The sequence below is a fragment of the Ailuropoda melanoleuca genome, chromosome 5 (assembly GCF_002007445.2).
Source record: "Ailuropoda melanoleuca isolate Jingjing chromosome 5, ASM200744v2, whole genome shotgun sequence".
Taxonomy (NCBI): domain Eukaryota; kingdom Metazoa; phylum Chordata; class Mammalia; order Carnivora; family Ursidae; genus Ailuropoda; species Ailuropoda melanoleuca.
This window is the reverse complement of record NC_048222.1, coordinates 26208504-26433187: the sequence shown is the minus strand read 5'-3', so window position 1 is coordinate 26433187 and position 224684 is coordinate 26208504. Positions and strand designations below refer to the sequence as shown.

Below are 224684 nucleotides of genomic sequence, written 5' to 3'. Positions count from 1 at the left end.
CCCCCACCCCCCTCCCCTCTGAAGCCCTCAGTTTGTTTCCCAGAGTCCATAGTCTCTCATGGTTCATTCCCCTTCTGATTACCCCCCCCTTTCTTCTTCCCTTTCTTCTCCTACCGATCTTCCTACTTCTTATGTTCCATAAATGAGTGAAACCATATGATAATTGTCTTTCTCTGCTTGACTTATTTCTCTTAGCATTATCCCCTCCAGTCCCATCCATGTTGCAGCAAATGTTGAGAAATCGTTCTTTTTGATGGCTGAGTAATATTCCATTGTATATATGGACCACATCTTCTTAATCCAGTCATCTATTGAAGGGCATCTCGGCTCCTTCAATGATTTAGCTATTGTGGACAATGCTGCTATGAACATTGGGGTGCATATGGCCCTTCTCTTCACTACGTCTGTATCTTTGGGGTAAATACCCAATAGTGCAATTGCTGGGTCATAGGGTAGCTCAATTTTTAATTTTTTAAGGGACCTCCACACTGTTTTCCAGAGTGGCTGTACCAACTTGCATTCCCACCAACAATGTAGGAGGGACCCCCTTTCTCCACATCCTCTCCAACATTTGTTGTTTCCTGCCTTGTCAATTTTTGGCATTCTAACTGGCATAAGGTGGTATTTCAATGTGGTTTTGATTTGAATTTCCCTGATGTCTAATGATTTTGAACATTTTTTCATGTGTCTGTTAGCCATTTGTATGGCTTCATTGGAAAAGTGTCTGCTCATATCTTCTGCCCAAAAAATAGGCAAAAGTCTTAAATAGACACTTCACTAAGAGAATATAAAAAAGGCAAACAAGCTTGACATTTGGCCATCAATTTTGTAGATTGAAGCCATGATGAATTACCAGTACAGATCCATTAGAATAGCTACAGTAAAAAATACTGACCGCATCATCAGGTGTTGACAAGAATGCAGAGCAATTCTGTCTCATTACTAGTGGAATGCAAAGTCTACTCTGGAACATAGCTCCACAATTTCTTATAAAGTTGATACACTTACCGTATAACTCAACAGTCCCCTATGTATTTATCTGAGAGAGATAAAAATATGTTCATACAAAAACCTGTACACTCGATGTTCATAGCAGCTTTATTTGTGATAAAACTGGGTTAAAATGGGTAAATGCATAACTTGGCATGTCCATACCGTGGAATACTATCCAGAAACAAAAGAAACAAATTATTGATACATGCAGCAACTTGGATGACTTTCAAAAGCATTATGCTGTGTGAACAAATCTGATCTCAAAAGGTTACATGATGGTGGGGCGCCTGGGTGGCTCAGTCGTTATGCGTCTGCCTTCGGCTCAGGGCGTGATCCCAGAGTCCGGGGATCAAGCCCCACATCAGGCTCCTCTGCTGGGAGCCTGCTTCTTCCTCTCCCCCTCTCCCTACTTGTGTTCCCTCTTTCGCTGGCTGTCTCTCTCTCTGTCAAATAAATAAATAAAATCTTTTTTAAAAAAAGGTTACATGATGGGACACCTGGTGGTCTCACTTGGTGGGGCATGATTGCTGATCTGGAGGTTGGGGGCTTGAGCACCACAATGGGTATAGAGATCATTTAAAAAAAATTTTTTTTAGGGGCGCCTGGGTGGCTCAGTCAGTTAAAAATCTTCCTTTGGCTCGATCCCAGAGTCCTGGGATGGAGCCCCACTGGGAGTCTGCTTCTCCCTCTTCCTCTGTTCCTCTTACCCCCAACTCATGCTCTCTCACGCATTCTCTCTCTCTCTGTCTCAAATAAATGAAAAAAAATTTTTTAAAGATTATATGCTACTTTGTTCCATTTATGTGACATTTTTGAAAAGACAAACAATAGTCATGGAGAATAGTTCAAATTACCAAGAGGTTTGTGGGGGATGGGAGGAAGAATGTGACTACAAAGAAACAGCATAAGGGATTTTTTTGGGGCAGTAGAACTGTTCCATATCTTGATTGTGGTGGTGATTACATGAATTTTTACATGTATTAAGATTCATAGAAGTGGGGTGCCTGGGTGCATTCTTAACTCAATCTTGTCAGTTAGCATTCTTAACTCAATCAGTTAAGCCTCCAACTCTTGGTTGACTCTTGGTTTTGGCTTAGGTCGTGATCTCACATTCATGGAATCGACCCACGTCAGGCTCCGTGCTGAGTATGGCGCCGGCTTCAAATTCTCTCTCCCTCTGCTCCTCCCCTCTGCCTGCTCGTTCTCTCTCTCTCTGTCAAATAAATAAATCAAATATTTTAAGGGGTACTTGGGTGGCTCAGTCCCTTAGCATCTGCCTTCAGCTCAGGTCATAATCCCAGGGTCCTGGGATTCTGCCCCACATTGGGCTCCCTGCTCAGCAATGAGTTTGCTTCTCCCTCTCCCTCTGCCCTTCCTCCTGCTCATGCTCTCTCTCACTTTCTCTCAAATAAATAAATAATATTTAAATAAATAAAATCTTTTTTAAAAGATTCATAGAAGTATACACTGAAAAAAGTAAATTTTATTGTATAATAATTTTTTTAAAGATTTTATTTATTTATTTGACACAGAGAAAGACAGCCAGCGAGAGAGGGAACACAAGTAGGGGGAGGGGGAGAGGAGGAAGCAGGCTCGATCCCAGGACACCAGGATCACGCCCTGAACCAAAGGCAGACGCTTAACGACTGAGCCACCCAGGCATCCCAACTGTATACTAATTTTTAAATAACTTTTTAATTTAAAAAATCTTCTAAATTAAAAAGAAACCTTCTGGGGTGCCTGGGTGGCTCAGTCAGTTAAGTGTCTGCCTTCAGCTCAGGTCACGATCCCAGAGTCTCGGGCTCGAGCCCCATATTGGGCTCCCTGCTCAGTGGAAACCTTTCTTCTCTCCCTCTGCTGTTCCCCCTGCTTGTGTTCTCTCACTCTCTCTGTCAAATAAATAAATAAAATTGAAAGGAAAGAAAGAAAGGAAGAAAGGAAGGAAGGGAGGGGTGCCTGGGTGGCTCAGTTGGTTAAGCATCGACTTTCAGCTCAGGTCGTGATGCAAGGGTCCTGGAATTGAGTCCCACACAGGGCTCCTTGCTCAACAGGAAGCCTGCTTCTCCCTCTGCCTGATGCTCCCCCTGCTTGTGCACACTCTCTCTCTCTCTCTCTCTCTCTGGCAAATAAATAAAATCTTGAAAAAAAGAAAGAAAGAAGAAAGAAAGAAAGACCAGAAAGGGGTGCCTGCCTGGCTCAGTTGGTGGGGTATGTGACTCTTGATCTCAGGGTCATGAGTTCAAGCCCTATGTAAATAAGTAAACAAATAAATACCTTCTAGCCCCAAATAGCACTGAAGGGGCCCTGAGGAGAGGCACTGAAGAACTATGTGTCCTGGAAAAGGCGCACCACCTTCCTCCACCCTAACCCCATACCTGAGGTCGGGATTTTCCTGGGCCCTATGCTTCAACTCTCCCTCCCTGGTTCTCCTGCTATGCCAGTGTGACCCACACACATCACCTCCTTTAGACTCCAAATCCAGGGTCAAGGACTCAGTCCGCTTGCTTGCTTTCTTTCTTTCTCTCAAGTAGACTCCACACCCAATATGGGGCTTGAACTTACCACCCTGAGACCGGGGGTTGTGTGCTCTACTGACTGAGCCAGCCAGGCACCTTGTTTGTTTACCTCTACATCCTTGTGCCTGGAACGTGGGTAGAATGAAGGAATGTTCTAGCACTAGCCCTGATTCTTCTTGGTATGCTGCACAACCTAGTCTCCAGTACCTTGCAAAACTAAAGCCTACTTAGGGGAGGGTTTCCTTTAGAGTCCCACTCTGCCTGATTCTTTCCTTTCCTTCTAAAACACACAAAAATCCTTACACCTAAAGGAGTTAGAAAAAGAAGAACAAATAAAACCTAAACCCAGCAAAAAGAAGGAAATAATAAAGATTAGAGCAGAAATAAATGATATGGAAACAAACAAACAAACAAACAAACAAAAAAACCAAAAAACCAACAGGACAGATCAACGAAACCAGGAGCTGGTTCTTTGAAAAGATGAACAAATCGTTAAACCTCCAGGCAGACTCATCCAAAACAGAAAAAGGAAAAGAAAAGAAAGAGGAGAGAGGGGGAAAGGACCTAAATAAAGAAAACCACTGATGAAATAGGAGAAATAACAACCAACACCACAGAAATATGAACAATGGTAACAGAATATTATGAAAACCGTATGCCAACCAATTTGACAACTTAGCAGAATAAGTTACTAGAAGCATATAATCTACCAAAACTAAAGCAAGAAGAAATAGAAATTTTGAAAAGACCAATTACCAGCAATGAAATTGAATAAATAATCAAAAAACTTCCCCCAAACAAAGTCCAGGACCAGACAGTTTCCCAGGCGAATCCTACCAAACTTTTAAAGAAGAGTCAATACCTATTCTTCTCAAACTATTCCAAGAAATAGAGGAGGAAGGAGAACTTCCAAATTCATTCTATGAGACCAGCATCACCCTAATACCAAAATCAGAAAAACAAACCACACACACAAAAAAAGAGAACTACAGGCTGATGTCTCTCATGAATATAGATGTAAAAGTCCTCAACAAAATATTAGCAAATTGAATCCAACAATGCATTAAAAAAAATCATACATCAACCATCAAGTGGGATTTATTCCCAGGATGCAAGGTGGTTCAATATTCACAAACATGTTATGTCATATCACTAAGAGAAAGGATAAAAACCATACATGACAATTCCGATGGATGCAGAAAAAGCATTAAACAAAGTACAACATCCATTCATGATAAAAATTCTCTGGAAAGTACATCTAGAGGGAACATACCTCAACTTGCTAAAGGCCACATATGAAAAATCTACAACTAAAATCATACTCAATGGTGAAAAACTGAGAGCTTTTCCCCGAGGTCAGAAACAGTGACTCCCAAGGTCACTCTTACCACTGTTATTTAACATCGTACTAGAAGTCCCAGCCTCAGCAATCAGACAACATAAATAAAAGGCATCCAATAGTAAAAAGGAAGTAAAACTCTCCCTATTTGCAGATGACATGATACTATATATAGAAAACCCTAAGTACTCTACCCCAAAACTACTAGAACTGATAAATGAATTCAGTAAAGTCGCAGGCTACAAAATCAAAGTACAGAAATCTGTTGCATTCCTATACATTAATAATTAAGCAGCAGAAAGTGAAATTAAGAAAACAATCCCATTTACAGTTGCACCAAAAACAATAAAATATCTAGGAATAAATTTAACCAAATAGGTGAAAGACCTAGACTCTGAAACTATAAAACACTGATGAGAGAAATTCAAGACAATGCAAGGAAATGGAAAGACATTCCAAGCTCGTGGGTTGGAAAAACAAATAATGTTAAATACTACTCAGGGGCGCCTGGGTGGCTCAGTAGGTTAAGCATCCAATTCCTGATTTCAGCTCAGGTCATGATCTCAGGGTCGTGAGATTGAGTCCTGTGTCGAGTCCCAAGTTGGGCTCCCTGCTCAGTGGGGAGTCTGTTTCTCTCCCTCTCCCTCTGCCCTTTCCCCTGCTCTCTTGCTCACTCTCTTTCTCTCTGTCTCTCAAATAAATGAAATAAAATCTCTTTTAAAAAAATGTCTATACTACTCAAAGTAACCTACAGATCTAATGCAATCCTTATCAAAATACCAACAGCATTTTTCACAGAACTAGAAGAAACAATCCTAAACTTTGTTTGGAGCCACAAAAGACCCTGAATAGCAAAAGCAATCTTGATAAAGAAAAACAAAACTGGAGGTATCACAATTCCAGATACCAAGTTATATTACAAAGTGGTAGTAATTAAAACAGTAAGGTACTAGCATAAAAATAAACACATAGATCAATGGAATAGAAGAGAAAACTCATAAATAAATGCACAATTATATGGCCAATAAATCTTCAACAAAGGAGGAATGAATATCCAATGGGAAAAAGTCTCTTCAACAAATGGTGTTGGGGGGGCGCCTGGGTGGCTCAGTCGTTAAGCAGCTGCCTTCGGCTCAGGTCATGATCCCAGGGTCCTGGGATCGAGCCCCGCATCGGGCTCCCTGCGTGGTGGGAAGCCTGCTTCTCCTTCTCCCACTCCCCTTGCTTGTGTTCCCTCTCTTCCTGTCTCTCTCTGTCAAATAAATAAATAAAATCTTAAAAAAAAAAATGGTGTTGGGAAAACCAGATACCTACATGCAAAAGAATGAAACTGAGCCACTTTCTTTTTCTTTTCTTTTTTAAAGATTTTCTTTATTTATTTGACAGAGATAGAGACAGCCAGCGAGAGAGGGAACACAAGCAGGCGGAGAGTGAGAGGAAGAAGCAGGCTCATAGCGGAGGAGCCTGATGTGGGGCTCGATCCCATAACGCCGGGATCACGCCCTGAGCGGAAGGCAGACGATTAACCGCTGTTCCACCCAGGCGCCCCAGAGGCTTTTTTAATTTTTTTAAGACTTACTTAGTTATTTGAGAGAAAGAATGAGCAGGAAGGACAGAGGGAGAGAGAATCCGAAGAAGACTCCACAGTGGCCGAGCCTGACGCAGGGTTTCAATCCCCTGACCCGTGAAACCAGGATCTGAGCCGAAACCAAGAGTCTGACGCTTCACTGGCTGTGCCACCGAGGCGCCCCTCAATGAGCCTTTAAGCTGCGGGTGTGCACGCACACACTTAGGCCTGTGCAGGCTCACTCTCGCTGTAATGCAGAGAAAGAATCTGAGCAGGAAAAGACTAGAAGCAGAAAGACGAGGCAGGAGGGGCATGTAGGTGCCGGGGCTGGAGACAATGGAGGCTGGAAGCATGGTGGAGGGGAGCAGAGGAAAAGCAGACGGACTGGAGAAACCTTGACAAGGTCAAATCAGCAGGACTCGGGGATTAACAGAATGGAAGGAGGAGGGGGGCAGATTCCAAAGGCCTCTAAGATGGAGTTAGAGTACTGGGCTGGGAGTCTCACGATTGAGGCTCTCGTCACAGATCTGCCATCAGTAAGTTACCCAGTGGCTTTGACCAAGGCACTCACTGCTGTAGTTTCCTCACGTTATGGAAAGAGTTGGGGCCTGTTGATCTTGAGTGCTGTGCAATTCTACTATCCTGTGATTCTATGAAGTAAATGCATTAACGAGGACGGATGAAAGCCATAGCATCCTCTCCCTCGAGGCGAGTTTGGGGCCCCTCCCCCATGCTTTCCTTGACACTATTGATCATATATACTTATAACAGACCATCAAGCACACATCAGAACCCTCCGCTTCTGTCTCCCTCAAAAGGCTGAAGACTCCTTGGGGCAAGAACCAGGTGTCCTCTACCTGGAACTAGGTCTCATATGGTGATTGATTCCTTAAATTTGTTAAATTGATTATTTTAAAGTGCTGAGAGGACAGATACAGGGTTATTCTGGGAAGGTGTCTTGGTGCAACGTGTTGTGTGTTTTCTGTACACAGGGCACTGTGGTAGATGCTAGGTCCACAGAACAAACAAGCAAGCAAGTCATGGACCTTACGTCAAGTAGCTTAGACACACATTAAACACATGAGAACAAAAATGATGGTTTATTTCTAGTTGTGGTAAGTGCTGCAAGGAAAAGTACTGGGTACTGTGAGTGTGTAATAGAGAGACATAACTTGGGGGTAGAGGAAAGGTTTTTCTGCAGGAATGACCTTTATGATTATACACATGGGTGGATTTACTCACAGAATGAATAGGGAAGAGAAGAAGAGGGGGGAGCAAGAAGAGGGGAAAGGGAGAGAGAGAGAGTGTGACTTTTTTTTTTTTTTTTTTTTTTTTTTTTTTTTTTTTTTTAAAGATTTTATTTTTTATTTATTCGACAGAGATAGAGACAGCCAGCGAGAGAGGGAACACAAGCAGGGGGAGTGGGAGAGGAAGAAGCAGGCTCATAGCAGAAGAGCCTGATGTGGGGCTCGATCCCATAACGCCGGGATCACGCCCTGAGCCGAAGGCAGACGCTTAACCGCTGTGCCACCCAGGCGCCCCAGAGAGTGTGACTTTTAAGTAGAGGGAATAATAAGCATGCATGAGGGCCTGAGGCCGGAAGGAGTCCTGGTGAGGACAATACTAGGGAAGCCCACCAACAGGGTAATGTTAGTTAAAATCAGGTTGCAGAATTGTAGGCACTTTCAATTTTTTTTTTTTTGTATACATTTTTCATTTTACAGATTTTCCCCCAAAAAACATGCATTTTTTAATCATCAGAGGGGGGGAAACAACTTTGTTAGTTTAAACAAAATAATAAACGATGCAGAGAGAATGGGTATAATGGAGGAGGGAGCACATTCCAGAGGGATTGGTGACATTAGCAGTGAGTAATTCCTCTGTGGGAGAGAGCAGTAAGCACACTGGTAGGGCTGGAACAGAGCAGCGAGGGTGACTCACAAATGAGACTGTTGAAGCCAGTCCACCAGGTCCGTGAGGGTGAGGCCAAGGAGTGGGGGGTGAGATGAGAAGTTACAGGGAGCTACTTTCAGGCGGCTTGAGCAGGGAGAATACACCTTTTCACAGAGGCAAGCAGGATGGGGAGAAACCAGAAGCAAAAAACGCCCGGAGCGGGCCCTGCAGGGCTGGTGCAGGACAGCAGGGACCTACCTGGTAAGGGCAGTAGCCCTACGACACACAGCCAGCTTTGGTCCTCTGTCACTTCCCAGGCATCGAGGGGTTGGGCTGCCCCATGCTTTCTGCCCCTCAGCGGAAGTGGAAACTGTGGTTTCCAGAGGTCCTTCCTGATCAGCAGTCTCTGAGAAACGGCAAGCCCGAGGACATTTCTAAAGAGATAAAGTCAAAGATGGGTTTGGGTGGAGAGGTGGCAAGGCATAGGCAGGGGCTGGAAAATTGAGTCCTGATGTAAGTTCTAAGATCTGTTGGCACCCACTCCTGATCGCGATAAGCACCCCCACCGCCCCCGCTGTATCCTTTGCCAGAGTTTCCCCCTGAGGCTGTGAAGCATGTTTAGGGCTGGCATGTGAGTTGGGGAGGGGGCGGAAATTGGCTCCCCTCCCCTCTCTGAGCTGGACCCACAGGAATTGCCTCAGCCACTTCCCTTCTAGCAGCCTGCTCTTCCTACGCGGTTACCTCGGATCACCACCTAACTTCATCCTGGCCTTCCAGCCAGGAAGTTGAATGCAGCATTAGGTCTGTGTCCTAGCCCTTGACTGTTCCCCTGAAAAAAGAGATACAAAATTATATTCAATTGTCATATCAAATGGACCAGTCAATCGGTAAGTGGCTGAGGGATCTCTGTTCACAGCCCTGTTTTCGACCCAAGCTGTTATGAGGATGGAGGAAGCAGGGCCACTGAAGAAACAGTCCCCGTCTCCATGAGTTTTATTTGCTCTTTGGAGGCACCCAGTTCTTTTTTTTTTTTTTTAATTTTTTTTTTGATGTAAAGTTCGATGATTCATTAGTTGTGTATAACACCCAGTGCACCATGCAATATGTGCCCTCCTTACTACCCATCACCAGCCTATCCCATTCCCCCACCCCCCTCTCCTCTGAAGTTGGAGATACCCAGTTCTTAACAGAAGCAGCATCAACCCAGAAGCCCTGGGTCCATGTCACATCAGAGCTCTTACTGAGTCACCTGGGCCAGCACACTTATCCCTCTAAGCCTCAGGTAGTTCCTTCCATTGCTGTTATTGATGGTTGTTGAATAAAGGGGCCAGTCATAAGAAGTAAATGGAGAGCTTTGCAGAGTAAAGCTGATTGCATTCTCCAAAGATGAGTGCCCCTCCCCTCACTGCTCTTCTGCAGTTTTACAGACTCCAGGGTGGGGTCATGTTCCCTCCCCTTGAATCTGGGTAGGGCTGTGACTGCACTGACCAATGAGGTACAGGGAGAACAATGTAGATAATAAAAAACGGTGAGGTCGTAAAAAGAATACAGTTCATGCCTGCTTCTTTCTTTCAGTAAACCAGCCACCACGTGGGAAAAACCCAATCTGGACCACCAGGAGAGAAACTGGGGCCCCCAGCCAATAGCCAGCATCCACTGTCAGATATGTGAGTGAAGAATCCTGCAGATGATTCCAGGCCCCAGCTTTTGAGTCTTCCAGCTGCAGCCCCAGACCTCATGGAACAGAGACAAGCCATCGCCACTGTGCTGTATCCAAATTCCTAACCCACAGAACCCGTGAACATAACAAAGGGCGTCTCATGCTGCTCAGTCTTGGGGTAATTTGTTAGGCAACATTAGGTAACCAGAACATACAGTAATCTTCGGACAAGCAAGAATGAGCGCATATCAACTGAAGCAGGAAGTGCCCTAGAGGAGTTAAGAACCAGAATGGAATGGCATTAAATATGGAAAGCATTACTAGCTCTCACCATGTGGTTTCTAAGCCAGTTCTGCTGTGAAGTTGTTCCCTCAAAGGCCACCAACAACATCAGAACTGACAAAAAATAAAAACACCTCAACTTTTTCTCCATACATATTCTTTTTTTTTTTTTTAAGATTTTTAAAATTTATTTGACAGAGAGAGAGACAGCCAGCAAGAGAGGGAACACAAGCAGGGGGAGTGGGAGAGGAAGAAGCAGGCTCCCAGCCGAGGAGCCTGATGCGGGGCTCAATCCCAGAACACTGGGATCGCGCCCTGAGCCAAAGGCAGACGCTTAACAACTGAGCCACCCAGGCGCCCCTCCATGCTCATTCTTTTTCAAGGTCTTCTTCCCTTGACTTCCAGTGATAATGTAAGTTCAACTACCATACTAACATACCTTTCTACTGATCTCTGCTTTGCTTTATTCATTGATTCCTACTCTCCCACCTACGTTCCCTCTAGGGTATAACCAACTTAACTTTCCAAAGGCTTACTCCCCTCTCTCTATCCATGGCCCTCAAAGAGCTCATTCTTTCTCTTTGAAACTATCATCCGTGTACCGGGGTCCCTCACTCCAGTATCTGCATAGCGAGCCTTATTCTTCTACTTGAACTCCTATCTTGTAACTCCCATTTCCCACTAATCATATACCAATACCTTATTTCTTCACCACCTCAAATCCAACACACACAAAATGGACCCACTGAAATGGATGCTGTCTGGGCCTCACTCAGATCCTTTTTAGCAGCTGGTCCACTCAGCACTCATAAGCTTGTGGCCTAACAACCACACATAACTGTCCCTTTTCTGATGAATTGCCCTGGACCAAATGGGAGCCAAACCTTGCCCCCTTACACATACTTTGGGCAGACCTGGGTCAACGACTGCCTGATGAGGGGCAACAAAACTCCAGCCCCCTTGCCTCCAGCTGGAGTCCACTCTTGTGCCGCTTGTGCCAAGGGCCTCCTTGTGGGCTCAGCCCACACCTTTACTCAGCCTCTTCCCCTTTGCCATCCCATTTCCCTCACTCTCCTTCTCCTGCCTCAATCAATCCCTTGAACAAAAGTCCCGTGCCAGGTTCTGCTTCTAAGTGACCCAATCAAAAACACCTACCAAGGCAGTTTTGCTCTGTTTACCCTGTAAAGGCTGCGTCTTGCCCACCTCAGCCTGAAACTCCCTATCAGGCCAGACATCAATTTGAACGCATTGTCCAGCAAATGCCTCTCGGATGTACTCCCACCTCACAGCTGGATTGTGAAATCAGTCTCCCCTCCGCCCTGCCTGATGCTTCCTGTTTTTCCACCGGTCTTCAACATGTCTAGCATGTAAGTGCCAGATTAAAATTTTTAAAATGCCTGATTAAAATTTTTTAAATGCCTCTGATTGTACAGCTCCCCTACCCAAAAGTTCAATGCCTCCTGTTTGTAATGGTACCAGATAAAGATCCTTTTGTCTGCTTTCCTGGACCCTCACTAAGATCTGCCCTTCATCTTGTTTATTTAATCTCATTTTCAGTATTTCTAATTTTCTGTTCCAGCCAGCTCCTTCAGAGTTCCACAAACCACACACATTGCTATCTCCCCAGTAGGACTTTCCCCTCTCATCTATACTTCACAGCATCCTGCCGACTAGTGAGAGTGTAACTGCAACCAACGTTGGGCTCACTCCTTGGTGAATCAGACGTTGCACCAGGTTGTCCCACAAAGAAAACTGTATTTGCAGCAAATAAGGAGACCATGGGGAATAGCTTCCAAAGATACGACTCGCTGAGCAAGGGCGATGAGTTCCTTTTATTTAGGGTTAGGGTGAATATTTACATAGGGAAACCTTGTCATCAAATGTAGAGGTGGGCGCAAGGGTCTTAAGGAAACACGCCTATACACACATTGTATGCAAATGAGACTGAGGCTCCTCCTTGGGTGGAGGTTTTAATATTATAATGAGGTAAAGGTAATTGTAGGTCATTCTAGAGGTCATTCCATCATCCATCTGTGCGGGTGTGAGTTGGTCTGGGCGGTCTGGGCCAGCAGGAAGTCCTGTCAGGGCAGTTGCTATTGCTTGAGGGCTGGTTTTGCTGTCCATTTGCCCGAGTTAAGAGATAAACTGGAGGGGTGCTTGCGTGGCCCAGTCCGTTGAGCATCCCATTCTTAGTTTCAGCTTGGGTCATGATCTCAGGGTCATGAGATTGAGCCCCACCTCGGGCTCCTTGCTACTTGGGTTTTTCTCTCTCCCTCTCCTGCCCCTCTCCCCCTCTCTCTCTATCTCTCAAAATAAATAAATAAATCTTTTTTAAAAAGGGAGAGAGATAAGCTGGAAGGAAGAGCTCAAGGAAAAATGTAGGACAAAGGTTGGTGAGTGTAAGCCAGTGGTCAGTAAAGGTCAAGTCCTGGGTTCTAGCTGGTGACAGGAGGGATGGCCAACTGCCTCCCACTATCCACTCCTTCCTTCTTCCCTGTTTCCACCTGGGCACATGGCTTCCTGGAGTAAATAAACACGCTCAGGCCCCCCTTGCCCCTAGATGTGGTTAAGTGACTTCACCTCAACCTATTTCATATGAGCAGAAATGTTGTACGTTACTTCTGTCAATGGCCTTAAGAGAAAGGAGAGTGTGTTTCTTTGCCTTTCTCCTCCCTGCTGGCTGTGACGTGGAGATTGAGCAGTATTAGGGAGGAAGACCTTCCTCTGTCCTGCAAGGTCCTTCTAGCTGGACTAAGAATCAAGTTGACATGAGAAAGATTAACAGGAGAAAATACAATTTGATAGCATATGAAATTCCAAAGACAATGAGGCAACATGACACTTACATGAGCTTGGGACAGGAGTAGTGTCTGAGGATACAAAGGAGTGAAAGACCATTAGCAAGAAGGTGAAAGGAGATATTTAGAAAACAAAGGTCTCCCTATTTTGCAGATAAGTTTTGTAGGTAAAGAGTTATCTCTGTAAATATCTCTCTGGTACAATCAGGCCATGAGGGAGAGGTGACCAGCTTCTCCTACTCAGCTGCATTTTGATTGCTTTTAACTCAAAATAATGTCCGTGCCAAACTGGCCTATCTTGGGGTGGCCGGCCCTTGGCCCCTACAGCAGCCATCCTAGATCATGAAGTAAAAGCCATGTTTCGAGGATGGGGAGGCAACAGAGTAGAGCTACTAGCCAAGCCCAGACTACCCACCCAGATCTGGAGAATGAATTTGTATGTAGTAAACCACTGTTGTCATTATTGTTTTTAGTCACAGCTGAATCTAATCCTAACTGACACTCAATCCTTCATGGTTCTACTTAGATTCCGTGAAGAAAGAAGTGGACGCAGTGATGTATGGGTAAACGATTAATAACTACCTTGGGGGTGAGGTAGGGGGCAAGTCCTCATTTGCAATATTTCCAATGTCCATGGCGTAAAAATCCCAAAACTATGATGATTGGCTCTTGTGAGCTGGTATGAGCTGGCTCCTGCAAGCCACTGGGGAAGGGCTGGGATGGCAACGACATGTAATGGAACTTGCTCCGTGCTAGGCACTCTAATAGGCGTTTTGCATACATTACCTTCTTTAATCCTCCTACCCAACTACTGAGGGGCAAGGCCAAACTTCTCCAACCATTAACACCTTTTGGGGAAAATTCCAATACAAATGGATTTTTTAAAAAATATCTTTTCTATAACCTTGGAAGATAAATTGGTCACTCCTATTATGGATAATTAGAAAAGGTTGGAAATGGAGGTTAGGAAGAGAAAGTGCAGTATGGTGGCTGTGTTCTGAGGTTTGCTCATCCAACGCAAACTCTCTCTTCCTCTGACAACAGTCCCTGGACTCTTCTGGGAATTACCTCTTTGTGGTCGTAAAGCCTGTCAGATAAGGTGTCCTTCCTTTCCCCAACTGAACTTCCTCTGCCTAAACTAGGCTAACCAGACTCCCTCGGCTCGGCGGGGGCTTGGGCTGATGGACATGAGTGGGAGAGATGGAAGCATCTGATTGTCACTCATTCATCTCAGCAGGTGGCAAAGGCAAGACTTGATTTCTGCCGCTGAATCCTGGAGCTGCATTCATTGCTGTGTTCCCTAAGCCTGGTTTTTCAGCCTTCCTTGATTCTGTGAGCTATCCAATATCCTCTCAATCCTCAACTTTTCTGTTTAAGTTAGCCATAATGAGTTTCTGTGGCTTGAAACCAAAGAAATTCCAAGAAAGAAAGACAGAAGCTTTAGAAAAAATTAAAGGAAGCTGAGGCAAAGTGCACAGAACTTTAGAAAGACATTTCCAAATCACCACCAACAGGGAGGTGGCCGTGATTGTGAAAGGAGAACCCAGGCAAGCCCAGTCAGAATGCAGTGCTGGAGTTTTTTGCATTCTACACTGCAGGAATTATGGGCAGAATTGACATTACATAACCCCGAGCGTTGAGTAGGGGTTGGAGCTATATACCACAGTGTCCTCAAAACAGGGTAATGAAGTAAAGGCAACTCAAATCTTTTTACACTTAGAGTTTGAAGTTACTCTATGTGTCTAGAATCACGTGAAATGTGTGGGAGGTTTGCTGTTGTTGTTTTTAGTATGTTGATCATTTGGATGGAGGATCAGAGAGAAAACACAGACCACTAAGTACTCAGTCAACATTTTATCCCCTAGAAAGTAAAATGAATTTATAATCATCTCACTAAAAACTAGAAGCAATGGAGAATCTGGCAAGTTTGGAAGCCAGAAGTTGTATTCGGGTTGGTGGGACTGCCCAACATTCTTGCTAGTTCTGTGCCTCAATCAAAACTTTCCCCCCTCACCCCATTGTGCAGTGTATTCCCTCTGCTCTGAATTCCTAGAACACTTGCTTTCTGTGTCAACATTCCATTCATTTGACATTCATCACAGTGATTTGCTGAAGAAAAGTACCTGTAAGCTCTAATATAGCAAACAAATGATAGTTATTATGTTATTGTGTGTGTGTCTGCACATATTATAATGTATATAATATAGACATATTAGTGTATACATGTGTATATATGTGTTAAATACATACGTGTGTGTATGTATGGTTATATAGTTATAATGTGCTTCTCTTGTTTTCCCTTCACTGAGTTATAAGCTTCTTGAAGCATATTTTACCCATTTTTCTGCCTTCTACTGTCTTAGTGGGAACACATCTGTCAGTCCATCTACTGATGTTTTGAGTGTGGGGACTTACTTCCACCATTTCACAAGTACCTGACTTTCAGCCACTTACCTTCACTGCCCCTCTGTGTCCTACAGGGACGCTGGGAGGACCAGATGAAATAATGGGCACAAAGCACCCTGGATGGGCTAGTTTCTTGCGGCCTGTGACAGAAAGAACACTGTGGCTTTAGTTCCTCCTTCAATCTCCTGTCTTCTTTTTCTTAGAAGTTTGGGTCATGGATATGATCAGAGATATGATTCTCAATAACAGATTTCTGAGGTGATTCCTAGACCTCTGAACGGGCAGTATGCAACATAATCTAATGAGAGAGGACTGATCTAGGCTGTTTGAAAAGTGTTGAAAGTGAGGTAAAGCCATCATCCTGTGATAAATGTTTTCCCTATGCACCATTTTTCCTTCTCTCACCTCATCCTCTAACCCAGTATTGTCCAACAGAACTTTCTATGATGATGGAAATGTGCTATATCCACTCTTTCCAATATGATAACCACTAGCCACATGTGGTTATTATGTACTTGAAATGTGGTGATGCAAATGAAAAACTGAATTTTAAATTTTCTTTAATTAAAATTTAAATAGTCACATGCTACCCTATGGAACAGCACAGAGCTAAACTAAAAATCTGGGTCTCTTCATTCATTCATTCATTCATTCATTCTTTCTTTCATCATTCAGTCAAATCTATTGAGTACCTAATATGTGTCAGGTAGAGTACTAAACCCTGCAGTGGGTTCAATGCTTGTCTCTTATCTGAAAGAGCTAAAAAATTGTTTAGGGAAACAAATAATCCTTTGAGATGATCTTGAGTCCTTAACCTCTTGAGATAAACTGCTGGAGGAGATTTCTGAGGCCTGGGTCATCCTGCAGATAACTCACCTCCCTGACTTCACCTGCTGGATTAGAATCCCTGCCTGAGCTACAAGCAGTTCTCAAGGGCTGGGAAGAGGCCAGTGATATGGCCAACAGGGCTGCGCACCAAGGTTATTCTATCCTGGGGGCTGAGTGCCCAACATAGTCAGCGTTTGAAAGTGAGGCACAAGCAAGGATGCAAATGTCAGAGCAGTGTAAAACCTCAAAGACACCAAGAGCCAGGGCAGCGAGTCAAATAATAACATTAATAATGAGGATTGTTGAGAGACAGGAAAACATAGAGGTTAGTGGCTCTGTCTCTGGAGCCAAACTTCCTGGATGGCAGTCCCAGCTCTGCCCTCTCCTGCTATGTAACACCTCTGTGCCGTCTCTTCACTTTTAAAGCAGACGTTGTAATGGCCCTCTTTTCAGAGGCTTACCACGAATACTAGATGAATTTGAACATGGAATTGAACTCAGGTGAATTAGCTCCAAACTCCACTCTCTGGCCAACATGCCATACTGTTGGGCTTCGGAATGAGGTCGACCAGAGTTCCAATCCAACTCTTACTACTTTATGGCTATGCAGTCTTGGGAAAGTGAGCTGCTTCCCTGAACCTCTCATTTTCCTCGTCTGTGAAATGAGGGTGTAAATAATAATAGTAGGGGGGCACCCAGGTGGCTCAGTCAGTTAAGCGTCCGACTCCTGATTTCAGCTCAGGTCATGATCTCAGGGCTGTGAGACTGTGCCCTGTGTCAGGCTCCCCACTTGAGTCTGCTGGGGATTCTCTCTCATCCTCTGCCCCTGCCCCCCTCAAATAAATGAATAAATCTTAAAAAATAATAATAATAGTAGGGGGTTGTGAAGCTTTAATGAATTGATGTGTGTATAGCAGTCAGAAAGAACAGTGCCGGGGCGCCTGGGTGGCACAGCGGTTGGGCGTCTGCCTTCGGCTCAGGGCGTGATCCCGACGTTATGGGATCGAGCCCCACGTCAGGCTCCTCCACTGTGAGCCTGCTTCTTCCTCTCCCACTCCCCCTGCTTGTGTTCCCTCTCTCGCTGGCTGTCTCTATCTCTGTCAAATAAATAAATAAAAATCTTAAAAAAAAAAAAAAAAAGAAAGAACAGTGCCTACAAGGCAGTGTGGGCTCGTGTTACTTGTACATGATGCCACAGGACTTGCGCAGAGCCACGTAGCAGAACCTGAGTGGGGAGTGAGGCAGACAGAGATACTGAGCCGTAGGGCATCGGGTGGTCTGGGGGGGCAGGCAGGGGATGTTCCTGGAGCTGCTGCAGTTTGGAGGGAAACTGCTGCGGCATCCTGAGGACATGCCAGTTCTTTAGGGGATAGGTTGCTAACCAAGGAGATAGTGGCATTCCAGCCTATCCCTGTCCCCTGAGGTAACCCGAGAACCTGTTCTCTGATGAGGAAATCATTTTCACTTGGCAGAGTTAGTAGACAAAGATGTTTTTGTTTGTTTTGTTTTGTTTTTTAAGTAAGTTATACTTAGCCCAAAGTAGGGCTTGACCTCACCACCCTGAGATCAAAAGTTGCACGCTCTACCAACCGAGCCAGCCAGCTGCCCCAGCGACAGAGGTATTTCGAGGCAGCTTCCTTCAACAGTTCTGTCAAAGAATAAAATGGTAAACTGCTCTGGAAAACAACGTGGCAATTTCCTTTTTTTTTTTTAAATGGCAATTTCTTATAAAGTTAAATCTATACCTAATTATAGTACTCCCAGATACTTACTCAAGAAAAATAAGAACACATGTCCAGAAGAGGAGTTGTATAAAACGTTCATAGTAGCTTTATTCACAATAGCCAACAAGAGGAATAAGCCACAAACGTCCAGCAAGAGTGAAAAAGTAGCCAAATGTAGTATGTTTATACAATGGAATACTATTCAGAAATCAAAAGGAAATCTGATTCATGGAAGAACATGGGCGAATCACAGAGCTATTATACTGAGCAAAAGAACCCAGACACAAAAGAGTGCCTAGTATAGTTTTATTTATATGACATTTTAGAATAGGCAAAAGTACAGAAATGGAAATCAGAGCAGTGGTTGCTAGGGGTTGGGAGTAGAGAGAGGGTATTGACTACACAGGAGGAATTTTCTGGGGCAAGGAAATACTCTATATCATGACTGTATTGACATTTACACAATGTATGAGTTTGTCAAAACTCATTAAACTGTACTCTTAAAAAGGATACATTTTACTATATGTAAGCTATATTTCCATATGCCTAGCTTTTATTTATTTATTTTTAAAGATTTTATTTATTTATTTTAGAGACAGAGACAGAGATAGCTACAGAGATAATGACAGAGAGCACAAGCGGGGAGGAGAGGGAGAAGCAGACTCCCCGCTGAGCAGGGAGCCTGATGCGGGACTTGATCCCAGGACCCTGGGATCATGACCTGAGCAGAAAGCAGACATCTAACCGACTGAGCCACCCAGGCGCCCCTATGCCTGGCTTTTAATAAAAAGGTAATATCACCAAGCACTAGCAAACTCTATGTGAAAGAGTGGGAGTCAGGAACAGGAGGAACAAAACCCACAGGGATGGGTTGAGAATATCTGCTTTACACATTTCTTTTTGATTTTCTTTAAATGCTGACAATTTAATAACTTTTTTTGCCTTGTCAATAGGTTCCTGGCATCAAAATGGCTTCATCACAATGTCTGATGGTAGTGACCAGAAAGGGTACTAGCATGTGCAGACAATCAGAAAGATCAATAGACGAGGCACCTGGGTGGCTCAGTCGGTTAAGCATCCAACTCTCAGTGTTGTGACATCAAGCCCCGAGTCAGCCTGCATGCTCGGCAGGGAGTCTGCTTGAGATTCCCCCTCTGCCTCTCCCGATAGTGCTCTCTCCCTTTCTGTCAAATAAATAAATACATTTAAAAAAAAAAGACCAATAAGCAAATGACTATAACTGTGTTTGGCGTACAAAGTAGATGGACTAATACTGCATGCGGGAGTCAGGGCGAGGTTTTCTCAGGAGAATGAAGAGGAAAAAGAAGAAACCACATGTGCGAAGGGTCCAGTTGGTAAGAGTTTGGCACAGGTGAGAAAAAGCACAAAATCAGACATAGCACTGTATCTCAGGGCACCAGGACTGCACTGGGGGAGCTGAGAGAGAAAGCCTGGACGAAGTTGCCCAGATTCAGGTTGAGAAGCCAGTCCAGCCCCACGAGAGAGTTTGGGGGCACAGAAGTCACTAGGCAGGCACTGATTTGGTCAAGTCCATCTTTTAACAAGAAAGTTCTGGGGAGGGGCGCCTGGGTGGCTTGGCCGTTAAGTGTCTGCCTTTGGCTCCGGTCATGATCCCGGGGTCCTGGGATCAAGCCCTCCATCAGGCTCCCTGCTCCCCTGGGAGCCTGCGTCTTCCTCTCCCACTCCCCCTGCTCATGTTCCCTCTCTCGCTGTCTCTCTCTGTCAAATAAATAAATAAAATCTTTAAAAAAGAAAGAGAAAGGAAGAAAGGAAGAAGAAAGAAAGAAAGAAAGAAAGAAAGAAAGAAAGAAAGAAAGAAAGAAAGAAAGAAAGAAAAACTCTGGGGAAGAAAAAGAAGATGGACTGTGGGGAGGAAAGTTAGGAAGGTTCTTCATGGCCCATCCTTGTCATAATTTCCACTGAAATAAAATGTGCCCTCTGGTAGTGGGCTGCCCTGCATGCCAGAAGTATTACGTAAGTCTCAGTGAGTATAAAGCAGCCCTGAGGGTAGTTCGGCTGCCCAGTACTTTGGGACCCCCTGGTTCCTTCCTGAACCCTAGCTCCCAAGTGAGCCCTTAGTTCAGGCTCCGCGTTAGCACCACTTGGAGACACAGCAGTCACAGGAGCAAACCCAAACAGTCATGGTTCATGGGAGAGACCAACAGGGTATTTTCAGCCTCCCCTTGTGAGCAATCCGCTTCTGTGCTGGGTGGGATTTCCAACCTGGGGAAAAAAACTGACCAATCGTCTGGGAAGGGAGACTGTCATAGAAGAGTAGGGTCAGGGCCACCCCGAAGCCAGGATGACGGCAACATGAGGCCCAGACACTCCAGGGAATCCATGAGGCCATGGAGAGAAAACATGAGGGAAGGCAGGGCTCCTGTCTGCCAGGCCCAGCTTCCTCTTTCATGAGCTCATGGTCAAAGCCAGGCCAGGCAGGAGGGTGCCAGAGATTGAGTGAGCATGTTTTTTCCCTAACTTGGTTCTGAGTCACACAGGCACCTACCCTTCCCAGAAAATCGCTTCAGGGCTCACCCCCTGGCAGCCAGTCAAGACCCAGCACTAGCACGCAAGCTGGCTGGGCAGGGGCTGGAGCCCCGCCAGCCGGGAGCGCTCATCCCACCCCCAGAGGCCTCTCCCAACCTTCAAAGGAAAGAGCCTCTGGCAGCTGTGTTGGAAGTAGGAGGGAGACTTAGTTTAACTTTTGAGAACCCATGGGAGACACTGCGGAATCGTGGGGCGACAGACGAGGGAGAGACATCAGAGAGCCTTTGATCTAAATGCTTGACTTTACAGAGCAACTCATCAAGTAAATACAGGGTGTCTGAAAAGGCAGGACAAAGGGGGAAATACTTTATTTGTTGCACTTTCCCCTCCCCCACCACACGTATTGTGCTTTGAATTAAATCACAATCATACTCTCCAGGGCTCTTATGGGAGCGCTCTACCGAGAATGGGAGCGCTCTACCGAGAGATGCAAGCTGCTTCCTGTTTGAACAGCTCTGTAACATCGATGGATTAAAGAGCCCTACTTCCCAGCCTTTTCAGGCAGCTGGGATTGATGGAGAAGCACAGTTTTGGGCACTGAATACAGGGCAATGAACAAGATGGATAAAGTCCTGCTCCCATGAAGTTTTTACCTGTAGGAAACTGAGGCCAAAGGGAGGAGCTACAACCCCGGGTCCTGGGAAGCCAGCACTGGCAGAAAAACAGGCACGTTGGGTCCCTTCTCAGCTCCCCATTCTCAGCGCCTCCAGGGAATTCTGGTTGAGTGGAGCTGAGCTGGGAGGGGCCAACCTGCATCCCGAGGCGGGGGATACCGTGTTCTCTTGTGACCTTGTCCTGGTGCTCCGGGCACTCTTGCCCTGCTTTTGCATCAGGGAAAACAGCCCGGGACTGATCTTGCCTCTCCTAAGGCCCGAACCGGTGTCTCTGATGGTCATTTATTAACTTGTTGCCAAGAACTTGCCACCCCACCCTACTGCCAGGCCTCTGGCGAGAATTGTTCCAACTGGAATGTGTGTGCATGGGGCCGGGGAAGGGTATTTAAAATAAGCCACACTGGCTGAACAAGAACTAGGAATGCAGAAGTCTCTGCTTCTTTGGAGAAAACAAAAAGCCACAAAACCTGCCTGAGATGGAGAGGGAAGGAAGGGGGGATAAAAACAGAAAGAGAAATTCTATCTCCTGGTGATCTTAGCACTTGGAGTCTATTTTGTTATCCTGGTCTCCTACTCCTGGGTTAGCCCACTGCTGCCCATATCTCCTCCAAAGCAGCCCCTCTTCGCATAATCCTAATAATGGCCATCACAGAGGAAGCACCTGCTATGTGCCTAGGAGCAGTACACTCATATCCCCAATCCTCACAGTAACCTTAAAACCAATATGCCTACTTTTCAATTGAGGAGATATTTTCAGAGAAGTAAAGTAGCTGGCCCAGTATCATGTAGTTCGTAGGTAACAGAGCCAGAATTTAAACCCAGTTTCCTCTAACACCACCAGATTCTAATATGCTCTTCGCTACACCATGTCTCCTTTCTACCACAAATCCATCTCAAGGCAACAAAGTTACTGGGCGTCTACCAAGTGCCAGGTGCCGCTGAGCTCTCAGTTTCTGTTTCCAGAGTACCCTGACTCCAGCCCTCTACCTGCTTCCTTTTTTCAAATGCTCTCACTTCCAAATATCTGTCTCCTTCCCATTACCCCTGTCCCCCATTCTAGACTTCGGTCAGCAATGGGGCAGTACTCCAGGTGGGCCAGCAGGCATGACTCACTCTTACGCCAGGCATTCATACAGAGTGAGGCCCAGTGCTTTGCCCTCCATCACGGCCATTCCCAATTTAACGGCAGTTCCTCCCTAGCCACAGCTGAGCATTGCACATCTCCTCTTCGGAGAGGAAGCTTTTGGGTGGGGGGAGACGGGGGAAGCTCTGCAAGGACACAGCTGGACAAACAGACACCTCTGAGGGTGAGGGGTAGCTCCTCAGAGGAGATGGATTTAAGAATAGTTATTAACCCCTACTAGGTGGAAGGCCAAGTCCTGGAGATACCACCAAGTTATCATGAGAAAAAAGAGCGGATGTGGTCCTGTATATTTACGGAGATTATGCTCCAGTGGGGGGGAGACAAACAACAACAAAAAGTAAAAAAAAATACATAAAATGATTCCCCATGTAGCAAGTGTTATAAGAAAATGAACAAGGGGCTAAGAAAGAGGTTGGTGGGAGGTCAAGATCACAGGTCAAATGAGGGAAAGGAAGGATCGTAGCAATCTTGGGGAAGATGGGGAGGAAATGAGGAGCAGTGAGAGCAGTGAACTGGAAAGGGGCCAAGGGCCTGTTTCCCTAGGATTAGGGCAGTGAGAACTGGTCCAGCTGCTGGTCTCAGCCCCTGGCCCTTCCTGGCCTTACTTAACTCATCCCCCAGCGCTCACCCCCGCACCCTTTCATTGGCTTAATGATTCACTCTCAACCTTTCCCCAGCTTCCTGTATGGCAGGAGATGGGGTGAGGCAGAGCCATGGGTCTCTGAGGGTAGCAGGAACGGGGATGAGATTGGTTGAGAAGGAATGGCGAGCAGTCTGAGTTTTCTGGTTCTTCTCTGCCCCATTCTAGTCTTGCCACAAAGAAAGGTCTCTCTGTGCCAGGAGGACGGTAAAGATAACTAGGCCCAGCTGGAGGCCCAGATTCCAGATGTGGGAGGTAGTGGTGAAACAAGATCCTGACATCCTTCTTCATTTCCCCTCCCCTGCCAAATGCCCTAGAGAAATTTTCCATCATAAACAAGCTGTGCATTCCTGACCTTGGGTGCCACCGCCCCCTCTTCCCCCCCACCCCCAATTGACATCTGTGTGAGCATGTATGTGGGCCCATACACACAGGCAAGTAGTCGTGTACTCATGTCAATCATCGTGTAGTGTGCAGGCTGCCTTGGAATAAGGGTGCAGATAGGTGTGTAGGCTCACTGCTTGGGCGTAAAAACAATGACAGCAGGAGTGAAAAGGCAGGTATGGGAAAGGGACGTGTCTCTGTAGAGGTGTGTTTTATGCTGGTCAGGAAGAAGAATGTAACACAGGAGTTTAGCCAGCAGTAGTGGGTATACAATACAGAGACACAGAGGCCCGGGAAGCAGTTGTATATACAGCAATAACGTATCTCTCAGAGCCCAACTGTGGGGATGTCCCTATTTGCATTCCACACGGCCTTGGTTGAGAAATGCCATTAGGTGTTCCTTATTTGGTGTGTGTGTAAGAATTGTCCCAGCTGGGGGCGCCTGGGTGGCACAGCGGTTAAGCGTCTGCCTTCGGCTCAGGGCGTGATCCTGGCGTTATGGGATCGAGCCCCACGTCAGGCTCCTCCGCTGTGAGCCTGCTTCTTCCTCTCCCACTCCCCCTGCTTGTGTTCCCTCTCTCGCTGGCTGTCTCTATCTCTGTCAAATAAATAAATAAAATCTTAANAAAAAAATTGTCCCAGCTGTTCTTAAGATGCTATAAATGTGTATGTGGGGTTTGAAGGAGTGAATCTGTGTCTCAAAGGATGGGGTGAGCCAGCCAGGGTGTGAATACCATATGTGCATTTCTAGTTCTGCATTTTCAGCTTTCATTTAACAAGACCGTTGAGCAACTACCACAGGTAAGGTGCTGTGCTGGGTTTCATGCAGGGCACAGAGACAGGTGTGACGCAGCCTGTAACGGAAGAGATCATACGTGTACTCTGCGTGCACCAGGCATAATATGATCTGGAATAAAGACCAGATGCCTTTCAAATCCTGGAGTCAGCCTCGATGCCTTCATGCTCTTACTGTCAGCACCCCACTCTCCACGCTCCCAGGTTTTAATGATTCCCATCTCATGACTAAATTGCCGTGGTCTTATGCTAGGAATGTCTCTTACTGCCACCCTTCCTTTTGGCTTCCTCTTCCATGGCCCATCTCAGGCCCTTGTTACCTTCCACCTGAGCCTCTCCAATAGCCTCCTACCCCTGCCTCAGTGTCTCCCCATCCAGGGCATCCTTGTCATCCTCCTTAGCTCCCAGCTTGAACTACCCTCCTTGAATTGCCTTCCGTGACCCACAGAACCCAGAATCTAGAGTCAAACTCAATCTCCTGGAGGTCCAGCTAAGCTCTCCCTACTCTGCCCACCTCCTTTCCAGAATCATTACTTCCCACCACTCCTTTACAGGAAACTTACTGTAAGATTGTTTTTCTTGTGATTCCCCAAACACATCCTGTACTTTTCCAGCTCAAGGCCTTTGCTGATTCCATTCTCTTCCTCACAGTCATCTTCCACATCTGACTCTGTGGCATCCCACCCACTGTTCAAAGTCATCTCAAATGCCACTCTTCCATGAAGCCTACCCTTTCTGATTAGACAGATGGGAACACTAGCTCTTTTGGGTCTCCCCTTTGCACTTAGTGTTCAGTTTCCTTAAGACCTTCAAGAGAGTTTTCCTGGTCAGGGTCCCCTCCCCATGCTTAGCGTGAGGTGCCGGCTGAATCTGGCCTGCCTCACTCAGCAGCCCATATACAGAAACCAACCTCCGTACTTCCAACAGACCCATTAACAGGGTGCCTGGCACCAGTAAATGCTCAAAGGATGTTGAACTGTGTGTCCATGAGCAGCTGTCTCTAAGGCAGTTATGAAAATACACTAGTTCTCTTAAGTTACTGTCATTACCGCGTTTGTATGATGTCTCACAGTTTAAAATGTTCTTTACATAGATTTTGTGATTTTTTTCTATACGACAAGGGACGAATCTGGATGGAGGCTAACCGTTTGCCTTTGTGAGGCACCAGCCTCATGTGAGCATTTCTGCCCACACCCGCGTAGGTAGCTTTATTGTGTTACCCCTGCGAAGTCTCTACACCTTTGCTCTGTGTATGTGCATGGTACAGGGGAGCAGAATAGGCCACCCCAAAATGGGCCACTTTGGCACGTGAATTATTCCGAACTGAAGGCAGTCTACACCCAGCAGACTCCGGAAAAGCTTTTCACCTCTCTCCCTTAACTGCCGAAAGGAACTGAGATAGGGGCCTGACCCACAAAGGCAGCGATCACCACAGATACCTTTTATCTGAAAGACTTACCTGCTTGGCAGGGCAAACATCTCCTCTTCTCTTCTGGTGCACTGCCCTCCTCCTTTTGAAGACCCAGGCCCCTGTTCCATTCCCTAGCTCAAGATGGCATGTAACCTTAACTGCCTTTGAATCTCACAGCTTCCTGTAATTAAACCTGTTTCTCCTGTTACTTACAGCAATTTAATTATTAGACCAGCCAAAGAAGCTGGAAGGAAAGAAAGGACGATTTTTCGGCCCCTACAATGTAGTGTGTGCTGAGGCAGGCAGCTTCGCATCTGTGTGTGCTAGTGTGTTCATTTATCTGTCTCTTGGCTATTTCTGTAATGATTTTCCTCTTGGGGTGTGTGTGTGTGTGTTTTCTATGTGTATCTACAAATGCACGAATGTGAGTGTGTAACTGTAATTCCTTCATTTTGCTGGGTCATTATTGTCCCAGCACGGCCAGATTTCTTCATGTCAGTCCTCCTGCCTCCCCAGGGACGGGCGGCGCCCAACCACCTCCTAAGCTATCTGTTGGCCGCTGTCCAGCTACCACATGCCCCGACATGTGCCTGCCGCCGGGGATCTCACCCACCCCACTCACGACTCACACACTCACAAAACACACTTCGGCACCTAGGTTGCACAGGCCAAGTCGCCACCCCCTCTCTTTGCTTAACCGTCGGAATTTCCAGCTTGCTCGGGTGGAGTCGAGAAGGACCCGCCCCATTCTGGGGCACATAATTTGCTCTGCACCGCTGCCGGTCCGCATTCGGCCTTCCGCTCCGCTCCGCGCACGATGTGTCACTCTCGCAGCTCCCTCCCCACTATGAGCGTCCTGCGGGCCCCGACCCCCGTCTCCTCCACCAGTCCCGGACCCCGTCGGGGCTCTGGTCCTGAGATCTTCACCTTCGACCCTCTCCCGGAGCCCGCGGTGGCCCCCGCCGCGCGCCCCAGCGCCTCCCGCGGGCATCGGAAGCGCAGCCGTAGGGTCCTCTACCCACGAGTGGTGAGTGTCGTGGAAGTGGGCAGCCGGAGGGGCAGGGGGAACGGCCGGACGCCGGGGTCCTCAGCTAACCTGTCGCCTTTGTTGTCTCTCTTCAGGTCCGGCGCCAGCTGCCAGTCGAGGATCCGAACCCTGCCAAAAGGCTCCTTTTTCTCCTGCTCGCCGTCATCTTCTGCCAGATCCTGATGGCTGAAGAGGGTGTGCCGGCACCGCTGGCCCCGGAGGACGCCCCCAGCGGCGCGTCCCCCGCACCCACCCCGGCGCCCCCGGTCCTCGAGCCCCTTAATCTGACCTCTGGGCCCTCGGACTACGCTCTGGACCTCAGCACTTTTCTACAGCAACACCCGGCCGCCTTCTAACCGGGACTGCCCCCCGCCCCCAAAAGAATCCGAAAAACCAAAGAAACACCAGGTGTACCTGGTGCGCGAGAGCGTATCCCAAACTGGGACTTGCGAGGCGACTTAAACTCCCAACGCTGCAGCGGAGAAGCCAGCCCGAGTCTGGGATGAAACGAGCACCGACACTCCGGGGCCAGGCCGCGTGGGGAAGAGCTTCATTAATTTATTTCTCACTGATCCTAATTAATATTTATATGTATTTATGTGTGTCCCCCTAGGTGATGGAGGGGTGTATGTAATATTTATTTTAACTTATGCAGGGGTGTGAGATGTGCCTCCCTGCTGAAAACGCAGAACTCTTGGTATTTGTCGAGCTTTGTGGGAACGGTGGAGGCTGGGCGCCTTGGTTCTCCTTCAGAACGAATGGAAAAGTCCTGATGTGGGAGGGCGCCCGGGCTAAGAGTCAAGGATGGTGGCGGGTCGTAGGTTCAGGGGCGGGTGTTCCGTCCTGCAGGATTTCAGCTCCTTGGATCTACTGTGTGAGGCTTTGGCGGACACTGGGGATAAGGTCCTTGGTCTTCGGCCTTCTCGAAGTTGCCCCCAAGGGGTGGCTAGGGTGGCAAAGATCGGTGGGCTGTCCGCGGGCGGCTGTGGGGTCGCCCGGTATGTTCTGTGAACACAAATAAAGTCGATATACTGTCAGTAGTCATCTGAACGTATGAATCTTTTCTAGCGGCGATTCCCCACCCCTCCCCGCCTTCGCCCGGGACCGGCGGGCGCTCCGCCCCAGGTGACCGGATGCGGTCTGTCGTTGCCCAGTGTGCGGTTTTCCCAGTTCCCGCGGGGCAAATCAGAGATGAGGCAATCTCCCCGGCCCCGGGTTGCAGGCCCACGGAGGTCACGTCCCGCTTCCCGGGGCGGAGCTCCTGGCCGGGGAAGGGCGGCGGCGGGGGCGGCCGCTCGCCCAGCAGGCGGGGTAGGACGCGCAGGCCCGGCGGGCGGCGGGTGGCAAACGCGAGCGCGGCTTGCCGGGAAAGGGGCGGGCCGAGCGCGCGGGGCCGGCGCGAGCGTCCTCCCGCTTGCTGGAAGGCCGTCCCCACCCCCGGACCGCTGCTCGGCTCCCGGATCCGCTGCGCGCCCTCGCCCGGCCGCCGCCTGCGTGCGGGAAGGTGGGTGTGGAAGGGAGATGTAATCGGACTGCGGAGGAGCGGGGAGGGTGGCGCAAGGTCTGGGGGCCTCTAGGCGCGGGAGAGCTTTATCAGCGGAGAGACACTGTCCTCATCGAAGGCGGGACCGGGCAGGGGGCAGGGAGTGGCCGTAAGTCGGCGTGGGGGAGGGAGCCGCTGGGGATCTGTGGGACGGACCCATGGGTGCGGAAGGGACTGGGCCCTGGTGGCTGGAGATGGGGCTAGACTGACGGGAAAGAGAGAATATTCGCTCCTGTGGACCCGCCCGCAAAGGCTTTCATTCCTTTTCCCCTAGCTTCAACTGAGCCATGTTTTTCACCTGCGGCCCAAATGAGGCCATGGTGGTCTCCGGTAAGTAATGTTCTCTTCTCAACCAGTGCCCCCCAAACCTTTGCAGTCCGGCCTTTACCCCTTACCCTTCTCCCTACCAGCTCCTCAGGCCCAGGCCTTCTGTCCAACCCCCCCCCCCCCCCGGNGGCTGCAAGCCACCCACTTGTAAGTCCCAGTGCCCAGACTGCCTCCCCTCCAGCTCCCAGATTTCCTTGTGGGGATTATCCCCCCCACTCGTTTTTCAGTCTTCCATATTCTAGCCCTACCCCTGCCACTGCGGTTTACTGCCCCTGCACCTTGCAGGTTTCTGCCGAAGCCCCCCAGTCATGGTGGCTGGAGGACGTGTCTTTGTCCTGCCCTGCATCCAGCAAATCCAGAGGTAGGTAGAAAAAGAACCAGGGAAGGGAAACCCCAGTTTTCTCTCTTTTCTTTTTTTTTCACTGTCCACTCCTTCTTTTTCCCATAGGATCTCTCTCAACACACTGACCCTCAATGTCAAGAGTGAAAAGGTTTACACTCGCCATGGGGTCCCCATCTCAGTCACTGGCATTGCCCAGGTGAGGCTTTCAGAGCCTTTCCCCCAGAGTCCATTTCCTCATCACCTTCTTTGTCCCCAGACGTTAAGAATCTTCTGACCATGGCTTTCCCAACCTCTGGCTGCAGAGCAATGTCTCTGCCAAGTCCCCCTCTCCAGGGACTCCCAAGGCACTTGACTCTTCCATTCTCTTCCTGCTTCCTACCTGGCTTCATGAGACCTTCACCACACTTTCCCTATCCCTACTCTGGCTACAGGTGAAAATCCAGGGGCAGAACAAGGAGATGTTGGCAGCTGCTTGCCAGATGTTCCTGGGGAAGACGGAGGCTGAGATTGCCCACATTGCACTGGAGACTCTGGAAGGCCACCAGAGGGCTATCATGGCTCACATGACTGTGGAGGTGGGCTTGAGGGCAGGGAAAGATCTGGAAGAGATGCCAGAGTGAGTGGCACCTAAGGACCCAGCTAGTCTGTGGGAGAGAGTAGCCAGAGGACTGAGAGCTTAAGTTCCTCCTCCCCACCATTCTGTTACCCTAGGAAATCTATAAGGACAGGCAGAAATTCTCAGAGCAAGTTTTCAAAGTGGCCTCCTCAGACCTGGTCAACATGGGCATCAGTGTGGTTAGCTACACCCTGAAGGACATTCATGATGATCAGGTAAACTTAGGTGGCTCATCCTCTCCAGTTCCCCGTTCCCATCTCTTAAACCCTCTGGAGGGTTCTGAATGCCGCTTCTCTCTCACAGGACTATTTGCACTCTTTAGGGAAGGCTAGAACAGCGCAAGTCCAAAAAGATGCTCGGATTGGGGAAGCAGAAGCTAAAAGAGATGCCGGGATCCGGGTGAGATAGATCCCACTTGGGGGATCACTTGGTCGCCATGGGCTTTTTGGGCGTGCAGCAGGAGAGGGGACGGAAGGGGCACAACTGAGTGAGGGCTCATAGAGCTGGGCTGGCAGAGGAAGTACATGAGGCCACACAGGGGAGCCTGGTGAGGAGCAGACTTTCCCCACTGGGGCCTTCCTCTCCCTACTCTAACTCCCTCCCTGATCTCTGTGTGGACAGGAAGCCAAAGCTAAGCAGGAAAAGGTGTCTGCTCAGTACCTGAGTGAGATCGAGATGGCCAAGGCGCAGAGAGACTATGAGCTAAAGAAGGCCGCGTATGACATCGAGGTCAACACCCGCCGAGCACAGGCTGACCTGGCCTATCAACTTCAGGTCAGAGCTCTCACACTGGGCAGTTAGTTCCTCTCAAGTCCTCCATCGTAGGCCACCACACTTTCTCATATTCTAACGCTGATCCCTACGTTTCTGACCCAACTCCCCCATAAAAGAAGATTTGGAAGACCTAAGCGTTTCAGTTGAAAAGCAAAGTAAAGGCCAAGAAGGGATATGGTCAGTAGGATGGGATCATATGTTTGGGCAGATTGTGCCCTGGGTAAGGGCATCTGGATGAATGGGTGAAGCAGAGCTAGGATCCAGCCCATCCCCCACACTCACCCCACTGTGCATTCCTGCGTAGGTGAATGGTGCCGCCTTTTTCTGATATTTCCCTGGGCTCACAGCAGCCCTGGTGATCCAAGAAAGGCAGGAGGAAGGAAAACATGGACTTGGGCTCTGAATCTTGCAAAGAGAGATATGGGCAGCCCTTGATATTGCAAGGAGGCATGGTCGTCCTCATTGTTTGCAGATTTCTGTATTTGAGAATTCGCCTACTCACTAAAATTTACTGTTGACATCAGAAACAGTCCCTGTGGCACCTTTGTGATCATGTGCAGACATGCACAGAGCAGTGAAAAATTTTAGTTGCCGATGTACGGTTGAGGTTGAACAAGATGTTTTGCCTTCTTGTTTCAGCTCTCATAATGTAAACAGTGTCATTTTCACAGTATATTTACTGCTATGTTTTTTGCATTCTTGTACTCTTTGTTGGTGATTTTGCTGTTTAAAATGGCCCCCAAGCGTACTGCTAAAGTGCTGAGTGTTTCTAAGTGCAAGGGGGCTGTGATGTGCCTTATAGAGAATTTACATGTGTTAGATAAGCTTCTTTCAGGCATGAGTTGTAGTGCTGTCGGCAGTAACTTCCTTGTTAATGAATCAACGTTGTATATTACGTAAGATATCTTTAAACAGAAACACATATAAAGCAAGGATATATACTGATCTGTTGTGAACAGGGGCTCACAGGAACCTAACCGTGTATTTCCCCTAACACCAGAATAAGTACTTGCTAATTCAGTGTTCATGGTTACTTTATAGAAAGGATCTACCATGAATAATAAGCATCAACTGTACTTCAAGACCTTTACCCAAAGGATAGCAATATTATGAAATTTGTTTTTGCCAAGAGTTGGTATAGGCTTAAAGGATAATGCGGTACAAAACATCTTTAGTTTATGATGTTAAATTCCTGGCGGTATGACAGGTAATGGCGTGCAGCGTCGTGCTTTGCTCCTCGGCGTGGTCTGCCTACCAGCAGCACCAGCAGCACTGTGGAGCTCGTTACATACAGAATCCCCAGCTCCTGTCCTACTGACTGAATCAGAATCTGCATTGTTTTTTTTAAAGTAGGCTCCACGCTGACATGGGGCTTGAATGCATGACCCTGAGATCCAGAGTTGCATGGTCTCCCAACTGAGCCAGCCAGGTGCCCCTAGAATCTGCGTTTTAACAAAATGCCTAGGGGATTCATGTACACATTGGAGTTTGAGAAGTATTAACATAGTGGAAACCATTAGCTTGCTGGTCCTTAACCTAAATATAGCTTTCCTTATCTGCAAATCAAAGGGTTGGGCTGGTTTTGGCTCTGTTCCAACTTTTATCAGTTCTTTATTTTGTGCCAGGCTTTGTGCTAGGTGCTTGGGAACTAAGGATTCATTCAGCAAATATCCATTAAGTGCTTACTATGTGCCAAGCATTGTTTTGGAAGTGAGGATGTAAGTATGAATGAGACAGAAAAGATTCCTGCCCTTGTGGAGATTATAACACAGGAAAGAGCTAGTAAGCGAGTAAGTAACATTCATAGGTTCTAATTATCTTGTTTAAGTGCCATGAAGGCACGTATACAGGGTGATGAAAAAAACAGTGGGGGTGATTCAAGAAGGCTTCAGTGAGGAAGTGCTTTATGAGATGAACCTGAAGATGAGAAGAGCCAGCAATGTAAAGAGTTGTGGGCCAAGAGCATTCTACACCAGTGCTGTTCAAATAGAACTTTCTGTGATGATGGAAGTGCTGTAAGTCTGTGCTGTGATACCGAGTGCTTGAAATGTGGCTTGTGGAACTGTAGCTAGTGAAATGTGACTGAGAAACAGAATTTTAGATTTTATTTAATTTTAATTAATTTTAAATATAAATAGCCATATGTGATTAGGCAGAGGACCATCACGTGCAAAGGCCCTGAGGTAGGAAAGAGCTTGGTGTGTCCCAAGAACAGAGAGGAGGGTTCTGATCCAGTGCGGTTGGTATGCTGTGAGTAAGATGGCAAGGCAGGCAGAGCCAGGTCACATAGGGTTCGGGTGGCCGTGTTGGAGACTTAGAAGAGAATTCAAAGCCCAGTGGAATGCTGTTGGAGAACTTTAAGCAGGGAGGTGCCATGGTCTAATTTACATTTTTATAAGGATCAGTCTGGCTGTCCTGTGGAGAATTGATTCCCAGAAGACAAGAGAGGAAGCGGGAAGATAAGTTGGAAGCTTTTTCAGAGTGGATGGCTTGCATAAATACAGTTAATTGCACTCCCTCTAAACCCTCACTAAAACCACAAACAGTGATTTTAAAAAAGAAGAAGGTGAAAACAGATGGAGAGAATAGGATCAGAAGGAACAGAAAGCATAGTACCCTTTTGGAAGCCGGAAAGCCATCGTAATCAACTAAGCCAGTGGTACTTTATCAGTGGCGGGCACGATGTGACCACTGAATGCTAAATGCTGACAGCCTCCCGTGACCATTGAATGCTAAATGCTGACAGCCTCCCCTGCCCGCCTTACCCCATTTGGCCCCCAGACCCTCCATCTTCCAAAGAAGTCCATCAGAAGACTGTGCTGAAACATGACCAGTCCAAAGGGAAAGACTTCCAGCATCCTGAATGAGAGGTTCGTCAGCAGATGACCTGCCCAGATCACCCTAGAGTGAAGCTCAGTCAGCAAGCCTCACCCACATGCCCACAGTTTCCCTTCATTGTTTTAGACCTGGGAGCACTGGGAGCAGGCAGCCAAGGATTACCTGGTATATGAGGGAATCCTGCAGTGTTGAAGTCTGAGACTAAAACCACAAACAACAAAGCAATTTGGAGGATACATACTATGCAGGGAGAAGAAAGCTTTAAAATTTTTTTTTAATATCCTCAGTGAGATAAGAGAAGAATTCACAGCTAGAAAATCAGGGCATGGAATAGAAAACAAAAAAAGAGCTCTTAGAAATCAGTAAGATGGCAGAAATGAGGGGGGAAAATCACAATGAAGAAATTCTAATGAATCTATGGATTTATTAATCTAATTCTAATAAATTCTAATTGTAATACATTTATTAATCCTAATCTACAGATTCATTAATCTAATAAATCAAGAGAACAAAGAAAATGGGAGGAAAATAACCAATGGAAAAAATTCTTAAATGTTTATCTGTTCTGAAAGGTATGACTTTCTAGATTGAAACAGTCCACCAAATGTACATACAATGAATGAAAAACAAACTACCCTGTGAAATTTCAGAACATGGAGAACAAAGAAAGGATTAAAATATTCCGGAGAGAAAGAACAGATCACAAAGGGTCAGGCATCAAAATGACTTCAGATTTCTGAAGTCCATGGAAGACCATGGAGTAATGCCTTCAGAATTTGGATAGAAAATGAATTCTTTAAAAAAAAAAAAAAAGAGAGAAAGAAAGAAAGAAAGAAAGAAAGAAAGAAAGAAAAAGAAAGAAAATGAATTCTAACATAGTAACCTGTGCTCAATCTAACTGTCATTCAAATAGGAAGATAGAATAAAAATCTCAGAAAAGCAAGATCTCAAAAAACGTATTGCCCATGTACTTCTTCCAAGGAAGCTACTGGGGGTTATTTAATCAAAAGGTGAGCTTAAACAGGGGCAGGAAGGGCTCCAACGCAGAGAGTTTCTGCACACTGAGGGAGAGAGCAACTAGTCTAATCTGGAAGCGGTTTGAAATTTTAGGGTCAGAGACAGCAAAGGGTGCCATATCCAGAAGCACATTTCCTCTGGAGCGAACACATGGGTGCAGTAAAGGCACGGGCATCATCTCTGCTATTGGTAAGACCCACAGGGATGATGGTCCATGGCTGAGCCAGAGCCGTGGGGCAGTAAAGAAGCATGTTCCTCTCTGGTACCTCTCCTCACCAAAATCTTGGCAAGAGCCTTCAGATCTCTGTACTCTACAGGAATAAGAAAATGAAATATGCCTAAATAAGAAGAATTCTACATGTACACATCCTGTAAATGTTTAGAATGTCCCTGGAAGAAGAATACAGAAGAAGCTGGTCACAGTGGTTGCCTCTGGGGAAAGGAACCAGGTGGTTTGAGGAAATAAGTGGATAGAAACCTTGCTTCTCACTGTCCGTTTTTTTCTTTTGAATGTGTACCATATATAAAAGATAAAAATGGAAAAGATACATACCCCACCACCACCACCACCAGAGCCAGTAGGAAGCTGTTGCGGGGAGGGCTGGAGTTGATGGTGGCCTACAGGAAGGTTACAGCAGCACAGATGGAGACAAGCGGATGGATGAGTGAGGCTGGAGGTGGAAGACGGCCACCATGCATCAGAGCCCTCCAGGAGCTCATACTCTGGAGAGGGACACTGTGGAGAAAGACACTAGTATGGGAGCTCAAGAGAGGGACACGTAGCCTGGCCTGAGGGAGAACAGGGACTGGGTCCAAGCCCTATCCAGCTGTTGATGCGGAGGCTGCTTGGGAAATGTCCTGCCCCTGATGCTGCCCCTGAGGAGAAGCAGGCCATCCCCCCGAGCCCTGATTGGGATCCATACGGGAAATGGACTCCGCTGCGCTGGCTGAGCCCACCAGCGACCGATTTCATGTACCTACTCTATTTTTATGTCTCACCCTGGAGCCCTGACCCTGGCTTCTCTCTGTGGTTCCTGGGAACTTGCTCTTCAGCTCTGACGTTGAGCATTTCCCTACCCAGGTTGCCAAAACGAAGCAGCAGATCGAGGAGCAGCGGGTACAGGTGCAGGTGGTGGAGCGGGCCCAGCAGGTGGCAGTGCAGGAACAGGAGATCGCCCGCCGGGAGAAGGAGCTGGAGGCCCGAGTTCGGAAGCCTGCGGAAGCTGAGCGCTACAAGCTGGAGCGCCTGGCTGAGGCAGAGAAGTAAATGCCCCTCCCAGGCCCCATCCTAGTCCTTTACCACCTGGGTGCCCCCACGTGAAGAGCTGAGGCCCTCACTGCCTGAACTCCTACGGAACTCACGTTACAGGAGCCTGTGTCTCTCCAGCCGGGCCTGCCTTTTGCCCTTCCTCAGCCCCTCCCTCCACTCCCCTTTCTGTGCGCAGGTCCCAGCTGATTATGCAGGCTGAGGCAGAAGCTGAGTCTGTGAGGGTGAGTGCAGAGGTGGCTCTTGGCTTGTGGAGTGAGTGGGGGTTGCTGTTGGAGCTGGGGTTTCTCGTCCTTAACTGCAGCCATCAGTACCACAGTTTCCTATATCATTGTCAGATGCGTGGGGAGGCCGAGGCCTTTGCCATAGGGGCTCGAGCCCGGGCCGAGGCCGAGCAGATGGCCAAGAAGGCAGAAGCATTCCAGCTGTACCAGGAGGCTGCTCAGCTGGACATGCTGCTGGAGAAGCTGCCCCAGGTCTGGAGGTTGTGTGGGCACCAGGAGAGGAACAGAACCAGCGAATGTAGGGTGGGGGGGAATGAGGGGCTTGGGGAGACCCAGGCTAGGGGACTGTAAATTCAGGGTGGGAATTATGAGCCAGTGACTGAAGTGAGGAAGGATGATCCTTGCAAAGTGAAGAAGATAACGATCTTGAAGCCCAGGGTGAGGTGATTTAGGAGGGGCGTAGTCAGACCGCAGGTGCTGAGTGGGCCTCTCTCACCTACCAGGTGGCAGAGGAGATCAGTGGTCCCTTGACCTCAGCCAATAAGATCACACTGGTGTCCAGTGGAGGTGGGACCGTGGGGGCGGCCAAAGTGACCGGGGAAGTACTGGACATCCTGAGCCGCCTGCCAGAGAGTGTGGAGAGACTCACCGGCGTCAGCATCTCCCAGGTGAGGGTCTCTAGGGTGGGAGCTGCGGATTTTCTGTGAATTTCTGGGTTCCGGGGGCACGTGATAGGCCTAGTACTAGACCAGCACCGAGGAAGCTCAGGAGCATTGACATTTTTGCTTTCTGTATGCTAGACACAGTGCTGAGCTGCTGCTGCTGCTGCTTTTAAAGATCTTATTCATTTAATTCAGAGAGAGAAAGCATGAGTAGCAGGGGGAGGGAGAGACGGTGAAACAGACTCCCCGCTGAGCAGGGAGCCGGATGCCAGGCTCCATCCCAGGTCCCCGGGATCATGACCTGAGCCGAAGGCAGTCACGTAACCAGCTGAGCCACCCAGACGCCCCTCGGTGCTAAAGTTCTACACAAATGGTTGGTTGGCTTTTTTAAATCAAACTGTCCTTTGGGTATATAGTATTTTATAAAGTAAAGAAACAGTTTTCAATATGTTAAGGAACTGTGGCCCTGTCAAACAGCTGGTAAAGCTAGACTTCAAACCCAGGCTGACTGTCCTCCAGAGCCTTGTGGTTGCCCCACTAGTACAAGGAACTGGTTGCAGCCTGTTGACCATTAATTCCAAAGGCATATCACCGCTTTTCTTGGTGCCTGTTGATTCACGGATAGATGATGCTAGAGGTCAGAGAGCAGGCTCTGGGGCCACGGTGTTTTGGTGTGAGTCCTGGCTCTAGTGCGTGCTAGCTGCGACCTTAGACAAGTTAGCTACTTCTCTGTGCCTCTCTCCTCACCTTAAAATCAGGTGGTTAATAGCATCTACTCCATTGAATTGTTAAGGGGATTAGATGAGTAAGTGTTTGCAGTGTTTAGGACAAGTGCCTGGCACATACTATATATGAGTGTGCTTAAAAAACTTATGTAGAGGCGCCTGGGTGGCTCAGTCGGTTAAGCGTCCAACTCTTGGTTACGGCTCAGGTCATGATCTCAGGGTCCTGGGATAGGCCTGCGTTGGGCTCTGCGCTCAGTGCAGAGTCTGCTTGTCCCTCTCCCTCCCCCCCTGTTCCTGCCCCAACTTGTGCACATTCTCTAAGTACCTTTTTAAAAAGTTACATATGTAAGTGAAAGCAGTAGACCATAACAGTGACCTTCAAGCTGGGTTCCTTGGATCCCTCTTAAGGCTGGCGTTGAAAGGACTGAAAGATTAGGAACTAAGAAGGGTCTGTGCTGGCAAGGCCGTAGCCCCCTCCACTCCTTTTCAGTGATTTGTGCTGTACATGGATCCTAATGACTGCTTGACAAGAGGGTATGATAGGCTGGCAGAAAATTAGACTCCTGGAAATGCATGTCCTCCCTGCAGCCCTCATCCAAATGGGGAGCTGGGAGAAGAGGGTACATGGTTCCCAAGTGTCATCACTGTTGTCTTTTTACCAGGTTAACCACAAGCCTTTGCGAACAGCTTGAGCCATCCTTCACCAATGCCTAGCTTCATGGTTGCCGGAATGATCCCACTACTGCATGCACAATGGCTTCTCTGAGTATCTCCTTGCCAAATAGCCTGTGCCTTGCTTTGGAGGGGAAGGGTTGCTCTTCTGAACCCCACACTGCCAAGACTACTAGTCCCCAGGGGTTCCATGCCAGCCTTCTGATTATCCTACTCATCTCCAGTTTAACTTCCTAATTAGACTGTGTGCACCTATTGTCTAGAATTTTCCTGACCAAAACTGAGGGATGGCCTGGAGGTTCTCAATTTTGTCAAATCAATTGCTGTTCAAAAGTACTAATACTGATGAACAATTAACTTAATAAAGCAGAACTCATTCAAAATGAATACTGGAATGTAGCTTATTCCCTTCATTCAAGACATTTCAGAATGGGAGGAGTTACCTTGTACAATTTTTTTTTTCTGCATAAGTTGGTTATAGGCAGAAAAGCATGCTGAAATGGAACTAATGGTGAGAATTGAACTAGTCCCCAGAATTACTGAAAATAGGGCCACGGAAAATTAGACTTAAATTTCCAGGGTAGCTCTGAGACTTAAGTGTTCTTAGAAGCATGTTGTATTAGGTGCAAGTGTTACTTTAGAATGGGACCGTTCAGTGATATTCCCCATTGGTTTATCTTTCCCTTATGTTAATTGAGAAAATCCCAAAGGGTAAGAGAAAACAGCAGGTACCATAACCCAAATGAACCCTAGATGTACTGTTAAGATTGCTAGTTAACTGGTCTTTGGTTCAGTACATCTGGGTAGGCCTGAAGATCTGGGTTTCTACAAGTTTCAAGAGGATATTGATGGTCTGGGAACCACTTATGCCCTACTTAACATTCATCTCAATTCCCGTTTCTATCCATTGATCCTGTATCTGAGCCTATGCCTATCCCAGTTATTGAGGCTAGTAGTGAAGGTGGTGGGGTGGTATGGGTACCAGGTTTAAGATATGAGGGTCAGTTAAGTATAAGGATATTCTCATCAGTTTATGGAGAGCGAAGTGTATGTGTAGCTGAACTTAAGCCCCATGTATCCACTGGTAGTCTTTCCCTAAATGAGCACACATCTCACAACTTTTTTTCAGTTGTCATTTATTTTTGGCTCTTGGGGTGATGTTATCTTTTCAATATGAAAAAAAGCAAGTTCAACACAAAGTAGAAATTTGAAGTGTAGGACAGGATGAAGCCAAGGGCAGGGGAGAGAATAGCAAAAGGAAGAAATGAGATGTTGCCAAAGATGGAGGGTCTCCTTGTCCCCTCTCTGGAAGAATGATTCAGATTTAGGTGGCAATACACACCTTTCCATGTATACACAGCAGAGCTGGGTGTTTGCTAAGAAAAGGTGGGGAAAGGGAGGGCCTTTCTGGAGGCTAGTCCCTCTTCCCTTTTGGCCCCCTTCTCCAACCAGGGGAAGAAAGAAGGAATCCAACATATGAAGGAGGTTGTGTAGGAAAGGAAGGATCCTGCTCAAGAGAGTGGGGCAGACGCTGCAAAAGAAACCGCTCAGGACAGAGCATGGAAGAGGACTACAAATAGAGATAATACTGTCAATACCTCTCCTGAAGCTGAGAGAGGAGCAAAGAAATTCGGACTCAACAGCTTGGATATCCCTCTCCAAAACTGCTCTAGAGAAAACCCTACCCCTTCCTTATGGGTACCTCTACTGCTATGAGGTAGCTTGGTTTCCTTTCCCCTGGGCTACCACATGGGCTTAGGATGGTGGCCATCTACTGGGTTTTCAGCACATGGTTCTAAATGGGATCTGATGAGACCCAGCTTCTTGGAGAATTATCTTAAAAAATACGGGAAATATCAGCTGGACAGATGGGAGAAGTGGACACCAAAAGGAAATACAGGGTTACCCAGCACGGCAGAAATCTAGGTTTCCCAGAGCGGAAGAGAGGAGACATTCAACAAACAACAAGTATTTATTGAGCGCCTATTATGTGCCAGGCACTGTTCTAGGACCCCCCCTCCAAAAAAGGAGAAAAAACAAAACAAAATGAGACAGGCAGAAAATGCAATTCTGAGGGAGAGGACAGGGGCAGCTGAGGAAGGCAGCTGAGGGAACGGAGAAGCCTGAGGTGGTGGTGCTCTGCCTTAGGCCTCCTCTTCGGCCTCCTCACCGAAATCCTCCTCTTCTTCTGCGGTGGCATCTTGGTACTGCTGGTACTCGGACACCAGGTCGTTCATGTTGCTCTCGGCCTCAGTGAACTCCATCTCGTCCATGCCCTCACCTGTGTACCAGTGGAGGAAGGCCTTGCGCCGGAACATGGCAGTGAACTGCTCTGAGATGCGCTTGAAGAGCTCCTGGATGGCTGTGCTATTTCCAATGAAGGTGACTGCCATCTTGAGGCCACGAGGTGGGATGTCGCACACGGCCGTCTTCACGTTGTTGGGGATCCACTCGACGAAGTAGCTGCTGTTCTTGTTCTGCACGTTGAGCATCTGCTCGTCCACCTCCTTCATGGACATGCGGCCGCGGAAGACAGCAGCCACAGTGAGGTAACGGCCATGGCGGGGGTCACAGGCAGCCATCATGTTCTTGGCATCAAAGACCTGCTGGGTGAGTTCAGGCACAGTGAGGGCCCGATACTGCTGGCTTCCACGGCTGGTCAGAGGTGCAAAGCCAGGCATGAAGAAGTGGAGACGGGGGAAGGGCACCATGTTGACAGCTAGCTTGCGGAGGTCAGCATTGAGCTGACCAGGGAAGCGGAGGCAGGTGGTGACACCGCTCATGGTGGCTGAGACGAGGTGGTTCAGGTCCCCGTACGTTGGCGTGGTCAGCTTGAGAGTGCGGAAGCAGATGTCGTAAAGGGCCTCGTTGTCAATGCAGTAGGTCTCATCTGTGTTCTCTACCAACTGATGGACAGAGAGGGTGGCATTGTACGGTTCGACCACAGTGTCAGACACTTTGGGTGAGGGGACCACACTGAAGGTGTTCATGATGCGGTCGGGATACTCTTCTCGGATCTTGCTGATGAGCAAGGTGCCCATTCCAGAGCCTGTGCCCCCACCCAGTGAGTGGGTCAGCTGGAAGCCCTGCAGGCAGTCACAGCTCTCGGCCTCCTTCCTCACCACATCCAGGACTGAGTCAACCAGCTCAGCCCCCTCTGTATAGTGGCCCTTGGCCCAGTTGTTGCCTGCCCCGGACTGACCTGGAATGGGGTCAGAGGCAAGCTTGATTAGTAAAGCATTAGAGATACAGGACCAAATTTCCACTTTTCAACTTTTGGAATAATGTACACAAATGTGCATTCTTTCTCACTCATCTGTGATACATCCCTACCCTATTATTTATCATCTAGGGCAGTCACTACCAACACCCTGCATTACAGATTTCAGAACACAGTCCTGGATAAGCACTCCAGTATAACAATTGTCTCCTAGCCCTTTCTGTCTCCTTTACTCAAATACAATGAACAGTACTATCCACTAATATGTGCATAACTCACCAAAAACAAAGTTGTCTGGTCTGAATATCTGCCCAAAAGGACCTGAGCGAACAGAGTCCATGGTCCCGGGTTCTAGATCCACCAAGATAGCACGAGGAACATATTTGCCACCTATATGGAAGAAAAGAGAGTAAAAATTGGCAAAGGGGATCAATTGGGGCTGGGAGACAGCCAGGGACCCTAACTTGTGATTCCAAGTGCGGCCACCAGGGGGCAGAAGAGCCAATCTTTTGCCTCAGGGTGGGCAATCAAATCAAGAACGCCTTTAAAAAAGAAAGAATAGACACATCCAAAGGCGGTTAAGAGGTCCTCCAGGGCTGGAAAAGAGACCCCAGAGAAGCGGAAGAGGAGATGGGCCCCCAGCTTCCGGGGCTCCCAACCTCACCTGTAGCTTCATTGTAGTACACGGAGATGCGATCCAGCTGCAGGTCGCTGTCGCCGTGGTAGGTTCCGGTGGGGTCGATGCCGTGTTCATCACTGATTACCTCCCAGAACTGCGGAGGGACAGCAGTGAGACTTCCATAGCTCTGGTCCCAGCCAATTATGCCCACCCGACCTACACATTTTAATCCCAGACACGCCCGTGGTGAGCCTGGTTCTAGCGCCTGGCATTCCCTCTGCCTGCCTGCCACGCCCTTCCACTGGACACCCGCAACCGCAAGGAAGCCGCAGCTTTCACTGCTTGGAATGCGAGACGAGGTGTAGCTGGGGAGGCCCGGGGATCCCAGGAAACTGCGGGGTGGTAGTGTGAAGACAGGGGGATGGAGGCGGCCCGCCAGACTGGGGGAGCACACCTTCCCCCTGCGTACAATGGCCCGGGGTGGAGCCCGCTGCGGCAATCGACCACTCCTCTCCACCCCGCCCTCCACGTGACTGCGGCGAACGCGCCCCCACCGTGCCACTGACAAAGGGAGGCGTCGCGCGTGGGCGGGGGCGTGGCGTGCATTCCGCCCTCGAGAGGCGGGGCTCGGCTTGGGCTAGGGCGCCCCCAGCGGGCCGGCAGGGCCGCATTGTCCCGGCGCGCCAGGGGCGCCCGGCCCCGCCCTTCTGCTACAACGTAGCAGCGGCACTTCCTCCCTGCCCTTCCCCCGCTACACTGTAACCGCGCGAAAAAAAAAAAGAAGAAAGAAAAAGAAAAAAGAAAAACCATCCCCCACCCCCACCTTGTCCTCAGAATTTTCTTCCTTCGCTAGCTTTTCACCCCTTCTTTAAATAAGGATTCTTTCTCCCACCGTTTAGTCCTGAGGGACCCTTTAAAGAAAAGGACCCTCCTGCCCTCTTTCTCCATAACGGCTCACGCCCTAAAAGGGTCTCTTTACGGGAGATGGGAATAAAATTAATCCAGCGGCTTTTAGTCTTCCATCCCCCAAAGAACTACGGGACCGCTCCTTGGGAATCGCGGGCGCGCGAGATGCCTATCTTTTGGGAAGGGTACCGCGCAGCGCAGCCCACCCTGGCGCACCGCGTCCCCCACCCCACGGTGGGATCCGGGCTCCCTTCAGCCGTCGCCCAGCCTCGCCCCTTCCCCCTCCGGCGAAGCCCAGCCAAAAGGGATGCACATGGGGGAAACCTCGCCTCGCTTTGTCTCGGACCGTTTCCGCATCTCCCTCCCTCCCCGATCCTCGGACCGTTAGAACACTTTCAAGTAAAATCTTACAGAATCACTGTCTTCCCACCGCCAAACCCGAAAGGTCCTTAATAGCGTCCCCAAAATGAGCCAACCAAGACTAATCCCCCCATTTTTCAAAAACAAATTCTAGCTACAAACGTCTGTTATATATGGAAAACAAAATTTTGAGGGGCAAAGCTTGACTATGGATGGTATGCAAATATATATCACAACCATTCATCATTTATCTGGATTTTTTTTCTTCTCAAAAGAAATATAGTTAAGAGGTTTAAAATCCTTACCTTGGCACCGATCTGGTTGCCACACTGACCGGCCTGGATGTGCACGATTTCCCTCATTGTTAAAATTTATTTTAATTTTTTTGCTCGCCTCAAAGTGTGTACGGGGCAAGAAAATGATATGGAATTTTTTTTTCTATACTGCTAATCGCAGGCTGGAAGGATGGGACGTGTCCCGGAGGCTGGAGCAGCGAGGTCCGAACGCAGCGGCAGAAAGGTTCTGAGAGGGAGAAAAGAGAGGGGAGGGCGAAGGAGGGAAGGCGGGAAGGGCGGGGCGCGCGTGCGCCTTGGCTGGGAGGCGGGAGAACGCGCCCCGCGCCGCGGTCGGGAGACAAAGCCTCATCGAGGCTGGACCTGATTAGTCAATGCCAGTCACGTATGAGACGTCCATTGGTCTCTGGTCGGACGGACGGACGCAGGCCTCGCTGGGAGTTGTAGTCCTCCATTGTTGTCCACGCTGTAAAATGAAGGGAGGGATGGGTGGATGCTGGGTTTTTGTTGTTTTTTTTTTTTAAGGTTTTTTGTTTGTTTGTTTGTTTGTTTGTTTATGAAAAATGATCTTGCGCAAGTTTTCTTTCCCTTATGCCTGAGTTTTTTGTACTAAAAGGGAGTAGTTTTCGGGGATACAGGAATTGGGAACCCCAGGGTGCCAGGCGTTGGAAGGTGGAGTGGGCACGCCCTGAATGCTCCCTGCTGCGGTAGCTCTTGGGAAGAGAGGGCTGCTGAGCTCAGCGAAAACTGGGGAGAAATGCGGCACCCTGCTCCGGTAACAGCTGGTCCTTTGGTGACCCAAGACCTGAATCCAGTAAACCGCTGCTCCCCCAGATAGGAAGAAAGAGGGGACTGCCCTCCTATTTTCTTGGAAGTTTTCTAGTGATAGTGTTTAATTTAGAAAGAGAAACAAAATTGCAGCAATGACTTTTCAGAATAGAGATGTAATTGTCCGAGGGTGTGTTTAGAGTAAGTTCAATGGTTTAGAAAAACTGGTATCTGGAGTCTGTGAACTCAGAAGTTTCTGTCCAATGTAAGGGGTTCTGGGCTTTAGAGCAGCATTTAAGACACTGCTTTTATCAGAGAACTATGGGATGAAGTGCCTGAATTTCAGTGCCTTCCAGCCTGCCTCTCTAGACATTTTGGTGAAAGTGTTTTTCAGTTTGCTGAATTCACTGAATAGGTGGCTAGCGGTTGCAATCTTTCAAAAGCCTCAGGACTGAAACAAAAGAAGGGGGCCCGTGGGAGAAAATACAATGGGCTCAAGTCAGAGTGGTGTGCTTCTTAGGGGTTAATTCATTCGATAGATACTAAGTGCCCACCAATCCAGAAGCTAGGGATATAAAATGAGTAAAAATGGGTTCCCCAGTCTTCAGGATTTTGCAATTTGATGGGAAGTGTGTAAACAATGGAGTGTGGTAAGCAATGTAAGAGGATGTATGATATTAAGGTCATCATTGTTATTCACAATGCATTCAACACATTTCTCATCACCCGAACAAAAAATAAACATCAAGTTGTGTAAGACCTTCTCTACCCACTTAAAAGATGATGTTTTTTTTTTCAGGGCATGGTCACAATGAAAGCAAATATGTTGTGATGGTGGGGAGAGTTCAGAATTTAGAATTAGAGGACTTGTTTCAAGCTGTCTCTCCCTTACATTAGCTGTAGGAACCTCGGCAGGTCCTTCAACTTCGCAGACTTCAATTCCCTCTGTAAAATCTACTTCCATTTGATTGTAGTGGTCGGAAGAAGGATAATGAATGCAAAAGGACTTCCTAAAGTATACACATAATCGAATTGTTACTATTCTCTTCTCGTCTTAGTATGAGATAATGAAATAAGATGATTTTATCAACCTTCCTCCACCTCTTGAAAGACCTCAGTCAACCTTTAAGAGAGTTAACAACAGTTCTTCCTCTTCGCCTACGGATCTTTAGGAAAATGACCTCCAACTGTCCATCAGGGATGTAAGGACAGGACTTCTACTAAAAAAGCCAAATCTAAAGGAAATGAAGTTCCACCGCGACGAGGAGTCCTCAAAAGCCACGCCTACGGGCAATTCTCCAAACTGCAGCCTCCGGCCACGACTACAACCCGCTCCTTATTTTCATTTCTCATGAGTCAGCGGACTCCATGTCTGGGAGGACCGAGGGGGGGCTCTCTAGCTGCAGTAGACGCATCCGACGACGGCTATGGTAAGCCCCTCTATCCGCCGTCGGCACCCAGACTCTGTGGTCGCGGTTTGGAAATCTGCGCGGGAAGTGGGCGGTCGGTGGTGAAGCGGTGGTGGGTTGTGCCTTGGAGCTGCCCAATCGAGGTGCGCCATTCTGTGCGCGCACAGCGGCCTCCGATTACCGCCTCACTCAACCAATTTCGGGCTCCCAGGAAAAGCCGTCCCTTTGAGCTGTTAGGGGGCGGGGGCGAGGCTGGGGGCGAGGCTTTGGCTGGGCCTCCGGGTTGGGAGCTTCGTCAATCGTCGCTGTGAAAGACAGCAGCAGGAGCCAATCAGCGAATCGGCGCCCTCGGCGCGAGCTCCAGCGCCACGGGGTCGCGGCCGTTACTGGTGGCGCGCGCGCGGGGACTCAAAGTAGGTGAGTTCTGGGGGGCCTCGCCCACGGCTCCTCGGAAGCCATCTTGGTTCTCCCGGAGGGCGGGAGGGGCGTGCCTTGGGTGCGACTGGGCGGAGGATACTTGCAAGTTTGTTTGTCGGGATTATAATACTCATCCTCCTTGACGCCCCTCCCCGAGTTTAGGTATGAAGACGGGGAGTCGTTGGGCCTGGAGGGAACCCCCTGGGGTGGACATCAAAGATGGTGGCTATTGGATTGGAGCCAAGGGTCCTGGGCTCCTGCTGAGTTCGCCATTCGTAAGGACGGAGTTAGCGCTATCCCCGTGGTTGCGTCCTACTTTCTCTGTCAGCAGTTAACCTTTGCGGTGGCATCTTTCTAAATGAATTCCACCCATACTGTTTTGAGTTTTCATCACCTTTGAGTTGTCCTTTCTTCAGGAGGGCAGGGTTAATTTTGTGTTTGGTTCGTGAATGTATCCTGAGCTCTTTGAACAGTACCAGGTGCGCTGTAGGTACTGGCGAATGAATATGGTGTGCCCTAGGGGAAGAGACACAGTTCTGCTGGTCCGGTTCTCCAGAGGGTTTGTGAAGGCAGAAATGGAAATCAGTGGTTACAATATAGTGAGAAGGATTAGGGGAGGTACAAGTTCACTGATCAGTGGGGACCGTGTGGGTACACGAAGAACACCAGAAAGCAGGGAAGATTCCAGGAAAGGTCTTATTGAGGAAGTGACATTTGGACTGAATCATAAAGTATGGGTAAGAGTTGGACCAGAAAACTAGTAGTGAAGGGCCAAGGACCTGGCTAAGGCATGCAGGTGTGGGGAACAACAGGAACAGTGTGTTCAGAAATTGGGGAGAAGGTTCATGTGGCTGAACCATAGGCTTTGGGGGAGGGGAGCAGGACCTGAGGTTCAGATCATGGAGGGTCTTGCTAAGGAGTTGAGATTTTATTTTATCCTGTGGGCATGGAAAGCCACCAAAGAGTAAACAGAGGACAGATAGTATCTTGGTAATCTTGGGCAAGTTCCTTAACTCACCTATGTTGCAGTTGTTTAATTTGATAAATAGAATATAATAATAATAGTTTACAAGGTTCTTGTGAGGATTAAGTGAGTCTGTCAATATAAAGTAACTAGAGCAGTGCCTCACACATAGCAAGCCTCTATGTGTGTCAGCTGTTAGGATTCTTTGCAATTTAGTTTGATCACACTGCGATGTTCTGGTAAAATATAAAAAGCTTGGGCTTTGCCTCCAGAAGCACATTTATTCCTGTCCTTTCCACCTACTTGCTATGTTATCCTGAGCAAGTCATTTAATATTTTTAGCCTTAGTTTCCCAAATGCATGTCTCATATGTCTATTATGCCTAACACATAACACAATGCCCAACACACAGTTGATGCTTGGCAAAGTTTACAATGATTTTTTCAAACTGTGGGTTGCAACACAGTAGTGGATAGTGAAATCAATTTAGCGAGTTGCAGATCGACATTTAAACAATAGTGGATGGGGGAAAAAAGAATGAAAACTATCAGTGTATTGTATACCATAAGGCTCAGCATTGTTTCTCAAAATGTTTGTCTCTGTACGTAAGCACATTTGTATAATTTGTGTACTTGGGACCTTATAATATTTATTCCCTCCCCCATGATATTTATGTTTTATTATAGTCACAAATATTGTTTAAATGTTTCAGAAGGCTAATAACAGAATGATTGTCAGAAGGAGAAATGTCAGCCTCCACAGCTCTCCAGATTTACCCCCAGTTATCAGCCTCCTCTTTGAGGCTGTGTATGTGAAACTGTGATAGAGATGATGATAATGTGCTTCCTTCCCAGGTCATGGAGGACACCCAGGCTGTTAACTGGGAGGTTGAAGAAGAGGAGGAGACAAAGAGACCCAATGAATCCTTGGGGTGTAGCTTGGAGCCTGTAGGGCGATTGCATATCTTCAGTAGTGCCCATGGACCAGAAAAAGGTCAGAGGTTATTGGTTGCTAAAGTACTGGTATAGGCCTCTTATTTTTGTGGGGAGGTAGTTGGAAGGTTGTAAGAAGCTTATACATGTTTCAAGGAGAGCTGAAAATTTTTTCACTGGGAATGCAGAGGAGGGAGCTAATTGAGTTGATTGCTCCAGGCAAGTGCCCTGGACTCAGTGGGCTCAACTTTACTTTGGGAGGGGAAGATGAAGAGATTCAAATGGAAATCCATCATGGTCTGGAAATGGATGGTGGTGATGGTTGCACAACCGTGGGAATGTACTTAATGCCACTGAACTGTACGCTTAAATATGGTTAAATAGTACATATTACATATATTTTACCACAATAGAAAAAATCCAATGTGGATGGATGGGGTATTGACAGTGAATAACACATTGCTTATATGCTTCAATACCTAGATGTCCTACAGTTTTTTGATTTTTGGTTTTTTGTTTTTTGGGTTTGTTTTTTTGTGAGAAAGCGATAGAAGTTTATTAAATGAAGATACAGAAAAAGCTCTCAAGAGTGAGGGGGTCCCAACAGGGTTGTCTGTCTTTTATTTTTCTTATGTGTATGGGGACCTTGAGTTAGTAGTGGGGTACTTAACAGGAATATTTTCCTGATGGCAGGCCAAGACTTAGGCCTTAACCTATCTGCCTCTCTAATTCTTAGATTTCCCCCTATATCTCGGGAAGAATATGGTGGGCCGAATGCCTGATTGCTCTGTGACCCTGCCCTTTTCATCCATCTCCAAACAACATGCAGTGATTGAAATCGCAGCTTGGGACAAGGCACCTGTCCTCCAAGATTGTGGCAGCCTCAATGGTACTCAAGTCCTAAGGCCTCCTAAGGTCCTAAGTCCAGGGGTGAGTCATCGGCTAAGGGACCAGGAGTTGATTCTCTTTGCTGACTTGCCCTGCCAGTACCATCGCCTGAATGTCCCTCTGCCCTTTGTTTCCCGGGGCTTTCTAACTGTAGAAGAGACACCCAGGGTACAGGGAGGAACTCAACCACAGAGGCTCCTGTTGGCTGAGGACTCGGAGGAGGAAGTAGGTATGTTTGTGTATTGGGAGGGTGGGTGAGAAGATGGAGATAGTGAGTGTAAAACAATCAACTTACTCCTTTCTACTCTTCACAGATTCTCCTTCTGAAAGGTGTGTGATGAAAGAACCAAGGACCTCCCCTTTGGCAGCAGTAGTTCCAGAGAGGTGAGTGCCAAAGGGCCAGATACTTGAGTCTTCAAAAGGAGGAGGAACCAGGGACTGTAGGATCCCTCTGGAAGAGATGCTTATCATGAAAGTGGGGCTGGGGAATTGCACGTACTCTTTTGCTCAGCTGAACTTTTATTGAGCACCTCTGATTGTATCAAGTAGAGAACTAATTGCTGGAGAGGGAAAAAAAAACAAAACAAAAAACAGCTAGTGTCTTGTGTCTGCACTTAAGGAGCTCATAGTTGAGTGGAGTATTCCTTCTTGGGAAACAAGTGCTATAGACTCTTTCCCTTCTCTTCCCTTCACAGTGATGAAGAGGGGCCTTCTCCTGCCCCAGACGGTCGTGGGCTACCATTTGCCTTCAACCTGGACAGTGACACAGATGAGGAAGAAAGTCAGCATCCAGCAGCAGGAGAGGCCTCCTTGGCTGCCAGAACAGGCTCCACTGCAGAGACAGAACAGCCTAAAGTTCTGGCAACTGAAATCCAGCTTGAAAAGGACCAGTGTTCAGTGAAGGAGAGGAACAATGACACAAAAGTTGAGAAGGATGCAAGGAATGAAGTGGCCCCACTTGGGGCCACTCTGGAGAGAAATCAAACTGCTGGGGAGGACAGTGACACAGATATGGACGAGAGCAGGCCTGCTGAGGTCCATTTGGAAAGGTCCCAGCCTTCTGGCGTCATAGACAGTGATACCGATGTGGAAGAAGAAGGGATCCCTGCAACCCCAGCTGTAGTTCCTATGAAGAGGAGGCAGATCTTTCATGGAGTTAGTACAGAGAGTCCTCAGGCACCTGCTTTGGTACATCTACAGGAGAGCCCACCTGGTAGTGATATGGATGTGGAGCAAAGTGAGCTCCAACTGGCAGTCCCTCCAGAGAGAAACCAAGCCTCTGTCGTTATTGACAGCAATACAGATGATGAGGAAGAAGTCTTAGCAGCGCTCACTTTGGCGCGTCTGAAAGAGAGCCGAGCCGATACATGGAGCAGAGATACAGACGTGGAAGAGGACAGGGCCCAACCTGTGGCCCTTCTGGAGCAAAGCCGCACCTCTGCTGGGAGAGACAGCGACACAGACGTGGAGGAGGAAAGGATCCCAATGGAAAAGAGAGGAACTGTCCCCAAGTGTCCTACGGATAAGGCACATTCAGAAAAGAGGCAGTCTCCTCTCCGAGACAGTGAACTAGGGGTGGACAAAAATAAGAGCTCCCTTGGGGTCCACCTGGAGAGGAGCCAAGCCTCTGCCACAGTGGACAACAACACACAAGTGGAGGAGAAGGCCCTGACAGGGCCAGCTGTTACACTTGTGGGGAAGCGTCAGGTGCCTGCGGTACGGACAAGTCAGACAGATGCGGAAGTAGAAGGGGGCCCAGCAAAGCCGCCTGTGATGCATCCAGAGGAAGCCCCCCGTCCTCCGCTTGGGGACCGCGGGACAGATGCAGAAGAGGGCACATCCTTAGCAGCCTCGGCGGTGGCAGATACAGGAAAGTGCCAGTTTCTGGCAAAAAGGGATGCTGGGACAGAATGGGCTGCAGCTGTTCTTGAGCGGGAGAGAGCTCTTGAGGCAAGGGCCCAGGGTGAGTCCCTTGTGTCACAGGTGGAGCAGGATCTTCTCCCTGTGTCCAGGGAGAACCTTATAGATCTGGTGGGGGACACAGGCACTTCAGGGGAACCCATCCAGCCATAGAGAGAGGGAGCCCAGACCCCCCACAGAAAGGGAGAGAGCACCACATGGGGATAAGACCAAGGATTTTGGGGACAACCATGGTGGTAAGTGCTGGCCTTCCTCCCTTGGCCCCTAAAAGAAAGAATTATAGGCTATCTTAGTCTGTTTGGGCTGCTATAACAGAATGCCATAGGCTGGGTGGTTTATAAACAATAGAAATTTTTTTCATAGTTGTGAAGGCTGGGAAGTCCCAAGATCAGTATAGTCATGTTTTTTTTTTTTTTTAAGATTTCATTTATTTGACACAGAGAGACAGCCAGCGAGAGAGGGAACACAGGCAAGGGAGTGGGAGAGGAAGAAGCAGGTTCTCAGGGGAGGAGCCCGTTGTGGGGCTCAATCCCAGAACGCGGGGATCACGCCCTGAGCTGAAAGCTTAACGACTAAGAAAGTTAAGACCCCACATGCATATAGACGTTCGCTTAACGACTGCGCCACCCAGGTGCCCCTAGTCATGTTCTGGTGAAGACCTACTTCCTTGTTCATAGGCAGCTGTCTTCTCACTATGTCCTCACATGGCAGAAGGGCACAGAGGGAATTCAGGGGTCTCTTTTATAAGGGTACTAGTCCCGTTCATGTGGGTTCTAACCTCATGACCTAATCATCTCCCAAAGAACTCACTTCCTAATAAAGTCACATTGGGAATTAGGTTTCAAATATGAATTTGGGTGGGGTTACAAACATCTGGTCCATTACAGAGGGCTTGGGGTTAGGGAGAAAATGGTAGAGAAAGAATAAGGAGTCAGATATGACCTTTTTTTTTTTTTTTTAAGATTTTATGTATTTGTCAGAAAGAGAGCAGCAGGCAGATGGAGAAGCAGGCTCCCCGCTGAGCAAGGAACCCAATAGGACACTCGATCCCAGGACCTTGGGATCATGACCTGAGTAGAAGGCAGAAGCTTAACTGAGCCACCCCGGCGTCCCCAGATATGACTTTTTATTATCTATCTTATATTCCTCTCCTCCCAGATTCTGAAGACCTGGACCTACAGGCTACCCAGTGCTTTGTGGAGAGAGAGAATCAGAGCCCAGAAGGTGAGGACATCCATGTCGTATGGATGTTGGTGCAAGTGGGAGCTGGGAGCCCAGATTGGTGGTCCTTGAAAGTTGTGAAAAGTAGCATGGGTAGGGCAGGAAGCCGGGAATGGGACCCTGGAGTTCTGTGGAGGGCTGTGCTTGAGCCAGCTTTTCTCGTGCAGCGGTCCAGAGCATGGAGGATGAAGCCACCCAGGCCTTCCTGGTTACTTTACCCCAAGAGCCTGGCCCTTCCTGTTGCAGTTTCCAGGCCCCAGGTATAAAGAAGCTCTATCCTTAATGCCCCTAACTTGGCATGATTGCTTTTCCCTCTACATGTTTCTTTCATATTCTTTGACTCTTTTGCTGATGTTTCTTTCTCCATTTCCATCATTTTTAAAGACGCTGCTATGAGAACGTCTATATGCATGTGGGGTCTTAACTTTCTTAGACAAATATTAGATGTTATGACTGTCCTCTTTATTCCCAACTTTCCTTTAATAATCCACTTAGGTTTATTATTCATGATTTTTTTCTTTTAAAGATTTTATTTATTTATTGGAGGGAGAGAGCAAGCATACCCACACGAGGGGGGGGAGGGGCAAAGGGAGAAGGAGAAGCAGACTCCCCACTGAGCAGGGAGCCCTACACAGGGCTTGATCCCAGGACCCCGAGATCATGACCTGAGCCGAAGGCAGATGCTTAACTGACTCAGCTACCCAGGTGCTGCTTTTATTCATGAATTTATCTTAATCTTTTCTCAACCTATTACGTTTTCAATCTGCATTTCTCCTTCTCTCTCTCTCTGACTCTTTACTTCCAGGTGCCCTGGATGAGCCGTGGGAAGTCTTGGCAACACAGCCATTCTGTCCGACAGAGTCTGAGGCCTCTGAGCCCCAGCCCGTTGCCGCCCTCCTTGATGCCCATGGATCTTGCCCCTCTACACCTCGGACAACACCACAAGCCCAACGTCCAGAGAGCCCAATTCATGAAGAGCCACTGGGGATTCAAGGCAGAGGGATGCAGACTGTGCAGAAAGACATGGGTACACCAAGGGAAGCAGTAGGGGGGGTGGCCCCTGAGAGAGGACCATTGAACAGGGAAACCAAGAGCCTGCCAGCAGGAGAGAGAGGAGATGTGATAGAAGAAGAAGCTTTAACCAGAGGGATACAGGTGTTAGCTGGAGATAATCAGGGACAAGAGTCGGACCAAAAGGTGAAAAGTGCAAGTATTAAAAGGAAGATGGAGAGTTTAAACATAGAAATTGAGATACCCAGCGAAGTACAAGAGGAAGGGATAGGAAGAGAAACATTTGAGAGAGAAGCAGAGAAACTAGTACTAGAGAGAGGGGGTGAGCCAAGCGGATTAGGCATCGAGGTGCCAGAAGTAAAGGTGGAGAGAAGCCCACAGAGAGGGGAAACAGGGAAAGGAAGCCAGGACCAGGAAGGGCAGGCTTCCAGTTTAACAACGGAGCCTACAGCAGGGACAGGGGACCATCAGACCCTTGCTTCAGCCCCAGGAGCTTCTGGGAGCCAGTCAGGTGGAGCCCCGATGAGCCCCAGGAGGCAGCAGAGAGGTAAGTGAACGCAGAGGGAAACCCAAGCTGGTACAGAGCCCTTGTGCTAATCAACCCCTAAGTGTCTTGACTGCTTATACCTCAGCTCTGCTTGTTTTTACTTTCTGTCTAGGTCACATGACTTGCAAGATGCCACCTTCTGACAAGGCCTCTGTGGTGAGAGCTGCTTTTTCTACCTCTATTCACTGCCCCCTCCCCTGACCTTGCTTTAATCTACTCCTCCATCTTCTCCATTTTCTTCAGTTGTCACCACTCCTTAGTTGGGTTCTGTCCCTTTCTCTTTACACCTGTCATTTTCCATATCTGTTTGCCAAGTTCTGTCTCCCTCTACCTGACTCAGAATGTCCATTTTTTCATGTCCTTCTCTTTTTCCAACCATCCTCTTATTACCATCATCCATCTGTGGAGAACAGTATGCTGGCATGAGGAGAGGTGTGGGAACAAGGACTGCTGCCTCCCTAGGAAGTTCCCAGTCTCATGGAAGGGAGGTCATAGACAAGTGAAATGCCAGGAACACACTCTAACCATAAATAAGTATTAAGAACAGTATCCAAGTACTGTTTCCTCTCTGCCTCTTCCTCCCTCACTTGCTTCTATTTCTCCTCAGGGTGATCAGGAATCCGCAGATGCTTGTCTGCCTCCTGCAGTGCCTGAAGCCTCAACCCCACACCAGAACCCCCTTCTCTCTCAGAGTCGAAAACATCCTGTGCCCCAGTCCTTCCTTTCTCCTTCTCTATCTTCTTTAGAGCCCATTCCCAGGACCACACAAAATGGGAATCAGGAAGTTCCAGAGACTCCCTTGTCCTCAGAGATGGAGCCTTTCCACCCAAAATCCAAAGTCAGGCTCCGAGGGTCTTCCAGGAAGACGCCCTCCACAATTTCTTCTTTAGCCCTTGAACCTCACTCTACCATCCCCACAGACCAGCCCCTCAGTCCCAAGCTCACATCTCGGGTCACTCGGGGCAGGACACATAGGTCCTCTGTCAAGACCCCTGAACCAGTTGTCCCCACAGCCCCTGAGCTCCAGATTTCCACCTCCAAAGACCAGCCTATCACCTCTGAGTCCACATTGCAGGTCACTCGGGGTAGGACACATAGGTTCTCTGTCAAGACCCCTGAACTGGTTGTTCCTATGGTCCCTGAAGTCCAGCCTTCCACCTCCAAAGAGCAGCCTGTCACTGCTGAGCTCGTATCTCAGGGCAGGACCCGTAAATCTGTCAAGATCCCTGAACCAGTTGTCTCCCCAGCCACTCGGGGCAGGGCACATAGGTCCTCTGTCAAGAGTCCCAAACCAGTTATCCCCACAGCCGCTGAGCTCCAGCCTTCCACCTCCAAAGACCAGTGTGTCACCCCTGAGCCCACATCTCAGGTCGCTTGGGGCAGGACACGTAGGTCCTCTGTCAAGACTCCTGAACCAACTGTCCCCACAGCCCCTGAACTCCAGCCTTCCACCTCCAAACACCAGTCTGTCACCCCTGAGCCCACATCTCAGGTCGTTTGGGGCAGGACACGTAGGTCCTCTGTCAAGACTCCTGAACCAACTGTCTCCACAGCCCCTGAACTCCAGCCTTCCACCTCCAAAGACCAGTCTGTAATCACTGAACCCACATCTGGGGCCACTCATAGCAGGACACATAGGCCTTCTGTCAAGACTCCTGAGCCAATTATCCCAACAGCTCCTGAAGTCCAGCCTTCTGTCCCCACAGACCAGCCTGTCATCCCCAAACCCACATGTCAGGGCAGGACACCCAGGTCTGCTAAGACCCCTGATCCAATTGTCCCCACAGCCCTTGACCTCCAGCCTACCACCCCTGGAGGCCAGCCTGTCACCCCCAAACGTACATCTCGGGGCAGGACACCTAGGTCTTCTAGCAAGACCCCCAAATCAGTTGTCACCATGGTCCCTGAGCTCCAGGCTTCCACCCCCACAGACCAGCCTGTCACCCCCAAACTCACATCTCAGGCCACTCGGGGCAGGACACAAAGGTCCTCTATCAAGACCTCTGAACCAGTTGCCCCCACAGCCCCTGAACAGCCTTCCATCTCTACAGATCAGCCTGTCACTCCCGAACCCACATCTCGGGCCACTCGGAGCAGGACACATAGGTCCTTTGTCAAGATCCCCCAGCCAACTGAGCCCACAGCCCCTGACCTTGAATCTCTCACCCCCACAGATGGGCTGGTCACCCCCAAGGCTCAGGGTAGTCAGGGTAAGACACTAAGGTCTTCTACAGTAAGTGCTCTGCCAGTTCTTACCAACCCTGAATTCCAGTCTCCTGTCCCCACAGACCAGCCTATTCCCCCTGAGCCCATCCCTCAAGCCACTTGCCCCAGGAGGCTGAGGGCCACTAGGAAGCATGGATCCCTCACAGCTCCCATTGTCTGTGAGCCCTACTCTGCACTCCCTGAACCTAAATCTCGGTCCTCAAGGAACCAAAGACAAGGAGCAGTGAGAGCAGTTGAGTCCCTCGGGACCGTTCCCAAGCCTGCCTTTTCCCAGCTTCCTGAGGCCCCCACTCAGGCTACCCAGATCCAAAATGTAGAGGCAACAGGCGGATCTGAGCTCACCCAAGTGCCCCTGCCTAAGGCCGCTCAGAGTCGCAAGAGGCCTTTGGCTACCGTGGATAAACCCCCACTTCAAAAACGGCTCCAAAGAGGAGAAGTCACCCAGAAGACAGTGTTCCTCAAAGAAGAGAAAGAAGATCCAATGGAGAGGCCAAGGAAGGAGGAGGTGAGGAGAGGGCCAGGGCTATGAAGCTAGGAAATGGCTTAAAGGCTCAGAAACTCCCAGCAAGGTCTTTCTCAATTCCAGGATGTAGTGGTTCCAGGACCAGGCAAGAGAAAGAGAGACCAAGCAAAGGAGGAGCCCAAGGGAATCCCAAGCCGCAACCTTCGACGGACCAAACCTAACCAAGAGTCCACGGCCCCCAAAGTAGGAGAGAAGGGGCATGGGACTTGGTGGGAGACAGACATGGGAGGATGGGAGGAGACCTAGGGGTGTGGAGACAGGTGCTGATGGCATGGGTTGCTGTGACCAGCTCAGGTTAACCCCCTCCACAGGTACTCTTCACAGGAGTGGTGGATGCCCGTGGAGAGCGGGCAGTGCTGGCCCTGGGGGGAAGTCTGGCTAGCTCCGTGGCAGAGGCTTCCCACCTGGTAACTGATCGAGTCCGACGCACGGTCAAGTTCCTCTGTGCCCTGGGGCGGGGGATCCCCATCCTCTCCTTGGACTGGCTGCACCAGGTGAGAGTCTAAGAGATGACATACCATCAGAGATACTGATGGTGGAAGACTACTCACATGGTGCTCTTGGGGGGGAAAGATGTACAGGAAGACAAGGGAGGTGAGTGAGGCGGAAAACTTAATTCAGAGAACATTTCATTTGCTCCTTCCAAATGATAGGCAGAAGAGCTGGGTGGTGGGCTGGGCTGAGCTTTTGTGCTGACTGCTACTGTCCTTAGTCCCGCAAGGCTGGTTGCTTCTTGCCCCCGGATGAATATGTGGTGACTGATCCTGAGCAGGAGAAGAACTTTGGCTTCAGCCTTCGAGATGCCCTGAGCCGGGCTCAGGAGCGAAGGTTGCTGGAGGTGAGAGGCTGTCTTTGCCCCATGCTTCAGCCTTCCCTCCAGAGGCTCCCCAGCTGTTCATGGCCTCTCAGTGCATACATTTATGGCCTCCACCATTTTCTTCCTCTTAGGGCTATGAAATCCACGTGACCCCAGGAGTCCAGCCGCCACCACCTCAGATGGGAGAGATCATCAGCTGCTGTGGAGGCACTGTACTACCCAGCATGCCCCGGTCCTATAAGGTATGGGTGGTGTGTTCTGGATCTGGTGAGGTGGCAGTAAAGAGGTGGCTGGAATGGGAAAGGGTTGGAGAACCAAACAGGTATGGATGGAAACACAAGGGTAGTGAAAGGGTGAGGGGAAGCTCTGTAGTATGTGAAGGGATAGGAATAAAGAAGTCTGCTGATTCCAAGTGGATTTTTTATTTTGTATTTTAAAATTTTTCAAATATACGCAAAGGGAGAAAGCACCTCTGTTATTAATGAACCTCCGTGCATCAGTCACTCAGATCTAACAAGGTAGTTTAGACTTCGCTACATTTTCTCCATTTATCACTTTTTTTCTTTTTCTTTGCTGAACTATTTTAAAGGAAACTGCAAAAACATCACATTATTCCCCCAAAATACTTAAAGTATACTTCTCTAAGACATTATGTACTTTTTTTTTTTTTTTACATAATCACAATGCCATTATTGATCCATAACAAAATTAACAATAGTTCCTTGGTCATTTTCTTATGCTCCATTAGTCAGATCTCTCCAGTTGGCCAGAAATGTCTCTTTAAGGTTCAAGTCAGGATTCAGATGAGATCCGTGCATCGCCACAATTGCATATCGCTTAATTCTCTTTTACTCTAGAAAGGATCTCCCCCAACCCACCCAGCCTTTTTTTATTCCATTGACTTCCTACAGAAACTAGGTCAGTTGTTCTTTAGAATGTTCCAGTCTGGGTTTTTCTGTTTGCTCCTTTGTTGTATGATTTGTCTTGTTCTTTTATATTCCTTGTAAACTACAGTTAATTTTAAAAGCTTGAATAAGTCAGGTTCTGCTTTTCTGGCAAGAGTACTTCTAGCAGTATGCTTCATATCAGGAGGTCTATTTTAGTGATGCTGAAACCGATGAGTGAGTTCTGAACCTATTTGTACGATTCTTTTCCACCCCTGACTTTGTCTTTGCTCTCTCTCCCCAGCCTCAGAGAGTTGTGATTACATGCCCCCAGGACTTCCCTCGATGCTCCATTCCATCTCGGGTTGGGCTGCCCATCCTCTCACCTGAGTTCCTGCTGACAGGAGTGCTGAAGCAGGAAGCCAAGCCAGAGGCCTTCATCCTGTCCACTTTGGAAATGTCATCCTCCTGAAAATGTCACCACAGTACTCTTTTCACTCCCATACCAGTAAATAAAGTGGTAGAAAAGATTTGGAAGAAAGAACCTAGGGCTTTAGAAAGGATTGGGTTATAGTGACCTGATTTGTCTTGGAACATGGGTGGGGCTGAAAAGGCTTATGGGTAAACAAAAAGATAGGGAGATTTGGAGTCACAGATTTCTTAAACGGACACTTAGAGTTGGGTAATCCCATACTCAGATATCCTAAGTGGCTACCCTTAGCAGGACTGAGGTACTTACTGCTTTGTGGCACACACAGTGTCCTGCCTGCTGTTTGGAAGCCATTTCTCTTCCTCTTTTACTGGGATTCTTACTCATCCTCTGAAAGATAGTGGAAACAATTTTAGTGTCAAGAACTTGAAGGGATGCTTGGAGTGGGTAATTCGAGGTTGGAGTTATGGAATGCTCTCAAGTATTTTCCTTCTCACTACATCTTGTTAGAAGCGTTCTTTAGGTTTGACTTTGAGCAAATCTCTACACTTTTCTGGCCTGCTCTCCCAGTATTTATAAAGTTAGAGCTTAGGTTTAAACTCTGATAAATAAATATTCACTCTGTGCCTTATGGTGTAGTGCAGTTTTTTTTTAACATCTGAAATTTAAATTTTACTTATTTTTTAATTTTTATTTTTAAAGTAAAGCTCTATACCCAACGTGGGGGCTTGAACTTAAAACCCTAAGATCAAGAGTCTCACACTCCACCAACAAAGCCAGCCAGGTGCCCCTTAAATTTAAATTTTAAAAATTGGTTCATTACAATGATGTGGAGAAATTGGAACCCTTATTATACATTGCCGGTAGAAATATAAAATGGCTCAGCTGCTGTGGTAAGTAGTCTGACAGTTTCTCAAAGAATTAGACATAGAATTACCAAATGACCCAGTAATTCCATTAGTAGGTATACACCCAAAAGAATTAAAACTTGTGTTCAAACAAATACTTGTACACAAATGTTCGTATCAGCACTTCACAAGAGCCAAAAGGTGAAAAGAAAAATGGTCATCAGCCGTTGAATAAATACATGTGGCCTATCCATACAATGGAATATTATTCATCCATAAAAGGGGATGAAGTACTGATTCATGCTACAGTGTTTTGAGGATGAACCTCAAAAGCATTATGCTAAGTGAAAGGAGCCAGACACAGAAAGTCACCTCGGATGATTCCACTTACATGAAATACCTGGAATAGGTAAATGCATAGAGACAGTAGAGTGGTGGTTGCCAGGAGCTGGGAGAAGGGGAAAATAGGGAGTGACTGCTTTATGGGTACAGGGTTTTATTTTGGAGTGATGAAAATGCTGTGGAACTAGGTAGAGATGGTGATTGCACACATAATGTATTAAATGTCACTGGATTTTTCTTTTTAAAATAGTTAATTTTAGGGGCGCCTGGGTGACACAGCGGTTAAGCGTCTGCCTTCAGCTCAGGGCGTGATCCCGGCGTTCTGGGATCGAGCCCCACATCAGGCTCCTCCGCTATGAGCCTGCTTCTTCCTCTCCCACTCCCCCTGCTTGTGTTCCCTCTCTGCTGGCTGTCTCTATCTCTGTCGAATAAATAAATAAAATCTTAAAAATAATATAAAATAGTTAATTTTAGGGGCGCCTGGGTAGCGCAGTCATTAAGCGTCTGCCTTTGGCTCAGGGCGTGATCCCGGCATTCCGGGACGAGTCCCACATCGGGCTCCTCCGCTGGGAGCCTGCTTCTTCCTCTCCCACTCCCCTGCTGTGTTCCCTCTCTCGCTGGCTGTCTCTCTGTCACATAAATAAATAAAATCTTCAAAAAAATAATAAAATAGTTAATTTTATATTATGTGAATTTCACTTTAATAAAAAAAGATGGGTGATTAGTTTGTGATATTTCTGCAAGTAAATTACACTTAAGTTTATAAAACTTCGGTGTCATAGAATGAGCACGAGCTTTGCTGACTTTTAACACTGCTGACTTAAACATATAAACATGTCTCAATATACCTCATTTGGGTAGGACCCAAATAAATGTTAGTCCCCTTGCACAACTCAGAGCCTGTACTGTGTGAAACTGCCTATGGCCTGAAGGTCCAGGGGATTCCTTACAGTACCAGCTGTCTCTATACCCCCATTTAGCACTCATGTGCACTCTTACATTGAAATGCCCCAGTTTAAATTTTTGGAGAATAGAGACCTTTTCTTACACTTCCAATAAATACTATAGCTTGTAGCACAAATAAGTATCTGTCATTCAAGGTCCTAGCAGGAAATGATGGCACAGTCAAATGAGGGTAATTTGGAGAGAGTTTAATAAAAGGAAATTTACAAAGAAGTTGCAAGAGTGTAGAGAAATCATAACGTTGCAGTACTCTAGAACCCACAGCTCTATCGTGACCACCTGTAAGTCCTAAAGGTTGAGAGGAGGGAGCAGTTTTGCAGAGAGGGCTTCCTCAAAAAAAGCTGTGATTTTCATTGATATAGTCCATTCAGGACAACCTCTTGAAGCAGAAAGCGGGATGGAGGGTGCATCTGGAGGGAAAACATAAGATGTCTGGTAACAGTTTACAACAGCATTGACTAAGGAGGGTAGGAGTACTGAGCCTCCGGGAGGAGGAATGTAAAGGCTGTGGGATGCTGCCTGGCAATTTTCTCATTCATGAGCCCACAGGACTAGCAGCAACTTAGTTCTCATCTTGGTAAATTTTCTTTGTATTTCTTCTGTCTATAAGCCAAGGGATTTCACTTAATGATGTCTCAGTTCCCTGCTATGGTCATAGCTACTGTGACTAGGTCTTTAGCAACATGATCTTTCATTCTGATGGAGGAAAACCTTACCTTTACTTTGCCTTTCAGATATATTAGTCTAGGTATTTTTCGGGTCTGAAGGAAAAATATGTTCAGACAAATGATCTTAGCATTTCTCACTAGTAAGTGGGGTCAGACTAATAAGCTTGCAGAGTGAAGTCCTAGGTAGTCAATCAACACACGCTTGGATAAAATTAGCCAACTACAAAGTTTACAGCAAATAAAATTTTCTATCACAAATATTTTAACATTGTTACTCTCATGATTACAAATCGACAGGTTTTGGCATTATTAGAAATAATCTGTGTTACAGAGAAGTTTTCTGTCCTTGGCATGTGGAGAGAATAACAGAATAAACATTACTTTATGGTAAAATAGTCACTAACTCTTTAACAAGATGTAATAGGTGATTCAGAGCTTTGGGTTCTCAGCCTGAGTCAACAATCTTCGGTTCTCCCGCCGTTTATTATTGAAGTGTTAACTGAGGCTTTGCAACCTCTGACTCTGGCTAGGTTTTCTGGCCAAAGTTACAGAAGAGGGGGCTCATCATTCTCGGTTTCCACAAGAACCCTGAAAGAGAGGAACTTTCATTTTAGATGAGACAACTAACCGAGCTGCGACTCAACCCACACGAGTGGCCGCACAGCCGCTGCCCTTTCCGCTTGTCACTCGGAATTCTAACTTTCCCTCTGTGACGCAGCGACTGCAGGCTCCGTAAAGGCAACCGGGACCCGCCCTGCGGGCAGAAAAAAGGGCGCGCCGCGGACGCGAGCCCTGGCATTCGAGCGAAGGAGCCCCGCCTGCCCGGGCAGGACCCCTGGGGGGGCGGGGCCTGTGGCCGCGGGAATCCCAAGCCCGCCCTTTTCCCCACCCCTCCGTGTGTCGCCATGGCCCCAGCTCTGCTCCTGATCCCTGCTGCCCTCGCCTCTTTCATCCTGGCCTTTGGCACCGGAGTGGAGTTCGTGCGCTTTACCTCTCTTCGGCCACTGCTTGGAGGGATCCCGGAGCCTGGTGGTCCGGGTGAGCGGGAGGGATCGAGGATGAGCTCCGGGGCTGGAGGTGGAGCCGGACGGGAGGGAGGGAAGGCGGGGCTTGGAGACAAATGACAGGGGAAGTCCAGGAGAGGGAACTAGAACCGAGAAAGACGGAGAAGCTTGAGGGCAGACCGGAGGGCTAAATTAGGAACTCAGGGATTAGCGGTTTGGAGAGGTGAGAGAGTGAGGACTGAGTGGGGAGAAAAAGGGCGATAAGCAGAGGAAAGGAAAGTGCTTTGAAAGAGGACTACGGAGGGGAGAGTATTCAAAAGAGGGAGCATTTTGAATACCGAACAGGAGGGTCAGTCCGACGGTTGCCTCTCCAGCCATGCCTTTTGTGGCTACTCTGGAGAAGGCCTGGGGAAAAGAGAAGCAGCAGGGAATGGAAAAGCAAGGTGGGCAGAGCCTGGAGAGGAAGCATTAAGACTCTTGAAAGCCTTAAGGGGACATGGCCTGGGACCCCAAGAGGAGATTAGGATAGGGGGTGTTTCCCGCAACACTCTTGATCTTTTGTCCCTTTCTTCAACTCCCCCTAGATGCCCGCCAGGGATGGCTGGCTGCCGTGCAGGACCAGAGCATCCTTGTTCCCCTGGCTTGGGATCTGGGTCTCCTCCTACTATTTGTGGGGCAGCATAGCCTCATGGCAACTGAGACAGTGAAGGCGTGGATGTCTCGATATTTTGGGGTCCTTCAGAGGTCACTGTATGTCGCATGCACTGCCCTGGCCTTGCAGGTATGAGGCCTTGGCCGCTGAGTCTCAAGGGAAGCTACCTGTGAGAAAGATGTCCTAGATTGGAGGGGCAAGGACCTTAGCCTTCTGAAAATGTGGGTTTAGGAAGAGAACTGAGGGTGTTCCGGACTCTAATCTCAGCTTCCATTCCTCCACAGCACATAGTCTCCTTATCAGGAATGGTGTACCATTCCTCATTCCCCAAGAAGATATGTGCATTCTCACCTTTGCAACTTTGTCCATGTCGTTCTGCTTCAGATCCCCTTGGTAACCTCTTTCAGTGTTACCCTTCCTTCAAAACCACTTCCCTATGTCTCAAGAGAATGCTTGCTAGTTAGCATTCATTTGTCTTAGTGAGTGCTTGGCGTAGGGTACTTATCAGGTCACCCCCATCCGTTCTGCAAGTCCTCGGGTAGATACAGGTCATCCTTACATCCTTGGAACCCCACCTAGCACCCCCTACATAGGGACCGTTTGTGATGCTCATGGTAGAGGTGGGGAGAGCTGCAGGCCAGCCTGGGGTGGGGGCAGCATCTGGGTCTAGGTCTTTCAAGAGTAGGCTGCTGAGATCCCCAGCCCCTCATCCTTCCCCAGTTGGTGATGCGGTACTGGGAACCTGTACCCAGAGGCCCCGTGTTGTGGGAGGCTCGGGCTGAACCATGGGCCACCTGGGTGCCCCTGCTCTGCTTTGTGCTCCACGTCATATCCTGGCTCCTCATCTTCAGCATCCTTCTCGTCTTTGACTACGCCGAGCTCATGGGCCTCAAACAGGTGAGGCTCCCAGATTCCTACCTGAGACCTATGATTCCTTCTAGAATGCCTTTTTCCTTTCTAAGGATGTCCCTCCTCCTTCTTCCATGCTCTTCCACCTTCCTCTTCTTTCAACTCCCTCACCTACTGCCCTTTCTTTATAAGACAGTCTCCCCTCAGCTGTCGACGGCCTGAAAACATGGGCCTCCTGGGACTGGGGAAGGTTCATGAACCAGAGATGAGGGTCAGGGGCCCAGGTCTCAGAAGGGTGGTTCTTGGGCCTGAGTTACAGAAGGGGAAGTTACCTGGAAGGGGAGGAAAGAGGTAGTAGCTAAGTTGCAAAAGGGGCTTGATCCCATTTCTAAGCTGTTCTCCCTCCTAGGTGTACTACCATGTGCTGGGGCTGGGTGAGCCTCTGGCCCTGAAGTCTCCCCGGGCTCTGAGACTCTTCTCCCACTTGCGCCACCCAGTGTGTGTGGAGCTGCTGACGGTGCTGTGGGTGGTGCCCACCCTGGGCACTGACCGCCTCCTCCTTGCTCTCCTCCTTACCGTCTATCTGGGCCTGGCTCATGGACTTGACCAGCAAGACCTCCGCTACCTCCGGGCCCAGTTACAGAGAAAACTCCACCTGCTCTCCCGGCCCCAGGAAGGTGAGGCTGAGTGAGGAGCTAACCTGGTTCCAAGCCCTGCACTTCCTCTCCTTTAACATCCAGGCCCTGGTTGCTTCAGACCAGACACCCAAATCTGTGGACCGAAGGGGCTGTCCCTTCCCCTGTTTGAGCCTCCACTCGTTGGGCCCAGCTCCATGCCCTAAATTCTGAATTTCAACCACTGGACTCCCAAGATCTACTTCTCACCAGCCAGGAAGAGGGGATGGGGAACTTATCTATCTCCTCACAGTTTAGGGCTTGACCGCTCCCCCAATCTTAAGAACCTCCTTATAAGGAAGAAGGGTGGGCCTGACCACTTCCCTCCCACTGTTACTCCCTTCTGCACCTCAGGGATCCCCTTCTCCTCCTCTGGCTTCCCTTTCTAGGAGTGGGACCAGGGTCTGCAGGTTTGATGGTAACGCCTGCCCTTCCAGGCTCCAAGTTCCAGCCCCCCTGGCTAGCCTTGCCATCTTTAACCTGGTTGAGAGGGTCCTCCCGCTCTTCATTTTGGGTGACTAAGAGCTCTCTGCTCTCCCGAGGAACGCGCGCAGCAGAAAAATAAAATTCAGCCTGTTTTTTCAACATATGATATGCAGTCTATCAGTGTCTGTCTCTCTAGCTAGAGGGCTGACTTTGGGAAGAAAGGCAAGCAGAGCCCGGGCATGCCAAACTCGAGTCTGGGCAGCCACCGCGCCCTCTGGCGACCGCTGGGCGGTGGCCACTCCAGCAGACCCACCCCCATCTCCCCAGAGTGGCCCAGTCCCCCTTCCTCCAAATCGCTGTTTCCCTCGCTGCAGACCAGGGGACCCATGGGAGACAGGTGGAGGCTGAAGAGTGGGGCAGCGGCTCTGGCGGGGGAGCCAGTTTCCATAGCCGTTGGCTTCTGAGTACCTTTCCTGCCGCCCCGCTCTCACGGGCCCACCACAGCCTGGTGGCCGCCCTGGACCCCGCGGCAACAAAGGCTGGCCGGGGGAGGCAAATGCGTGGGGAGGAGCGGCGGGAGATGGGAAGGGCGGGCCCGGCTGTAGCAGCTGCTGCTTCCTCTCCAAGTCCCTCGAGGGACCTGAGTCACGGGCGGCTGCCTTGGGTCGGCGAGCTCGGGGCGAGGGTCTGGACACCTGGGTTCTCCAAGGCTACCGAGAGGGAGCGGGGTGTGGTCCGTGGGGACGGAAATCGAGGGCCAGGGGTTGCGGCGGGAAAAGGGGAGTCGCGAGCCTAGTCCACGCGGGGTCTCTGGAGCGAGGCCCCGCCCCTCGGGCCCCGCCCCGCGCCCCCTTCCCTCTCCCTATTGTCCGCAGACAAAGCGGTCGCCGCCCCCCGCTCGGCCCCCAAGTCTCTGTCTCCGTCCCTCCTCCTCGACTCCCCCTTTCCCTCCTCCTCCACTCCTTCCCTCCTCCCCCCCGCCCTGTCTCCGGATCTCCCTCGGTCCCACTCTCCTCCTCTTCCTCTCTCCTCCTCCCTCCGGACGCCAGGCTCCTCCGCACCCCCTCCCCTGGGAGCCCCGCTGGCTTGTGAGTGGACTGAGGGGCTTCAAACTCGGGGAGGGGGTGTCTCCTGTCTCGCGTGCCCGGCCCGAACCTTGGGCCGTCCCCTCTTTGTGCCGAGATTGCCTGTCCGGGCAGTCCGAGCTGCGGGGGAATGGCCGGCCCTGTCAGGGCTCCCTGAGAGACCCGGGCACACGGCTGCCAGGCTCGGGACAGCGGAGCCGCGGAGTGGCTCGTCCGCACGCCACGGTCCCGGCCCGGCCCGGCCGGTGGGAGAGGCGGGCGGCGGGGACGGGACGGGGTGGGGGTGGCCGCCGGGGTTCTGGGAACGTGCTGGCAGCGCAGACACCGGGTTCCGAAAGTCCCCGCGGGAGGGTGTTTCCCCCGAGCGGCCCGGGGGCGGAGTGCCGGCTGGCGGCTGGGGGCCGGAGAGGCGTGGCCGGAGCCGAGCTGGGAGGGGAGCCGGGACCTCCCGGGCCCGCGTTGAGACGCGCCCGCGGCTCCCGCGGAGCTCCATTTCCCCTCTGCCCCCCGCTTCCCCTGCTCCCCTAGACCTCTCCACTCCCCGCCCCTCCTCACCTCCCCGACACCCCCTCTCGGGCGGGATTCCCTGACCTCCCTTCACTCTAACCGCCTCTGGGGTAACGGTGGGGAAACCTCGCCTGAACCCTACCCCCCTCACCCCCGGCCGCTCTTTTCTCTCTCCTCTCTCATTCCGACTTCTTTTTCCGCCTTTCTCTCCTCTCACATCCTTGGGACTGTCTCTGATACCGTTAACCCTGCACTGCCAAATCTGACTCCTGCCTCTTTGCCCGGAATCTCTATTCTTCCTCTCAGGGCCACGACCCCACCCCCACTTGGCCCACAGCCTTTTTACTTTCTGTTTTCCCCTTTCTTTGCCCTCCATCTTCTCACTCTTTCCCTCCGTCTCTACCCTCAGCTCCTGTGCCCATCTCTGTGTCCTACCTCTCCCCCTCCACTTCCTCTCCCCCCCACCCCCAGTCTCACCCTCTGGGCCTCTGGAGCCTCTCTTTTCCTTTCTCTGGCCCCAGCACTCCCCACCCTCGCCTCAGCGCGACCATGGCCACCATCCCAGACTGGAAGCTTCAGCTGCTAGCCCGGCGACGGCAGGAGGAGGCAGCCCTTCGTGGCCGGGAGAAGGCAGAGCGGGAGCGTCTGTCCCAGATGCCAGCCTGGAAGCGGGGGCTCCTGGAGCGCCGCAGGGCCAAGCTTGGTCTGTCTCCTGGAGAACCTAGCCCTGCACCTGGGACTACAGAGGCTGGACCTCCAGACCCAGATGAGTCGGCCGTCCTCCTAGAGGCCATCGGGCCGGTGCACCAGAACCGATTCATTCGGCAGGAGCGCCGGCAGCAGCAGCAGCGGAGTGAAGAGTTACTTGCAGAGAGAAGGCCTGGGCCTTTGGAGGCCCGGGAGCGAAGACCCAGCCCTGGGGAGATGCGGGATCAGAGCCCCAAGGGAAGAGAGTCAAAAGAAGAGCGGCTCAGTCCCAGGGAAGCCAGAGAGAGGAGGTTGGGGATAGGGGGAACCCAAGAGTTGAGCCCCAGGCCTTCAGAGGCTTGGGACTGGAGGCAGAGCCCAGGAGAGGCTGGAGACAGGAGCTCCAGACTGTCAGAGGCCCGGAAATGGAGGCTGAGCCCCGGAGAAACTCCAGAGTGGAGTCTGAGACTGGTAGAGCCTGGAGAACAAAGCCCCAGGAGAAAAGAGGTGGTGGAAAGTAGACTGAGCCCAGCAGAGTCTGACATCCAGAAGTTGGGGCTGACAGAGTCCCATAAATGGAGGCCTGACTCTGGAGAGTCTCAGGAACAGAGTTTGGTACAACCAGAGGCATCAGAGTGGAGGCTGAGCTCAGAAGAAGAAAGAAAAGACTCTTCAGAGGAATGTGGGAGAAAAGAAGAGAGACCAGTTCCAAGACTGGCCTCAGAAGAGATTACAGAGCTGTCAGAGACCCTGACAAGGGAGGCTCCAGAAAGCAGCTTCGGAGAAGTGGAGGCAGCAGAGCAAAGGCCCAGCTCTGCGGAGGATGGTGAGAGGGGCCTGAGGCTGACAGAAGGATGGAAATGGACCCTCAACTCTGGAAAGGTTCGAGAATGGACACCCAGGGACACAGAGACTCAAACTCAGAAACCAGTCCCCTCAGACTCTGCTGAGAAGTATCTGGGGCCTCCTGGTACCGAGGCTGGAGAAGGGGAGGCTGAGAAGGAGAAGGCGGGGGCTCAGAGCAGGCCTCTGAGAACCCTGCAGAACTACAGCTCTGTACCCTCCCCCTTCCCACCAGAGGACGCTGGGACTGGAGGCTCTAGAAGGCAGGAAGAGGAAGCAGTGGATCTCCGGCCCCCACCAGCAGCCCCTCTGTCTCCCCCACCCCCAGCCCCACCTGCCCCCCAGTCCCCTGGGGATCCCCTCATGAACCGTCTGTTCTATGGGGTGAAGACAGGGCCAGGGGTGGGGGCCCCTCGCCGCAGTGGACACACCTTCACAGTCAACCCCCGGCGCTCCGTGCCCCCTGCAGCCCCCACCACTCCCGCCACCCCAGCCACAGCTGATGCGGCAGCCCCTGGAGCTGGCAAGAAGCGGTACCCGACTGCCGAGGAGATCTTGGTTCTGGGGGGCTACCTCCGACTCAGCCGCAGCTGCCTCGTCAAGGGGTCCCCTGAAAGGCACCACAAACAGGTAGGGAGCAGCCAAGCCAGACTTCTCCGAAGCCCGCTCTTCAGTTCTCGCTGGCCTCCTTTCTGCTTTATATCCCGGTATTCTTGCTCTCCTCTATTCTTCCTTGTTAATTCCTGCCACCACCCTTCCTCCTCCACACACACCCTTCCTTCTTGTAGAGCTCTCTCTCCATTCATTCCCCAGCGCCAGGATCCTGCCCCAAATCAAGTGCTGTCCCTGGGTGTGTCTCACAGGGTGTGCCCAGGCTGCTCGCTTCATTCCCTCAGGCTCTGGGTCCATCCTCCTCACCCCTCAGCTCCCCCCCGCCGCCCCCGCCACCCCATTTCTTCCCTTCCTTCCTTTCCTCTGAGTCTGTGACCCAGCCCTTCTGGTGGGAGCCCTGAGCCAAGGCCGCAGCCTAGACTCTGTGAGAGCAGGGTCATCAGGGTGGCGGCACTTACAGCCTTCCAGGGAGTGAATGTTGGGGCAGGAAGCCTGAAGAGGCACAGGGGGTGGCTTTGCGGTTCGAGGGAGAGATGACAGGGAGAAGTGAGTGGAGGAAGGTCTCAGTCCCAAGTCAGAGGGGGCAGAGCTGAATGAGGGGACGTCCTAGGGTGGGGGTGGGGGATGGAACAGCGCTGGAGAGCAGAGAGAAGACTTCTGAACCCTGAGTCTGCTCCATGGGAGAGGCGCACACAGAGGCCATTTGAAGTGGGTGACCTCAGGGTTGCACACCCCCAGCTGGGCCACTGCTTTAGACAGTGCTCCCTTCTCTCTTGGGACAAGAAAAGCCTTCTCTTCTTCCAAAATACCCCCGCTCCTTACTCCCCTTCTTCCTTCCTCCCTGGGCTTCCCCTCCCTCCCCAGGACTGGCTCAGCAGTTGGTTTTCCCCATTTTCCCCTCTCTTCCTGCTGCCCTGGCCTCTCCCTCCCTTTGGGGTAGCAAAAGAGAGAAGTGAATTTGGAGGCACTGTGCTGAGAGCAGGGAATACAATGGGCGTTGGGGACAGGGGTGGGGGCTGAGGCCAGCAGAGGGTCAGAGGTTAAAACTGGAAAAAGGACAAAGTGCAGTAAGTGGGAGCAGCCAGGCTTCTTGCTCTGGCTTCAGCCCAACCCCTTCCTTACACACCAACCAGTTTTCAGATTGAAAATCTCTAAGGAGAGGGAGGTCCCTTCACCTAACCCATCTCCCCAGAGACTGGGAAGCCCTTCCTAGTCTCCAGTCCTCATCTCATCTGACATCCTCAGATTTGGTTTTCTCGTGTGTCCTCTGTCAGTGGGAAACCACAGGGACCAAAGACCCAGATTGAGCTTGTAGGTCACTTGATCCCCCAATTCATCTTCATGTGAAACTCAAGCCCCCATCCCTGAGCCATGGTACCTGAGCTTCTCCTAGCACCCTGACTGCTACCGGCCCCTTCCCCTTTGGGCTGGGCAGATGGAAGGAGGTGGGTCAGGGACTGCCAGGATGAGGTGTTCAGACAAGTCACTTCCTATTGAGGTTGGCCTGTGCCTTTGGGGAGGAAGAGCAGAGGGAAGCATGAAGTTTGGAGCCCAAAGCTGGGGACCATATGAGTGCAGGGCAGGACCTGTGATAGTGACCCTACCTAGGTCAGGGAGTAGGGGAGCCGGAAGCAGATCACCCAAACAGGAAGCCTGGGGTGGGGGCCGGAAGGCTGGTAGGGCTGAGTGGGGAACCACTGGGCCCTGGGGCTGCCAGAACTGTGCAGGATGTGGTGAGAGAATAAGGAAGCCCTGGCTGCTCTGGGGGTGGGGGTGGGGAGAAGCAGCACAGAGTTTTCTAGACCCAGACACCTCCCCCTCCACCCTGTCTCAGGCCTCCTTCCCTCTCTCTGCACCCTGCTTAGCAAGGACTAGCATGCCTTGTCACAGCTCTGACCCAACCCACTTGCTTGGGGACCAGAGGACCTCCTCCCCCTTCCCTAAATAACTTCTGTTTGCAAGCTAATGCCATCAAACATATCCTTGCCACGGGAGAGAAGTCCCAGCCCTGCCCTATGGCTGATGCCCTTCCCCAGAGGCCCTTCCAGCTGAGAGATGGGCTCCTCCCCTCTCTGGCCCCCTTGTGACTTTATATAGCTGATAGGAGAGGAGCAAGTGAGTCACACCCCTCTGTCTCCCACCTCCCCCGCCCCCAACTCCCATGCAGGGCATGCATTCCTGAGAAGCCCAGTCAGAAGTTGGGGCGAGGGTGAGGGGTGGGGGCGGGGGGGCTGGTGGTGAGGAGAGAAGCAGGGTTGGGGAAGAGAGGCAAACATGACTGAGAGCAAATAAAATGAATCCTTTTTCAGAGTGGCTAATTAACTATGGAGCTTGTAATCCCAAAAGGGGATGTGAAGAGAAAACAAATGGGTCCCCAGAAGTTTGGGTAAATCTGTCAGTAACAGAACCAGAAGTGGTCCCTTTTGAAAAGCTGGATTGTAAGGGGTCTGGTTGCTGTCACTCATTTCTACCAGCAGTTCCACAGACAGACTGTGTACCTCCCACATCGTTCCCCAGTGTTGATTCTCTGTGGGGACCACATCTGCGGTCTGGACCAACCCTTCCTTATTCACTATAGCAACTTTCATGCTCTTATGGACAGCAGACACAAGATTACAAATAAGTAAATTCTCCGGCACGTTAGAAGGTGGTAAATGATTATGGGGAAAAAATTAGAACAGGGTAAGTGGAACCTTGAGGGCCAGAAAGCTGGGGGAGTGAATATGAACTTTAAATAGGGTGACTGGGAGACAGAGAGCCATGGGGATATTTGGGGGAAGAATGTTCCAGGTAGAAGGAATAGCCAGTGCAAAGGCCCCAAGATGGGAGTGTCCCTGGTAGGCTTTGAGGAACCTTGACCAGGGTGGCCAGAGCGGGAGCAGATGCCTGAGAGGTGAGGTGGGGCATGGCGCAGTGGGAATACGCTGTGGGCCTTAGTGGGGCTCTGGATTTTCCTCCCATTGAGATGAGGAGCCATGCATGGCTTGGAGCCAAGGAGTCTCAGAGTTCCAGCTTCCCTTGGGGACCCAGGTTGCACATTCCATACAGCTCTTAGCGTACATCTGCCCAGCCACCCTCCTGGCTTCTCTCTTCTCACACTCCAGCCCATGCGGAGACGCAAGGATGCAGGGCCCAAGCCCTGAATTTCCCAAACAGGTGCCTGGGAAGGCCTGAGTAGATCATCTGGACCTTTCCAAGTAGTTCACATGGAATCCTCCTGTTTGTCTCCTTAATCGCTTTGGCTCCCAGAGTTAATCCCACTCTGCCCCTGCCCCCCTGAGCTTCTTAAAAGGGCAAAGGGGAAGGGTAGAAAGGCAGTGAGAAAGCTGGGGCTCGCCTGCTCTTGGGACAGTGTGTTTGTGGATTTTCTGCCCCCTCCAGGTTCCCTCTGGCCTTTTGACTCTGTCTCTGCCTGCCTCTCCTGGTACATTCTCCACCCCAACCTGTGTTTGCATGGACTTTCCTCTCTGCCCCTGTCACCTCCCCCAGCTGTACCTTGCAGGGACTCAAGGGCCCATCTCCCCTGTGTGTTAGGGGAGGGTCTTGTTTCCTCTGGGCCTTTTGGTAGGTCTCTTCATCCCTCCCAGGCCCCAGCCCCACTTTGTTGTGGGTCCACTCCAGCTATAGAAGGGTGAGGGAAGCAGGAGGGCGCAGGTGTCCAGGGTCCTGCGTTCCCAGGAACTTCAAGGGGCTGAGGGTGTGGAAACCAATGTACTTGGCATTGCTTTTGACTGGGACTCCCTCCAGCCAGCTGTTTCCTGCCAGCTCAAACTTCCTTTCTCCTCCAGGAAGCCTTCCTGGTTGCCCTTACGATGCCCAAAGAGTCAGTTCTGATTACAGGAGTTATCTCCAAGTATTTTCATTTTTTTTTTAACCCTTCCACCACCCACAGTGGAAAGAGTAGGGACCCGAGTCCTGTATTACTCCCTTCTGCCACCTGCCAAATCTCAGGCTGAAGTCTGATGTTTTGGAAATATGATATGATAGGAGAGGGACATTCTGGGATTGGAGAGCCTGTATCAAAAGGAAAACTGGACCCGTGGGTCCCAGAGTGGATGCGGAGGGCAAAGTCAGCAGGGTGCCCAAATCCAGCTCCCCTCTCCACCTTGCACGTGCTCCCCTGGGAGCCAGCTTCCTTGGGCTAAACTCGGCCCCCGCCTTTCTCTCCCACTCTCAGCTCAAGATCTCCTTCAGCGAGACAGCACTGGAGACAACGTACCAATACCCCTCCGAGAGTTCGGTGCTGGAGGAGTTGGGCCCGGAGCCTGAGGCTCCCAGCGCCCCCAGCCCCACGGCGGCCCAACCCGACGACGACGACGAGGAGGAGGAGTTGCTGCTGCTGCAGCGGGAGCTCCAGGGCGGGCTGCGCACCAAGGCCCTGATCGTGGGTGAGCGGAGGCGCCGCCTGTCCGATGGCACCCCCTGGTGTTCACAGCGGGCACTGCGGTCCAGGAGGGAAGGGGAGGAATTAATGACCATGTGGCTTAGAAGAGACTTGACAGGAACTCTAGCCCTACCTGCTCTTTTACAAATGGGGAAATCGAGGTCTTGGGAAGTGAAGTGCACAAGGGGTCTCCAGATTTCAAAATCAGGACTCTTTCTGAGAGCTCTAGTGTGGTTAAAAACACAGGCTTTGGGTCAGACAGGCCTGCATTTGAATTCCATCTTGTTTCTTACCTGTGGTGTATGTAACCTCCAGGAAATCACCTGACGCCTGGCCTCCATTTATTAATTATGAGATGGGGCTAATAATAACACCTCCTGGGGTTTACTGAGAGGGTTCAGTAATTTTTATGAAGCACCTTAGAACTATGGCTGGATATCAAATTACTTAGCCTGATCTGGGGTTATCGTGTGATTAAACAAGTTGTAAGAATGCCTGGCACAGAAGACAAGCTAAATGAATGATGGCTACTGTTACTGTAGTAGCGAGCACTCGGCATGAAGATATTATAAGACATGTTCAGTGTGGAGATTAACTGGAGCGGGTGGGTGGCGAGGCCCTCACTCATTGTCTACCATTATTGCCTCTTCTCCCACAGATGAGTCCTGCCGGAGGTGACCATCTTTCAACATAGGGTCTATACACCCCTTTCCCAGAACTGAAGATCCTGGAGCCCAGAAGATGGAGAACAGAGAGACCCTGAAAATGAGTTTGGCAGGGAAAGGCAACCAGCATCTTCCAACTTGCTTTCCTCATCCTGTTTATGGGGGCAGAGCTAGTCACCCAGTTTCCACCCTCACCAAAGGTCCCTGGTTTGAGTGTGTTGGACGTGCTGGGGGCATCCTAGGTGATTCAGAAGTGAGCATCAAGTCCTGAGGAAGATCACAGCACTCACGGGGCTGGAGGTGGAGCACCTTCACCTCCATGGGCAGGGTGTACTCTCCCTTCAGCCTCCCTTGACTCCCCACCACCTCCTGGGGGCCCTTAGGATTTAAGCACTCATCCTGGGCAGCCTGCCCCCACTCCATTCACAGGCCCCTTTCCTTCCTATTCCTTAGGCCACTGCCCCTTTGTTTATGCCTCCTGCCTCCTCTCTTCACCACCAGCCTGGTTTACAAACCCCATTAGCTCCCAGCCCCACCTGCCAAAGTCCCAGGTTTACAATCACACCTACTTGTTGAGTCAGTGTGGAACCCTCTCCCCTGTCCCTGGCAGTGGCCTCACTGGGGGCGTGGCTTCCTCCACTTTTGCTCAGTATTACTGTACCTCAGTTTTCCTCAAGAAGGAAGGCTGGAAATCTTAACTCTGTACCCCCATCTAGTTATTTAATTCTGTTCCTCCTAGTGGTTCACAACTGAATTGAATTGCAAGGGTGAGGGGTGACTAATAAGGCACCTCAATTCTTCTCCCCCATTTCTCCTTCCTTATCAACTGCCTGTTTGTTTGTCTATTTTTTAAGTTTTCCATAATAAAATGGAGATCTCTCCAACTCTCCCACTTTTCCTTCTTGTGGAAAAAAGTGCTGTGGGGATGGTGTGTGCTGCTCATCCCAAGCCTCTCCCATCTTCCTATTGGCCATGAAGAGGTAGTAGCCAGGGCTCCGGGAGGGGAAAATGATGTAGATGGAACAGAAACTCAGTGTTGACATGAAGAAAGGGCTCTGGGAGAGCCTCGTACCTGTTTCTCAAAGGACTGGCAGGAAAAGGACTGGTTTGAGGGAAGGTAGGAGGAATCCACTAAGCTGGAAGTGCCACAAGAGTAGACTATGTCCGTTGGGTTTAATGAAGGATCCTCACGCCTCACGAAAATATTCCTAGTACACTTGCAAAGTTATTACTAGAATGAATGACTGAACAAATATGTGAATAGATGAAAAGAGCTAAAATATTGGAAGCAGAGGGCACTCTGAATTGAAGGATTCCAGTATTTAGAAGCCTGCTAGAAGCAGCCAGCTAGTTAGTGTATAACAATGGCTAATCTAGGGGCATTTACTCCAAGACTCAGGACCATAAATAATAAGTCTAAAACTGCTGCAAAATATAATGTATGCACAGAAGTGCAGTTTCCTGAAAAAGAGTCTCTGATAGACAATGGGTTTTATATTCCTAAAGGCTTAATTAAGAACTATTGATAATTCATGGCTTTGTTGCCCAACTACAGTTAATTGAGAGATTTTCCCATGTCAAAGAATTTCTTCTACAAATATGGCAGATCTGTAGTTTACTTATAAGGTCTTTTTTTTTTTTTTTTTTTTTTTTCCAGTTTGCTAGGGTAGTAAAGACATGTTTGAGTAGTTACAGTCCTACCACTACAGGAGTTTTCTCAGCTTAGAGAGACTCCTTTTTACTAAATACAAAATAAGACATATTGATCTTAAACATATACCAAAGTCTTTAATTTACTAGCAAAGGAACAATGAAAGTGTTAAAACAATGAGCCAGTTTAGAGAGGGTATGAGTATGGAGGGAAACGATGCTTACTCTGGTAGCTAATTAGGTAAAGATACTAATCAGGTATGACCCAAGAAACCAGAGAGGCAGGAAGCTCTGAGATGCCAGGGGTGCCCACAGTCCATCTCAGAAACAGAAAACAATGCATCTAAGAAGTCAGTGCTAAGGAGCTACCTATGGCTGTTGGGACAGCAATATTTCATTTCCCAACAGTAGTGTCTGATAAGTCCAATTACTCATAGAAGTATGAAGCAGGGTCGAACCGTCATCAGGTAAGCAGAGAGTAAGGTAACAAGCCCAGCTTATTTTTGAATAAGCATCACCAGTGAATTAAGCTGTTAGCAAAAACGCAGAACACAGTTTACACATTCGTTAGTTTGGAGGGTTTTAAAAATAACTTTCTGAGAGCACAAAAAAAGAGGGGGGCACCTTTGTTTTTCTCCCCAGATCCTGTTTCTTCCTGCTTGGAGGTCCTCGATTATGTCTAACTTGTATTCATTCCTGCCGCAGGTGCTCAGGTGCGGGTACTAGCAAAGGTTTCCTAATCAGCATGGGCTAATCCTTCATCGGCATGGACCGAACTTTACAATTCGAACCTTACAATTTGAGATAGAATCTCCCACCAACACACACAAACCTTGCATTATTTTTGGCTCCATAGGACTTGCATGTTTTATTTATTGTGTATTTTGTCTTCCCCCCTCCCTTCAGTAAGGGATTTTTGTCCGATTAGTTCTTTGCCATATCCCCAGCAACTAAAATCGTGCTTAGCGCACAGCATTTGTTGAATCAATGAGTGAGCGAGGCACCCACAGACTGACCAGCAGAGGGCGACAGAGAGACTTAGTGGAAGCGGAAATAAAATATTTCACCCTGAACTTCAGGGGTGGTTCCATGAGGTTTGAACTCGTTCGGCCACCGTAGTGCTTAGGCCGGAAATGACCGACGGTTTCCGGTCTCCGCCGTCCGGGAAGACGGTTTTGGGCTGTTGGAAAGCGAGCCCCAAAGTCCTTAGACAGGTCCTTTGCGGAACTCAAACTCCAGCCCAGGCCTCCAGGCCTCAAGGCTTCCGACGGGCCCAGCCGCCAGCGTGGCTACTCGAGACGGTCCAGGGCCAGAAACGGGGCAGCGTGGGTCACCATGGCGACGCCGGCTGGACTGGAGCGCTGGGTGCAGGACGAGCTGCATTCGGTGCTGGGGCTGAGCGAGCGGCACGTGGCCCAGTTCCTGATTGGTACCGCGCAGCGCTGCGCCTCGGCCGAGGAGTTTGTGCAGCGCCTGCGAGACACCGATACCCTGGACCTCAGCGGGCCGGCACGGGACTTCGCTCTGAGGCTCTGGAACAAGGTGTCGAGAGGGGCGCGGCGGGGCCAGGCTTGGGAGCGGCGGGAGAGGAGGTGGAGCAGGGGAGGGGCCCCAGGTTGTTTGTCCAGGTGAGGCTGGGCTAACTGTCCTTTCGGGAATTAAGTAAGCTCAGTTCACAAGCGCCTGGCTTTTGTCCGTTGTCGCCCGGGTACTGTGCTAGGTGCTAGACGTCCAGCTCTGGGGAGAAGTTCAAAGAGGGTTAAGTGTTACAGAGCAGTGTTTCTCGAACTTTAATATGCATGCGACCCTTATTAAAATGCAGATTCCGATTAGGTAGTTTCGGGATGGGATCTTGGTTTTTGCATTTCTAACTAGTTTCCAGGGGAATCCGATGGTCGAGGCTATAGAAGAGATGTATGAGAAGTGCTGTGGAAGGGCAGAAAAAGTAGGGGTAGTGATCAGGGGAAGCAGGCCCAAAGATTCCCCAAAATCTGTCTGGTAGAGAAGGGGGAAGGAATAAAGGTGTAAAGGTGAGCTGGAGGCCAGGACTTTGTATTTCTTGTCTTTGTATTTTTCCCACCTGACAGCACCTTACAGAACAGGTGCTTAGTAAGTATATGGAAGAGTGAAAGTGTTCAGCATGTTCGTTGAATGGCAAATAACCTGCTTAGTTGTCACATATGGTGCCTGGCGGGAGATGAGTTTAGAACCTAAGTGGTATGAAGATAGGGACTTTATGTAAATCTGTTTAGCATGTATGCCTGGAATCTGGTACAGTGCCAAGCTTATGACAGGCCTCTGCAAACCAATCCTTGTAGCATATCTGTTCTTGCATAGGGATGACTTAGTCTTGGGGAAGAATAGAGGCTGAACAATTGAGAATTGGTTTTGAGAATGTAAAATAAACTCCGTGAGGGCAGGGATTGTTGTCTTTTGTTTATTCCTGTGTCCTTGGTCCCTGGCAAGTACCTGGTGCTTCAGACAGGCTTTAGTAAACGTTTGTTAAGTGAATGACAACAAGGAGGTTCAGAAATTGAGAGGCCCAATTCAGGGAAATGAACATGGTGTGAAGCCATGGTGAAAAGAGACAACAAAGGCTGGTTTAAGATCAGGTCATTCCTTAAATTCAGAATGGGGCAAAGTAGATGGCAGAGATCAGGAGTTGCTCACATCCCATTATCTTCCCTTCTGGTAGGTACCACGGAAGGCATTAGTAGAAAAGCCAGCTCGGGTGGCCGAGCGAGAGGCCCGAGCCCTGCTGGAGAAGAACCGATCCTATAAGTTGCTGGAAGACAGTGAGGAGAGCAGCGAGGAGACTGTAGGCAGAGCTGGGAGCAGTCTCCAGAAGAAGCGTAAAAAACGGAAACATCTCAGGAAGAAATGTCAGGAGGAGGAAGAAGAGGAGGAAGAGATTTCTGAGAAAGGGAAGAGAAAGACAGGGTAAATCAGAAGCAGGGTGAGAAAGGATGGGACAGGGGATGAGGGGGTGATAAGCCTCCTAGGAGGCCTTATGTAATCCTTCGGGCTGGGCTGTAGGGGGAGTAAACAGCAGACTGAGAAGCCCGAGTCAGAGGATGAGTGGGAGCGGTCGGAGCGAGAGCGCCTTCAGGACCTGGAAGAACGCGATGCCTTCGCTGAGCGGGTTCGGCAGCGGGACAAGGATCGAACTCGCAATGTCCTGGAGCGGTCAGACAAGAAGGTGCATAGGAGCCGCACGTTTTGTAAATCCCCAGAAAGATCCCTGGGTCAAATCTGAGGTTGGGTGTGATGGCAGAGATAGTGATCTCCATGAAGACCAGGATGGCCTCTGGTGACGGTCAGCTCTATAGTAAGAGGACCCTTCTGGGTCCTCTGGCTATGGCAACCCTCTGCCAAACCTATAGCCCTAGAGAGCCCTCACTGAGAAGGGCCATTTCTTTATGCATTGGCGTATCCGAATGATCCTTGTGATTCTAGAGGGGGAGTGGCTGTGGGAGATTTTGGCCTCACAGCCCTCCACTCTTGGTTTCTTCTCTAGGCTTATGAAGAGGCTCAGAAGCGCCTCAAGATGGCTGAGGAAGACCGGAAAGCCATGGTGAGCCCTAGTGCCCAGGAAGCCAACCATCAGAAGGAAAAAGGAAAAACTTTCTGATGAAGTGGTCTGGGGTAGGGAAAAAGGACACAAAGGAAGTACAGTGGCGATGCTGATTTGCTGTCAGGTCTGTGTTGACAGGAGCCTGCCAAGGACAACTTAAGTTGTAGAGGGAAGGAAGCTGCGCACAAACCCTCTTACTCCTTAGGATCTGAATCACACTGTGTTCGGGAGGGAGGTATGCGCTTTCCCTGAGACTAAGGAGATGTAATCAAAAGTCAGTTGGAACATCCAAGGGGCTGGCTGGAGGACAGGGGCAGGGCAACTGGCCCACTGCTGAGGTATGTGCTGTCCAGTCACCTTGGGCACACCCAATTCCAAATACCTTCCTGCCATCTAATTCCTTTATCCCAAACATGGTCTTGTGATCTTCCTTCAGTTTCCTGAGTTTCTTTTCTCTGAATGGGGACACAGCCCTTGTAATTCATGAACTGAACTTGTCATGGTGTGAGTTCTGGTAGGGTAGGTGGTTTTCCAAAGGCCTAGTCTTCCCAAGTAAGGTCACACTTTGGATTCTCAAAAGAATTTTGAGACTCTTGATGCCCTAAAAATGGCCTAGTGGAACTGAGGTCTTCCCTGACCAAGCTATCTCATGACCCACCCCACAAAATGACTATGGTCAGAGATTTCTGAGATATCTGTCAGTATGGGTATAATGTTTTTATTTGCCAGAATTTGATTTTTCTTTCCTTTTCAATCATGAAAACTCCCAAGTAAACAGGAAAATTGAGAGAGGAATATAATAAACACTCATAAACTATTCAGATTCAGAAATGGCTAATATGTGTAGTATTTGCAAGGGCTGTGTAAGTGTGGGCTTTTTTTTTTCTTTCTAAGCTTTTAAAAGAGTTTAGACATCATGGCATTTTATCCCGTCAGCACGTATTTCCTAAGAATGAAGACATTGCGCTCTAAAACCACAGCGCCATTGTCATCCCCCAGAAGATGAACAGTAATTCTCATGTATCAACGAGAAAACTGTCCACAATAAAATTTCCCCAGTTACCTGAAAATGTCTTTAGTAACTGCTCTTTCCAAACCAGAACCCAGTCAGGTTTCATGCATTGCATCTGGTGGTTCAGTCTCTTATGTTTGTTTCCCGTTCTCTCTCATCTTGTACCATGCCCCACATTCTGGGTTTATCTGACTCTTATTTTGTGGCACTGAGTTCTTCTGTGCCCTGTGTTTCCTTTAAAGTGGAAGTTGGATCTAAATCTTGCCTCAACTCAGATTAAAAAGTTGTGACAGGAACACTTTTTGGGTGGCGATATGCACTTCACATTACTCCACGTCGGGGGGACACGCCGACTGTATACCTGTTAGTGCAGGTAGCATTTCTGCCAACAGCCTTTCATCTCATGGGTTTAGTATAACTATTACTAATCCTTTCCTAAATCTGCTGCTTCACTGGGGATTGCAAAAAGGTGATTTTTGGAGTCTGACGTTCCTTCTACATTTATTGGCTAACCTTTTTATATAAAGAAGAGGTTTTCAGCAGTTAGGAATGAGCAGAGCGCCTGTGTGAGTCAGTTAAGCATTAGACTCTTGATTTCGGCTCAGGTCCCGATCTCAGAGTGGTGAGATCCCCCCGGGCGCAGGGAGGAGTCCGCTTCTCTCCTTAACCCTTGTCTTCCCTATCCCCCACCCCCTCTGCTTTTGTTGCGTGCGCGCACGCTCTCTCTCTCTAATAAATATATAAGTCTTAAAAACAAAAACCAACCACACAACAGCTAGGAATGAGCTACAATTCCTTCTTAAAAGGCAGGGCAAATGGGGCACCTAGGTGGTTCAGTCAGTTAAGCATCTGACTTGATTTCAGCTCAGCTTATGATCTCAGGGTTGGGAGATTGAGCCCCACGTCGGGGCTCTGAGCTCAGCACAGTGTCTGCTTGATATTCTCTCTCTCCCTCTGCCTCCCCACTCACGCTCTCTCTCTGTCTCTAAAAAATAAATAATAAAGAAATCTTAAAAAAAAAAAAGAAAAAGAAGCCTCACTGGTAACAAAAGCTTTTTTCCCATTTTTTGTGTGTATATGTGTCACATTGGTCTCATGAATTTTTATTTCTCAATATTTTACAGTTGCATATCATTTTTCTTTTTGATACTCCAATTGCTCTGAGTTAGGCTTTTTTTGTTGTTATTTATTTGTTTTTTTTAGTAATCTCTACACCCAATGAGGGGCTCGTACTCAGGACCCCGAGATCAAAAGTTGCATGCTCTTCTGACTGAGCCATCCAGGTGCCCCTCAAATTGCCCTGGTTTTTGCCCATATTTTAAAAGAACATCCATCTACTTCCCCCATCAGGTTGAAAGAGTATTTGACTGTGGTGCTCAGATTAGATCATGAGCATAAACTCCTTTTAAGTCTTCACAGAACAAACAAGAAAAGCCAAGCAGTTGAATAGAATTGGGGCCCCCAAGGAGAGGGCTTGATGAGGTTTTGCCACCACAGTAGAGGAGAAGGTTTTGATCACAGGGAAGACGGTGTTGCCACAGTGGGAGGGCTCATGGGTAGAGCTGAGAAAGGCCTTAAGGATGTTGCCAGTCTTTTACTGTCATCCATAATGTGCCCTAAAAAGGTCTTGTCAAAGGAAACACGTAGAAGCCAGATGACACGTCGTACGAGGCGGGGAGAGGTTAGTCCCAGAGGCTAAGCATTTCTCATTACATCTTGCCTTACAGAAACACTCTCGGATGCCGTACTTCCAGGTTTTTTTGTATGTAGTGTGTATTGCCCCTTTTCCCAAACTATAGTCATTTGATTTCAGACCAGGGAGCTTCTCACTGAGGCTGAAGATTACCTCCTGTTGGCGCATCCAGTGGTTTCTAGTAGTCTCACTTGTTTTCAGTTTGAGACCTGTGCTTTGAAATGCTTTTATTAATCCTTTTGTTTTCCTCCTTTCCACTAAGTAGAATAAAACAGTAAGAATAAAATCTAAAATATTCAAATAATTGCCCTAGTGTATCTGTGCTGACAAAGATGGTGAGGCTGTCCAGAAGGCCCTTCTGGCTGGACTGTGCTGCTAGAAGATAGCGTGTGGGGTCAGTATGTGGCTTTCAGACAGGCCCAGCTTTGCCACACCATTACGCAGGTGGGACACTGCCAAGGGACACTGCTGGCCTTTCAGGGGATTTGTCGCTCTTGCGGGTAGTAAGGAAAGGGGTTGCTGTTCCAGCGAGATAATTTGGCTGCCCTGTCCTAACCCAGGTCCCCGAGCTGCGGAAGAAATCCCGCCGAGAGTACTTGGCTAAGCGGGAACGAGAGAAGCTTGAGGACCTGGAGGCTGAGCTGGCTGATGAGGAGTTCCTTTTTGGGGATGTGGAGCTGAGCCGACATGAACGGCGGGAGCTCAAATATAAGCGGCGAGTTCGGGATCTGGCCCGAGAGTACCGGGCGGCTGGGGAGCAGGAGAAGCTGGAGGCCACCAATCGTTACCACATGCCCGAGGAGACCCGAGGCCAGGTGAGGCAAAGCAGAGTCCACTTCAGCCCTGCTCCCCAAGCTGAGGGGAGGGAAGTCTTCAGGGCCTTGGACAGTGCCTTGGCTGGCCCCTTCTTTGTCTTGCCCTTCCCAGTGGGTGGGGGTAGTGACTGGGAAGGGGGCATCTTCCGTCTTCATGTGTCCTTCTCCCACAGCCGGCACGAGCTATGGATCTGGTGGAAGAGGAGTCTGGCGCCCCTGGGGAGGAGCAGCGGCGCTGGGAGGAGGCCCGGCTGGGGGCAGCGTCCCTGAAGTTTGGGGCCCGAGATGCTGCCTCCCAGGAGCCCAAGTACCAGCTGGTGCTGGAGGAAGAGGAGACCATCGAGTTTGTCCGGGCCACTCAGCTCCAGGGCGATGAGGTGAGCTGGAGAACTCTGGGACACTCTAAGGAGGTCGGGAAGCCGGCCCTGAAGCTCGTGCCCCTCTTTCTCCTCAGGAGCCATCAGGTCCACCGCCTCCAACCCAGGCCCAGCAGAAGGAGTCCATCCAGGCTGTCCGCCGCAGCCTCCCGGTGTTCCCCTTCCGCGAGGAGCTCCTGGCTGCCATTGCTGACCATCAGGTCCTCATCATCGAGGGTGAGACGGGCTCCGGGAAGACCACCCAGATCCCGCAGTATCTCTTTGAGGAGGTACAGTCATCCACACCCTCCAGGTTGCCGAGCACCAACCCTTGACAAGCACAGTCCTGTCAGACCTCCTTTCATGTGTTGTTTTCAGTAGTCACTTACCTTCTCCGTCTTTAGTCATTTAGTCTTTTCCACTAAATTGGGAGTTTCTTAAGAATAAGGACAAACCCTTTTCATGTTTCTGTTCTCACTTCTGCCACTGTGTCTGTGTCTAGTTCCAACGTTCCTGTTGGAAAGACCTGTAGATGGATAGATGGTAGGCTGGGGACCCTCCGCACCAATCAGCTCAGCCATTGCTCCTCTGCGAGAGCCAAAGAAGAAGGAGTCAGAGGACTCCGTTTCCTGCTTTTTCACCTTCTTTTGTTCACCTTTGCTTCTGGGTCTGCCCCAGCTGGTCTGTCCTTCTCCAGCTCAAATCTAGCTGAGCCTGAATGTGATTACCCAGAAGGCTGGGACTCTCAGGGCTGGGTGGGGATGCCTTTGAGGGCCCTAGGGTCTGCTGTCCTATATGTTTGCCCTGATGGTGTGGTTTTCAGTTTCTGTCTGTTCCCTCCTTTCCCCCTGCCCTCTTGTGCATTTGCACCTTCTTTCTCTGAATTATCTTGGGCTCCAGGAGCATATTTATTTATTTATTAAAGATTTTTATTTATTTGAGAGAGAGCAAGCATGCATGAGTGGGGCGGGGGGTGCAGAGGGAGAGGGAGAAGCAAGCTCCCCACTGAGTAGGGAGCCCTCTGTGGGACTCGATCCCAGGGCTCCCGGATCATGACCTGAGCTGAAGGCAGACACTTGACTGACTGAGCCACCCAGGTGCCCCCCTCCCCCGCCCCGGAGGATATTTAGCAAAGGGAAAACCTCTTCTCTTGTCATTCAGGGTTATACAAAGAAAGGAATGAAGATTGCCTGCACCCAGCCCCGGAGAGTGGCAGCCATGAGTGTGGCTGCCCGGGTGGCCCGGGAGATGGGTGTGAAGCTTGGGAATGAGGTGAGATCTGTGGGGACTGAGTGGGGAGGGGAGCCTCTAGGGTCTGGGATGTAGCCCACACTGCACAGGGCTTCACACCACAGGTCCAGGCACTGACCCGTCATCCCCTAGCCCTGCACTCCCTTCAGGGAGCACCAGCCCAATCTCGATCGCTAACGGCCCCTTGACAGGTTGGCTACAGCATCCGCTTTGAGGACTGCACGTCAGAGCGAACTGTCCTCCGCTACATGACAGACGGGATGCTTCTCCGGGAGTTCCTCTCTGAACCTGACCTTGCAAGTTACAGGTACACATGGGGTCCCCGTCTCCCACGAGAGAGCCACCACCTTCTCTTCCATCCAGGCTACTGTCTTCCTCCCCTTCAGCGCCTTCCTGTAGCTCCTTTAATCTCTGGCCTTTCTCTCCTTTCTTCTCCAGTTAGTTTGGTGTTTATCTTCTGACTAGCGCACCAGGTCTTGATTCTTTATGGTGTGGACGGTCCTAGGACTGACCTGCAGGTGCATGGAGGTGGGGTAGAAGAGACTGCAGAGAAATCCTCTCCCTCCCTCCCCAGTTGCTTCCAGAGTTTAGAAAACCCCGGGATGGTAGAGTGGTGCTGTAGAGACTTAAAAAGCCACATGAAGACCCTTTGAAGAAACTTAGAATGTTCAGCTTAGGGAGGAGAAACTCAGGGGAGACATCCTGGTTCTCTCTAAATATGGGAAGGGCTGTTACATGGACGAAGAAGTCAGATTTGTTGCACATAACTCCAGAGAGTGCAACTAGCAACCGTGGGAGAGGTCACGGGGAGACAGTTGTCAGCGCAATACTAAGAAGCCAGAGCGGTGGAGATTGGAGGGGCTGTAGGTGTGCTGCGGCCCTCACTCTTAGGCCTTTGGCCCAGGTCTTGGAGTGGCTTGGTCTGTGAATAATGAGTTCTCAGTGCTGGTGTTGGCCAGGCAGGGCTTGGACGAACATGAGTTTGGGAGGAGAAGGGATCTGTGCCTGGCTGGTGCTGGGGTCAGGCCAGCCAAGCAGCGTGTGCTTTCTCAGCTCTTAGGAAGCTGTGAAATTCTGGTCTTAGAAGATCACAAATGGAACAATAGGACAAATATGATTTGAGCCTTCACACCTCTTGCAGAAATCTCAGAACCCATGGAAGGCTAGCCAATGCAAGAGTGTTTGGGGTGTAGGGTTTTCCCATCAAGCCAGCATGCTTTGTGGAACAGCTGAGGACTTCACCAGCATAGTCCGGGGTGAGCTCCTGCAGGCTTGGCTGTCACCTGGAAATCCAAAGGCTTGAACAAGGATAAAGAAGACGTGGCACCCAGATAACTAGGGAGGAGACCAAGAATCCTGCAGAGGCCTCTAAGGTTGGGGTAGAAAGGCTTACCTGGTCCCTCTCCCCAGAAGGAGGCAGCAGGGCCAGCAGGGAGGCCCAGCAGCTCCTGGGCTGTTCAAATCATGGTTCATTCCCAGCCAGCCTGGGGAGCCCAGCCTTACTCGAAGAGGCCCTGCTCTCACTTTTTTCCCCCTTAAAACAGATACTCTTACTTCTGTTGACTCTAACCTGTAATTCTGACCCAGAGAGGATGTCTGACTGGTCCTGGCCTTGGCTTCCAGCCTCCAAATCTTGGCTGCTGTTGTCTTCTCAGGCTGGGAGAAGCTGTAGACTGTGGGGTCTTGGTCCTCTTTAACTTTCTGTTGGTCTTCCTTAACTGGGGTGATTGGCTTCTCTTTGGAACCCCCTCCTCCCTCATTCACCTTTGGGCTCTTCGCTTCCCTCTGTGCCCTTGTCCAGGGGATCCTGTTGTCCTCTCCTGGCCAACTTTCCTGGCTCACTGTTTGCCTGTTCTTTCCCCAGTGTGGTGATGGTAGATGAGGCTCATGAACGGACCCTACACACAGACATTCTCTTTGGGTTAATCAAAGATGTTGCTCGCTTCCGGCCTGAGCTGAAGGTCTTGGTGGCTTCAGCCACACTGGACACTGCCCGTTTTTCCACCTTCTTTGATGACGCCCCTGTCTTCCGAATCCCTGGACGCAGGTTTCCAGTTGACATCTTCTATACCAAGGTGCTCCCTTCAGGGAGGATGGGCTTAAGTGTGAGGCAGCAAAGCTTGGGCCTTTGGAGAAGGTTGTCCCAAGGAGGGAAGGGGAAATGGAGAGTCCAAAGGGGAACTAGGATAAACTGGTTTTTGAGCTGGGAGAAGAAGGAGTTTCCCAGACAGATGGCCTTCCTGTGACCCCTCTCCTCCCTGTCCCTAGGCTCCGGAGGCTGACTACCTGGAAGCTTGTGTAGTGTCTGTGCTGCAGATCCATGTGACCCAGCCCCCTGGGGATATCCTGGTGTTCCTGACAGGACAGGTGTGAGACGCGGGGGGAGGGGCGGCGATGTATCCCAGGGGAAGACAGAGCTGGCAGGTAGGCCTTCTGTCACTCTGGGACCTGTGCTGCTCTTTCCGTCCCAAATCCAGGAGGAGATTGAGGCCGCCTGTGAGATGCTCCAGGATCGCTGCCGCCGCCTGGGCTCCAAAATCCGGGAGCTCTTGGTGTTACCCATTTATGCCAACCTGCCTTCCGACATGCAGGCTCGTATCTTCCAGCCCACGCCCCCTGGGGCACGAAAGGTCAGTTGGAGAAACCCATGTTCTTCACCTCTGTAGTTCACACAACGAGTAGTGAACAAGAGTATGTGCCTGCCCTGTGCAGGGTGTGTCCTGGGCCCTGCTGCAGCCGTGAGACTCCGTAGTAGTTAGTCTCTCCCCTCCAGAGCGGGAGAGAGAGGATGAATTCGGCATGAACCGAGACACAGCCAAATCCATGACCCGTTAAGTCAGCACTGTGGAGGCACAGAGGAGAAGGGAGGTCCTTGCTGTGCTGAAAGATGGGATTTGATCTGGATCTTTAAGAAGAAAGGTAGGGAATTCCAGAGCAAGGCTTAAGGTATGTTTGAGGTCCAAGTGTAATGTAGAAGGTTGAGGGGACAGGTCACATGGTGAAAACAACTCTGGACTGAGATTAGGGAGGGTCTTTGATAGCAGGTGGAAGCATTTGGACTTCAGACGATTGGGTGGCAATCAGAGGGTTTTGAGCAAGGATGTACCTTCCATTCGGCAAATATTTAACAAGCTCCTCCCACATGCCAGGTACTGTTCTAGGGAATGAAGATACAATGATGAACAGAACAATGTCCCTAGCCTCACAGAGCTTACAGTCTAACGTAAGTTAGGAGGCAGTGGGACACACACACAATGCTGATTTGTGACCAATGCTGTGGAGAGGTACAGTGCAACATGGGGAGATGGGGACTGACTCCAGGGGAGTGGGAGTGAGGAATGGCAGGAAGGTATTTCCTTGGGGTGTAGGGAAGGCCTCTCCTCCAGTAAGGGGAAAGGGAAGCTGAAGCCTGAACCCAGTGAGGGAGGGAGCCAGGCTGATATGTGGGAGGTGAGCGTGTCCAGCAGAGGGAACAGCTCATGCGAAGGACCCGAGGGAGGAGTGTGCTCAGACCACCCAGGGAGCAGCAGTGTGCAGGAGTGGAGCGAGGGAGCCCATAATGCCTGGAGGTGAGGTCAGAAAGGTAGCCAGGGCTAGAGGACTCAGGGCCTTAAAGGGCTTGAATATGATCCTCAGGTAGGACGGGAAGCCATTGACCGACGGGGTTAGTGATGTGACAGGTTTACATTTTTAAAGGGCTATCTGGATGCCAGAATGATGCCAGATAAGGAGGGCCAGGAGTAGAGGCAGGGAGACACATGCAGGAAGTCCTGGATGAGGACGAATGTGAAAGTGCTGGTGGATGGAGGCAGGGACCTGGACCTACTCTCCCATCTCTGAAAACAATTCTAACCCTTCTCCCATTTCCTTTCCACATTATGTCCCTGTTCATCCCTAGTCTCCCTCACTCCTGCCTGGCCTTGTCCTCCTCTTCTGACTTTAGACGCTAATCCCCTCAGCTCCTGTCCCTATCTGCACCTGCTTCTCTAATCTCCTGGATTACTTTTTCTTTTTTTTCTTTTTCTTTTTTTTTAATTTTTATTTATTTATTTATTTTTAAGATTTTATTTATTTATTCGACAGAGATAGAGACAGCCAGAGAGAGAGGGAACGCAAGCAGGGGGAGTGGGAGAGGAAGAAGCAGGCTCCCAGTGGAGGAGCCCGATGTGGGACTCGATTCCGGAACGCGGGGATCACGCCCTGAGCCAAAGGCAGACGCTTAACGACTGCGCTACCCAGGCGCCCCCCAGATTACCTTTTCTAGGTGACTTGGTGGGTGTGGTCCCCAGGTGACTCTGCACCCTCTCACGCAGGTGGTTGTGGCAACAAACATCGCTGAGACATCGCTCACCATTGAAGGCATCATTTATGTGCTGGATCCAGGGTTCTGTAAGCAGAAGAGCTACAACCCTCGCACGGGCATGGAATCCCTCACTGTCACACCCTGCAGCAAGGTCAGCCTGATCGGGCTCCAGCAGTGTCTCTGTGGGGAAGGTTCAACTCAGAAGCCTGTGGGAGCTTCTTAGAGGACAGGGAATAAGCAGCCTACATCCTTTCAGATTTCTTGCAAAGATATTGCCTTTTCTCTTTTCCCTCTCCAGTTGTCAGCATGCCTGCCTCTCCTTTCTTTCCAGGCCTCAGCCAATCAGCGGGCGGGTCGGGCGGGTCGGGTAGCTGCCGGGAAGTGCTTCCGCCTGTATACTGCCTGGGCCTATCAGCATGAGCTGGAGGAGACCACCGTGCCGGAGATCCAGAGGACCAGCTTGGGCAATGTTGTGTTGTTGCTCAAGAGCTTAGGTTATTTGGGGTCCCCCAGTCCTCCTGAGAGAGGAGGGAGGTGGGGCTGGAGTCACTGATCCCTGCAGAGAGGTGGGGCTGGAGTCACTGATCCCTGCAGAGAAACTGTTCTACTCCCTCACATCTTTCTTCAGGGATCCATGACCTAATGCACTTCGATTTCCTGGACCCTCCACCATATGAGACCCTACTGCTGGCTTTGGAACAACTGTATGCCCTGGGAGCCCTCAACCACCTTGGGGAGCTCACCACGGTGAGGTGGGAGGGCTGCATGGGCTGGGGCAGGATGAAGGCGTTGGGGTGACCTCTTGAGTGGCGAAGGGACACCTGAGGGAGGACTGGCCTCAACTGTTTTCCTCTCCTTAGTCTGGTCGAAAGATGGCAGAGCTACCCGTGGACCCCATGCTGTCTAAAATGATCCTGGCCTCTGAGAAGTAAGCACCGCACCCCACCCCCACCCCCACCACTCTGGCCAGGCCCCAGCACACAAACTGGCTATGCCTCCTTCTGTCTCTTAGGGCCATTTTTGTTACCTTGCTCTTTTTCCTCTTTTTCTCCCTACTGTATTGTTCTTTAACAAATAAGTTATTAGAAAACTCTTACTGCCCCTTTTGAGGCTCACAAGGGGCAGTAAGACACTTATCAAAAGAGTAAGATTGACAAACAGAAAATTTGGGGGCATGAATGGGTGTGGAAGACTTAGCACTTGTGAGGAGTGTGGTGTGTGGACTGGTTTGGGGACTTTCTCCTTCCTAAGGTTTTGGACTATAACATTTAGATGTAGTTGTGCAGGGACCACCTTTAAATGCCATTCGTCTGCCGTAGTTGAGGTCAGAGGTCATTACATGAATTCGAAGCGCTGTTGTTCCGTGATGCACATAATACGCACCTTCCTCCTGCAGAAGTCCTTCCTACCTTCAGAAGTCCCCGGCGTTTTCCTGGCCGCCTTCCACAGATAGCCCTCCTCTGCTATTGTTCCATCTACAGCCCTCCTCCTCGACACCTGTACTGCCATCTCTGCCACCAGAATCTGTCCACTCTGATTTGTAGCCATTATCCCAATGGCAGTCTCCATGTGATGACATCTACACACAGTGATCACTTTGCCCCTTACTGCGTGTCTGTTCCTGTGTGTCTTCCTTTGAACCGTCCTGCTTTGCCCTTCCTTCCCCAGATATAGCTGTTCAGAAGAGATCCTGACGGTGGCTGCCATGCTGTCTGTCAACAACTCCATCTTCTACCGACCCAAGGACAAGGTTGTCCATGCTGACAATGCCCGTGTCAACTTTTTCCTCCCTGGTGGAGACCACCTGGTTCTGCTGAACGTTTATACACAGGTCACTGGGCTTGGGTGGGGAAATGAGGGAGGCACAAGGACTCTGGGTTTGCTGTATACTTAACTTCCACTTTTTTTTTTTAACCGTCCTTATAGTGGGCTGAGAGTGGTTACTCTTCCCAGTGGTGCTATGAGAACTTCGTACAGTTCAGATCAATGCGCCGAGCCCGGGACGTGCGGGAACAGCTGGAGGGGCTCTTGGAACGTGTGGAAGTTGGTCTCAGCTCTTGCCAGGGGGACTATATCCGTGTACGCAAGGTTAGTGTTTCTTTAGTCTACTGCTGTTCGCCACACCCCCTCATCTACAGAGCAAGCTGCTCTGGGGGCCCGCAGCAGTTCCTCCAGCCTGAGGGTATGCCCTCTTCCCTGTGGAAGGTGGGCTCTTCTGTGCTTTCCTCCCCACACCACTGAAGGGCCCCTCTCAGTGGGTTCTACATGCATTCCTTACCTTTCTAGTTCTCCAGAGCCTGAACTAAAAAGGTAGTGAGTGCTTAGGGTCCATGGATGTGTGGCTTTCTTGTTGACTTTCTTCCCTGTCTGTCCCTCAGGCCATCACAGCTGGTTATTTCTACCACACGGCCCGGTTGACTCGTAGCGGCTATCGCACAGTCAAACAGCAGCAGACAGTGTTCATTCACCCCAACTCCTCACTCTTTGATGAACAGCCACGCTGGCTGCTCTACCATGAACTTGTCTTGACCACCAAGGAGTTCATGAGACAGGTGAGGGGACCTTCCCCTGCCCAGGACGGTGAAGATGTGTGGGGAGGTGGGATCCTAGCAAGCTACAAATCCGGGTTCAAGTTGCTGAGACCAACAGAGAAACAGGAAAACACATTGATTTAAGGTAGGATAAAATAGAAAGGCATCTTGTCTCGACAGCTATGTCAGCATCTACTAAGATCTAAGAACTGCACATTCATTCAGTGCATATTTGAATGCCTATTATCTTGGTGTTTTAGATGCTGGGGTGAGAATGGCAAACAAAGCAGATGTGGTCTCTGTCCTCAGTGTACTTTACAGTCTTTATGATCAGGTTTCTTAGGGACAGTTTACTGGGGATCCTGAATGACATGTAGAGGTGTGTCTGCCCTTGGGGTATATAGTGTTAGAGCCTGGCACCTTTCCCCTAGCCCTGTAGTCAAAGGTGGAAAAAAGAAATGTTTTTGATCACACATTAGAGTCTAGGTTGGAAAAAGGGGAACCCTGTTGATTTTTTCTCTCCTCTTGTAGGTATTGGAGATTGACAGCAGTTGGCTTCTGGAGGTGGCTCCCCACTATTATAAGGCCAAGGAGCTAGAAGATCCCCATTCTAAGAAAATGCCAAAAAAAATTGGCAAGACTCGAGAAGAGCTAGGGTAAAGGGGAAGGGACACAAACAGAACCCAACACCAGCTCCTTTTCCTTCTGTAACATTATTTAATATCTATTTTTGGAATAAAGCTTGTGGGAACTTTTTTTTTAATTTATTTTTTAATAATTTTACTTTGATTTTTTAAAATTTATTTTTTATCTTATCTTTTTAAAAGATTTTATTTATTTGAGAGAACGGGAGAGAAAGCATTATTTTAAGTAGACTCCATGCCCAGCATGGGACTTGAACTCACGACCCCGAGATCAAGAGTCGTATGCTCTACTGACTGAGCCAGCCAGGTGCCTCAAGCTTGTGGTAACTTTTGAGATGCAGAGAAGGTGACATGGAAATTCTCGTATATTCACTTAGACTTTATTATTTACAAGTTAAATTACACAGCAGCTTTACACAGCATGAGATGGCAAAAAAGGAGAGTAAAGGGGGAGGAAGCTGGCTCCTGAGATTTTTAGGCCATCTCCATTTCTTCCTCTTGTGCGTACATAGCGAAGTCTTCAGTGCTGCCTCCACCCCGGTTCCTGGATCAGGTCTTGGAACACAGGTGTAAGTTGGGTTCTGGCTCTGACAGTCCCAGAGCCACCAGGGCTCCCACTAGCAGCTTCTTCACAGGTGTTGGGGCTGAGTGTGAAGGCATCAGCTGCAGGGACAGAGGTTAATGCCAGTTGGTGGGATGTCCTACACCTTCACCCCAACCCCATCCAGCCAAAGGACTCACTCTGTCTAGGCGATGGCGACAAATGAGGCCGTTGGAGTTCAGGTAGAAAGTGGAATAGGCATCATAGGTCCTGGTGAAGGGAAAAAGGCTTACTGAGGGAGCTGACTGGTCCCAAAGTTTAATTCGAGCATTTGTTTAAACCAGTAGTTCCTAAGTTTTGCTCCATTATTAGATCACCTGGAAAACTCCAAAAACTCCTGATGCCCAGGCTGTACCCTGTCCCACTTAAATCACAATGTCTGGCACCAATATTTCTTAAAGATCCTTAGATGATTCCACCATGCATCAAAGTTTGAGAATCACTGGTTTGGGCTGAGCCTAACGATTTTCTGGGATTCTGTTCTATGCCAGAAATTTAACAAATACTCTACCTAAGGTTGTGAGGCTCAACTTATTAGAAAGGAATTTTCATTTGTTCAATAAATACCTGAATGACTACCATGTGCCACATAATGTACACAAAGTCCCCGTTATATTAGAGAAAACAAAATCCCTGCCCTCAAGGAGCCTATGGTCAAGTGAGGGTAGGTCAAGGATTGTCTGGAAGACTAGACCAGAGTCCTAAAGGTAGGATTAGGAAACCGATTGGATCTTTCGTCACTTTTCTTACCGATAAAGCTCTTCCTTGTCGCGCTTATAGAAACGCAGAAAGAGCATGTGCATGGGCAGCCCCACAAGCCGCCAGCGGGCTTGGAGGGTCCAATTCTCTGGGTGGCGGGTCAGCTGTAGCACCTCTAGCCGAAGCTGTGCAAAATAGTTCCAAGCGAGGAAGCGGCAGAGGGTCAGTGACAGAATGTACCATGTCCGGCCCCTGGGAAGAAGAGATGGGTAAGATCGCTCATGAGTGGATAATCAGAAAGCCAAACTGGCCTCTGTCTGGGGAACGGGAAACAGTTGTGAGAAGTAGCAGGACCTTCTCTGGTAAATGAAAAAGAGCAAGTAGAAAGCACGTGGTGCTTTTCCGCCCCAAGGCCCTACCCGTGCCTGGATTCTCACTTGGTACGGATGTTCAGGATCTCATTGATGAATTCCACATCCGATGAGTAGAGAGTATAGTCGTGGGAGTGAAGGAAGAGATTGGGAAGCTAGGTGGAAGAAGAAGGCATCAGCCCAGTAGGAAAGAAAAGATGATCCTACTTATCAGTTTTCTCTTTTGATGCTTCTTTACTCCCCTCTGAGTAAAAAGTCATCCCATGTTTAAGTTCCCTTAAATCCCAACTGAAGAACATCTTTTCCTTGGGAAGTATTATAAGGTATATATATATATGCCTGCCTCGCAATTCCAAGGAAATCTAGTTGACTAACCCTCTACTTGCAAGTATTACCTACATCCCTTCTCACTGCGGATGAAGGCCACTTTCAAGCGACTTACCTCTTGTCTCAGTCTCTCATACATGACAGCCAGGTGCTCCTCCATACGTGGATCTCCTGATGGAGTGGCAGGGGAAGGGCAAGAGGTTCCAGGGGCTTGGAAAGGTATCAAAGCCCCAGGACAGGGGCAGGGAGGTCCCTCAAATAGCCTCCTAAGCCCATCCAGGCAGCCGCTATGCATCTCAGGTCCTGGTCCCTCCTCCCCCTTTCCTGGAGGTAGAACCACCCATGGTGAGCTGAGGGCCTGGATCTGGGGGAGAGGTAGTGGGGAAGCTCGGGGAGGCAGCCAGGCGGGAGGCTGTGGGGGTGGGGGAGACCAGAGAAGAGAAGATGGAGAAGTGGTTGTTGTGGAGGGGGGCCAAAAGGGCGGGAATGGTAGAGCCCATGGAGAAGGCTGGTCCTAAGGAGGAAGAATAAAAGGGAAAAAGGTAAGACTCTAGCTGCCTGATGCCCCCTCCTCTAAGCTCTGTTCATTAATATGCTTCCAATCCCACCTGCTCCTCCCGAAAGGAGGAAAATAGGATGAATTCATCTCCATCTCTACTGAAAACAGGAAGAATCCGTTTCCTGTGACAGGTACAAGTACTTCCCCAAAATGTTAGTAAATATATTTACATTTGTTTAAGATCCCAACACTATTTGGGGGCAGTTACACCTCTCTTACAGAAAGAATCCTAATATTTTGAAAAATGAACAAAGGAACGGAGCGACAGATTTTAGTGTACTGTGGATGAAATGACGTAGCCGGTAACACAATTCCACCATGAAGTGTGTGATAGGAAAAACATCCACCTGTAAGTAGGAGACATTTTCTGAGCTCCGATTACTTTGTGACACTGGGCAGTCTCATTCCCTATGCCTGTCTCTTACAAACGAGGACGAGGAAGCCACACTGAATTGTTATGAGGACTATATGACATAATAAATGTAAATAAAACCTCGCCATCTATAAAGTAGCATGTAAATGTAAGCTACTATCATTTCGGGCTCCTCTAATGATACAGAAAGCCCAGGAGACCGTTAAAGGCTGAGCTTCATTCCTCTGGTTTACCGACGTTCAAAGTGCGATGGGCGGGAGGTCACCCAAAGTCAGGCCCAGCCTGAGTCCCTCTGCTCTCAAGGAACCCCTGGGGGGGTCTCACTTCCGCGAAGCCTGGCGGGCCGTGCGGGTACCTCGGTCCCCGACGCGCGGTCTCCGCCGGGGGCGTGGCCATTTTGTCCGGCCGGGCGCAGGGGCCCGAACCGGGTCCAGCCAGGCCGGCCTTCCTGCCCGGACCGCTATCCCGGTGTAATACGCGCGGGCTGCAGAAGGCGGCCCGCAGGTCTGTCTGGTCGGGACCTGGGAATTCCGGGGCGGCTCCGCGGCCGGGCTGCGAACCTCTCCGCTCCTTGTCCTTCAAATCACCTCCAGGCACAGGTAACCGCGGAAACGCCGGAGAAATGCGGCCGCGCCCCGCCATCCCTGCTTCAACCCCGCCTGCACGCCCCAGACCCGGGGAACCAACATCCCGTGCACGCCACGTCCCGCTGCGCAGTCCTCGGTTTCCCGCGACCCCTCGCCCCTCCACACGCAGCCCTGCACAGGTGAGAAGGGGCGGTAGGACGCCACGGCGCCTGCGCGAACGGAGCGCGCGCTCCGCCCCACACGCCGGCTCTGAGGAGGGTCTCTCCCCGCCCCCTCTCCTCCCGTCCCTTCCCGTTTCCCCTCTGCTCTCACCTGGGGGCGAGCCTGGTAAGTACGCAGGCAGGGGCCGAGACGCTGGGCCGCCCCCCGGCTGCGCTGGTACATGATCTAACGGGAGCGGAGACAGCGCCTCCAGCGTCCGGCCTCTGGCCTCCTCACAGGGGTGAGCGCGCCCCGGAGCCGGCTTCTTGAAGGGGAAAGGGGAGGGTTAAGGGGCTGAAGGGAGGGAAGCGGAGATGTTGCGCGCTTGCGCACTGCAGCGGGTTCCAGGGAGGCGGTGAGGCACTCGTCCGCAGTGAGTGCGCCTGCGCTCGCCGGCAATTGAGGCCGTCTCAGAGCGCTTGCGCAGTAAATTAGGTCCTGGCGAACAAGGCTGTCTCAACCTGCGGCGCTTGCGCAAAAAAACTAGGGGATAATGGGACCGAACCAGCCAAAACGAAGAGCGAGGGGTGGGTTTGAAATAATGACAACTTCCAGTAGCTCTCGTGAAAAAAATAAATACTTTTATTACTCTGGTTAAAAATAAAATACAGATGACTTGGCGTTGATAAAACCTGTTGAATGAATGAATGCATGAATACATCCATTATGAGTTTGGGCTTTGGCTACCTCCTGTAGTGAGAATACTGACTTTGAAGGCGTGAGAGGGGCTGGCGGTCACCAAGGCCTGGTGCTGCGACGGTCCTGCAATCTTCGAATGAACCTGGCGTTGAGTATGTCCCCACCCATTGTCCAGGCCTGGGCTGGTAGGGCCTGGGCCTGTGGAGAGACTGTGTGTATGTGTTCCTCCCCAGACCCAGCCTGTGACAAGACCTGTTCCTCGCTGGCAGACCTGGTAGGTGGGAGGGAGATGGAGAGTGGATTATAGGGATACTAAAGTGGCAATTAGGATCAGAGACTCCAAGGTCTACCTGGCCCTGATTTGGAGTAGGACATACATGATGGAGGATGAGGCTGAAACCATTAGTGCTATGTCCAAATTTCAAAACCCTCAGACAGTAACAAAGGTAAGCACGAGCTGAACCTATGGGGGAAAGAGGGTTTCGGGATATCAGGATGTTAGGTAGAACAATTTGTGAGAGGAGTTGGTGTTCAGAGGAGAAAGGAGCGGAAAGTGATGTTAGGAAAAGGAGTCAGAGGTGGTGGGAGGCTGGTAGAGGACGGGCTCAGACCTCACCTATTCTCTGTTTCCTGTTCCCCCTGCTTCGATTCTTGGTTGCCTATGGAAACACCAGGCGTGTGCATGGGAAGGCTGGAGAAGGTAGTGAATATGGCCTACCTGATCTGAGGGTAAGGAGCGATGAATACTTACCTGTATTGGGGGATGAGGGATTCAACCCCCCATGGCGGCTGTAGCAGCAGCTTTGGGCTACCAGCCCTGGGGGAGCCCCCCTGTAGAAGAAATGGGAGATGATGGGGAAGGGGCTATAGGAAGAAAGATGAGCGGGTATGGAGGAATCAGAGGAGAGGAATGAAAGGAATAGTACAGGAAAAAGAGAAGGGTAATTACCACTCCTATGGGGTTTTAAACTAAGCTGTACCTCAGAAAAGGGGAGGGAGCTCATTTCATACCCCCAAGATTTTCTGGAGCAGTCCTGGTTTGTTGCTGTTAGTTCTGATGTGTTAAAAGTACGGCTAAATGTGATCCAAGTTATGTCAGAAAACCAGACTCAGGCAAAAAAATTTGTTGGACCAGGTGCCCTGGTTTGGTTTAGAAAACATGGTTACTTTAATTATAATACACGTCAGACCAGAGGGTAATAGGGAGTGACAAGGCTGAATTCAGGAGGAAAAGGAATTGTCTTGACAGAGGTCCAAGGGTGGGGGAGAGGGCAGGAAATCAGAATGGGAAGAGGAATCCAAGGAACAGTCAGGAGGCAATGAGTGGATCCCAGAGATGTTGGTAAATCTTGACATGGCTGGCCTAGGCTAAAGGGCAGAAGTCACTAGGGGGAACTGGAGGTTTCTGGAGGGAATGGGGAAATAGATCTAAAAGCCTATACAGAGGGATCCAGTTACTACATGACAGGAGACAGAATCCACAGAAGATCCAGCAGATCACAAAGGTAAGGAAAATCAGAGGGCCAGCAATCCCAGGAACAAAAATCAGGTGACACAAAAACGAGGCTGAGACCTGAAGTTTGGGGGTTTTTTGATTTTTTTTTTTCATTGAAAATGTCCATTTATAAAACACAAAAGAACACACTTTATTCAGACAACACTGAAAAGGAGAAGGAAAAGGAGTTGGGAGAGAGGGAGATCCTGCTCCCAAGTACCGGGACGGGGGAACACGTGGGGCACCCGATCGCCACACATTCAGTGAGTAGAGACGGGGAAGGGCGCTCCACACGCTGGGTACGGAGCAGGGAAGGTTCTTGCTATGGAGAAAAGGAAGGAAGGCCAGAGGGAGGGTTCCCCTATCACCTCAAGACAATCTCACAAGACTGGAATATACCGTCCTCTAGCTATTGGGGCAGGGTGTATGTGAGAGGGGATCCCAGAAGCTAACAGGTACTTGAGACTCAGGGCTTGTCTTCTGAAACATGGCTAAAAGGGATCCCAGGATACTCAACGGGATCTACTGCCAAGAACCAAACTCCCTCACAGAATCTGGATCTGGGGGAAGTGGTGGTATCTTTAGAAGTGTGGGGAGTCTTTAGAGCCTCAGAGCAGACATCAGCTTGGGGGTTCCCGGACACAATACACAAAACACAGGGAGATTAAAAGTTTGGCAATGTTGAGTGGATCCCTTTGGGGACCTGGTCTAAGACCTGTCCTTTATCACTGAACTGCTCTGAAGCAGAGCTCGTTGGTTGGCTTCGGCAGGCTGAGAACGTAAGTGTGGTAGGCAGCACAAAACAGTATCAGAGTCACCAGTAACAATGTAGAAGGACTATGGGATTTATTCCATGGACAAGACTCCTTAAAACGTTTCCCTGGCAGAGGAGACCCTTGGACCTTCCAAGATGTTCTAGAGTCTAACAGCAAGCAAGAGTGTGCTTCTCTGGGTAATGAGTATGAGCCACCCAACCAAGGGATCTGGCAGCGAATCAGGCTATTTATGGGAGTGTTCAGAGCCCACTTAGGAAAGAAGGCGTGTGTTCGACAGTAAGACAAGCTACAAAGCATTAGGCCATCTGGGACCCTGACAACACCTTTGCCCAAGAAAGCAGAAGAGGGAATCCTATGAGCTGTCAGGTTCCACTGGAACCTGGGGACTACAATGGAAGAGTGGATCTGGGGTTCTCAGGAAGAGGGGGCGCTGCCTACCCCAGGTCTCCCAAGGGAGGGAAGGGGGTAACTATCTGTCAGTATCGACTCTCATCAGAGCGGGGAAGGGAGCTGTGGAAGGGTGTTATGGACAGGAGAAAGGGAAGGGAAAATGGGGGAGAGAGAAAAACAGAGAAATCAGAGGTGAAGAGAAAGCTAGGGAGAGAAATCAAGGAGACGCCCACTCCACTTGCTAGGACGGGTTCCTGCTACACAGAGCGCTAACGTGCGGCCCGTGGCTCCGCCACCTGTCAGACACCGCATCTTCCCAGTGAGCATTAAACCAAGACCTCCCCAACCTGAGACACTCAGTTCCCCCCACCCAATGGATCTGTTCTTCCAACCTTCCTCCCATCTCTCACTTTAAAAATCAGAGTCCCTACACTCCATATAAAGTATTATTCTACCCCCTCATGTAACTTATTTCCAGATTGCTCCCACAAATCTGGTCCAATACATTCTTCTCAAAAGGTTTCAGGACTCTCCAGTCCACCTGTCCTATTGCTTCACATATCGGGCAGATTTAAACTGCTCTTTGCCATAGGTAACCCCCTCTTTAACAGTTCTGAGGCTCCCTAACCCTCCAACTCCTATTACCTGGTGCGCCGACGTTGGGCTGGGCTGCCCCCAGGGTCGGTAGCAAGCAGAAGGCGGGCAGTAGGGTGTGGGGGGCAGAGGCGAAGGGAACGCAGCAACTCCTGCTCTGGTACAAAGGGGCGGAGGGGACCCCGTTCTGGTGAGTTTCCCAGGCTGCTGGAGCGGGGGGGTGGGTGGACTGGAGGCGTAGCACGGCGAGGGGCCCTGTTTAGGGGCCAAGGAGGCTCCACGGCTACCTTCAGAACTGGCAAGAGGGAGAATACAGAGCAAGACAGAAAAAAGGAGAGAGGAAGAGTGATGACAGGAAAGATTCGGGTAGAAAAAAGAGAAATCAGAGCCTTTACAGAGAACTAATCCTTCTCCTGGGTTAAGGCCCCCAAGCCCAGCCACCCTCCCCCAGTCTTACATTCTCGGTCACTAGAGGAATATGGCTTAATGTCTCCCTCTGCTCTCTTGGGTGGCAGCTTTCTTGCTGGAGCTGGCAATGGAGAGGACACAGACAAGGTGTAAGCATTAGAAGACATACTTTGCACCCCTCCTCCCAGCCACTACCCCCTTGACCCCAAACCTCTGCTCCCTGACACCACAGTTCCTCCTAGGGAAGGAGACAGTTCAGTTTAGCTCCCTCGCAGAAGCAGCCCTGTGGCAATGCCTTCACACCAAGAGGGGATTCAGGGGAAATGGTGGAGCACTTTTGAGGGGAGTCAGAAGGAGCAGGCCAAATGCAGAGTTGGGGGAAAAGTTCCAGGGGGAAGACTCTGGGGCCTGGGGGATGCAGGAGAAAGGTGGCTAAGGGAGGCAAGCTCTTACTGTCAGTGGGTGCTGTCAGGCCCCCCTGGGATTCTGGGGCAGTGGAATGGTCCCAGCCGGGCCAACAAGGACCCCAGTCCCTCTAGATGAGATGGACAAAGTCCTTGGTTAATTAGGAATTGCTCTGGAGAGATCAGGGGAGGTTGGGGTAGGCCAGAACCTCTCCTTCTAGCGTTAAGATTTAAGCTTTACTAGGAAAAACAAAGTTTGAGGAGAAAACGAAGACATTTGGAGTTAGCGGAGTAAATGGGAGGCTAACATATTATCCAAAGCTCTGCTTCCCATCCCCTCGCTTTTCTATTTGCTCCCTCCCCTGTGCTCTCAAGAGGTTCTCTACTGTATGTGGCAAACGAGAGACTTCTCAGCAAATCTACTTAAGCTTTATCCATGGTCCCCTCCCCTGTGGACGTGGGTCCTCACCGTCCTTGTTGGCTCTCACTCCCTCTCACAGTCTGCAGTCAGCAGGAGCTGGATGGGAGAAGCCTTGGCAAGCAAAGCGAGTCATGGATATGAATTGCCTCCCAGTGCCTGACACTGGTCAAAGCTAGTAAATGGTAACAGATTGTTCTTTGGGTGGGGGTTACTCCCTTTCCTGGCCACAGAGGAGGAGAGCGCTAGCTAGCCACAAAGCCAGCTCAGCAAGGGAGCACTTCTGTGCAAGCTGTGCTTCTCTACCTGTGGGAGGCAGTGAGGAAGGAGGAGTGGGGCTAGGCTGGCAGGGAGTATGTGTGCATGAGGATGGAACGGGGAGCCTGGGCAGCATTTCAGTACCTCCTAGGTTTGGTTTCTCCAGGTCGATTTCATTTTTGGTTGGAAATATTCTAAATTCTGAGCATTATTTTCTAAAACTAATATTTAAACTTTGGACCGTTCATGTCACTACTCTATGACTGGAAATGGAAAGGCTCACTGCACTTGTCTGTCCCTCGACTGACAGAAACCCGAGGAGTCTGCAAAGGAATGTGACCCCGGCCTATTTTGATGGACCTGAAGCAGCAAGAGACTCCATCAGTATCAATCATCAAACAGCCTCCCAATGAGCTCACTTAGTGAAAAGTTCTGACAAGCATAAGATGTAAGCTCATGAGGACAAAAGCAGATGGGTTAGACTTCTGGAGACTTGGGCTGCTTTAGAATTCTCCCCAATTGCCCACGATTGCACTGTGCTCCCTGTGGCCTCCAGAGAACTAGCCACCATGGCCTACAGTTCCACCCACTCACTGCAGCTTTACCAGTGGGTGTAGGATCGCCCGCAGCAGCGCGAGAGTGTCGAGATGCCCTCAGGGAGGGAGCAGGGGGCCCTGTGAGGAAGGAAGCGGTGGTGCCCCTCAGTGAGGGGGCCACTGGGATCAAGAATGCACCTCTTTCCTTCCCCTCACCCCAACTACTTGGCCAACACACACAAGGTGACAAAACTTACGATGCTGATGGGCAAAGAAGCCTTCGAAGATCACAAAATTGTTGACCTATAAAATGAAACAAGTGAAATATAGCTGTCCATTCAGCCATTCACCACAACTACATGGGGACAGAACCTTGTCCCAGAAAAACCACAGTGGGAGGAACAATAGCCTTCCTGTCCTTGACAGACTCTGTCAAAAACTCAGACCCTGATAAACTGATCCTAAAGGACCTCAAACAGCCAAAACAGTCTCAGAGGAGTCACATTTCCTGATTTCAAAACTTACTACGAGGTACGGTAATCAAAATGGTATGGACGAGGCCTAAAGATAGACATACAGACCAATGGCATGAATAGAGCCCAGAAATAAACCCATGTGTCCATGGTCAATTTTCAAGGGATGCGCCAATACAATTCAACGGGGGGAAAAACAGCTTCTTTACCAAATGGTGCTCGGACAACTGAATATTCACATGCAAGATAATAAACATGGACCTCTATCTCACAGCAGACAAAAATAATTTCAACTGGGTCAAAGACCCTAAATGTTTTGGGTTTAAAAATTTTTTTTTAAGTTTATTTATTTAAGTTATCTCTGCATCCAATGTGGGGCTCAAACTCACAACTTGGAGGCTCAAGAGTCACATGCTCCTTGGACTGAGCCAGCCAGGCACCCAAGATCTAAGTGTCAAGAGCTAAAACTAGGAAATTCTTGGAAGGAAACATGGCGGCGGGGGGTGGGGGGTGTGTGCCTGGTTGGCTCAGTCCGTTGAATGTCTGACTCTTGGTTTCGGCTCAGATCATGATCTCAGGGTTGTGAGACTGACCCCCGCACCAGGCTCCACCCTCAGCTAGGAGTCTGCTTAAGATTCTCTCCCTCTGTGCCCCCCACCCTGCTCATGCACTCTCTCTAAAAAATAAAAAAAATAAAAAATAGTGAAGAAGAAATGGGAAAATCTTCGTGACCTGGATTAGGAAATTGTTTCTTAAATATGACACCAAAGCACAAGCAACGAAAGGAAAACAAAAAAATAAACTGGACTTTACCAAAAGCAAAAACTAATGTACTTCCAAAGACACAATCGAGAAAATGAAAAACCCACAGAATAGGAAAAAAATATTTGCAAATTATAATCTGATAAGGGTTTATATCTAGAATATATAAAGAACAGTTACAACTCAAGAACAAAGAACACACTTTAAAAATAAGCACAAGGAGGGAGCCTGGGTGGCTTAGTCGATTAAGTATCCGGCTCCTGATCTCAGCTCAGGTCTTAATCTCAGGGTCATGAGTTCAAGCCCCTTGTTGGGCTCCAGGCTAGGTGTGGAGCCTACTTAAAAAAAAAAAAAATGGGGGCACCTGGGTGGCACAGCGGTTAAGCGGCTGCCTTCCGCTCAGGTTGTGATCCCAGAACCCGGGATCTGCCAGGTGTCAGGTTCCCTGCTGGGTGGGAAGCCTGCTTCTCGCTCTCACTCTGCCTCTGCCTGCTGCTCCCCCTGCTTGTGTTCTCTGTCTTGCTATTTCTGTCAAGTGAATGAATAAAATCTTAATAAAAAAAAAAAAAGGAAAATAACAAATGTTGCTGAAGATGTTGAGAAATTGGAATACTCATACATTGCTGGTAGAGGGTGGAAAATGTTATAGTCATTGTGGAAAAACATTTTGTTAGCTCCTCAAAAAGTTAAAGAATTACCACATGACCCAGCAATTCCACTCTTAGGTATATACCCAAGAAAACTGAAAAGATAGGTACAAACAAAATCTTGCACACAAATATTCATAGCAGTATTACTCATAATAGCCAAAACGTGGAAACAACCAAATCGGAATCAGCTGATGAACGGATAAACAAAACGTGGTATATATCCATATGATGGAGTATCATTCACCCATAAAAAGGGATGTGGTATGGATACACGCTGCAACATGGATGAACCCTCTGAAAACATGGCAAGTGAAAGCCAAACACAAAGGCCGCATATCATATGATTCCAATTGTATAAAACGTGCAGAATAAGCAAACAGAACAGATAACTGGTTGACAAAGGCTAGGTAAAGGGGTATGAGAAGTGACTGCTTAATGAGTTCTGAGTTTCTCTTCGTGTGATGGAAAGGTTCTGGAATTAGCAGGGATAATCAGACAACACTGTGATATACTAACAACCACTGAACTGTGTATTTTAGATAGTTAAAACAGTGCATTTTATCTCGAAAACCGAAAGCCTGTACCCTACTTCTTAGTTCTCCCGGGACCCAGGCTAATGGAAACACAGTGCACAAAACACCAGGGAAGAAGAGGCGTCCAAAACTTTCAAAACAGGGGCGCCTGGGTGGCACAGCGGTTGAACGTCTGCCTTCGGCTCAGGGCGTGATCCCGGCATTGTGGGATCGAGCCCCACATCAGGCTCTTCCGCTAGGAGCCTGCTTCTTCCTCTCCCACTCCCCCTGCTTGTGTTCCCTCTCTCGCTGGCTGTCTCTATCTCTGTCGAATAAATAAATAAAATCTTTAAAAAAAAAAAAACTTTCAGAACAGAAGTTTAAACATACACACACCAGGCCAAATGGCTTAAGTATACAAATACTGAGAAAAACTAAGCTGTAAGTGGGTTCAAATGGGTGGAATTGTCAAGGGAAGACAGGCTGGAGGACACTGTGCCACTCTGATAACTAGAAATTGACTATCTTAGAACAATTTCATTATATTGTCATATTCAATTTGGCCATCACAAGAATCCTTGCAGTCACTATGTTGAAGAGTAAAGGCTTGGAGACATGGTCTGTAAAAATCACTGTTGACGTGATTATTTATACTCTACAGTGTTTTGGTCTTACAGGTTACCTGGCTGTACCTAATACTGTGCCCCTTCCACTGCCCTCCACTGCCTCTTAATGGAACAACATACTAGCGGAGGACATTCTAAATATAAATAGACCCTGCCTGTTTCCTGCCTTGACCCTGTCTACCCACCCACCCTTCTCCAGAAACAAGCACACCCCCAGCACTCCTGCCACACCAAACTGCCTGCAATACTCCAAAAGATAACTGAACACCTATCTGGTTTTGCTTATGCTGGTTCCCGTGTATGAAATGCACTTTAGCCTGCCCACTTGTCCACTGTCCCCATGACATTCATTCACCTTTCAAGATTAAACTTAAGTCAAGCCTTCCTTTAACCAATCCACCCTATGGTAGCACTCACCACCATGTCTTTATGCCTCCTCTGTAAGCACATCAATCAAATCATATTACAGTGGATTAAGTGTCCATGCTCTGAATTCAAGGCTAACTTGTCAACCCAATCCCAACCCCTCCTGCCCATGACATTGCTTCAGCAATTCTCCCCACGTTCTCTGACATCATCTCATTTTCTGTCTACCAAGTCATTCTTATGCTGTTGGTTCTTCCAACCGAAAACAATCAATCCTCTCTTAATACACCTCTCAGGCCTCTTCTGACCTCAATGATCAGTAGCATTTGACTCAGTAAGCCATTTCTTCCTCCTGGAAACACCTTCTTCACTGGACTTCCAGGTTACCCTACCTAAAAATTTTCATCTACTTCACCAGTCACTCCTTGGTCACATGTGCTGTTCTCCTGCTCCATGACACCTCTTAAAAGAGTACTCAAGGGCTCAAGTTCTTGAACCATTTCTCTTTCTCTATACTCACTCCTTGATGATCTCATCCTGCCTCAATGCTTTCAATACCGTATGTATGTAGAGATCTCTCTATTCCAAACCTCTTATCTAAGCTCCAGAGAAGCACCCAAGTGTCTACTCAATCTAGGATTAACAAAATCAAAGTGGACTCCTACTATCCCCCCAAAGCTGCTCCACCTACCATCTCAGTTACGTCAACTTCATCATCTGTCCAATGGCTCAGGTTGAGTTTGGGATTATCCTTCACTCCTTCTTTCTCTTTCTCCACAAATAATCTACCAGGAAATCTCATTTAACTTCAAATTATTTAAAATTTCACCACCCTTTACCCTCTCTACTGCTACCATCTTGGTTTGAGCCACCACCATTTTTCATCAGGATTGTTGCTTCCTAACTGGTCTACTTGCTTCTATCCTTGCTCCTCTACTGCTATTCTTAACAGCCAAAGCGGTCAGGTTAAAAGTAAATCAGATGATATCATCCCTCTGCTCAAACCTCTACTATGACTCTTCTCTTTCCACTTAGAGCATAAGCCAAAGCCTTTACAATAACCTGTAAGGTTGGAAATATTATTCCTCCCCCACTGCGGCCTGATCTAATCTACACACTCCCCTTCACTCCTTCTGCTCTAGCCACACCAGCCAATTCATTTGCTCAGGCACATTCCTATCTCATGGAGTTTGCACTAGCCATTCCTTTTGCCTGGGATGCCCTCTCTGCACTCTCCATTACCTGGCTCGTGTTCTCACTTCCTTTAAATTATATTGCTCAAATGGCACTTTCTCAGTGAGGTCTTCCCTGACTATCGCATTTAAACTTGCAACCCCATAAACTCCCATCCCCACAGTGGTACTTGCAAGCTTTCTTAGTGGCTCTCATCTTTCCAGAGCACTTACAATCAACCATACACATAATCATACATTATGTTTGTCTAACCACCTAGGATATACGCTCCACAAGGGCAGAGACTTTTATCTCTTTTGTCGAGTAAAGTATTCCTAGTGTCCAGAACAGTGTCAAGTGCTCAATAAATATTTGGCAAATGAATGGATAGCATTAGTAACATCATACTGTATTTACTTATACACAAACCACATTCTCCATATTAGGCCAAAGCTCCCAAAAGATAAGAAATATTATTTTTCTGGGCCTTAATAAACATTAAGTAAAGGCTTGTGTAAAAACAAGGAGGTGCAAATGAGCTGGCTATGTCTGGGGCAAAAAAATATTACTGGGTATACAGAAGACCGAAAAATTAAAACAGATGACAGTGATAAGCTGCAGAATGAGAGATGTTACCACAAAAAAAGGGGGGGGGAAGGGCTTAGCTGTATAAAATGAATTCTATATAATGGGGAATAAGAAGTGCTTGGAAGATGCCACTTCTTTGCCCCCAAATAAAGAGATTCAATGCGAATACTCAGTGAAGATCTACCCTCTGAAACCTCTAACCTGTGGGACTGTGGTCTCCAGGTTGTAATGTTTATTCAGGAACTTAAGCAGCTTCTGTGAGGGTCGATCAATGGCCAGTTGGTGTGGCTCAACTCGCTCCTTCTGCAGGGAACAGGAGACTCAGGGTAGGAAAAGGTGGGGGGAAAGCATGCCAACAGGAACCCAGCAGCCTGGGAAGGGAATAGGAGGACACGGGAACACGGCAGGCAGGAGGGTGGAAGGCAGGGGCTCTGGATGGGGTCAGCGCAAAGGGGCCTTCGATCTCTCTTTTGGATGGAATGGTGAAAAGATAAGTGACACCTGCAACATGTAGTGGAAGAGTTCTCGCCCATGGCCGTGGCGCTGAAGTGACTCATGGACGTAAAAGTCCAGAATGCAGAGTGGTTCTACTTCATTGTGAGCCTCACGATCATCCTAAGAGATAAAGAAAAACAAGTATCTTTTTGGACCCAGACATCATTGCCGCCTCCCAACATCCAGCGTTTTTATTCTCAGAAGCCAAGGCATGCGAACTCTCAGCCTCCAGTAACACTCACCAGTACAAAGAGTTTCTTGTATCCAACTTTAAGGAAGCCAATAATGGCTCCTTTTCCAGCCCTATAGAATGGGAAAAACAATGAAACAAGCTAGTAGCAGCTATTTGTAAGGGAGAGTCAAAAAAGGAAGAGGGCTTGGAGTAGGAAGGAATCGAGGACGGGACGGAAGGATATTTGGCACTCACGGTCGCGCCGAAGTGTCTTTGAGCACATACATAACATGGCGGTTACTCTGCATCCTTGATGCACTGGTGATGGGAGCAGGAAGATGCTGGGCCTGCCAGGAAAATAAAGACAGACTTTCTGCAAGTCCGTTTCAAAGGACCTATGCCTCTCTTATCTACCGGCCCCAGAGAGGCCCTCTCCTTTTCTCCATCTAAAGACTCCCCAGTACCTTGGCAGAAGCCTTGCCCAGTTCATCTACAATGGTCATAATTTGCTGTTGCAGATCAACACTACAGAAAAAAAAGAAACAAAGCGTCAGATACTCACTGAATTAGAGGATCCTGGGAACTTTGGCCACAACCTCAACCTAGGTTCAGCGCTTAAGACTCTCCGACTTTACCTTGGAGACCTCCGATCTGTTTTCCACCCCACCTTTCTGGAACCCAAACTTTTGCCACACCTCTTTTCAATACAGTACACTCCCTCCTCCCTGAGGTTATTGTGGGGAAGCAGGAAGGGCGGATCAACCACATCCTTTGGTTAGAACAAATCAGGCCAAGGAATGAAAGGTCACAGATGCAAGTGCCCATCAACTACACTAGGTCTAGGGTCGAAGGTCACCAAAAGGGCGAGCCACAGCAACAAAAGGAGAGATCAGTAGTCGGTGAGCAGGGGGCGTGGTGCCTGGACCAGGTTTTTAAGAACAAGGAGAGAAGGGCCGTGGGGCGGATTTGAGATGTCACCGGGCCGGCGTTGTGGTTCCGGGTCGGCGGGCTGGGGGTCGCAGGTGCTGGTCCAGCACCGTGATCCGCTCCGGGAGCAGCGCATCCACATCGAACGAGAACTCCATGGCCCATTGTGCGTGGCCGGACCCGCCCCACGCTACGTCACTTCCGCCCCTCCCTAAAGGGAGGAGGTGCGGGGGGGGGAGGGAAGGAAGCACTTCAGGGAGTCTTCACTTCCCTGGCTACGCAGGAGGGGGCTCAGGACCTGCCCCTAAGGGGCTGCCCCACACTCCCGCCCATCCCCTCTCATCGCCCCCACCCCTCCTCCTCTCCTAACTCCTTCCAGGCCAGTCCTTTAACGCCACTTCCCTACCCCCGCCCTGCACCCCGCGGGTGCCATAGCAACACATTTTTCCTAGCCTAGTGTCCCATTTCCAACCCTTTCAACAGCCCCTCCCGACACCCCCGCCCCAACCAGGGAACTGCTAGGTATGGTGGGAACACACTGCGCTGGGCACAGGAGGCCACCAGAAAGATGATCATGACGTAATGGCCCAACTGCCCATTTCTGGTGGCTTCTGGTCCCAAGAATCACTGGCTGGTCTGGCTCAAGCCTCATCACTCCTCTCCCCACAGCAGCACCCATTACCCAACGCCCCCCACCCCCCCCAGCACAAATGGCATTAATTTGAAATTCAGCCCAGAAACAGGAGATACAGCTTTATTGTGGAAAAGCCAAGTTAGCAGAAATCTGAAGCAAGTAACACAATTACTAAACACAAGTTTAGCCTATCTACTATTTACAATACATAGGGTTTGGGGTTTAACATACACATCTGTACTGCCCTCCCCTAAGCCTCAGAAGCATTTATTCCCTTCAACAGCAATAATTTCTTCTCTCTGGCCCTGGGCCTGTCATTGGCCACATACAGACACAACTCTTCGGAGCGAAATTCCATCGTGTAATTCCTATCTAATCCCTTCCCAGACTACAGCTCCTACAGAGCATTCTGGGGGCTCTCCTGCTCAGTGGAAGAGGCTTCAGCTGGAGATGTGACGAGCACCTCAGGCATGGACTCAGGTGGGGGACCACTCTCTTCTCGGAGATGGCCCTGATAGAGCCGTCGAAGGCGGGACAGCTCTCTCTCTGGTGGCTGTTTCCAGCCATACCATGGATACCAGGGGTCACCTGAAACCAGGGTGGGGGCTGGCGGAGTGGCACTCACAGCTCCATGAGAGGTACTGAAGTCAAGGTCCCGAGGTTCAACCTGAGGAATGTGGTAACTGAGGAGACCTAAGGGATTAAAAAAAGAAAGTGAAGGAGGGAAGCAAGGAAGGGTAGTTCGGGTAAAACAATATGTAAAATAGAGAGGGAGGAAGGAACTGCTCAGAGCCACTGAGTACGTTTATGCATGTTCTACACTGCACAAAGGCAGCTGGCCAAGCGGGCAATGTGAACGGACAGTTACCGCCGGGGCTCTTGTCCACCAAGCTGTGCAGCCCCACACCAGGGCTAGGAAGCTGCGTCTGCCTTAACAGGACGCGTAGCTTTTCAAATTTCTGCAAAGGTGTCATGGACCCAGGGCCAGAAATTTATATGAAGATATGATCTATCTCTGGCACTGGGACCGATAGTTACAAAAAGGAAGAAAAAGGAAAGAGGATTAAGGGAACAGGGCAATGACAAGGTAAGAGACTCAGAAAAGAGAAAAAGGGACAGTGGAATGCTGAAAGGAGATTCCTGGGAAGAGCACATTGGGTGCTACCTCCTCAGACAGGCCGAAGTATTTACATCTACCCTCCAGCCCTAAATCCACTTCTTTATGGCTAGAAAAATGTACTGGGCCCCCTCTCATGCTCACCATGATCTCTGGCTTTCTGGATGGCCTGGGTCAACTTCTTGTGTTGCTTCATACAGACCCCTGTAGGGAGAAAAAGAAAACTCAGTGCTCATTCTAGAAAGCACAATAATAAGAACAGACAACTGCTTCCACATGGTTATAAAGAGCTGGGTTTGCAAACTTGCTTTACCTAAAACCCTACTTCCCTGACCCCTCGATGGGCCTCAGTTTCCCCATCTACCCAATGGGAAGACTCCTCCCTCTCAGAGAGCTGAGATTAAGACTTTAGGAGGGTCTAGCCACTACAGAAAAGCTATTTAATAGTAAAACCTCCGAGACAGAGAGCAGAACATAATTCAAAGAACAAGTGTGATTAATTAAAGGTTTGGGTTGGACAATCCATCGAGAAAGATTCAATAGAGGAAGATAGGGCCTCTGATCGGGAGAAGGTGATCTGAGATAGTAGCAAAATAGTCCCTTCAGCTTTTTATAGCTTTACAATGAACCCCCCCACCTTTTTAAAGATTTTATTTGTCAGACAGAGAACACACAGCAGGGGGAGCTGCAGAGAGCGAGAGCAGGCTCCCCACTGAGCAGGGAGCCTGACGTGGGGCTCAATCCCAGAACCCTGAGATCATGACCTGAGCCGATGGCAGACACTTAACCAACTGAGCCACCCAGGCATCCAGCTATAAAGCTCTTCTTTAAAACTCCCTAACAAACCAAACTCCACTGATCATGCTGCCATCCCCAAAATGGCAGATTCAGATTATTCTTTGCAAATTTATCTTGCTTTAGAGCAAGGGTTGGCAAAATTTTTCTGTGTAGGACCACATAAATTTTAGGCTCTGCAAGTCCTACAGTCTCTGTCTCAGCTACTCAACTCTGCCACTGTAGCCTGGAAGCAGTTATAGACAATATGAAAATAAACGGACATGGCAGTGTGTCAGATTTGGCCTGTGGCCTTCATTAGTGAATAGATGTAATCTTCAATTGTTAGAATTATAACTCCAAATTTGGAAGATCTAATTGGATTGTCGATAGCAAAAAGAACTTATAGGACAATTTGCTAGAAAACCTTTTGTAAAAGCAAAGAGACCCTACAGAAAGGAAATAATTACCACCACTTCTAAGAGTTACATTCAGATAACTTACTTACATAGGTACTTGCTTGTACCTTTTGTCCACAAGTGAATATTCCCATTAAGGCGAGATTTCCAAAAAAAGTTCATTCACACTGTTTATGCCTTATGTAAGGGCCACCTGTTGTTATCACTGAATAAATGAGAAGTGCTCCAAGAAAAAGCTATTTTGGTGGTGACAAGGACAAGAGGCTAACCTGTGTATGGGGCATGGAAGATGACACCTGTGTGGGCGCAGACAAACTGTTCCAAGAGCTTCACGTTCTGTGGAGGAAAGTAGCAGGGAAACATAAGACAGGGCAGGGAGAGGAGCAAGACCTTGAGAAACTGGAAGTGCACAATCCCTGTACACGTACACAGATGGCCTTAACTCCTCTCTGTCTCTCCAGGTGCTACCCTCCTTCATGTCCGTTTCAGCCCCATCAATTTGCTGCATACATTCTTGAAAACTCCAGCAAACATTTCCCCTTTCTTGGCCTTCCAACCATTTCACATGCACACTCCACATTCTGTCACTGAGACTCACGCAGAACCCTCTTCTACAGGGGTTAGGTTCTAAAATCAGCCCTTCATTGGGGCGCCTGGGTGGCGCAGCAGTTAAGCGTCTGCCTTCGGCTCAGGGCGTGATCCCGGCGTTATGGGATCGAGCCCCACATCAGGCTCTTCCGCTATGAGCCTGCTTCTTCCTCTCCCACTCCCCCTGCTTGTGTTCCCTCTCTCGCTGGCTGTCTCTATCTCTGTCAAATAAATAAATAAAATCTTAAAAAAAAAAAAAATATAAAATAAAATCAAATCAGCCCTTCATGCAAAAAAATTGGGGACGGTCAGTTGACAATCCCTGAAAACACCTAAAAAAATATAGTAGATGTTATAACGTGCATGTATAAATATGAATGTATATGACAGCATGCTGTATCTAGCATATATATTACTAAAATCAGTTTTATAGGTCTAATTATGTAGAATGACTGCCAGCCAACAGGTTAATCACAGGAGATAACACCCATGGGAAAAAGGAGACACGCTTGTGGAGTGGAAGAGCAAGCAGAATCATCTGCACTATTCAATTTGTAACCTTTTTCTCTTGGTCTGTAATTCATTCTAAACTGTATACAACTGCTTATGTTCTTTTTTTTTCCTTTAAGATTTATGTATTTATTTATTTGAGAAAGAGAGTGTGTATGTGTGAGTGGGAGGGGGGGCTGAGTCACCCAGGTGTCCTTGTTCTACTTCTATAACCAATGAGACACAGTTGAAACTGAGAAATTTTCTGTCTATGGGACCCTTCTACGGTGGCATCAGAAGGGACCTGAGAACAGTCAGACAACCCCATCTGCTGACTGATACAGGAATTCCTTCCAACTCCCCTGACGATCACTCAGCTTCTGCTCCAATACTGTCACTGCAAGCTCAGAAGAGCATTTTTCCCATTATCGTTTCTATATGCTTTTTGAACTCTTTGAAGAGCAAATCCTGTCCTTGCAATAAACACTTTTTGAAAAATAATTAAACTCTGTATCTTGCTTCATGTATCTGCCCTCCAGCCTTAAATCTCGGCATGCCACCAAACATCAACATGACAACAAAATTAAAAAACAAAAACACACCACCTCCGGGCATCTAGGTGGCTCAGTCTGTTGAGTGTCTGCCTTCAGTTTGGTCATGATCCCAGGGTCCTAGGATCAAGCCTCATGTTGGGCTTCCTGCTTGGCAGGGAGTCTGCTTCTCCCTCTCCCTCTGGTCCTCTCCTGCTCATGCTCTCTCCCTCTCACTCTCTCTAATAAATAAACAAAAACCACAAAAAAAAAACTAACCCAATCTACTTACTAATAATTGCAACGGATATAAATGAACCTTTGGATATTGCTCTCCCATTAGAAATAGACATTTTTCTGACCTCGCAATTTAGACTATAAATTTCATAGGTAAGGGATGAAGATTTTTAGCATAAGCCACAGCAGAGGACAAAAATCTGGAAAGAGGAATTTTTTTTTTTTTTTTTTTTAAAGGCTGAGGCCCAGAAGAGTCAGTCTTTTGGACCACTTGCTTTATTTTTTTTTTTTTAAGATTTTTTTTTTTTTGGTGAGAGAGACAGACCACAAACAGGGGGAGCAGCAGGCAGAGGGAGAAGCAGGCTCAGCAGGGATGCTGGGCAAGGAGCCCAATGCAGGACTCGATCCCAGGGTCCTGAGATCACGACCCGAGCCAAAGGCAGACAATTAATCAACTGAGTCACCCAGGCGTCCCAAGAGGAATGTTTTTATACTGCTAGAAAATCAATGCAAAATGGACAGTAGGGGTGCTACGTTATGAAGAAAGAGGCACCCATGGTAATCTCTTTAGCACTACAAAGAGGCTCCAAATCCTTACCCTGGAGAAAAAAACTGGCCTTACCCTAAAGTCGACATGCAGCTTGTGATCCCGGCAGATGGGGCAGGGATTCCCAGCAACTTTATCTCTACGCTGTGAAGAGAAGAAACTAGTAGGTGAAGGACGTTCAAAGTCCTGTGAGAAAATGTGTTACTGCCACTGTCACTATGGCATCCACCCCCACTCCACATCCCATCCATGTACCACCTTCAGAAACTCACAATACATGTCTTTCGAGTCCGCTGTGGGGGTATTCCACCTTTGTGGTTTCTACGGTAGTCAGCCCAGACGGGGCGAGAGCCATAGCGGTTCTGGTATTCTGAAATGAAAGACCACAGAAGTTATTCCTGGTGGGAATAGTAAAAGTGTCTCCTCTGTCCATTTATTTCAGACCCCACACGATCCTCTCCTTTCCCATTTAGAGGTACCTTCTGAGTCCAGATATTTCCAGGGTTCATTCTTATAAGGGGTTATGGGAACTGGGGGCAAAGAATCTTCCTCAGGGGGGCCTTTGGTGCAGAGAGTCTGGAGGGGAACCTATAAAGAAGACAAAAAATGAGAGAATGAGTTCAAGGAAAGGACCTGATAGTTCCACTGCCCACATGTTAGGACAAGAGGAACATGCCCATTGTACTAATGGAATATAGCAGAAATATATACAGAAAGTAGCATTTTTGTTAGGGTAAAACTGACACGATCAACAACCACTCTTCCTGTCTCTGACTGGATGCTGAAGGAGAAGCTAATGTAAGAGGGTAACTAGGATAGGACTAGAAAGCAGTCTTATTTGAGAAGACACGCATGATGTGTTCGTGCTTTTGAAGATATACTGAAGAAAGGGAGAAGAAAGGAAAAGGGAGAATGTTTAGCTTCTTGTAAGGAAGATGCCTTCCCTGTAAGATGGGGACAGGATTCATGACAGATGAGTCTCCAACCCAATCCAACCCTGAATCATTGAATTGCCCAGCCTTATAAAAGTTGAAGGTCAACATTCCACAGGTCAGAACAAATTTGAGTCCTAACGCGAGCTTTAAAGCTACCAGGGCTGTTATTAACTCTGTGGTGACCCCTGGCACCACTCCTAGGGAGTGGCAGCTGTGCAAGCTTTCCTATTTCTCCATACCACACCAAGAACCTACCTTTCCCTACCAAGAATCTCCAGTGTGGTGAGTACATCAGGCTGGAGGGAAACCTCAATATAAAGGACTAAATTAAGAAGGTCTCATGTATACAATGGTAAAACAAACAAACAAACCCCTCACTAATTTAGTGAGAAAAAGAGAACTAAGAAAGTGGTCCCCAGGTTGTGAGAACGTATCGTGGCTTTATCGGGAAATAGCTCAGCAGGTAGACGCTAGTGTCCCTCAAATCAAGGACACTCCAGGGCATCGCAGTTAGACATCATGCGCATACTTAAAAGCTGGTTGTGTACGAACAAGAAGCCCAAACCTTCACTTAATTCTTTAGCCGAGTTGGTACCTTGGAAAAGGATATCTAACTCTTTTCCCTTGTCAGGGGATTAAAAATCCGCGCAGTACTGAGGAGGGTGAGGGGAAAAGGTGGTGGAAGTAGTGTTGCCTAGACAGCCAAAGCATTATATGAACGTGGGAAAGCCTCCGCTCCTGGATTCCCAGCAATGGAACGATGACCTAGAGAAAGTATAACTAAGTGGCGGCAGCACAAAATGTGCTCCAAGGAGTTACCTGAACTCCGTAAGCACCTCTGAAGGGCGAAAGGCTAGGAATGCGCCTGAGCAACCAACGAAATACGGAGGCCGCCATCTTGACGTAGCCCAACGCAGGAAAGGCCGGAAAGTCAACTGCGCATGCTCCAAGAAACTGACGCGGGTAGGGCCAAGGGCGAGCCCGCAGCGCGCGAGGCGGCCACGCATTTGCGTCAGGACGGAAGCGTAAAAGGGGGGAGCTGCGGGGGAGAAGCCAATTTCAACTGCGTCACTATCGAATTCGGCTTCAAAATTGCGTTTTTCCCGAACCAGTCACTAAGACTTCTAGATCTCATACTTAGAGCTTGCGTTTTAAGCAATTTTGAAGGGGATTTCGACTGACATCTTCTTAATGCGCATGCGCCGGCCCCGTTCTACCAACCAGGGTGAGAAGTGTTCTCGAGGACGGAAGTGGTGAAAGCAGAGGAAAGGGAGGTGCTAGGCTCTCCGGTCACGCGCTTATGGGGGGGCCCCCCAGGAAGGAGGCGGAAGAAGATTCCGGGGGGGAAGGGGCTGAGCGAAGGTGAAGGAAGGATAACCAATCAGCTAGCGAGTTGTCTTTCGGGTTGGCCAATGAATTGACGCCTCGCGCACAATGTCTCGCGACAAGGGCGTTTCACTAGCATGTCTGGGCGCGTTGGGCGGCGTCCGGATATAAAAGACTCCGCCCGAGCAGGCAGCCGCCATTCTGGGGTTCGTTTAGAGGTAAGTTTGGGCATTTTGTCGGTTGGAGGGTAAAATTTTGTTAAGGTCTGTTGGACTGGGGAGGGGGGTAGGCATGGGTTCTGTTAAGGATTATGGCTTTTAGAAGGCGGCTGTGTTCGGAATGGGACGTGGAGATGGAGACGACAAATACGGTACTTTGGGTGTTCAGAGCAACCCGTATTGATTACATCTTTCTCCCTTGTGTTCCTTTTATCCCAGGTTTGAATTTTCTCGGAGAAAGACAGGCCGGCCACGAGGAAAAAAGAAACAAGCCGCAGCACCATCTAAACCCTTGAAAGGATCCTGAGAGGGGGGAAAGGGAAAACAGCAGCCACCAGCCCAACCACTTGTGTCTTCTGCCCCTTCCCACCTATCTTGCCCACCCCACCAGCCCACGCTGCATGGGACTTGAAATCTGTGGCCGAAGGACCGTCACCACATAACTTCAAAAATAATCAACCACCCACCCTCCCAAACCCACCCAAATTCACTCATCCAGCGTTTACTTTTTTGAAACCACTCAGAACTTTTTTTCTATGACCCCCCTCCCTAAATGGAGTTGGGTGGGGGGGAAATGAATACTGAGTTGGCCTTCATTTTTTTAAGAGACTTTTTGATCCAATGAGGCCCCCCAAATAATTGAGTTTTGGGTCCTGGTTGGTTGTTTTATTTTTTTTCTCCAAAATTTTAACCCCCTCCCCCCCTGAGCCCGAGGTGCTGACGTCGCAAAAAAATTGGATAGTAAGTGTCGAATTTTCCAAAACCAGCCTTGCAACAAGAAATCAACGTTTCCCGTTGTGAAACCAAAAATAATGAGAGGAAGAAATGAGCCAATAGAACAAAATAGAGAACTGGAGAAGGACCAAGCCGGTCACTTAATCTCCATTAAAAAAGGGCCTTTGGTCTAAACAGTCTTGTTCTCCTCTCTCCCCTACCACCTACCTTCCTGCCCTGCTGCAGGAATGGAGAGGGTGGAGGGAGGGCCAGCAAGTGAGGATTTTGATGGTTAACCCTTGGTAATCCAGCCAATTTCCAGACTGCCAAAGCCATAAGTGTTTGCTTTTTATAAGGAGGAATGGTTAACTTCCTCTTGTTAGCAGTCTTCAAAAGGGTTAATGAGCTCACATACAAAAGATGGTGGATCTTGTGGCCCAGAAGTCCCACTTCTTTGTGTGTGAGACAAGCAGGGCGCCTTTCAATTTGCCAGATTAATAAGCAATCTGTACATAAAGATTGCAGGGTAAGGAGATGGGCAGAGAAATAATAGCTGGCTATGACTTTTTAAATGATTGTTAAATCCTCTCAATTTTAATGTTAATTTGCTTGGGGTATATTTGTGTGGTTAAAATAGGTGGCAATCTAGGAATAAAGATTGCAAGACACTGAATTCAGTACAAAATATAATCTTAGTGCCAGTACATAACAAGATAATGGGGAGGTAAAGAATGTTTTGTAATTGTTGCAGGTTGCATAGGTTATTTAAGAGCAAAAATGATTAACATTTTAACTTGATAACGTTTTGGTGGGTGGGAATACAGTCTAATAGGGGGTGGAAAGGTTGGGAAATGTGGAATTCAGGAGTATAATTTTAAAAGCCATTTAGTGCAATTGAATGCTAGCTTTCTAAAAGATTTGTGTCGTTAAAAGGAATTTTTTTCTTCCCTGCTTCAATATGGCGACTTTTCCTTGTCCTTTTGTCTTCCAAGCGGCGTTGCAGGTTGTGTCTTGGCCCATTTTTCTCCTGTCCTCCCACCTCAACCCTATTTGTTGAGAGGGGTCCAAGTCCTCCCCCCTTTCCCTTTATAGGGAAGATGGGGGTGGTCGATGGTAGCAGGTTGAACCTCAATTGCAAATTCAATTCTTACCCGCAGAAAATTGTTCTTTTAAATATTTTAATTGGTTTTATTTTCACAACTCTTACCCAAATTAGGTCAAAGACTATTCAGGATGGGTGCTGGTTTGGGGTATTTTACTGAAAAAGGGTGTTTTTTGATGTAACTAGCTGCCGGCAGCGCCGGAATAGCTTTTTAAGTTTTCCTCTTCTCCATTACAAAATGGCGTCGTCCCTGCTTCTTTGTTGTTTTTTCTTCCCCTTTTGCCATCCAGAGCTTAGGGCCGCCCTAGAAACTTGGTCAAGGGGGAGGAGCAGCATGGAAAGGTGATGTAATCAGCTTTCTTCCTCTCCACCCTCTTGAAACTCCACCCCTGAGCAGATGCTTTCTGGACTCCCTGTGCACGCTGCTGCTAGACAGGAAAAGACTTTTTCTTTAGAATATCTTTTATAATCTTAAAAGGAAAAAGCTTATAGGAATTAGGTCTTGAAGTTGTCCATCTCCTGGGCAGCTCTAGTTTTTATATTTAACAATTAGAGCCTGTTGCTTTTATTTTCACCTTCCTTCACTCATCACAACTGCTTGGAAGTTTTCCCCGCTTCAGTTGCCAGGGGTGGAAAACCAGTCAAACCAACTATACTTTAAGACTGGGAGCCTTCTGGTGGTGGTGTGTGTGAGATCTGTGTGTGTGGAGATCTGTGTGGTGGGGGATAGTGGGAAAGGAGGACTTGTGAAAGTGACAAATAGACAAATGTGGCCTAATGACACTGAATTGTGCCATTTCTGCTCAGGAACCAGTCCTTGGGCCTGCATTTGGTCGCTTTGTATAATGAGACTGGGGGAGGGTGGCTACTTCAGGACTTCCTTTTAAACCACCCTTATTCCCACCTCTGGGTTTGGGGATAAACTGTGTTCAGTGCTGTATCACGTTCTCCAGTTGCGTAGCTCCTGTACATTGGTACTAGGATGAGAAGTGAATAGGAAAGGAGGCGGCAGTTGTAAACTCAAGGCAGGGGAATGCGAGCTACGGTGTCTGGTAAGCAAAACCTTTCTGGTATTACATTTCACAACCTTCATTTCTTTTTTCCAAAGAGCCACCTTTTTTGAATTTCTTTTTCCTTCCCTTTAGAAAGAAATTCCTTAAACGCATTAATGGGAGAATAATGTCTTCTTCATTTTTCAACTTGTGCAGTGCTTTCGCAATGGGTGCATGTTCAAGCCATGCCCTATCTGAGGGTGGTACTGGGTGTCCTGTCCCTTCTCTTCCTCCAACTTTTTCAAAGTCAAATCTTTGTCAGACTTTACATATACTTTTCATATTTTGAGTCCTGATTTGAAGCGTGGAGATTCTAGGCAGAACGGGAAAGCCATTTTGTACAGCTATCCTCTGGTGACTTGGTGAGACTTCAGGGCTAATTTTCTGCTGGGTACGGATTCTCAGATTACTACGGAAACTTCTACATTGGGTGGGAGGGACTCTTCCACATGTCTATTGACCGCAAGTTTTTTATCTTTTAAGCAGTTTGCTAAGTGCCTCTGCAGCATACCTTCCTTGGGAGCTGAATATTTCCACCCATTGGGGTTCCTGATCTCTAGTGAACAGGGGATCAATAAAGAAGATCTTCCTTAACATGGGAGATGGGGGAACAAGTTCTTCTAGGGAAACCACATCCATCCAGAGAAACTCAGAGAACCTGATCCTCGTAGTTTGTGGCCAGTTCTATTCTGGAATCCTTTGCTGGGGCTGGGGGGGGGTGATTTTATATCCTCACCGAAAGGCAAATAAGGTTTTGGGGAGATCTTTGTACCAGGTTTTCAAAATGAGTTTGAGGGATGGGGCTTACAAGTTAGGGGAGGTAAGACCTTGTGCATCACCTGAGAGACTTAAGTCAGTCCACTGAGTCATGTTAGGACATAACCTCAAACACAAGGAAAAGAAGGGAATGTCAGGGGTCGGGTACAGAGCATTTTCATTTCCCAAAGCGCTAAGACTTCTCAGACTCCTTCCTCCTTTATTACAAGAATGTTGTGATTGTTTTTAAAAGGGCTCTGATTTGTGTAGGGGTTTTGTCCTGAACCAACTAAGTTCTTTTTTTCTTGGTGGTGGGTATAGAAGAACTTTAGCCAAGCTAGGTATTTTTCACCACGTTAATTGAATAACCCTCAAGGAAAACTCATTTCGGAGGCAGGAGCTGGTGTCACTTAAGAACTTTTAAGTTTCTCTCTGGTAAGAAAGGTAGAAAATTCCTCAGTAGTGCTCATCTCTGCCTGCCAAATCCTCCATAAGAAGGAACACACAGCTTAGGACGAGGTAGAGATAAGGCTGGAGTTGTTCCCCTCCACTGCCCCTTCTGTATGTTCTGTCTTCAAGGAAATTAAAAGCAAACATACCATGCCCTAGATTATTTTTGGTTCCAGAAAGCTTCCTCAAGCATTCGTTCCAGGCTCCAGATAGGACTAGGTAATGTTGACACTTGGTTACTGCCCCTCCTTCCGTGGTCACTCGTCTGCCTTTTCCGCTGTAGGCCTGTGCCAGGAATTAGGCTCTTCCTTTCCACTTGAGTGCCTTGCAGCTTCTTTCAAAATGTACTGACTTCAAAGTAAGGAAATTTGGCTGTAGAACACTTGGAGTCCTTAATTTTAAATGAGTCAAAACTAATTTGCTTGTAGGAAAGCCATGAGAAAACCCATTTACTTTTTGTCACGATGGGTGCTTGTGAGATGAAACTTAGTTCTATTAATTGTATTTCTGAAATATAAATAATAGGAAAAATACTAGTGGAAAATGAATATTTAACGTTTCTGCTTTGTCTTCTAGCTTCCCCTGACTATTCTTGCTTGTGAATGGGAATGAAAAAGTTGTCCCTGGGTCCCATTCCCAGCAGAAGCCACTGGACAGAATTTAGCTTTGCACTCATTGGTCTCTTTCTGGGGATGGTTATTCTCTCCTTTCCCACCCTTTTATTTGAAGAGGAACATTTAAGCTCAGGTGACAACTTGTGAGCTTCTGAAGGAAGTAGGGTAGCAGTCCCGTTGGCTCAGCTCGTACTTGGATATGCAAAAGGCAGTTCTCCAAGGTGATGTACATGGACTCTGGGTTTGAGTCAGTCGGGTCAGCAGTATTTGGCCTGGTGGGGCGGTGGTGCTGGTTTGAAGTGACGTTAATTTAATTGAAGTCTTTTTGTCAAATTGTGTATATATTGTGGTTGATGATTATGTATTACTGTGGATTCACTCGCTGCTTTTCCAGTCTCCAGTAGATGGCAAATCTGTTTTATCCCTTTGCTGTGTCTGTGTCTGTATCTCTCGGTACAGCGGTTATCACTTCATGGTGTCTTACTACGTGGGAAAAATGCCTTTCTCCCCGTGTCTGGAAGAATCCGCACGCGGCGGTGGATTTGGCCCACGGCTTCTGGTCTTACTGGTGCTCTGCTTCAGTGTTTCGCTCCGGCCTCAGGTTACAGCTGTGCTCGCACAGCAGCAGCGGCCAGCTCACCCAGATGTGCTCACCTCCCCGCAGTTCTGCCTCGTCTCTGTATTCAGCCCACAGGTTATGATCTCAAGAACCAGCCTCTTCCCTGCTTCTGCTGCTGCTTCCCTAGGTTGTTAGGACCTGTGTACTCAGAAACGTATTGGCCTTTTTGTTGGCAGGACTAAAAGGTTGAGATTGTTACGCTTGCTTTTCTTTTTTGATTTGTAGAACAAATTTTTGTTGTTTTATTCTCTTTTCTGCACAAAACACAGCTTGCAAAACACTGATTTTCCTACCCTTCTGCTGGGATCATGTCTGTTACCTGTACAATAAGCAGGAGGCAAGAAGTTGTTTCCTCCTTGCCTCCTTTCTACCCAGCATTAACCTTACATTCCAAACGCAGGTATTATTGAGGTGGCTTTCTTTTTCGGTTCTCAGAATCCTTTATTCAGAGGCATAAAAATCCCAGTCAGAGCCACATTGATACTAAATTATCTTGGGTTTTGGCCTAAAAATTGCTTCACACTTTATCCCATAACAGCAGTTTGGCTTTTAATGAGCTCCTTTTCTAACCGGGTCTAAAGTAGCTACTTAAAATGTAATGGCATTTTTCCAGCTTCTAGTTTTATTCCATTCTTTTTGGCCCCATGGTTTCTACTTTCAGTCCTTTCTTTTGGGGATCTTGGATGGTGGTGTGATTTTGGAGAGGAGTAGTAATCAGAATCACATCTTTGCTTTTGAAATCACAAACCAGTCTTCCTCTTAACTTTAAAACAATAAAAATTTGTGCAGTATTTGGTTAATGAGTGACAGTTCTGTTCAGGGCTTAGGAGTGCTGCTTGATTTCCTTTATATCCATTTGTCTTCATTTCTAGGAGCTATCCACAAATCTCTTGAAAGATTATGTTTTCAAATTTTTATCACCTCCTACTTTAACTGATTGTCTCCTGGTGCAAGCAGAGTATATCCTGCCGCTTGAGGTGATTATGACTCCTAATAGACTAAGGTAAAAAGGTCTATTAGGACCTTAGAAGACATTTAGCCCAAGTGTCCCAAGATTGTCCCAGTTCTTACCAAGGTATAGGTGTTTTTTTTTTTCCAAGCCAGTTTTATCAGCAGCAAAGGAGAAACAGGACCTAACAATAAGCAAAAATACCTTGGAATGTTGAATGTTTTGTTATGGGAACTTGACTCAGCCCTAATACAATTTATTGAAGTTAAGCTATCTAGAAAGGATGTAACTGGGAGGAAGAGAGAAAGGTGTGCTGCCCAGTCCTCCAGTCTAATTGTTTTCCCATTCAGCCCTGTATTCAGCCTTGCCAGGGCTTTTAACCCCCTCTGGTAGTGGTTTGTGTTGACTTTTTCTTATCTAGAAAATGGTGAGTGTAGTTGAATATAGATTGAATAATTAGTCACAAAATTTTGTCAACTGTAGAAACGAAATTTATTAAAGGGTATAGTGGGACTGTCCTTGCCACCCATTTATTCTGTGGGTTTATTTTGTCCTTGTCTTAGAAACCTCCATCATGGGTTCGGGTCCCATAGATCCCAAAGAGCTGCTCAAGGGCCTGGATAGCTTCCTTAACCGAGATGGGGAAGTCAAGAGTGTGGATGGGATTTCCAAGATCTTCAGGTGAGTCTGCCTATCTTTGGATTCATTGTGCGTAGAGGATATTGTATATTGTAATGTGACTAAGTAAAGCAGACAGGAATGAGTGTTTTTGGAGGGGAAAGAGAGTGGAATAAGATTGGTATCCAATAATTTTAGAGTAAGTGATAGGAAAGGTGATCCCTTGGTTCCTCGCAATAATGGAATCTGGGTTTGGATATCCACAGTCTTGAGGAAGTCATGTTTTGGAAGGAAGGGAGGAGGGGAGCCAGGTGACAGAATTCTAGGTCACATTCCATATACCCAAACTGCTATTTTCCTTCAGGGATCCTCCAGTTTGCCAGGGGAAGGCAAAAGACTAAGCCAGTCCTGAATAGGCTACGAATGGACAGCTGTTAGTGCTAGGGTTTTTCACCAGGAAGAGGAATCAGTGTGTCCTGTGGGTTAGCGAAGGAGTGATGCTCACCTCCCCAGATCAGACACTTCAGTGTCTCCTCAGTTGTCTTCCATCCTCTCGTGGGATTCCATTTCACCCTGGATCCATCCCATCCCCCGAGGGGCTTGTGTGACCTTCCCACGCTGTGGCAAAGTCCCAAGTCATCAGGGATTTTTAGGCACTGCTACCGATCAGAGATACTTCTGCTGAAAGAAGAGGCTCTTGCTCCATTTCTAACCTTAATTCCTCTCCTACAGCCTGATGAAGGAAGCACGAAAGATGGTGAGTCGATGCACTTACTTGAACATTCTCCTGCAGACCCAGTCACCAGAAATATTGGTCAAGTAAGTGGGAATCTGGGTGGCTGGGCTGGGAAGATGTACTTAGAAGGTGGGGGAGGGGAGGCATGGGGTTCCTAGGTCATTGATGGGGGAGTAGGAGTGTGGGATGTGGCACTCCGAAACCCGGGAAAGGCGTTACAGATTCTCCTACCTGCCTGCAGGTTCATTGATGTTGGTGGCTACAAGCTTCTGAACAACTGGCTGACGTATTCAAAGACAACCAACAACATTCCCCTCTTGCAGCAAATTCTGCTGACCCTGCAGCACCTCCCGCTCACTGTGGACCATCTCAAGCAGGTACCTTAAGTCTCCGCGACACTGGTGCTTCCTTTTTGCTTTAGACTAATAGATAAAATGCACGGACTCTGATGCGGTGGCACTCTTGGGCCTGTGCGAGAGAGGGGTAGAAAAAATAGGAATTTAGTATCAGAAGACTTGGTTTATGTCTGTTCATAGGTGTGTGATTGGGGCAGTTCAGGTATTTGAGCCTCAGTTTTCTCGTCCGTCGTTGGGAATGATTGTACCTACCTACGGTGGTGGTTTTAAGGGTTAAGTAAGATTGTGCCCACAAAGGTTTTGTAAATGGTAAAGTAACTACAGTAGTGTGGTCGCAGTTGGGGACTATTAAATTGTGGGCAGGGTGCCCAGCTGGCTCAGTTGGTGGTGTGTGCGACTCTTGATCTTGGGGTTGTGGGTTTGAGCTCCACGCTTGGGTGTAGAGATGACTTAAAAATAAAATCTCACAAAAAAGAAATTGTGCGTGGGTTTGTGCAGTTCCTAACTCCGAGAGGACTCACTTTCCTCCTTGTACTTAACCTCTCTCCCCATCTCTCGTAGAACAACACAGCCAAACTGGTGAAGCAGTTGAGCAAGTCAAGTGAGGATGAAGGTAGGGGCCAGCCCTTCTCCCGACCACCCCTTCAGTATCTTCACGCCTCACTCCCATCCTTGAACTGTCGTGACACTCCTTCCTACCTCACTTTGCTTTCCTCTTTCTTTTAAAAATTGAGCCTCTCTAACCTATCCCCCTTTTCTGTTCTCAATTTCGAATGGGATTTGTCCATTTCTCTACTACTGAATTTAAGTAAGACCCCATACTTTAACGAGAAGCTGATTCTTAGTATCTCTTGGTGTAAAGGGTACACACTTAAAATTCTTTGGAGAAAATAGTGTCATCCTAGAGAGTGTAGTCATTTCCTTTTGTTTTTCTAAATAAATATAGCATATTCTGGGACCTTCAGTGTGGGTTTTCCTAATAATAGACATAGTTCTACCAATAAACACCTTCCTTTAGGACATGGGCAGGAAGAATCCTGACTGCTGGAGTAGATCATAGCTTTGATACCAACAGAGTCATTCTTTTTCTTAAGACAAAGGGTATTGGAGCCCTTGGCAAGGGCCACAGACTTCTGGCTTAAAGACAGGCCCTGGCTCCAGGAAGTTGCAGCCTTGTTTTCAGTGAAGAAAAGGGTTTATACCCAGGGTACAGGTACAGACCACTAGTGCAAGACACTAGTATCCCACAAGTGAGCAGTTTTCTAGCAGAGCTAATCCCCTGATCAGAATACAGGGTTACTCTTTTGTCTAAAGGGAATGGTGTGCTAGGTCCTTTTGGAAAGAGGCTTTGGCATTTGGTGTTTAAGGAGCATGTAGGCCTGGGTAAGCCTATCTGAACTTCCTTTAGCTATAGGAGAAAACACTGGGAACATTTACCAAGATGAACGGTTTACACAGTGTTGAAGTGAAAAACATTTTCTAGCTTTCCATTCTTATAGTTGTATTAATTCTCGGTTTTAGGTCCTTTTAGATACTGAGCACTTCTGTTTTTGTGATATTACAGAGTATCTTGAATAATAATTTGTAATGTAACACATATTACAGAATTTCCTATTAAAACATTGCTCATCTCTTTTGTTTCTTCATTGTCAGGTATAGTGTTCCTTATTTTCCAGTTGGCTCAATTGTGCTGCCACCTTTGAATATAGATTTAACTGTGTTCTCTACTTCCTTTGAATACTGAAATTTGTATATTCCTTATAGACCTTAAAGTCTCACTAGACCATAGTATCAATTGGTCCAAAAGGATTTAGGATATCCGTGTATTGGGGATGCCCTGGAGCTCATGTTGCCTTAAGTATAGAAATTGCTAGTTGTGTATTTGAAAAGTTGGGGTTTAATGTTCTCAGCAATCTCATTATTAAATGAGTCTGTAAGTGGAAATGTTGGCAAGAGGATCGGTGCCATAGATAAGAGATGTTATATGCCAAGTATAGATGGCAAGAGCTGTTTTTTTCTGTATATTTAGAAACACATTTTTCCTTTATCTTTAAATTCTCTGACCATCTTTTTTCCTTAGATAAACAATGCCTTCCCCATCCCTACAGTGGTCTGCTTTAAGCTCTTCGCCTTTGCTACACTTAATTGACTTTTTTTTAAGCCATTATCACTAGTAGCATTCTAGGAAGAAAAGGTGGCTTAGGAAATCTTTTATAAGATGGATCTAAATCTGTCTTCTTGAAACTTTGCTTTTACGACAACATGGAGTAATACTGTTCTTAGCTTTTCAGATACTTGAACCCTGCCTGCCTTTTTCCTGATTTTAGTTTCTGTTCTTCTAATACATGGTTAGCAAAAGAGTATTGCCACTGGCTTCATTCTGCTGCTTTCTAGCTTTCTGAATCTGATCTTCATGCTGCTGTGTCTGTGAAGGAGGACTGAAAATTTTCAAGTTACAACAGCCACATGAGATATTTGTAAAACAACTGATGTATAATGTACTATATATTAGTGTAGCCCCCTCCCCAGTTGGATTGGAATAGAAGGCTACTATGTGATTCATTGTTCCATTTTGAAGAGTTTGGTTTTTGAGCCTATCTCATGTTCTTAAAACTCTCGGTTACTTTTTTTGTTACGTAGATTTTCACAGTATATCTTTAACCATCTCTATTTTCCGTTATTAGAAGAATAACATTTTTAGCAACTTAGACATTTCCCCTTATACTCTCACCCTCAGAGCTCCGGAAATTGGCTTCAGTCCTTGTCAGTGACTGGATGGCTGTCATCCGCTCCCAGAGCAGTACCCAGCCTGCTGGTAAGCTCCTTAGTCTTTTATCCCTTGTATTTAGTTCTTTCCCAGTGGGACATGGCCTTCAGTGCCTTTAGCCTCTGACCGTCCTTCTTTTTAAGTAAAATTCTTTTCTGCTTTGTTTTTTCATAACAGAAAAAGATAAGAAAAAACGTAAAGAAGAGGGGAAGAGTCGAACCACCCCTCCTGAGCGACCCTTGACTGAGGTGAAGGCTGAGACCCGGGCTGAGGAGGCCCCAGAGAAGAAGAAAGAGAAGCCCAAGTCTCTCCGAACCACAGCACCCAGTCATGCCAAATTCCGTTCCACTGGTAGGGCTGTTGGCTGGTCTTGGGAGGGTCTGTGGGCAAACGTGCACCTAGGACCTTGTAGTAGCGGGGCAGGTTTCCGATGGGCGCACATAACGGAAGAGGGAGCATTTGTGGGTGAAGTTTGGGCTGGATGAAGATTTAGGGTTGGGCCAGAGAGGAAGAGTTAAGAGAGTGGGAGTGAGTTCGACCCAACAGCATGTTTCTTCCCACAGGGCTAGAGCTGGAGACCCCGTCTTTGGTGCCTGTGAAGAAGAACGCCAGCGCAGTGGTGGTCTCTGACAAGTACAACCTTAAACCCATCCCCCTCAAGCGTCAGAGGTGCGGACCACATCCTGGGCTCCGTGTGGTTTATGTCTGTGGGCATGAGGGGGAGAGAAGGGGCAAGTCAGAGCGAGTCAGAGATGTTGACGGTTCCTCTTCTGACAGCGCCACAGTTGCTCCAGGAGATGCCGCACCCCCTGCAGAGAAGAAATACAAACCACTGAACACCACCCCGAATGCCACCAAAGAGATCAAAGTGAAGATCATCCCACCACAGCGTGAGTCTGAAGTGGGGGAGCAAACCCCTCATGGGAATGAATGTTGGGGAGGGGGGAGGGGAGGGGTTTCTTGGTGTCGTAACTAATTTTGCACTTTCGGAGGTCCCCTTTCATGGGATTCCTTAGAAGTAAGTTTAGAGATGAGGTGTGGAGGTGTGCTGTTCAGTGACTGATTAGGGTTCTCCCGGCTTCGGGATATTCTGTCCTGTCCACAGAGGGTGGCTTCTTCAGTTATCTGAGCTCTCAGTTTATTCTCAAGGCCTTAAGTTGCCTGCCTTTAAAAGAAAGGGCACCTGGCTGGCTCAGTTGGAGGAGCGTGAACTCTTTATCTCCAGGTCGGGAGTTCAAGACCCACATTGTTTGTATAGATTACTTAAAAACAAAATTTAAAAAAAAAAAACAAAGCAAAACAAGAATTTATGTGAATCCAGCATATGCTTCCTGGTCACCTTGAACTTTGTCCTCAGTTGGGGCAGGGTCTCCTATGGCCCATTTCCTGCCCAGACTTTGTCTATAGGAATAGGATCATGAAAGAGGTCTGATGATTTCCATTTTATGCTTTTTCCTTTTGTAGCTATGGAGGGCTTGGGCTTTCTGGATGCGCTCAATTCAGCCCCTGTTCCAGGCATCAAAATTAAGAAGAAGAAGAAGGTGCTGTCACCTACAGCAGCCAAGGTATGAGCCCTGGGCTCTAGGTGTCCGTGACAGGGTGTCAAAAGAAAAGTAAAAGGAAGGGCTCAGCAGCCAGGAGTGGTTGGGGAGGACAAAAAGATGTGGGCTGGGGGGGCGGGGTGGAGGGTCTGCAGTATGAAAGACAGAGTTTTCCTTTATAGGAACTCATGGGGGATCCTGTCTAGGACCCTGGACTAAATTGCCTTACCTTAACCTTGGCTTTCATGTCAGCTCATTAACTTCTTTTTCTTTCACAATAGCCAAGCCCATTTGAAGGGAAAACGAGCACAGAACCAAGCACAGCCAAACCTTCTTCCCCAGAACCAGCACCTCCTTGTGAGGCTATGGACACAGACCGCCCAGGCACCCCAGTTCCCCCTGTTGAAGTCCCAGAGCTCATGGATACAGGTAGGTCTAGAAATTGGTTCAAGTTTGGGGGTTTTCTAAAAGGAAGGACTTGGGTCTGAAACCTCTCCTGCTTACAGCCTCTTTGGAGCCAGGAGCACTGGATACAAAGCCAGTGGAGAGTCCTGGAGATCCTAGCCAACTGACCCGGAAAGGCAGGAAGAGGAAGACTGTGACGTGGCCTGAGGAGGGCAAACTGAGAGAATATTTCTATTTTGAACTGGATGAAACTGAACGAGGTTAGCGGTCAAGATTCTTGTGTAGTAGGTGGGTATAGAGAGTTTAAAAAAGACTTGGTTGTGTTTATTTTTTCTCTTTTTTCTTCTTGCCAATAGTAAATGTGAATAAGATCAAGGACTTTGGCGAGGCAGCTAAGCGAGAGATACTGTCAGACCGTCATGCATTTGAGACGGCCCGGCGTCTGAGCCATGACAACATGGAGGAGAAGGTGCCCTGGGTGTGCCCGCGGCCCCTGGTTCTGCCCTCACCCCTTGTCACCCCTGGAAGCAACAGCCAGGAGCGATACATCCAGGCTGAGCGGGAGAAAGGAATCCTTCAGGAGCTCTTCCTGAACAAGGAAAGGTGAGCAAAACAGGGTTCACATCTCGGGCATGAACCAGGTTCGTGTTAAGTGCTTGGACTCTTGGGGGGAACGTGCCCTGTGGTATTCAGAAGCGAGTGAAGGCTAGGAGGGAATGTGAGGGCTTGAATAATTTGACTGTCATTCTTTTTTTTTTTTTTTTTTTCATCACCTGTGGCATTCCTAACAGTCCTCATGAACCTGATCCTGAACCCTATGAACCTGTACCCCCGAAGCTCATCCCCCTAGATGAGGTGAGCCCACGCTACGTGCTGATGGAGGTTGTGATTGATTTTAATGTGTCTTTCGACATTTCATTTCCATTTCAAATGGAATGTCTCTTTATTCTTTCAAAGTTAGTCCTGATTGTTGTCCTGTTCTTACAGGAGTGTTCCATGGATGAGACCCCATATATTGAGACCCTAGAGCCCGGGGGAGCTGGTGGCTCACCTGATGGGGCAGGTGGCTCCAAGTTGCCTCCCGTCCTGGCCAATCTCATGGGAAGCATGGGTGCTGGGAAGAGCCCCCAGGGTCCTGGAGTTGGAGGAGGTATCAATGTCCAGGAGATCCTCACTTCCATCATGGTATGAGCCCGCCTTCCTCTGGAATCTGCCTCTCTTTGTACCCCAGTACGCGTCTTCTCACTTACCCTCTGATCTGTCTCCTCTCTCTGACAGCTCTTACCCTTACACTCTGTTGATCTTGCTCTTTATTCATCTTGCCTCACAGGGTAGCCCGAGTAGTCATTCCTCAGAGGAACTCCTGAAGCAACCAGACTATTCAGACAAGATCAAGCAGATGCTTGGTAATCCTCAGGGCCAGCCCTGGGGCCTGGGGGAGGGGGCCTGCTGTGGAGTTGGGGGCAAGCAGGGAGTGGTGGGCAGGGATAGTGCTGCTGGGTGGGAGGGGAAGACTGGACAGAGCGTCGCTCTGCCAAGTTGGTCTGAGAGGGCCAGAGAGGCACACCTAAGTAGGCAGTCCAGCCACTCTTCTAGGGTCCTCTTGCTCTACTTTTTTTTTTTTTTTTTTTTTAATAGTGCCACATGGACTATTAGGCCCTGGTCCAATCGCCAATGGTTTCCCACCAGGAGGCCCTGGGGGCCCCAAGGCCATGCAGCACTTCCCCCCTGGGCCTGGGGGACCTATGCCAGGTAGGTGGTAAGTGAGAGGTTGGAATGGGTTTACCTGCCCAATTGCAGTCTGGTAATAGTGTAGGATTGACCCAAAGGTGGGAGGTGATTTAGGCTGGGAGAGGCCGTCCCTGCGTGTAACAGGCAGCTGATACTGTCTCTTTTGTTCCCTAACAGGTCCTCATGGAGGCCCTGGTGGGCCAGTGGGTCCACGTCTCTTGGGTCCCCCACCCCCTCCACGAGGGGGTGATCCCTTCTGGGATGGCCCGGGTGACCCCATGCGGGGTGGCCCGATGCGGGGGGGTCCAGGACCTGGTCCAGGGCCGTACCATAGAGGCCGTGGTGGCCGAGGAGGAAATGAACCACCTCCTCCTCCTCCCTTCCGGGGGGCCAGAGGAGGCCGCTCTGGGGGAGGGCCCCCAAATGGACGAGGGGGCCCTGGTGGGGGCATGGTTGGAGGCGGTGGGCATCGTCCACATGAAGGCCCTGGCGGGGGCATGAGCAGCAGCAGTGGACATCGTCCTCACGAAGGCCCTGGTGGTGGCATGGGTGGAGGTGGGGGACATCGTCCCCACGAAGGCCCTGGTGGTGGCATGGGCAGTGGCAGTGGCCATCGTCCTCATGAAGGCCCTGGCAGTGGCATGGGCGGAGGCAGTGGACATCGTCCCCATGAAGGTCCTGGTGGAGGAATGGGTGCTGGAGGTGGACATCGCCCCCATGAAGGCCCTGGTGGGAGCATGGGTGGAAGTGGTGGACATCGCCCGCATGAAGGTCCCGGACATGGGGGGCCCCATGGCCACCGGCCTCACGATGTCCCTGGTCACCGAGGCCATGACCATCGAGGGCCACCACCTCATGAGCACCGTGGCCATGATGGCCCTGGCCATGGAGGAGGGGGCCACCGAGGGCACGATGGAGGCCACAGCCATGGAGGAGGTGAGAATGGTTCCTGCTCGCCACGTGGCTTCTGGTGTCCCATGCAAGTTTGGGGGGAGCATCACTACCGTGGGTGCGCTAAGCCAGATACAAAATCACCCTCTTTTCAGTATGCCTGGCAGTTGCTACCCTTTGCCCTACACTCAAATCCATGATTCCATGTCTCCCTGAAAGTTAGTTTTCAGGATGCTATGGACGGGGTGGGGATGGGGGGCAAGGGTGGCATCAACCTCTTAGCCGCGTTCTAACGATTCCACTATCATTCCCACAGACATGTCAAACCGCCCTGTTTGCCGACATTTCATGATGAAGGGCAACTGCCGCTATGAGAACAACTGTGCCTTCTACCACCCGGGTGTCAATGGGCCCCCCCTGCCCTAAGGACCACCTCCTCTGCCCCACCCACACACACCCTGTGGACTGCAGCCTTGCTCCTTCCACCTTGTTATGGCTTCTGTGAGGCCCACATTCCCCGTCCCCAGCTGATGAGGAGCCGGCCCCCTCAGTTCCCACCTGCTTGGGTTTCTGGGGGTTTCTGATCACTGGTGCGCATCGATGTACATACTTTCCTCCAGTCTGGGGAGGAGAAAGACTGGATACATTCTGTACCCTGGACTGCTGAAGAGAAGACCCAGTTGGCTTCATTTTTTGAGGAGATTTGCCCTATAACCCCAAACCCCTTTCCAGTATTACCCTTTATGCCTGAGAACCTAAAGCTGGTTATTCTGGAGAACACCTCTACTCTCCTGTTGTGGGTCCTCCACATGCACACACAACTGACGCGGGATCAGCTGCACTTATGAAATCATCCCAGCCAAGTTCATTCTTCTCATGGGGTGGGGAGATGGTAAAAGGGGTATTATATATCCCACTGCACTGAGCGGGCTCAATCAGGCTGGATTTGAGTTCTGGAATACATCCTCCCCACTTCTGCCCTGACACAGGCTTTCCATTGAGTCCTTTCTCAAGACTTTGCAACCTTCTGTGAATACCCAAGTCTGCATCATGGGTCCGCTAGGTTCGGTGGTGGTCAGTTCACGGCTGCATCCAGTGGAAGTTGTAGCTGGCGTAGGTGAGGCTGCTGGTGTTGGCCCACCCTTGCCTGCAGCTCATTCTGGAAACTTTGTAAGACCCTTCAGTGAGACCAGCTTTTCATCAACTTGCCCGCCCGCCGGGCCTGACCGTCACACTACATGCACTGCCCTCGGGAGCTGGCACACTCTGCCCCACCTGGAACCTTGTCGGTGTGAGGCCTCTGGCTCCCTGCCCTGTCAGCCACCTCCGAGTCCCCCCAGGTGCCTTCCTGGGTGGGCGCCGCAAGCTGACGCGCCCTTCCCCAGCCCTCTCCTTCCCAGGTCTCGGCACCAGTTGTTTTCTATGAAAACAGTGGATCGGTTGGCTTTTGTGCAGGGTCTTGGGTTAGAGCCATGATGGATTTGAGGGATGAGTTTTTTTTTCTTTTGATTTTGTATATTTTGTACATTAATAAACAGTGGAAAGAGAAGCAGCTTATTTAAACCCCTAGTGTGTTTGGGCTCTTTGTTTAAAAAAAAAAACCCAGCTGTTGTCTGCTGTCTTACATACGTTAGTACAGACCTCTGTGGAATCTGTTATTCGGTCCCTTTGGGGAGTTAACATTTGTTCTGCTGTGAGGTCAGTATGGGTATTGAGATACTCGCGAAGGGATGTTCTGAACATAAAAGACCATAGGTACAGAGTAAATGCCATGGGTCAGCACTCGGCACAACCCTTGGGACCTAGGGCAACAGCTTTTCACGGATCGCTGGAGCTGCAGGCCGTGTGGGTGGACGTTCATCCACCTGTGGTTGAACCTACCGTGCCTGCGGGGTTGCCCAGAGAGGAGATTTGAGTGTGGGAGGGACAGGGAGAGTGGAAGGAGGGAAACTCCCGAGAGCGGTTTCTGGGGGAAGAAAAATTGGTGGCTCCTTTTAAGAGCAGTTTCAGTGGACAAAGTGAGAAGAAAAGCAGTGTAGGCTGCTCTTCCCCAAAAAGCGGTTCTGCAGAGCAGACGTCACTAGGCCTGATGATGATGTTGGATTCTTGAGGACAGGTGCTGGGGGTTTCGTTGATAGAGTAAGGTCTTCGGGAGACAGGTGTTGGAAATCAGAACATAGAGGGATAGGATTAACTTCAAACAGGAATTTCTGCTATTTTTGAAACTAGAAGTTAGAAGACAGTGCATTTTGGGGAGGAAGGTAGGCAATGACGGCAGGGGTTAGGACGAGTGGTCTTCAGTGGCGCCTCGCTGGCTCAGTAAAGCATGTGACTCGATCTCTAGGTCGGAGTTTTGAGCCTCATGCTGGGCATAGAGATTTAAAAAAAAAAACAAAAAACTACAAACAGGGGCGCCTGGGTGGCACAGCGGTTAAGCGTCTGCCTTCGGCTCAGGGCGTGATCCCAGCGTTGTGGGATCGAGCCCCACATCGGGCTCTTCCTCTATGAGCCTGCTTCTTCCTCTCCCACTCCCCCTGCTTGTGTTCCCTCTCTCGCTGGCTGTCTCTATCTCTGTCGAATAAAGAAATTAAAAAATCTTAAAAAAAAAAAAAAACTACAAACAGCTCATTTGGGGCACCTGGCAGGCTTGATCTTGGGGTCATGAGTTGGAGCCTCATGTTGGGCACAAATTAAAATCATTTTAAAAGAGTTTTCAACCTCTTAACATTTATCAGGATCATCTGAGGGGCTTCTTAAAAGGCATGGGGAATGGGATCCAGCAAAGTGTCTGATTCAGTAGTTCAGGGATGGATCCCGAGATCTTGCATTTCTAACAAGTTCCCAGGTGTTGCTGATCCTTGCTGATCTGGAAAACACTGAAAACATTGCCCTGGAACACAGGTTTCTTGGCTGCTGTTTCCAGGGTTGGCCACTGGAGGGCAATAACCGCCTAAATTTCACAGCCTCATTTTAGCAAGGCCAGCGGGGTAGCTATTTTTATTTTCCCTTTGCCCAGCCTGCCTGTAGTCGCTCTCTGCACTTAGGACCTGGGAAGAGCAACTAACCTAAGGACCAAGGTAAGAGGTAAAATATGAATGAAGTCGTGGTGCCTGGCTGGCTGTCAGTGGAGGGTATGACTCCAGACCTTGGGGTTGTGAGCTGGAGCCCCACGATGGGGGTAGAGATGACTTAAAGTTTAACAAAAGTTTAACCCCCCCCCCCAAAAAAAAAGGCAGTACCCAGCTCAAGTGGAAAAAAAATGAACAAACATTCTCTGACTTGTTTCTATCTCTGGCATCAGGCCACAAGAACTTTTAAAGAGAACTCAAAGTGTTTACTCTTTTAAAAATGAGTTCAGCCATTTTTCTTTCAAATTCTCCATGAAAATCGAAAGTAACCTTTTTTTTTTTTTTTTTTTTTGACAAGGCTGACCATCTACATTTCAGCCACTGACACATTTCCACGCCTTCACCAAGTCCCCACGGGAACTTCTGTTTCAGCTGGTCTGTTCTTTCTGCTCCCATCCTCCCCACCCCCCAAATAGGCTTTCTGCTGTAGACATTCTCTGTCAGTCTCTCCCCAGGCACACCAGTTCTATCTCCAATGCTGGGTCCTAATGTTGCAAAAACACGAAATCCCGCCATCTTGGCTCAGTACAAACTGCTAGCACCAACTCAACACGTCTTGCTGCTTGACAATTCCCAAATCTTGATTGGCACCAAAGCTCCTGAGTGAGCACCATTTCCCCTTCACCCGAAAGTTTCTGAGTCTACAGTATCCTTCTTTCTTAGAGGAAGAAGTGTAGCTCTTTTCCAAGGCCCAACCCTTCTCTCAGCATCTCCTGTGTCCTCCACCCAGCAACCAGAACAATTCTGTAAAAATGAAAACAGACCAGTTCTCACCACCATGTAGATGCCAGTGGCCTCTCATTGTTCCTCAAACTGTATCCCATCCCCATCAAGGCTTACAGGCCCGGAGTGTCCCGGCCCCTTTTAAGTTCAAGCCACATATCTTGCCTATGTCAAGCTCTTCCCAGCTTCAGAGCCTCTGCACACTATGGTTTCTTCCTTAGGGCTCTTCTTTCCCACTCACCTAGTCCCTTCACCACCTTCAGACCTTGGCTTTAATGTTACTTTCTTACTCACGTGGTTTAAAGATGACCCCCTGCTTTCCTAGCGCTGTTTCCTTTGACATGCTCTAAAGGCACCAGAGTTCCTATCTGCACTAACAGATTCCCAGCTGATGCTCCTGCTGCTGGCCTGGGACACTGTGAAAACCACTACCCCAGAACAGCTAGTTCAAGTGTCTCTCTTGTTGCACTTAGCACGGGCCACACAACGGCAACTTCAGACACTCCCAGGCCTCCTGAGTGCTCTCTCAAGGTCACAGGGCTCTCTCCTGGTTTTCACTTTTTTTTTTTTTTTAAGATTTTATTTGACAAAGAGACAGCCAGCGAGAGAGAACACAAGCAGAGGGAGTGGGAGAGGAAGCAGCAGGCTCCCAGCAGAGCAGGCCGATGTGGGGCTCCATCCCAGAACGCTGGGATCACGCCCTGAGCCGAAGACAGATGCTTAATGACTGAGCCACCCAAGCGCCCCTTCACTTTTGCAATTATAGTACTAACACTATTCTCTAAAACCCCCCTGCGTGTTCCTAAAATACAGTGCTATCCTGGCTCTCATGCCCCTCCAGGACTCATGCTTTGGTCATCCTGTCCACATTTTATCCAAGAGGGAAAAGGTCCAGGATACTGGAGTCAGACAAAGACCATCATAAAAACAAAACAACAAACAAGGGCTGTCATATCAGCAACGACTCTCTCTGCTGAGGGTGGGTCACTGTGGGCAATTCACGGTCCTCGGAGTCGTTTCATTAGGAAGGTGAGCAGCAGAATCTCTGCTTTTCATTTCTGTGGGACTTACTATGTACATTAGTGCATGATTTATAGGTAAGAGTTGTTTATGAATATTTAATTCTGTTAGCGAAATTCCATTTTCCAGGCTTTGGGCTACCCGTATATACTATACCATGTAAACTCTGTGTGTTTTTAAAAGATTTATTTGAGAGAGAAAGCACGCGCACTCGTGTGTGTGCACACACAAGCAGGGGGAGGGGCAGAGGGAGGGAGAGACTCCCACGCAGACTCTGTGCTGAGCATGGAGCCCAACACGCGGCTCAATCTCACAACCCTAAGATCACAACCTGAGCCAAAATCAAGAGCTGGACGCTCAACTGACTAAGCCACCCAGGCGCACATTCTTTGTTCTTTTTGCATTTCATTTCTATGCTACTGTGGGGGTTTTTTTTGGAGGAGGGGGCAACCTTTTGCCCATATTAAGTGCATTAATAATTCCATTATTAACTATGTATATTGAAGGAAAAAGTGCAATTTGTGTCCATGGACAGAAGCTGTCTTGGAGCATCTCAAGTACTCGCAGTGAAATTAGTGATAAAAAACTTGAAATGCAAAATTTCAGCATTTTATAAATAACATTCCTACGTATTTTACATCTCATCTCATCTAGACTAGTGAACTGAAAATTTTAAGTGTAGGGTGGAATGTGAAATGCACGTAACAAAAGCAAAAATTTAAAGCACTTTACAAAATAATTACATATCTATTCCTTTAATAACCCTATGAGGTAGGTATTTTTTATCATCTTCATTTGATGAGGAGACAGGTACCAAGAGGTGAAGTATCTTGTCCAACATCACGCCATTAGTAAGTGGACTTGAACCCTGGCTCCCACTGTTCTGTGACAGATTTATTTCACAGAATTGTGGAAATTTGACATGAAACATCTTACTCAGGTGCATGGACCAAGACCCTGATTTTTTCCCCCTCAAATTCCGTAAGAGGGATGGTTCCTCTCGGAGATGTTTCCTAACAACATTATCACCACACCAAAGCTGCACTTCCAGTACAAAATCTGTACTTCGGGCCCACTATTATTTATTCACTTGGTCAAAAAATAGTTTCCCAAAAACAGATGTCCACACTCAGTCTTAATCAAACAGCTCCTCATATTCCCTCTGGAACTGGACACATCAGATCATCCTCTTCTAGAATTCTCCCCCCAACTCCCACACCTCTCTCCTGTCCTTTCCTTCCCATCCCACCCCTCCCATGCCCTCCTTAAGCATTTAGTTACCTCACTGGCAACAAGTTACAGGCTCCCACTCCACATGCTTCTATAGTCGTCACACCACCACCTAAACTCACCAACCACTCACCACTGGTTACTTTCCAAATCTACCTCTCCAATCTAACACTAGTAAAAAAAATGGCCACACCAGCCATGCTTTCTCATTAACTCCCAAAATAGTTTTTTCTTCTTTCCAGGCCTTCGGTCTGCTCTTTTCCTGGATTCCAAAAATGGCTCCCTGTTCTCTCATTATTCAAATTCTTCTTTTTTAAAGGGCCCACCCTCAAGTGATCCTGTCAAATCATCAAGTTCTGGATAATCCTTCCCTCTATGAGCATATGGCAACTGATAGAATCTAGAGTACCACACATCTGGCAATTACCCAAATCACCTTTACGCTCAAGTCTCATTTTCTAAGTCTTCTGTGGCTAGACTATTGATGGAGGTAGACCTTGTCTTTTCCTTTTTGTATACCCCACAGTGATGTACACGACGGCTGAGTTAGGAACTTTTGAGAGGATCCGTAATCTGCCACAGGGCAGAGCTTGGACAGTGAGAGGCCCAAGAGTCACACGTGGGAGGGATGAACCTCTTCCTTCCTGTCTGAAGGGCTGGAGGAAGGGAGGGAGGCCCCTCAAACAGCACGTACCATCTAAAATGCATTAAGACTGCAAGTTAGAGCCATCGGTATCCACGGGGAAGAGTGGACACAGAATGCTGCTAGCAAATGGAAAAAAGCAAATAAAAACGGAGAACAGTCCCAACTCCCACGAATCTGCAAACAGTGATAGGGCAGCAACAATTCCTTTCCTTTATTTCCTCCCCCTGTAAAGGCAGATTCAAGTTGAGTGGCAATTCTTTCCTGCTCCCAAGTCCCCAACTAGACAAGTGACTGCAGGCACCAAACCCCGGGCTGGGGACTAGCGAAGGCCTCAGAACTCGCCTCCAGCACTGAGCTGCAACAGCTGTTGTATCGGTAAGTCAACGTGAAATCCGCCAGAAACAAGGAGCACCCCTCAAAGACCAGGAGGCCAGCTGGGCCTGAAGCTTTCAGGTGGACCAGAGACAGGACTCTTAATGAGAAAAGAGTCTCAAGGCAACTGGCCACGCACGTGAGCCTGGCTGGATGGAGCTCACAATAAGGTCACCTCTGTGTATACGAAGGGACGTCAAGGATAAGGCCAGCTTCGTTATCTGAAGAACACTGAAACAGACTGGTCTTTCCGAGAGAAGGAACCAATCGAAGTGGTACCCTGGTCACGTCAAGACCATGTTCCGCGTTCCCACGCCTGAGTAGCTGCAGACCAGAGGACGGTGTCCAAGTGGAGAAAGGGAAACGACGGGGGACTTCTAGGCCACGCAAGCTTGTCTTTCAGGAGACTTCCAGGAAGGAAAACTCACTCTCGTGGTCTGTTGACCATGACTTCACCCAGGGCCTCCAACACTTCCCGTTTATAGTCCTCGAAGTCGCCGTCGATCTGGCTAACACTCTGCTCCTCGACCACCCACAGCTGGCAGTTGGTTTCTGTGATGAGTCGGGCATCGTGGCTGACGACAATCACAGCTTTGAAAAAAAGATGAGAGAGTGGAGGGCAGGGAGGAAGGAGGCAGAGGGGAATCAGAACCTGAAAGAAGGGAGCCCTGGCCAAGGAACACTACAGCCTGGTCCCCAAGGGAAGGAGGAGGGCACACCCTGAGCCGACTTACCGCCCTTGTATTCATTGATGGCTTCCCCGAGAGCGTCAATAGACTCGATGTCCAAGTTATTGGTGGGTTCGTCCTACGGAGGACAGTCCGTGACCAAGCGTTACAGTTCCTTTCGTTATTGTTACCTTTAGCCCCTCCCGCAGTCCACCTCACTCACCAAGATGAGGACATCAGGCTCCCGACAAGCCAGCTCAGCAAACACAACTCGGGCTTTTTGCCCACCTGTAGCAAAGGAAAGAAGAGGGCCATCACACTTCACTGCCTTATGTTTCTGAAGGAAAGCTGACTGCGTGCATGCAGATTCCTCAAGTCCTAGCTCCTCTTCTCTTCTGACTCTAGGTACAGTCTGGAAGTATGAAAATGAAGGATGAGGACACCTTCCCTAGCTCCCTACAGTGGTACCAGAGAGTTTGCAGATCTGGATGGTGTGGGCGTGACTCTCGAGGCCAAAGCGGCCCAGGCACTTGCGGGCATCCTGGTAGGGCAGGTTGAAACCCCGCTGCAGGTACTCGGTGGGCGTCTCCTCCATGTGCAGCTGCTCTGCGTACTGCTGATTGAAGAAGCCAATTTTCTGCCCGAGAGAGGGAGGCAGTCTGTGAAAATCATACCTCCTCCATCAGACTCTTTATTCCCTAATTCCCAAAGCCAACTTACCAGCCGGTGGTTCTTTCGCATTTCTCCACGAGTCTGAAAGGAAAAAACAAGAGGGAAGATAAGGGAAAAGGGAGAGGTGCTGCCGCCCCACATCCCAACTTCTCTGAAGGGGAGACGGATACCAGACTTGGGCTGGGAATAAGCTCACGCAGGGAAGGCAACACAGACATTCTCCCTCATGTGACAATGGCACACCCGGGAAAGGGGAAGAATACAGAGCCAAAGGGGAGTGAAAGGAGAATAAAGAGGGGAGACAAAAAGCATAGATTCAAAACAAGGAGGGGACTGACCACAACCAAAGGCGGCCCTTCCCACCCAGCAAGACCCACCAAAGGCATCTTTTTCAGCCTCAGATGGGGGTTAAGAGACCGTTTGTGAGAGGATCTTAAAAACACCTTGTGCTGTGTGAAGAAAAGGGTCCTTCTCAACACTTCCCCGGAGGGAGTAAAGAGGGCTACGACCCATGTAAAGCATTGTACGACAGTGTGCTGTAAAAGTCCTAAAAGCAATTCTAAGGAGTAGACCCTAAAAAAACACTACATTCACGAACATGTACAGTGACTGATTGCAAATAAATCATTGCAGACCCACAAAAAACACAGATAACTGTTGGCATGGAAAAATGCTTGACGTACGTTATCTGAAAAAACTAGCTGTAAAACAATTCACCCAAGAGCCCATTTTTGTTAAAAAAAATTATATGCACATTTGCAGAGGAAAAAGAAAAAGCAATCCATCGAAATTAATACCAGTGATCTCTAGATTTTTCTCTCACGTATGCAATTTCTGAGCACACTACAATGGACTTACGTTTCTCATATAACCACAGAACACATGGGGGAGGGGTACCCCCAGTCCAACACCTCTTCTCCGGGCTCTCCTCCCCGAACTGCTCTACAGTGCTCCCCTCTACAGCACCTCTCAGGACACTGAGTCATCTAGGAGTTCCGTATTAAAATCTCCAGCACGGAAGGCGGCTCCCTGACTCCAGCGTCTGAACAGCTGCCTTCCCACACTTGCCACGCACCCCTGTGCCGGCCGCAGGACTTACCGGTGTCAGCCTGCCCGTCAGCAGCAGGAGCAGGGTGCTTTTCCCCACGCCATTAGGGCCCACGATGCAGACTGCGAGAAGACAGGTAGTCAAGAGAGGTCCCCAGAAACTGTCCCTGCAGCCCAGCTCCCCAAGCACTCGACACCAACTCACTCCTTGAGTCCATGTCAATGCCAAAATCCAGATTCTTGAAGAGTGGTTTCTGCCCCTCATAACCAAACGTCACACCTGAGAACCAGGAGAAGAAGTGATTCACTCTCTTTTCAGAGTCACCCTGAAGGTCCTGTCCTGGCCTTGGAGAAGAGGAACGGATCCCATGCTGGGGGAGGACGTGGGGCGCACACGCTTCCGCCGTGTGCTGCCGGGGTCCGCAGCCGCTCACCGTGCAGACCCAGCACAGGAGGGCTGAGTGGCGGGGGGTCAGGGAAAGTGAAGCGCACGGTGTACTCCTTGGGGCGCTTCAGGAGCTCGGGAGCCTCCTGTGACTCCTCATCCTGGTTTTTCCTCCTGCATTTCTGCTGCTTTCGAGTCAGGGCTTCCTTGGTTTGCTTTTCCTAAAGAAGGGGAAAAGGAGAAATCCGCATCCTTCACAGCAGTCCCTGAAACGAACGGCGCTGTCCCAGAGCCCCCTCTTTCTCCGTACTCAGAGAAGAGCCCCCCAGGCCAGGAAGATCCCCAGGTGCTCACCGCCTGCTTGGTGGACTTGCCACCTGCCTTCAGCTCCTTCAGCTTTTTCTCCTGCTTCTCATACTGCTTCAGCAGTTCTTTCTGCTTCTGCTGATACATCTTCTTGAAGGTCACTGCAGCAAAATAGGAGGATGGGCGTCAGCAGCTGTCTTTCTCTACAGCAGAGGGACAATCAGGACCAGTGAGGTCAGAGGTGGGCATCACTGTCTAGACTCTGAAGATTCAGCTTACCTACATCCCTGTAAGTCCTTCCTCCAAGGCCTTTCCTTGAGGCCTCATCTCTTTCCTCTCCCTACAAATGATCCCACTTACTGTAATTGCCCCGATAGTAATGGAGCCGCTGGGCATCGAGATGGATAATATCGGTGCAGACATCATCCAGGAAGCCCTGGTCATGGGAGACGATGAGCAATGTCTTCCGCCAGCCCTGGAGGTAGCTGGGTTTTAGAAAAAAGTGTGGACATGTCACAATGGTCAGGTTAGGGCTGTTAAGTCAGAGGAAGCAGAGAGACAACGAAAAAAGGAAGGAAGAGAGGAAGTGCTAGATCGTAAGGACAGAGTGTGAACAGCTAGAGAAGACCAAGACAGGATGGGAACCGATGACGCAAAGACTATAACCGAAGGTGACGCACTTATTGAGCCAGATGACAGCATTGAGGTCCAGGTGGTTAGTGGGCTCATCCAGCATCAGCAGCGTAGGCTCCATGAACAGCGCCCTGGGGGGTGGGGTGGCAGAGTGTAGGATCAGGGTAGGAAGATATTTGCTCAGAAAACCCCACAGAAGCCTCTGAACACTCCTTCCCAATCCCTCCTCAAGAGAAGCTCTTGTGCAGGAGACGTTGATGAAAACACGCCACCAGGCAGGGAGGAAAGATCTCGAGTCTGACAATGCAGACGGTACGGGAGGAAGCAGGAAGCCTTAAAACTCCCTGGTGGCCTTAAAAGAGGAAGAAGGGAAAGCCCCCCAGCAGATGGAGGCTAGAAGGGGGAGGGTGGTGATGTGGATGGCCCACCTAGCCAGAGAGACACGCATGCGCCAGCCCCCTGAGAACTTCTGTGTGGGCCGATTCTGCATTTCAGGGTCGAAGCCCAGACCAGCCAGGATCCGCCGGGCTTTGGCCTCTGCAGCTGCTGCTCCGGTCGCCCGCAATTCCTCATACACCTGGAGGAGGGAGAAGACGACACATGTCCGAAGGTTCTGGGAACCCCCAAGCCTTAGCCCACACTCCTCGCGCACCATCTCCTCTACCTTCTCTAGCCTCTCAGCAGCTGTGTCGTCTCCCTGCTCCAGCTGCCCCTGAAGCCGTTGCTCCTCTTCCAGCAGCTTCAATCGCTTGGTGTCGGCTCGAAGAACAGCCTGCACGGCTGGCGTCTCATCCGCTACCACCTCTAGGGGGTAAGGGGAAAACAGGTCGCCCAGAGAGCCAAGACTCCCATTCTTTCTTTCCTTCAGCCCTATTTCTGGTTTGCCCGACCTTGCCCAATACTTTGTACTTGTTCCAAATAACATTCTCTAGCCTCTCCTCTCCTTAGCATCCATTTCCCTGTCCCCAATCTCCCCCAGAACCTTTCCCACTCCATAACCACAATTTCTTCCATTCTTGCTTGACTCTCCTACCCCAACTGCCCAGCCCTCAGACCATGTCCCCGCCCCACAAGCCCATCCCACCACTGGCCTCACCCTGCTCACACAGCAGCACGTCAATGTTCGGAGGGATGCTCAAGGCCCGGTTGGCGATGTGCTTGAGAAGAGTGGTCTTGCCCTTGCTGGGGAGTGAGAACTACTGGGACCAGGCCACCCCTGAAAAATCTCTTATTTTCCTTCCAGCCCCTTCCCCTTTACAGCTCCGGCCCCTCTCCTCACCCATTGGGTCCCACTAGCCCGTAGCGGCGGCCAGCTACAATGTACAGGTCTGCGTTGACAAACAGCTCCTTGCCGTGGGCTGAGATGCTGAACTTCTCCAGCTGCAGTCATCAGGGCAACAGTGGCAAAGGGAAGGAACAAGTACATGAGAGCCCCCCTCACACAGCAGCTGCAACTTTCCCCCTGCTAGGAAGCCTCTGACAGCTCCAGCATGACCTCTTCTCACCACGCTGGTCTCCTTCCTGTCCACTGCTTTGAACAGGAGTCTCCCAATTTCTAAGCCAGTCTAGCCCATCCCACCCTACTTCGCGCCCAGGGGTGGAGAGCCCCTCTACTTCTGCTGGTTTTCCTACTTTCTCGCGGAAGCTGACAGAACTCAAGGTATGGAACACGCCTCCAAGCTTTCTTCCAGGGGACTAAGCCACTCATACCTTAATTCCTCGGCTGCCATGGCCGCTCAGGGAAAGGTGGCACTTCCCTGAGCAAAATGGTTGGGGGGGGGCCCCCTCAGACCTTACCTTAATGTCAGATGCATTTTCTAACATGGCTTGGCGGGAGGACATCTCTGCTTGGGACACGGAGAAATCATTTTCAGCAGCATTGGCTGCTTTTAATGAAGCCACCTGGCGCTCATACTCCATCTAAGAAGGAAGGAAAAGCTACATATGAGGCCACGGTCTGCCAGTTACCTGTCACAACACAGCCACATCATCAGGCACCAAAAAAAAAAAAAAAAAAAAAAAAAAAAAANAAAAAAAAGCTAACAATACACTTCTTTCCTTACTCCAATTGTGTTTTTTTTTTTTTGCAGTAACCCCCAAAACTTACTTCCTTGCCCTCCCAATTCAGATATCCCCTATTTAAAAATATTTTTTAAAGACTTTAAGTAATCTCTCTATACCCAATGTGGGGCTTGAAGTTACAACCCCAAGATCAAGAGTTGAATGCTCTTAACGACTGAGCCAGCCAGACGCATCACCCCTCTCACTGGAGTATTAGAAAAATCAAATGCTCCTAACTTCGACCAAGATCTTACCTGTTTCTTTAGCTTTTTCTTCTCCTTTTTGCTAAGGTGAGCGTAAGGGTCATCAGCCTTAGACTCCCCTTCTTCTTCCTCTTCCTCCTCCGAACCCTGTGAGAACCGGGGGTGAGGAAAATACAAGAGATTCCTTCTAGGACTCAGATTTCATGTCATTCACAGTCCCACAGTCAGCTCGCTCCTTCTCCACCCAGAGTCTTAAAATATCTTGCTGGGTCCTCTCACTCTCTCATACACACCCCTGGGCTCCCTGGCGTCCTTCAGCCACTTCTGCCACAGGAATTATATAAAACAAATGGCATGAACATGCATGTATAAAATACAACAATCCTACCTACCTGCAAACATAACTACCCATACTGCTGGGAGGGGGGAGAATAAATGAAACAGGTTCTTTTCTTCATGTATCAAATAAGTTTCTGTGGCTTACATGCTAAAATGCAAAGAAAAGGTCCAGAAACCCTAACATACAGCACTGAAAAATCTAAAAGATTCCAGAATCAGAAAGTGCTAGAGGTGCAGGGACCTCAGAAATCACTAGATCACACAGACAGCTGAGCCCCCAAAGGTGGAAAGGTAACACAGCTGGTGACTGGCAGAGCATCACCTGAGGCTAACACCAGGAACTGAATGGGCCATGGGTCAAATCTTACCTGATGCCTATTTTTATACGGCCCACAAGCTAAGAATGGTTTTACATTTTCAAAGAGTCGTTTAAAAAAAAAAAAGAATTGCGCATCAGAGATTGTATGTGGTCCATAAAGCCAGACATATTTACTATGTGGCCCTTTACAAAAGAAGCTTGTCAACTCCTATAGTAGTAACGACACCCCCCGATTCTGCTCCCCTCCCCAAACTAAGGGCCGCAAAGTGCTAGTCCCTCAGCCCATCCTCTCCCGACACCAGAATACACACTTGCTCTGCCTTCTTGGCCTTCTCCTTCCCTTGTCTGGATGGCTCCTTTTCTTTTGTTATTTCTTCTTCTTCATCCTGCTCCTCCTCATTGTCCAGAGCAGCAAATTTATTGTGAGGCTAACAGGGAAGAGAGGAGGTCTGATAAAATGTTCTAATTCCTGAGACCCAGCAGCGGACACTCCTCCTGCCAATACTCCCTCACCTTGGCCTTCCCCTTTGACTTCTCTTCCTTTCCCTTTCTGCCCTTCAGCCCAGGCTGTTGTTCCTCAGATACAGCCTGGAAAACACACACACAGAAAGTTAACTTATTTGCTTGTTGTTTACTAAGCATTTTTAAGGATTCTAGAACTGGGAATTAACTATACCGAGTGCTGCGGAAGAGAAAATGAGGTCTAGGAAAGCCCTAGCTTCCAGCTTGAGATGAAATAGTCAAGAGTTAATGAGATGACGTTAGGAAAGCTAAGGGACTGCGAGTCAGGAAAGCAAGCAATGTGGGCGGGGCGGCACTAGCACCGGAGGGCTTCCAGAGGGCAAATCTTGAGAGCAGACAATGAATGTGAGCTTGGAAAAGGCATTCTAAGGAAGACACAGCATAAAGAAAAAAGAAAGGCTTCAGGCCGCCTGGCTGGCTCAGTCGGTAGAGCACGCGACTCTTGATCTTGGGATTTTAGGTCTGAGCCCCAAACTGGATGTAAAGACTAGTTAAAAAAAAAAAAACAACAAAAACCAAAAAAAACCTCCATAAAATACTTCAAAAGACATAAAAATGAATGCTGAGGTAATGAACAGGCTGATCTGAAGGATACATATGGAAGAATCAATCCCAAGTAACCCTGTAGAGAGATCCAAACGGAAGAGCAAAGACTTGAGGTCCACTGTTTCAGATTTTGAGTCTGAAGACCACAGAATCATTACAGACTTCTGAGTGACAAAAATAGATATTAAAAAGCTAATTTGATAGTGTCAGTAAGACAGACCTAGAAGAACTTTGTTTATTTATTTATTTTTAGGCAGGCTTCATGCCCAGTGTGGAGACCGACGTGGGGCTTGAACCCACGACCCTGAGACCAAGACCTGAGCTGAGATCAAGAGTTGGATGCTTACCCAAATGAACCACCCAGGTACCCCTAAAAGAACTAGTTTTAAGGCAGGAAAAGGGGAGCCTGGCTGGCTCAATCAGTGGAGCATATGACTCTTGATCTCAGGGTTGTGAGTTCAAGCCCCACTTGGGTGTAGAGATTACTTAAAAATAAAATCTTAAAAAAAAAAAAAAATCAAATTTAAATAAATAAAAAGCAGGGGAAAAAGCGAGGGAATTACCACACCATGGCCAGAAGGTAATACATGGGGTGGGGGTGACCAGCAGCACTGCCACTTTCACCTTATTGATCCGATTCTTCTCCAGCTTGGCAGGCTTAGGAGGGTGTTTTTCTTCTTCCTCCTCATCCTCACTCTGATCTTGAATCAGGGCCGCAAAAACATTACCAGCCTAGAGAATGAAAGGGTCAGAGAAGTCAATGGGATGGTCAAAGCTGCCCCCCTGGGGTCTCTGTTTACCACACAGATGGCTTACCTTAGTTTTCTTCCCTCCTCGGGGTATGGGGGCAGGGACTGAAATGACAAGGGGAGAAGAGGAGGTAGGAAACGATTATAATGGCTGGTTCCTTAGTCTAATCCAACTCAAAGATCAAGGAATCAGGAACTTTAGTATTCATGACTCAGGGATTCTGGGAACCCATTTCCCCTCGGTCATTTACCCTCATCCTCCTCATCGCTGGCCGGCACGGAGAGCTTCTTAAGACGCTCCATGAGCTCTTTCTCTTCTCCATCATCCTCCACATCCTTCTTCCGCCGACCTTTTCGGGTGTCTCGTTTCTTTTTTTGCTGCTGAAAGGGAAACAGAGTAAGACAATGAAGCCCAGTCCCCTGCTGCATCTCTGCCCTGAGAGTCCCCCGTTAGCTGAGTGAGCCAATGTGGGCCGGACCGGGGCTGGTGGATGGACCCCGACACCTGAACCTGTTGTTGCTCCTTCTCCTTGAGCACCTTCTCTTCTTCCCCCGCCTGTTTATCTTCTACGGCAAGCTCCTCAAAGAACTGTAAAGGAAGTTAAGATACAGGTAAATGTGTCTCGGAGACCAACCAAGCTTTTCTCTGCCACATACAGGCCCATGATCCTCCAGTCCACCCTCACCTTCCCTTCCTCTCTTGACAAGATCTTTTCTCCTCCCTTGAACAGCCCCCATCTCCTCACATGGCCGCTTTTTTTTCCAGATTTTATGTATTTCAGAGAGTTAAAGTGAGAGAGATCAGAGAGGGAGAGGGAGAAGCAGACTCACCTCTGAGCAGGGAGCCCAGTGAGGGGCTCCATCCCAGGACCCTGGGATCATGACCTGAGCTGAAGGCAGATGCTTAACCGACTAAGCCACTCAGGCACCCCGCATGGCCATATTTTGATTGGAAACACCCATGGTAATTTCTCATCCACAGCTCTCATTTACTCACCGTCTTTTTGGTCTTTTTGTCCTTCTTCCCCTTCTTTACCACTTTGTCTAGAAGGTTAAACAGACACTATGAATGCTTATCTACAAATTCCAAAAGAGCATGACGTTCCCTGCAAAGCTCTCAGTGGCTCCATCCTATTTTACTTTTTCTTTTTTTTTTTTTTTAAAGATTTTTTTTTTTTATTTGACAGAAATAGAGACAGCCAGCGAGAGAGGGAACACAAGCAGGGGAGTGGGAGAGGAAGAAGCAGGCTCATAGCAGAGGAGCCCGATGTGGGGCTCGATCCCACAACGCCGGGATCACGCCCTGAGCCGAAGGCAGACGCTTAACCGCTGCGCCACCGAGACGCCCCCTATTTTACTTTTTCTATCATTCCCCAGGCATTTGCACTGTCCCACAAAAGACAATGATGCCTTAGTGGCAGTGGAAGGGAGAAGTAGAATTCATATGGTAAAAACAGAGATGGGAAGTAAGCAGTCACACTATTCAGAGATGACTCCTACTTTTTTGTTTTTTAAAGATTTTATTTATAAGTAACTTCTATACCCAACGTGGGGCTCAAGCCCACAAGCCCAAGATCAAGAGTCCTATGCTCCACTGACTGAGCCCGCCGGGTGCCCCATGACTCCTGTATCTGGCAAAATTAGTTGCGCTAATGGTGCCATTTATTAACTCAGGATATACTGGAAGAGAAGGTCCCCTCTCCCCACCTCTGCCACCCATGAGGGGAAAAGGACAAAAATATAAATTCAGTTCCCGTATGTCATTTGTGAAAAACGCAGATAGTGTAAACAGACCTCTATGGTAAGTAAATGAGTATCTGGGTCTATGCCCCACCTGCTCTGCTCACATTACATTCTAGCACAAATCACACTGCGTTGTATGTAACTGTTTGTACATCAATCTTTCATCCCAGAGAACAACCTGACAGACTGTTTGGCTTGGGTTCCCACGGGACAAAGTGGGATGTCCCGTATCAAACCCGACTGACTGAACAAATTCCAGTTCCTGCTTTCTATCCAACCCTGTTCCTTGACGGCAACTCCCTCTAAATCTCTAACTTCCTCTCTCCCTGCCCCCAGCAGACTGGGAGGCAACCAGCAGCCTCACAACTTTTTCCTGTCCAGGCCTATCCACCATATTCCCCTCCCAACCATGCCATCCATCTACTGCTATCCAATTCTATCCAGAAGCACTCCTGTAATCATTACGCTTGAAATAAATAAATAAATGGCTTTCTGCTACCAGCACATTAAGTATTTTTCTTTTTTTTTTTAAGGTAGGCTCCATGCCCAACGTGAGGCTTGAACTCATGATCCTGAGATCAAGAGTCACGTTCTCTGCCAACTGAGACAGCCAGGTGTCCCCTACATTAAGTATTTTTAAGCTAAAATTCCATTGTTTATAGTAATCAATTATTCAGGAAAGTTTTACTGAACATCTACTATGCCTAAAACTGGAGTTATCAAAGGACAACCCCTATAATTTAAGGCTTTGCAAACTAAAAGGGTCCATCCTATCTTTTCTGCTATATCTGTTTCCCTACCCACACCTATGTTCTGGACATTGACCTCTCCCCTTGCTCCCTAAGTCCCAGGCATCCATAGTCTGTCTTTGCTTAATCTGTGTCTTCCATTCAGAACATATTTCAGGGGCGCCTGGGTGGCACAGCGGTTAAGCGTCTGCCTTCGGCTCAGGGCGTGATCCCGGCACTGTGGGATCGAGCCCCACATCAGGCTCCTCTGTTATGAGCCTGCTTCTTCCTCTCCCACTCCCCCTGCTTGTGTTCCCTCTCTCGCTGACTATCTCTGTGAAATAAATAAATAAAATCTTTAAAAAAAAAAAAAAAAGAACATATTTCAAAATTTGATCCCCACCTCGGGTGAGTAGTATAACCAAGCTGAAAAGATGTGAGGATGATGAAAGGTTTTATATGCTATTCCACAGAGTTTAATCCTAATGACATTTTTTTGTTGTTGCTTTAGAAATTTTATTTATTTATTTTAGAGAGAGAGTGTACGGGGAGGGGCAGAGGCAGATGGAAAAAAAGGAAAAAAGAGTCTTTTTTTATTTAAAAGATTTTATTTGACAGAGAGAGAGACAGCAGAGAGAGAGACAACACAAGCAGGGGGAGTGGGAGAGGAAGAAGCAGGCTCCCAGTGCAGCAGGGAGCCCGATGTGGGGCTCGATCCCAGGACTCTGGGATCATGCCCTGAGCCGAAGGCTGACGCTTAACGACTGAGCCACCCAGGTGCCCCGAGGAAAAAGACTCTTAAGCGGACTCCACATTTAGCACAGAGCCTGACTTGGGCTCGGTAGAACGACCCTGAGATCACGACCTGAGCCAAAACCAAGAGTCCGATGCTTAGCCGACTGCACCACCCAGGCGCCCCAATCCTAAAGACATTAAGACAGAGGACCCACTGCAGAAAAGAAGGAAAGGCATGATCAGCTCACCTTGACAATGCTGAGGAGTGACTTGTCCCAGATATTAATTTCTCCCCAAGGACTAACATCATCACATCATCTCTTCTCCCTTTACATCTCTTTTGAATTTCAAACCTCACTTTGATCCTCCTGAGAAAGTATGATCGCCAAGGAACAGGAAAAAGCTAAGTACGGCTAAAGCGATGCTCTATCTGCCACCGCTCCTCCTCTAACAGCTCGTCCCCTGCGATACACCGCTTAGGCTGCCCCTAACCCCAAAGCCTAACAGAACTCTTCCCTTAACCTTAACATCTCTTCGCCCAATTATTGTTTCTTACCCTTGTCCTCACTGAGTCTCCAAAGTGTAGTCCACACTAGTTCTGCTTCCTTCTTTCCCACTCCTTTGTGAACATACTTCAAACTGATTTGGGTTTCATCTCCTAAGGAATACTACCCTTTGCCAAAGTTGCCACCATCCCCTTAGGTGCTCAACCTGAAAAGTGTATTTTTAGTCCTGATTTTGCATGACTTCTCTGCAACATCCCATGCTACCACCTCCTCAGCCTCTTACTTCCCTCCTGTCATTACTTAATTTCAGGGATCTTGTTGCTCCTGGTTTGCCTCCAGTTTCTCTGACGGCTCACCTTTTTCCAGCCTTATCTCTTATGCCTCCTTTCCTTACTTCATTTAATTGCTGAGGTTCTGTTGGGTTCTTGTCTTCTGTCCTCTTTTGGCTTCAAACTGCATACTCTCCCTAGCGGACTTCTCTGCACCAACATTTCAACAACACGCCTGTGTCCTTACTTCCAGCCTAAGATCTCTCTTCCTGCCATCTGCTCTTAGAAGTTTTCCAGAAATCCCCAACTCGGCATTCAAAAGTTGACCTTACCTCTTCCCACTCCCAACCCTACAGCCCATTCCTGATTTCAAGCAATAGTCTACTACCCAATGAGTTACTTGAGTGTTGTTCTTAATCCTTCTTCCTTCAGTCAGCTCTCAGAACTGCTCAATGCCATTTCCTTAGTAACTCTTTAGTCAGTCTTCACTGCCTTGGCTTACTCTCTTACTGCTTCTCACCTAGATCATCGCCAGAGCCCATTATATGGTCATCCTGCCGCCAATCTTGACCAATTCAAGCCATTCTCCACTGCTCAGTGTTGTCAAGATGACCTGATCGGATCATTCCTGAAACACTTCAATGAGCCCTCCTTAATGTCTTCAGGATTAAAGTCTTTGGAATAGTATATGAAGTCTTCTATTATTTGTCTCCTGCACATCTTTCCAACCCCATCACATTAGTCACCCAATACTGGGAACCAGCCGGGCTCATCTATGTCTTTACCTTTGCACAAATTTCTTCCTCTGCTCGGAATGCTCCTTTCCCTGGCTAACTCATACTGTTCTTTCCAGAATCAACTCAGCTACCACATATTACTGGGACGCTTTGCTGACATTCCTACCCTATCTGTCTGAACAGATGCTTCTCCTCTCCGCTCTAGTCTCATAGCACTCTCAAGCACATTCATCACTTTGTCAACTACTTTCTGATTAATGCTGTCCCCTCCATTAAACTCGGTGGTGCCCCTTCGTGGCAAATCTTATCTTTTATCTCCACATTCCCAGTTCTCTACAGAGTACCAGGTATACAAGAGGCACCCAATGAATGCTTGTAAAATTAGTCACTGTGTGCCCACTGTAATTATTTGTATCCATTTTCTTTCCCCTTGAAGTGCCTTCAAATTTGGATGTCTTCATATTTTTTCTCCTTCCCCTAAGCACAGTATATATGGTGATTAAAAGCAGCTGCTCAACAAACATTCGCTGCTTTTAAGTAAACCTTAACTCTCATTCCAACACCCACCAGCTACACTACACTCCTGCTTCAGATAAGCATGACGCGTATCATGCAAGAACTCAAGACGGAGTCATCCTCTCGCTCCCGAGAGGGTATGGGTGGGTGCGTGGCGCGGGATGCGTGCGTGCGTGGATGAGCGCGCAGTGGGAGGGGTACCGAGGCACTGCTTACAGATTCCTGTGGCATGTGGAATACAGTATGGTGATGTCCAAAGGAGGAGGACTTTCTCATTTGTCCCCATCTCTCCCGCGGCACCACATGCTTTTCCTTCTCTCCCGCGCAGTCCCACTGAAACTCGTGCGCGACAGCCCGGCACTTTTTCTTTCGCTCCCACCCAATTCGCTCCGGCTGGGTAAACGCTTTCCAGCCCCATTACACGCATGCGCAGTGGCCTCCGTCACGGCCCTACCCGTCTCACACCCCGTGACCCCTTCCTAAAACACGCGCACTCTCTTCTCCCCTTTTTCCCTCTCGTTGGTTCCCTGCCTATCAGCCTCACCTGTGGGACTCGTACTCTCTCCGTCCCCGATCCACTCGGGTTCCGGCGGCTGCTGCTTGGGTCCCTTCGGCATCGCGGCGGCAGTTACAGCTACTCTGGAGACGCCGGGCGCTATTTCCGCTTCCGGCAGCGTGGGGTCCCGAAGGGGGCGGACTCTCCGCTGCCCGCCCTTTACTTCGGCGTTGCACGTGCGCGCCCCGTCGTCATCTCGGGGGCGTGCCTGCGGCGACGGGGCGGGTCAGCGTCTGCCTGGGCTCGCAACATCAACAAAGCACTTCCGGTTGTCTGGGAATCCTGAGCCATGACTAGGTACTGAACGTGGTAATTTCGGACTAGTACGGAGGAGCAGAGGCATGCTTTTTTTCTTTGTTTTTGTTTTTCAAGTGGTTACGAGCAGAAGGACGCAGTCCATCTACTTAGGCCTGGTGTTGAGATACGTTGCAAAGCCCTTAAGTGTAGAGTCGTAAACGAACTGTCGCCTAACAAAGTGCGGTAAAGCTTCGGTTCATTTTCGGTGGTGGGGGGAGCTAACAGTTTTTCTGAGGTATAATTGATACACAATAAACTGCACATACAATAAGTTGACAGGGAATAAACTGCAAAATGAACACTTGGATCAAAGTTTTGACATATATACAACCATTAAACCACCACCACAATCAAGATTTGGGTTCGCTTCTAACTATATCACTTAATAGATGTGGGAGCAAGATGTTCCCACAGTTCTTTCAGCTCCCGTTCTCCCCTTAAAACTTTATAATCATACTCTTGTCCCTATGCCATTATCTGAGTCCATTCTTGCCAAGGTCAACAGATACGGGGCCAATTCTCCGTCCTTCTCTTACTCTCCCAGCAGCATTTGAGCCACATGATCACTCCCACTTCCTTTTTTTCAGGGACCCTGCTTTCTGCAGGTTTCCCTTCCATTTCAGTGGTTGCTCCCTTTCCCTCCTTTCCTGGCTTCTCTTTAAGTCTAAATGTTTTGAGGTACATTCTTTGCCCATCTTCTCTATCTGGACTTATCGCCTATGTCTCATGTCTTTAAATACCATCCGTAACTGATGAAGATGCCCAAATGTCTCTTCTTGACCCCAACTTCTGTCCTAAGCTCCCGGCTCACAAATCCAACTGTTTATTGGATATCCTCTCTGAGATCGCTAATAAATATCTCCAATTAGTATGTACAAAACGGAACTCTTGTTTTTACTCCTTAACCCTGTGTCTCTTCCAGGTTTCCCATCAAGCAATCACACCATCTTTCATTTAGTTACTTGGGCCCAAACTGAAAGGTCATTCTTTTTCCATTTCCCCTCATCAGCAAACCAAGTCTACTTCATTATTCAAAAAATATATTTATTAAGCAAAGAGGACACTACACTCTGAGGTATCTCCCCAACCCTCTCTGGCCAACCCTCCTCCATCTCCTTCTAAGTTTCATCCTTGTTCTTACTTGGCCACCAAACGTCAGCCCTCCTCAAGGCTGTCCTGGGCCCCCCCTCTATTTTTTTTCTTTTTAAAGATTGTATTTATTTGACAGAGAGAGAGCAGGAGAGCACAAGCAATGGCAGCGGCAGAGGGAGAGGGAGAAGCAGGCCCCCTGCCAAGCAGGGAACCCAATTTGGGGCTTGATCCCAGAACCCTGGGATCACGACCTGACCAAAGGCAGTCGCTTAACCAACTGAGCCACCCAGGCACCCCGCGCTCTCTTCTTCCCACTTGACATTCCCTTGACAACTGGAAATTGGCCTGATCCTAACAGCTAGGCCATGGTGCTCAGGTTGAACATAACTTCACAGAACACCAATGTCAGACAAGGTTACTGTGACTGTCATGAAGTAAGTCGAAGTTCATAATCTTCTCTAAGCACAAAGACAATGTCACTGTGCAAATACCATAAATATTAAACAGCACCCTCTCTGCTAAGATGAATGATGGCTTTTTTTGACCAGCTACACTTTTAGCCATGTTTCATTCCTCCATCCTTCAAGATGAGATTAAAATATGCAATCATAATTGCCCTCACTTCCTGAGAGCACCCAACCCAGAACAATTTCACTTCCCTGAACCTTCTCTCCAGATCACCTAGCACAAACCCTAGTCCTGTCATTCCTAACCCTTAGTGAGATAACCTCTGCAGTTTATAAATCCAGTTGCTTGACTATGGGTGTGTTCCTGGTGGTCTTTGTCTGGAAGGCATTGACATTTTTAGTCTTATTCTCTATTGCATCCCGAAATTTTAGCAGAGGGGCTAATAGAGGACGTTCAGCCTGAAAGTCCAGTGTTTTGCTTAGCACATAGCTGCTTGAATAAAGATCACTTTTCCAAGCTTCAGTGGCAGCTGGGAAGACTAGTTATTACAGTCAGTGGCATAAAGTTGAAGAACTGTTACCTTTAAGGAAATTTCCTCCAAGACAGCTGTTGTCCTCTGCCCTTCCTTGTCCATACTGGGAATTGGGAGCATGGATAAGCTAGCTTCACTTCCCAAACTATGAATAGGAGGATCTGACCTCAGTAATTATGGAGCTGAAACCTGGGGGGAGGGGTTCTGAATATTTGAGGTGGTGGCCTGATGCCTTTGACTGTCTACCTCTTGAATAGTGAGAAATAAACTTCTACTTTGCTTTAAGACTAACTTTGTTTTCTGTTACAACTGAACTTAAAAGCTGATAAACCAGGTCATAGTAGGTACTTTTTAGTGAATGTTTCCATGCTCATGGTTTAACTACCACCTATATTGTAAAACACTCAGATATGAAGACATTTATGTCACTAGTTTTAATATGAATACCAAACCTGTATACTCACCTATTTTCTCAGACGTCTTAAAAGGCAGCTCAGGCCCAGTAATTCCAAATTTCTAGCATTCCCTGTGTTCTCCCTGTATCTTTATTTTTAAATGGTAGTTACGTAAGCCAGAACTACCCTGAGAAACCTAAAATACTTTCATTTTGATCTCTTATTTTCAAATGTCTACTTTTCTCCCATTCTACTACCCAAATCTATACCATCATAACTCACCTGGACTACTGAAGTTAGCTTTGAAGACACTTCCAAGCCTGGTCAGCTCCGTACATTGAGTTGATCTTGTTGAAAAACCACTCTAATCCATATCAACCTGCCTAAACCCTTCAAGGCTTTGGTATTAAGAAAAATACCCAAGTCTTTACGTATTCAAGGCCCTGAGTGGTCTTGCTCTTCTTCCTTCCGCCTGTCTCCTACTCTTCCCATCTCTTAGCAAACACCTGTGCTTGGACTTTGTTCTTCCACCGCAGGCCTCCTACTTGTCCTTCAGAGCTTGTCTCAGATGTCATCTTCCCAGTCTCCCTTCATTACATACTCCCTTTGCATTAGGTCTCACTTTTGACAGGTGTGACCTTACACATAATCATGATTTTTTGATTAACGTGTCTCCCCTGTAGATTTAAATTCATTGGTTTTAGTTGTTATTTCTAGTGCCTAGTATACTGTCAGGCCCACACTCTACAAATATTTGAAAGACTGTTTCGTCATTACAATTCCATAAACATCAAACATACAAACATGGGTAGAGTATTAAAAAATTACTCCATGGATACCTGGCTTTTCTTTCTCCTCTAAAATCTTACCCTTGAACATAATGCAGCTTGGTGTGTTTGATGCTTATAGGTTAGCAGGACCTCACTGGTTTCTTTAGACTCGAAGAAACTCAAGGTTTTCCTTTCTCCATCACCACTGTGTATGAACAAATGGAAGAATAAAGTGCTCCAACAAGAACAGCCTTATCTGCACCTCCAGAGATGACTGGAACACAGGGATTGAAGAAAATGCTTGTTTCCACTGCATTTATTACTAATATAAAAAAATGTTAAAAAGAAAAAAAATTCATTCTCAGTTCTCCAACGGCTCTCATCCTTCCCTCCTGCCCACACAACTCCTGACCCACTTCCTTAGGGCCAGTTCAAAACCGAACCTGTTCACTGCCGTTTTCACAGAAAACAACCAGTGCCAGGGATGTAGGGAAGAAGGTTAGACGAGGGCGACAGTACTGTTCAGGTTCCACCCAAAGGTAGGCCAGGTGGAGATTCACAGAATTCAGACGAAAGGGCTGGTGGCCTCACAATGACGTACTCTAACTAAAGTGGGCTGGAGGGGAAATAGGTTAGCCCGACAGAATCTTCAGAGGACATCTCATGGGCTTGTGTCAAACTCAGAAAAACCGACACCAGGAGAAAGGGGAGACCAGGGAGGCAGTCTTGTGGAAAGTTTCACAATTCTCCCATGTTGGGAGGTGCGGAAAGTCTATAGGGCACCAAAAGCCTCACTCATTTTGGCAGAAAAACTTACTCTAGTGTTGGGAAGTCACAAAGATGCCACGGACACTGAGAAAGGCTACGTACGAGGGGATGCACAGTTTCACAAAGCACAGTGATCACAGACCAGAGCGGTGGGGATCATGCTACTGACGCAGAAACTACAAAATCCAAAAGCAGGGAGAGTGGCCTTTCAGGGAATAACTCTGTACCAGTCATCCGCACTTGACCCCAGGTCAACCTGGTGAGTTTCACAGAACTGGCAACTTTGGGGGTTGGGGCTGTCACATAAAAAGGACTTAAAACAAGCAGCCAGAAGAAGGGAATGGTAGGAAAACTGCTCCAGGGCTCTCAGGAATTGAGGGCAGTACCGGGGGCTGGGTGGACAGATGCACAAGAAACAGCACCAAAGAGGTTTCCTGTTCAGCAGTCAGTCGGCGAGGGGAAGAGGATCCAGGAGGCAGTTGAAGGGAGCAAAGATGGGGTCCTGAAGGCGAGTCTCTGGAGGCTGGATCAGAAGAAGGCCCACACACTGGGCACCAATGATGGAACACAGCTCTGGACCCCGAACTGGGGAGGTGGCGAGTGGGGGTGGGTGTCACTGACTGAGGGTGGTAGGTAGAACAGCCTCACAGTAGCCATCACAGGGCCACAGGGAAATATATGGCCGCTAGGTCAGAGGGCTCCTTCCAGTCTGGATGGGAAGGCACAGTCTCACAGAGGAGGTCCATTGACGCCTGGGTGGTAGAAGGCACAGAGGTCCTCATATCGACAGTGGCCCTTTTTGGCAAAGTGTCGGCAGACAGGGCGGTTGGATTTGTCTGTAAACAAGTGAAAATTGAGCAGTTTAAAATATAAGAAAGTAAACAAACGTAACAAAAAACAGAGACAGAGAAGGCAGTCAGATTTCCTACTCTCTACCATTTCTAGGCATTTTATTTTATTTTATTTTTTTTAAAGATTTTATTTATTTATTTAACAGAGATAGAGACAGCCAGCGAGAGAGGGAACACAAGCAGGGGGAGAGGGAGAGGAAGAAGCAGGCTCATAGCGGAGGAGCCTGATGTGGGGCTCGATCCCATAACGCCGGGATCACGCCCTGAGCCGAAGGCAGACGCTTAACCGCTGTGCCACCCAGGCGGCCCTAGACATTTTAGAATGGTAGTCATTTTCCTGGGAGAAAAACATATTCAGGGCTACTCCTACTTCAAAAGGACAAAGGAGAAGTCACAGGCATTCCGGGAGTGATGGGTATTAAATGTGTATAGGCATAAAAAAATGGACCTCACCTTCCATAACTTGGGGGCCATCCTTGGGCGGGCAGGTATTTTTGATAAGAGACCAACTTTTGAGCCTTCGAGGATTTCTCTGCTCTTTGTGAAAGCCTCCCCTGGAAGGACCCCCATGTCCTGGTCCAGGAAAAGGAGGTTCAGTATTGGCCCCCCACCAACCACGACCATATGGGCCACATCTGGGGCCTAGGCCTCCCCGAATTGGGCCTCTGCCCCGGGGAGGAGGTGGGAGACTCAGGAGTGGTGGAATCATTGGTCCCCTTGATCCTGGAGGACCTCTGTGAAGAGCTGGAAAGAGAAGAAAGACATGGAAAGGTGATCAGCAGCCAGCTTAATCCTGAAAAGGAAACCCTGTGTTTTTGTTTTTTTACTTTTTATTGAAGTACAATATACATACAGAAAAATACACCAATTTTAAGTGCACAACTCAATTACCACCAACTCAATTACACCTGTGCTTTTACCACCCAGGTGAAGGGATAGAGCCTTCTTAGAACTCGGAAGTCCTCCCCCCCTTGGTGCCCCTCCTCCCCCACTATTCCACCCTCCTCCCCAAAAGTAACCACTATCCTGACTTCTAGCACCATAGGTTAGTTTTTGCCTGTTTTTGAACTTCGCATAAATGGAATCATACAGTCTGCATTCTTTTCTGTCTGGCTCCTTTCGCTCAACATCGTGTTTGTGAGATTCATCCAGGTTGCCTGTAGCAGGAGTTCGTTCATTTTCATTGCAGTGTAGTATCCCATTGCATGCACACACAACAACTTATTTATCCATTCTACTGATGGTGGACATGTGGGTGGATTCCAGTTTGGGGCTATAACGAAAAATGCTGCTATGAACATTTTTATACATGTCTTTGTTACACATACGTATGCATTTCTGCTGAGTATAAACGTAGTAGAGGTATTGTTGGGTCCTAGGGTACATGTATGCTAAAGCTTAACGAAGTCAAACTTTCTTTTTTAAAGCGGCTGTACCAATTTTCACTCCCACCGGAGACTGTTCCATAGTCTTGACAACACTTAGTATTGTCGATTTTTTTCATTTTTGCCATTTGGGGAGTGTTGTTGTTGTTGTTGTTGTTTTTTAATTGTGGTGGAACACGTAACATAAAATTTGCTGTTTTCTTCTTCTTCTTCTTTTTTTTTTTTAAAGCAAATTCTATGCCCAACGTGGGGCTCGATCTCACAACTCTGAGATCAAGAGTCACATGCTCTACCAACTGAGCCAGCCAGGTGCCTAAGATTTGCCATCTTAACTATTTTTAAGTGCATGTTTCAGTAATGTTAAGTAAATTCTCATTGCTGTGAAACACATCTTTAGGACTTTTCCATCTTGCAAAACTGAAACTCTATAGCTACTAAAACAACTCTCCTTTTCCCCCTCCACCCAGTTCCTAGTAACCACCATTCTATTTTGCTTCCATGAGTTTGACTACTTTAAATACCTCATAAGTGGAATTACATATTTCTCTTTTTTTGACTGGCTTGTTTCATTTAGCAAGATGGCCGAATATTCATCCATGCTGTAGCATGTGACAGGATTCCTTTCCTTTTTGGGGCTGAATATTCCATTGCATGAATATACCATATATTCATGACCATATCATTCATCTGTCAATGGACACTTGGGTTGCTTCCAGCTCTTGGCTATTGCAAATAGTGCTGCTATGAATATGAGTGTGCAAATATCTCTTCAAGATCCTGCTTTCCATTCTTTAGGATATATACCCAGAAGTGGGAATGCTGGATCATGGGGTAGTTCTATTTCTAATTTTTTTTGAGGAAACTCCAGTGTTTTCCATAGAATTGCATCATTTTACAATCTCACCAACAGTGCACAAGGGTCTTAACTTGAAGTGTTACGTTTTCATCTTGTGATTATTTAACAATTAATGATATTGAGTTCTTGTTCACATGTTCTTGGTCATTTAGATCTCAGTTTTTGAGAGACAGCTGTTCTGGTACTTTGCCCATTTTTCTAACAGGTTGTCTAAAAGAGTCCTGTGTACATTCTAGATACGAGCACTTTATTGGTTTTATTTATTGCAAATATCTTCTACTCTATGACTTAATATTAATTTCTTAATGGTGTCATTTGATTAATAAAAGTTTAATGTAGCTCGGTTTACCAATTTTCGTAATGTTTCTTGTCTGTTTAAGAACTCCTACATCTTCCAAGACTATGAAAATATTTTTCTTTACCTTTAACACTTAGATCTACAGTTCGCTTGAAGTTGATGTTTACATATGATATGAACAGGTGGTCAGATTTCATACCACCCCATGAATATCCAATTAATCCAGCATCATTTACTGAAATGACCACTATTTCAGCTCCATCTTCATCATAAATGAGGTGTCTACATACGTGCAGGCCTGTTACTGGACTTTTTGTACCAGGCTGTAGACTTTTAGGTCTGTTGTTGTGCCAATACCACACCATAACTACTACAGCTTTAAAGTAAATCGTGATATTCAGGATAAGTCCTCCTACTTCAAGTGTGTATCTGCAATCTCTCAGCCTGATCCTTTGCTTCCGTATAATAATACAGAATGCTATTTCCATTATAGGGATTGTAAATGGGAATGCACTGAATCTACAGATCAATTTGGGAGTAAGTGACATTTGTACATTGACCTTTCCAACCTGTGAATATACAACACCTCTCCATTCGTCTCTGTACAGAATCCCTGATCTTTTGGTTTTCGGTCCTCCTGGGTTTTAGTTAATCCCTTGCTCCCTTCTGGAGGACCTAATCAAAGAATCAGAGCCCCCTCATCCTCACCTGACTTGGGGTCACCAGGCTTTCCATTGGCCATGGGGGGAGGGCCCAGAAGGCTGGGTGGTCCTAAGAGTAGACATGAAAATATAGTCATTGGAATGGACTAACGTACTGATGATCCTGTCTTATGTTTTTCTACTACTCATTTCTTAATCCAATCAGTAAAGCCAGATACATTCTCAGCAGTTACAAGTTCTCAGGCAAATCTACCTGCCCTTTCCTCAAAAAAGCATTTCCAGTTTGGAGGGGAAAAAAAAGTGGAGACTCAGTCAAGGAGGATAACGCGGGAAAGATATCTTACAGCTTTCTCTTTTCCTTACACAGTTGCTACCCAAAACATCCTAGGTGATTCCAAAAGTAATCCAATCCCTCTCTTTAACTGTTGGCCAATCAGAACGATCCCCCCCCGCCCCAGAGTAGTTTAGGGAAGGCAGCACTTCTACCTTCCCTGTGCAAGTCTGATCACAAATTGTTATCCTAGTCGTCGTAATCTGCAACCTCTCTAGGGCCCCCTCTCCCTTGCCGTTCTGCGACTGCGCACACGAGCTCTTTATCCTCTCCTTCCCTGCCTTCTTCAGAAAGGTTAGAGGCCGGATCGAAGTTGAGGAGTCAAGAAGAGAACTCGCTCAGGGACCCACACCGGACAGCCTCCTATCCCCGCCCCAGCACTTGCGCCCTTCCTCCTTCCGTTAGAGCCCCCTCCCCCGCACCTTTTCAGACCCTAACTCCTCGCCTCGACCAGCTGACAGGCATGTGCACACCCCTCCCGGGCTCCTCACCGATGGGACTCCCATCCTCCTCGTCTCCAGTCTCTTCTGACAGCGGGGGCTGCTGTGGTGGCGGCGGCTGCTGCTGATTCTGCTTCTTTCGTTTCGGCATCGTGGTTGCGGCAATGGCTGCAGCGGGATTTGGAGGGCAGTGAGGAAGGGGCACGCTGAGATTCTATTTCCGCTTCCGGGGGGGTGGCTGGAGAAGCTGAGGCTCCCGCCATTTCACTTCCGGAAGGCTCCGGGGAGATTTTGTGCGGCTCACTCTCTCATAAAACACCTGCCTCGGTCTCTGCCAGGCACAGAGGCCGTCTCAAGCCTTCTTTTTGTTGCGTTCCTATAATTGCTTTTAAAAATTCCTCTATTCTCCCTTCGCTGGAAAAAAAGCCCACAACCGGCTCCTCACTCTGTGCCATAGAGTCGATAGGCTCTCGGGCCAGAATGCCTGAGAGCTGTCGCACCTTAAGATCGCCACATCCGGTCCCCGGTTACTATGGTAACGGCTGCAGGCACAACTTCGTGCCCTCTGACCTCTCTCCCAAAATCCTTGTCCCACCTGGGTTTCCTTCCTCATCCGCGCTTGCCCTTATGATCTGTAAACCTGCTCCTTATCGCTCCCACAAGGAATTTGGGTCCCAAGACTCTTCAGACTGCTACCCTCCCCGCAAGACGTCTGGCCCCGCCCCCAGTGTAGACGAGCAACTCGACTTCATTCTCCAGACGCGCAAACTCGTCTTTCCACTAAGGTCAAGCCCCGGGCGGGGGGTGAAGGACGGGTAAAGTAACTTCAGCGCATCCACGCTCCTCTTTCTCCCAGGTGGTAGGACCCGCCTTCCGCTCCACCGCCCCCCTCCAGGTGAGTGGTAGCGTCCCCCCAGCGCGCAAGGTAGTGATGACACACGTCCCCCCTCTTCCGAACGCGAGTTGGTAGCGTCCGTGACGAAGTTAGCTTGATCCTCCCACGCGCGCCTCCTTCCTCGCTGCCGCTGCGCCCTCTCGGTGCCACTGACTCTCACGTGCTGGTAGCCCACCCCGCATCGTCGTCTCGCCTCGCTCCCAGAAGGAAGTGGCTATATTTCCTTCGCCTTCCACCCAGGCCACGGGGGGCAAATCGGCCAGGCCCGCCCGCTGACGTCACCTCATAGCCCCGCCCCCTCTAGGGTCCCAGGCCCTTGCGGCGGGGGTTGCCCGGGGGGGTGGGGGGGAGTCAGTTGAGGCGGCAGGAGCTCGGAGGAGGGTGGGCCAGGTGACTGGTCCAGGCCATGCCGAGAAAGAAGCCCTTCAGCGTGAAGCAAAAGAAGAAGCAGTTGCAGGACAAGCGGGAGCGGAAGCGAGGTCAGTGCGGGAGCTAGGGGAGGGGGCGGGGCTCGGGCTCCCGCACCTCTGGAAGGAGGGGTGTGCCCGCCGCACCCCTGCGGGGCGTGGGAGTGGGTGGTGGCCGCGCGCCGACGATCGGGATTCTCTCACCCCTGTCTCCCTGGAAGGGGTGGGAAAGGATGGAGAATTGGGGGAGGGGAATCCCCCCCAGCTCGAACGGGGCGCCATCCCCGCAGGTCCCTGGAGAAGAAATGACTCCCCCCACACACATCCGGTAGGGTCTTGGTCAGGATGGTGGGAGGATCAGGCCTCAGAAGAAGTGGGGTTGTGTGAGGGGAAGCCACACGGACGGGAGAGGGGGTCCTGCGGCCCCTTAGAGCCATCCAGTATTGGCGTTACCGCCTCCTCCCTGCAGGGCTCCAAGATGGGCTGCGATCCAGTTCCAACAGCCGCAGCGGGAGCCGGGAGCGGCGGGAGGAGCAGACCGACACCTCGGACGGGGAATCTGTGACCCATCATATCCGCAGGCTCAACCAGCAGCCTTCCCAGGGGTTGGGTCCTCGAGGCTATGACCCAAATCGGTGAGAACAGGCGGGGGGAGGGGGGCGCGGGCCGGGGCATCCCCGCCTACCCGGAAGTGGGAGTGTTGAGGGGAAAAGCCGGCTGCTGCTGCTGGAGGAGGTGGGACTGGGATGCCTTGTCTCCGCAGGAGGCTGGGCTCACCGGAACTGGCAACAATCCTCCCTTCCGGAGGGGCTGGAGAGAGTTCTTGGCTTTTAAAAGGGCGAGGTTTAGGAGAAGGCCGAATATTGCGGGAGAGGGACTTGAGGGAGGGTCGACTGAGAGGAGACTTGAACAACTCTGGAGAGAAAGCTCTACGAAGTTGTCTGCCCAGGAGGGGAGTTTGTGGCCACGGGATTGCAAGAGATGCTGCGGTCCCTGTCCCATTAGATACCGGCTGCATTTTGAGCGAGACAGCCGGGAAGAGGTGGAAAGAAGAAAGAGGGCAGCCCGCGAGCAAGTGCTGCAGCCCGTTAGTGCTGAGCTGCTGGAGCTGGACATCCGGGAAGTCTATCAGCCTGGCTCAGGTGAGAGCTCAACACCTGGATGTTTGGGAGAGGCAATGGCTGGGGGAAGGAACTTGGAAGAGGAAGAGCTGACTGTGAAGGATGAGAGGTTTGGGATCCACTCTTGAACCCTGAAACTATTCTCAGACTTACTTGGACTTTTTCTTAACTTCCCAGTCCTGGACTTTCCTCGGCGTCCTCCTTGGAGCTATGAGATGTCCAAAGAGCAGCTAATGAGCCAGGAGGAACGGAGCTTCCAGGAGTATCTTGGGAAGATTCATGGGGCTTACACCTCTGAGAAACTCAGCTACTTTGAGCATAATCTGGAGGTGAGAATGGAGTGGGGACAGGAGTGGGGCATAGTGACCCTTGGTCAAATTGGTCTGGGGTCAGGCAGGAGAGCAATTCTGGGCTTAGGTACTCTTCCACTGGTCTTGTCTTTTCAGACATGGAGGCAGCTGTGGCGTGTGTTGGAGATGTCTGACATTGTCCTCCTTATTACTGATATACGACATCCAGTGAGTACTGGGGTGAGGGTGACAAGGGGGATGGGGGAGGGAGATTCTTGTGGGGTAAAGGGCAGAGGCAAGAGTTGGGAGATGGAGAGATACCTTTCTTTTCTAGTCTTCCCTACCTCATAGTGATGTCTGCAGTTGGGAACTCAGTCCTTTTATTCATCAGTGTCACAGCTTGTCACTGTTGGTTTGGTTAATTGACTTTCTTCTTTACTTCCTTTGATGAAAAACTACATATCCTGTTTTCATTCCACCACAGCTAGACCAGTAGAAAGTTTTAGTGTGGAGCTCTAGTTGATTCTGCGAAAGCAGCTGGGGATTTCCCCCTGCCCCACCACATCAGTCACTACAGAACTCAGCCTTACATGGAAGACTAGGAGAGTGGTTAAGGCTCTAAAGTTGGCTGCTGGACAACCCTTGTATTAACCTGGCTCTCCCACTCCATTGCTGTCCTCTAGTGGGAGAAAGGGAGGTCTGTGGGGGACATTTAGGTTGGAAATCCCTAACGGCACATATACACACACTCCTACACATACAGACGTGTATGTGTGCTCATGTGCACTCACACAGCCACGCATACTCATCACAAACCCGCAGACATGCACTTCTGCGTGTATATACGTGTACATAGTTGTGTGCACACAAAAACAGGTATTAAGTTTTATCTCAACCTCCACCTTTTATCTCAACCTATGCCTGACCCCAACCTTTACGCCAGTGTGCAAGGTATCACTATTTCCTTGTCTTGTTTTTGGCTCATTTCCATCTCTAATCAGGACCTGTAAGAAGTCCCCCAGAGACAAATGCACAGGTATTGCTTACTGCTACTTTGTTTTTCTAGTTCAGTTTTGCTGATTTATCCTTTTGCCCTGGAATCTGCTACCACCAGAGTCTTGTCTCTGAGTGGTGTCTGGTGAGTGGGGAGCTGGAGGCAGAGAACTCTGGGTTGACCTCTCATTGCTCCCTCCTCTCACCAACCCTGTCCCAGGTTGTGAATTTCCCACCAGCACTTTACGAGTACGTGACTGGAGAACTTGGGTTGGCCTTGGTCTTGGTCCTGAACAAGGTGGATCTAGCCCCACCGGCTCTCGTGGTTGCCTGGAAGCATTATTTTCACCAACACTATCCCCAGCTCCACATAGTCCTTTTTACCTCTTTCCCTCGGGACCCCCGCACCCCACAGGACCCTAGTAGCGGTGAGTGGGCAATAAGGAAGGCAGCATGGGCGAGGTGGGGTGGCAGGGGACAACAGGGAGAACAGAGAGGCTTGTTGACAAAGGAGTACCTGATCTTGGGCCTAAGGGTGGTGGGTGAGATGGGGTGCATAGGCCCATGTGCTAACATTTGTGCCCTCTGATCTCAGTTTTGAAGAAGAGTCGGAGGCGGGGGAGAGGATGGACTCGGGCCCTGGGGCCAGAGCAGTTGCTGAGAGCCTGTGAAGCCATCACTGCAGGGAAAGGTATATACCTCTTAGAGGGGAGCTGTGGAAGGATACGGGGGAGAACCAAGGCCTGGAGTCATTTTGCTTACCTTCCCTGCAGTCAGTCCCTTCTATATGGATGTAGGTGAGCGGCCGGGGGGGGATAGAAGAGGGAGCAGACTGACTCGGTGGCAGCAGAGGCAGCAGGTAGGCAGGAGCTTCAGTGGTCTGTTGCCTTTAGTCTTCCCGGTATTTTTCCGAAACTCAAAAATTCACATGATTTCTACGTGGTGTCAAGTGAAGGCCAGGGAGAATCTGTCATGTAGGTTGGCACTCTCCAACTCCAGAGGGTGCCAGTTAGACCAACTGTGCAGTGCACAGGCTGTGCAGTCGTCTAGGGTGGCCCTGGGGAGAGCCTTCATCATCTTCTCCCCTGAACAGTGGACTTGAGCAGCTGGCGGGAGAAGATTGCCCGAGATGTGGCTGGGGCCACCTGGGGAAATGGCTCTGGGGAGGAGGAGGAAGACGAGGATGGACCTGCAGTCTTGGTGGAGCAGCAGACTGACTCAGCGATGGAGCCAACCGGCCCAACCCGGGAGCGCTACAAAGATGGGGTTGTGACCATCGGCTGTGTGGGTAAGGAAGCGGTGGCCCAGGCAGGGCGGCCTCCTCCGAGGTACAGAATTTCAGAAAAGGAAGGTGTCGGCGAGCGATCCTGGCACCCTTGAGTTAAATTCAGGCGTTTCTTAGCTTGTGTTGATCTTGAGCAAGTTATTATCCACTCTGAGTCTTAGTTGTTCTGATTTTCAGAACTCAGATGCTGATATCCGATTAGAAGAACGGGTGTGTGGAGTGAAGAGAGTAGCCTGGGGAGAGCCTAATGATGACTGACAAATAGTGTTAGCAGTAATAATCACGATTGCTAAGACTTATCATTTATGTGATGCTTATCAGGTACCAGGCATTGTTCCAAATGACATATATCTTGTTTCCACGGTAGTAGTCAGTCTGTAGTAGAGAAATCACGAAGTCCCAGCAGGAGCTTAGTTAGTATTAGTATCTTTCTGAGTCTTATCCCTTTAAGTCTGTTGTCAGGGAGCATCTTCCCTGAATTAAGAGCCTTGTCTCTGTGCTTGGTGGGGAAAAAATGAATGTATGATTAGGCCCAGGGCCCCTTTCCTTTGTCCGTGGGAGAGGTAAGAAGTGACTTGGGCAAAGTTGTGGCATCTGGGGGTGATAGGAGAATCAAATTAAGGAGAGTAGAGTAGTTAGTTGGGCTCCTTGGAAATGTTCCTGACTTAGTCTCCTTTTTGTCCTGGGAACAACCCGTCTGACTGCTGACATATGGCAACCTTTGCTGTCCTTTCCCCCTGCTTCTCCCTGGCGAGGGTGGGAGGTGGGGGTGGGGGGGAGAGCATTTTCTGTGGCACAGGCAGTCCAGAGCTTAGATTTACCTCTAGTTATTGGCGGATATTTACTAAGTGCCAGGTGCTGTTCCAGGGGCAGATTATGCTGCCATGAAAGGGGCAGAAAAGTCCCTACTCTCACAGAGCTTACTGCCTTGGAAGTAGATTGATTTCATGATTTGAAATCATATTATTTAGGGGCAACGAAAGGGGGTAGAGAGTGACCCAGAGAGGAGGGTTCTCATGGAAGCCCCCTTTGAGAAGAGCCCAGGATGTGGAGAGGCAGTAGCCATTTGGAGATACAGGAAAAGGGCCTTCCAGGCCAAGGGATCAGTAAATGAAAAGATCTTGATGTGGGAGCAAGCTTGGTGATTATGGGACAAGCCAGGGTGTCAGAGCATTGGGAGATGGGAGCCATGGGGATGAGTAAGATGGAGGAGAGGGGCAGGACAAGGGAGTTCATGGTCTGTGAAAGGGGCTGACTGTAGAGCCGGGTCATGATATCTCAGCTGGGTGAGAAGGGAAGTGAGAACGTGAGTCCAGTATGGAAGAGTGGGTCAAAGATGTATTAGAACTGAGGAACAGAATAAGTGAGCTAGAATGATAGGACATCCGGGCAGAGAAGAGTGATGCTTGCAGTTGAGATTTTGGAGGTGTGAAGTGACCAGATCCAGAGTATGGTTACGGCAGTGGGTAGTTGAGTAAATGACCTTTGGAAGATAGATGCTGGCACTGAGAGGCCAGAGTGCTAAACAGGCTACCTGTACAGATACCAAGGTCACCCGGAGCGATGGAGATGGTCCTGAAGAGAGTGGCAGTGAGCCTCAAGTGTTTCCGTTCTTCTCCCTAGAGCAGTTGTGGTGACTGTGAGCTGCATGTCTCACTTGTATTGGGCATTTAGTGTGCTGCAGGCACTGAACCACACAGTCGTATTTAATCTTGACCACTTTGAGCTTGAAGGTATCTGCACTTGCAAAATGAGGAAACAAAGGCTCAGGAAATGAAGTAAATAGCCTTGAGGTTACAAAGCTGATAAGTGGAGAGGCTAGGATTCAACCCTGGCAGCCCAGAGTCTGATTTGAAACTTGCAAGTTTATATTGTTTCCTTAATTTCTGTGCTTTACTTCCCTTTTTATCTATAGCTATAGCATTGCACCCTGCCTGTCCAGAGTCGGGAACTGTCCAATGTTAATTCTTCTTGCCTTCCTTAGGTTTCCCCAATGTGGGCAAGTCCTCGCTGATCAACGGGCTGGTGGGCAGGAAGGTCGTGAGTGTCTCCAGAACCCCCGGCCACACCCGATACTTTCAGACCTACTTTCTCACCCCCTCTGTGAAGCTCTGTGACTGCCCTGGCCTCATATTCCCATCCCTTCTGCCCAGGCAGTTACAGGTATTTGGGCAGCGGGGGCAGGGAGGGAGAGGAGGCAGGAGGTCAGGAACAGACTGAGCACTTTTGTTTCCCCTCAGGTTCTGGCGGGGATCTACCCCATTGCCCAAATCCAGGAGCCATACACTGCTGTGGGCTACCTGGCCTCTCGAATCCCTGTGCAGGTCCTGCTCCACCTGCGCCACCCAGAGGCCAAGGATCCCTCAGCAGAACACCCCTGGTGTGCCTGGGACATCTGTGAAGGTGGGCTCCATGTTCCTGGTTTCTCCTCCCCTTACCCTGAACCCTGCCCTATCTCCTCACCTCTCCTCAGAGGTTCTGTCATCGATGAAGCACCTGGCTACTCATGCCTGGATTTCTGGTGTGGGGCCAGCAAGATCAGTGGCCTGGGATGTTCTGGAAGGACTGTGTTATGGGAATGGGGTGATGGTGATTGGGCCCGGTTAACAACTTCCCTCCCCACTATTCTTTTCTCTCTCCAGCCTGGGCAGAGAAGCGTGGTTACAAGACAGCTAAGGCAGCCCGGAATGATGTGTACAGAGCAGCCAACAGCCTCCTGCGGCTGGCACTGGACGGCCGCCTCAGCCTGTGTTTTCATCCCCCGGGCTACAGTGAGCAGAAAGGTCAGACAACCAGTGTTCTTGTGCTGTAATGTAGGCAAAAGGGTGTGGGCTTTGTGACCACACAGAACGAGGCTCAGACCTGGATTCTGTACCTGTTGGCCAGCTCTGTGTTACTAAGCGTCTTTGAGACAGTTTCCTGATCTGCAAAACCAGGGTGACAGTTGCCGTCTTGCAGGGTGATGGTGGAGAGGAGAGTGATGTATGCAGAGCTTTGTTCAGTGCCCAGCACACGGGGATTTGAATGAATGAATTGAATGCCAGCAGCTGCAAAACCAATTGTTGCTCTTAGTCTTTGCCTCTTCCCCATCTTTCTTTGGCTTTAGTTCCTTGCTTGACACGTTCTTCTGTTCTTTTCTTGTTTTGGTTCCCCAGGCACCTGGGAGTCCCATCCGGAGACCACAGAGCTGGTGGTTTTGCAGGGCAGGGTGGGGCCATCAGGTGACGAGGAGGAGGAGGAGGAAGAAGAGCTGAGCAGCTCCTGTGAGGAGGAGGGAGAGGAGGACCGGGATGCGGATGAGGAGGGGGAAGGGGATGAGGACACCCCAACTTCAGCTCCAGGGTCCAGCCTGGCTGCCCGAAACCCTTACGCCCTCCTGGGAGAGGACGAGTGCTGAGTCCCTCCCCTGTGCCACCTGCTCCACCCAGCATCTCTGCTTTTGGACTGACCTGGGGGTGCCTCCCCTCTGCTGCCCCAGTTGTGAATAAAGATTGTCTGCTTTGTAGCCCCTTCCCCGAATGGACTGAGGTGAGAGCGGCTGTTTTAGCCAACAGCTGTGGGAGGCCTCTCTCCTTTTCTCCTTTCTTTCTCCTCTTTGGGAAGGAAGAGTTCTCTTAGGAAATAGTTCACTGGGTTGGTTGTAAGGCCCAGAAATCCACTGTCTCTGCTCACTCTCCCACCGTGCACCTTATGAATCCCATTATCAACATGGGGAGGGGAAGTCACTTCAGGCTTTGAGGCCTGGTCTAAATCCAACCCTCTTCTGGAGTTTGTGCCATTCCTTCTCTCTCAGATTTGAGCAGCAGCCCTGTGCCCCCTGCTGCTTGACCTGGGTCTGTTAGGGTTTACTAGCTGCTAGGAGCTTTTTGGAGCAGAAGTGGTAAGAGGTGTGACAAGTTGATGTCTCTGTGTGAGCTTTTATAGGATTTACTCAAATTCAGCAAACACTTATCGAGGGCCAGCTGTGTGTCTGGATCTCTGCTAAGCACTGAGCAGATAAAGATGTGCAGGCAGGGCCTGACCTAAACGTGCAGCCTGGCCATGATCAAGACCCCATTCTCAGGCATCCAAGTTTTTGGATTAAGAAGGGTGTATGACGTTCTCCAAATCTTTGGGGCTCATTCACTATAATTCTAGGACTTCCTGTTGATAGAAATTTTTAGTTAAGACAATGTTTGTGAAAATGGTGATTAAATGTGTACAAGTAGCATCTTAATTACTAGCAAACAACTAGTGTGCACATTTATGATTTAAGCAGACCAGCCGCTTAAGTACAGTGTTAAGCTTTATTATTTAAAGGTCCACATGCACTAAAGGTCTATGAAATTCATAGGGGAGGCACAGAGCCAGTGTTTTGAATCCCATTTAGCCTGGTTTGGGGGTAGAGCAAAGATGGTCAGTGTAAGGTCTGAGCTAGAACTCAGCAGGTAGCCAGAGTGATCTTATGGAGTCCTGTGCATTTCAGCAGCAGTCAGCTATCTTGTGAGTCAGGACATCTGAAGACTTTTTGTACTTCTTTGTTAAGCAAGCAGCTAGACTCCTAGACTTAATTATTGCAGAAAAGGGAGAATGGGATTTGTTTTGTTGGCTGCCACAGTGTTAAGTGGTAGCAAAAAGTATTTTCAACAGGTTGACAAACCTGTACTGTTAGATGCAGGAGTGAGGAGAAGATGGAGTACCAGATTCCTTCTCTTCACTGTAAAGCATCCCCTGTAGGATCTGGGTCACTGGGCAGTTTTCTGTAATGCCAGTAGAAACCCGGTCAATCCAGGAGAGAAGGAAACTAAGTATATCTAGGAGAGGCTGTCACGTGTGGCTTTTGAGTCCTGGTCACATTCCCACAAGCTCACCGTCTCTTGGTCCCAGTGAGGACATAAGCCCTGGAATTTCCAGTCCAGTGCAAAGATAAAATAGCGTCAGCACGTGAATGTGCTTGAAGTTTACTCAAAATGTGCGGGGCGTCGGGCAGGGGGGAGGAGGAGAAAAAGTCCCAGTTAGAGAAAAGCCCATCTTATCTCCCATGTTGGGCTCTTTAGCCTAAAGGCTGGCTCTTCTGATGAAAGAAAGGAGCTCAGGCTCAGCTTCCTCTGAGGGTTCATGACGTTTAGGGAGGCAGGGGATTTATCTGCTACTAGAGGTAGGGACATTGGAGTGTTCTCAAGAAATGGAGGAAAGGGAGAAAATCTGAATTCTTCCTGTCCCCTCCCCTCCTCCTCTGCAGTGCTGCCTCTCTTGACTTTTATCTGTTTGCTGTCTCATGAATTTCACCGGGGCTATTGGGAGAGCCTGGGTGAGGGGATGAAAAGGTGAGACCTGGAGCTGGAGGGGAAGCTGAAGAGGGTTTTTTGGTTTTTTTTTTAAGGTTTTACTGATTTATTTATTTATTTTATGTATTTGTCAGAGAGAGAGGGGGAGAGAGAGAGATCACAAGCAGGCGGAGTAGCAGGCAGAGGGAGAGGGAAAAGCAGGCTTCTGCTGAGCAAGGAGCCCGATGTGGGACTCTATCCCAGGGATCATGACCTGAGCTAAAGGCAGACGCTTAACCAACTGAGCCACCCAGGCATCCCAAGAGGGGGAATTTTTATGCTGAACACCTAAAAGGAGGTAACACCCCCCAGGGGCTATATTGTAAATGATTCTTCCCAGGCCCCTGTCAGTGACTCACTGTAGCAAAGAAAGACTGGCAAAAGAACTATCTTAGCAACAAACAGATTTCAGAGAAGGACAAATAAAATACCCCAATACCACCAGTACCTCGGGGTCAGGGTTGAAACCAACTAAAAGGGACAGAGGAAACCAGGGGTCCTGTCTCCCTTATATGCTGAAATACCCAAGACCCCTGTCCTCATATCCCTTGGCCTAGGTCACATCTACTATGAGGATACATGACCTTGGGGGTCTGGGGCCCTGGCAGTTTCCACTGCTTCTGGCCAGTATCTGTCTGTCTGTCTCTCTCTCAAAGTTTATTTATTTATGCAATCTCTACATCCAATGTGGGGCTCAAATTCATGACCCTGAGATCAAGAGCCACATGCTCTCCCAACTAAGCCAGCCAAGCACCTCTTTGGTCAGTCTCTTGATGGACAGAAGTCAGTGTTTCTCATTCATGCTGGCATTCTATTTAGACATGGAGGAACTTCCTTCCAAGCATCTCTTTTTTCAGATGTTTGTTTTAATTTTTATTTTATTTATTTGAGACAGAGCACCAGTCGGGTGGGGATGGTAGGGGCAGACAGAGGGAGAGGAAGAAGCAGACTTCTCACTCAGCAGGGAGCCTGATGAGGGGCTTGATCCCAGGATCCTGGGATCATGATCTGAGCCGAAGGGAGACCTGTAACTAGCTCAGCCACCCAGGCGCCCCATCAGACTGAGTTCTAATCCTGCTTCTGGGGCAATGTAGCTGTGTGCAGTCTAGGGTTGTTCAATTATCTAGGCCTCTGTTTCTTAATTTCTTATGATCACTGATAAAATCAACAAAAGTTGGTTGAAAACAGTATGTGCCAGGCATGCGGAGGTTTCTGGGACAATGAAGAATAAGGCATAGACTACCCTCAAGGAGTAAAACAGCTAGATACTAATAATACAATAATTCTATAGCACTATGTAAATTAATTACATGTAGCCATTGAACTTCATAACTAAGGTGGCTAGAACTATAATCACCCCAAGGATTCATTCACCCACTGAACATTGTTGAGCAATCACGATCTGCCAGTTGCTGCTAAGTGGTAAGTGATACAGAAGCGGTCCTTTGTAGGACTCACAATTTATTGGAGAATGGGAACAAATGGACAATTACAAAAAAAAGTATAATAAATGCTGTGAGAAGGGCCATACAGGATCCCGCAGGTTAGTGGAGGCTTCATGGGTGGGGGTTCTTGGGATGCTAATCAGGAAGGAGTGGTGGACAGGGCTGGAAGCTGTATAGCAAGGTATGTAAGACTGAAAAAAAATCAGTAGTCTATGGTAAATAATTGCTATGAAAATACTCAACAGGGGCAGCTAAGCCAGTTTCGGTGAGTCAAAGGAAGCCTGGAGGAACAGAGGTCCAAGCTGAGGCCTGAGACTGATTAGGAGTTAGCCAGGCATTGAGAGGGCAAGAGAATTCCAGAGGGGGCAGCAAAGGTCAAGGAATAAGCACATGACAAACTGGGAAGATTTGTATTTGTATCTGTATGGGAAGATAAGTATTCAGCATGACTTAGGGGCTTATGGTACAAGGGAGAGGGAAGCTTGGGCCAGCTCTTGCGGGGCCTTGTCAGCCATGCTAAAGATGGAGGCTTTATCCAGGGGAATAGTGAAGAACTTCAAGCCTAAGAACAAGCCGAGATTTGTGACTTAGATCACTTTGCGATGTGGAGACTGGTTTGGAAAGGGGAGAGAGATCCAAGGCTTTTGCAACGATCCCAGGGGAAGAGAATGGAAACTAGAATTAAGGTAGTGGCTGATGGACAGAAGAGAGAGAGTTTTATGGGGTGCTTAGAAGGTAAAGTTAAAGTCTGGGGAATCGTTTTGCTGTGTGGGGGAGGGAGAGGGACAAGTCAGGACTGCGTACTGTTTCTGACTTGACAGCTGGGTGGGTGGCACCATTTTCTGCAACAGGGTTTATTCCAGTGGAGCTTGGAGGAGAGGGAGTCATGCTGCAGACAGATTTGGGTGGCATCAACACACACAGGGAGGAGAGTAATGGAGATAGCCCTCAGAAAATGTGTAGCATGAGAAGAGAGCTAAGGAAGAAAGTGAAGAGCACGCACCAAAGGGAGGGCAGGGGAAGAGAAACCAGCAGACAGGATGAAGTCTGGAAAGTGTGGTGTGGTGAAAGCCCAGGTAAGGAGGAAGGGCGAAGTGTGGGATGCCCCTGAGCAGGGATGACACCAAGAATGAGTGGCTGCTGGATTTGGCAACAAGGAGCCTTGGCGATATTGGTGGGAGCAGTTCCATTGGACAGGAGAGATCAGAAGCCCCAGATGTCAGGCAATGGAGGAATAATTTAGAGGAAGGAAGTGGAGGCAGAGAGGAAAGGACACAATTTGCAGTAAATCTGGCCCTATTTGCAGGGAAAGAAAAACGGAGGGAGAAGAGTTGAGGAAGGCTTTTTTTTGGGGGGGGGTCACGTTTTGAGTGTTTTAATATGCTGTTAAGAAAAAGGATCAAGTGAGGAGGAAGAGTTGGAAATGCAGGAAAGTAGGAATTAGAATGGAACAAGCCCTGGAGAGCAGAAGATGGTGGTAGAGCCCCGGTGCAGAGAGTACCCTCCCGAAGGAGCCGAGTGGCTTCTGTCTTAATAGAAGGAAACAGCGCTGACCTGCACTGGTACGGCTCAACCAGTTGTTAGAACACTCCTGTACCAGTTAGTGTAAGAGTAAGTGCAATAAGCAGTAAACATAATAAAATAAATTCTAATATGAACTCATCAATTCAAGCTAATGAAGAGATTGCAGCTATTGGTTAAAGGGTTTCCAGCTGCGCCTGCGATGCTTAGCAGCGTCCTCTGCCGGTGCGGCCGCGTCACTGCAGGAGGAGAGCTGCTTTGTACATACTTGAAGCACTTTTTGAAATTGCCTGTTTAAATTATCTTTGAAGAATGGAGTTGCTACTGCTTCTAAATAGTTTAGCTTCTATTTTGATTTTTATTGCTAGTACATTGTCATTCTTGTGCCATTAAGTTGCCGTGTTTTAATATTTACAAATTCAATAATTTTTAATAAAATATTAAAACCAACAGGTAAAGAGACAATAAAGTTTGGATATGTTTCTTAATACATCTTTTGAAATATCAGAGTGAGAATCGCTTGATGAGGAGAACAAAAAAAGAAATATTGGGATGCATCCTGGAATGTCCTCCATTGCTGTGTAAAATGAGAATAATATGAAAATTCTTTCCAACTTTTAATTTTTAAAAAAAAACTTAAAAAGAATTTTAATTATTCGACAGAGCACAAGCAGGAGGGAAGATTGGAGGGAGAGGGAGACGCAGTCTCCCTGCTGAGCAGGGTGTCAGACTCTGGGCTCGATCCCAGGACCCCAGTATCATGACCTGAGCTGAAGGCAGATACTTAATCAACTGAGCCACCCAGTTTTATTTTGAAAACTGTCTAACATACAGAAAAACTGAGAAAAAAAGGATGATAAACACCCAAATACTAAATACAAGCTCTTCTGCCCACAGGTCCTGTCCCTGCACTTTAATAAAATCACCTTTTTTTGCACCATAAATAAATACATACATACATCTTATCTTTCTTTTCCTGAACTATTTGAAAGCAAGTTACATACACCGTGACCATTCTACCCTAAATCTTCAGCATATATCTTTACACAAGCACAATGGTATTATCACGTCTGATGAATTAGTAATTACTACTATCATCTAACATTAATCCATATTCAAACTTTCCCAATTTAAATGTCTTTTATAGCATTAATTAAAAAAAAAAACAGGATCCAGTCAAGTTCCATACTTGTACCTTGATCCCTACTCTGTGTATGCTGTACTTAGTCAAATGCCTTTTCTGCATCTAATGAGAAGATTCTATGGCTCTTGTCCTTTCTTTCATTTATGTAGTGTATCACACTGATTGATTTGCAGATGTTTAATCAATCTTACAGCCGAGGAATAAATCCCCCTTAGTCCTGGTGAATAAAGCTTTTAATGTACTGTTGGATCCTATTAACCAGTATCTTGGTGAGAATTTTGGCATCCATGTTCATCAGGGATATTGGTCTGTAATTCTCCTTTTTGGTGGGGTCTTTGTCTGGTTTGGGGATAAAGGTAATGCTGGCCTCACAGAAAGAGTTTGGAAGTTTCATTCCATTTCTATTTTTTGGGACAGCTTCAGAAGAATAGGTGTTAATTCTTCTTTAAATGTTCGGTAGAGTTCCCCTGGGAAACCATCTGGCCCTGGGCTCTTTTTTTGTTGAAGATTTTTGATTACTGCTTCATTTTCTTGCTGGTTATGGGTCTGTTCAGATTTTCTATCTCTTTGTGGTTCAGTTTTGGTAGTTCATATGTCTCTAGGAATGCATCCATTTCTTCCAGATTGCCTAATTTGTTGGCACATAGTTGCTTATAATATGTTCTTATAATTGTTTGTATTTCTTTAGTGTTGGTTGTGATCTCTCCTCTTTCATTCATGATTTTATTTATTTGGGTCCTTTCTCTTCTTGATAAGTCTGGCTAGGGGTTAATCAATTTTCTTAATTCTTTCAAAGAAGCAGCTCCTAGTTTCATTGATCTGTTCTACTGTTCTTTTGGTTTCTCTTTCACTGATTTCTGGTCTAATCTTTATTCTTTCTCTTCTCCTGCTGGGTTTAGGCTTTATTTGCTGCTCTTTCTCCAGTTCCTTTAGGTGTAAGGTTAGGTTGTATATTTGGGAACTTTCTTGTTTCTTGAGAAAGGCTTGTAATGCTATATGCTTCCCTTTTAGGACCACCTTTGCTGCATCCCAGAGATTTTGAACAGTTGTGTTTTCATATTCATTTGTTTCCATGAATTTATTTTTTAAATTCTTCTTTAATTTCTGGTTGACCCATTCTTTCTTTAGTAGAATGCTCTTTAGCCTCCTTGTATTTGAGTTCTTTCCAAATTTCCTTTTGTGATTGAGTTCCAGCTTCAAAGCACTGTGGTCTGAAAATATGCAGGAAATGATCTCAGACTTTTGGTACCAGTTGAGACCTGATTTGTGACCCAGGATGTGATCTATTCTGGAGAATGTTCCATGTGTGCTTGAGAGGAAATTCTGTTGCTTTAGGGTGGAATGTTCTGAATATATCTGTGAAGTCCATCTGGTCCAGTGTGTCATTCAAAGCCCTTGTTTCCTTATTGATCTTCTGCTTAGATGATCTGTCCATTGCTGTGAGTGGGGTGTTAATGTCCCCTACTACTGTTGTATTATTATCAATGCGTTTCTTTGATTTTGTTATTAATTGTTTAATATAATTGGCTGCTCCCTTGTTGGGGGCATAAATATTTACGATTGTTAGATCTTGTTGGATAGATGCTTTAATTATGATATAGTGTCCTTCCTCATCTCCTGTTACGGTCTTTGGTTTAAAATGTAATTTGTCTGATATAGGGATTGCTACCCCAGCTTTCTTTTGATGTCCATTAACATGATAAATGGTTTTCCACCCCCTCACTTTATTTTTAAAAAATTTTTAATTTAAATCCGATTAGCCAACATATAGTACATCATTAGTTTTTGATGTACTGTTCAGTGATTCATTAGTTGCATATAACACCCAGGGCTCATCAGATCACGTGCCCTTCTTAATGCCCATCACCCAGTTACCCCATTCCTTACCCCCTCCCTTCTGCAACACTCAGTTTGTTTCCCGGAGTCCATAGTCTCTCGTGGTTTGTCCCCTCTCTGATTTTTTTCCCAGTTTTCCTTCCCTTCCCCTACGGTCCTCTGCATTATTCTTTATATTCCACAGATGAGTGAAACCATATGATAATTGTCTTTCTCTGCTTGACTTATTTCACTTAGTGTAATCCCCTCAAGTTCCACCCATGTCGATGCAAATGGTGGGTATTCATCCTTTCTGATGTCTGAGTAATATTCCTTTGTATGTATGAACCATATCTTTATCCATTCATCTGTTGAAGGGTATCTTGGACCTACCACAATTGGGCTATTGTGGACATTGCTGCTATGAACATTGGTCCACCCCCTCACTTTAAATCTGGAGGTGTCTTTGGGTCTAAAATGAGTCTCTGGCAGAGACAATTGTTCACTCCACCCGTGACCGACCATTTTAATCTCAGGAACATGACCCAGTTTCAAGTCTTCAAACTTTACAGGCTCCTGTGATATGGACCTGAGCCATTACTGGTGGGGGATTAGTGGAGTGGGAAGGAAGTCTCTCCAGGCTTCTGCCTTGTACTGGGTCTCTACCTGGACTGCAGTTGTGCAAGTGTAAAGCCTTTTGTGGTTTATGGCAAAACCAAAAGTCAGCACCTGGACTTGCTGTGTTCAGCCAGCTTTCCTGCTCTGATGCCTGGGAACCCTGTAGCACTCAGGCACTCCTGTTCTTCTTGTGACCCTGGGGATCCTGAGACCACGCTGTCCCACCTGGAATCTGCCCCACTTTACTGGTCCCCCACTGTAGCAGACTTCTAGAAGTTTTGATTTTGTGTCTGGCTGCTATAATACTTTGCCGTAGCCTCCTTTAGGCAGGCTCCCTCCCCTCTGTGGTGTCCTCCGACATACTGCCCCTGATTCACGTCTCTGCACCACCTACCTTCCAAAAAACTGGTTCCTTTTCTTCTTTCTTTCTTTCTTCTCTTTCTTTCTTTTTTCTTTCTTTCTTCTTTCTTTCTTTTCTTCCTTCCTTCCTTCCTTCCTTCCTTCCTTCCTTCCTTCCTTCCTTCTTTCTTTCTTTCTTCTTTCTTCTTTCTTCTTCTCCTCCTTCCCCTCCTCCTCCTCCTTCTTTTTTTAAGACTTTTGTCAGAGAGAGAGAGAGCATGAGCAGAGGGAGTGGCAGGCAGAGGGAGAAGCAGGCTTCCAGCTGAGCAAGGAGCCTGATGCAGAACTCGATCCCAGGACACTGGGATCATTACCTTGATGTGGTTTTGGAATATAGGTGAGGTTTGGTGGGGTGGGGTCCAGAGCCAACGACCAAGAAAGAATTCTGGAGACGTCTTTGGTGCAAAAAGGTGGTTATATTAAAGCATGGGGACAAGACCTGTGGGGAGAAAGACCTGCTGCACCAGGGTTGTGAGGAAGAGTTTGGGAAGGTAAGGAAAAGGAAGATTTCAGAAGGATTTTCATATGTTAAAGACTCATAAGATACTGGAGGCCTTGCCATTGTCAAGTTAAGGTTGGTTTTCCCTATAGCAAGGCATTAACATTAAGACAGTTGGGAGCTTCCTGGATAAATGTCACACATATCCCATCCAGGAATGGGGAAGTGGGTTGTGGGGTGTCAGCTTGTGCTTTGTTCTCAGCTTGCCTTCTGCTCCCTCATCAACCTGAGCTGAAGGAAGACGCTTAACCAACTGAGCCACCCAGGCATCCCTGCACCTTGCTTCTGATGAGGGAGCAAAACCAAGCTGAGGACAAAGCACAAGCTGACACCCTACACCCCCCCCCACCCCACAGTGGGATATGTGTTGATGTAGGAAAGAATGTTAGGGTTCCAAGCTGACGACCAAGAAAGAATTCTGGAGATGTCTTTGGTGCTAAATGGTGGTTTTATTAAAGGACGGGGACAGGACCCATGGGCAGAAAGAGCTGCAATTGGGTCCTGAGGAATGGCCCATTACATACTTTCAAGTTGGGAGGGGGTTAGAGATAGTGTAAGTCTCTAAGGAATTTTGGAAGCACGGTTTCCAGGATCCTGAAGGGGCTAGCTATTGTTGGGAAAAGGTCATTTATTACTGTCTAATAAAACCTTAGACATGAAAACTTTCAGATGTATATTGGTGGGCCATATACTTGGGGGATGATTGCCAATATGTATCTTGGGGGGTAGAGATAAAGGAAGTTTCCAAAGGAATTTTTATATGTTAAGGTAGACTTACAGGATCCTTGGGAAGGGGGTGGTGGTTGGGCTAGGATTATCTTTTGCCCTTAGCAAAATATTAACATCCAGGCAGCTGAGTCCCTAGAGCAAGTTCCCTCTGTGGGTTTCCAGGACTTGTCAGGGGGCTGTAGATAGTAAGGAAATTCAATAATTTTTCTTCTGCCTTTGTTTCCCACATCAATTTCTGTCATTTAACAATATATCCTGAGGATTGCTCCATATTAGTATATGTGGGTCTTTTTCATTCTTTTTACAGCTGCATAGCGTTGTTGTCTGGCTGTACCAAGTTTATTCACTCACCTACTGATGGGCATTGTGTCATTTCCAGTGTTTTGTTAAGACAAATAATGGCAAAATGAATACCCTGATGAATGTTCACTATGGAAATATCTACTGAATAGATTATTAGAAATGAAATTTCTGAGTCTAAGGGTAATTACAGATGTAATTTTGTTAGATGGTGCCCAATTCTACTCCACAGGGATTCTATTAAACATTTTGCCCTCCAATCAACAATGTTATAGTGGGATCATATCTCTACAGCCTTACTGACAGGCTGCTTTGACAAACTTTGGCACTTTTGTCATTCAGATCAATGGGAAATTGTATCTTTGTGTAGTTTTATCATAAATGCAATTGAGCATCTTTTCATAAGCATCAAGGCCATTTGCCTTTCCTTTTCAATGAACTCTCCACTGATGTCTTTTGCTCAGTTTTCTTTTTTGGTGTTTGTGTTCTGGATTTTTAAGAACTGGAGCAGGAAGATAAGCTATAAGTTATTTGTAATATACATCTTTGTAATTTGTCCTTTGATTTTGTCTATTTTTTCCCAAAACACATGTATTTTAAACTTTATATAATCATGTTTGTTAATATTTTCTTTTATCCTGTATTTTGAATCATTAATTAGAAAGGTCTTCCCAATCCACAAGTTATAGAGGAATTAATCAATGTGTTCTTTTGGTACTTCTATGGTATCATTATTTATACTTATATTTTTGATCTATTGGGGTTTATTCTAGTGTGTGATGTGAAGAGTGGCTCTAATTTTATCTTTTCCCAGAGGCTATCCAGTTGTTCTAATACTATTAATTAAAAAGCCTATCTTTCCCCCAGAGATTATAGATGCCACTTTACTGGCATACAATTTTCATATTTACTTGATCTTACTTTCTTTTAAAGATTTTTTTTATCTGAGAGAGAGAGAGAGAGAGAGAGAGAGAGAGAGGGCACAAGCAGGTGAAGTGGCAGGCAGAAGGGAGGGAGAAGCAGACTTCTTGCGGAGCAGGGTGCCCGATGTGGGTCTTGATCCCAGGAGCCCAGGATCATGAACTGACCTGAAGACAGACACCCAACTGACTGTGCCACCCAGGTGCCCCAGGAGACTTAACTCTAGGAAACAAACTGAGGGGTGCTGGAGGGGAGGTCAGTAGGGTATGGGGTAACTGGATGATGGGTATTAAGGAGGGCATGTGATGTAATGAGCACTGGGTGTTATATGCAACTGATGAATCACTAAACTCTACCTCTGAAACTAATGATATACTAAATGTTAATTAATGGAATTTAAGTTAAAAAAAAAAAGAAACCAAACAAGGCATACATTTTGTTTTGTTTTTGTTTTGTCTTTTTAAAAACATTTTAATTTAAATTCTAGTTAACATCCAGTGCAATATTGGTTTCAGGAGTAGAATTCAGTGATACATCGCTTATATAGAACACCCAATGCAAAGGGCACACATTTTGAGTTATTAGATTGTTTAGAAACATTAAGGAAAGCTATTGCATACTAGGATTTGATTTCCTTCTTGTTATAGGGAGTCCACTTTTACATGTATCAACAACTATCTTGTTAAAATATAAGTAAACATGAGAAGTACCTGGCCTTCTCAGTCAGTGGAGCATGTGACTCTTGATCTCAGGTTTGTAAGTTTGAGCCCCATGTTGTGTGTAGATTACTTGAAAATGGAGCTTGTCCTCTTGAAATGCTCTCTGTGGAAGCCAGAGAGCATGTCAGAGGTTCAACCATCCTGAGACAGCCATGCTGTGAGGACCTCAAAACTAGTTATGTAGTTAGGCCACACTGAAAAGCGATGAGGTGCCAGGCATGCAAAAGAAGCTTCTTGGTTCTTCCAGATCAGGTGCCAGAACCACTAGCTAATGCAGCTGAATGACTCCAGCTGATGTGATATGGAACAGAAGAAACAACCCAGCCAAGCTCTCAGACAGCTTAGTCCACAGAATCATTATTGTTTGAAGCCACATTATGCAGTGACTTTTATGCAATAAATGAGTACAACACAGGATTTATAAGAGAGAGGGAAGAAGAAAAACTGCATTCTGAGAATAGTGAATTTTATTTGTGTGTTTGAGGTAAACTGATTAGCTGGCACCTAGCAAAGAGGTCAGTCTGAAACTCTATCTTTGAATAAGTTCCCTAGGGATATCAAATAAAACGATTTTTGTTGTTTACTCATTCTCAAGAAAACACTGAGGGTTTAACCTGTGGGCATACTTGTCTAGTGTCTACCAGTGTCCTTTCATTAGCACCTTTGACCTTGTTAGTTCAGATTTGTACAATTTCCCTTATTAGGATTTTATAGAAGAAAACTGAGAGATTGAGAAAGGCTGAGTGAGCCTGGAGGATCTGAAGCCACTCTGACCCCCTAAACTTTTTTCCTTGTTTAAAAACAACACCAGGGGCACCTGGGTGGCTCAGTCAGTTAAGCATCTGTCTTTAGCTCAGGTCATGAACCCAGAGTCCTGGGATTGAGCCCCAAGTTGGGCTCCCTGCTCAGCAGGGTGTCTGCTTGTCCCTCTCCCTCTGCCCCTCCCCACCTGCCCCCACTTGTGCTCTCTCTCAAATAAATAAATAAATAAATATCTTTAAAAAAAAATAAAAACAACACCCGTGGCATCAGTAGTCTATCTCGCCCTTTAGTCAAGTTAGGGCTACCCAAATAAAAAATACTCTATGAAGGCTTAAGCTCTTACAGACAACCCTGGATCCTAAGTTCCTAATGTAGCACTGTACTGAGGAAGCAGGGGTGAAGAGCACTGGGGTCAGGGCCCTGGAAATGGAAGCTGCTTAGTCGGGTCAAGTGGTCTATGGAAATCAGGATCTCCCTAAACGGTAAGAATATGAACATGGGTAGACAGAGAGGTTAGCCAGTGACAGAAAAATACAAACTGAAACAGAGGAAAAAGAATGAAGAGCTGAAATACTCACAGAAGCACACAAAGTGAAACACAATTACACTTTATTTATTTCAAAGATAGGGTGAATCCATCACTGGTGACTGGACCTCTGAGGCTACACTTTCTCCTCAGGACGGTGGGCTGGAATGGGGTGGGCTGCCTTTGGCAGGGGCTGCGGTGGTTTGAGATCTGGGTAGATGAGAAATTGAGTTTTTTAAGATTGTTGTACCTCTCACAGCAATCCAGAATCCACCTGTATGTCCTCTTCAGCTCTATGCGCCCCCGCCACCCCTAACTTCCTGGGGGCATCCCCAATTTTTCTCTACAAACCTCTCACCTGCCTGGCTCCCCAGCTGGGCCTCAGGCCGGTCTCCCCAGAGTAGATGATCAGGATCATTGAGGAAACGTTGGCTGCGCTGGCATGTTAGGCAAGTCTGTACTGTCCAGCGCTGTCCCTTGCAGCCTGGGTGAAGGTGGGGAGGGGGGGAAGTGCCCAGGTTTAGGAGAAGAAAAGGTCTCCTGCACCCAGTTTTGCCTCCACTGTTTCTCAATAGAAACTTTGAATACAAATTTAAAGCATCTTACCCCTGTCTACAGTCTGTCGATTTCTCAGTATCCCTTAAGATAAAGTCCAAACTCCTTAAGAAGCCTCTTCAAGATCTGCCCTGTGTCCTTCCCCAGCCTCACGTTTTTGCCCTTGCCTACCTCAAACTCCAGGTTCCTGGACTCTGGTCTCCCTGACAGCACCGCAAGCTCTCTTGTCTCAGAGTCCTAGAATGCCTAGAATTTCCATTTCTCACTCCTCTTGCTTATCATGAACCGCACCACCACTGGCATAAGTAACCTAGCATTTTACTTCCTCAAGTAAAGCATTTTCTACACTATCTTGTTTCTTAGTCTGTCCTATCAGACTATAATTTCAGTGAGAATAACGGATCTTGTACAATACTTGACACATCCTAGAAAAATATTTGTTGAATGAACGAATGCTGATGTGACTCTTGTCCTCCACTATGCAAAATAACATCTATTAGTATGTGTGGGCGGGGTTACCTCTTATGGCAACATCATTTCCCTACTGCCCAGACTTTCCTTAGTTGGTCCATGTGGAGTTAGCCATTCAACCCGGAGCTGGAAGAAGCCGGCTGCTGTAAATCCGACGCCAGAAGCCCACCTAAAGCGAGGAAGGGGGTCTCCTCCCCCGCCCGCTGGTGCTCCTCAATCGCCCCACGTCATCAGAAGCACTCACGTCTCTGGCGCTGGGTGCAGGTGAGGCCCGGGATGAGGAGGGAAGAGCAGCCACGACAGAGGGTCCTCTTCACTGAGGGGTCCCTGCGGGACGAGGGGGTTGGTGGTCCGAGCGCCCGCGCTCCCTCTCCCATTCTTCCCGCGTCCCGCCCGCCGCCAGTTTCCCTGCGCATCTCACCGCCGCAAGACCAGCCGCTTTGCAATGGTCCTCTCCGTGTGGCAGTAAAACCTCGCCAGCGCCTGGTTCGCGGGGTCTTGCGCAAGGACACAGTGGGCGGCCTGGGGGAGGGAAACCATTACTTCGTGGCCGGCCGCCTCCCCGAACGCCCCCGACGCGGGACTCACCTGGTACAGGAAGCTGAGCCTCTGGAAGGCCTCGCGGTCCTTCACCGGCCCAGCCATCTGCGCCGTTCGAGCACCTCACACGCGACCGTCCGCAGGTCCCGCCCCTCCGGGAGCCCCGCCTCAGGCGCCCGCGCACGGCCTCCTGGGAAGTGTGGTTCCTGGGCCCGCGAGCCTCTCTTTGAGATCCTTACTCTGGCGCCACCCTGCGGCCTCACGGACTCCAGTTGCCTATAAACCCATACCTCCCCCTGCCACCCAAGTCCAGGGTCCCTTCCTGAGTTTTGGCTTCCTTCTAGTCTTCCTCAAGCCCATGATCAGTTATACTAGGTAGGAAAGTCTAGTGAACAGGAGAGGATCTTAAAATGCAAAACATTTTTAGGACAGAAGACTGGTCTCCTTATGGGGAGATGCTTATGTGCAATTTATACCCAGCTAGAACTTCTGCCCTACTCTCCTGAAGCCAAAGGCTGCTGCCTGAAAGATCTACAGACTGAAGGAACAGAAGTTATACATTCAAAAAAAGCACTGGTACCAGCAGGAGTGAAATTGTAAAGGATGAGGGCGGTCAAGGGAAGGAAGCACAGCTTATTCCCATTCTTTTCCACTTAACCAAATAAACACTTCCTATTATGCAGTGCTGGACACATAGTAGGTGATCCTAGCTAACTTCTAGTCTTAGGTACTGGAGCACAGAAACTTTTGACATCTCCTGCCCCTGAAACTCTCCCCTCCCCCACCTCCCCTGTTGCAATCATATACTTCACATTCCTTACTCTGACCTCTGTCTCCCAGTTTGTTCTGTTTGACATCTTGTGTTTACTTCTGTCTCATAGTTAATGACCACCAGTTCCTGAAGTCAGAAGTAGAGGGATGTGAGCTGGAGGGGCAGAACGTGAATGAACCTTGAGACAGGGAGAGGGCAGCATTAAGTCAGGAGAGAATAAGGCCTCTCTCCCTTCTCAAACCCTGTCAGGCCAGGCAGGAAACCAGGCCTCTAGCTCAGAAGAAATGGCCAAAACCTCCTCCAGGATTAATTTCACAAGGATCCCTAAATTCCAATGAGGAGTATGTTTAAAATGTAGACATCCAGGCCCACCCCAGACCTTGATCAATCACTGAGGGCGAACCCCAGGATCATGCATTCTTAACACCAGTGATTCTTACACATCAACAAAAGGCCATCATCAAATTACCACACAACACAGAGATCACTTCAGTGGATCCTTTGTTCCATATTATGTTTTACCAACCAAAGCATCTTGCCACAAAGAACCACAGTCAAGGCACAAAGGTAAGAGGAGAGTCTGGACAAAGTCCTGTTGAGGTGGTAGGAGGAATTGAAATACCCTCAATAAACTGCAGTTTCTTGTCCCAATCTTCTGTGAACCCCTGATCACCCAAATAGCAGATATTTCAAATCATTTTAGTTTGGTTTGACATGCATCGCTTTAACCTTTTTTGACAACATATGTACCCTACAAGTTGTTTATTTTGGCCTAATGTCAAAATGATTTACATTCTCTGATAGGGGAAATGGCAAAAGGTGAAGGATGGCAACAAATAAGCAAAAGACTGGCTCCTGTGAACACTAGTTCCAGGCCATATGCACACAGGCTAAAGGAAGTTGCCTGCCTGACCCTTCCCTCTACACACCCTCTCTTCTACCCTGTCCTCAGGGTGAGGAAGACTCCATTTCCTTTCTCCCTTTTTGGCTTGGACACCTTAGCCAAGCACCAAGGCTGAGAACTTGGGAGCAGCTACTTGGTAACATTCTTTAAGGCCAGGGCTTTGGATAGAAAAACCTTCCTCTTTCCTCTAATACCTGACTGTCCTTTCCAGGTTCCCTTGGGAAAGCAGTGAATGGGTAGACGTGTCTTGGGGGTCTCTGGTACCTCATCTCTGCAGGAGAAAAGTGACTGGCTGACATCTTGGAGACAACCAACTCTAAGGAGGCAGGCACTAAGCCAGCTTTGCTGAAGGCTGAGGCAGGGACCCAAGTTCTCCTCTCCTTTCTTCTCACCCTCTCCTCCCCCCATTCCTACCTCGGGCCAATCCTACTCATAATGGCAACTTACTCTGGGAATGGAAGACCAAAGAAACCCCTATCCCCTTCATTAGTCACTAGGAATCTGTTCCTTTAGCCCCTTTCCCGACTTTCTTTCTAATCTTGATGCTCAATCTCTGCCCTCAAAAAAAAAAAAAAAAACCAAAACAAAAAACCAAAAACAAAAAACTCCTTAACTTCTAGACCCATAACAACAACTATCATTCATCTTTATTTTAGTCTAGAGGTACACAGACCCCTCTGATCTTCCTCAAGAAATAAGACCATTCTGGGTCAAAGAACCCCCTAAAAGGATGTACAGGGGTTTCTGTTTCCTCTTCTGGTTTTGAGCAAGTCAGACCCTCCCACAGACTTTCTGTTTCCGGAAAAGCCTCTCCTTCCTTCCCAACCTATCCATGTGCAATAGAAAAACCTGATGGACTTCAGGGGAGACAACCCCTGGGAACTAGCTCCCCACCCTGACAGGAGGGAGACACAGCTGTGCTCTCATCCCAGACCAGTCCTATCTACTCCTCCATATAAACCATTCTAGAAACCAAGGTGCTTCTCCTAGACAGTGCAGGACTGGAACCAGGCAGACACGAAGACGTTCCAGCAGGTCACAGGAAGGAAGGCCCATAGCTCTTGACCCTGACTCACCCCAATTATTCCCACATCCCTACCTGTCACTCCCAATCTGTTGGGGGCCTGATGGTAAGTGGAGCAGCATTCTTCCGACCAGCCCGGATGCCTGGATAGAAGAGGGGCCAAAGTTTCTCAGTAAAAGTATCAGTAAAAGTGTAGATATGAGAGCGGTCTGTGACATTGTAAAAAGACAGTGTGCCGGCCTCATAGTCTAGGAATATGCCCACCCGCTTGGGTTTCACCTTGATGTGCAAAGGGGTAAAAGGCGTGGTGGTGGCTGCATATTTGTCCCCATTCCACAGCCGCACCCGCCAGTAGCCAGTCTCAGGGAGTGGAGTCAGCTCGCCCTTTCGGCTCACGGAGTCCCGGCACACGCCCACTGCCCAGTGGGTCTTATCACCCACCTCCACCTCCCAGTAGTGTCGGCCTGAGGTGAAGCCCTCAGTAGCCAGGACACAAGGGTAGAAGGTGAACCGCCGTGGTGTATCAGGGAGATCCCGGAGTCTTGTCTCCACAAACTTGACGCTCTTACGATCTTCTGACAGGACTAGGTTAGGGTGAGCAGTCTCTGGGTCCAGGGTCACATCCGCTGGCGGGAGAAGCCAGAGTGGGGAGCTAGATGAGGATGGGAATAGCTAAATGCCCCTGCCTCACTCTTCCAGCCTGCCTTTACAGAGCCTGCTTCCTTAAAGGTCCCAAGAACACCATGGTTTGATTCACTTTCTCAATCCATGGTGTCATCTAAGGGAGAGGAGGGAACAATGGCTTCCCTTCTCACCCTGGCCCTAAAGTAAACAGCTAATGATCTCTTGGTTCTGCGAGTGCTGATGGTTTAGGCTCCTGCCTGACCCCTTCTCCATCACCCTGTGACATCATCTCACTACGTGAAGAAGCACAAGTCATAGTCTAAGGGCCAGAAAGAACAGAAAATGTTAAGAAGGATACACAGAAAGACAGTATTATGGTCCAGGGATAGGGTGATCATGTATCTGGAACAGTCCTGGTTCATGACTATTTTCTCTGAGTAAATATTAATGATACTCCCTTTCACTCTCAAGGGGGGACAAGTTTAGGCATATTATTTAACCTCTGTGGGTGCCTATTTAGAAAAGTGTGGGCCTAAGAGTAGATGACACCTAAGCTCTGTTACTCACAGTGAAACTGAAAGCCAGGTAAAGGGATAGGCACAAAAAGTGACAGATGGGATAAGTGGAGCCCAGATAAAGTGGGATCTAAAGACTTTCTTCTCTGCTGATTCCCTCTACTAGTTTACTTTTGGGAACAACTCACCAATTAGCTGTTTAAGGATTTTCCTTAGGGCAAAGTACTGTCGGGGGAAATTGCTGAAGTTCTTTTCCAGCTCTATAGACACTGAAGTCACCTCCATGGTCTTCACCTTCTCACATCTAGGAGGGATAGGGAGATAGGGGAAGAGAGGGCAGGGTCAGGGGAAGCTCCAGCTTAGTGAGTATGCAGATATTCTCTTTGGGGAGAAACTAAAATTCTCCAACCTCCCACTTTCTCCCTCCTCTCTGAAGACAAGTACTCACTTACTGCTTTCTTTTGCCAATCTATGGAGAGCCACAGGATCCCCTGGACAGAGCCTTATTTTAAGAATGAGTCTCAGAACTTTCTGGGGGTATGGCTATATTTCATGCAAGTAGGTAATCACTCTCCCCACTCTCCAAACCCCCTCCTTTGTCTGTCTTGTTTGGACACACTTCCACCCACAGGCACAGGGAGACTCTGGTTCTACATTACCTTGGTATCTTCCTCACCAGGTTAGTCCTGATGCTCAAAAGGGAAAAGGTAATGGACTATTACTCCCAATGGTTTGTTCTCTAACTGGCTTCATGGATGCAACGAACCTTCTCCCCCATCTAATCCAGATACTGCGTGACTTTCCTATCCTTCTCCCCTAACTCCTAACTGTACTCCTGGTCTCTAAGCCAAGACCTAACTCACTCAAAGAGATGCAAGAATCACTTACTTTTCCAGGGTACTTTTGACATCCTAGAGGGAAGGAGAAAAGAAAGCAATATTGGTCCTGGTAGTCAAGGGTCCTACAGGCAAAAGGTTTCCCCCCTCCCCAAAGTCCTAGATCTATACAATAGGAATAGGGCAAACTGAGGGTCACAATGCAAGGGGAAGAGCTCCAGAGGGATCTGAGTACATCTCTTGCAACCTGATCCCCATTTTCAACTTTTGGTTAGCATGAAGCTTGGCAATTTATATTACTTCCAAATGGTGTCTTGTATCTTTGTCTTGCTCCTTAAGGATACTGGGAACTCAATGAAAAGGACAGGGATTGTGTCTGCTCTTTACTCTGTCCCCCAAGTACCAACCACACACCTGTCTCTTTGAGGATCAGTACAGACTGGTGGCACAGGGATGGATCACACTTTCCTGTTGTTGTTTGTTATCCCCATCTGGTACTCATTAATAAACATTAATAACTGTGTGACAATCCTGATTTGTGAATACTTGGGGTCCAGAAGACAAAGAAGAGAAATCTCTGCCCCCCAAGGATTTCCCAGTTTAATGTGGAAGGCAGAACACACATACATGAAGGGACACAAGAATAAGTACCAAGCAATACATAACACGCAGATATATGTACGACGAAGCCTCACTGATTCAAATGCTGGTAATCTGATCTCTAAAGTAAGAGACATATTTCCTACAGCCTTGCTAACACCATTCATCCGCTTAAAAGAACAAATTATTTCAAACATTTTAAAGGCAATATTTACATACCAAAAGTAATGTATTATTTATACATAGTTTCAAGTGTCCTTCAAACTAGGTTTGTATTTTTTTTAAGCACTAGGTAAATCAAGTTCCAGGACCTAAAAGTAATGGCAATTACATTTATATAATTTTTAATGTATAGTTTTTTTTCACTAATTCAGACTCGATTTCCCTCCTTTCAAAGGGAATTATTTTCTTTGGTACAAATTAAGCACATAATTGTTCACAAGACATAAGAACACAGAAATGATTAGAAGGGGATGGGGGAAATCAGAGAAGCCTTTCTATAGAAAAAAGATCCTCTGAGTATGTCTGGAATCAAGAACTGGATTAGAGAAGCAAAGCAGAAGAGTGAGCATCCCAGGTTGACAGAAGGGCCTGTGCAAAGCTATACTGCACTTGACCTGAGGGGCTACGCAGGGGCAAAGGTCGAACCTTAAGCATCTCGAAGCCCGACTGTAAGCACTTGCCCTCCACCTCAGCAGCCAAGTGGGCCAGGTCCCGGCGCTTGTCTCCAAGGTGAGCAGCATTTTCTCGGAGGCGCTGTAGAATGTCTTGTTCCTCCTCCTCTAGTCGTGAGAGCAACATCTGCTGCTCTTCGTCCAGCCGCCTATGAAGCTCTTCAAATTCCTTTAAGATCTGTTGCCGGCGACACTCCACTAGTCTCTGAGAAAAGAGGGAAGGTGTTATATTTAGCAGAGCCAGTGGGGCCTTTCCCTACCCACCATGTGTATGATTTACACAGACTTCCAGGGTCACTGGAAACAGCTTAGCAGGATACTCATGTTTCTCTCCATTGAAATTTCCTTCTGTAAGTAACGGCTCCATTCCCATTGTCACCCTTACTGATTACTCGGGAATGAAGATGACTGGGGAAATTTAAAAAATCAATGTTTAAAAAAATTTTAATTTTCTTTATTCTAAAATTTTCTTTATTCTAAAAAAGCTGTACTTCTATGATTTAGTGGGAAAAAAAGCAAGATATAAGAACTCAATAATATGATGACATCTACTATTATGGATAAGATATATCTGCTATTCTCAACTCTAAACTCTAGCTAATGCAATTTATCAAGAAAAGGAAAGTAATAAGTACTGGAAAGTTAGAGATAAGATGGTCATCATTTATATATTGCCAGACGTCTACCCTCTACAAACCAGAGAACGAACTGGAAAAGTATCTGAATCAGTAAGATTGTAGTAATGGGTTGTTACAAAATATATACAGTTGACTGTTGAACAATACAGGTTTGAACTGTGAGGGTCCATTTACACATGGACTTTTTTTCCATAAATAGGGTATTTTCTTTTCCTTATGATCTTCTTAATAAAATTTCCATTTCTCTAGCTCACTTTACTATGAGAATACAGTATATAATACAAATAACATATAAAATAGGTGTTAATCACTGTTTATGTCATCACTAATGCTTCTGGTCAACAGTAAAGTCTTAAGAGTTAAGTTTTTCAATGACATGGATGGAACTAGAGGGTATTATGCTAAGTGAAATAAGTCAGAGAAAGACAAATATCATATGATTTCATTCATATGTGGAATTTAAGAAACAAAACAGAGGAGCATAGGGAAAGGGAAGGAAAAATAAAATAAGATGAAATCAGAGAGGGAGACAAACCATAAGAGACTCTTAATCATAGGAAGCAAACTGAGGGTTGCTGGAGGGGAAGTGGGTGAGGGAATGGTGTAACTGCATGATGGGCATTAAGGAGGGCACGTGATGTAATGAGGACTAGGTGTTATATGCAACTGATGAATCACTAAACTCTACCTCTGAAACTAATAAAAAAAAAAGTTAAGTTTTTGGGGAGTCGGAAGTTATATGCAGATTTCCCACTGCACTGCTGACCTTGTTCAGGGGTCACCTGTATATAGATTTCAGGGAAGAACCTGTTAAAGTTGCAAGTCACTTCAGAGAACTGACAGTTCCCATCCCAGGAATAGGTTCCAGAAGTTTGTGAATTAGTTGTTGAAACATGTTTTCTCTCAGCTACCACACAGAATTAAACCTCTAACCTTCGTGAAATTTGATGATATAGGACTAAAACACCAGCCATAACATTTCCTGAAGGTTATCACCTAGCATGTCCTTCCTTCTGAACCTCCACTGCAACAAATGATCTGCCCAGATGGAGGCTCCAAGTGTCACGTGACCGATAGGGAACAGTAAACCCAAGAGGGAAGTAAAAGAGAAGCAGAGACAGGGACTCTGGAAGTAAAAAGTAGGTAGGGACTGAAAGGCAGGTCTGAGGGTGGATAGAGAGGGGCTGCAAAGCCAGTGTGGGCCTTAGAAGCCCGGTATTTCTGGATTTCAAGCTAGTTCTCAGCAGAGGCTGGCTAGCTCTGGTTCTGGAGCTGCTGCTGCTTCCCAATCCACTGCTGCCTTCTCAGATGCACACTGGAACGAAATATATTCTTACAACATATACCCTGTGAAAATTATGAAAGGAAACCTCACTAAAATGGAATCAGGATGCCAGCAAGGGGAGCTCTCACCTACCACGTCAATTGTAGACCCAACCAGAAGAGATGTACCTTGCAAGTCTGTACTATCTTACCACCCCAACAGGAGGAAGAAAGGTTTTTTTTTTTGCAGGGCAACAAGCCCAGCCAGTGACAAACTGTCACAACCAGCCAATGAAAAGTCACTATACTCTGAACTCCCAGTCTACTTCAAGGACTTTTCATTTATAAGAGCCCTTCCCAACTACCCCCTTTCCTCTTTAGAAGAGGGGTCCTCTCCTTTGTTCTCTAGACTTGCCTATGGCTTTGCCTTAGCTTGCTTGTCCTGAATTGCAATTCTCTATTCCTGAATAAACTCATTTATGCTGGTAAAATAACTGAATTTTATTTCTTAACCCCTAAGTAAAATACAACTTTTTTCCCTGTGTGTGCACACACACGTATGTGTTAGTATATGTTGAGAGGTGATGTATGGGAAGAATGTAGGATTCATAACTGTGGTAAATAAGAAGCAAAACGGCTGTCTTTTATATAATTCCATAATCCCTTCTCTTTGTTTTCACTCTATATACGTAGGGCAGTGGTTCTTAATGAGGGTGTTACTTCCCAGTAGGGATATTTTGGAAACAAGGGGCTTTTTTTTTGCCATAACTGGGGTACTCTAGTAAGGCTGCCAGCACTCCAATATATGAGATGACTCTGCAACATGTACTGTCCTGAACATTTTTCTATGTTCTGCTGTATATTTAAAAACATAGGCCTGGACTTGAATGTCATTTTATACATAAACAGAGTAATTTGTACCCAGTTTTAATATAACTGCTTTTCAGAAATGGCTGAATAAAATTAAGACTGTATTTTTAATTAGAACTTTACCAAAAGCTACTTTTCATCTTGAAAAATTATGTCACCAAGATCTAAGCTGCTTGTGGTGCTTGTCAACATTACTATGCAATTATTTCAGTCGGAATTTGTATTTGTCGCATTGTTGATGATGTCACCTATAGGTACAAGGATAAAACTACATTGTGGTGTCTTTAGGGTAGTCATGCCCAAATATTTACATATTGGATTTTATTTAAATCACTTTCCTTTATGTTGTGTATGCTTGTGTGTGTATTTGGGCATGAGTCTTTAAAATTATGCAGATGATTATTTTATCTATAATTTTCATTTCAGCATGGTTAATTACTAAATTATTTATGTCTAAAAGGGGCACTGGGTCTGATTCTGCAAGTATGGATGAGGGAGAAGTAGGAAGGAGAATTCAAATGGTCACAAAAGGAATGTTCGTGGTAGTTTCAGAGACCACTGAATTTTTAAAAACACCACAGTTCTGTTCAAGCATTTAGAAGGTTTAAAAAATTTTTTATTCCCCTCTTTATCCTTTACCTTTAAGAAGGTGATCAACAGGAACAGGAAAGTTAATGACTGGGAATAAGCTTCGTTTTCACATATTTTAAGTTTCTCAGGAGCCCTCCAAAAGAACAAAGAACTTTTTTTTAAAGTTCACCTTTGCAATCAAAATTAGTTAAAATTTAAAAAATTCAAATGCTTGCTTTATTCAAATATATAAAGGATTAAGGTAATACTTAGTAAATCTTAATAATACTTGCTTTCTGTCAAAATGTTGTCATTGTTAAAAAAATTAGTGTTTCTACTATTTTCAAACTTGTGTTTAATTTCTGGTGATCCCTAAATCTCAACTCCAAAAACTCATTATTTCTTCTGGAAGCTTTTAATGAGGTCAAATTTCTATGTTGTCTTCTTATGAATTTGCAACTGTGCTTTTTGTGCCATGTCATTATCTATTTTCTCCACTTGACTGTAAGCTCAAGCAGGACAGGGACTGTGTTTTTGCTCATCATTGTTCCCCAGTGTCAGAATTTGGCCTATATTAGAAGCTTAACACATACTTATTGATTCATGCAGAGCTAGTATCCCTGATTTTGCCAGATACTGGCTGTGCGATCTTAGACTAGATATTTATTCCAGTTTTGTTTCCTCCTGTGATAACTGAGGGTAACAATACCTACTTTACAAGGTAACTAAGTTCATATTTGCTAAAGATGACCTCCAGGACCCCCTTTTCTTTGTCTGATAGCTCCCCTAGGTCCCACATGTTCATTGGCCTGAACTCTTAGAACTCTAACCTGGGCAGAATCATAAAACCTAATGCAACCTTTTAAGTTTGGAATGTCATGGCACCCAATGAATTCATACACGGGACTCAATAAATTTTAGTTATTACTGCCACTATTAAGAATTGTTCACTGTCCAATAAAATAAGACAGATACCAAAATATCATGTTACAAATATGGTAATTCTATGAAAGAGAAGCAAAATTATACACAAATTAAGAAAGTTAATTTCTGAAGGGTCAAGAAAGGCTGCATAGGAAGTGGCTTTTATCCTGCCTGAAGGATAGATAGGATCCTACAGATGCAGGATGGAGAGAGCAACAGTCTAGGAATGAACCAACACCATTTAGCATACCTGAACTTACTTAAGACAATGTGGGTGGTCCTAAAGTCACTGGGCAGTTCTGGGAGCTCTTTGTCAGCTTCTTCTTTCTCCCCAGTGAACCTTCCAAATTCTTCTCTCCTCAATCCCTCTAAGAAACTCCTATCCCTGCTCTCTCCTGCTTTACAAGAAAAAAGGAGACCAATGGGCATGAACTCCCTCAACTTGCCACAAGTAAGATGTTCTGTCTGTCCTTCCTTCACTTCCTACATCCTTCTCTTCAATACTTAATTCATGACAAATAATTTAAGTACAATGTATAATGACAAAGAAGCCTAATAAAATACCATTGTTTTTGAAAGAACAGCATTTTTCTAATGAATCAGACTGGTGGATTAAATAATGTGTGGTTAATGTGTGTTTAACTGCCTGCAGAGCAGCCCAGATGGAATCACCTGCCTTTACCTTGAGCTCTCCAGGCTTTTTCTCCTCAGAGGACTTGCAGCGGGTGATCTCCTGCAGCTTCTGCTCCAGGGGCTCCAGGCACTTCTGCAATTTTTCCTGAGGGTGGGAAGTGGGAGAGGTGGCATTTGGGGTTGGCTGGCACATCCTACAAAGGTTACCCCATTCATTTTAAACCGTTTATGTGCTTCCTATCCATCTCATCACCCGTTGATCCCACTCCCTTCCTTGCCTGTTATTTGGGGTGTCAATTTCTGGTCCCTCTTCCTGCCACCAGCCTGTGCCCATCATCCTCCTTGCTCACCAAACTTTCCTCTCACTGGAACTCACAGTTGTCCAGCTGTCACCAACTCCATGTCCTTCCCCAATCCTATCATTTTCTTACTCAAGTGGCTGCTTATTATGTTCAAAGTGACCTTCTGTACTCTGATATCCTTTACACTTGTCCTCCCATCCAAATCAAACCACCTACAAATATAATAAAGTCTTTATTGCTTATACTCTAAACTACTTTAAATCTTGTGTCCAAGATTTTATTAACATAATTAAACAAAATACCTAATCAGTGCTAAGATATTAAAATCTTTCGTTCCTATTACTTGAACGTTTATCCTGTGTCCCAACAGTAATTAAATCAGACACCATATTATCCATTATCAAGGCAGATACAAATGGCAGACAAGTTCAGCTTAGTCTGGTGGGGATCAGTCTAAACTGATGTTACCAATGAGAAAATAAGGAACACTCTGAGCAGGGGGACAGAATGAAGAAATCAGACCACTTTTCAGTTCTTCCTAAGTTTGATCATCTCCAAGTGGTTTCATTCATTTATAAAAAATGATACATTATAAGACCACACAATATTGATATTCACCCGTAAGACTCAAATGATGTCAGGAAAAGTCAGAAAGCAATTTTGAGGCACTCCTCAAAACTGCTCTTCTTCATGCTTGAGGATAACTGATCAGATGTACTGTATGCCCTCTGTGTATGCAGCTCTGAGGGGACTAGAAAGTAAGGACCAGATACAGTCTTGCCCTCAGGAGCTTGGGATCCTCTACCCAGGGAGTCTCCCGTTCTTTGTGCTTCTCCCTCTTGCCCCACATTGGCATCATGTGTCTGGTTCCCCACCTTGTACTCCTGTGTGGCATCATCCAGTGGCACGACGGTGTGGGCCCGGTGGGTATGGGAAATTGCACATATCAAACATACAGCCTCCTGGTCCTCATAGCAAAAGAGGCTGAGGGCCTCGTGGTGCTGTGGGCAGAGGCTTTCATCTCGGATCTTCCGCTTGACAGCCTGGAGCTGCTTGGCAATTTCCACCATACTGCCTAGTTGTCGATTAGGCCGGAGACTGCGGTAGCGGGATGTCTTTCGACAGACAGGACAAGGGAAGTCCCTCTCTAGGTCCTCCCACCAGCGGGTGATGCAAGCTTTGCAGAAGTTGTGCCCACACTCAATGATGACAGGCTCCTTCAGATACTCCAGGCACACAGAGCAACTTGCCTCCACCTGTAAGTTCTCCAGCGCTGCAGCTGTGGAGGCTGCAGAGGCCCCAGCATCTAACAGACTTGTCTCTGCCATTATTTAACTTAGGAATGGAAAGGGGGCAGAGAAAGAAAAATATTAGTTGGAGGTTTATTCTTTTTGTACCCTTGGCCTGACATTTACTGCCATGATAAATCCTAAATCCAGTTAGCCCTATTTTGGTATTTTACATCTTCTCTTCCACTAGATTAAAAAAAATTTTTTTTTTAAGTAGGCTCCATGCCCAGTGTGGAGCCCAATACAGGGCCTGAACTCAGGACCCTGAGATCAAGGTCAAGAGTTGGACACCTAACCGACTGAGCCATCCAGGTGCCCCTTATCCTTTTTTCTTTCTGTTTCCAAAACCTGTGACTCCCAGCCATCAATCTATTTTTTTTCCCTCCTTAGCACACTGACACTCAACCACCAATCTCTTTTGTCTTTACCTCTGCTTTCTCGTTAGAGGCTTCCTTAAACTCTAGCTCAGCATACATCTCCTGGCGCAGACTATCCCACATGTATCTTAAAACCAGACCAAAGTATCCCTAGTTTGACATATTTTTCTTTTTTTTTTTTTTTTTTTTTTAAAGATTTTATTTTNATTTTATTTATGTATGGGACAGAGATAGAGACAGCCAGCGAGAGAGGGAACACAAGCAGGGGGAGTGGGAGAGGAAGAAGCAGGCTCGTATCGGAGGAGCCTGATATGGGGCTCGATCCCATAACGCCGGGATCACGCCCTGAGCCGAAGGCAGACGCTTAACCGCTGTGCCACCCAGACGCCCCTGACATATTTTTCTAATAGATGAGAAAGGAGCTTGGGAAACTGAAAAGTGCCATGAAAGTCAAAGTGTTAATTAAGATTTCTTAAATATATTTTAAAGTTTAATATTACAGAAGAATTTTATTACAATAGCCCCTTGGAGCGTAAGCTTCTCTGCCACTGTTCCCTCACTCTTTCAAAGGGTAAGAAAAGGAATAAGTTAGGCAAGAGTAACAAGCTCTTCTTTTCAGAAATTATTCTTTCTTTTATCAGACTAATCTAGAGGATGTGTGCCTTCTTGGAATGAAATGATTCACACAACATCTCATTTCTTTGTGTGCATTTGAACATTTGGAACTGTTGAAAAGTGATAAATACGTGGCAACTATACTAAAGAGTATATCAGTATATACTTCTTGAAAAATATATACTTCTTGAAAAGAGAGCTGACAAGTTTTTTTTCTAAATATTCAGCAGTGACTGGAGTCTTTTGAAATAGCTACTGAAAACTAATTTCTTGGAGGTACTGTGCCTCCAACTAATAGGTTCTGGAGTGGTTGGGAATTAGAGAAAAAAAAGAGTCAAGTCTCCCTCAAAAGAAGGCTCAAAATACTGGAAATGCATCAAAGGGGTTTATAAAGCAGAAGGCTGGTCCCCCACTTCTTCCTTGAAAATCACCACTTTTATCCATGAAATAGTTGATTTCTCTATCCACCCCCCCTTCCCCTCCACACCAAGGGACCCACCAGAAGAAAGGAAATTTAGTAGGTCTAAGTGCTAAGAGAGAAGTGGCCATGTAATGAGTTGGGTTAACAATGATTATTGTATATACTGATGGCACACATGAAAAGTGTTTTAATTTGGAGTAGGAGCTGATAATTTATTTGGACCTGAATTCTTCCCTCAACCAGGAGAGAAGTTCAGTCAGATGATTCTTCTTTACCGAAGGGAAACCAACTTTGACTAGTGAACCTGCCCCTTTCTTCCAGAAATTAGGTGGCCTCCTCACCTGGGGTGAGTTGAACTGTACGCAGTTAGAGACCAGGATGGATCTAGACTGGCAAAGAAGTGGTGTGAAAGAGAAATGGGGAAAAGGTTAGGAAAGCAGAGAGAGGCCTCGGGTGCCTCTGGGTTGGTCATTGCTTTCCCTCTATTCCTCATTTCTCAGTAGAAGGGCAAACTTCAGGGATGTCCTCATTTTGTTTCTAACCACTGTCCGGGGTCCCACCTTGCGACCCTCTCCTGAGCGTCGTCCACAACTCAGTCCCACCCTCATCTCCATCTTCTCTCGCCAGATCTGGCGTAAGGGGATTGGAGAGGGGGAGAGGAAACGTCGTGGTTGACAGGGAGGAAGGAATGCGTGTCCAGGTGAGGAGGAGGTGTGACGTGAAGGTGGGATGCCCGCCGCTATGACGCAGCCGAGGCCCGCGGTGACGGCGTCAGAGTTTCACCCGGGGAGGCGAGCGGCAGCGGGACGGGGGAACGGCGGGGTAGCCAAGCAACGCCGGACGCGCTGACGTCGCCGGGGCGGCAAAACGTCCGCCCGGGCCCGAGGCGGGCGGAGGCAGCTGTGGTTACGTGCGGGGGGCCGGTGACGCAGTCGCGGGGCGCTGGGACGCGGCGTGCGGAGCCGGCCGGCAGGGGCAGGCCCCAGGGCCCGGGCGCGGCGGCGGGACAGCACCTACCTTCCCGGCTTCAGGTCCGGGAGTGCGGGGCGCGGAGCCGCCGGAGCGCTGCCTCCCTCCTTCCTACTCCCCCCGCCCCCGCCCCGCAGCGCGACACACAATACTCGCCGGAAGCGGAAGCCGCGCCGAGAGGCTCGTGTCAGTGGAAGCCGGGGTGTCGGCTGGCCGCCGCGGGAAGGCCTAGCGGTGCCTGCGGGAGGAGGAGTAGGAGGGGGGCCAGAGGTGAGAACCAGCTGGAGGAGTCAAGAGCGAGAAGGGACCTGGAGTGGCAGGTGTCTGAAATTTGGTCGTCCAGGTGACTGGAGGAATCCTCTGGAGAAAGAGGGCCGCGCATGCGCCTGGTTGAGCGCTGAAGCCCCATTGCCCGCAGGGCGCCGATGGGCGCCGGGGACGGTGGCTGTCCCGCCAGGCTCCGGGGCCGGCTTTGGCCACGCTCGCTGGTCCCGGGTGGGGCTGGAAGCCGCTGAGGGCACGGCACGGGCGGTTGCGGACTTTGAGCTACACTTATCCTCTCTTCAGGCCAGTCCAGAGAGAAGGTGGCGAGCTGAAGCGGCGGCCAGTTACGTGGCGGACCTGCGGGTCTCAACTGGCACGTCACTTCCGACTGGTTGAGTTTTAGCTTTTTAACATTCCAGGATTAGGTGAGTTCTCCCTGCCGTGGGCTTCAAATACTCCTCTTCCTACCCTCTCTAGGCGGGCTTAAAGACACTTTACCTTCCCCGGTGGAGTGGAAATCCTGCCATTCTCCTGCTCACCTTTTATCCTCAACTCTCACTCGGCGCCCGACCGCAGGCAAGCGTGCTGTAAACAGCTGTTAAGTGGGTGCTAATGCCGGTTCTTTCCACTTTGGGGGCTGTGACTTGAGATTGTCCCAAAGAGCAGATGATGCTTGTGTGGGGACTCCAGACTTTTACATTATAGCCTCCCTGCTTTCCTCTTCTGCTACTGGAAGCTTTGCAGGCCTGTGACTTCGGGGGAAGAGCCTGCTGAAAGAAGTGTGTTGAAACTAGGGAGGAGGTGCTGAATAGAGGTGATGGAGCTGGGGAGGACCTAGTGCAGAGTAGAGGTGTGATGAGACTGGGGGGGAGTTAGTGCTAGGAATGTCTGATGTTCATGGAAAAAGCAGCTTGTCCCACCTTCTTTCCCCCAACATTTGGCATGCAGAATGAAAGACATGGGCAAATTTTGGTGTACCTATTTCTAGAAGGAAATAACCCAATGGCCCGTCTTGTTTCTGTGTAAGTTGTGATGTTGTTTACAAGCACAATGCAGTATTTAACCTTTCATTCTGGGAGCCAGAAACTATTTACTTGCAGAAAATACCAAATGTGCGCGGTATAGGGATTTAGGATCAGGCATACTAATATAATTGGTCTCCTTGCGCTTTTTTTTTTTCTGGTAGCCAATGATTTGAAGAGGATTAAACTTGGGAAAATTATGTTTATTTATTTATTTTTCGCATTGTTATTTGACTATTAGGAGTTTTAGCAGTGGTAAAATTTAGTTTATAAAATGCCTCAATTTTTTTTTTTAAGATTTTATTTATTTGAGAGAGAAATCAGGGACAGGGCAGAGGGAGAGGGAGAAGCAGACTCCCGGCTGAGCAGGGAGCCCTACGAGGGACTCCATCCCAGGACCCCAGGATCATGACCCGAGCAGAAGGCAGAAGCCTAACCGACTGAGCCACCCAGGTGCCCACAACACTTCAATTCTAAGATAGGGTAGTTTAAAAGCCACTAACTGGGGGGGGTGAGCTACTTTAGCTTTGCTTTGGAGGGAGGGTGGTGATGGTGAGGTTTGGTTCTGGTTTTGATTTGTTCTTTTGTAACTTTTAAGGTTTTGCTAGCATTCCATTCTGGCTTTCTGTTTGTAGGTGACCATTCTGAGGAGGAAGTGTATTTCAAAGGTCTGTGAGGAATGTGTTTGCCTGGAGACTGGTTATTAACAAGGTTTTATGCTGAATATGGAAGGAAAGGTGAGAGAATGTTTAGATAAAAATATAAAATTACGTAGGGCGTGTACTATGATATAGAACAAGGGTTGACAAAACTTTTCTAAAGAACCAAATAAGCTATATTTTCTGCTTTGAGGCTCATACTCTTCCTCTGTATTTGTAGTGTGAAAACAGTGTTAGATACCAAATGAATGAGAATTGCTTTATCCCAATAAAACTTTATGTATGGACACTGAAATTTGAATTTCATATGTCATAAGATATTTATTTTTCTTTTGATTTAACCTCCACTCATTTAAAAATGTAAAAACCACTCTTAGCTTGTAGGCCATATAAACACAGGTAGCAGACCTGTGTTTACTGACCCCTGACACAGAACAATAATGATGTTCCAGGATGTTTGAAGGGAGAGTAATTGGGAACAGAGGTGAACACAATGCTGTGATATCTTATTTCCATCTATCTATATAATAATACACAAAATAATAATAATAAAGGAAATCTTAAATCTTAACCCACATTTGTTATTAATGACTTGTGAAACTTGGTGGGCTGAGATTTATGAATGTAGTAGGATACGAGTACATTCTTTAAACAAAGTGTATTCCTTGTTCAAAATTGAAAGGGATTGTAGTTCAGGAGACATGGAATAACCCTGATAATGTTGATTTATTTATATCAAGGCATTTCCACCACAGGAGTATGCAGAAATGCATTACAGTAATGAGATGAAGAATTAAAATTAAAAAAATATATATATTGTAATATATTTTTTTAAGTTTGTACTTAAATTCAATTTAGTTAACATACAGTGTATTTTTAGTTTCAAGGGTAGAATTTAGTGATTTATCAGTTGCATATAAGACCAGTGCTCATTACATCGAGTGTCCTCCTTAATGCCCATCACCCAGTTATCCCATTCCCCACTTAATTCCCCTCCAGCAACCCTCAGTTTGTTCCCTATAGTTAAGAGTCTCTTATGGTTTGCCTTCCTCTCTGTATCTTATCTTATTTATTTTATTTTTTTTTAAAGATTTTATTTATTTATTTGACAGAGGTAGAGACAGCCAGCCATAGAGGGAACACAAGCAGGGGGAGTGGGAGAGGAAGAAGCAGGCCCACAGCGGAGGAGCCTGATGTGGGGCTCGATCCCAGAACGCTGGGATCACGCCCTGAGCCGAAGGCAGACGCTTAACCGCTGTGCCACCCAGGTGCCCCTGTATCTTATCTTATTTTTCCTTCCCTTCCCCTATGTTCATCTGTTTTGTTTAGAAAATTCCACATAGGAATGAAATCATATGGTATTTGTTTTTCTCTGACCGACTTGTTTCCCATAACATAATACCCTCTAGTTCCTTTCACTTTGTTGCAAATGGCAAGATTTCATTGTTTTTGATGACAGAGTAATATTCTATTCCGTATATATACCACATCTTTTTTTTTCTCCCCTAAGTGAAAACCCAAATTGGACTTTTTTTTTTTTTTAAGATTTTACTTTGTGAGAGAGTGCGTGCGTGCACATGGGGGCGGGGGGGGGGCAGAGGGAGAAGCAGATTCCTGTGGAGCTACGAGCCTGATGTAGAGTCGATCCCAGGACCCTGGAATCATGACCTGAGCCGAAAGCAGAAGCTTCTACCTTAACCTACTGAGCCACCCAGGCATCCTGGGCTTTTTCTTTTTTTAATTTAAAATCAATTTAATTAACATACGGTGTATTATTAGTTTCAGAGGTAGAATTTAGTGATTCATCAGTTGCATGTAACACCCAGTGTTCATTATATCTAGTGCCCTCCTTAATGCCCATCACCCAGTTACCCCATGCTCCCACTCACCTCCCCTCCAGCAGCCCTGTTTGTTTCCTATAGTTAGGAGACTTTTATGGTTTGTCTCCCTCTCTGATTTCATCTTACTTTTTTTCTCCTTTCTTTCCCCTATGTTTATTTGTTTTATTTCATAAATATGAATATGTTAACTCATATGTGGATATGAGTAAAATCATATGATACTTGTCTTTGACTTATTTTGCTTAGAATACCCTCTAGTTCCATCCATATCCTTGCAAATGGCAAGATTTCATTCTTTGATGGCTGAATGTTATTCCATTGTGTGTGAGTGTGTGTGTGTGTGACTTCTTTATCCATTCATCTGGTGATGGACATCTGGGCTATTTCCATATTTTGGCTCTTGTGTATATTGCTGCTATAAACATTGGGGTGCAGGTGCCCCTTCGAATCACTATGTTTGTATCCGTCGGATAAATATCTAGTAGTGCAATTGCTGGGTCCTAGGGTACCTCTATTTTTAACATCTTGAGGAACCTCCATACTGTTTTCCAGAGTGACTGTACCAGTTTGGATTCCCACCAATACTGTAAGAGGGTTCCCCTTTCTCCACATCCTTGCCAACATTTGTTGTTTCCTGAGTTGTTCATTTTAACCATTCTGACTGGTGTGAGGTGGTATTACATTGTGGTTTTGATTTGTATTTCCCTGATGCCAAGTGATGTGGAGCATTTTTCATGTGTCTGTTAACCATTTGGATGTCTTTGGAGAAAAGTCTGTTTATGTCTTCTGTGCATTTCTTGATTGGATTGTTTGGTTTTTGGGTGTTGAGTTTGAGAAGTTCTTTATAGATTTTGGATACTAGCCATTTATCTGATAAGACATTTGCAGATGCTTCTCCCAATCTGTAGGTTGTCTTTTAGTTTTGTTGACTATTTCCTTTGCTGTGCAGAAGCTTTTTATCTTGATGAAGTCCCAATCGATCATTTTTGTTTTTCTTTCCCTTGCCTTTGTAGACGTGTCTAGCAGGAAGTTGCTGTAGCTGACGTCAGAGAGGTTGCTGCCTGTGTTCTCTAGGATTTTGATGGATTTCTGTTTCACATTTAGGTCTTTTATCCATTTTGAGTTTATTTTTGTGTATGATGTAAGAAAATGGTCCAGTTCCATTCTTCTGCATGAAAATTTCCCAACACTATTTATTGAAGAGACTTTTTCCCGTTGGATATTCTTTATCCTGCTTTGCCAAAGATTAATTGACTGTAGAGTTGAGGGTCCATTTCTGGGTTCTCTGTTGTGTTCCATTGATCTATGTGTCTGTTTTTGTGCCAGTACCATACTATCTTGATGATTACAGCCTTCTAATACAGCTGGAAGCCCAGAATTTTGATGCCACTAGCTTTGGTTTTCCTTTTCAACATTCCCCTGGTGATTCGGAATCTTTTCTTGGTTCCATACAAATTTTGGGGTGGTTTATTCCAGGTCTGTGAAAAATGTTGATGCTATTTTGATAGGGATTGCATTGAATGTATAGATTGCTATAGGTAGCATTTTAACAGGATTTGTTCTTCCAGTCCATGAGAATGGAATGGTTTTCCACTTTGTGTCTTCCTCAGTTACTTTCATAAGTGTTCTATAGTTTTCAGAGTACAGATCCTTTACCTCTTAGGTTATGTCAATTACCTGGTATATTACGGGTTTTTGGTGCAATTGTAAATGGGATTGATTCCTTGATTTCTCTTATTTCTGTCTCATTGTTAGCGTATAGAAATGCAATTGATTTCTGTGCATTGATTTTATATCCTTCCATGCTGCTGGATTCCTATATGAGTTTTAGTGTATTTTGGATGGAGTCTTCGGGTTTTTAGTATAGGGTATCATATCTGCGAAGAGTGAAAGTTTGACTTCTTTGCCTATTTGGATGCCTTTTATTTCTTTTTGTTGTCTGATTGCTGAGGATAGGGCTTTTAGTACTATGTTGAACAACAGTGGTGAGAGTGGGCATCCCTGTCATGTTCCTGACCTTAGGGGAAAAGCTCTCAGCTTTTCCCCATTAAGGATGATATTTGCTGTGCGTTTTTCGGATATGGCTTTTATGATATTGAGGTATGTTCCCCCTATCCCTACATTGGAGGGAGTTTTAATCAATAGTGGATGCTGTATTTTGTCAAATGCTTTTTCTGCATCTGTTGAGATGATCATATGGTTCTTGTTCTTTCTTTTATTAATGTGGTGTATCACATTGATTGATTTGTGGATGCTGAACCACTGTTCACTGTTGCAGCCCAGGAGTAAATCCTACTTGGTTGTAGTGAATAATCCTTTTAATGTGCTATTGGATCCTACTGGCTAGTATCTTGGAGAGAATTTTTGCATCCATGTTCATTATGGGTATTGGTCTCTAGTTCTCCTTTTTGATAGGGTCTTTCTCTGGTTTTGGGATCAAGGTAATACTGGCCTCATTGAATGAGTTTGTTTTTTGGAACAGCTTCAGAAGAATAGGTATTCTTATTTAAATGTTTGGCAGAATTCAGCTGGGCCTGGACTTTTGTTTGTTGGGAGATTTTTTTTTTTTAAAGATTTTATTTATTTATTTGACAGAGATAGAGACAGCCAGCGAGAGAGGGAACACAAGCAGGGGGAGTGGGAGAGGAAGAAGCAGGCTCATAGCTGAGGAGCCTGATGTGGGGCTCGATCCCGTAACGCTGGGATCACGCCCTGAGCCGAAGGCAGACGCTTAACTGCTGTGCCACCCAGGCGCCCCTGTTGGGAGATTTTTGATTACTGCTTCAGTTTCTTTGGTGGTTATGGGTCAGGTTTTCCTTTTCTTTGTGTTTCAGTTTTGGTAGTTTATATGTTTCTAGGAGTTTATCTGTTTATTCCAGATTGCCTAATTTGTTGGCAAATAATTGCTCAAGATTGCCTAATTTGTTGGCAAATAATTGCTCATAATATGTTCTTATAATTGTATTTCTTTGGTTGGTTGTGATTTCCTCTCTTTCATGATTTTGTTTATTTGGGTCCTTTGTCTTTTCTTTTTGATAAGTCTGGCTAAGGATTTATTGTTCTTACTAATTCTTTCAAAGAATCAGCTCCTAGTTTCATTGATCTGTTCTACTGTTATTTTGATTTCTATGTCATTGATTTCTGCTCTAATTTTTATTTCTCTGCTCTTGCTGGGATTAGGCTTTATTTGCTGTTCTTTCTCCAGCTCCTTTAGGTGTAAGGTTATGTTGTGTGTTTGAGACTTCTTGTTTCTTGAGAAAGGCGTGTATTACTATATACTTCCCTCTTAGGACTGCCTTTGCTGCATCCCACAGGTTTTGAACTGTTGTGTTTTCATTTTCATTTATTTCCATTTGTTTTTTAAATTCTTCTTTAATTTCCTGGTTGACACATTTATTCTTCAGTAGGATGCTCTTTAACTTCCATGTATTTGTGTTCCTTCCAGATTTCTCTTGTGATTGAGTTCAGGTTTTAAAGCAAGTGGTCTGAAGATATGCATGGTCTAATCTCAGTCTTTTGATACTGGTTGATACCTGATGTGTGATCTAGTGTGTGATCTATTCTGGAGAATGTTCCATGTGCACTTGAGAAGAATGTGTATTCTGTTGCTTTAGGATGAAATACTCTGAATATAATCTTTGAAGTCCATTTGGTCCAGTGTGTCATTCAAAGCCCTTATTTCATTTTTGATCTTTTTATTTTTTATATTTTTTAAAGATTTTATTTATTTATTTGACAGAGATAGAGACAGCCAGCGAGAGAGGGAACACAAGCAGGGGGAGTGGGAGAGGAAGAAGCAGGCTCATAGCAGAGGAGCCCGATGTGGGGCTCGAACCCATAACGCCGGGATCACGCCCTGAGCCGAAGGCAGACGCTCAACCGCTGTGCCACCCAGGCGCCCCTCATTTTTGATCTTTTGCTTAGATGATCTGTCCATTGCTGGGAGTGGGGTGTGAAAGTCCCCTGTTATTACTGTATTATTATCAATGTGTTTCTGTAATTTTGTTATTAATTGGTTTATATATTTGGGTGCCCCAAGTTAGGCTCGTAAGTATTTATAATTGTTAGATCTTTTTGTTGGATAGAGCCCTTTATTATGATAGTATCCTTCTTCATCTCTTCTTACAATCTTTGGTTTAAAACCTAGTTTGTCTGATAAAAGTATTGCTACTTCAGCTGCCCCTTCCTCCCACTCCTCATCTTCTGGGACCCCAGTTATATGGATATTATTTCGCTTTATGAAATTGCTGAGTTCTCTGAATCTCCCTTTTGTGATCTCTAATAGTTTCCTTTCTCTTTTTTCAGCTTTCTTATTTTTCATCATTTTATCTTCTGTATCACTGACTTGCTCTAACACTTCATCTTTTTTTTTTATAGCCTCCACTTGAGACTGCATCTCGGTAATAGCATTTTTAAATTTGGCCTGACTAGGTTTTAGTTCTTTAATTGCTACAGTAGGGGATTCTCTAGTGTCTTCTATGTTTTTTTCAGGCCCAGCTAGTATCTTTATAATCATTGTTTTAAATTCTAGTTGAGACATCTTACTTATATCTGTATTGTTTAAATCCCTAACAGTGAGTACTACCTCCTATTCTTTCTTTTGGGGTGAATTTTTCCATTCTGCCATTTTGTCTAGGGAAAAAAAGAAGAAAAAAAGAGAAAAAACAACAACAACAACAATGAAAAAAAAAGCCCCCAAACCAAACCGAAACAAGAAAAACCAACAAAAAACAAAGCAAAACAAAAAACTAGTTCCTGGGTATGTTTTGTTCTACTCATTAAAAGAAACGAGATTCCAAGATAAGAAAGTAGAAAAACTTACATATATATATAAATGAAGTAAAATAAAATTCAATAAAAGGAAACAGAAACTAAAAAAATATATATATAATGTGTATGTAAAAATAAAAATTAAAAAAGAACAAAAAAGAATTGAAAAAATAGGAACATAATTGAAAAAATAATACTGAAAGCCTAAAGGATAGAAAAACAATGCTACACACTCCTTTCCCCAAGAGCTGAATCTCTGCAGCTTTCTATGATCAATAAACTTGGTGCGAGCTAGTTGTGCTGCGCTGATTCTCAGATGCTCTTGCCCTATTGCAAATGTGCTTCCTTTGCCAGGAGGCTGGGCTTAGTCTAAGTGGCTCTGGATTCCACTAGGCGGCGCTGTTTTGCTCCCTGAAGGGTTTCAGCACTCAGCCTTTCCTGCGCAGGATGAAAATGGTGGTGCCCCTCTCTCTAGCCCTGGACCTGAAAGTTCATGCCCCCACTCTTTGGTGAGCCCTCACAGAAAGTCAGTCAATCACTCTTGTCTCCCTGGTTTCCGTCAGAACTCTGTGTTCACCTGGCATGTGACGGAGCGTTTTTATCTCAGGCACTCTGTTTCAAGTCACTAAATTTTACGGACTCCTGCTACACAGACCCGCGCTGTTCCTCCCTGCTGAGGGAGGGACATCCCCCGTGCTTCTGCCTTTTGCTGGGCCCCCGCCCAGAAAGCGGATGCACGACTGTCCTGCACTTCATAGTTTATGGCAACACAGCAGAAAACTGGCACCTAGACTCACTGTTTTCGGCTGGGTTCCCCACTTATTCCTGGGAACCTGCCACACTCAGGCACCCCTGTTCTTGTGACCCCAGGGATCCTGAGACCACCTGTCACACCTGGGATTCCATCCCGCTTCGCCACCAGAGCAGCTTTAAGCCAGGGACTTACGCCGCCGGTGGACACCTAAAAGTTCCAGTTTTGCACCCTGCTGCTTGTAATACTTTGTGGTATCCTCCTAACGCATGCTCCCTCCTCTCTGCCGTTTCCTCAGATACATCACCCCGGATTCAGGTGTCCGCATTTCCTACCTTCCAAAAAGTGGTTGCTTTTTATTTGTAGAATTGTAGCATTTCTTTTTTCAGATCTCCGAATGATTTCTCAGGTGTTCAGAATGATTTGATAACTAACTAGCTGTATTTGTGGGACCAGACAAACTTACGATCCTCACTCCTCTGCCATCTTTTTTTTTTTTTAAAGATTTTATTTATTTATTCGACAGAGATAGAGACAGCCAGTGAAAGAGGGAACACAAGCAGGGGGAGTGGGAGAGGAAGAAGCAGGCTCATAGCGGAGGAGCCCGATGGGGCTCAATCCCATAACGCCGGGATCACGCCCTGAGCCGAAGGCAGATGCTTAACCGCTGTGCCACCCAGGCGCCCCACACTCCTCTGCCATCTTAACTCCTCCCCTAAATATTTAAAAAGATGAGGTGGAAGTAAGCTAGGCCTCAGTTGAATTGGCAAATGTAAAAGGAGTGTGTTATGTGCGTGTAACTGTCTGGGTGCGTTCACAATCCTGTAGATTTGTGTATGGGTATTTGTGTTTGGAGGTTTGTATATATGTGTGTAATTGAACATGTAGGAGCATGTATGGTTGCTTGTGTGTATGTGTGTGTGTGAGCGTTGCTCTGAGAATTCCTTATCCTTGCCTCCACTCAGGCTGTTTCATGGTTGTCCCACCCCACCCCATGGGTTATAAGTGACAGAACAGCTCTCCATGTGCAGCAGGTGAGAGGGGTTCAGGGTGATGAGTGATGGGGAGAACTGGTACTCTTCATAGTAGAAGAAGAAAACAGGAGCTAAATTGGTGGCACTCTCTTCCTTCCCTGGGTTCTGCTTAATCAAAGTGTCAGACTGTTTTAAGGGATGTACATGAATTGAATTATTTAAAACCTTATAATAGCCCTATGAAATAGGGATTGCTATCAACCCCATTTTACAGTCAGGGAAAGTGAGGTCACTCAGAGGTTAAGTAACTTAATTGGTTGAGCCATGATTCTAACAAAACCAACAGGCTGCTGAGCCCAGGTGACCACTGTTGTTTGTTTTTTGACGCTGTATACTGTTCACCCACCTCATTAAGGGTCACCTCATTCTGTGGTTCTGACAGCTTCTCCTCCTCCGGCACTGAGTCACGTTGTGAGTATGTATTTCTCTCTGTCCTCGTGGGGGAGTTCATGGGGTTTGAAGTGACAGAAGAGTTGGTTCTACAATGACCGATGGAGTGGGTTTGAAGTGACAGGAGAGTTGGTTCTACAATGACCGATGGAGTGTGTTTTGTGGAGGTGGTGGGGAGGGAGGTCACATCTGGGCTGTAAGGAGTCAGTGCTGTTTGCATCTGGGGTGTGAGGTGGGCTGTACAGAATGCTGAAGGGCAAAAGACCAGCAGTGGGTGGGCAGAATTCATTCATCACTGTTTTATCCACAGTCTGAAAGCACAGCCCTGAGTGGGCCTGAGAGACACTTGGGTGTCTCTTCCAATTATCCTTCCAATCCCTGCTGTCCCTGATTTGCCTTCTTCCAACTGACTTCCTGATTATAGCTGCTCTCCAAGGTGAGAGGTAAGGCAAGCCTCACCCTTGCTCATGACACTTCCTTTCACCCTGCCTCTGTTCCCTCCTGGAGCCTCCCTGATGGAGTGAGAGGAAAGCAAGTAGGATAGTAAGAACTCGACATTCATGTTGTAAAGAGAAAATAAAACAGATGAACAAAGAAAAGGGAAGGAAAAACAAAATAAGATAAAAATACAGAGGGAGCAAACCATAAGAGACTCTTAACTGTAAGAAACAAACTGAGGGTGGCTGGAGGGGAGGTGGATGAGGGGAGGTGATAACTGAGTGATGGGCATTAAGGAGGGCACTTGAGGTAATGAGCACTGGGTGTTATATGCAACTGATGAATCTCTAAGTTCTACCCCTGAAACTAATAATACACTGTATGTTAACTAAATTGAATTTAAATTGAAAAAAAATAAAAACAAGATGTCTGCCTTCAAGAAAGGGAAGGACTGTCTGATGGGGAGGACTGAGTAGTTCTTTGTGAACTGGTGGACTGGAGGCTCAGTGTCTTGCTGGATGTAGGCAGGAGGCTGACCTCAGTTTCTGGTCTTTCCAGCACAGCTACTTGCTTCAGCAAAGCTTGCGAATGGAGAAGATAATAGAAAGTCATCTGGCAAAATGGAAGTCATGATCGTATATATTCCAAGGTCACCACTGCCACATTTTATTGTTTGGAATGTATTCCAGGTCCTGTCCACACTGAGTAGGAGGAGATTCCAAAAGGCTATGTGGACCTGGAGTTGGGGACCATTGGGCCTTATTACCGTACTTATTGGGCCTTAGACTGCACAGGATGTTGCAGGTGACAGATGGCAGGAATGGAGGGTAGCAAGGTCTCTGCAGTACACATGCTCATACACAGGCTGCACAGTCACCGAACAAGATAATTATCACTCTGAGTTCCATGTTGGACAAGATGATCTGCAGAGCTGAGCTCTGTTATCAAAGTAGGGTCCTAGATATGAGAATCACGGTTGACATTTGGAAAGGTCTGTCTCAGCTTTGTGGAACCCGAGAGGTCGTCCTCCCCGAATATTTCCCCCTTCCCTTGTCAGACCATCTAAATCTCTAGGAAAGCACCATCACTTAACTGAACCATTTTTTTGCTTTCCTGTGTTATGTTGCCAGGGAAATCCTGGTCTCCCACTGTCTCTTCCAGTTTGCCTCAGACGGGATCTTGCAAAGTTACTTCTTGTGATTCCACTGTGTTGGTTTCTTTCCTTTCACCCAGGTTATTTTTTTAGTGATTTTCTCTTGTATTGATGAGTCGGTTACATTAGGTAGTCAGTATTCCATAACTTAACCTTTCCACTAATTTTTGGACCAAATGGGCAGAGGTTCTCTTTCCAAATATCGGCTCCTTCCCACCCAGGGACAGGACAGTAGTAGGGTTCCTGGAGAGTCAGGAGTGGGTATAGAACCTCATCAGCATGAGGCAGGTAGGTCACAAAAGTATGTACCTGCATCTTCTTTATGTCCCTAGCATGTGGCACAACGCGTGGCCCATAGTAGGCAGTTAGTTAGCTTCTGTGTGGATGCTCTTTCCCCAAAACTGATTATGATAGTTGCATTTACCAGGTTATTCACCTGACTCTAAATTCCTTCATGTTTTCTCACTGGGCCTAGGAGAGAGCCTAACATCTGCTATATGTGTCTGCTAAATGGAAGTGGGGCTTTCTCTGGCAATTCAGAATTTTTTTCAACTGACTGATACATGCACAGTGTTTGAAAAATTTACATAACAGGAAGGTATAGAGTGAAAAGTAAATTTCATCCTCTGTCCCATCCATAATTTTTCCAAACTCTCTCCCTGGACATAACAGATGTTAACCCGTTTCAACAGTATTATAGGGAGAGATTTCCATTTTAGCAGGTGGTATTTTTTTTTTTTTTTTAAGATTTTATTTGTTTGAGAGAGAGCATGAGCAGGGGCAAGGGAGAGGGAGAAGCATGCTTCCTGGAGCAGAGAGCCGGATGTGGGGCTCAATCCCAGGACCCTGGGATCATGACCTGGGATCATGACCTGAGCCCAAACAACTGAGCCACCCAGTCACCAAGTATTCTGTCTGCATCTTTGTTCTCAATATTATATTGTGAGACTATCTCACTATTTACATATAAATCTGGCTCAAGATTTGATATAATGACAGTTCTGTCGCTCGTGATTTTTAAAACTTTAAAGGAAACAAAAATCAACCTCATTCCATAGTGACAGAATTTCATGGGAGCACATGGTCACTTAGATTAAAAATAGCCTCATTCACTAGCCTCCCAGGAAGCTCCTTTTGTCTGTGTGGTGCATTCTGGCCATTGTGGTGATGCGGAATAAGGTAGTAGGTGTTGCCCTTAAGAGAGGGGAGCTTCCTCATTTTCTGCTCTCTCTGCGCTGCTCATGGACCACGGACAGTCTTAGGTGTCCTGGGTCATGCTAATAAGGGAACTTCCCAGGGTCATCCTCACCAGCGTGCCCGGACAGCCCTTTGGTGCCGAGCGACCCTACAGCCCTGGACGGCTCGCCTCACTCATGGGACACACACAAGCTGCTGTCCCGCTTACGCCACCGCCCGTCTGGTTTCTGTGGCACACACTGAACTAATGCATATAGAGAAGAGAGGACTTCCAGGACTGGGTGGCCGTGGTGGTCTGTTCTGGAGATAAGCCGAGAGAGATATTCAGGGGGCACCACTGTGGGTTCCCTGGACACTATTCTGTGTTGGAGGAAGGGAGAGCTGGGCCCCAGGGGCAGCACAGGGAGACTGGAGACTGTCCTTTCATCTTTGTAGCCATGGGGCTGCCCTGGGGGTGTGCGTGGGCTCACCAGCTGTTACATTTGGGAGCCCGTGTTTCTTCTCTTCCCTTCCTGTCCTTTTCCCAGAATTTCCCTGTTCGCTGCAGCCAGGACGAGACTCCTAGCTGGTGACCTTTCCTCCTCCTCCTCTCCTCCTGTCTGATGGCGGTGGTTGTGGCGGTTGAGATGTGGAGAGGAATCCCCTCAGAAGGAAAAGGAATGCAGGGTCGTTTGTTACTGGATTCCATCAGAAATCTGTACTTAACCCAGGCTGGCTTGGACGGCCCACCTTGAGACAGTTGACTCCAGGTCCCTCATATCTTGTCTCCTGGTGATTCCAGATACTCATTTCATGACTTCACTCTATTCTATTTGTTATCAAGTCACTATGTCCAGCTTCTGTTCCCAAAGTGGGTATTACACAAGGGCAGGAATACTGGGAGATGGGAACACTGGAGCCCTTTCAGAGTCTGCCTACAACAAGGTGACTTTGGGAACCACCTGAATGCGTGGCCTTCAACAGACCTATGGCTAGGAATGCAGAGACCAGACTAGAGTTCAAGTCCAAGGGTGTTGGTGGTCACTCCCCAGGAATCTAGATCAAAGTCAGGATGTCACACATTGTTGCAGGTGGACAGGGCCTGAGGCTCCACCAGTCAGATGACCACATGCCAGACTTTGACTCAGGACGTGGTGACACAGAAGCTGGGACAGGGCTGCATGCATTTGGCAAGGGGGCATGAGTGGCCATCGTGTCATCCAGCTGCCAGGAGAAGCAGCGACAGCAGTCCTGGCCTCAGATGCAGTGGTGTGAACAGTGGCATCAGTGCCCAGCACCGGGGGCGGTGGTTCCTATTTGGGCCTTGACCTAGGGTGGGACAGTGGATTCTGTTCCTGGCTTTGCAGCCTTGGCCCTGTTCTGTGGCTTTCCCTGAAATAAAATGAGGCCCGGTGCTCTCTAACTATAGTACATATTTTCCTATTTATGTAATGTATATATTTCATATATTTTAAGTTGTGCTTTAATATTTGTATTATCCATACTTTATATTTTTATATTATGTATTTATAATTTATATTGTAAGATCTGTGTTTCTCTTTAAATATATGTAGTTTCAATTAAAACAACTTGGAATCTTTTGTTCAAAACAAGGAGCAAGAATCCATGAGAGAATACTTTCAGAGAGCAGGGATTCAGAAATTTTTTCCAGTTTTATTGAGAAATAGTTGACATATATTGTAGGTTTAAGTGTACAACCTGTTGATACGTTTATATACTGCAAAATGATTACCACCATAGCCTTGGCTAGCACCTGGATCATGATACATAGTTCCTTTTTTTTTTGTAGTGGGAACATTTAAGGTCTCCTCTTAACAATGAGAGTTTTTCTTACGTTGAGCTGATAACCATTTCCTAAATCTTTCAGCTGGTTTTACCCCATGGGAGAGAAAATATGTTTCTCCCAGCATGTCTTGCATTTTTTTTCCTACAAAAAAGCCTATTTAAATGTGTATGTAAGACCCCTCCCCACAATGAGTGCTCTCATCAAGGACTTCAGTGTTTCTTCCCTCTCTGGCAGAGCCCCAGGATTGTCTTTTGTTACAAAATACTCAGGCCTCTCCCCAGATCTACCATCTTGGAATGTTAGATGTGGGGCCAAGAATCACTTAATAAGCCCTACAGGAGAGGCTGACGCACAGCCACGTGGGGATCCTGCTCTCTGTGCCTGCGACTCCGTGTGGGATCTGACAGCAGCAGCACCACCACCAGCCTTGTTACCATCCCAGACTCTCATGCTCTGCTCAAGCCTGTCTAGATCTTCACAGTCCAGGAAATTCCTCTGTGCACTGAAGGTTGGGCCTCCCTGGTCTGTATGTTTTTTAGAGGCAGAACCAAACTATGCAGTACACCCTGGGTATGTGCTCTGATCAGCTTGCTTAGTCCTGAGGAGTCCAGGGTTTTGTCCTGTTCCTTTTTCTTCTATGGCCATCACCCCCTAGGGACCTCATCTCTGGTAAAGGCTTTAAACATTTATGTGGCATGACCTCCCACATCTATTTCTCCAACCCAGATATTTCTCCTACCCTGAGCTCTATATCCATCTGCCAACCTCACTTGCATTTCTTTTCTTTTTTTTTTTTAAGATTATTTATTTTATGGGGGAAGGGGCAGGTGGAGAGGGAGAGAGAGAATCCCAAGTGACTCCCTGCTGAGCGGGGAGGGGAAGGGAGGGTCTGATGCAGGGCTTGATGCCATGACCCCAAGATCATGACCTGAGCCAAAATCAAGAGTCGGATGCTTAACCAACTGAGCCACCCAGGTGCTCCTCACTTGCATTTCTTGTAGATATCTCAGATTAATCATGTCCTGAATTGGATGCTTGTGATGCTGCTTACTCAAATGTGTTACTTCCAGAGACTTCCTCATTTCCACTGAAGGCACTCCACATTTCTACCTGCAGTCTGAAATATTGGATGCCTTCCTTGATTCCTTATTCTCTCTTCCTAGAATTAATCCATAAGGAAATGCTGCAAAATCCATCTTTAAATATATCCAGACCCCAATCATTTTTACTGTCTTCCCCCTTCACACCCTAGACATACAGCCCACATCTCCCTTCTGGAACACTGTACTGGTTTCCTACAGATTCGCTACTGGTCGCTCACCCTGCACCTCTCGATTCTGCACAGCAGCAAACAGATGCTTCTAAGGAGAGGTGGTACCGGGTGGATCGTCTGTTTAAAACCATCTTGTAGGGGCGCCTGGGTGGCACAGCGGTTAAGCGCCTGCCTTCGGCTCAGGGCGTGATCCCGGCGTTATGGGATCGAGCCCCACATCGGGCTCCTCCGCTATGAGCCTGCTTCTTCCTCTCCCACTCCCCCTGCTTGTGTTCCCTCTCTCACTGGCTGTCTCTATCTCTGTCGAATAAATAAATAAAATCTTAAAAAAAAAAATAAAACCATCTTGTAACTCAAACCCTTCTAATGTCCTAAGGCCTGGACATCTGACGTCATTTCAGCTGCTCTCTGCTCCAGCCACAATGGCCTCCTTGCCCTTCTTTGAACACAGGACACGCTCCTGCCCTAGTACGTGTGCACTGGAACTTCCCTGCCCGGAAGGAACTTCCCTCAGACATCCTCTTACACAATCCCTTCGTGTCCTTCAGATCTCTCGGTGAGGCTCACTCTGACCGCTGCAGTGAAGTAGCCATCTTCCCCTTCCCCGCGTAGGCGCCTCTCGGGGTCACCTTCCGCAGCACTTCCCAACCTCTAACGTACACACTTCCCTTATTTACTAGCATACAGTCTGCTCTTACTTCAGAACATATGCCCCACAAGGTGGGCAAATTCTGCCTGTTTTTCACTGAGGTGTCCTAGATGTTAAAATAACATTCCTGTATCTGACAGTTATCAGTTCAGTGAATGATCCGCATAGAGCACCTCTTCTAGATGAGCGTCAGGCCACAGCTGTTTGTGGCAGCCACCACTTTTCTCCCCATTGCTGGTCTCCCCGCTCCACCCCCACTGCCTCTATTCCACACCATCCCTCCTACACAGCACAGGAAACAATTACAGTTCTCCATTTGGAAAAGTTGTACGTAGGCTTATGGATCATATATTCCAGACATGGAATGAATTCAAATTAGACACTGCTTTATAACTCTATGAATTAGGATTGGAACCAGAACAAGGATCACTAGATCTAAGGGCGGGGGGGGGGGCAGGTAGGTGAGCAGAGATGACAAACTGAAATTTAATAAGGATGAGAAACAATCAGATCCTGTTTCTAACTCCAGAGTCTGCTTTTTAAAAAAGATGGAAAGATGGAAAGAATGATCCAGAACAGCCCTGGAGGAGAAGAGATGGATGATCTGAAAATTCGTCTTGCAATACCATAGAGACTCCTGTGTGCAGGGGCTCATGGGCTTTGTGGGAACAATGAGAGGCCATAGGACCCCTGTGATGGTCACAGACTGGGGGACACCAGAGGAACATGAGACCAGAACTCGGACACAAGAATAAGAATAGGCCTAATTCTCTATATAAACAAAGAAAAAAACCCACCCAAAAGTTGGGGGCTGAGGGCCTGATCCAAGCTGGAGCCTACGCTGATCTGGTCAAGGAAGCTCTTGATGCCCATGGTCCTAGAGACAGGTGATGTCTGAGTCCCTGTGATCACAGGTCCTGGTGTAACAAGTTTCCACTGAAGGGACCAGGGAATAGCAAAAATGACTTAGCTGAGGAGTGACCATGTTAAAGCCCACAGTACACTGAATACTAACCAGGCACAGTTCTGTCCACTGTTGGCTACTCACAGCCTCTCCTGTCCCACCTACAATAGCACATCAATCAGGCAGCTTCTGGAAGGTTCTCAGGCTTCCATTTATTTCCTGTCTCAACTTTAGGAGTCTTGTCCTTTATTACCACATCGGTTCTATATGACAAGAGTAGAAAACACAAATTCAGGGGCGCCTGGGTGGCACAGCGGTTGGGCGTCTGCCTTCGGCTCAGGGCATGATCCCGGCGTTCTGGGATCGAGCCCCACATCAAGGCTCCTCTGCTGTGAGCCTGCTTCTTCCTCTCCCACTCCCCCTGCTTGTGTTCCCTCTCTCGCTGGCTGTCTCTATCTCTCAAATAAATAAATGAAATCTTCAAAAAAAAAAAACAAATTCATATCCAGATTTTCAATAGCGAAGTAAAATATTACGTCTCAGCCAAACATGAAGACAGGGATGGAGATGACCCAGTCCCGTCTCTGCTGGAACAGGAAAGCAGATCAGGGAAGAGAGCACAGGTCAGTTTGGGGAGGAGTCATGATGGGTGGGGGTGGGCCAGTTTCCCCACCTCACGTTATGCTAATAGGAACACAGACAATTCAGACACCGTTAGCAGATAGAGACGTCCCAGGCTCTTGATGTCAAAAAAGTGGGAGTGTGAACAAGTCTTGCATCACTCAGTCCACCACAAGGCAACTGGCTCACACTGTGAAAGAAAATAATCATGAACAAATTCAGGTCAATCATGTAAATGTTGACATCTCCACAGCCCACTAAATGCTTATACTGTCCCACTCAAAGAGTCCTCATAACCCAGTCATGTCCCCTCTGCCCCAACCCCTCCCCACGTCAGGCCCTCCAGGGTCTCACCTTTAGGAGCCATGAGAGACACATCAGAGCCCTGGGCACTGTCATTGTCTGGGGTAGAACAAACAGGATGTGCTCAGAGCCCACAGGAGGTGAGACTAAAGGGGGAGCTATGGGGTGGGTTAGCTCCCTTTGGGGTCCTGTCTACACTATCCCAGGGTCTCTTACTTTCAGTCGGCTGTGAGTAGTTCCCTCCTTTTCCACTTGTGGGAAGAAAACATGTCAGAGGCCAGGGAGAAGGCTGGTCATGGTATCCAGAGGAATACCCTAGTCCTGTATCAAAATGAAGTTTCCAGGGGCGCCTGGGTGGCACAGCGGTTAAGCGTCCGCCTTCAGCTCAGGGCGTGATCCCGGCGTTATGGGATCGAGCCCCATATCAGGCTCCTCTGCTATGAGCCTGCTTCTTCCTCTCCCACTCCCCATGCTTGTGTTCCCTCTCTCGCTGGCTGTCTCTATCTCTGTCGAATAAATAAATAAAATCTTTAAAAAAAAACAAACAAAAAAATGAAGTTTCCAGAACTGTTAACTGAAGACTCATGACTGTATCGGAAAACACGAAGAAGGGATGTGCGGGGGCACTGGACCAAACTGTCTTCTGGAGGTCTGTCTACATCAGGGAATTGTCCCTGACCTTCAACTGCTGGGGATCAGGTCCCCAACACCAGAACATAAAGGTGAAAAATTTGTCCTTCATTGGCACAAGTCTTTACTAAAGAGTGAGTGTTAGCAGTTGGCTCCAGAGTGGGCAAGCACAGGTATGTGGGTGGTACTTCTCATGAACAAGGTGGGACAAACTTCTACCCGGGGCTTGAAACCTCTCCGTGGGACAAGAAAACTCAAATTCCCCTCCCACTGCCTTCCCTACCTGCGTGCTTCTTCCTCCACATCACAGCTCCCACCACCACAGCTCCAGTGACCACAGGGAGAACCAGGCCAGCAATGATGCCCATGGTGGGGATGGTGGGCTCAGGCAGCAGCTGTGGGAAGGGAACGTGGGGTGCCCAGACCTCAGGCTTGAGTCACGACTTCTCAGATGTTTTGCAGAAAAGCTACTTTCTCTGAGAAGAGGCTCCACACCAAACCCCTCCTTACCCCGTCTCAAGGTGAGGGGCTCAGGCAGCCCCTCATGCTGCACGTGGCACGTGTATCTCTGCTCCTCTCCGCCGCCCGCTTCTGGGAGGTCCCATCTCCTGCAGGCCTGGTCTCCACATGTTCTGTGGCCTGGGTCAGGTCCTCCCCATCCTGCTGCCAGGTCAGGGTGATCTCCGCAGGGTAGAAGCCCAGAGCCCAGCATCTCAGGGTGACATCATGGTCAGAGATGCGGTGCAGGTCATACGTGTGTTGGGGGGTTCTGAGGAAGAAGAATCAGAAAAGCAACACTTTGGGTTACTTTCATGAGTCACTAAAGCAGCACTTGAGACCTTCCTGAGGATAGAAAGGAGGACTGGTTTAGAAGGGAAAAGCACAAAACCCTGACAACAGCCTAGACTCAGGGATCTGGAGTAATGTCGTAAAGGCAGGGAGAGATCCCAGGACAGGAGCGTGCAGGGCACACACTAAGGGTCCTGACTGCGGTGGAGCTCAATGACTCAGAAAACCGGGCGTCGGACCTCCAAGAATGTTCTCAGATGGAGACCAAGGCCTAGAGAGGGAAAGTCATGGTTTACAAGGGGGGTGCCAGGGTGGAGGGGACCTTTGATGGGTTATTACAGGGATGGTCTCCACCGGCCTCCGGGGAGAGACTGAATTGCCCTTTAGAGAAATCGGCCCTCTGGGTGAGTCACTCTCTTAGGAATACGAACACCCAGGCGGATCTCGCTCTCCCCACCCGTGGGAGGGGCGGTGCTGTGACACTGAATCCATTTTCCCTTCCTGGCGGGAAGCCAGGCCCAGTGGAGAGGAGATCGGGGAGGCCCCGTGACCCCGGTACCTGCGCGCCGCAGCGTCTCCTTCGCGTTCTCCAGGTGCTGCGGAGCCAGTCCAAGCACGCGCCGTCCAGATAGTTCCCGTAGTGTTCGGCCTCACCCGCCGCCTCCCACTAGCGCCGGGCGATCTGCGCCGCCGTGTCCGCCGAGGTCCAGGAGCGCAGGTCGTGGTTCAGGGTCCAGGAGCGCAGGTCGTGGTTCAGGGCGATGTAACCCGCGCCGTCGTAGGCGAACTGCTCATTCCCGCGGAGAAGGCGCCCATCAGCCTATCATTCTCTGGAAGGTGTGAGACCCTGGACCCGGCCCACCACAACCGATCGTCATTAAAGCCTAAACTGAAAACCAAACCCAGTAGAGTCCCTAAGGGTTCCCCGTTCGGGGGGGCGGCGGCGTCCCGCAGCCTCGGGTGTCGCTCGGCCACGGAGACTTGGGGCGACCCCGGCCGTCCGTGGGGATAGGGGTCGTGATCTGTTCCCTGCCCGCGTTGTTCGTCTGCCTCGCTCTGGTTGTAGCGGCGGCGCACTTCGTTCAGCTTCCCTCCGGAGTCTGTGTGCAGGTCCCGGAGTCCCGCGTCTCCGGGTCCCAATCTTCCGGCCCCTCCTGCTCCACCCGCGGCGCCCGCGGCTCCATCCCCGGACTCGCTGCGTCGCTGTCGAACCGCACGAACTGCGTGTCCTGCACGTAGCCGACTTCCACGTACCGGGGCTCCCCGCGACCGGGCCGGGACACGGCGGTGCCCAAATACCGCAGGGAGTGCAAGCCTGCGGGCGCGCAGGGGCTGAGACCTCGCCCGACTCTCCTCCCGCCGCGGGGCCCGGGGCGCAGGTGGAGGCGCCCGAGAGGGCAGGGGGCGAGAGAGGTTCGCGCGACGGAAAAGGGGCAGTGGGTCGGAGAAGAGTAGGGACCCAGGTGTGAGTGGGGCGGAGGTGAGCGCCAGGCAGCGGAGCAGCGCTTGGGTCCGGCGGCCCCCTCCCTCCTCCCACGCTGAGGCGGTTTCTCACCCGCCCTGGCGTCTGTCAGGGCCAGGGCCCGCGACAGCAGCAGCAGGAGGAGGGTTGGAGGACGAGTGGCTGGCAACAACCTGTTCCGGCGAGCAGCTGAGTCGCCCCGAGGCGAGTGAAAACACCCGAACGCTGATTGGTTTCTCTAGAAATCCGACACCCAATGCGAGTGCGAACTGGGGTCGCGTCATGAGGATCCAGGCAGGAGGACCTGACGGGTTGAGAGAGGAGTGAAACCAGGGGAGATGCGGACTCCCTAACACTGGGCTTTCCCGCCCAAGCCACCGCCCTCGCGGCGGGCCTCTGAGAGACGGACCCAGGGATTTGTGACTTTGTCCTGACCCCTCTTCTGCACTGAGTGGTCTTGTTACATTGTTTCACTGCTCAGGCAGTGATTCTCAAACATTTTGTTTTCAGGATATCTATACAATCTTACAATTTAGTGAGGACTAATTATCCAAGGATAATTTTGTGTATGTGGGTTATACCTATCAATATTTACCATACTAGGAATAAAAGAGGTTTTAAAATTTTTCCATGACCTCATTTTGAATAATAAGCCATTGCATGTTTAAAAAATTTTGTGAAAAAGAATTATTTCCCAAAATAAACAAGTGGTGAGAATATTGATCGTTGTACATATTGCATCGTTGCATGTCTGTCACATTAGAAGACTGCTGGATGTTCACATTTGCTTTATTTTTTATTTAAATTCAATTAACCAACGTATTGGCTAAATCATTAGATTTTGATATAATGTTCAGTGATTCATTAGTTGTGAATAACACCAATGCCCATTACATCCCGGGCCCTCATTAATGCCCAGCACCCAGTTCCCCTACCCCCACCCCCTCCCTTCTGCAACCCTCAATTTGTTTTCTGGAGTCTAGAGTTTCTCATGGTTTGTCTCCCTTTCTGATTTCTTCCCCTTCAGTTCTCCTTCCCTTCCCTATGGTCCTCTGTGCTATTCCTTATATTTCACATGAGTGATGACATATAATTGTCTTTCTCTGCTTGACTTATTTCAGTTAGACTAATCCCCTCCAGTTCCATCCTGTTGATGCAAATTGTAGGTATTCAGCCTTTCTGATGACTGAGTAATACTCCATGGTATGTATGTACCACATCTTCTTTATCCATTCATCTGTTGAAGGACATCTCGGCTCCTTCCACAGTTTGGCTATTGTGGACATTGCTGCTATGAAAATTGGATTGCAGGTGCCCCTTCTTTTCACTACATCTGAATCTTTGGAGTAAATACCCAGTAGTGCAATTATTGGGTCATAGGGTAGCTCTATTTTTAACGTCTTGAGGAACCTCCATACTGTTCTCCAGCATGGCTGTACCAGCTTGCATTCTCACCAACAGCGTAAGAGGGTTCCCCTTTCTCCATCCTCACCAACATTTGTTGTTCCCCATCTTGTTAATATTGGCCATTCTGTCTGGTGTGAGGTGGTATCTCATTGTGGTTTTGATTTGTATTTCTCTGATGCCAAGTGATGTGGAGCATTTTTTCATGTGTCTGTTAGTCATTGGTATGTCTTCATTGGAAAAGTGTCTGTTCATGTGTTCTGCCCATTTCTCGACTGGATTATTTGTTTTTTGGGTGTTGAGTTTGAAAAGTTCTTTATAGATCTTGGATACCAGACCTTTATGTGTCATATCATTTGCAATATCTTCTCCCATTCCATGGGTTGCCTTTAGTTTTGTTGACTGTTCCCCTTGCTATGCAGTAGATTTTATCTTGATGAAGTCCCGAGAGCTCATTTTTGCTTTTGTTTTCCTGGCCTTTAGAGACCTGTCTTGCAAGAAGGTGATGAGGCTGAGGTGGTTCTCCTCTAGGATTTTGATAGATTTCTGTCTCACATTTAGGTCTTTCTTCCATTTTGAGTTTATCTTTGTGTATGGTGTAAGAAAGTGGTCCAGTTTCATTCTTCTGCATGTGCCTGTCCAATTTTCCCAGCACCATTTATTGAAGAGACTGTCTTTTTTTCTATTGGATGTTCTTTCCTGCTTTGTCAAAGATTAGTTGACCATAGAGTTGAATGTCCATTTCTGGGTTCTCTGTTCTATTCCATTGATCTATTTGTCTGTTTTTCTGCTGATACCATGCTGTCTTGATGATCATAATTTTGTAATATAGCTTGAAGTCCAGAATTGTGATGCCCCCTGCTTTGGTTTTCTTTTTCAACCTTCCCCTGGCAATTCAGGGTCTTTTCTGGTTTTATACAAATTATAGGGTTGTTTGTTCCAGCTATGTGAAAAATGTTGATGGTATTTGGTAAGGATTGCATTGAAAGTGTTGATTTCTCTGAACAGTATAGATATTTACACAATGTTTATTCTTCCAATTCATGAGAATGGAATGTTTTTGCATCTCTTTGTGTCTTCCTCTATTTCTGTCATAAGTGTTCTGTAGTCTAGAGTACAGATTCTTTACCTCTTTGGTTAGGATTATTCCTAGATATCCTATGGTTTTAGGGACAGTTGTAAATGGGATCCATTCTTTAGTTTCTCTTCTTCAGTCTCAGTGTTAGAAGTGCAACTGATTTCTGTGCATTGACTTTGTATCCTGCCACGTTGCTGAATTGCTGTATGAGTTCTCACCATTTTGGGGTGAAGTCTCCTTGTTTTCCACATAAACTATAATGTCATCTGCGAAGAGAGAGAGTTTGACTACTTCTTTGCCAATTTGAATGCCTTTTATTTCTTTCTGTTGTTTGATTGCTGCGGCTAGGACTTCTAGTACTATATTGAACCATAGTGGTGAGAGTGGGTGTCCTTGTCGTGTTCCTGATTTTAGGGGAAAGGCTCTCAGTTTTCCCCATTGAGAATGATATTTGCTGTAGGCTTTTTATAGATAGATTTATGAAATTGAAAAAAAAAATAAGGACGACAGGCATCTCAGTTAAGCATCTGCCTTCTGCTTGGGTCATGATCTCCAGGTCCTGGGATTGAACCCCCTGTCGGGCTCCCAGCTCAGTGGGGAGTCTTCTTCCACTCCCTTTGCCTCTCACCCTGCTTATGGTCTCTCTGTCTCTGTCTCTCTCTCTCAAGTAAATAAATAAAATCTTAAGAAAAAAAAGAAAAACTTTTATATATAAAAAAATAAAATTGAATATAGTGAATGAAGCCAAAAAAGAATAATATATATACATAAAATGTAAATGAAAACGTGAAAATTAAAAAAATCTTTTAAAAAAGAGTTGGTAAAATAAGAAACTAATTGGAAAAAACAGTCCCCTTTAATATTTCTTGTAGGGCTGGTTGAGCGGTCACAAACTCCTTTATTGTTTGTCTTTGAAACTCTTCATCTCTGCTTCTATTCTGAAGGATAGCCTTGCTGGATAAAGTATTCTTGGCTTTAGATTTTTTCCCCTTCAGCATGGCTTCCTAAATTTCTGTTGAGAGATCTGCCTTATAGGTCTTTTCTTGTAATTTAGGGCTTTCTTGTGTCTTGCTGCTTCTAAGATATTTTTCTTTATTAGTATATTTGGCAAATTTAATTACAATATGTCTTGGTGTTGGCCTGCTTTTGTTGATTTTGATGGTAGTTTTCTTTCTTTTTTTTTTTTGAAATTATCTCAAAGAATGGTTTTATTTTCATTCTAAATTTATCCATTAAAGTGACAGGAAAGAAAAAAG

At 47.8% G+C, this 224684-nt stretch overlaps 19 protein-coding genes and 2 long non-coding RNA genes across 56 annotated transcripts in view; 10 read left to right on the top strand and 11 right to left on the bottom strand.

Annotated features, from left to right (window-relative positions):
- Positions 1-10456, top strand: part of LOC117802305 — a 14491-nt gene extending 4035 nt beyond the window's left edge. Inside the window, exon 3 of the long non-coding RNA XR_004625419.1 lies at positions 9884-10456. This is a non-coding gene — a long non-coding RNA (uncharacterized LOC117802305). The remainder of the gene's footprint in view (positions 1-9883) is intronic.
- LOC117802304 lies at positions 1723-9719 on the bottom strand. Of its 3 annotated transcripts, none has more exons than XR_004625418.1 (4): positions 9558-9719; positions 9050-9137; positions 8567-8742; positions 1723-2206 (listed from the first exon to the last, which is right to left on the bottom strand). It is a non-coding gene; the product is annotated as an uncharacterized LOC117802304 (long non-coding RNA). The 3 variants fall into 3 exon arrangements; XR_004625416.1 differs by having other exon boundaries at positions 9550-9718; XR_004625417.1 differs by lacking the exon at positions 1723-2206 and adding an exon at positions 6042-6100 and having other exon boundaries at positions 9550-9719.
- Positions 10457-26271: 15815 nt separating the features above from the next.
- Positions 26272-27629, top strand: IER3 (immediate early response 3). Its single transcript, XM_002928849.4, has 2 exons — positions 26272-26589; positions 26685-27629. The coding sequence occupies exons 1-2, from the start codon at positions 26380-26382 to the stop codon at positions 26943-26945; spliced, it is 471 nt and encodes a 156-aa protein (XP_002928895.1). The 5' UTR covers positions 26272-26379; the 3' UTR covers positions 26946-27629.
- Positions 27630-27952: 323 nt separating this feature from the next.
- On the top strand, positions 27953-37984 carry FLOT1 (flotillin 1). 5 transcript variants are annotated; one of them, XM_011236767.3, is made up of 13 exons: positions 27953-28093; positions 28407-28462; positions 28745-28820; positions 28908-28998; positions 29234-29377; positions 29514-29633; positions 29722-29817; positions 30040-30192; positions 35129-35310; positions 35493-35538; positions 35653-35790; positions 36042-36206; positions 37588-37984. In XM_011236767.3, exons 2-13 carry the CDS (start codon positions 28420-28422, stop codon positions 37615-37617), a joined length of 1284 nt encoding a protein of 427 aa, XP_011235069.1. In that variant the 5' UTR covers positions 27953-28093; positions 28407-28419; the 3' UTR covers positions 37618-37984. The 5 variants fall into 5 exon arrangements, with proteins under 5 accessions (XP_011235069.1, XP_034516337.1, XP_034516338.1 ...); XM_034660445.1 differs by lacking the exon at positions 27953-28093 and adding an exon at positions 28115-28241; XM_034660446.1 differs by lacking the exon at positions 28908-28998 and having other exon boundaries at positions 28687-28820.
- Positions 37985-38716: 732 nt separating this feature from the next.
- TUBB (tubulin beta class I) lies at positions 38717-43248 on the bottom strand. Its single transcript, XM_034660444.1, has 4 exons — positions 43008-43248; positions 41482-41590; positions 41097-41207; positions 38717-40799 (listed from the first exon to the last, which is right to left on the bottom strand). Exons 1-4 carry the CDS (start codon positions 43062-43064, stop codon positions 39742-39744), a joined length of 1335 nt encoding a protein of 444 aa, XP_034516335.1. The 5' UTR covers positions 43065-43248; the 3' UTR covers positions 38717-39741.
- Positions 43249-44783: 1535 nt separating this feature from the next.
- On the top strand, positions 44784-58583 carry MDC1 (mediator of DNA damage checkpoint 1). 10 transcript variants are annotated; one of them, XM_034660443.1, is made up of 15 exons: positions 44784-45193; positions 47408-47546; positions 48222-48602; positions 48688-48757; positions 49069-50243; positions 51452-51517; positions 51685-51774; positions 52320-53072; positions 53185-53228; positions 53680-55803; positions 55885-56004; positions 56133-56315; positions 56534-56659; positions 56770-56880; positions 57827-58583. In XM_034660443.1, exons 1-15 carry the CDS (start codon positions 45191-45193, stop codon positions 57992-57994), a joined length of 5553 nt encoding a protein of 1850 aa, XP_034516334.1. In that variant the 5' UTR covers positions 44784-45190; the 3' UTR covers positions 57995-58583. The 10 variants fall into 10 exon arrangements, with proteins under 10 accessions (XP_034516334.1, XP_019665109.2, XP_019665105.2 ...); XM_019809550.2 differs by having other exon boundaries at positions 51682-51774; XM_019809546.2 differs by having other exon boundaries at positions 49069-50336.
- Positions 58584-60278: 1695 nt separating this feature from the next.
- Positions 60279-66153, bottom strand: LOC117802259 (translation initiation factor IF-2-like). The gene is made up of 3 exons (XM_034660209.1): positions 66122-66153; positions 61765-66010; positions 60279-61361 (listed from the first exon to the last, which is right to left on the bottom strand). The coding sequence occupies exons 1-2, from the start codon at positions 66151-66153 to the stop codon at positions 65089-65091; spliced, it is 954 nt and encodes a 317-aa protein (XP_034516100.1). The 3' UTR covers positions 60279-61361; positions 61765-65088.
- NRM (nurim) lies at positions 61393-64541 on the top strand. 4 transcript variants are annotated; one of them, XM_019809569.2, is made up of 5 exons: positions 61499-61811; positions 62362-62558; positions 63150-63326; positions 63688-63955; positions 64342-64541. In XM_019809569.2, exons 1-5 carry the CDS (start codon positions 61679-61681, stop codon positions 64515-64517), a joined length of 951 nt encoding a protein of 316 aa, XP_019665128.1. In that variant the 5' UTR covers positions 61499-61678; the 3' UTR covers positions 64518-64541. The 4 variants fall into 4 exon arrangements, with proteins under 4 accessions (XP_019665130.1, XP_011235073.1, XP_019665128.1 ...); XM_019809571.2 differs by lacking the exon at positions 63150-63326 and having other exon boundaries at positions 61393-61811; XM_002928852.4 differs by having other exon boundaries at positions 61508-61811; positions 63688-64541.
- On the top strand, positions 65338-74053 carry PPP1R18 (protein phosphatase 1 regulatory subunit 18). Its single transcript, XM_002928853.4, has 4 exons — positions 65338-65466; positions 66492-68130; positions 72290-72500; positions 73155-74053. Exons 2-4 carry the CDS (start codon positions 66520-66522, stop codon positions 73172-73174), a joined length of 1842 nt encoding a protein of 613 aa, XP_002928899.4. The 5' UTR covers positions 65338-65466; positions 66492-66519; the 3' UTR covers positions 73175-74053.
- An 839-nt stretch (positions 74054-74892) lies between these two features.
- DHX16 (DEAH-box helicase 16) lies at positions 74893-91109 on the top strand. Its single transcript, XM_002928854.4, has 20 exons — positions 74893-76353; positions 77507-77751; positions 77848-78010; positions 78329-78385; positions 81651-81905; positions 82079-82282; positions 82360-82551; positions 83423-83533; positions 83704-83819; positions 85377-85587; positions 85781-85879; positions 85990-86142; positions 87826-87966; positions 88147-88309; positions 88444-88562; positions 88676-88743; positions 89484-89646; positions 89742-89903; positions 90194-90367; positions 90878-91109. The coding sequence occupies exons 1-20, from the start codon at positions 76147-76149 to the stop codon at positions 91004-91006; spliced, it is 3132 nt and encodes a 1043-aa protein (XP_002928900.1). The 5' UTR covers positions 74893-76146; the 3' UTR covers positions 91007-91109.
- Positions 91110-91348: 239 nt separating this feature from the next.
- On the bottom strand, positions 91349-95045 carry C5H6orf136 (chromosome 5 C6orf136 homolog). Of its 2 annotated transcripts, XM_034660441.1 has the most exons (7): positions 94820-95044; positions 94481-94678; positions 93104-93159; positions 92728-92816; positions 92342-92542; positions 91732-91801; positions 91349-91653 (listed from the first exon to the last, which is right to left on the bottom strand). In XM_034660441.1, the coding sequence occupies exons 2-7, from the start codon at positions 94560-94562 to the stop codon at positions 91540-91542; spliced, it is 612 nt and encodes a 203-aa protein (XP_034516332.1). In that variant the 5' UTR covers positions 94563-94678; positions 94820-95044; the 3' UTR covers positions 91349-91539. The 2 variants fall into 2 exon arrangements, with proteins under 2 accessions (XP_034516332.1, XP_002928902.1); XM_002928856.4 differs by lacking the exon at positions 94481-94678 and having other exon boundaries at positions 93104-93502; positions 94820-95045.
- Positions 95046-95267: 222 nt separating this feature from the next.
- Positions 95268-107579, bottom strand: ATAT1 (alpha tubulin acetyltransferase 1). 8 transcript variants are annotated; one of them, XM_011236773.3, is made up of 13 exons: positions 107422-107579; positions 106908-106968; positions 106699-106790; positions 106514-106574; positions 106278-106391; positions 105978-106079; positions 100884-100929; positions 100696-100764; positions 99060-99131; positions 98654-98897; positions 96099-96178; positions 95964-96006; positions 95268-95618 (listed from the first exon to the last, which is right to left on the bottom strand). In XM_011236773.3, the coding sequence occupies exons 1-13, from the start codon at positions 107526-107528 to the stop codon at positions 95444-95446; spliced, it is 1266 nt and encodes a 421-aa protein (XP_011235075.1). In that variant the 5' UTR covers positions 107529-107579; the 3' UTR covers positions 95268-95443. The 8 variants fall into 8 exon arrangements, with proteins under 8 accessions (XP_011235075.1, XP_034516327.1, XP_034516329.1 ...); XM_034660436.1 differs by lacking the exon at positions 95964-96006; XM_034660438.1 differs by lacking the exons at positions 95964-96006; positions 107422-107579 and adding an exon at positions 107079-107415.
- Positions 107580-108108: 529 nt separating this feature from the next.
- Positions 108109-114614, bottom strand: MRPS18B (mitochondrial ribosomal protein S18B). Its single transcript, XM_002928858.4, has 7 exons — positions 114460-114614; positions 113185-113293; positions 112978-113075; positions 112781-112849; positions 110584-110650; positions 109266-109325; positions 108109-108697 (listed from the first exon to the last, which is right to left on the bottom strand). Exons 1-7 carry the CDS (start codon positions 114535-114537, stop codon positions 108402-108404), a joined length of 777 nt encoding a protein of 258 aa, XP_002928904.1. The 5' UTR covers positions 114538-114614; the 3' UTR covers positions 108109-108401.
- Positions 114615-115028: 414 nt separating this feature from the next.
- PPP1R10 (protein phosphatase 1 regulatory subunit 10) lies at positions 115029-132048 on the top strand. The gene is made up of 20 exons (XM_002928859.4): positions 115029-115184; positions 115404-115925; positions 122004-122121; positions 122791-122877; positions 123036-123171; positions 123712-123763; positions 125888-125965; positions 126095-126268; positions 126481-126586; positions 126695-126807; positions 127382-127482; positions 127740-127887; positions 127965-128123; positions 128220-128466; positions 128655-128718; positions 128851-129048; positions 129194-129269; positions 129502-129615; positions 129772-130530; positions 130802-132048. The coding sequence occupies exons 3-20, from the start codon at positions 122015-122017 to the stop codon at positions 130909-130911; spliced, it is 2829 nt and encodes a 942-aa protein (XP_002928905.1). The 5' UTR covers positions 115029-115184; positions 115404-115925; positions 122004-122014; the 3' UTR covers positions 130912-132048.
- A 4047-nt stretch (positions 132049-136095) lies between these two features.
- Positions 136096-151986, bottom strand: ABCF1 (ATP binding cassette subfamily F member 1). Of its 4 annotated transcripts, none has more exons than XM_011236777.3 (25): positions 151833-151986; positions 147052-147098; positions 146560-146643; positions 146306-146435; positions 146122-146159; positions 145930-146037; positions 144751-144825; positions 144549-144665; positions 143631-143726; positions 143113-143235; positions 142595-142695; positions 142412-142497; positions 141980-142119; positions 141744-141892; positions 141363-141446; positions 141043-141167; positions 140731-140843; positions 140426-140597; positions 140197-140271; positions 140044-140114; positions 138993-139025; positions 138741-138909; positions 138496-138560; positions 138339-138411; positions 136096-138195 (listed from the first exon to the last, which is right to left on the bottom strand). In XM_011236777.3, exons 1-25 carry the CDS (start codon positions 151903-151905, stop codon positions 138029-138031), a joined length of 2514 nt encoding a protein of 837 aa, XP_011235079.1. In that variant the 5' UTR covers positions 151906-151986; the 3' UTR covers positions 136096-138028. The 4 variants fall into 4 exon arrangements, with proteins under 4 accessions (XP_011235079.1, XP_011235080.1, XP_011235082.1 ...); XM_011236778.3 differs by having other exon boundaries at positions 146306-146432; XM_011236780.3 differs by having other exon boundaries at positions 146566-146643.
- A 3640-nt stretch (positions 151987-155626) lies between these two features.
- On the bottom strand, positions 155627-161475 carry PRR3 (proline rich 3). Of its 3 annotated transcripts, XM_002928863.4 has the most exons (5): positions 160981-161475; positions 160205-160267; positions 158048-158230; positions 157411-157701; positions 155627-156942 (listed from the first exon to the last, which is right to left on the bottom strand). In XM_002928863.4, the coding sequence occupies exons 1-5, from the start codon at positions 161078-161080 to the stop codon at positions 156836-156838; spliced, it is 744 nt and encodes a 247-aa protein (XP_002928909.1). In that variant the 5' UTR covers positions 161081-161475; the 3' UTR covers positions 155627-156835. The 3 variants fall into 3 exon arrangements, with proteins under 3 accessions (XP_002928909.1, XP_011235083.1, XP_019665118.1); XM_011236781.3 differs by lacking the exon at positions 158048-158230; XM_019809559.2 differs by lacking the exons at positions 158048-158230; positions 160205-160267.
- Positions 161476-161583: 108 nt separating this feature from the next.
- Positions 161584-169426, top strand: GNL1 (G protein nucleolar 1 (putative)). Its single transcript, XM_002928862.3, has 13 exons — positions 161584-161714; positions 161786-162303; positions 162701-162866; positions 163237-163373; positions 163530-163681; positions 163799-163870; positions 164856-165063; positions 165231-165326; positions 165729-165923; positions 167905-168083; positions 168161-168323; positions 168563-168703; positions 169076-169426. The coding sequence occupies exons 2-13, from the start codon at positions 162231-162233 to the stop codon at positions 169315-169317; spliced, it is 1824 nt and encodes a 607-aa protein (XP_002928908.1). The 5' UTR covers positions 161584-161714; positions 161786-162230; the 3' UTR covers positions 169318-169426.
- Positions 169427-182690: 13264 nt separating this feature from the next.
- Positions 182691-184379, bottom strand: RPP21 (ribonuclease P/MRP subunit p21). Its single transcript, XM_011236783.3, has 5 exons — positions 184239-184379; positions 184072-184172; positions 183895-183977; positions 182983-183108; positions 182691-182834 (listed from the first exon to the last, which is right to left on the bottom strand). Exons 1-5 carry the CDS (start codon positions 184293-184295, stop codon positions 182761-182763), a joined length of 441 nt encoding a protein of 146 aa, XP_011235085.1. The 5' UTR covers positions 184296-184379; the 3' UTR covers positions 182691-182760.
- On the bottom strand, positions 183958-199172 carry LOC100476347 (E3 ubiquitin-protein ligase TRIM39). Of its 5 annotated transcripts, none has more exons than XR_004625415.1 (9): positions 199059-199172; positions 196215-196674; positions 195087-195182; positions 190114-190344; positions 188918-188940; positions 188218-188333; positions 186966-187516; positions 184072-184172; positions 183958-183977 (listed from the first exon to the last, which is right to left on the bottom strand). XR_004625415.1 is itself a non-coding variant. In XM_034660434.1 (9 exons), the coding sequence occupies exons 2-9, from the start codon at positions 196665-196667 to the stop codon at positions 185095-185097; spliced, it is 1218 nt and encodes a 405-aa protein (XP_034516325.1). In that variant the 5' UTR covers positions 196668-196674; positions 199059-199172; the 3' UTR covers positions 185022-185094. The 5 variants fall into 5 exon arrangements, 4 of the variants coding, with proteins under 4 accessions (XP_034516326.1, XP_034516325.1, XP_034516324.1 ...); XM_034660434.1 differs by lacking the exons at positions 183958-183977; positions 184072-184172 and adding an exon at positions 185022-185140 and having other exon boundaries at positions 186966-187033; positions 187332-187516; XM_034660435.1 differs by lacking the exons at positions 183958-183977; positions 184072-184172 and having other exon boundaries at positions 185000-187033; positions 187332-187516.
- LOC105241841 lies at positions 198783-201863 on the top strand. The gene is made up of 3 exons (XM_034660208.1): positions 198783-198811; positions 198974-199699; positions 200932-201863. The coding sequence occupies exons 1-2, from the start codon at positions 198783-198785 to the stop codon at positions 199668-199670; spliced, it is 726 nt and encodes a 241-aa protein (XP_034516099.1). The 3' UTR covers positions 199671-199699; positions 200932-201863.
- Positions 201864-216898: 15035 nt separating this feature from the next.
- Positions 216899-224684, bottom strand: part of LOC105241843 (class I histocompatibility antigen, Gogo-B*0102 alpha chain) — a 30296-nt gene continuing 22510 nt past the window's right edge. Inside the window, 10 exon segments of the mRNA XM_034660207.1 lie at positions 216899-217952; positions 218979-219090; positions 219206-219277; positions 219280-219441; positions 219444-219464; positions 220044-220088; positions 220091-220302; positions 220304-220334; positions 220534-220575; positions 220578-221184. Coding sequence (XP_034516098.1) covers positions 219080-219090; positions 219206-219277; positions 219280-219441; positions 219444-219464; positions 220044-220088; positions 220091-220302; positions 220304-220334; positions 220534-220575; positions 220578-221184 — 1203 coding nt within the window. The 3' untranslated portion in view covers positions 216899-217952; positions 218979-219079.

Excerpts from the sequence above, each read along its gene's own strand:
- IER3 (XM_002928849.4), top strand. The coding sequence starts at position 26,380 with ATGTGTCACTCTCGCAGCTCCCTCCCCACTATGAGCGTCCTGCGGGCC. Across the intron at positions 26,590-26,684 it reads GGGTCCTCTACCCACGAGTG|GTCCGGCGCCAGCTGCCAGT; the intron begins GTGAGTGTCGTG and ends GTCTCTCTTCAG.
- FLOT1 (XM_011236767.3), top strand. The coding sequence starts at position 28,420 with ATGTTTTTCACCTGCGGCCCAAATGAGGCCATGGTGGTCTCCG. Across the intron at positions 28,463-28,744 it reads TGAGGCCATGGTGGTCTCCG|GTTTCTGCCGAAGCCCCCCA; the intron begins GTAAGTAATGTT and ends TGCACCTTGCAG. Across the intron at positions 29,634-29,721 it reads AGGACATTCATGATGATCAG|GACTATTTGCACTCTTTAGG; the intron begins GTAAACTTAGGT and ends TCTCTCTCACAG.
- TUBB (XM_034660444.1), bottom strand. The coding sequence starts at position 43,064 with ATGAGGGAAATCGTGCACATCCAGGCCGGTCAGTGTGGCAACCAGATC. Across the intron at positions 41,208-41,481 it reads GTACTACAATGAAGCTACAG|GTGGCAAATATGTTCCTCGT; the intron begins GTGAGGTTGGGA and ends TCTTCCATATAG. Across the intron at positions 40,800-41,096 it reads ACCAGACAACTTTGTTTTTG|GTCAGTCCGGGGCAGGCAAC; the intron begins GTGAGTTATGCA and ends ACCCCATTCCAG.
- MDC1 (XM_019809545.2), top strand. Across the intron at positions 47,547-48,221 it reads TGCCCATGGACCAGAAAAAG|ATTTCCCCCTATATCTCGGG; the intron begins GTCAGAGGTTAT and ends TCTAATTCTTAG. Across the intron at positions 51,775-52,319 it reads TTGCAGTTTCCAGGCCCCAG|GTGCCCTGGATGAGCCGTGG; the intron begins GTATAAAGAAGC and ends CTTTACTTCCAG.
- NRM (XM_019809569.2), top strand. The coding sequence starts at position 61,679 with ATGGCCCCAGCTCTGCTCCTGATCCCTGCTGCCCTCGCCTCTTTCATC. Across the intron at positions 63,327-63,687 it reads AGCTCATGGGCCTCAAACAG|GTGTACTACCATGTGCTGGG; the intron begins GTGAGGCTCCCA and ends TCTCCCTCCTAG. Across the intron at positions 63,956-64,341 it reads GCTCTCCCGGCCCCAGGAAG|GAGTGGGACCAGGGTCTGCA; the intron begins GTGAGGCTGAGT and ends TTCCCTTTCTAG.
- LOC117802259 (XM_034660209.1), bottom strand. The coding sequence starts at position 66,153 with ATGAGAGAGGAGAGAGAAAAGAGCGGCCGGGG. Across the intron at positions 66,011-66,121 it reads AGAGAAAAGAGCGGCCGGGG|GGGCGGGGAGTGGAGAGGTC; the intron begins GTGAGGGGGGTA and ends GGAGGTGAGGAG.
- PPP1R18 (XM_002928853.4), top strand. The coding sequence starts at position 66,520 with ATGGCCACCATCCCAGACTGGAAGCTTCAGCTGCTAGCCCGGCGACGG. Across the intron at positions 68,131-72,289 it reads CTGAAAGGCACCACAAACAG|CTCAAGATCTCCTTCAGCGA; the intron begins GTAGGGAGCAGC and ends TCCCACTCTCAG. Across the intron at positions 72,501-73,154 it reads CACCAAGGCCCTGATCGTGG|ATGAGTCCTGCCGGAGGTGA; the intron begins GTGAGCGGAGGC and ends CTTCTCCCACAG.
- DHX16 (XM_002928854.4), top strand. The coding sequence starts at position 76,147 with ATGGCGACGCCGGCTGGACTGGAGCGCTGGGTGCAGGACGAGCTGCAT. Across the intron at positions 83,820-85,376 it reads CCTGACCTTGCAAGTTACAG|TGTGGTGATGGTAGATGAGG; the intron begins GTACACATGGGG and ends TTCTTTCCCCAG. Across the intron at positions 89,647-89,741 it reads TGCTGAACGTTTATACACAG|TGGGCTGAGAGTGGTTACTC; the intron begins GTCACTGGGCTT and ends CCGTCCTTATAG.
- C5H6orf136 (XM_002928856.4), bottom strand. The coding sequence starts at position 94,891 with ATGTACCAGCGCAGCCGGGGGGCGGCCCAGCGTCTCGGCCCCTGCCTG. Across the intron at positions 92,543-92,727 it reads ATCCTGAACATCCGTACCAA|GGGCCGGACATGGTACATTC; the intron begins GTGAGAATCCAG and ends TCTTCTTCCCAG. Across the intron at positions 91,654-91,731 it reads GTCGCCATCGCCTAGACAGA|CTGATGCCTTCACACTCAGC; the intron begins GTGAGTCCTTTG and ends CTGTCCCTGCAG.
- ATAT1 (XM_034660436.1), bottom strand. The coding sequence starts at position 107,528 with ATGGAGTTCTCGTTCGATGTGGATGCGCTGCTCCCGGAGCGGATCACG. Across the intron at positions 106,791-106,907 it reads TGGGCAAGGCTTCTGCCAAG|GCCCAGCATCTTCCTGCTCC; the intron begins GTACTGGGGAGT and ends TTTTCCTGGCAG. Across the intron at positions 106,392-106,513 it reads ACAAGAAACTCTTTGTACTG|GATGATCGTGAGGCTCACAA; the intron begins GTGAGTGTTACT and ends TTTATCTCTTAG.
- MRPS18B (XM_002928858.4), bottom strand. The coding sequence starts at position 114,537 with ATGGCGGCCTCCGTATTTCGTTGGTTGCTCAGGCGCATTCCTAGCCTT. Across the intron at positions 112,850-112,977 it reads GGACTCGAAAGACATGTATT|CGTAGAGATAAAGTTGCTGG; the intron begins GTGAGTTTCTGA and ends TTCTCTTCACAG. Across the intron at positions 110,651-112,780 it reads AGCTGCATGTCGACTTTAGG|AACGTGAAGCTCTTGGAACA; the intron begins GTAAGGCCAGTT and ends TTTCCTCCACAG.
- PPP1R10 (XM_002928859.4), top strand. The coding sequence starts at position 122,015 with ATGGGTTCGGGTCCCATAGATCCCAAAGAGCTGCTCAAGGGCCTGGAT. Across the intron at positions 127,888-127,964 it reads CCCAGAGCTCATGGATACAG|CCTCTTTGGAGCCAGGAGCA; the intron begins GTAGGTCTAGAA and ends TCCTGCTTACAG. Across the intron at positions 129,049-129,193 it reads AGATCCTCACTTCCATCATG|GGTAGCCCGAGTAGTCATTC; the intron begins GTATGAGCCCGC and ends CTTGCCTCACAG.
- ABCF1 (XM_011236777.3), bottom strand. The coding sequence starts at position 151,905 with ATGCCGAAGGGACCCAAGCAGCAGCCGCCGGAACCCGAGTGGATCGGG. Across the intron at positions 142,696-143,112 it reads AAAATGCATCTGACATTAAG|CTGGAGAAGTTCAGCATCTC; the intron begins GTAAGGTCTGAG and ends TGATGACTGCAG. Across the intron at positions 142,120-142,411 it reads CGTGCTGCTGTGTGAGCAGG|AGGTGGTAGCGGATGAGACG; the intron begins GTGAGGCCAGTG and ends CTTACCCCCTAG.
- PRR3 (XM_002928863.4), bottom strand. The coding sequence starts at position 161,080 with ATGCCGAAACGAAAGAAGCAGAATCAGCAGCAGCCGCCGCCACCACAG. Across the intron at positions 160,268-160,980 it reads GGAGGATGGGAGTCCCATCG|GACCACCCAGCCTTCTGGGC; the intron begins GTGAGGAGCCCG and ends GTCTACTCTTAG. Across the intron at positions 158,231-160,204 it reads GCCTGGTGACCCCAAGTCAG|CCCCAAACTGGAATCCACCC; the intron begins GTGAGGATGAGG and ends TTTTCGTTATAG.
- GNL1 (XM_002928862.3), top strand. The coding sequence starts at position 162,231 with ATGCCGAGAAAGAAGCCCTTCAGCGTGAAGCAAAAGAAGAAGCAGTTG. Across the intron at positions 162,304-162,700 it reads CAAGCGGGAGCGGAAGCGAG|GGCTCCAAGATGGGCTGCGA; the intron begins GTCAGTGCGGGA and ends TCCTCCCTGCAG. Across the intron at positions 163,374-163,529 it reads AGTCTATCAGCCTGGCTCAG|TCCTGGACTTTCCTCGGCGT; the intron begins GTGAGAGCTCAA and ends TTAACTTCCCAG.
- RPP21 (XM_011236783.3), bottom strand. The coding sequence starts at position 184,295 with ATGGCTGGGCCGGTGAAGGACCGCGAGGCCTTCCAGAGGCTCAGCTTC. Across the intron at positions 183,978-184,071 it reads AAGCGGCTGGTCTTGCGGCG|GGACCCCTCAGTGAAGAGGA; the intron begins GTGAGATGCGCA and ends CTCGTCCCGCAG. Across the intron at positions 182,835-182,982 it reads CCAGCTGGGGAGCCAGGCAG|ATCTCAAACCACCGCAGCCC; the intron begins GTGAGAGGTTTG and ends TCATCTACCCAG.
- LOC100476347 (XM_034660433.1), bottom strand. The coding sequence starts at position 196,667 with ATGGCAGAGACAAGTCTGTTAGATGCTGGGGCCTCTGCAGCCTCCACA. Across the intron at positions 190,345-195,086 it reads AAAAGCCTGGAGAGCTCAAG|AGACTAGTGGAGTGTCGCCG; the intron begins GTAAAGGCAGGT and ends CTCTTTTCTCAG. Across the intron at positions 188,334-188,917 it reads GTCAAAAGTACCCTGGAAAA|ATGTGAGAAGGTGAAGACCA; the intron begins GTAAGTGATTCT and ends TATCCCTCCTAG.
- LOC105241841 (XM_034660208.1), top strand. The coding sequence starts at position 198,783 with ATGACGCAGCCGAGGCCCGCGGTGACGGC. Across the intron at positions 198,812-198,973 it reads CCGAGGCCCGCGGTGACGGC|TCGCGGGGCGCTGGGACGCG; the intron begins GTCAGAGTTTCA and ends CCGGTGACGCAG.